Source organism: Gambusia affinis, linkage group LG13 (genome assembly GCF_019740435.1).
Source record: "Gambusia affinis linkage group LG13, SWU_Gaff_1.0, whole genome shotgun sequence".
NCBI classification, from domain to species: domain Eukaryota; kingdom Metazoa; phylum Chordata; class Actinopteri; order Cyprinodontiformes; family Poeciliidae; genus Gambusia; species Gambusia affinis.
In genome coordinates this window covers 13,986,374-14,272,456 of record NC_057880.1, presented here as the reverse complement: position 1 = coordinate 14,272,456, position 286,083 = coordinate 13,986,374, and the positions used below count along the sequence as shown (strand labels likewise).

At 38.7% G+C, this 286,083-nt stretch overlaps 14 protein-coding genes across 31 annotated transcripts; 10 read left to right on the top strand and 4 right to left on the bottom strand.

Annotated features, from left to right (window-relative positions):
* Nucleotides 1–35,348: 35,348 nt before the first annotated feature.
* LOC122842581 (arginine vasopressin-induced protein 1-like) lies at nucleotides 35,349–40,792 on the bottom strand. The gene is made up of 3 exons (XM_044136583.1): nucleotides 40,063–40,792; nucleotides 37,366–37,739; nucleotides 35,349–37,036 (listed from the first exon to the last, which is right to left on the bottom strand). Exons 1-3 carry the CDS (start codon nucleotides 40,192–40,194, stop codon nucleotides 36,778–36,780), a joined length of 765 nt encoding a protein of 254 aa, XP_043992518.1. The 5' UTR covers nucleotides 40,195–40,792; the 3' UTR covers nucleotides 35,349–36,777.
* A 276-nt stretch (nucleotides 40,793–41,068) lies between these two features.
* marveld1 (MARVEL domain containing 1) lies at nucleotides 41,069–42,849 on the top strand. The gene is made up of 2 exons (XM_044136584.1): nucleotides 41,069–41,507; nucleotides 41,646–42,849. Exon 2 carries the CDS (start codon nucleotides 41,765–41,767, stop codon nucleotides 42,260–42,262), a length of 498 nt encoding a protein of 165 aa, XP_043992519.1. The 5' UTR covers nucleotides 41,069–41,507; nucleotides 41,646–41,764; the 3' UTR covers nucleotides 42,263–42,849.
* A 5,040-nt stretch (nucleotides 42,850–47,889) lies between these two features.
* Nucleotides 47,890–52,237, top strand: LOC122842151 (phosphoglycerate mutase 1-like). Its single transcript, XM_044135766.1, has 4 exons — nucleotides 47,890–48,231; nucleotides 49,190–49,464; nucleotides 50,702–50,882; nucleotides 51,064–52,237. The coding sequence occupies exons 1-4, from the start codon at nucleotides 48,093–48,095 to the stop codon at nucleotides 51,231–51,233; spliced, it is 765 nt and encodes a 254-aa protein (XP_043991701.1). The 5' UTR covers nucleotides 47,890–48,092; the 3' UTR covers nucleotides 51,234–52,237.
* A 704-nt stretch (nucleotides 52,238–52,941) lies between these two features.
* slf2 (SMC5-SMC6 complex localization factor 2) lies at nucleotides 52,942–66,421 on the top strand. 8 transcript variants are annotated; one of them, XM_044136592.1, is made up of 22 exons: nucleotides 52,942–53,091; nucleotides 53,182–53,247; nucleotides 53,874–53,965; nucleotides 55,587–56,200; nucleotides 56,293–56,349; nucleotides 57,512–57,557; nucleotides 59,206–60,530; nucleotides 60,648–60,730; nucleotides 60,827–60,937; nucleotides 61,037–61,204; nucleotides 62,181–62,283; nucleotides 62,362–62,449; nucleotides 62,544–62,685; nucleotides 62,792–62,879; nucleotides 63,369–63,545; nucleotides 63,653–63,747; nucleotides 63,992–64,079; nucleotides 64,167–64,271; nucleotides 64,351–64,428; nucleotides 64,569–64,655; nucleotides 65,770–65,838; nucleotides 65,944–66,421. In XM_044136592.1, the coding sequence occupies exons 2-22, from the start codon at nucleotides 53,213–53,215 to the stop codon at nucleotides 66,334–66,336; spliced, it is 4,044 nt and encodes a 1,347-aa protein (XP_043992527.1). In that variant the 5' UTR covers nucleotides 52,942–53,091; nucleotides 53,182–53,212; the 3' UTR covers nucleotides 66,337–66,421. The 8 variants fall into 8 exon arrangements, with proteins under 8 accessions (XP_043992527.1, XP_043992524.1, XP_043992530.1 ...); XM_044136589.1 differs by lacking the exon at nucleotides 53,182–53,247; XM_044136595.1 differs by lacking the exon at nucleotides 53,182–53,247 and having other exon boundaries at nucleotides 53,816–53,965.
* Nucleotides 66,422–68,338: 1,917 nt separating this feature from the next.
* On the top strand, nucleotides 68,339–81,736 carry washc2c (WASH complex subunit 2C). 2 transcript variants are annotated; one of them, XM_044136397.1, is made up of 31 exons: nucleotides 68,339–68,486; nucleotides 70,598–70,741; nucleotides 70,853–71,017; nucleotides 71,149–71,217; nucleotides 71,837–72,010; nucleotides 72,127–72,220; nucleotides 72,288–72,349; nucleotides 72,453–72,509; nucleotides 72,600–72,683; nucleotides 72,816–72,900; nucleotides 73,530–73,589; nucleotides 73,696–73,841; nucleotides 73,930–74,017; nucleotides 74,096–74,149; nucleotides 74,248–74,451; nucleotides 74,538–74,692; nucleotides 74,776–74,886; nucleotides 75,847–75,942; nucleotides 76,031–76,132; nucleotides 76,216–76,308; nucleotides 76,393–76,565; nucleotides 76,709–76,826; nucleotides 77,227–77,640; nucleotides 77,738–77,866; nucleotides 78,124–78,225; nucleotides 78,329–78,403; nucleotides 78,629–78,688; nucleotides 79,166–79,369; nucleotides 79,463–80,161; nucleotides 80,261–80,432; nucleotides 81,102–81,736. In XM_044136397.1, exons 2-31 carry the CDS (start codon nucleotides 70,598–70,600, stop codon nucleotides 81,245–81,247), a joined length of 4,335 nt encoding a protein of 1,444 aa, XP_043992332.1. In that variant the 5' UTR covers nucleotides 68,339–68,486; the 3' UTR covers nucleotides 81,248–81,736. The 2 variants fall into 2 exon arrangements, with proteins under 2 accessions (XP_043992332.1, XP_043992333.1); XM_044136398.1 differs by lacking the exon at nucleotides 78,629–78,688.
* Nucleotides 81,737–82,995: 1,259 nt separating this feature from the next.
* zfand4 (zinc finger, AN1-type domain 4) lies at nucleotides 82,996–95,448 on the top strand. 2 transcript variants are annotated; one of them, XM_044137519.1, is made up of 11 exons: nucleotides 83,006–83,313; nucleotides 84,693–84,786; nucleotides 85,735–86,040; nucleotides 87,109–87,184; nucleotides 87,698–87,765; nucleotides 87,875–88,061; nucleotides 88,619–88,760; nucleotides 89,199–90,404; nucleotides 90,946–91,000; nucleotides 93,038–93,155; nucleotides 94,702–95,448. In XM_044137519.1, exons 3-11 carry the CDS (start codon nucleotides 85,857–85,859, stop codon nucleotides 94,835–94,837), a joined length of 2,172 nt encoding a protein of 723 aa, XP_043993454.1. In that variant the 5' UTR covers nucleotides 83,006–83,313; nucleotides 84,693–84,786; nucleotides 85,735–85,856; the 3' UTR covers nucleotides 94,838–95,448. The 2 variants fall into 2 exon arrangements, with proteins under 2 accessions (XP_043993453.1, XP_043993454.1); XM_044137518.1 differs by lacking the exon at nucleotides 84,693–84,786 and having other exon boundaries at nucleotides 82,996–83,313.
* Nucleotides 95,449–100,598: 5,150 nt separating this feature from the next.
* march8 (membrane-associated ring finger (C3HC4) 8) lies at nucleotides 100,599–182,445 on the top strand. Of its 4 annotated transcripts, none has more exons than XM_044137517.1 (9): nucleotides 100,599–100,735; nucleotides 123,307–123,504; nucleotides 155,717–155,767; nucleotides 164,544–164,623; nucleotides 165,588–166,466; nucleotides 174,334–174,514; nucleotides 175,392–175,527; nucleotides 177,489–177,503; nucleotides 179,209–182,445. In XM_044137517.1, exons 2-9 carry the CDS (start codon nucleotides 123,409–123,411, stop codon nucleotides 179,511–179,513), a joined length of 1,743 nt encoding a protein of 580 aa, XP_043993452.1. In that variant the 5' UTR covers nucleotides 100,599–100,735; nucleotides 123,307–123,408; the 3' UTR covers nucleotides 179,514–182,445. The 4 variants fall into 4 exon arrangements, with proteins under 4 accessions (XP_043993452.1, XP_043993448.1, XP_043993451.1 ...); XM_044137513.1 differs by lacking the exon at nucleotides 165,588–166,466 and adding an exon at nucleotides 133,429–133,584; XM_044137515.1 differs by lacking the exons at nucleotides 100,599–100,735; nucleotides 165,588–166,466 and adding exons at nucleotides 100,815–100,978; nucleotides 133,429–133,584.
* A 663-nt stretch (nucleotides 182,446–183,108) lies between these two features.
* Nucleotides 183,109–189,466, bottom strand: alox5a (arachidonate 5-lipoxygenase a). The gene is made up of 14 exons (XM_044137512.1): nucleotides 189,137–189,466; nucleotides 187,966–188,164; nucleotides 187,798–187,879; nucleotides 187,608–187,730; nucleotides 186,990–187,096; nucleotides 186,511–186,683; nucleotides 186,258–186,404; nucleotides 185,974–186,174; nucleotides 185,807–185,893; nucleotides 185,098–185,276; nucleotides 184,875–184,996; nucleotides 184,564–184,664; nucleotides 184,290–184,460; nucleotides 183,109–184,165 (listed from the first exon to the last, which is right to left on the bottom strand). Exons 1-14 carry the CDS (start codon nucleotides 189,284–189,286, stop codon nucleotides 183,986–183,988), a joined length of 2,022 nt encoding a protein of 673 aa, XP_043993447.1. The 5' UTR covers nucleotides 189,287–189,466; the 3' UTR covers nucleotides 183,109–183,985.
* A 2,069-nt stretch (nucleotides 189,467–191,535) lies between these two features.
* slc25a16 (solute carrier family 25 member 16) lies at nucleotides 191,536–197,350 on the bottom strand. Its single transcript, XM_044137511.1, has 10 exons — nucleotides 196,995–197,350; nucleotides 196,534–196,665; nucleotides 195,645–195,737; nucleotides 195,423–195,556; nucleotides 195,245–195,308; nucleotides 195,004–195,125; nucleotides 194,843–194,906; nucleotides 194,573–194,735; nucleotides 194,371–194,439; nucleotides 191,536–192,847 (listed from the first exon to the last, which is right to left on the bottom strand). Exons 2-10 carry the CDS (start codon nucleotides 196,631–196,633, stop codon nucleotides 192,691–192,693), a joined length of 966 nt encoding a protein of 321 aa, XP_043993446.1. The 5' UTR covers nucleotides 196,634–196,665; nucleotides 196,995–197,350; the 3' UTR covers nucleotides 191,536–192,690.
* Nucleotides 197,351–200,485: 3,135 nt separating this feature from the next.
* tet1 (tet methylcytosine dioxygenase 1) lies at nucleotides 200,486–234,465 on the top strand. The gene is made up of 11 exons (XM_044137510.1): nucleotides 200,486–202,471; nucleotides 222,410–224,570; nucleotides 225,165–225,255; nucleotides 226,969–227,062; nucleotides 227,234–227,442; nucleotides 227,537–227,687; nucleotides 228,005–228,094; nucleotides 228,315–228,452; nucleotides 229,148–229,324; nucleotides 230,174–230,318; nucleotides 230,427–234,465. Exons 1-11 carry the CDS (start codon nucleotides 200,486–200,488, stop codon nucleotides 231,449–231,451), a joined length of 6,267 nt encoding a protein of 2,088 aa, XP_043993445.1. The 3' UTR covers nucleotides 231,452–234,465.
* A 1,518-nt stretch (nucleotides 234,466–235,983) lies between these two features.
* Nucleotides 235,984–246,754, top strand: eif4e1c (eukaryotic translation initiation factor 4E family member 1c). Of its 2 annotated transcripts, none has more exons than XM_044137508.1 (7): nucleotides 235,984–236,084; nucleotides 237,991–238,076; nucleotides 244,230–244,325; nucleotides 244,672–244,735; nucleotides 245,022–245,135; nucleotides 245,240–245,379; nucleotides 245,736–246,754. In XM_044137508.1, exons 1-7 carry the CDS (start codon nucleotides 236,067–236,069, stop codon nucleotides 245,848–245,850), a joined length of 633 nt encoding a protein of 210 aa, XP_043993443.1. In that variant the 5' UTR covers nucleotides 235,984–236,066; the 3' UTR covers nucleotides 245,851–246,754. The 2 variants fall into 2 exon arrangements, with proteins under 2 accessions (XP_043993443.1, XP_043993444.1); XM_044137509.1 differs by lacking the exon at nucleotides 235,984–236,084 and adding an exon at nucleotides 236,222–236,289.
* si:dkey-228d14.5 (uncharacterized protein LOC796266 homolog) lies at nucleotides 246,648–252,615 on the bottom strand. Of its 2 annotated transcripts, none has more exons than XM_044137507.1 (7): nucleotides 252,274–252,615; nucleotides 251,391–251,438; nucleotides 251,250–251,312; nucleotides 251,093–251,160; nucleotides 249,799–249,929; nucleotides 249,104–249,281; nucleotides 246,648–248,692 (listed from the first exon to the last, which is right to left on the bottom strand). In XM_044137507.1, exons 1-7 carry the CDS (start codon nucleotides 252,336–252,338, stop codon nucleotides 248,499–248,501), a joined length of 747 nt encoding a protein of 248 aa, XP_043993442.1. In that variant the 5' UTR covers nucleotides 252,339–252,615; the 3' UTR covers nucleotides 246,648–248,498. The 2 variants fall into 2 exon arrangements, 1 of the variants encoding a protein (XP_043993442.1); XR_006372660.1 differs by having other exon boundaries at nucleotides 248,550–248,715; nucleotides 248,827–249,281; nucleotides 252,274–252,590.
* Nucleotides 252,616–253,260: 645 nt separating this feature from the next.
* On the top strand, nucleotides 253,261–257,305 carry zgc:110319 (uncharacterized protein LOC796111 homolog). Its single transcript, XM_044137505.1, has 8 exons — nucleotides 253,261–253,395; nucleotides 253,871–253,953; nucleotides 254,052–254,187; nucleotides 254,908–254,974; nucleotides 255,059–255,170; nucleotides 255,258–255,321; nucleotides 255,514–255,688; nucleotides 256,613–257,305. Exons 1-8 carry the CDS (start codon nucleotides 253,331–253,333, stop codon nucleotides 256,679–256,681), a joined length of 771 nt encoding a protein of 256 aa, XP_043993440.1. The 5' UTR covers nucleotides 253,261–253,330; the 3' UTR covers nucleotides 256,682–257,305.
* Nucleotides 257,306–257,949: 644 nt separating this feature from the next.
* On the top strand, nucleotides 257,950–274,516 carry ccar1 (cell division cycle and apoptosis regulator 1). Of its 4 annotated transcripts, none has more exons than XM_044137501.1 (26): nucleotides 257,950–258,018; nucleotides 259,595–259,756; nucleotides 260,146–260,321; nucleotides 260,426–260,545; nucleotides 260,799–260,831; nucleotides 261,000–261,196; nucleotides 261,327–261,453; nucleotides 262,018–262,137; nucleotides 264,531–264,723; nucleotides 264,888–265,032; nucleotides 265,121–265,276; nucleotides 265,390–265,615; nucleotides 265,991–266,104; nucleotides 266,401–266,567; nucleotides 267,444–267,654; nucleotides 268,827–268,910; nucleotides 269,068–269,256; nucleotides 269,743–269,934; nucleotides 270,145–270,375; nucleotides 270,461–270,596; nucleotides 270,719–270,807; nucleotides 270,892–271,032; nucleotides 271,137–271,257; nucleotides 271,351–271,533; nucleotides 273,116–273,321; nucleotides 273,415–274,516. In XM_044137501.1, the coding sequence occupies exons 2-26, from the start codon at nucleotides 259,645–259,647 to the stop codon at nucleotides 273,490–273,492; spliced, it is 3,747 nt and encodes a 1,248-aa protein (XP_043993436.1). In that variant the 5' UTR covers nucleotides 257,950–258,018; nucleotides 259,595–259,644; the 3' UTR covers nucleotides 273,493–274,516. The 4 variants fall into 4 exon arrangements, with proteins under 4 accessions (XP_043993436.1, XP_043993437.1, XP_043993439.1 ...); XM_044137502.1 differs by lacking the exon at nucleotides 257,950–258,018 and adding an exon at nucleotides 258,193–258,291; XM_044137503.1 differs by lacking the exon at nucleotides 257,950–258,018 and adding an exon at nucleotides 258,381–258,398.
* The last annotated feature ends 11,567 nt before the right edge of the window (nucleotides 274,517–286,083 follow it).

The window sequence follows — 286,083 nt, the reverse complement described above, 5'->3', positions numbered from 1 at the left end:
TTTTAAGTATCCAGAAGCTCTTCTCTCTTTTTCTCAGACTCACGCACGTTTGGTACAGTGGCCTGTAGGCGTGTGTGTGTAAGTGTGAGTTTTCTCCCCACAAACAGACATCAGCAGCCTAATCTTGCGGTTAGAAATGGAAAAAGCTCAAATAACACGGACAATTCAAAAACACTGAATTGGACTTTTTTCTCAAAATAATAATACCTTTTTTGCAAACATTTAGAGCTCGATATTAATTAATTGTCTTGATATTTTACAGATGGCTAAGTGGAGTCTTGTCTTTTTATGTGGGCTTAAGAAATGTAAATTGCTGTGGCGTAATTTTTTTTGACAATAAACTTCTTGCATTGTGAGACTAATGTGTCACCAGTGAAATAAAAGACACACAATTGAAAAATAAGCTGAATACACAAAACAGAATGGAGGAAATAAAATATTTTTTGCTGGTTGGCTTTCTGACTCGTCAGTTTTTCTCCCCATCTCTTAGTATTGTACCTGGAAGCTCAGTGTGAACGCCTTGTTCCAAAACTTGCCAAGTCATCATTACTGATGCAAAGCTAGCTCATGAAAGAAAAAAAAAACCCTGCAGTCTACAGATTCTGTGGGCTAAATTTGGACTGAGTTTTACCGAGTTGTAAAATAACACTCAGCCACTGCAGAAGGTGGAATGCATGCAGTGTTCCACCTGCTTTAAGCTATCTACTGAAAATATTGCACCAAAAATATGAGCAATTGTCTATTCAATTATAATCCTTTTAAAAAACATAAATTACATTTTATGAAAAAATGTCTATTATGCTATCTTCTCTATTTCTTTGAAATATACACTTACAAGGCTGTAAAATGCAGTATAGTTTCTAGTATTTCTAATTTACATCCAGAAAAAGGGATTCAGCAGATTTAGATTCAGAAGCTAATCCGTGTCTGGAAATGGTTCCATGATTCATGTAAGGAATTTTGGAGTCTTACCGAAATCAGAATTGAGTCAAAATGGAAAGCGATTATGAACCACTATGTTGTTCTGCTAGTTAATATGGTTTTCTTTTGTGTCTGGTCGATTAAACCTGCGCATGTCATTAGAGTTTCCTGTCTTGTCCAAACACTACCCCGAAGTGAGAACTTCGGGGTAGTAATGTTTCTTCTCTTGTGGCCAGGTGGCTTGGTCTGAACTTCAAGGTTGGAATCAACGTGTCAGAATCAGCATTTGAGAAATTCTCATTTGTCGTGCCACATCCATGTGCACCGAGGAGCACAGCTGTGTGCGGCTAATGAAACACCTGAGCCCACCCACTTGCTTGATCATATTTGCTATCAGGGAGCAAATGCAATAACAAGAGGAGGACCTTAAATTCTAAGTGACAACCAAAGCTCCAGGGTGTCTGGGTAATGAATGTAGAGAATAGAAATCTGTGCGGGAAAAGAAGAGGCAGAGAGAGCGAGCATATTTACGACCAAAGGACCACAAAGCTCTCTTTTGAGCTCCATTGTGATCACAGAAGAGTTTACATCATTGACAGTGTTTTTCTGGACTGGTCAGAGGGGCAAAGTCCACCATAAATAATCACAAATCCCATCTTAGCAACTCTGCAGCTCTCTCATTATGAGGCGCTAGCAGCTGTTGTGCCCTGAACAGGAAAGTTGGGGCTAATTGTTGTGAGTGTGAGGGTAATCCTCGTGCTTTTGAGCTTCTTCCCAAAACCCAGATTGGCTTGGCAAAGAGATGGAGACACTGGGAGCAGCAGGGGATTGTGTGAGATTTTCCAAGTGAGAGTTAAAAAAAAAAAAAAGAGAGAGGGAAAAGAAAAATGGGAGGCTGGGAAGATGGGTGAAACACAGCCTGGACAGGATAGGTGGAATAACGGAAGGATGGACATATGAGCCAGATGGAGAAGAGAGAGAAGAAAAAAAAAGATATGAACAGGAAGAGCAGTTCCTGTGAAGTGTGTGTATGTGCGATTGCTCTTGTATGCATGCACCAGACTGGGTAAGCCTCCCTTTATTTGCTGTAAGGATTAAGCACACGGGTCCAACACATGCACATTCGCAGGCTTACCGTGGTGCCAGACTCTGAGGCACACTCACAAGGGAACGCATGAAAAGAAAAAAAAAAAAAAACTGTGAACGCAACGGCTGCAGAAATGATGAGCACATTCAACAACTCCAGTTGAAGGCATCGCCACAGGAATGGATGTGAGGACAAGGACAGTTTATTATGCGGTGTGGGAAATTGTGAACGCCAAGACATGCTGTTGACACTTCAAGAGAGCTGTTCTGTGATTGGAATTGGTGCCCTGCAGAAATTTCACATGTCTAAATTTGAAACTGGGAATCTCTTCTATTATGTTTGGTATTTTTTTGTGCCTCCTGAAGGCAGAACCATGTGCTGCTGATAGATGAAGCAGCTCAAACTATAGGGATGTCACGCAGGTCAAATACTGTCAAGCCAGTTCCCTAGGTATGAGTAAGGTTTAATCTTAGCTGACTCAGGAGTAGATTATCCAAATAAAAACTAAATTCCCTAAATCCTTCAAATGGATGAAACAGCAGCAAGAACAGATGTGCAATTGGTGCCATACAGAAGATAAAAGAACCAAGATTATCTCTATGAGTATTCTAGTCAACACTGGGAGGACTTCCAGTCCCTTCTTTATGCACTGGATAAATTTATTCATATTCACATATCAAAAGCTCCCACATAGTTGGCGATACTGTGGGCATTCTGTGACCTTCGTGGACTCTACTCACACTGACGGTTGAGATTTTATAGTCGAGCATAATTACTGCATACTTTTTTTGTGATGAAATTACATCATTTCCTACAATCCAAGTCCAAGAAATGGACATCTGTCCCCCATTTCTTCTCCACCAGGGCAGCCACTGCACACCTGCCAGTGCAGCAGACCGTGAGTCAACTTTTTAAGCCAACTTCCAACCTTACCGGCTCGGTGAGGTCAAAAAAATTTACCATCCGTCGGATGTTTGAGTCCGAATTAAGTTCACTTCAGGTACGCTTCTGCAGAGTGAAGTATGCCCAACTCTATGTGGGTCTTAAGAGTTCCTGGAACTAAAGAGCCCCTCAAAAATAACCCAAATGTGAATTGACAAGCCCTGTTGCCTTGCAGCAACACGGTCTCCAGTTTGAATCTTGGCCTGGACTCTGTTTGCACGGAGTTTGCATGTTCTCTCTGTTAAAGAGTGGGTTCCCTCCGGGTTATTTATATGTCAGGTTCACAACCTGTTCAATAGTTACACTTGGTTTCCCTTCCATTTGATTTTGCTTATGATTCACTGACTGTAAGTCGACAGCACCGGCTGTGCTTGTTCTCAATTATTTGATCAACAGAAAGTTTTCATTTAATAACATTTTATTTTAAAAATCACAGTCTTTCCAATGATTCGCATCTCAGCCGCTGTAGGCCTTTGACTGAGCACTGATGTTTGTTTACTGCTTTCACTTCAGAGTGTGAAAAGATTCACCCAATAAAATTCTGACAGGCACACCCGGAGACTCACAATATCTTCACATAGACACATACTCATGTCCCTGACCTACATATGAGCAATTTGCCAGCGCTGCGTCTCTCCCACTTAAGATTCCAAACAGAGTCTGCCTCTTTTCTGTTTCCTGGAGCAATAGTGTTTGTGTTTGTAAAACACTTTGTGATATGATGAAAAGATTTGATCAGAATTGCAAAAGAGTGGGGGGAAAAAAAGTCTTAATCTTACACTGCTAGAACTGGAGAAACTTTTGCTTTCAAGTGAGTAAAATGTATGTTTGGAATGAATTACTTTGTGCAAAATAATCCTTTCGACAATTGTGGTATGTCACTTCATAATGCATGTGCTACAGTCGGTGCAAGGATGCGGAAATTCAGTTCAGTTGCCATTCAGTTTATTTATATAGCACCAATTGCCATCATGAGGTGAGACAAAAACAGGGGGTTTTTTTTGTTGTTGTTGTTTTGCTTGTTTATTTGACACACCCTACGGCGATGTTTAAAATAATCAAACAATTTTTAACATCAGCCAAACATAATCTGAGTAAATATAAAAAGCTTTCCGAAGATGATATAGTTTATTTGTGGAGAAATTTAGCCAAACTGACATGATCTTGTGTAAAAAAAAAAAAAAAAAAAAAGTAACACTCCACCGCCTTTTCTTGTTAAACTATGATTACGATGTAAAGTTCAATTTTATGAACCTCATTCCTGCTAGGCATGTAGAATAAAAAATGAATGAAATATTATCTGTGTGCCAACATGAAGTGGGCTCATCTGAAAAAGCAGTGTCATGCCCAATCTGAGCTAATTGAAATGCAGATGTGAAACAAAGTCAACAACCTTAACCAGTTTGAAAAGGATTACATAGTTATTTCCAAAGCTTTGGGGATTCCAGTAAACTAAAGTGAGAGTCATTATCAAAAAATGGAGGAAACAGCAGGAATCTCTGCCAGGCGCGACCAACCTACCAAAATATTCAGAGTCCAACAGAAACTCATCTAGGAACCCAAGTCTAGATAACTTTTTTTTCCCCTTAGTAAATAAGATCATCATTAAAAAATTATTTTTTGTATTTACATTGTAGCTACATTTGATGCATTCAGGTGTCATGACAAACTAAAACTATTGTGTTGGCTGATTAAACTCTTTTCTCTCAGTGCTGTTTCTCCAAAACTAAATACGTGTTTTTAATTCTCATTTCTCATTTTGTCCTGCAGGTGAATCTCTGTCCAAAATTCATCAAATCAATAGGGCACTCCATAAAAACATGTTTCTCCATTTTTTTGTCGTTTGTCTGATGTACTGAACTTAGCGGTAGGTCCCAAATAAAGACATGCACCCAACAATGGCAGTATGTTAAAGTAAACCTGGGCAGCCAGTTCATCTGCGTCGAATAAATGAAATCAAACTAAGATTTACCTAAATAAAATCTCCTGTGTAGTGCGACAGGCATGATTTGCTTCACAGCTTTTCCCCTCCTGAGACACAAGGTCTCATTTCTTCATTGCTGACATCTGCCTAGTTCTTGTCATATTTATTGCAATGACATAAGCAGGTCAGCTCAGATTTTATCATTTACTCATAACTGTGTGAACTGACATGAATATGTTGCCTCCTCAGCTCAGCTGTCCTAGAAAAAAAAACTATTTCTAGTGGTCGGACAGAAACGTCTTATACCAGCTCTTTACCAATATATGTTAATATTAATCATATAATGACCAAACGTGTGTTATTTTGGCAAGACGTTACATTCAAAATTATAGGAATGATCATAGAAAGAGTGAAATAAATATTTCTTCGCTGTGGAAAGAGAAATAGGTTTTTTAGTGATGCTGTTGAAAGTGTGAGGGTGTTAAATGTGGTTACTCTACGTAATGCAAGCAGGATGCAACCGAGGCTTTAAAGAGTCCTCTAATCCAAGAGCTTCCTGGCGTTTTCATCAAGCAGAACGAGGAGACGCAGAAGCGGACGGGGACAAGAGCCAACTGGCAACCAAGGCAACACAAAACGGTAAACAATCTACAAAGCTTTTGTCTTTTTGAATGGATAATTTGATTTCTTCGCTCACTGCTGCCAATTCACACACTTTTTCCAAATTTTCAAAGTCACAGCGAGGTTAATACCACAGTTTCAGCGGATGGATTTGGATTCTAACTAATCATCAGGTAATTTTTTTTTTTGTGGAATCATTGTGGAATTAAAATGCAGAGACGGATCCACACATCTGCTTCTCTCAAGGTTACTGTGGGTGTATTAAACTTAAACTATAGGAAAATATTGCGTCAAATAAAAACTCACTCCAATCCAAACTCCTGCGATTACTTGTATCGTTTTGCAGAGGTTACATTGCAGAAAGTGTAACAAAGCCCTGTGTAAAAGCATAAGGAATGGTTTCTCTATTTTGGGGGGTCACTGCTTTAATGAGTGCAGGTTTCTGGCCTAGAGATATAAGAGCCATTTGTTGAAAACAAGTCATGAAGGAACGGGGTGACAAATGAATAGAGGAGCTGAATAATTTAACTTAAAGAGCAGAAACATCCTCTCGGTGTGGTCTAAACACCTCCATGAAAAAGCCAGGCAACTGGCGGCTAAAAAATTGTATAAAGAGGAAAAGGAGAGAGAGAGAAGCATGGAGAGAGCAATTTGCCTCTTGCAATATTGCATTAGAAGTTTTAGACGAGCTGAAAGAGAGCAGGGCTTGGGGGTAAAACAAAACAAACCTCTCAGACTTGTCAATTTCAGCTCACCTTCTTGTTTCAGGTTCATGGACTTAGACACTCATGTCTCGTTTTCTAGTGCTGAACCTCTAATGGGTGGAGGGTTTTGTTTGTTGGTTGGTTTTCTTTTCTGGGCAATAAGGCTCACCACTGAGGGCATCATTCTGTGAGGGGGCAGCACTTGGCGTGGGGTTAGGGGTCAGTTTTCTCTCATCTGGGTTCATACCTGAGTATTGAGGAGTTTATTCCCTCTGTTTGTTCAGTTCCGTCTCATTTGAGTTTTGGATTTGTTCCTTTTTTTTTTCTCATTTGGAATTTATTTTTTCTCCCTTGATTTAGTTGTTTTTTTAGTTTTGTCATTTCTTCTTTTAGCTGTTGGATTCATCTAGTTAGATTTAGTATTTTATTTATTTCTATTTGGGTTTGGTCCTATTGAGTTTGCCATTTGCCATTAGTCTCACTCCCAGCTGCAATCAGTTACTTGTAATTAGTTGCTTCCTCCATTTCTAATGCTCTGCTTTTTTTCTTTTGGACCTTGTTGCCAGTGCTTCTAATTACCCTTCAGCATGTTGTTTTGTTAAGTTCATTAGTTCATTCATTGAAGAAAGTATTTCATCCAGCTCTCACCCTTTAAACCTGCATCGCGAGAGCCAGGCTAAATCACTTCACAGGTTTTTAAAAGACAGACTTAGTGTGAATCGTTTTTGTGAAAACAATAATTGGTAATATTTAGTTTTCTCAAACATATATTTAAAATCTCTTTACATACCCAGTATATTCTGTGTGCAGATGGAGGGGCTCATTCAGGGCAACATTCATGCAAGAACAGCCACTGCCTCCATTTGACACATTCATACTGTTGCTGTGTCTGTCCACCTGTCGCTAAGATTTCAGAGCCCTTTAAAGGATTTGTTGTCGCTAAAATGAGCAAAGCAGCAGAGAATGAGTCATTTTATTAATGCACCTCTCATCCCTGCTCTAATCTTTGATTGAAGCGCCTGTCAAAACACGAGGTTTTACTTAAACCTCTATTTAAATCCTAACCAAAGGTACATAAAAGACTGCAGCGAAGATACAGAGATGCACAAAAAAAACACCCCTAGATTAAAGAGTTTGCATTCCAGAGAAAGTGAAAAAAAAAAAAAAAAAAAACCCGATTCCACAGAGTTCATCTTAATGTGCCAGACTAATTGCTGTTTTTGTTTTTCTCTGACCCCTTAAACGTGCACCAGTGCTTCTAATTACCCTTCAGCATGTTGTACATTCACACATTATGAGTAAATATTGACACATTTGTCTTCATCAGTCGGTATCCTGCACACATCAAGTAGAGCATCACTCCATGTAGGCATGAGGCAAATCCTAGGCTCTGAGGCAGATTAGTGACAGGTTATGTTGGCACCTGGGTGAAAAGCTACGTAAATCCGAACCTCTCCCCATCCAGCTGATGTAAGTTATGTCAGCCCAAGCCAAGCACAAGATTGACTCTGCCAGTCACACATGAATCACAGCCTGGCAAAACAACATCACAACAGTGACCTATTACTTCAAGGCTGGACAGGATTGTGTCAGCACACAGGCTTAGGAGACAGACTGCAGAGAGTGAAGAGTGTGTGATGTGTGCTTTATCCTCCAGCGCTGCTCTTTTGGAGTTTTGTCACCCTCAACCCAGAAATATGGGAAAGCATGAAAAAGCTTTGAAGAGCAATCAGGCGTCCCTGTGTCAAATAAGGGAGCGGATGACCTCACCAACGTTTTCAGTGAAGAATGAATATTCAGCAAAGAACGTGAAATGAGCATCATCCTCTCTGGTGCTTCGTAAGGGCGGCACGTAAACTGACAAAAATACCAGGGCTTTATGCAAATTATGGCTGTTGGGCCTGACAAAATAATGCTGATAAGTCTCATCTGCATCCAAGGTAAAAATAATTTTGAACAGAGGCATCCGGGCTGCACTGGGGGAATATCAGTCTCTGACAGATATGTTGATGTTGTTTAAAAACACAATCATGAATTGTAGTTTCTTTTCAAACCTTGATTTTTTTTTTCTTCTTTAGTATCTTAGCATTAAATAGTAATTTATGATGGACATAGGAATGGGATGAAGGTAAATACCTTTTGACCTTTTCACACAACAGCAACAACATGTACTCACTGTGGTAACAGTCTCCTATGCAATCTAGAACCTTCCATACCTCTTGAACATTTTCTCCTTTTGTCTCAATACAACAATAAACCTTAAGGGTTGTAAACTGTTTTGATTTATTTTGTTAGAGATCAATCTCAAATAGTGCATAAAAGTTAATTGCAAACACAATATCCTTTTTTTTTCTTTCAATAAAAAATTAATCCCCTGAGTTAATACTTTGATTATAGAGCTGTAGGTCTTTTGAGGAATGCTTCTCCCAGGTATGCTTGAACAGAGAGTAACTTGATTGCTCTGTTTTTTTTGTTTTTTGGGGGGGGGGGATTTTTGCAAAATTGGATAAACTGACTGGATTATCCATCCAGTCAGACTGGATGGGCAATATCTGTAAACATAAAGTCTCACCACAGGTTCTTAAATGGATTCAGCCGGAGACGGTGAGCGAAGGGTTAAACACATGAATATGTTTTAATATAAACCATTCTACTGTGGTTCACTGAAATTTTCAGAGCTATGCTTTGGAAGGTAATTTATGTTGATCATATTTTGGGGCTTATGATTGGTTTCAGGGCGCTGATAAACAAACATAGGTTACATTTTCAGATTTTCAAAATGAAAAAATGTCAAAATATTCCACTTCGTAATTATGCTCTAAGCGATGAAATAAAATCAGAAAGCAGAATGTGTTGCTCTTCTTGTTAGCAAAAATTTAGATTAGTCCTTATGTCTTAAACAAATAAAAAGGACAAATACCTTGGACTGAAGTGAATCAGAATACTAAAGTCAAGGTTTTGAGTCTTCCTGCTTACTGTAATCCATTAAAGTAAAGTTTCCAAAGAAAATCAGTTTTACCTTTGTGAATGTTAAAATGGTGCTTCTCGGCGATTGGAATGAGGAATCGAGAGAAGTTGATTCTATGACTAAGACAAGCCCAGAGGCTACTGCAGCTGCTTCATCTGAATAAATGAGTCTGTCTAATCAATAGGTCATCTGCCCTCTGTGAAGCGAACCACACAGTCAATCAAGATAAATACACTCAGAGACATGTTGCGTTATCGTCTTCATACAAGTACATTCTAAATTTTAAAGCAGAAATACAGAAGGTCACAATAGTGTCATGTTATCTTCCTAGTTTAGGCAGATCTGGCTTCAAAAAAGCAATTTGTCTTGCAACAATGGTTTTTGGATAATTGTACATGCCAGTTGCATGTTTGTAGGTGTAGAAACGCCTACAAATGTTTTTTCAACAAGTACTAATTTTTATATATTTTTTTTTCTTTTGTTGTACAGAATTTGAAGATTAAATAGGTACAGATTCTTTTATTTATGAAAAATTTCTGACCTCTCTAAGCACTATAAAAATGGCTAGAGAACATTTGTAGGCATTATTCAGAATAGAATCAATCATCAGTTCCCCTTTTCTTTTAAAGACTTCAGTGTTTTCTGAATAGGTGAGTGAAGCTTGTAGTGTGTGGCTTCAATCTTCCATTCAGGTGCAGAAGTCACCATTGCTGCAGTCTGCATTTATTGTTGCAGGAGGAATAAGCTTCTGTTACCTGGCTGCCATTGAGCCTTCTCTAATGTGATGGTCAATACGGCTGGGAGGACAAAAGAGCAATAAACTAAAGCTAGCACATGAAACTGAGATTCTGTCATTTATAGCCTATTTTTGCATGCCAAACGTTTATTCATCTCAACAAAGTAACCAGAGGAATTAAAAGTGACATCTGTTATTTTGTACAAGGAAACATGGTCAGCTGCACAGCTGAGTGTTTATATCTCAATAATAACAAATTACTACATGCTAAATGTTAGAAACACGGAAGAAAAAAAACAATATCCATTTAACCAGGAGAGTCATAATCATAAATAAAAAAAAAAAGGCAAGTAACTATAAATAACTTTCAACATGACATGAAGCCAAGTCGTCATGCTATGCTCTGTCTTTCTTGGCAAAATCTGTGGGTGTGCTTTCAGTATGTCACTTAAAGAAGCTGTCCTTCATGTCCAGTTGTCCCTCAGGCTATCTACACCAGCCTTGGTGCATTGTAGTCATTAGGCTCCCAATGCAGAAGCCTGCAGGGGTGTATTGAAATCAAGGTGACTCAATGTCTTTCCAACAGAGCTCCAGATATCTCTGGAGATATCTGGGGAACACAAGCACACAGTGTTCCCCACAAAAACAAACACACAAACAAAATGCTGTAAACAAAGTCAGTGGAGAAATAGTAAAATTATTAAACAGTAATTATGCAACTTTTAAAACGTTCATGAATCAAAATCTGTTCTGCCTAGTAAATGTTTGGTAGTAGATGTAAGAATTTAATCTTTTTGCATGTCCTGCTTAACGTTTTGCATGGCTTGTCCTTTCCTTACCTCACTGTGGAAAAGTTGTTTTCTTCTGCAGCATTGTGGCCAAAGAGCCACGAAAGCCCAGCTTATTTATCACCTGCGTGACATTCCCATTGTGCATATGAATGATTCCTTATTCAGCACCTGAGTCAATACATTCGAAATTCGGTCCTGGCTGCCTTTCTGCTGTGTCTAAAAATTTACTTCTTGTTGTTATTGTTGTCCTCAGCATGAAAGAACCAATCATTTCCCTTATATTCAGGGAACATCTGCAAAAAATTACCAATCCCTTTGTGAACTTGTGTAGACAATAAATGTCAACGATCAAAATAATAGGTCAACTTTAATAGTGATAACTTCATTTTGCTTTTCTTGAATGTGATTATCATCAATTTGCAAAAGTTTTGCTTCAGTGGCGCCACTACAAATAAGGAAAACAAAAGTGTGAGCCAGTTTTCTAGTATGTACTTTGTTCAATCAATAGGGAATGGGCTCTCCATTATTTTTCCACAGTGTATACGCTCTATAAAAAGAATGACGGCACACTATGACAGCTAACGATGCTGAATTTGGTTCAAGGTTTCTTATTGAGGCCACACTAAAGGTCTGTCTCATGATTCATGAAGTCCAGTCTGCACTCCGTGATTCCTATAGAAAAATCTACACAATTTAGGTCAAACTCAACAATATTCTCAGTCTGAAAAGAAAAAGATGAATAAAAAACATCTGTTTGTGAAAAACACAAAATAGGTTCTTCATTATCATGAGATGAGGCACTGATCTCCACCAAGTGTTTAATCCATTTAGAAAACTTCTCAGAAACACAATAACACTGATTCTTTTTGTGTTTGTATTGTATTGATATGATCTCACAAACAACATCATTTATTGGTATAGACAGTCCTTTATATAAAAACAACACATAATTTATCTGACTTACAGAAGATGTCATGAATGGTAACATTCATGTAATTGATAGCTGTGTTCTACTCATCAGTCCTTGTAAACCCTTAGAGTGAATTAAATCATTCAGAGTCTAATATTAAATAAAGTTAAGTGTATTTAGAAAATCTTGTCCTCTATTATTTACAAGCATCAGGATGACAGCTGTCACAGGCAGAAATATGAAGCTTATGGACCCCAAAAGCCTCAACCACTGCCTTGGTATGACAAGATGGATTTATTCAAATACTTTCTATTAGTTGTGTGTTTTTCATTTGAGTTCCAGTGCTCAGTCTCAAAATAGAAGCCATTACAATTGCAGGCTTGTCACATTCAGATTATGAATAAATTAGTCAGATACATGCAAATACACTTTCTGTAATTAAAAATCAAGCAGTAGGGCCATATTTAAACTTTATTCCTATATTCATTTAATTTATTAACAATCTGTGATCTTCTGAGAATACATAAGAGTCACATTTTTGGCATTTGAATTTGCTAAGTATGTTTTTTCAGTTGTTTTCTGTTACAGCGCACAATCAATTTTTGCAAAGACAAGTGTAGGAAACAACTTATCTTACATGCAGCATCGACCATCATTCACCGTGTTTTTGTCAGCGATGATAGGGCTGTGTCCTGGAAATTCACTGCCAGGGAGATACTGCCAACAGCAGAGAAAGAGAAAAACAAATCGTAAAATGACAAACTGTTTCAAAGGGTAATTGATGAGAGTTGATTTTTTTTCCCCCTGTCTTTAAGTCCAAAAATAAAAAAAAACAACAGGTGCAAGGCAAGTGCAGCTGTCCTGAAAGCAGGAAGGAACACTTTGGAAAACTGGTTAAAAATGACAACAGCTTTTCCTTCTCTCTTATCTTTCTCTGCCTCTAGTTCACCCAAAGATAGCACTCTGTAGTCATGAATTTTTTATTTTCACACTTCTGAAAGAGAAGAGTGCTGTTTCTTCTAAGACTACTCTGCATACTAACGAGAAGCTATTTGCCATTTTAGGGGGGAAAAAATTCCTGTGAAGTCGATAGATATCATGTGGAATGGAGGATGAGAGATGAAGTAAGGAAATGATGGCTGGGAAGCACCATCAGCAAAATCTGATTTTTCTCTGTGATTGCACAACCTTGTGACTATGACCTCACTTCATTATAACAGTGGGGCAAACTGAAGGTCTTTCCTGCTTAGTGGAGTTTAAACGTTTCAGCGCAAATGTAAGGCGTGCAAAGTTTAGTCTGGCTTTGAGGTTCATGACCTTTAAGATTCATGCACAGAATCGCTCAGCTTTCTCCCTTTTTGTAATTTTCACAACCAGGGGAGCCAAGTTTAACTGTTGTGTTTCCACCTCACAATTGCACAGATAAAGAAACCTTAACATGTCAAAATATTCTTTAATAAATCCCCAAATAGATTAAACATCCACAAAAATGCAGCTTTAAAATGCCAATTTCTTTTCTTTGCCATTTTGTTTTAAAGTATGTAAGATAATAAGTTTTAGTTGTTTTTCTCTAGCCGAAGGGAAAGTTTTTATCTATTGTAAGTAGGAATTACTTAAAACAATAAACATGCCATGGTTTATAAAGTGTAGTCTAATTTGGAGGCTACCTAGGACATCCTCACTGCAAAACATTTTAAGGTGGTTTAACGTGAACTTGAAAATGAAAGTTCACAAACTGCCTTGAAAATGCATGTCAACTAGAATGTTGTTTTCATTTTAAAAGTTCTGATAACTCATGAATCTTGAATTGTAAATTGTTTTAACCTAGTTCCTTTAAACCAGGGGTAAAACCTAAACCCTTTTAGAGTTGCACTTTGATGATGACACTTGGCAAAATCCAATGTTTATTGTTGGTTCATGCTTACTGATTGCTTACAAGTTACTGTATTATGTTTTTATGGTGCAAAAGTTCTTTTCGCTGCCACGTTGCTAAATGTGTTGTATAATTAAACTTGACCTGTAACATAAATCAAATAATTACTTCACATTATAAATGCAAGAAAACCATCTTCACGTAGTTGAACAAGCATTTAAATTATTGATTTTTAAAAAATCTCTGAGTTAAGAGAACTCTACTTATGATCTTTAAATCAAAACTCAAGTTTGGAACATTGTCAGAAAAAGGTTTACTAAAAGGACTCGGGTAGATGAAGATGTTAAATTAAATATGTAACTTTATAATAAAAGTCTTCAAATAAAAATGTGACAAGTTCAGGCACCACTGAGAATAAAACTTTCAATGCGGGAGCTTAATGAGCACCTTTGCTTTTCGCCTGATCCCACACTGTGCTCTGCAGCATACTCTTGCTTTGATGTATACATTCTTCCACATTCACAGATTTAGAGAAGCACAGCAACAAATGGAAAACAAAGGAACGTATGCAGCAGAGGTCTGAGTGGAGTCTTATTGACACATAAAATTTTTTTATTTTGTGTTATTTAAATTTTGTCCGTATTTCCAGAATTGAACTGCAGCTGAATAAGACACAAGCTTGATTGCGTCTGTCTAAAACCCTCATTTTTATGAACTTTTGTCTTAAATCCCGAGTTTTAACACTACAAAAAATAAAACGTTTTTCTTAATTTATTTCATTCCACTTTGTAACACTTTATATCCCCACAAATGATCTTCCTTCATTTTTCTTTTACCATTTTTCTCTGGAATCTGCTTCTTCTCTATATGTGCTTGCTGTGCAAATTACTGATTTCACTTGTTCCCAGTTTGTATGTGTTTTATAAAACATCCAAGGAGATTCTGTAAGCATCCAAGGACAAGACCAGCATGGAGCTGCCGAGGCCCAAGTCTGTTTCCTTCTCTTAATTAAACCATGGACTCCAGCGGCCCTAACTTATTAAAGACACAGAGTGTGCAGCTCCTACCTACACACTGGCACACATACACACATCCACGCATGCACACACATCAGCTGGTGCACTCCCACACTGTCTCTAAGCTCACAGCTTCCCATCCTTAAACTACCAATGACTTAATGCATCTCAATATTTCACCTTCCACAGCTGCTTAGTGACCCACTTGCAGAGAAATAAATTATTTCCTGGGATCTTCTTGCAGTTGCCTGGCTTTACTGAAGAAGGTTCTGCTGGAAAACTACCAAGAGAAGATTAAAGTTTTAAAAATAGCTTCATGAAATCTATGCTTTATTCACTTGATAGAGAGCACAGCTAAAAAGAAGGGGGCGGGGAAAGTGTAAAGAGGAAAATATTGATATATTAAACAACCTTGAGTTAAAAATTTTTGTTCCTGAAGCAAAAGGAACTTGTGTAGAAAGAAATGCTTAATCATTCAGAAGACAGGTATAAAATATGTGCATAACTGTTATCTATTTTTAGGGGGCTTATTTACTGTATTATTACAGAACACACGAAACACACCAATCTTCAAAACCCACTTTTCAAAAGAGTGAACATTATTTCTATGGGCATTTGAAACACATTGATAAACACAGTTAATCATCTATCAAGAGATTAAGTAATTTAAACCTAGCTTGATAAATGTTTATAACTATGAATATTTAAAATGTCAGAACAAACGCGATATGTAATTAGCAATCATGCTGAGCTGTAATTTGATTTCTGAGGATCATCTTAGGACCCCTTAATTGAGGTTTCGAAACACCCTGATGGGGTCATGAACTCTACTACTAAAGCCACTAATCTAGTAATACAGATAAATGTGGATATTCTTTTCACATCTTTGACTGGTTGGATGGATGATTAAAGTTTGTAATCATACATGTCAAAAGGTCCCATCATGTATACATACTGGAGGAAATCCAACAGAGCCTAGGCCACTTATCAAGCCTTTGACATGGTTCTTCCAAATCATCACATCTTTCCATGAATAATGGTTTCAATGATTTAGGGTTCTGTTAAACATCTTACTACAAGTAAATAAATATGAGGCTGCATTGCAATGCACCTGTTAACTATGATGGGCTGACTACCTGCCAGAGTCTGAACTAAATCTCATCTGCTGACTCCTAGAGACAGACACAAGGCTACCTACCTGCAACCCAAGGAATAGACGACATAGCACAGACAATGGCTAGACAGATGAATAAATCAAAATAAAATGGACAATATGCTCCTTGTTTTAGCAATGCACTTCTCTACTCAACCCTCAATGTGGGAAAAACTGTCTGAGAGGAAAAAATGTCACCTTTTAAGATTAATCAGAGCTGAATGCTGCCATATTAATTTAATCAAATTATTTGGACTTTTCAGAGCACTTCTAAAATGAGTAGTTTATAAAAATAAAAAAAAGCTTCCAGAGCACCAGTAGAGTGAAAAACCACTTCATCTGGAAGTGTTTTATTATCTGCCACTTGTTTGTTCTGATCTAGTATGTGGTGCATTAGGGTATATTGGGGCATTAATACTCATTTTTACTTGTCACACAATAGCTACAGTGTGGATATTTCTTGCAGTTCAAAACAAGATTTTCAAATGTGTGCATCATGGCATTCAGAAATGAGAGATACAGATTCCAACAGCATTCTGATGTCTCTTAGAGACTCAATTTATGCATAAAGCCTTTTCACTACCAATAAACTGAACATTTCTGCTGATATAACTAAAGTTGTATTTAATTTTGCACAGTGTTAATATCAAATGGTGTCATCATGATGAAACGTTTGCAAAGTTTAAATGTCAAGCTCTCTTTACCTGCACCCTGAGCAATAAGGCAGGGCAATTTTGCAAATTAATTTCATTTTTTCTCAATTGTTTTCATGCATTTTTCTGAGTGAAGTACAACTTCTCTAATCTTTAAGTTCAATCTCTACAACATGTAGTCAGCCATGCACATCATAGTAGGAGTTTTCTCATTCTTTCTAATAAATTGCATAAACAGGACATGTATCAATTGTTTTATAACATTTCCCACTGCTTATGTCATATCAGCCAGAGTAAACTGGAGAGTCGCAAAGGTTTTGTTGAATGCTTTAATGTAGCTGTGAACTGAAACTCCACATTTTGTCAATATAATGTTAAAAAATAAAATGTTAATCGGAAAACTTCAGTTCTCGCAAATGAAAGCCATTCAAAGCTGTTAATATTAAAAGCAACCAGAGCCTCATCTGGCTGCTTTTTCATTAGATTAGTGAGGGCAAATAAATCAACACTAAAAACAGATGCTAATGGATAGCTCAGTACTGTGGGTCAATAGTTTCCAAAGATATTGCTATTGCATTTGTTCAGTTGATTTTGCTTAAATTATAGTGACTGAATATTTTCTACAAAACAATGCAGCCATTCAAAAACATATAAGAGTAGCATAAAATAGTGAAAGCAATACCTGGGATTCACAAACAGACAGACAAACTTCACACATCGAAAGCTATATTTGTATGAATCTGATTACAGAACCTAAAAAAAGGTAATTGTTTAAGAAAGGTGTTAAAACTCGCACAGGAGACTAGAGATGAGGCTACATGGGGAAACTAACAGACACACAAAGATGAATCATAAGCTCCCTGGAAACAGAAATAGCCATGGAGCTTCATGAGTGCTTTGAATGATGCGGCTGTTTGTGTCTTTATGTGCGTTTGTGTCATGGCAGCGCTGGAGGAGACAACAGCATTTGCCCCATGATGAAGCCATGCAGATTGGGGTGAAGTGAGAAGCCAGCTCAGATCTTGTGCAGCAGCACAGTGTGTGTGTCACATTGGATCTGAGGGCAGGGAGTTAAAAAAAAACTGGACAGTTATATCTAACAATATCTCTGTCCAGATGATTCCAGAACCATAGAACAGGTTCAGCAGCATATTTTAATTTTCCCTGGAAGGAGTTACAGAACCTAAACACGTCCAGGTTCTGCAACAATCAAAGTCACTTCAACAACAATAAACTTTAGAGCACATAGGTGCAGAAAACTTACAAAAAAAAAAATGGTAACAGAGAAACACAGAAGTTGCATAAACAATCAGATTGTGCATCCTTGGATTCTTTTCATCAACCGTTGTTCGATATTTCTTACATTATCACTGTAAAAGGTGGATTTGCTCTCAAGTTGTTGCTGGCCATGCAGAACAGTACAAGTTGAATCAATAACTGCAAATGCTATTAGCACTAAAGCCAATAGTTGTTCCTTTACATAAGAATCCTCAAAGGTGAGGCTAAACTTTTTCTTTATCCAGGACAAGTAGTTGCTGTGTTGACAGGGAAAGACCTGTTGTGACTCGTCATTTACCTCATGACTGTGGTGGAGGTCATTCAGTGTGACAAATTTAGTCACACTGAATGACAAAATACTCCAATTCCAACTCCTTATTCTAGACAAGGCAACCAGCAAGTTTCTTGTTGCCTCATCTTTATGTAAAACAAGATGTATAACCTTTCACAGCAGAGCAATAATGGGCATTGGGAGTGAATGCAGTCAGATACTTTTATACTGATCATCCCAATGCAATACCTGCTACTTTTCCAATCCAAGCATTGGATTGGTTGATCCCTCACAAATGTATTATTTCCTTGCCAGTTAAAAAAAAAGTCATTTATCTTAATCTTAATAACAATAATCAAATAATTTGTCTACAACTAAAAAAATTAAGTACAACAACAATCTGTTACTTGTCAAGCTATTCAATTTTAGTTTTTCAGTTGAAAAGTATTTTTTTTTTTGGCACAAAGTTGTAATCTGATGCTAATTAAATTTCTGTATCAAGTACCATAACCACCAATAAAGCTAACTGTGTATGTGAAAATATTAGGAAAGCTTTAATTGTACTTGGTATTTTTGATTTAATTATCACATTAAAAGACTTTATTATTGAGTTGCATTCCTATTTTGATGGAAAATAAGTACATCTTTTCATTACTGACTAAATGTTTTGTTGATTATTCAAGCCATTTTCATGTGATAAACCAATACAAAGTAACACATAATGGTGAATTGAAAATAAAACATATATGGTTTCAAGGTTTTTGCAGCCTGTTTTATTCCAGGTGGCACAATCTGTGGGTATTTCGGTTTTTGGAAATCACTTGTTGGATTTTATTAAATTTGTCTCTTAGTGTGCTATATATCTTGGTTTTGACTTTTACTTTAGTGGCATCTCCTTTGGTTGGTACATTCCACATGTTTTTGATTCAACCCATTCTGGTTTCATCTTGTTTTTCTGGGGGGGGTTTTGTTTTGTTTTTTTTGTTTTTTCTCTTTAGCTTCTTATTTTTTCTCACTTGTCTGCAGATGTCTTTCTCACTAGTCTTGCTGTGGCATGGCTCATGACAAACTTTAAATATGACTTTAAAAAAAATGTCTATCTTTATTTCACTGATCCATAAAGGCCAGATGGGCTGCACAGTGGCGCAGTTGGTAGAGTTGTTGCCTTGCAGCAAGAAGGTCCTGGGTTCGATTCCCGGCCCGGCATCTTTCTGCATGGAGTTTGCATGTTCTCCCTGTGCATGCGTGGGTTCTCTCCGGGTTCTCCGGCTTCCTCCCACAGTCCAAAAACATGACTGTTAGGTAAATTGGTCTCTCTAAATTCTCCCTAGGTGTGTGTGCATGGTTGTTTGTCTTGTATGTCTCTGTGTTGCCCTGCGACAGACTGGCGACCTGTCCAGGGTGTACCCCACCTCTCGCCCGGGACGCAGCTGGAGATAGGCACCAGCAACCCTCCCGACCCCATTAGGGACGAAGGGTGTTCAGAAAATGGATGGATGGATAAAGGCCAGATTTGTGGTGTTCATGAGATTAAGTTGTCCTGGCGACAAACTCAATTCAGTAAAAATGGACACCATTACTTTCAATGACAGATAATGACACTCAGTCCAGAGACTGATACATTCAAATCTAGTCTTCATTGTATTTATTATGCAGATTGCAGTCCGTAGTGAAAGAGTTGAAAGCTATGATGCAATTATGTGAAAGCTCAACGATGTCAATCATTTATCTGACAGGCCAACAGAGAGAGAAGATTTGGCGTCGGGCAGATAGGCAGAAATCTGGAGATGAACTGATCAGTGAGGCAGAGTAGAGGAGACACTGACAGAAAATGAGGGAGAAAAGAAGAACCTGGGTTCTTGTGCTAACTCTACTGGCATGTTCAGCTGAGAGTAATAGTATGTCAACGTCTGAAATGAGGCGACGGACTTTGATGTAATGCGATCACATGGTGGTGAAAGGACACCGGTGGCTTGGGTTGCCTGGTGTCACTTTGATTTCACAGCATCAAAACTGCCAGACAGCTGCTTCAAATCCTCAACCCATCAATAATAACAAAATTATTCCTAATAAACTTTTTTAATAGCCAGCCCTCTTCTGTGAATTTTAGTTTTGTCTGCTGCTCTCTGCAGGCCCCTCTTTGTGTGATCGCTTTAATCACATAGATGTAATTAAATAGTCTATACCTCTCCGCAGTAATTTCATGGCATCAGATTCACTACTCAGATGGGGGACAAATTAAGATTTTCTGCTGAGTCTCATAAAAAAAACGTTCCCAAAAACTATTTGAGTTTGATTAATTTTTATTCCTCTCCTGCAGGTTTGTGCCATATCTCTCCCCCAGCTGCTCATTCCTGCTAAAACAAAACCATCCATCCATCCATCCATCCATCCATTTTTCTTTCCACCTTTGTCCCTTAGAGGGTTTGGGAGGGTTGCTGGTGCCTATCTCCAGCTAATGTTCCAGGCGAGAAGTGGGGTACACCCTGGACAGATCACCACTCTGTCGCAGGGCAACACAGAGACAGGCAGGTCACACAACCATGCACACACACACACACACACACACACTCACACCTAGGGAGAATTTACAGAGACCTATTAACCTAACAGTCATGTTTTTGGACTGTGGGAGGAAGCCAGAGCGCCCGGAGAGCACTAAAACAAAACCTCATGCTAAAAACTTTCCTGCTGAGGGAGGGTCTTCACGGCATGTCTGTGTAGGGAAGAACCAGCCTGCCTGGTTCATAGCATTAATAAATGCTTGGGGTAGCTTTATGAATTTAAAGAAGTGTGTGTGCGGGGGTGCTCGTGTGTGTGAAAAGATTATGACAACCATTCCTGTGTTTTCAATCTTGGATCAAGTTCAGAAACACAAGGACTTTGTGTTCACAGAACAGGAGGAGGAAGGCAAAATCTGGGAAGACGTTATTGGCCATTGCTTATATAAATAGCTTCTGTCATCTGAGTGCCGTTTTGTCACAGCATGACTACGCATGTAGCTCTCAGTGCCACTTTGCCTCCCCTCATTTAACCTTTAAAGGCCAAACAAAGAAGTCAGAACAAAACTGTTTTTTCTTCATACTAAATACTAGCCCCATTACTCTTTTGAATATATATTTTAAAAGCTCTAAATGATTCACAAGGCCTTTTCATAAACATGTCTTTTGACAAAGGGCCCAGAGGATACCAAGTCGCAGCTAACATCAGAGCCAGAATACTCAGCTGTTGTGCAAATGATGAATAACTTAAATAAGGTTTGATCTCATCTCTTCCTTTTTTTAAATTAATATGTACTTATTTCTGTGTTATAAATAGAGCTTGACTTTTATGAGTAGAGCTTGTGTGTGCATGACAGATGACCTTTCATCACAGTGCAATTATTGGCACTTTGCTACTTTGTACTACCAACTCCTTACAAATAGTACCACAATTCTGTTGTAATGCCTAATAAGGTTAGAACATGTGAACATCACTTTTTACATAATGCTCTGAGTAGTAGGCCTGGATTTTTGCTTATTTGTTATTCTCTTCAGGATTTAGCCCTGCAGACTGTGACAGCCAATTCATGGTGATTTGGCCCTATCTTTTAAATCGCTATATGTTTCATGGTACTTTGTGATATGATGCACTTTAAAAAAGCACAGCTCTTTATGTTATGACATCAAGCGTTCGCCCTGGACAAGTACTTCACACAGGGCATGACATGCTTTTCTTCATTTTCATCATTATTTTTACTGTATTCATTCTAGTTTTTGTGACAAAAAAGCAGTTTTCAGATTATTCTTATGGGGGACACTAATTCGTTGGCTTGTATTGTCAGAAAAGACAGTGGTACATGGCCTGTACTTGTATGGTGCTTTATCAAGTCTGGAGCACCCCAAAACTACATCACACTACATTCAGTTATTCATCCATTCACAAGCTAATGGTGATGAGCTACTGGATGGGAGCCACAGCTGCTCTGGGGTTCACTGGTGCATAAATCTGGGTTTCCGATGGACATCCATAGAAAGTCCTAGCAGACCATAGAGGGTGGGTACAGTCGACTATTTACATCACATGTGCATACCAGTAAGTATATATGTCAGCTCTTTTTTTTCTTTTTTTTTTTGCTCTTTCCTCTTCACCTTTAGCACAGCTCCAGTCAGCATGCAGCCACAACATCAAAGTCTGACCTCCTGAATCGTCTCCACACTCACAAAACAACACTAAGCTGCCACATCTCACCCGCAGTATGAAAATCAGATCAGCAAGCTGAGCTTCAGCTGGTGTCTTGTGAAAATTCACAGAGTTTAATGAAGCGCATACACATTCTCACACACACTAGTGATACAGCTGGATGTTTCTGTATAATTAGAGCAGATCTGGGAAACAGCGTCGCGCAGGAATGTTTCATGAAAGAGGTTTAACTGATGGATAGACAGACGAGCAGAGCAGAAGGAACTGTGTCACAGTTATCTGATATTCCTGCCCTGAATCTGAAAGCAACCCTGACAAAATCTCAAGTTATTCCTCTCTTTGCTCACTGGTAAAGAATAAATGAAGGTGTAAATTTAAACTACATCTCCTTTAACTTAAACAGTAAAATCAGTAAAATCTGAATTTAAGAATTATCAACCACAAGCTTTATAGACAGGACATGTTTTTTTTTTGTTTGTTTGTTTTGGTTTTCTTGTTCTTTTTTTTTTTTTTGGTGGAAACATTTTATTAAAAATATTTACTGTGAAAAAGCATTTGCCCTCAACAGCTTTATTTATAAGAAAACAAATAATTCAGTTTCAATTCTTAATAAAAAAAAAAACATTTTTCAACTCGCCCTAAAATAAGTCCATATTTTTGACTACGCTACTTGAAAACCTTCCTGTATTTATTTATTTATTTATTCATTTATTTATTTATTGAGTCATTCAGATGGACAGTTGCTGTTGAGCTTACAATAATTGTCCTATTGTCTGCATGTGGTTGGTGTCCTGAGCTGATGGCCAGATATTCTCTTTCAGGATTTTGTGCTGGGCAGAACAATTCATGGTTCCATCATTTATTGAACATTTTCCAGGTCCTGACACAGCAAAGAAGTTCCAGACCATCACATTAACACAACTATGTTTGACTTTTGGTATGATGAAATTTTGACACCAGCTGTAATTGAGCAGACCTTGCAAAAACATTCACCTTTACATTGTCAGTCTACAGAACATTCTTTTATGTTCTTTAGCATTCTGGGTTTCCAATGGACATCCATAGAAATGTCCATCAGACATAGAAATCTGTTGAGTTTTTTTGACTGCTGTCCTTTTTCCTTAGATTTAGGGTTTTTGTTCTTCCCTGGCTTCCTTGGTTTGTCTGTGATTCTTTTATACGTTTTTTGATCGTTTTTCTTTCATTAAACCTTCAGCACTACTTGACGTCTCAGTTTTTTCTGCATTTGGACCCAACAGCAAACATACAGAATGACAATTGTAACTTTTTTCAAATGTTATTTAGTTACACATAATGAGTTTTGACTGGATAGCTTTTCAAATTTACAGAAGTTACCTTGTTTTGATTGGAACACATTTTTCTTGTTTTGATTTGAAAGGAGCATCCAGCAGGAATTTAATATTGTATTTATAGTTCTTCTTCAAAATAATAATTTTACATTGAAGACAACATGAATAATTTATATTTAATCAATAAATGCACATGCCTATTATTTGATCCATTTTCTTTAACTTGGGCATCCTTCAGACCAGCTCAAAGAGAAGACGTTTTATGTTTCTCTTCTTGAATAAAAAGCTTTTGTAAAAGTTGGATGATTTTTGAAATGACTAAGTGTAAACTGTAGCAGTCGAATAAAATTGTTATATAATTCCTGAAACAGTTAACTTCTGCATTACTGATTTTCCTACAAAATTAAATATATAAATTGGTATGAAATACATACAGGTATGGAATCTTTATGTAATATATGAGAATCATATTATTTTTTGTCATTTTCAGGGAATATTTGGTTCAGATAATCAAGTTCTGAAATTGGAGTGGAAAATGTGTTAGGACTCAGACTTGCTTGTTGTACCATAAACAACGTGAGTGTGAACATGTTGCTGTTCCCTGAAGACATTTCTTTTTCACTTTTACTAGACTGACAGCTTTTTAATATTTAAAGACTGAAACAAAATGCATAAGATTTTTACAACCCGAAGCCATTTATTGGAGGAGAGGATGGATAGATGAACTAACAGGCAGACAGATGGATGATATATTTGAAACCAGATAAACAGTGAGTAAAAGGTTGTTTTCTCTCTGCACAATTAAATTAAAATTGTGACAAACCTTTTCTATATAAGGTCTGTCATAATTTTTTAATTAAAAAATGTGAGAGCAAATAGTGTATTTTTACTTTTTTCAGACTCATGAGTATACATATGCTACTACTGTTTGAATATTATTTGAATATAAAAACGTTTACAATGATTTCACAATAACAGGTACACATGCGAATATATTTAAGGCAATAACTAAAACACAATGTTTCCATGTGTGATATTGTGAAAAAATGGAAAAGAAATTTTACATTTCTTTTAACTTTTCACAGCAGGATGTGAACTATGGACCTCCACAGGTCTGGCTCATTCTTGAATACAGTTTCCATGTGTCTGAAAGCGTCACATTCATCTGATCAAACACAAATAGAATGAAACAGTGCAACCATTATGCATTTGGAGAACAAAATGGGCTCTGTGTCCCAGAGATGGCTGCTTGATTACATGAAGCATGTGTATCAACTGCAAAAAAGAAGTAAAACGTTTTACAAAGATCCAGGCTGCAGCTGGTGTCATTATCCACAGTGAAATCTTATAGTGACATTTGGTAATACGCCGCTGATGATTTTTTGAGACACATACTGTGGTCTGATTAAGCTAGCATGTAACTATTTGGGCATAATGACTACGAATCCATTTGAACGAAAAGGAAGATGCTTGTAAGCCTGAGAACAACATCCCAACTGTGACCTAAAGTCATGAAGCCTTCATGGTGTGTGAGTGCTTTGCTGCTTGGAGGGTGTGGTGTACTTCACAAAATAGATGGTGTCTTGAGAAAAGAATAAATGTTAAAGTGACATCTAAACACATTTGCGAGGAATTTAAACTCGGGAGCAAAACGGGTCCTCCATATTGACAATTGGTAAATTTCCCAGCAAACTCAGGTGAGAAGTTTGAGGAGCCTTTTAACCAAGGAAGTTCCACCAAACCTTGTAACAGCTGTATAGAGGTTCAGTGTCAATGTATACAAAGAAAAATCACTGGTTCATTTCTTCAACCTGCAAAAGCAAACTGTGAAGTGTTTGATGGACAAATGGTGAGAATCTCTCTATGGTTGAAGAATAACTTTGGTATTTAGATACAACTTAAATTGCCTATGTTTGTTTCACAATCAAGCCAAAATTTTGTTCTCCTACTTTTGTTATTGATCGTCATACAAGTGAAATACAAAACATCAATTGGGCAGTCTTCTTTATCATAAAGAGCCACAGAATTGGAATGCATTTCAACCAGAAAGGAAACTAATGTCTTGGTGGATCAATAGCTTAAACAAGGACAAATCAAGATTGTTCTTTATTTATGTATGCGGATGATGCTGTCAGAGCTTCTCTCTCCACTTTGTTGAAGTCACTAATGGGAGTTAAGGTCACACAAGTCATTGGCACTCCCATGCATTTAGTTCAGTGTTTGGGTTCTTGTGACTTGACAATCTAATTATCTCACCTAGGGTTTTCTAAATCAGTTGAATGGAGGGTAGGGTTGGTAACTAATTTGACCTTGTTACTTGAAACTTTACTTTCCTAAAAATTGTTGTTGTTCTGACAACTATTTATGGGCCTGCTACTCCCAAGCAGTGATCAGGATTGAAGAAACAAAAGAAATCCAGGTAAGCATTTAGGTTTGTGGTGCCTTGGGTAACTGAAAATCTTTTTTTTTTTTTTCCTGTTATTATTTTTCCATCAGTTTCATGTGAGTTTCTTTTAGGTTTTGTTTCAATTCTGAAAGAAGATTATTTATATTTGTGAATTTCAAAGGTTTAACTGCTCAATCGCTCAACCAAGGAACAGACATGCAATTTCTCCTTCAACAAGAGACACTTCTAGAAATGTAACACTGTTTTATCTCCTGACGCTTGTTAAATAAAGTGCATATATAACAGCAAGGTTCTCTTTTTGTGTTTGTTAGAGTGAAATTTGTGAGGAATTCGGAATTTTCTCAAATATTTTGGACCCTAAAGTAACCTCCAAGATACCTTTTTGTCTGACGCGAGGTAGAGATAGAGATGCACCTGCACTGATCCCATTAAAAAGACAGACTGTAACAAATTCTGCAAGGCCTGAAGTGCGCAGAGCAGGGATGAGAAAAATTTGACAACTACTGATGGTGAAAAATCCTCCAGCCCTGAAACCACAATGAAGTGACAGATTCTCTCCCCACTCATCTCACACTGTAAGCCCCCCTTCCACACCCTGTAATGATAAGTGAGTAGTTTATGTAGCCCACTGAGAGCTATAGAATGATAAAGTAATAGTCATAAGTAATGCAAGAAGCCATTAGAGCCATCTTAATGTGTCGTAACACATCATGACAAGCCAGAGATGAATCAGGTCCCACCAAAGATGAGAGGGTTTGTCCTGGGCAATGACTATCTGTGACTTAAGTAAAAATTAATTAATTTAAAGTAACAGCGTGCAGGCACACGAGGTCTTTCATGGCTCACTGCTTTGATTCTCAGATTGCAAATATAAAGCCTTTTGAGGAAATTCGGTTAAATGATTATCTTATTTTTAATACTGCCTAGTTCTCACAAAAAATCCTGCATCAGATGTGACTTTACCTTTGCTGTTTTTTTAACCTACTCCTCATTCTTAGTGTTAGTCATCTTTTTTTTTTTATGACAGTCCCTCTGCTAAACTGTGTTCCAACGTATCTGCCGTTGTAACATTTAAATTAGCCCCTTTGAAGACAGTAATCTGAATGCAGCGAGATAGACAGGAAGACGTGCCTCATGGATGCAGGATTTTCTTTTTTCTTAATTTTTGCTACACACACACACACACACTGTAAATGTGCACGAGCACATTTACAGTCTTTCTGTCCTCGTGTCAGCTCAGGGAGGTTTAGAGGTGCTGCAGGGGTCTTTTTCCATTAAGGATCTCATCCGTTTTAGGCCTCTGTCACGTCCTTCCCGGCAGCTAAGCCAACATCAAAGATGTTGGTGGAAACACTTTTAACAGGTTACCGTTCAGGCCCTTCATCCTCTCAAGTGCTGGTTTACACTGTAGGCAAAATGCACACAAAAATTACTCCCCCTTTTTTTCTTTTTTTTTATCAGAACTACATTTTTTTTTTTTTTTTTTGCAATCATTAGTACATACACAACAGCAGCACAAAAGTGTATTTTTATCTAAGTTAAACAAAAGATTTATGTGGTAGTCAACTTTTTTTTTTTTTTAATCAAATAAATATATGAATGCTGTCACATATACTTGTAATCAGCGACCTTCAGTCAATACTTTGCAGAACCACCGTGTGCTGCGATTAAAGTTGCAAGTCTTGTGCCTCTTTCAGCGGGGAGCATACGTCCTAAATTGATAAATTACACATGACTGACTGAATGAATGAAAGAAAGTGTAGATCCCAACATCATATGGAAACACAAATATCATGAGACCAGGGATTCCAGAGGTGGAAGTATGCCTGGGGAAAAGCACTGGGTCGAAAGACAAAGAAATGCTATGAAACCCAAATGTGCTATAGGTATGAGTGAGTTAAAAGGTCTATAAGATGCTGTGTCTGGACATCTATGGGGATTTTTCTCGCAATTCGGTTGTTGTGATACCGGCTGCCATTCTAAATAAAACTCTTTGCTGTTAAATTGAAACTGGCTGCAGAGACAAAGGCTCTGCAGGCTCTCTGTCTGCACAGCCTTTCCTCCTAAACAACACCATCCCACTACCAAATATAAATAACTAAACTATGAAATTTTCACATTCTGTTTTAAAATAGCTCAAACCCAGTCATATTGGAGGGAGTCTATAAACATCCATTTTAAATTTTTATCACAGATTCTCAATTAAATTTATATCTGGACTTTGAGTCATTCTAGCACAAGAGTAAGATTTAATCTAAACCATTCCCTTATAGGTTTGCCTGCTTGTTTTCAGCCATTTTTCAGCTAGAAGATCTAGCTCAACTTGTATGAAGACTTTTACTAAGGTTTTCATCTAGGTTTACTGTGTGTTTTTGCTCTATTTATTATGTGAACTCTTCTCATTCTTTTCCTTATCCCCTGAAAAAGAGCATCTCCAAAGCATGATGCTGCTACCACATCACCTGCCATGGATGGTGTTTTCAAGGTGTTCATTTTCTGCCACACATCGTGTTTCGCATTTATGGCGACTAGTTGCATCCATCCATCCATCCATCCATCCATCCATTTTCTAATCACCCTTCATCCCTTATGGGGTCGGGAGGGTCGCTGGTGCCTATCCCCAGCTAACGTTCCGGGCGAGGCAACTAGTTGCATTTTGGTCTCATCTGCACACTTCCAGAAACTTATTGAGTCCTTGATAGACCTTTAGGCAAACTACCAATGGGACTTCTTGTAGTTTTCTGTCAAAAGTCTTGCCTCTTATCCATGAAAGTCAGTTTTGTGGACTGCACAACAGATGTCTTGATCAAATTCACATACTTTTCAGATTAGTAGAAATGTAAAGGCTTCTGTCATTTTCCATCCACTTTATTGGTTAATCCTTTGAGTTTACCAAGAAAGGCTGGCAAAATAACATACAACCCTCAAGGGTTTGAGTGGATTCTCAGGCACTGGAAAGCAGCATTATACCTGGCGATACAGTTCATAAACCCACAGAGGTGAAAGGCCTGTACTTGTGGTTCTGATTTGAATAGCCCTGAGGAGTTGCTATATATAAACAAAATGCTTTTGTTTAAATCAGGGTTGAAATTCTGAAAAGCCAGAGGACTGTTTCACAAAACTAGGATAGTGGATTAAACTGAGATTTTCTGGATATCCTCTTCTTATAGTTAATCTTGACCTTTTGTCGTGTTTTGTTCTGTATAAATATCCAGAAGATGTGGAACAAAAAAAAAGAGCAGCATAAATGACTCTGCTGTCAGATTGACATGTCATAATGCTGATTTCCATTGTTTATTAGTTTAAAGTTGCAGATTTGAGAAAATGACAGTAATGATTACAATGTCTTTTAGTTAATAATGGTTTGGAAATGCATATTTTGGGCTAATTTTGCATGAATCAGTTTGTTATTGCTTCCTATTGTAGCGCCAGTTTTCTTTCTTTAGTATAAAGTGCTTCAATTCTTCATAATCCTCCATCAAAAGATATTGTTTGTTTGATGTGAGATATGGGCATACACAATTCATCTAGAGTAGCATCAGTGAATCTGCTATCAGTCTTTTACTCTCTTGAAGATGCGCATTCACCTGAAGCATTTAAGCCTGGCTCAACATATTCGCATATCCGGAGACTGGTTTGGTCTTTAAGAGATAGATAAAGACCAAACCAGGTTGAACTGATGAGTCTATGTCAAGCCTGACTTTACCTCTTACCCTGGATTTTGTAATCCTGTTTTTGTGAAACAGTCCCCCAGTTACTTCCCACAAGCATGCACCAAGTACTGCAGAGCAGCAGGTGAGGAGTAAACATGATAAACTGAAGGGGAACTCAGTCAGAGCCCACACGTGGAGGCAGAGGATGAAGGTCAGGCTTTTGAAACGGTTCGGCAGGAGAAGAAAAAAAACAGCTTTAATCAAGGTTGGAAAAAAAGCAGCAAAGGAGCATATAAGCAGAGAGTAGAGTGACTGTGATAAATTCCCTAAAGCCGCAGACAAAGCCTCACTCCAAACCCTCCCTTTCTGGATTTTCCATTTTTTAAGCTTCTTTCTTATATTTTAACTTTTTACCCTGTACTATGTTGCCTGTGAGATAAATTTTTGAACTGCTTCACACACAAATATTGAGCTAGTAGTGCCACACAGAGAAGTAAGTGACAGATGATGTCAGATGGGGTTTTTTCTGATTTTGATTTTTGTAAAGCTATTTGTGTAAGGAGTACCATATTGTCAAAAGCATTGGGTCACTTACCTTCACACACACACACACACGCACCCCTACACCAATGTGTGTAACCTTGAAGGGTAAGTGAGATATTTTGGTAATAAATTGTGTATAACATTTGTTATATGAATAAATTACCATCTATGTTTTGTCTCTCCTAGTCTTAATTGTACTTTAATCATAAGATCTTAATAAAACTATCTACATGTATTGTGAAAGCATTACTCTCTTTAACGCTGTGTCAAGCCATGACGGATTTAGTGAACTTCAGAAAAACCGTTATCCTGAACTTTGTTTTGTCACCAAATGTTGCAGCTAATGAGGGAGACAGCAGCTTATTTCAAGTTCAACTTTTCTACACAGCATGAGGTCCTAAGCTGCAAGTCTGTGCACTCATGTATGTTATTATACACATGTAAGCAAAAGCACAGCCTCAAACATGCGAATGACGCTGCATGCAATTTCCCTCATTAGTTGACGGTTACTCTATGGACACTGTGTCACAGGCTCAGCAGTTTCTTTTAAAGTGAATTATTCAGATTTGCTTCCCCTCTTAGTTCCAAGCCAGTGGTACATGTTAATATGAGATTAGTCTCACTTTACCCAGCAGATCTTCATATGCACATGCTCCTATCACGCATCTCAGTAAACCGTTCCCTGCAAGCAGATGTCTGAATAAATCAGGATTGCGTGATGATAAAGTTGTGCCAAGTTGCACAAGTAAGTTACAAACTGTTGTTTCATTCAGTTTGTACTTATTCTGCAGTGCACAGGTGAGCTTACAATCTGAATTCTACATCACTGAATAATGCGGTTTAAGGGACAGGGGCATAAAAGATACTTCCCATCTGTTTTAGATGCTTTTTTTCTTTGACACGCTTAGCGGTTTCAGATCATTGAATAGATTTGTGACAGTTTAGGTTGGACCCAGATTCAGATAAAAATGTGGTTTGAATAGGAGTATTTTAATTAAATAAAGTAAAAATAATACAGAGGTACAAGTGACAAGAAATGAAATGGTTATTTCAGACCTTCTCTTTGTACTTTGATCTTAAAATTAGTTGGGTGCCATAAAAAAATAATAATGTGACACAATGTTAAACAGAGAATAAAATCAGCTTAAAGAGCTTTTTTTTTCCAATATAAAATTGCAGGATCTGGACGTACGATCCAACCACTGCAGCCAAAAAGTAGTGTTTCTAATTTGGGTTGAAAAAAAAAACAGAATAAAAGATTCACACATTTCTCTAACATGACCTTTTAATAAAGGTGACAATGCCACTCAGGCGATCTTCCCCTGCCTCTGCTGATCATAATGGTTCAAACAGTCAGTGTGGCCGAAACGATTTGATTTGATTTGATTTGAAGTTATCTTTCTCATCAGCCTGGGCCTTCGGGGGGACGAAGGCAACAAAGCATTACGGCAGACGAGTTGTGTCTGGATTCATATGTGTGTGTATATATATATATATATATATATATATATATATATATATATATATATATATATATATATATATATTTCGTGACCTCTGACAAGTTACATTTTTCTTTCAAAAACTTACCTTACCATACATCTAGTTTTCTCTTTATAGTTTTAAACGTGATCTTTCTTTTGCGTCTACCGAGTGACTTTTATTTGAAAAGTGAAAAAAAAATATGCTAAGAAAGAAGACGCTGCCTTCTGTTCTGCATGACTCTTCCGTTGAATCATGCTTGACGTCTGCGTGAACCTCAAAGACGAGCGCGTGTAGAGTGCCACGCCTGTGTTTGGAGAATCAGAGCCCAAAATAAGAGCAAAGCCACACACTGACATACAAATTGAGGACAAACAATGATGGCTGTGCTGCAGTGTTGTGTGATTTTGCCTTGAATGAAGATGCAGAGTGCAGCTCCATGCCTTTGTATTTGCATGTTAGAAATCATTATCAGAGCACAGGGAGTTTATTCTGTATGTATCCTCACATAATTACCTTTCCCTGCTCTAATTATGGTGCAGCAGGGACACATTGAATCCTCAGATCCTTCCCTATCTAAAATCCCTCCATACAATTTGTTGGGGGTTTTTTTTGTCATTCACACACAGGAACACTTCTATTTTCTTCCTTAGAAAATCAGATCTGCTGCCAGTGCTCCCTGTGCATCTGTCACTCATCTCTGTTCTTCGTCATTTGTCTGTTTTGCTTTGCCTCGCCTCATCTGCACACAAAAAATGTCTGGAAGATGAGACTGCCTTTTATATTTGACATCAGAGTTTACGTCTGTGTCGGAACAACCTCATGAAAAGTTGTCAACCAAAATGACATTTACTGGGCTGATTTATATGACAAGCGGAGGGCTAAATCCAATTTATGAACGGATTTAATCAAAATACGGAGTAGATGCAAAGTTAATAGTCTGCTGCAGTTTGTAGGGCCGGCTGCAAGAGATTAGACAGGCAGTGTTTGTCATATTTTGTTTAATTTACTCCTGACAAAAAGCTGAGAAAACTAAAGACACTTGGGTTTTAAGTACCACTGGGCTAATCAGTGGACAGCTGGGCGATAAATGCTTTTCTGCCAAGAACCAATATGCTGCTTTATTTTTAGGCACCAATTTAATTTTCTTTGTGTGTGGAGACTTCCACAACAAAAGGCTTACAACCAAAAACATTCCACAGAGAAGCTTTTTCCTCTGTCAGTTTTTATTAAAACCTCATCTCCACTCAGAATTTTGATGTTCATTCATATGCACATAACTTAACTGTTAAGATGTAAATGTGCCCAAAAGGCAACAGTGTAGCACATAGAAATCAAAGCTTGATGCTGCGATCTTTCTGAATTCTAGCAAAAATTCCTTATAGGAATATTATTATTAAAGAACATTTAAGCAACACTGAAACTGACAAAATTGTTAATCTGTGTCATGGTCAAACGTCATAGGACAGGGCAAATGCAAAACTATTCTTACTAGTTGAAAGTGACCATATTATGCTATATTACAATCATAAAATCTATGATATCTTATCTGAATGTTCTGGGACGCATAAAAACAAAGTAGTGAATAATTGCAAAATAAACAGAAAATGATAAATGAGGCGAGACCTGCAAGCCAGTTCAGACAGCCAACTCGAGCTGGCTGCAGCTTCACATGTGCTCTTTCTTACACTCTGTGGTATATATCATACACACTCTGACTATTTGAGCTGTCTACGTAAACTGCCAGGCATTCTGCTGCACTCCGCTTTTCAAGCTCTTCTTTCTGCCTGGTTGCTGATGCCAACGACTGCTTGTTGGATCTCTTTAGCTCTTCCACCAGGCCAGCACCCTCGTTGGGCTCCAAGGTCAGATAACCTATATATATATATATATATATATATATATATATATATATATATATATATATATATATATATATATTTACACAATCTGGTTTAATTGTTTGCTTGTTTTGTTTTTTGTATTGTTTTTTATTTCAAGCAAAAATCTGAAAGTGTGTGTACTTTTGTATTTATTTTATATTAATTTGTGTGTGAAATTTTTCTTCTTTTACATGTGCAGATTTTTGTGTGTATGTCTCTACCAGTTTTGCATGTTAATAACCTGAAACTTTTGACCATCATTTTTTTCAAAATAACTCATACTCAGTCAGATATGATAGAGAGCTCACTGTACGTGAAAAAGCAATTGCCACATCTTGTCACAGACTTGCTATTGAATTTTGGTCTGAACTTTGACTGGAACATTCTTACCCATGAGATAAAATAAGACCCTTAGCGTCTTATTTTCATGTTGCTGAAGGTTCTTGTTTGTGAGGGATTTTATGTCTTCGGTCCTTAATGTGGGCATCACAGGTTTGAGTCCCGGCCCGATGACCTTTGCCCCCTCTCTCTTAACCCACTTTCTTGTTTGACAACTGTTGAAAAAGGCCACTATATATCTGGGGAAAACTTTTCTAAAAAAAAACAATATGTGTTGTTAGTTTATTACATAAAGTTCTGATTAGACGCACGATGAAACACTGATGTATGTGGTTGTAACACAGCAAAATTTGGAAAAGTACAAGAGCGATGAACACTTATTAAGGTATTTTAATTACTTGTGCATTTGCAGGATACATTGTATAATATTAAAAACATCTACAGTACAGACCAAATGTTTGGACACACTTTCTAATTGAATTCTATGAGAAGGTGTGTCCAAACTTTTGGTCTGTACTGTATTTATAATAATTTTTCTGTTATAGGATCAGAATCATATTTACGGACCTAAATATCCTGAACATCACGAGTCAGGTAGAGAAAATGATTCTGTTTAAGGCTATTGCTAATCTTAGACACATGTATTTTAATGGTTTATTAAACCAGCTTTAGTCTTTTCCACATACATACATTAACAATATCAGCAAAACCGTCAATATAAACAGGATGATTAGGTATTTATTTGTAGATAAGTAGCAGGACAACCGCTTAAAAACTGCTGGACAGCAAGTTCTACAGCTACACTGAGAATTATAAAGTTTAAATAAGAAAAGCTCATTCTGTAGAAAGGAAAATGTACATACACTGTGAAAATGAAAAAGGGAGATTGTATAGCTGTAGATATACATTATTGCTGGATCATCAGTTCACATGTTAATGGCTTAAATAGCCCACAGAGAAAGTAAATTTTTCTGTGCACTGTGCTTATTTAAACACAACAAGGTGAGAAGTTCAGCTCATAGGGGATTTTCTCCCAGCCACTCAGCTGCTTTCTGTGGGTTTGAGGGAATTAGATGAGCTCTCAGCACCTCATAAAGCCACCCCATAGTGGCCTCAGGCCTGTCAGGGCTCCAGCTAAGCAGGCACAGCCAAGTCAATCCAGGACAGACAAAGAGGACAGTATCCCCGATTCAATATTAGCCTCTTTCTGCTCCACGTGGCCAAAACTGGTCTTTCATGGAAGCTTTAAAACTGCACACAAACTAAAGAGGAAAACAACTATAATAAAACTAAAACACTTATTGAATTAATAGACTGGAGCTGTTCAGAAAGTATAAAAGTATATTGTATGCATTCAAGTAAACCATAAAACAGCCCATTTGTTACAGATTTCTAAAAGTCTTATGCATTTTCTAAAAGGTCTATATTACCAAGTAAAGTTTTATTGGTAAAAAGTTTGAGACAAATCAAAAATTTGAGTTATTTCCAATTCCAACTCTTGCCAAGGTTTATTTTTTTCTTCAAAACTAAACATTTTGCGCCATCTAATGTCTAAACGTTGGCATAGCTGTGTGAATAACACAAATAAACATGAGCGCTAGAGGGCAGCATATGTTTCAATAGAAACATATGCTGCCCTCTAGAGGAAAACACTTGATGGAGTGTTTTCTTATATACATGCTCTGCATAGTTATATATAGATAAAATACAATAAATAAATGAATAAATGTCGTTATTCATAAGAAAAACCTTTTATTATAATGCACATTTTTTAGGTCAAGATGTCTCTACTTTATCAACTACAGCACATGTTCTCATTAGGCCAGCTGTTGATTATAACACACTCTATTCAGCATAACAGAAATTTCACTATCAGAGGTTAGTTTTTAGAATAGAATAAATCCCCCCACATTATAACCTTTACTGTGATATTTAGCATAGAACCTCTAAAGGTTTATTTGACAATTTGCTTATTGTTGAAAAAAAAAAAGACCATTCTGAGTTATAAATAGATATCAAAGGTACAAACTAATGTACTGTATGATTTATCAAGCTAAAAAAATATGTGTATATTTTTGGGGCAAATTAAGTTTTTACCTCAGTGGTTACCTCCCAAAAATAAAGTCTGTCAAGTGATTTCCTTTTCCTTTTATTACCTGAGCCTGGAGTTGATGTAAAGCTTCACAATTTTCAGAACTATTGATATCAAGTGAAGGACTGCTCTTAAAAAAATATTTCTATTGTTTTTTGTTGTTTTTTTGTTTGTTTTTTTACTTTGACCTCCTTGCCTTTAGAAATTAGCCGCAAATCTGACCAGCTCAAATGAAGTGCCATTTGGTATTTCATATGAAACTATGTGTTAGTCGTAGCTATTGTACTCCTTGACAAAAATATATTGATACAAGTCCCTTTAATTTAACAGAGAGCACTATAACAAGTAAGGCAGCCAGACGATAATGTAGCTTTGTAAAACATGCTATCTTTTGAATCCAAGTTTTAAATTTGTTTAAACATTTCAAAAGTTCAGTTTTAAATTCCCTTTCAGTTAGGAACAATGTGAACTATGAGGTTCAAATACTCAGAAAAAGAACCCAGAATAGCTAACTGAAAGCAAGTGTGAGGTTAAAATGTAGGAGTGTTTTGCTTGATTTGGAAATTATTTGTTTCAAAATAAAAAGAAAAAAGATTTATGAAAACATTGCATTAACATAAGAGACAATACCAATAAATTATATTAAAAAAAAAAGGGATCTCTTTGTAGTGTTTATAGTTGTGCTTTCTGAAAACTACAAATATTCTTGTACCAAAGTAGAAAAGGAAATATTATGGTAATGTGGTATAATTAGGCCTTCTATTACATTGTGTTGTGATAAGCAGACAATGGTAGACAATGAAAATCAAACAAATTTTATCTTAGTGTTACTAGTAATATGAATTTAAGAACAAAGATAAGCTAGTTTCTGGGCAACAACCACTATTTAAAGCTGTGAGATGTTTTGAATCAGTTTGTGGTTTAATCTAGTGCAACTGCATTTCCAACAGCTGGTAGTTCAGTGAGAGAGAGCAGCAAAAGAAAGGCCAAACATACACATCCTTGTCCTGTCCTGGACTTTTTCCTGTTCTTTGTTTCTCAGTGAAGTATTCGGTGCAAGTATCTCTCTGGATTGCTTTCTCCTGTCCTCCTCACTCTTGAGCTGGTTGTAGTCGCTCTGTCAAAGTTTCCATTAGGGTTTTGTATCTCAGTTAGCACTGATTCTGCACCAATCTCTCCTGAAGTCGCTTCAAATGAGGAGTGTCTGTAGGACTCCGGACTTCTCTTTGTCTCGGCTCTAAAATCCCTGTCCTCGCCAGTGTCTTTTCCCTGTCTTCTCGGAGAGGTCTCTCCAATCCTGAGCAACAGAGATCATTGTTAGAGATGAGAATGGTCATTACAGGTGAAAGCTTAGTATATAGCAATGCATGATATATTGGTATTAACATGAGAGTCAGCCAATTTTAGAACACAATAGAAATACAAATAACCTTTATTGTTCCTCTTTGAGGAAATTCACTTTGTCTTTTTTGTACTTTGTCATAGGCAACCCTGGGTGACTATTAATAATCAATGTTTATTTCCATCTTGTTGCTGATTGTGTGTTTTAGCAAGAGGAAAGCCATGTGATATTTGTTTGGGTATGAGACTTAGATCATTACCTCCCTGATATGTGGGTGATTGTACCTGAGGTGACTGAAGGCTCGCAGCCAGTGCGAGCCCATCGCATCTCTCCCATTGGTCCTCAGCGCTCTGCGGTGACCTCGACTCCGAAGCGCTATCAAGGCCTGAGCGAGTTCAGCCTCGTCTCTGCGTCCCCAGACGAGTTGGGCCCTCTGCTCAGCATCCTCATCTCCAGCTGCCCTAAACAACCTCTGGAGCTGCCACAGGTTCACGGTGCTGAAAATGTTTCCTGAGCCAGACTTCCTGTTCCTCCTCTCGGCCAGACGCCACAAGGAGGAAGGACTGGCCACTACAGAGGGAGAAGCGGAGGCAGATCTGGTATCCATCCAGAGAGAGGTGGTAGAGGTGGCAGACGCACGATTTACACAGGCTTTATTCTGCGGGGAGAATAAAGGAGGAATTGTTTCAGATAAATGTGTTGACCAAAAAAGAAAAGTTTAAAAGGGCATATACAAGTGACTTCATCAAATTTATCTGCTTCTGGTGCTTTATCAGTGACAAAGAAGTGAGTCCTGCTGAGCCAGGAAATGGGTACAAAACCACATCCTCACTCCAAGGGAATAAGTAAAACCACAAGACAGCAGCTGTCATTTGGCTGAGAATCCTCCAGTCAGCTCCGACTCTTTAATCCAGCTTGAAGGCAAGTGACCATCAGCACTTTAAAGCCCATTACACTTCAGATGGTAACTTTGTCTGCCTTTACGCACATCCGTTAGAAAGTGGGTCAATCACAACTTGGTGCTTATTGAATGGCAAAAGTCACAATTGACTGACTGCTTTCTGCTCAGAGTGCTTTCAAATGAAAATATGTTAAAGAAATGGAGCACAAAGTTTCTCTTTACACAACAGATAAGACAACAGAATACAACCCAAGAATGTAAAGTCAGAGAGGTTCCTGAAATGTCAGTTTATCACTAATTTGGTAAATGCCAGTTATTTTAAAGTCACAAAGTGTACTCTCATTTCTAATTACTGCTGAGTGTTTCTTTTTTTCCAAATACACTAGAATATTACATCATATCATAAAAATGTGGCTTCATCAGGAAACATATTTTTACCGTCCATGTAACTTATTTTCCCAAAGTTTTTACTTTTGAGTTCGTAGTCATATGCATAAATAAAAAAACATACTGTGCCTTGCAAAAAACAGCAATTCACCATTATCTTTTTCCTATTTTTGCAATATGAAAAACACAAACTTCAATATACTTTCTTAGTATGTTATATTTATGTGATGCAGCACAAAACAGTGGAGGATAGGGTAGCGCACACACACATAGAGTCTTCCTGAGTGGAATTTATTTTCAAAATAAATACAGGACCTAAGAAACACAACAGACAGGGAGAAAGTTATAGAGAAGAATGAAGCAGGAATAGATAAAGTAATGTCCATCTCATAAAGCTATGTTCAGCACATCATCTAAAAATAAAAACTCTCTGACACAGCTGCAAACCTGCCAAGACATGGACAACCATCCACACCAGGGGTCTGTATGCTGAGGCTCCAGGCAGGTCATTAGGCTCCTACTTTAACCAGTTCTTCTATTTAAACATTCAATATTGCGTCTCACTACAAAAATAATAGGTCTATATTCCTGCTATGGTATTTGATTTAACACGTTATGTACTCTATATTTTAAAACAGCGCAACTTTCCTAAAATGGGGTCAAACAAACTCAACTGATGTTGGTATAGTAACCTGCAGCCTTTTTAAATAGAGCTTGCATGTGGGGGTATTTGCTGAGTAATATGCCTTTTTTTGTAAAGATGGTTTGCTGCGTAAGAAAAAAGATAATTTAGCTTGTGCATGGTAAAATTTGCTCTTTGGACTTTCGTCTATGTAAAGAGGCCGCGTGAGGAGAATTTTAATAAGAGAAGCAGGAAGGCTTCTATCTATCACGTGGGAAAATCTATCAGCAGTGCGCTCCACAAACCTAGTCTTTATGGAAGAGAGAAAAGAAAACTGCATGCATTTTCCACCAGTATTAGGCATGGCAAATTAGTGGAAGAACCCTATTCTGCTCGAATGAAACCAACATTCAAAAGGATGTGTGATGGATAACTCATGCTACACTGCACATCACCCTGAACAAATAAAATAAAGAAATTCAAGGAATTGACATACTTTTCATGGCACTGCGTGTTTCTTTACTACATTCACCCCTTTCCCAGTTATTTCACATTTATTCTTATTATTAAAGTAATAAGAAGTCATTTATTTCAAGCAGATAATTTTAAAGATGTACATGTTTAAAGCAGCTCCTCCTTATTCACTAGTTTGTTAATCAAAGTGAGTTTTGCATCCTCTTATAGTTGAGCTGCAAGCTGCACAGTCTCTGTGCCCATGAAGCCAGAACACAGAATACTGTCTCTATTATACATTAACTGGTTCAACGGGTTTCACAACTGAGTCAATGATTGCAATCAGCTCATGCAACATTTAACACTCCACGTTTGTTCTTTTATAAGAGAACCACGACCTGCAAAAAAATTGTCTTAAGGCACTTTGAACTGACTTGTTGCTGAAATATGCTGTGCATTTAAACTTGACGAAGTATACAATAGTTGCATGGAGATTGATGGGATAAACTATTATTCAACACACTACTTTCAGAAGGAAAGGATGAAAAGTTTGATTGTGTGAAAAATAATAATGATGATGATGATGATAATAGTAATAATAACAATAATGGGGCTTACCTGAAGATTTAGTCCATCTCTCCCTGGTCCTCCACTGTTTATTAAATAGAGCAGAAACCGCAGCAGGCGCCGACACACTGGTGCAGCTCTGTTTGTGGAGCTTTGATTTGGCTCCTTTGGGTTGAGTGTCATTTATAAATCAATGACGTAAACGTAGACTAATAGGAATGGCGCAACGCGCAGGCGCCCGCCTCTGGAGTCTGGCGAAACTTGCTATTTCAACCAATAACGAGTCTGGAGGGGTGTGGATGGAGCTTACCTCCGCCCACTGGCCACGTCGGGCGTTCAGGTCGTAAGCTCATTGACGTCAATGAGACTGGCTGGAGCGAGGAGCGGCTGTCATTAATGTGAGAGAGAGAGTAACATGTGAGGATCCTGCGCTGGGATGACGCATGCAGAGCTCATGAGCAGTGGCGCTCTATCAACAGAGCTGGCATTATTAAGAAAAATCCCAATGGTGACCAGTCAAATAAACAACGATGCAGACTGGTTAGTCGATTAAACTCCACATAGGCTTCTAGATTTATCTAAAATGGTACATATGCATTAACTGGGAGAAAACAACTACTACGTACATGGATGAAAACACCGAGAGTCCGTGTGTGCGTCGATGTCGTTGCCATGTTGTGAGGGGCGGTTTCGTTGAGACACACCGTGAAACATTATGAAAATAAGGTCCTTGTTAGAAATTAAATGAATAAAGAAAATAAAATATAAATAATAACCTTTTCTTTTCCATAGAGCATATTTCTACCAAGTTCGGTCAACTCCTATCATATCAAAAGCACCAAAAAAGTTAGAATATGTGTAAAAGTTCGACATGTTCTGTCAAAGGTGAAACTCATATGATATAGCTTCATTACATATAAAATGAAATATATGTTTGTAATTTTTATTATATAGGGTTAGAGATAATAAAATCCTAAATTCTGTGTCTCAGAACGTTACAATTTTACAGAAAATTATTTTTTAAAAATTACATTTTAACTTAGGGCTTGAACAAACTCTTGAATAGCTCACTTTATGTCTATTGAATCTATAATATATGATTTAAATCTTTTCAAATCACCCTTTTCCCCATTCACGTTTTAATTGTAGTAGTAATAACAATAACAGGCATTTAATAGTTATTTATATCATGATAAATAATGGTAATATTATTTATCATGATATTGCTTTCTCATTGCCAATAGAAATTGGTTAAACGTAAGTTTATGTGTTTCCTAAACTTGGAAATCCCTGTTTCCGAGCACCGTTATCCTGATTTCCAAGGCAAAGTTGCCACTCCCAGCATGACTGATGGATCTGGACAAAGACGTTCATGGCCTCTCTGTCCTGCGTCTGCGAGTCTGAGGAGGAGTAAAGTTTGAATTACAAGACGCCCCCTCCACATAGTGTGGATTCAACGGAGGAAACGGAAAAGACGAAACATACCCTGCAAGAAGGTTTGTCATTTCAAAACCCCGGGCTGTGGAAAGAACAGAGTCCTTCTTTATTCCCAAACTTTGGTTTCTTTTATTGGACCTCAGATTCTCCTGTGAATATTACTTTACTTACACATTTTTTCACCATCTTTTCTCCAGCTGTTTGCTGCTGGCAAAAAGCACCCGCCCTGTTCGGGAGACGAAGGGGGGAAAAAAGCTCAAGTCTGAGCGGAGAAGAGAACTGAGTACAGAGAGAGAACGAAAAGAGAGTGAGAGAGATGGCACCCCAGCTTCCCCAGCCTCAGCTGAGGAGCAACATTTCCAAGTTCCTCCGGAGCTTCTTGGGAATCACCCGGATCCTGCAGATCGTGTTCGGAGCTGGGCTGTGGATCACAGTTGCTGCCAACAAGTACGATGGCCCCATCCACTTTGTCCTGTTCGTCGCTGTCCTGTTCTGGCTCCTCACCCTCGCCCTGTTCTTCATCACCCTCCTGGACAAGCAGGACCTGGTTCCTCTGCTGGGAGGAGAGCGCTGGCTCTGCACCAACCTGACGCACGACGTGGCCGCCGCCGCGCTTTACCTGCCGGCCATCGGAGTCATGTTCTACAAGACGGAGAGCTACTCCTACTGCAACCTGGACCAGTACCAGCACTCTTGCCTGTATAAGGTCTACCTGACGGCGGCTGTGTTTGCCTGTCTGTGCTGCCTGAGCTACCTCCTGTCGATCATCTATGGAGGGTGCAGGAAGAGCCGAGGAGAACAGACTGTCATCTGACGACACTGAATCAGGTTGAGATGAGGGATGGAAGAGGAGTATCCACTGCAAGATGAGGAATAGTTCCCTTCACTGTAATTTTACTCAAGAACTGCCTCTACTGTCTCCCATCGGGGCTGTTATTGCATGAAAAGCAGCTCCAGGTACAAAGGTCAAGAACCCCCTGAGAGGGGTTGATTGGTTGGAGTACATGTCTCAGTATTACTGCCGTTTCCATCACAGACAATAGTGTAAACAATAATGCAGAATTTTTCTTGAGAAGCATTTTTATATGAATCCTAATGGAAAATAGCCTTAATATGCCTTTTAACTATAAGTCCTAAATCATCGGAATGCTGCAGATTTATTATAACAATTATTTTTTTATCTTCTTACACATTTTTTTGTATAATGACATTTTCTACAGATAACAGACATCAACTCACAACGGTTTTTCTTTTGTCTTTATTGCAAACATCCAGTTTCAGCCTTCAAGATGGTAACAGTTACAACCTCCTGGATGTGAACGGTGCTGTATGCTGAACAAATATGCTCCTAATATAATTTTAGAGAATATGAATAAAGATGCCCTGGTTGAGGATCAATGAGATGTTTCTTTACTTTACTAAATTTTATTAAATGCAACCATGCACAGTGCTAATTCTTTGTTAAAATCACAACAGAAATCCCACTCAACTTGAAACTTGCACACTTTTAACTTGAGATTCAGTGTCTTTTCCAGATTTGGATTTTTATTTCGAGGCAAAGCAGACATAGTATATTTGTGACAGAATATATTTTGTAAGCAGGACCTTATCTAAATTTTGCTTAGGATCTTATGACTTTGGATTGACCTCATAAATAATAATCTTTATTAAAAAGAGTAAAAGGTCAAACTCTGAGTTTGACTTTTTAGTTTTTTAAGCTTTTGATAATATAATTTTTATATAATATTTCTACAGATAATATTTCTAATGATAGCAATGTATCCCTTATCAGTCGTAACAGCTCTAACAGTAACACAAATGTTGCATTCATGTACATCTGCTAAGCTTCAGTCTGTGAATTGTTTCCTATGTCTACAATTCTGAAAATGATATCAATGAGCAAATTTTTGACAACTATTCAAAGAAGTTGAAGACAGTTGTGCTTAAATACTTTGAATCCTGTGCTATTTCAGTATTTAATATGTGGGTCTGGATCTTTCACATACCTTGAAAAGAACATTTGTGGCACTTTATCAACATTGAGATGAAAACTTGAGTTGGAAATTTTAACTAATATATCTATCTGACAGCTCTACTGCTGCCTTCTTTTTAACTCTCTCTCTCTGGGATATAACAGAAGTCGGTCAGCCAGGGTGATCATAGTTTGATCAGGGGTAACACCTGTCATAATTTACAAGAGCCAAGTGGCCCACACGGGAATCAGGCAAAAACCAATTGGAATACAATGTAAGATTCTAAGAATCTTCTAATTTTAATGACAATTTAATCATACAATGGACGAAAATACCTACTGAGAATGACAAATTAACTTTATTCCCTAAGGATCATTATTTAGGTAAAAGTTGTTTTTCACAGATATGAAACAGGAAGTAAGAATTAGGAAAGGGCAAAATGACAAGAAATGAGGGTATGAATTTGAAAAGGTGCAAATTCACCCAGAGCTGTTAAACAACATCTCCATCTGTGTATTAACTATCTCTGTGGATGTAAAAAAAAAATAACAAAAAAAAAAAACAAGAGCCTCTCACGCAGACATCTGACTAATGTATGCACATAGTGCATGAGTAAGAATGTGTGTTATGCCTTTAAATTAATCTGGAAGGAGGCTCTTACCGGAACTGTTTGTCTGGGTTCTGGAGGAGGGGTGAAACTTCAGCCAACGAAAGTAAAGCCAAGTATAGATGATTCAGTGCCTCATCTGTTCAAGTCTGCATACAGTTTCAAAACATGCTCCCAATTATGTTGCTTTTAAAACACTTATTTCCAACAAAAATACTCCAATTATAGCAACTTTCATGCTTTTAGAACAAGAGAAAAACTTCATAGTAATATCTGTCTTTCTTTTTTTTTCTTTATTTATGTATTTTTGCAATCAGGATGCAGAATATAGAACTAAACAAACAAGATGCATACTGGCAACTGAACATAATGAGTATCTTTGTCATGGGGTGGAAAGATGGGGAAAGGGAGGGCATCAAAATGAAAACATGTTGTCTTAAGTCCTAATTCACAATGGGAGATGAGGGCTGTGCAGTTAAAAATCATCTATGCGAATGACGATAGCATACAACCTGAGCTGCAAGAGTGGTGCCGAGGGTTAATGTTAACCAGCTGCAGCACAAGAACAGACATTTCTGTACTTCTGAAGATGAAAATGAGCCTCCCCTCACACACATTCACTCCCACCCACCCACCCTTCTCCCTGTGGAGACTTCTGCAGAAATGATGTCCTGTCCACGTGTCCCTGCCTGCGGAAACACAACTGGTGCACACAGCTAAATGGAGACAGTTCATTAGTCTTGTGTGCAGCCTAAACAAAGTACCAAGCATGAGGTAATAAGTAATGGACAGTAAACAAAGTAAATCATTTACGTTTTGTTTAGTTCAAAAACATGCTGACAATTACGGCCAAAGGAAGATTCTCTAGATTTGCCATTAAGATTCTGGCAATAAAATGTTTTCTGTTACTATACCATCCAACTTTTAATGGTTGAGGTTCTGCATGGAGTTTGCATGCGGGGGTTCTCTCCAGATATTGTGGTTTTCTCCACAGTCCAAAAACATGACTGTCAGGTTAATTGGTGTCTCTAAATTCTCCGTAGGTGTGAGTGCGCATGTGCGTAGTTGTTTGTGGTGCCGCCACAGTCCTGACCCAAATCTGATGGTGAATCCTTGGAGAGAGATGAAGATTAGGGCAGAGCTCATCGGAATCTGAAAAATAGTAAGACATTTAACGTATTTCAGCATATTCAGCAAATGAATATTTTGATGTTCACTGGAGTGCATAAAAATCCTTTCAGCAACTCTGCAGGTCCATGCAAGCTTCCGCAATACATCTACACCCAAGCTTGAGGTGAGTAACTACTGCTGGAAGTGTCCACTTTGTCAGCATGTTCTATTTTTTTCTTGGTTTTCTTCCTGTCTGGCCCAAGTGTCTACAAGTTCTCACATGAAAGACGAAAACAAAGACGCTCACATAGCAGTGCCCTTTATGACCACACTTTCAACAGCTACTGCTGAGATGCACATTCCACTCCCAAAGAGACACAGAGAGGGGTCGAAAAACCACATGAAGGAAAAACAAACAAGTGAGTGAGGAGAAGAAGAAAAAAGAGCAAAACTAGGAGAATTTGTGGCAATATCTTAAAACAGAAATTTGATATCTTCAGTTCCTGTCTGTGAAAGGATTGAATCAGAAACATGTTGTGAGTGGCAGCTTTGTTCGTCTCTGAAACTGCAGTTTATGGTTTCCTTATTCACTTATGCAAGGAAACCATAAACATCTGTTAGAGCAGCTTTTGGAAAAGCTATAACTCTGAATAGGCCTTGTGTCCATGTGTTGTGTGAAGGGAGTCAGAGGGAAATGGTGATTGCTATTTATAGAGCTTTGAAAATACCACCACTTCCTTTAATCTGCCAGTCTTTGGCCAACTTTTCATGCAGAATGTATTACAGAAGGAATGAGCGGAGCTGAAAGGAGAAAGGAGTGGCTCCATAAAATGACAGATTTCCTGTGTTACATTGTAAAGTTTCTAAAATGCAGATGTACATATTTGCTGATTTATCTTTGTTTACCATTAATAAAACTTGTACCTTCTTAAAGCATCCCATTTGTATCTACAACTATCACATTTCTATGAGATTCCTTATAACTGTTGCTTGCTGCTGAGATGCACATTCCACTCCCAAAGTTTCCTGTGTAATGTTCGTTGATAGAAAATTGCCTCCCAGTGTTGATGATGACTCTTCTGATAACAGCTAACAAGGCTGGTAACTTTTTCCAAGAAAACTTTCTCCATCAGTCTCAAACCACCCAGGCTAAAATCGTATTTCACAATAATCAATTGGTGTAGATGCAGAGGTAAAACAAACAATAAAACATCTCTAAATCACAATGATGAAAATATTTAAGAAAAAAATTACAGTTGTCATATGAGAAAATCTGGTTTCTAAGTGATTCTATTGATCTAGCATTTAAAACTGTGTCATTCATTTGGACCCTTTTCAGAAGCTTCAACTGAATTTTAATTCCTTTCATCTGTTTGCAATTATTTATTAATCCACCAAGTGGCACCATGGAGTTCTAGAAGGCTGTCTTATGATGCTGTGAAAAAATGTTTTCTCTCTTACAAATGTCTCCTAATTTCCAATCTGCAGCAAGCTTTATGTTAGACAAAGATTACCCAAGTACAAACAAGTACCTTTAAACCTTTTGTCTCAATAACTGCCATCAAGTATTTGTCTGAAGTTGCAACAAGTCTTTTAAATCTATGATGGGGGATACTGAATGGTGATTTCCATTAAAACTAATAGTCCTCATTTTGTTGCTTGTTTCATCTCATATAAAAATTTTGAACTAGTTGTCACAGTTTGTCAATTTTATTCATTTTATAAATCATACCTGTCTAATATTTACCTGTTTAAACTGTGCAAATAGCATATAGTACTGCTATAAGCATTTTCAGGTGGTGTCACCAAGATTATACTAGAAAAGCCATTTGACAACCTTGTTCATAAATATTGCACCGGACTTTCCATTTTTCATGATACGGACACTTTTATTGATGTGACGGCCCCTGCTCTGCGATCCTGCTCACATAGACAAATTACTGGGTATGTGGCCAGTAAATTGTTTGTCAATTAAGGTCCTCGATTGTGGGAGGAGTTTCTGATTACGTAGCCATCCGGATTGTATATAAGGAGCGCCGTTCCAATTATGAGATGATGGCCGACGCAAGAACCAGTTGCGTCGGCCAGGCCCAGCCAAGATCCGGACTCAGAGGCGGCGCCGGCAGATCGCTTAGCACATTGTGGGAGCTGAGATCTGTGGGGGCCAACCGCGTTCATGACTAGGGAAGAACAAATGTTTCTGGTTGCCGTGTCCTCCCTATGTTTTGTTGCGGCCATCCGAGCCAGGCCGTAACATTGACATGAATACCTGCTAATGATTAATCTGTTTTGAGCATTTGCCATACTTTTTGCATATTTATTTAAAAGGTTTTGCAGTTTGGACATTTTATTTTTAGAGAAATGTGCTACATGTGAAGTTGTGAGAAATGCGCCACACCAATTGAAAAAAAAACAACTATAAACACAGACCAGTTTCTTCATTGTATAAGATCTAACAGGTTAATTAGACATTTTAAAATGTTTAAATTTAGACATGGTTACACTGTCTTTATTACAAAGTGCCATTAACAAGTAAATGTGAACACCTTTCCTTACAATTCTTATTTTGCAAACTTTTTCAATATTTTATCAGCACGATTTAGATACAGTTTATATTACTACTTTTTACTGCCAGCATTATTATTTTTAACTTGATTAAATAAGATACATAGAATCAATGTACATCATGAAGGTCATATCTGATGACGCCCTCCAGTACTATTGGTTGAGAAGTAACATTGACGGATTCTGATTGGATGTAAAAACCAGGAAGTGAGACGATAACCAATCCACAGAATAAAAACGTTTGAAAGCAAAGATTTGACCTGTCTGCTTCTTGGAGCTGCAGGCTCTCAGCTCACCATCATCATCATCCTCACCACCGTCAGCTGTTTGAATCAACTTGATAGTTTATATTTATTTTAACAATCGAAGGTTGCAGAGCAATATTGAACATGGCGGCCTTCAAATTAGTGCTGATTCGCCACGGAGAGAGCAACTGGAACCAGGAGAATCGTTTCTGCGGCTGGTTCGATGCAGATTTGAGCGAAACCGGAGAGAAGGAGGCGAAGAGAGGAGGACAGGCTCTTAAAGGTGTGGAGGCTACTGGCATTTTACAATTGTCTAACGCAATCAGGCTTGATGTTATTCCAGACATGCAACAGTGAGTTGCATCATTGCAGCTGCATGCATCAAGTCGCAAACCGACACTGAACGAGATTGAAAGAAAGTGCTTTGACGTGATCCGAGTGCACAGGACCATAGCAGGGTTGTTGAAAAATGTTTCTTTTCCAGGTCAAGGAGAGATGACAATGAGTTATAGTTAAATAGTCAGGTATTAGTCGGGAATGGCAGTTTCCAAAATCAGGGATCTTGTTGTGTAGATCAAAAATAAATTTTGAGAAAAATCATTTTATGACTTCTCAGTGATAAGAAATATATTCACAGCCCTGATTCACTGTAATTTCTTCATAATATTAATATTAATATTAATATTTTTTGGCGTTTTTCCTTAACAATTAGTCATAAAACGTTTCAGATAACATTTATAGCATTCAGTTTTGCAGTTGTATTTATTTATTTATTTATTGCACCCTTTCACAATAAATGTAATCTCCAAGCACTACAAAATAGATTTGTCCATCAAAGGACTTTTATTGAAAAAATCAACAGAATTGGCAGAGAAAACCATAAATAGTTAACTAGGAAAATACTGAATATTGCATTATATACAATGCAGAATCCAAATGAGTCTCTATTTAATTCATATGCATCAAATTAATTACAACCCCTATCTAAATCATTTGGTAAGATTTATAGATCCAGTCAAAGTTGGTCCTACTTGTGGAATACAATAAATTTCACTGATGACTTATTTCCAACTGTTAAAAAATAATCTAACATTGAATTTTGACAACAGTGATCCTGGATTATGTTTTATGAGTAAAATGCAAATTTCATATTCTGCAAATTGGTCCAAAATGTTATGATGCTAATAAAATAAGTTTATATTTAACACAATTGTCTTTGTGTCTCTATCTGCATTTCACAGATGCTGGTTTTGAGTTTGATCTCTGCTACACCTCGGTATTGAAGCGGGCCATCAGGACCTTATGGCTCGTCTTAGACGGCATTGATCAAATGTGGGTGCCAGTCCACCGGACCTGGCGGCTCAATGAGCGCCATTATGGAGGTCTAACAGGGCTCAACAAAGCTGAAACAGCGGCTAAGCACGGAGAGGCCCAAGTGAAAATCTGGAGGCGCTCATTTGACATCCCTCCTCCCTCCATGGACCCAGACCATGACTACTACACTATCATCAGCAAGGTTTGATATGATTATCTCCAATGTAAATACACAGACAATCAGCTATGTTGGCGTTCAGATTTTGTACATGTTGACTGGCTTAGGGCTTGCACATTATAACAAAATGGAGGCATGCCTTGTATATTTTTTCAGCAAGGTCTGATTGATAACTGAAATACCTGCAATATTTAAAGGACAATACTGGGTGTAAGGAATTGCACGTATGATATGGAACGAAACACGATAACCACTGGAATTCAATTCTCTTTTGTTTGCTTGCAGCACCCTAATGTTATTGCCTAACAGCATGTCTAGTGAGAGTTAATATGTGACTGGCACAACAGTGTACTTCTGGGTTTAAGTTCAAAGTTCAGATAATATGGAAACCACATGGTCATATTTTGAAATGGTTAGGCAGAAATAAAGGTGAGGGAACTTGTATCATTGTTACTGGTGCAGCGACTGGTTCAAGAAACATCTTAAATGGGGTAAATACCGTAAAATAAATTACAGTGCATCTACACTGCATGTTCAGGCTTTAGACAGAACCTTCCAAATGTATCGATACCCATATAACTCTTTGGATTTTGTCACAGCTATGAATTTCAATTTATTTCTTGGGGATTTTATGTGATACACCAAAAACTAGCACATAATGATCAATTTCCCTTTTCTTGCTGAAGAAAAGCATTCCCACAGTGTGTTGCTACTTCCACATTGCAGGGCTGGTGTTTTTGGGGTAATGTGGAGGTTTGCATGCCGGCCTAAAAGTTCACCTTTTGCCTTATTAGACCTGAGCATGTCTCCCTTGTGTCCTCTATACATTTTCAGGTCATCTGCAAGCAGTGTATTTTTTAGGTTTCTGTTATTAATTATTCGTTCCACCCTCCCAAAAAAGGGTGTAATACAGTGTACAATTAATAATTGTTCTGTCAAATGATCCTTTTATACCTTTGGCTTCTTGGTTGCCTTTGTGAGGGATAATGTACTTGTCCATTCTGACAGTTTTAATTGATGGCCTTGTCTTGGTTTAGTTTTCTGCTGTCATTTTAAACAACTGATTAAACTAAACATTTCCACAAATTTATTGAATTTACAAACCTTCTTCAGACAACTTGGTGCAAGTACTTATGTCAGGCACTGGTTTGTGCACCATTTGGAAACCAATTTATGTCCAAATGTTGGTAAAAGAGTTCAAAATATCTATTGTTTCTTCTTTTCTGTCCAACCTTACATTCTGGTGTGGTTTTCTTTGCAGGATCGTCGCTATGCAGACCTAACTGAGGACCAGCTGCCATCCTGCGAGAGCCTGAAGGACACCATTGCACGTGCACTGCCTTTCTGGAATGAGGAGATTGCCCCTCAGATCAAACAGGGGAAACGGGTGCTCATTGCTGCCCATGGAAACAGTTTGAGGGGAATTGTGAAGCACTTGGAGGGTGAGTGCCGATGCACTTTACAATTCACTCTAAAATATATTCTTCATTACTTGGTGTCAATTTGTTTTCTTTGAACACATGTTTTCAACAAGCAGGATTGGCATGCAAAACGTTTCCTATAAATCAGTGGAATAATTGATCCATTAATGAGAATCAGCTTTCTGTGTGTAACAATCCATAGGAATGTCAGACGAAGCGATCATGGAGCTGAACCTGCCAACTGGCATCCCAATCCTCTATGAGCTCGACAAGAACCTGAAGCCAGTGAAGCCTATGCAGTTTCTGGGAGACGAGGAGACTGTACGCAAAGCCATGGAGGCTGTTGCTGCTCAAGGAAAAGCCAAGAAGTAACAAGAGAGAAATGAATAAATAAATAACAAACATAATAGTCTATTTAGTGTGAAGGTATAAGTAATCCCTGAAAGCTGACCTCAGATTAGTGTGTTTCCCAAATGCTAATATGTTTCAGGTTCTACAGTATGAACAAAATGCTATAGATTGTTCTTCTGGCTTCATTCTGGGCAAGTCACAAATATGGATGGATTTGTTTCAGAGAAATTGAAACCACAGCTCTCAAGAGATGGGAAAAATTATAACCTTAAAATAATATTTATTAGAAATTGTCAAAGCTTGTATTAAAATATATTTAATGACTTGAACGAAACTCGAATGTTGCCGTAAGCTAGAAGCTCATAAGATTTTAGTTACGGTTTTGATGCTCAACATGCATAGTATGTTTGCAACAAGTAAGAACTTACAAACTCTTTTTATGTTTATTCTGTATTTTTAAGTACTCTGTTTTCTGCACCAGGGATAAGGACCAATCTTCCCCTGTCCTTGTTTAATGCGTGGGACAAGGTGATTGCATGTGGCATTTTGAATATGTGCTTTTATTTGCTAAATTTTCAATGTTTACTTTAGAACAACTATTCAATGGAAACAGCTGTCTAATTTTTCAATCTCTTGAGAGTGGGATGGGATATTTAGAGCAGGTAATTGTTTTTCTTTCACTGCATGTCTTTAGGCTGTATACCATGTTTATGAATGTTTGTGTTTTTGTCTGTAATTTTGAGCATTGACTAATATCTCTTTGCAAGTATTACACTTTATAAAAAAAAAAAAAGATCATTCTTTTTTTTTGCTATTGTGCTAAGAGTTCACCAATTTTACAGTGCTAAGAACAAAGGGTCTCAAACTAAACAGTTTTTGTGTGGTTTCACCATATTTGGTTTGCTATTGGTTTAATGTGCCTCACACCATGTCCTACAGTATTGTTGCTTGTTTTAATTTATGCAATGTCTTGTGTGTTGCTTAAAAGAACCATTAACTAATAAATCAAAAAGTGTGTGTATGTCTTTGTTGTCTTCCTGCCTCTTTTTGGAAAGTACTTCTTGGAGAAGGTGATTTTAAATGTAAACATCACCATAGGGATGATGATTCTAAGGTGATGTGGACTTTTGCTTGTTGGTCAAAATGTTTAACTTTTATCTCATCTGACCAGAGCATGTGTCCCCTGTGTCCTCTATATGGAGTGCCGTGTGGCAATCTGCAAAAAGTGCTTCTGGCTTTCTGTCATCAGTTGCTTTCTTCTTCCCTGGCTCCCATAAAGACTAGTTTTGTGAAGAGTACAATTAATAGTTGCTCTGCTGGACCCACCTGTCAGTATTAATAGGTGTTTACGTCTTACTGTGTTTGAGCTTCCAACAATAATGTCCAAAGGGTTACCTTGGAGAGTGTGAGTGATTTTGACAACGCTTCTGCTGTTTTAATTTGACTGTTCATTTGCTTCTTCGAAAGTATTTAATTGAAATCGGTTCTAATAAAACATACTTTAATTCTCAAAGGAAGTGAAATTCTGGGGTAACAAAACAAGTTTGTTTTTTTAAAGAATCAAACATGGATTGCTGCTTGCAGACACAATTTTCACTAGCGATCTAAATTGCAGTGAATTGGAAAGTTGTAGTTATTTTATTATAAATATTATAATTCAAAAGGAATGGTCACTGTAGCAACCTACATTTGAACACTTCTGTGTATAAATATTCCTCTTTTTCATTCCTTGGACAGTAATTTGATCACTTCGATGATAAAATAGTACATTAACAAATATTTTAAAAATGATGTTTTTACCATGGTTTATGGAAAAACACGGAAGTCCCTCGGAAGTAAAACGCTTGACTTGGACTTCAACTTCCAGAATGCAGTTCGTGTAAGAACGACACAGTAGAAAGCGGGACAAAAACTTGTGATGGAGCAGTTGTAGCACTGGAAATCCTCGGTCTTGTAATTTCCGTTATAGGTTGTCATAAACTAATCATAAGACTCTTACAATGGAGAAGACTTCTGAAAATCAAGGAACTACGCGGTAAAAGAATCCCGTTAACATTGTTGTCACCACATGGTTAAGTTTGTAGGCGCGTCAACCGCCGCCTAGCTTAAAATCACTTCCTGGAACGGCGGCTTGCTAGTATTTACTATTATTAAGCTACTGTAAAACGTATATATCTTTTTCTGTGTACTTATTTAAGACTCCTACTGCAGAAAGTGGCTGTAGGTCAGTAGAATGATCGTAAGTTGAAGAATAACAAGCATGTTTCTACAAAGTTCTGTGCACCTTCTTTGTTGTTTGCTAGGAGTTAGCTTTGTGCTCGTTTGTGATTAAAACTTGACCATGCTGTGATAATATTTACAAGTTCGCTTAATGTCATTATTGTCAAAGCGTTGAAGCATGTGTTAACGCCTAAGCCCCTTAAATAAGTTCCTCGTGTTTTCATTTACGTAGCATACTCGGATTGGTAGTCTTTCTCAGTTCAGAGCAGGAGTTTTTCTGTTGCGGTGGAGCGAGAGCTCAGTTTGACATAAACATGTGACGCTGTGCCGTCTTTTACTTTTTTTGAAAACAGCCTGTTTGAGTTGCAATTCTGTCGTCTTAGTGAACAGACTTCCATTCGTGAACAATCTACGAAGAGTTCTCCTCGTTTGACTTTTTAGAGTAGTTGAGGATTACTTCTCCCCGAAGCACAGAGGTGAATCAGCAGGACACCCACCACATTGCAAAGCTTTGCAGCAAAATACCAGTTCAGGTAACAAAATGACATTTCTGTATTTACGATTCCAAGACAACGTGTGCATTTTACAAAAGTTAAAAGAATCAGTTTTTTGTTAAAGCTTTTTTTAAAAAAATGTTTTGTTTAAGACCGCTTAATATTAACTAAACAGAGCTGTGAATTTTTTATATGGCAGTTACTGGGTCATTTTTTTTGTCCAGTCTGCTCTCCTAGCTAATCTTACTGTATTACGTAGGTACATAAAAAGTCAATACTTTACTGATCCCAGAGGGAAATAAAATGTTATGCTATTATTGCCCTTTTTGAATATGTATTTATAAAAAAGAAATTCAGTTAACTATGCTGGCCAGTTTTACTCAATTTGAAAGTAGTAGCCACCCATTTCTTACCACTTGTCTACCCTGGGTGATCTAAATCTTTTTGCTGATCATAACACATAATGCTCCATTCAGCATAGGTGCCTGACTTCTGTATGCAAATAATCATACAGTGTTTTGACACCTTTCCATCAAAACTTGCATTAACTTCTTCAGTAGTTTTATTCATTAAAATGTATTTCACTGGGGCAGTACATTCTCACTGCTAGCCTTCAGTTAATTTGCAAAATGGGTCCAAATAAAATGGCTAAAATATCACACACTTGCAAAACTATTTATTAAAGCTAATTAGCAAATCAATTGGAGATGCTCTGACCCAGTCATTTATCCAAATTGAAAAGAAAAGTAATCTTTAGCAGCTCTCTACACATTAAATCCTCCCTGCTGAGGACTAAACCTGAATTACCTTCAAACCAGATTCAGTCAAGTTGCTTCTGGAAAATAAAAACACTGCTGAAGAATTTGTGTATTCAAAATGACTTACTGAAAACAAAATGCTGAAGATGACTGACAACAACACAAATATTTAAAAGATTTTAGTTTAATTTAGCAAAAACTAGGGCAGTGTTCAGTCTTATAATTTGTCTCTCAGAGGTGTCTACTCTCTTTCACAACACTAAGTACTGATACAAAAAAAAGTTGGGAGTGTAAAATACAAACTGTTTGCTGGTACTCCCTGTAACTTCTCAAGGCCACAGGCCACAGATCCTATGCCTCCTTGCTTGCACCATGAAAGGTTCCCAGACATTTTTTTTGTGTCAGCTGACACATCAGCTTCACATCAGCTTCTGTGATCTCCACCCTGTTGGAGATCTACACCAGCCTGTAGATCTACACCAGCCTGTAGATCTACACCAGCCTGTAGAACTCCACAGCGGCCTGAGTGCCGTCTGCTGACCTTATAAGCTGGCTTTGCTTCTGCATATGTACTGTGGTTTCTATCACTGAAATTCCTGGCTAAGGATATGGAAGTGGTTGTGCCAGATACATTTCCATTTTCAGCAAATACAGTACTTTTTTGTAGTAGTAGTTCATCAAATCAAATCTTAAAGGCATACTAAACAATGAAAGAAAGATGATTTGGATACGTCTACCACTATTAGTAAAACTCCACGAACAAAACATGACTTAAAGTTTGGTGAATACTGTCCTGTTGTAGGCAATTTTCAATAAGTCCACAGGTGCTTGTGTGTGTTTCTCAGAAATGTGACAACAGCTGATCTTGTTAAACGAAGATATCTTTTTTTTTCTGTTTGCAGTGATGGATCCTGCTCTCCACCAACAGCCACTTTCACATTTCGCATCTTTTCCCCAAGAGACTCCAATCAGACCATCTCAAGTCCCAAACTTGCTTTCTCATCCAGCACCTAGGAGAGGTTTGCCTCTCCAGACTCCGGAGGAACGCAACATGAACACGTTGAGCCCAAACTGGCATCCAGCAGGAATGATCTATCCGGCAGCTCTTGTTTCAAGTAGTTCCACGAACATTGTTTCCCCTGTGAACTCTTTGTTAAAAGACAGACTTGGTCCTCTGAAGCCCTTTCCTCCATCTCATGGCCATGTTCTGAGCAGCCCATTTAATGGTGCCACTCCAGCAAGGGAATATCTGGGTCCTCAGCACATGATACGGTTGGGCTCAGGATATTTCACCTCACCTCAAGTTGTTCTGGCCAGCCAAACTAAGACTCATACCTCAGCTGAGAGAAGCTTTATTCCCACTATATTTAATTCTCCATCCCCTCAGTCTGGGAAGAATATAAGCAACTCCCTCCCTTCCTGCCTCTCCAGACGAGATCAAGGAGCTGAATCCAAGATCCCGTCCTCTAACTCAGGAAAAATCAAGGACGTGTCACAGAGAGAAGACCCAAATAAGGTAATTCTTTCTCTCTTTTAACATGCAGTTCTGTGGCATTAAAGCAAAAATTAATGCAAAGTGTTTATGACTCTTCACACTTATTCTGCCAGGCTCTGCTCAACAAACTAAGAGATTTCCTACACAATGTTCATCTGTACAAATCATGTGTGAGTGTTCGCTCTGAGGCAGTCAGAAAGTTTCCACGCATCCTCGTACAGACTCAAAGGGATTTCTTCCTGGTGTCAAGCAAACAGCTGTGAGAGAACTACCAGAAACCAGCAGCGAATGCAAAACTATTAGTGATAGCTTACCCTTCAGACACAGCGTTGTAGCTCCTGGACTATTAAAAAGCCTTGTTATTGGCCGTATGTAGGAACAGAATTATATTTTGCTTGCCCAATTTAAAGCATAGACAAGGACTGGTTACCTATTTCAAAAAGTAAAAATGGAAAACAAAAAAGTTTATTCTTCTCCCTCATCCTGTTTCTATGATTTTAAAATCACTTTTAATGATGGACCAGAGAAAGTACAACAATCCTTTAAAGTTGTCTCCTGCCATATGGAGCATATTCTCCCTCATCTTTTGCTGAGCACTGCTGGTCAGCTGGGGGGAAAATTTCTACAAATGAGCAAATTTCTGGTTGAGGGAAATACACAGACAGTTGTAATGTAAAAACTAAGTTGGCATCACCCATCCTTCTTAGTAAGGCAGCCCTGTTTTTAAACTACTGAATAAGACCAGCATGTTTGTTAAGCTAACGGATAACCCGACCTAATAATGATATTTAACAACACCAGAACTTCTGCTAAATTTAAGAAAAATTCTGTACATACATAAAAACAGTAAACAAATGTTTTAGATATATCTATTGCTAGTTTTAAATCCAGTTTTAACAACTGACACAGGATGACATTGATCTTGGGAACCAGGTGGTGATTTTTGGAAACTCATCAGTTATCCCTGTAATGATCATCATATTAGCTTTATAGAGTTCAAAGTTAAGCATTAGACTGACAAGAACAGTTATTAACATAAAATCTCCAAATCCGTATAAATAAACAAATGAATTCATTAATCAAATCAGAATAGTACCATGTGGATCATAAGAAATTACTCAATTCTTTTGCCATTAGTCATAATGATGACATAATGCTATAATTACTAGGTGATTTAGTTGATTAGCCCATTAACTGACATCTATTTCAATGAATAACTATTAACTATTTTCTCTGTTTGTTTGCTGGTTTTTTGTTTTGTTGTTGTTGTTTTTTTCCGCTTGTGTTTTTTTTTTTTTTTTTTTTTTTTTTTTTTTTGCTTTACTGTTTTAGAACCTCCAACATGAACAGACACATTCAAGAGAAAGCATTATTCCAGGTAATATTCTTATTAACAATTGCGGGGTTTACTTTCGGAATATTTTGAAGAGGGGAATAAAAGAAATTGTGACAATTACAATTATATATTAACTTGTTCAGTCTCAACTTTTTAGTAACTGAGGAGTTTATTTGTGCTTTCATAAAACTTTATTTTCTGAAAGCACAAAATAAAGTTTTCCAGAAAATTATAGTAGTACACATGAAAAGCTTTTCTGTAAAATGTGGTAGAAAAAAGAACACAAGCAGTAGGCGTGAATACAGCTAGCAGAGAAATATGAAGCAAAGCCCATTCAGTAGTTTGGTTGAGATTCGGACCTGCGGTCTGTAACTGGAGGATTTTGAGTGTTGAGCCTCACCAAGACCCCTCGTATAAAGCGTGCGTATGCGACGGGATTTGACGCAGGCATTCGTCACACACAGAAACACGTCTACCAGCTATGTACCGTCACGATGCGCTCCGCCACCCATTTGTTGCGACTGGGATGAGATGACATTTATTTTGTGGTTAGTCAGTAAAGCTACGTATCTAAAGCACAGCCACACGCAGTGTTCAGTCCATCCGCTCACTTATATAAATAATTCCGCCGTGCTCGTCCCCGCCATTCGCTCTGAACCATCAGCTCCGGGAGGAGAAAAGCTGCCGTCATTTTAAGGATGCTTATGGGTCCCCCTAAAAAACGACAAAACCCGGACATTATCATCAATCAATAAAATCCTCCCAGGCCGAACTTGAAAATGGGAAGTTATGTTGCCAACTCTTAGCTTTCGGCAACAAGTCAGGCGGAGGTGAGAGCGCTGTGCAACGCAAATAATAACCGGGTCAGAACACTGCATTAAATAGTAAAACATAACTTAACGAAGCTTTGAAGCAGATGTATTTTCCTCGAATAATTTTAATAATCGAGCTACTCGAATCACTCTAGGAATTGTTTAAGCCCTAAGGTCCCCAAGCAAGCATAAGTGCATATATGTAGTTTGCTAGTTTTTATGTTTTACAACATAGCGACTCCACAGGTTACGTGGTTCATCATGGTTATGTCAGTTTGAATCGAAAACGCTCCCAGAGTGCCGCTCTCACGTCAGACTTTTAAATCTGCGCTTCCCCGGTTCGCTCCTCCTCACCGGGCTTTATTCTAGCACTGTGGTAGGAGACTAGGAGCCCGGCGGTAGGTAACTAGGGTAAGGTCACACGGTGACGGCGGGAGACAGCGCTCCGTCTCCATTTATTTCTATGGAGTTTGCGCGATGAGGCGACAGGCTTTGCACTCATCCCGACGAGCAAACAGCGTAATTCGTTCATGCAAAATTTCGAGCTCATATACGCAGACATGCACACGCGGACTAGCGACGCTACACAAGAAAGTTGAAAATTGTTCCACTTTTATCGTTTTTGCTATCTGTCCGTGTATTCGGCCCGAGTGGAAGAAACTCGAGCGCTCTGTGTGTTTAGCCGTTACCAAGGAAACGATAGCGGAGGAGTTACTGGAGGAACCGGAGTTAAGCATTTTGTTATTCAGTCTCTTTGGTAGAAAGAGAAACAAAACAAACTAGCAATATTGTCGCCCTCGTTTTATTGTTGTATTATTAAGATGCCCCTATAAGCAATACTGAATTTAATTGAAAGGAAACTCTCTTTCTATTTGTAGTGATGGATCTGAATAGCACATCCCAAAAGAGACGCAGGGAGGGGGAGCCTTGCTTTAAGAACACCAAGAAACCTTGTCACAAAGGAATAAACCTTGGAACAGCAGAGACAAACGGAGTTACTCCTGGCACCTCACCAAGATCTTCACTGGACCGTCAGCCATCATCAAAAAGCTCCTCGATCTTTGAGTTGTCGCCTGAAACAACAAACAGACTTCTGAAGTCTGAGCCAGCATGCTCAGCTTTGTCATCCACTCTTAAACCCTCGCAGTTAGACTTAGTTTGTCCAAAGAAAACACAATCTACAGGGGCAAAGAAAGGCTTTATTACCACTGAGAATAATATAGTGAAGTTAAGATTGACTTCATCTCTGAGTGAAGGGAGTCCAAAGAATCAAAATGAGGAAAACCAAAAAAAGGACAAGTCGAGTTCGTCTAAAGTTCATCATAAGGAGTGCAGCAAACCTCCACATGTTGGTTCGGTTTGTAGTAACTCCAACGCTGGCTGTAGTGTACCAGTTAAGACAGACAGCAGAAAATTGGAGGGCATCTCTTCAAAACCAGCATCTAAGCCTAGTTTAAGTTCTCTGAGTTGTAGCATACCAGAACGCAGTAAAGCTAGTCGTGTACGAAGACCAGCGGTTGTCCCTGACGACATAGATCAGCTCTTCACCCCTGACCCCAACGTTTATGTTGTCAGGCCTGCGTGTAAGGCTCCAAAGTGTAAGTTGGAAGAGCAGACGATAAAGTCACCCACTTCAAAGAAAGGTTCCAGCTGCAGTCCAACAGTTACACCCATATCTCCTCCTGTCACACAACCTCTTCATGCAGCCTCCTCACCAGCCTCTAACCCCACTGTCTTTTTCCCAACTGTGACTTTGGAGCGATTAAAACTGGAAGATGGAGGCACCAGGCACAGTCCTGTCAATTCTTCAAGAAGTCAATCTAAGGATGAGAGTTTTAAACCTCAGCACAACCCCTCCCTGAAACCTAAAACCAGTGAGGGTTCGCGTTGCTCGGAAACGGACACAGCAGCCTCTGTGCAAGAGAGTTCCCCTCAATGCACAAAGCCCCCACCATTAGAGGAGGAGGACGTTGAACGGAGTATGGGGGGGAAAGAAGAAGACTCTATTGACGTTGAACTAGACCTTGGCCTGAGCATCTCATATGATATAGATCCAAGCCAGAGCTCTGACAGCAGCGAAGAGGAGCCGCTAATCTCCTTCCAGGAGATGATGGAGCGCGTTTCGAAGCCTCCAGACATGCCGCAGAAAGAAACCATCTCGGAGCCGAACACGCCAGGATGTCATAGCTCTCAGTCAAAAACGGTAAGCTCCTTCTAATTTGTGTTGTTTGCACATAAAGTTGAACATGCAACATGACCAATACTGTTTAAAATTTGATTTTGATGGGGGGGGTTTTTTGTCTCCCTTTACTTCACTTAGCGCCTCCTGTCATCCTCCACAAAGCCAGGAGTCTACAAGAACAACCTGGACCAGATGCTGAAGGAGATAAACAGCACCAAGAAGTACATAATCCAGAAAAAAAATCTACTTATTGGTTTTTGTCTCATGTCTCTGGACCGTGTTCAATTTATTTTCTCTTTTGTTTAAATGTTTATCAGAGCAAAGGAGATTGAAGCACAACTTCTGTCTGCCTGCAATGAAGACCTCCTGAGGTTAGCTGAGTATGAGGCGGCAGAGGAGAACCAGGATGAGATTGCCAATGAACACCAGTAAGAGAAACGGAAGCATATTGGCAGTAATACTCTGGGCTTATTGGGATAAACATGATTTTAATGTAAACTAAAACTGATTTATAATTTGTTCTCCAGGGAGTTTCTGCAGCACTTTTCATTGATGTCTGCTGCAATCAGAGAAATCCCACCAGGGGAGATAGTTTTTAACCTGGAGAGGTTCGGCCAGATCTTTCACCAGGATTCACTGCAGCTCAGGCAGTGCCACGTCAGTCCTCAAGGGGCCTCTCAGAAAACACTTATTTGGTAAAGTGTACTCGTGTGTGTGTGTTTGTTTATACACGTGGAGTCACTTTGCTTTGTAATAGAAGCTGCGGTGTTTAAATATGTGCCCTAAAACACCAGTGTAGGTAATTTAACTGTTTTACTAGCGTATTCTGTTGGCTCTTTATCAAACGTAAGTGCTGTTGTTTTTCTCTGACTTTTGTCCCATAATCCCAGTGCTTACGAATTGGTTACTGGCTTGGAAAAAAACTAGTTTTGTCCTTTTCTTTAGCGTAAGAAAATGAGTATATATGGGACTTAAATTTGCTTTTGTAAAAAAAGAAATAAATCCAAAGTATACTGCAAAAATATTAAGACATATTAAACATGTAATATTTTCTGATGTTACAACGCATAGCAGTAGGGAAGGGAAGAGAGAAAAAAACATTTATTGGAAATAAAAAAAAAAAAAAAAAAAGCGTGGCTTGCATTTGCTCTCAGTTCAGTATACTTTTGTACCCTGTCTATAAGCTGTGAAGAGACGTGGAAAAATTAGAGCCTCTCCATCAAATCGCGCTGAGCTTGAGCAGTTTTCTATATGATGGGAAAAAGTTTGTCTATACATGTGCACAGCCAGGAGAAACACTCAGAAAAAGACTTGTAGTTGTAACTGCAACAAAAGACGCCACAGCAAAGTGAGCCATCTGAATATAGATTATTTTTCTAAAAATTATTAAAGCAATGATGACGTAGATTGTGGTGACAGTAGATCAGATCACTAAAATGCTCTAACCTGTAAATCGTTTAACTTTCCTCAATTTTCAGAAAGTCCATTTAGAGAGGCCACAGGAAGTTCCTCAGCATGCATAATTTCCTTGTTTATTCTTGAACTTTGTGCAGATTCCTTTACTGCTGCTTGTATTCGACAATGTAACCTCTGTTGGTAATTGGCAAACTAATGGTGTTGAACCAATGTAAAGTTTCATCTTGTTTGTTTATGTCGCCTGTCTCATTGCAGGTCCAGTCCTGCTCAGTTGAGACTGCACTTGAATGTTGGTCTGTTTGAGGAAGCTTACTGTAACTCACCTTGTCCAGCTCAGGTTACCCGCTTTCTTTTCAAGGTACTCCCAACACACTCTACAGTAGCTACATCATAGAAACTTAGAAACTGTTTTTAAACCTTCACCTGTTCTTCATAGATGATGTCGGTCCATAGTGAAAGGATCATATCCAATAAGATCCTACAAGCCCTTTGTGACATCGCCTGTTCTGCTGCTTATCAGATAGGTTAGCATCTTCCCTCATTGGTTTCTTTTTTTTTTTTTTTTACTGAGGGAAAAGTGATGTTTTTTTTTGTTTTTTTTTCTGTTTGTACACTTAGTGAACAATGACAACCAGAAGTTTGAAGTTTGGGTTCCCAGTTTGGCCGACGTGACGCTTGTCTTTATGAACATGGGTGCTGCATTTGTGACACTCTTCCCCTATGAGAGTCTGCAGCCATCATTCACAGAGGGAGATTTGCTGTGAGTGTCTGCTCTGCGAATGAGTCACGTTGCTGCTTTGCATTTAGAAATAAATAACAAAGACACTTTATTTGAAATGACAAGGATTATTTTTTTCTTTGTTTAGAGAGGATGTCTATATTAAAAGTGAGTCTCCTTCTAACAACAATGAAGACATCAGTTTCCCTGAACACAACTGCACAAACATCATAAAGGTGAGCAATTAGGACGTTTTAATTTGTTACACTTAAGATGGACTTTTATTTAGTAAAGGTTTTTCTTGCATATCTTATAAGTGTTATTAACAAAATAAAAGTCTTGTTCACCCCGCTTTAATCAAAGTACGGTTTAATATTTTTTTGGAGATGTGAATGTGCAATGAAACTCTTAATACGGACTCTCACCGCAGGCGAGGGGGTGAAGAGGTTTTTCGAAAAGTTTTGTTTGTTTGACGCGGTGCAGTGTGAAAACGAACCGCACCAACTGAAATTAATAAAAATGTTGCAATGTTGGCCCCACAATTGAACCAAATTTACTGAACTATCAGGTGTGAAAAACACGCTAAGAGTTACCTTTTACTTTACAACTGATTTTACTGTAACTAGACCTCGCCTATTAGAGTGAAAACGAGAAAACCTTGTCTAACCAGTTTCACTATTCCTTCTTGTTTTGCTGTTTTGTTTTTTTTTGGACATTTTTCCCAGTACCTGTCTTACTGTATGGGCCTCTGCCCTCACGCATACAGCAACGACGAGCTGCTGTTGCTGCTAACCGTGGTGGGAAGAATCAGCCTCGACACACGGCTGATCCTCCAGTCCAACGTAGCAGTGAGCTGTCTGCTGTATACAATAATCAACAACATCAGTGACTGGTCTTCTGTGGTCAGTTAACAAAAAAACACTTCCCACTCTGCAAAAATGGCTTTTGTGTTTCTTTACACTTTAAGCAGTGGTTAAATTGCTGACGTCACATTATTTCTCCGCTGTAGCTGCCGAGAGTCTGCAAAGCGCTGACTGATTTAACGGATGATCATCACAACATGTGCCTCCTGGTGCAACTCCTACCTGACAGTAAATGTGGAAAGTAAGTATATTATTTTTTTTTTATGCATTTATTTTAAAGCTAGTTTTCTTGCATTATATTAACGATGTAAAAGAATCAAAATGTGCAAGTGAGATTACAAAAAACCTAGTGGTTTCAAATCCTATCATGCAAAACATTACATAAATATTGGACATTTTAGAAGTAAGGAGGGGTTCTGCATTTAGTTTTGTTATCTTTTTCTCAGTTAAAATCTCATTATTTCCTTCTTGGTTTCTCCGAGTAGAGAACTGCGCCGCCATCTAAGCATGTGCTTCATCTCTAAGTTGCTGGATGGAAATTGCACCTATATCCCTGTGGAGAAAGAACTTCCGGTAAGCTCTCTTAAAGTATTGAAGTCATCCGTTCTACAGCAGCTCGAATTCAGTCATGTTAAACAATGACGTTTGCATGGTGGGCAGCTTGCAGAGTTGAGGCCGTATCTTCCTCAAATGCAACCCTCCGCCCTTCTCCGAAGTATCCAGCAGAAAGACAAAGAGGAGGAGATGGCAACTCAAGACCAACAGGTGAGGAGGGATTACAAAAGTAGCATCACAAAAAGAGGATATCAATTTTGTTTTTACACAAGTTTCTTATGCATTCCAGGCCTACTACCTGTGTTATAGCCTTCTGACTCTGACAAATGAGGCGTCCAATTTACAGGTCTTCAGACCTCAGCAGAAGGTAACTTCTTTTTCTTTTTTCTAAATACAGTGTTGTTGGAATACAGTTCAGTTTAAACAAATCACAATGGAATTTTGGATACTAGAAATCCAACTAAAGGAGATTTGTTTTTCTTCTTCTTTTTTTTTTTCTTTCTTTAGGCGCAGCTGCTTGTTTTGTCATCAGAACTGGAAACGCATGTTAAATGTGACATCAGAGAGAGCGAAAAATGTCTTTACCGCAGCAAGGTGGGGACGACCTCAAAATATAAATCGGAAAAATGTGTCTGGATCCGGTGCAAATAGATGTGCATTACAGCATTTTCTTAACTAAAATGTTTAGGCAGATGTTAAAACCTGGCTTCCTGAAAACATTTCAGTTCAAATTTTTTAGTGCATTTAGTTTTACAATTTTCCATAAATTTTTCCATAATCACTACAATTTTGTCTTTTCAAGTGCTAATTGGCTATGCAAAACATAATTGAGGTGAATAAGAACAGTTAAGTGTCAGAGTTCACGTTTTATTACTTAAAGGCTGTATTTATCGACTTCCCTGCTTTTAGAAGAAAGGCTGCAACAAAATCTCAAAACTCCACAAGTTCCTCTGTTTTAGGACATTATTTTTGTTACCGCCTTGCAATTTGGGGAACTACTTTAAATTTCTGATGTGGTGGTGCAACACACCAGCGACAAAATATGGGCTCTAGTGTCCAAGTCTAATAATAATTATCTGTTCACCTCTGTTTGCAAAGGCTGTTACCATGACACTATAAATATGACAAAATATTGACATAAAAATTAAAGTACATTTCTCCCATCTGTAGCTCCAGGTCAGTTTTCCAATTTGCATCCCAATTTCGCTCAAGTATAGATTCTTGACTCAAAATAACACCCTGTGACTCCAATCAAACCACAATTGATTGATGCGCGACCTCCTGCTGGTAGATGTTACTCATCGCATTCCTTTAACTAGATTTTTTTTTTTTTTTTTACAGTAGGTTGTGGCTTTAACATGAAAAATTACTGTATCATGACATCAAAGTGAAAATGAAAACTTCCCTTGGCAGGTGCAACTGTGCACATTGTCAGCACCAAACATCCAGCAGTAGCCTTCATCATTTTATACTGAAACACTCTAGCATATAAAAAACTAAGGTACAAAATGACCAAAATCTCTCCCATAGACAGATATAAAGATGTTCCGTTTTATCATGAAATGATTAATGCAGATATTCCTTTACCAACTGAAACTTTCTATTTTTGGCTGCATCGTCTGTAGCAACATCAGAAAAAGCTTTTTGACTAACAGGAACAGACTGTATACGTTTAAAGCTGTGCATTATGTCTGTATTCCTCTTCTAGGTGAAGGATCTGGTAGCCAGGATCTACACAAAGTGGCAGATGCTCCTCCAGAAAACTAGACCTCTCAATGTATAGTACACATAATTACTTCCCTCACCGCCGTTTCTTTGAATGTATTAAAACATTGGCAGCGATTTGAACGATCTCTGCGATGTTTTGTAATTTTTGTTGCAGGGTAAGCTGTATGATTATTGGCAGCCTGTGGAAACCTTCGGGAACACTGAAGACGATGAAGAAGCCATTTTCATTGAAGACGACGAAGAGACCATAATAATTAATGAGAATGACACTTTAATTGCCGAAAGTAAAGAAGGAGACAACGAAAAAACAGAGGTCAAAGAAGACATGGAAGTAGTTGAACATCCGGGAGACAGGGAAGACGATACAAAGGCGGGAGAAACGACAGCGACAGAGGAGCAAGTGACTGGTGACTTAAACCAAGCAATGCCTCTGATGCAGCCTCAAGCTGCGGATGAGAAAATTGATCCCAGTCCTAAAGAATGTACAGACACAGAGATTCAGACTGCTGAAAGGGAAAAAACGCCACCTCCTGATGCTGTCCTGTGAATCTCTGTCATACATATCTTTTTTCTTTTCTTCTTCTTCTGGTTGTCAACCTTTTGCCTTTAAGTAAAAATTATTTGCACTTTTACTTACTGATTAGTCTTTTTTGAGCACGTAACTCTCAGGTTAACCGTATGCAATAGTAGGTTTCTATAAAACTTTACATAATGATAAAAAAAAACATGTTTAGAATACAAAGTTTACAGAGGTCATTGTAAATATTTTGATTTGTGCTTCTGACATATTAAAGGTTGTTAAAGGTAAATAGGTTATTAAAGGTTATTAAAGGTTGTAAGTTGTTAAAAAACATTTGACAATTTTTCTGCATTGGTTTTTTGTTATTAAAAGGTAAAAATGTATATATTTTGTTAACTTAAGAGTTGTTTTTTTTCATTAACATTGGTCAGTAATGCAGCTTTTGTCATGTTATTTAAAAAAAATTACCTGTTAATTTCACTGTGGCATAGTTTTTATTATTAAAATATTTTTAGGCCTTTTTCAAGTACATAAAATAAATTATTTGTAAGTTTCCATGATGTTTTTGTATTTTGTAAGCTATTTTATCTAGGGGTTGGTGACTAAAATTTCATCTGAACTTTCTGACTTGAATGTTGAAATGACTGAAGATCAACTGAGATGTAAAAGTCATTTCATACATTTGGTAACACATGACATTTTTTTACAAGAAAAATATTTAATTCAGGCTCATGTTTGAAACCTGAATGAAACGAATTTCACTTGATCAAAAGTAATTCAGTCAAAGTGGGAGTTGTACAGTGCAATGTATTTCAATTGTTTGTTGATTTGAGTGATTATGGCTTACAGCCAGCAAAAAGCAACCAGTTCAGTTAGTCTAAAATGTGAATAATATGTAAGACAAAATATTAATAATCCAGAAATCATGGTGAAAACCTTTCCAGCAGGTTTTTATTGATCTCCTCCACAACCAGGGCAAGCAAGTAAAGGTATTGCTCAGTGTTTAACCTAACTGCACTTTCCTATTGGAAAGTGCAGTTAAAGGAAAAGCTATGGTAGACAAAAATATAATGGCAACAGGGATAAACCCAGCCTTAAGGATTGTGAAGCAAAACCCATTCAAGAGTTTGTGGGAGCCACCCCTGAACAATATAAAATGTCAGAAACACTTTTCCTGGGTAATGAACAAGTGAGACTCTAATTTGAAGTGGCCCAAAATCATCTTTCAGATGGAAGTTAGTGCATTTCATTTAGACGAGGAAAAAAGGAAAGGTGAAGATGCACAGAATCTAAACTTCAACAGTGAAAAATTTCCACAGTGGTGATTCAGGGAGAGCTGTCATCTACTGGTGTTTAATTAAATCCAAACTCAGTGCAGCCATCTGCCAGGAAACTAGTTCATTTCCATGATTTTCTCTGCTGACGAGCTTTAGAAAGATGCTCATTCCATGTCCTAGCCAAACTTGGCAGGAGCTCACACTGCGAAGTGTAACAATGCCTGGTTTAATTACCAGAGCATAATTGTGTTTGAATGGCAAGCCTGATCTAAACACCAATGAAAATCTGGAATATTGTCTGAAGGAAGATGAGACACTAGACCTAACAATGTTTTAGTAAAATAAACAGGAATTGCTTAAACCTCAGTGCTGCAGACTGCTAAAGTGGAGAGTATATGCAGAGTAAGAAACTGAATTCCGCAAAAGTTGCAAAACATAGATTTGGAAAAGGTGTTTTATATATTATTGTGGTTATTTTTTAAAAATGAACCACTTTCTCTTAAATTTATTAATGTGTCAAATGTTTTTGTTTTCCAGATAAAGTTAAATAAATTTATCAAGCGTTATTGAAATATAGGAGGACGAGGGTGGAATTTCAGCCTAAAACTAAACCAGATAATTCACACAGGCATAGTAGAGAAGGATCTTTCTTATGTCTGTGATTTCACAACTTCTGTCGGATTCCCCCCACAAACATTGTTGGTTTGTTCCGGTCCGCCCCTCTCTACTTGGTTGCTATACAACGCTAGTCAGGTGACTGTCTGCAGACAGAATATGGCTGATCTGTCAGAAGACCAATGAGGGAAAGGCCAAATTTTGCATAATCGATCTTAATTTTTTTTTCTTCGTTTTTGACCGCAGTTGTCCGTCGTGGGCAGCGCTTAACAGGAGATATTCAAGGTAAGCGTGGGACCACTTATATGCAGGGTGATTTATCCGTTTATGCTACACGGAACATCAGTGTTGATGTTGGCTAGCTAAATGCTAGCTAAGCCATACAGTCTCCCCCCGTTTTCCCTTAAAAAAACAAATTCTGGAAACTTCATGGGGACGTAATAAATTACATTTCGCTAATCAAGCAACGTCACTATAAAGGCACTGCTGTCGTGTTTCATTATAAGTGTACTAGTAAAATTGTTTACAACATTTATGGGAATTCACAAGTCAATATTTGTTTTTGGGTGACACTAAAAGGACCAAATCACCAACAACTGAATTGTGTTCTTCGGTAAGGTAGCTCTGTCTTTGTAATTTTAATTAATACATGCAATATTGTTTTTGTTACAAACTTGGTCAGTTATCTAGTTTCACATAGTTGCATGTTAACGATGCTAATAATCTTTTAAGAGATTATCTCTGTTTTTTTTGTAATGTAGTTTTCTTTAAAGAGGTTTAAACCTTTGACCCCACAGCTGAACTCTTACTGCTTGTAAAGCTTTGAGATCTTTCAAGCAATGATGAACTTCCTGGTTGTGATGTCACTGTCTTTAACTTCAATTTTATGCTCCCAGGTTGTTTTCCCAACTCCCTTGTACACATCTGGCTGTCAGGATATGTTGTTTTAATCTCTGATAAAGCAGCATATAGTGTTTTGTAAAAGTAATGATACCTCTAGAATTTGATAACATTTTGTCACATATATGCAAATTTAGTTCATTTTGTTGGTATTTTCTGTGAATAATCAAGACAAGTGATGCATATTGTTAAGTGGAAGGAAAATGATTTATAGGCTTAAGATATTTTATAAAAAAAAAGCAGGGCATGCATTTGTGGTTAGTCCCTCTCTCATTGCAGTTATGGCTTTCTTTTTGGTTATGTGTCCACCAGTTTTGCACATCTAGACAATTAAGTTTTTTTGCCATTCTTTCTTGCTCAGTTAAATTGGCTGTTAAACGTCTGCAAAGATTAATTCGATCTGGAAGGACAACCCCCACTCCAATTTGAAGTCTTTTGTCACCTCTATAATGTTTCCTTAGAGCAGTGTTTCTCGCGCCCCTCTGCCCCTCCATGTTTTAGGTGTTTTCCTTCTGCCATACACCTGGATTGAATCTGTGGGTGATTAACAGGCTTCTGCAGTACTTGGTCATGCAATAATTTCTATCAGCTGTTCTGGAATAGAGGCACATCTAAAACATGCAGTGCGGGGGGAGGAGGGGTTGAGAGCTGGAGTTGAGAAGCATTGCCTCGGAGGACTGTTCTGCAATTACCTACATCAATATTTCCATCAAACCCGACTATCTTTTTTGACTGTGTTAAATAAAATTACCATTACCATAGCGCAATGTTGCCCCCACAATGTTTTATGGTAATTTGACAAGTTTTCCACTTTTGCATTAAAGCAAGTTGTGTAGTCATTCTCCCACCTTAGCTGTGGATCCTCTGCTGCTCCTTCAGGGTAACAGACCTTCTTGTTGCTTTTCTGAGTGATACTTTCTTTGCCAGGTTCTTCAGCTTAGTTGAGTTAAATGTAGCTGATTGTTCTGGCATTTCTTTGGGGTATCAGAATCAATGCTTTTAGAATGTAAACGGATTTGAAAAGCACAATAGGTTCTTCAGTTTTTTTGTTGTAAAATGTGTTGTAATCATTTTTCTTCCACCGTAGAATTATGTACTGGGGGAACTTTCTATTGGCCTGTTAGGCACAATCCCAATAAAATGCACTGAGTTTTGTAATTTTAATTTGACAGGATGTTAAAGGGAAGGTACTATGAAGAAAAGAAATGCAACTGAAACTGATAGTTATTTAATGTCATACACAAGTGGTACTTATGTCAAGGTAGCTATAGGCAGCGAATTTCAGTCTTAGAAAGTCTTTGTCAGTGGAAACATTCACTCCAATTTGCATTTTTGCTCTTATTTCCTCCCACAGGTAACCGATTTTTGTTTAGAGTACAAATGTATACTGAAGATAATTTTCTGTTTAGTTTTGTGCTCTTTATGTGTTGACAGGCATTTAAAAAGCCTGCCTGAATTATTGATTTCCATCATCACAATAAATTATTTGACTCCAGATGAGTACTTTGCCAAATGGAATCGCAAATGGCCCAAGCCGAAGTGAGACTTTTAGCAAAGATGCTCAGGTGTGGGAGAGACCATGGAGTCTTGAGGAGATCCGACAACAGAGTGCCAACTGGTCCTTAGCAGCCGACTCGGGGGTAAGCTAGAAACGGTGTTGTCATTCTGAAGCATCAGTGAAACAGTGCTTGAGAAAGTTGTGAAATCAACGGATCCTGTTTTCATAACGGCTTTTTCTTTTTATCTCGCAGCTCTTCCTCTTCCTCCAAGACTTTTCGCAGAGAATGTTGTCAAAGACGCATGAGATTGAAAAGCAGTTGGACAGCCTTATCCGGGACACCAAGGCCACAGACAGTCGCCTGCACTCTGTCTTCAATGACTTTTTAATGCTCTCTAATACACAATTTATAGAAAATGTAATGTATCTCATAAATTCATTAATAGTATTTGCCAAATTAAATTTACATTGATATTTTTAGACTTCTTTTGAGCCAGAGCAGTTTTTAAGTAGACAACACATGATTCAGTGTATCCTGTTCTGTATCAGAGAGTGTATGATGAGGAGGTGGAGGAGACGATGCCCAAGGCTGACGCTTCAGAGAAGCAGCCTGAACAGGTAACTGAGCACGAACCTGCTAACATCGCTCATTTTCCTTGACTACAGTGTTTTGAGCTTTTCACATATTGTCACTTTACAAACACAAATGTAAATTTATTGTGCTGGAGTTTTATGTGATAAGAAAATACGAAGTAGTGCATGTCAGTAAAATGGGAGGAAAACAATGCATTGTCTCAGTTTTACTGAAATACTTATTTTATTTCCTGGCCATTACTTGGTCTTTTTCATGCCATTTGTTCACTGATCGAAAAAAAACCCCATCTATGATACTTCACTAAACAGCTGTGCTTATGAGTGAATAAATTACTCATTCCTGAACATCCGAAGGCAGTTTGTTGCACTAGATTTTAATTTTATGTAGTGGTATTGTTGTTTACAGGGCTAAACACAAAAGCATGTCATATTTCCTTTTTTAACTGGAGAGAAAATGAACCCATGTCACGTTTTGCTTTCTCTTCATGATTATGTGCTACTTTGTGTTGGTCAAGCAGATGAAAGCCTAGTAAATTACGTTGATGTCTTGATTGTAGCATGACAAAATGTGGAAAAAAAATGTAAGTCTGAAACTACTTTTGCAAGTATTTTCAGATTGAATTTATTCATCTCTGAATTTCAGGAAAAGACTCGAGAGCAAAAAGAGGCAGAGTTGATCCCCAAGATGCAGGAAGCTGTGAGTTATGGGCTGAAAGTACTGGAGTCGGCGTTTGAGCATCTGGACATCAAGGCAGGGAACTCTGACTCTGAGGACGAGGAGATCCCGGAGAGAGAAGAGGCCATCCTGGAACCCAAGGTGTGCTGTTCCCATGAAGGGCAATAACAGTGAAATGCTATTATTGCAGTTTTGACTGGAATGCATGTCATGAGATCAGTGTAATTAAGTTTGGGTGTTGCTTATTTTGGTATTAGGATCTCTATGTGGATAGGCCGCTTCCGTATCTGATTGGCTCTCAAGCCTTCATGGAGCAGGATGATGTTGGGCTTGGTGACCTGTCGAGTGACGGTAAGACTCTCACAGCTGCTCTGTCTGTACCTCAGCTTGACATCAATAACCTTAATGTCATTTTCAGAACTATCGGTTGACAGTGACAGGGACAGCGTTGTTGACAGTGAAAATGACAAAGAAGAATTTGTGAGATAATATTTCCTTTATTATTTCACAACTTATGGTTTTGTTTTAATTTTCAAAAACGTTTAATAGAAAAAAAAAATGTTTTTTTTCTTCTTTTAAACAGAATTCAGATGATGACGTTTCCCAGGAGGAGCCTGAAACTCACAATAATATTCAAAAGGTATCTTAAGTCATTTTTCTGTCTCCATATGAAAAATAACTTCATCTTCAAGCCAATTAAGTTTTACAATTCTTCCTCAATTTCATCTAGAAGTCATCTATGGTTAGTTTTGAAGAAGAGGATGACGAGGATTCAGACCTATTTGAAAAATCAGATGAAGATGATGCTCCAAAGGTATAGCTGGGTCACACAAAATACTAATTTTGTACACACCTAAAGTATCTGAAATAGGAAAGATTAATTCAAGTGTTGGGTAATTCAGAAGACTCCAAAAAGGAATGACAGCTGATATTTTGCATGTCACAGAACACAGGCGAGTTCAGATTTGAAGATGAGTTAGCCGCCCGAATCAAAGGGGAACAAATGACCCGGCCTGAAGGAGATCGTGCGTGTAAGTACCTGTCATTACCGGCTACCACACACGACATCACCCACTGTGGACTTCCATTCCTACATCTCATTGGTCCTCAGGTAAAATCCATCTAGGACAAAGTTATTTACAAAATTACAAAGTTTGTCCCTCTATAGGCTACCTGTTATGCAGCTGAGGAAACCAAACTTTGTTGAATAATTATTAGTGAACAATCAAGCAAAAATACAGCTGTTCATAACAGCTGATATACAGCTGTTAACTTGCCTACATATATTTGGGAAGATTAGAATAACATCACAAAGAATTTATGGAGACTTAACTGTTCTCTGTATATAAAGGGACCAATAAAGTTCTCTTTATTTATAGAAGTGAGCTAAAGTTTTCAGCCACCACATCCAATTGTTTGCTTTTCTTGTATTATCCATTTCATAAATCGCATATACCTATCCTACAATCATTTCTGGGCTAACATTTACACCTTTTTTTTTTTTTTTTTTTTGATGAGGCTAGCTGTGTTTTATTTAGTGAAAAACGTGGCATTAAAGCGCTTGTTTGAGTACAACATCAAGTGCAATTCACATACGTCTGCCATTCTTGCATGTGCATGTTTATGGATCTTTTGTTTCTACCATTTCATTATCCTGAAGCATTGGCATCTAAGAAGAAGAGTAAAGGCAGAAAAGAACCAAAGCCTGCAAAACCACAGGGTAGGACACGGTCATCATCATTCCTGTTCAGCCTTGCGTTTAGATGCTCCATTAGTTTTCGCAACAAACCGACCCAAACTTAAACTGTTCATTTAAATTTTACCAGCGGCTGAGGAGGACAGCGATGACATGTTTAAGCCTCCCAAGATGAATGATCATTACGATGACGACGACGATGATGACTTCTCCCCATTTGGAGGAAAAAGTGGCCTGTTCAGCGGAGGAAAGGGCCTCTTTGACGATGATGACGAGGTGATGTGATTTATTTCCTGTTTTGTATCTGCATCGTGGAAGATGTGGGATCAGATTTCAATGTGTCATGTTCTATTGCATCATACAGGGAGATCTTTTCTCTGAGGCACCAAAACCCGCTTTGCAGGAGAAAAGAGTAATGAATGAAAAGATAAAAAACACATCTCAAACTTCAGGTAAAATCTAGAAATACAAAAAGATTCATTTTTAAAGTAAACACACAGATTGAGATTAACATTTATTTTGCTGTTCAGAATCTCGTAAAGCTGATAAGAAGATTCCAGCTGGTGCCGTATCAATATTTCCAGGTAGTAGAAGAGATCTTAATAGTAACATGCAACCTTTTTTTTGTTTTTTTTTTTTTAATATATGCTTTATTGTACTGAAACAAACTTTCTCCAATCAGATAACAGCCTGTTTGGTTCTGGACAAAGCTCTGACTCAGAGGAGAGAAAAGAAAATAAGTCCCCAGCTGTCGGGACCAAAACGGCTCCCACACAAACTCTCACTGGAGGGGGTGGTGGTGGTGGTGGTGGAGTCGAGGGGCTGTTTGATGACGACGAAGACGATGACTTCTTTAGTGGTAAAACCCTGAAAAAGTCAGACTCTGGTATGTGACTGAAAGAGGCGCCTAAGTGGTGCTGCATTTATTCCAATGGGATCTTGGCTTGATTATTTATTTAATTTAATTTCCAGCTGTACAGGAGAAAGCCAAACTTAAAAATTCAATTGACCTTTTTGACGATGAGGATGATGATGGTGACATATTCAGTGGTAAGTTCAAAGCAGCAACTCCTACCCAAAGCAAGAAGGAGCCTGAGGAGGAGAAAGATAAACCTCCAGAGAAAAAGGTAAATGAAAACATTCTTTCTCAGAAATGTATAGTATGTTGTGTTTTCTGTGTTGTCATGGTGACGGTCAATTTCATGTTTAGATGCCAGCTGGGGCCATCTCCATGTTTGGTCCTGCAACTAAAAGCCTGCTAAGCGAGGGCTTGAAAAAACGGCAGACGTCTACCAGTGAGGACTCTGAGAAAAATGAAGAGGTCTGTATGGACTGTTGTTTACCTACTTAGCCCTAACACACATCAATTTAGTTTGTTTTCATTCGCAAAATGTTAGAATTTCAGTCTAAAAGTGTTCCATTGTCTTCAGTGGTCACAATGTCAGCGTTGCTTTTTCTTCTAAAACAACTTACCGCTTCTTAAGTAGACACTGGATAAAATGTAGACAAATAATTTAATATGTTAGAAGAATTTAAATTATTTACTTAACTCATACAACCTAATTGTGGAGGAAAAAATAAGGTACCTAAGACGATTAAAATTTTAAATGAACTTGATGATCTTCGCTAGATCTGATTCAAAGAACAAATTTATGACAACACGTTTCCAAAATGCTGTGCATTGATCCATAGACAGTCGAATGCTTATAGCACAGCAATAAACATACACTAAAATTGGAATGCTCGAAAATAGATTTAATGATAACTTACCGGTACATTTAAGTAAATAAATTGTACTTACACTTTATTTAATAAGCTCAAAATAATTAACATTTATTTGTCAAGGGATAGTGCACATTGAGAACAGTGCTCCAAATTGAGCCCTGGGGGACACCATGTGGGATTAGATTGTGGGTGAAAAAGGTTCTGTGTAAAATGCACCCTATTATTCTGCAATGCATAAAATTGTATCAAGAAGAGAGGAGAAAACCTTCACATTTCATTCCACGTCTTGGGAAATATTGTGTCAAGCCATTACATTAGTTTGTCTACATTTTTTTTAGTTTACATCCTGAATTTTTACATGTTGTCTTTGACAAGAAAACTAACCTGAGCATCTCTTTAAAAATGTGACTCTGCTGAGCTTATGGTTTTTATTGTTCTTGTTTTGTTTTTGTTTTTTTGGCATAGCTCAAATTCCCATTTCTTCAATAAACAGTATAATTTCACAACTCAATTTTTTTTTTTTTTTTTTGGATTTGTTTACATTTATGAACTTCAGGTTGTTCCTGCTGCCCTTGATGTTGGAAAAGCTCCAGTTAGGCCAACAGAAACACCTCACAGTATAAGCCTGTTCTCTGATGATGAAGAGCCTCAGGTAATGTTTGCAATAGAAACAAAATGGTAAGAAGATTTGAGGCTCACAAAGCATTTCAATGACGCTTGATATCTTTTGTCGGCGTCAGTTATTTCCAGGAGTCATTGAGAGTCAATCTAAGCCTGACCCTTCAAGTCTGGGTAAAACCAGCAAAACCCCCCTGTCCTTATTTGATGAGGAGGAAGAAGAGGTGAAAACTGTTTCATTACAGCACAAAATAAAATCTGACCCGTTTTATTTGACATTACTACATGTTAATCTTTTACCTTGTAGGATCTTTTTGCGTCTGCAGCCAAATCTCAAGCTAAAGTCTCCGTCCCACCACCCACCAAAGCGGCATCCATCTCTCTTTTCAGCGACGACGAGGTATGTGGATAATAAAGGTAATATTTTCTACTCGCCAACCAGGATTTTTGTGGATTTGAAAAATGTTATTTTCGGAAATGTCAGGATCAGTGGATAAGTCCAAAAAGCAGCTCCTCGAAGGTGGAGAGTAAAACAGGAGGAATGAAAACCAGCACTAGTGCGCCATCTAATCTCCCAAGTACTAAATTACCTCAGAAGAGCAGTTTGTTTAACGACGAGGATGACGATGACCTGTTTGCCGACACAAAGACGTCAAGGTACATACTGTTGTAAATGACTTAATTCATTTATAAACGGAAAACAAAGCAGCTCTTGTCTGGCTCAAGCGGCATTGTAACTTTTATCGTACTTTAACATTTTAAATATTTACCCATCTTCTTGTTCTGTTGCCTTCATGAAGTCAGAAGAAGCCCCAGAGGGTTGCTCTCCTGTTTGAAGACGAGGGAGATGATGAAGGAAAAGAATCTCTATTTGGCAATAACCCTGCAGTTCACACAAACTCTGAAGCCCCAACAAAAGTGAGTGAGCAAAAATCTTAAACTCATTGCTTATGGATAATTTAAAATAAATAAATAAATAAATTATTTTGATGCTTAGTTGAAATCGAGAAGATAAACTATTCTTGTATATAGAACTGTCATGTTTGGGAATTATTTTGAGAATTTTACATTTCTACATTACAAAAAAATATATATTTATACAAGAGCATTTTCATTCACATCAACAAGACAAGACTTTAGCATAATAAACTGTTGTAGGGGATGATATTGAGTTGGTATAACCTGTGGTCCTACAAACCTAAACTGTTCGTCAAAGACGCTTTTTAAAGGAAAGCAGTTCTTATGTTTGAAAGTTCACATATGCATTTTTTTCTGCGTCCTCCATGTATAGCTGTTTTATTATCTGTAATTTTCCCAGATGCCGGTTGCCACTGCGCAATCCTCCTCAAAGCCAGAGCAGGTTTTGGTCTCTGAGACCCCAGCAAAGGACAAACCGCCGGTGCAGCCGAAACCGGCTGAAAAGAAACCTGAAGCGCTGCCGTCACCGGAGAGCACTGAAGTCAGAAAGAAGCCTGCTGGAGCAGTCAGTCTCTTTGGTGGCATTGACGTTCTCAGCAGCAAGCAGACACAGGGCCCTCTGGACGATGAAGACCAGGATGACCTCTTCCTCTCCAAAGGGACCCCACCACCAATGTTTAGGACCAAGGAAAAGAAGGAAGACAAAGGCAAAACAAAAACATTCAGTCTGTTTGATGAGGACAACGAAGATGAATCCGAATGGAACGTACCAATATTCTCGACCAGTAAGCCCATGGCAGGAAAGACACCAGAGGTTTGTCTGCCTTGTAATAGAACAGAGAATATGGGAACATTTGTTCATTTGCATTTTTGTTTTACTTCTGCATTTGAAATGTAAAATTTTTCCGTAGCCTGCAGAGGAGCAACAGCAGAAAAAGAGCACAGGGGTTTTCCAGGACGAAGAGCTGCTGTTCAGTCAAACGCAGCAGAAGGACAACGACCCTGATGTTGATCTTTTCGCAGCCACAACAAAAGCTGAGGTCAGTTCATTTGTTGCATTGTTGTGCGAGTTTACTCTTAACAAGAAACAGCTCTAAGTTCAGTTCAGACATTAAAGTCAAATTTATTTAAACCTTCCAAACTACATTTACTGTCCCACTATGAACAGATTCCTCATTATATTTTTGTGAAATAAAATTTGGCAGCAATTTTCACATCATCACATACTGCTTTCATTGTACGTTTAGAAAAAAAAAAGAACACTGTTTTTTGTTTTTTTTTCTTGGTCAATTTTCAGAGTTCTAAGGTCAGTCCGATGAAACCAGCGGCACATAATCTGTTTTCAGACGATGACGAAGATGACATCTTCAGCTCTGTCAAAGCAACTTCTCCCCCTCCGGTAAACAAATAAGTTTTATGTGTTTAGAAAACACTGGATAACGTTTTTTTTTTTTTTTAACACTTACAAAAAATACCAACCGTTTATTTCCCTTTTTATATAGATAGTAGCAAAGAAACCAAGCAAACCTCTTGATAAAGCGCCACTTGCAAGCCCTGATCCTGTTTCAGAGATTCAGGTGGGCTAAATTTGTCTGTTTTTTTTTTTTTTGTTTTTTTTTTTCACTTCTATACTACAAAACTGTGGCAACTATTTACTGATTTAGAAGCATAATTTGTGTTTTGTTCTGTTCTCAATTGTAAGATAGTTTTTATGTTTTTTTTTGTTTTTTTTTTTGTTTTTTAAGAAAACACAAATTTTATGTTGGATACAATTTTGATCCTGCTGTAATCTGACCACACAGAAACCAGCCCCACACCCTGTAAAACCTAAAGATTCCTCATCAAGGATTGGGAAACTTCAAGTAATATATATTTTTTTTAAACTGAATTAAAAGCCTTTAATACTGACCTTTTTTTCCTCTTATTTTCCTCTTCAGGGAAGATCTTTATTATTGCTACTTTAACGTATGTTTGAATCTGCTTTTTTTTTTTTCTATTCTTCTTCAAAACTTTCGCTAAAATTGACTGTCCTAATTGAAAATGGTTATTTCATTTTATCTTACTAATGAAGAAGAGTTGTCTTGCTGGTCTTTGCAGTTTCAGTAGTTCTTGCTGTTTGTTGTTGCTCTTGCACCATTTCCATCCTCAGTCCTGGTTTCTCCTTTCTCTGAACCACACAGAGGAACTTACAAGTTAGAGAAGTGATACAAATCTGTACTATTAGTTCGTGGTTCTGTACAAATGCTGAATTTTCTTGCTTGAAGTAAAGTCATCTTAAAAAGAATCTACCCAGATTTCACGGCAACTAATTTTTTAAAAATTTTATTTTCAACGTCCAGGCCAGTCTGATGATCAACCCTGCTGCTTTGCTCCCTGGAGCTCTTTCCAGCATGTCAGGGACTCTGAGCTCTTCCTCTGGGATATCCAGCTCCAGCCTGAGCCCCAGTCCTGTTTCAACCCCTATAGGAGGACATGAGGAGAGTGAAGGGGGGGTGAGCTTTGATACACCAGTCCAGGTCACGACTCTGCAAAGTGCACACAAGGTGGGTTTTGAGTTTGGCACTTTATGTACTGTTGTCTCTTTATGTTCACCTCCAACTGCTCCGAAAGTAGCTAAAATCTCCCTACCCTGGCAGGGCCGTGCAAAAGGTTCGGCTCTTCGGAGACCCCAGTCCAGAGCGGCAAGGCAGCAGGCTGCCAAACAGTCGATAGGGGACACAGATCAAAGCGGAGGGGAAGATGTTTTTGGGCCAAATCCCATTGTTTCCAATTTAGCATTGCCTCCTTCAGACAAATCCAACCTCACGCCCATCCACCCAACTTTTCCTTCCTTGTCCGAAGCATCAACCTCACCACAGCCCTTACCTTCACAGCCTTCATCCTCTCAAAGCTCTTCCAGACCCAATGAGCTGTCATTGCCAGTATCGACAAAAGCAGGAACGAAAGAGTCCAGTAAGGACAGCAGCAGCACAAAGAAACAACTACCATTAGAAGAAGATGACCTCTTTGGCTCAGATAGTCTCTTTGGGCCTAAAACCGTCTTTAACAAGCCCTCACCCAGAGAGACTCCCAAGAGCATCGAGCCACAGGCCAGTAGTGGGGCAGGACTGAAGAAGGATATAGATCCCAGTCAACACTCTATATTTGATACGCACACTGATGATCTTTTCCAAAATGTTAAGCCACGTTCGGTAACAAAGAAAGCTAAATTCTCTCCCTTTATGGAAGATGACGATGATGACTTATTTGGACTTAACAGCAATGCCACTGCCACATCCAAAACTAAAAAAGAAATCAAGAATGGCAGTAGTTTTTCAACACAGGGCATTTTTCAGGTAGGTTTACCTTTTTGTCTGTTGTAATTGTATCAAGGTTTATCTGTGCTGTGAGGGTGGATTTGATTCCTGTTTTTCCTGTCTGAATTTGTGTTACAGGAGGAAGCCACCATTGTGCCTAAAGTTGACAAGAAGCTCAAAGAGAAAAGCATTGACGCTGCCTTGTTTGACAATAATGTAGACATTTTTGCTGACCTGACAGACACATTTAAACCAAAACCGAAGTCCAAGTTAAAGGGAGAGACCAAGTCAATATTTGATGACGACATGGGTAAGCAACAGTGATGCTTGTCACACATTTACAATGCTTTTCCAAAGTGTTCCACATTTTTAGAATACAACCATAAATGTCAATGTATTTTATAGGTATTATTACCCACTACATAACATAGTAGTGGGTAATAATGAAATGGGGTATAAATAAGTGTCATAAAGTCTGAAAAGTGAGGCATGCATTTTTACTCTGACACCAATGGATGAAATTTAGTGAAACAAGTGGGAAGTCACGCAATTAGCAAATGTGTAATTTAACCTCAGTCCAATTGATTTGTGAAGGGCTCATAGGTTTGTTGGGAAACATTGGAGAACAAGCATCACAAAAACTAAGGAACGAACCAGGGAAGAACTTGAGTAGTTTAAAGCAAAATTTGGTTATGCAACAATATTTAAAGCTTTCAAGCGTCTCATGGAGCACCTTTCAGTCTGTTATCCAAAAGTAGAAAGCGTCTGGCACAACTACTAACTAGTATGACCTACTTTGTGTAGATCTGTCATATTAAATCTCTATAACATACTTTTGAGGTTTGAACATGACAAAATGTAAAAATACAAAACTTAATACTTTTGCATGCCACCATCTACTTTCTGAAGATCAGCTGTGTTGCTTAGTGCTCACCTGTTGTCATATTTTTACATTGTTGTATCTCTCTGCCCTTCAAAGATGACATTTTTACAACAAGCACAGCAAAGCCAGTGCCGAAGGCTCCTGATAAATCAAAGAAAACTCCACCAGCCAAGGAAGCCAGTACCGCACCAGATTCCAGCAACATATTTGATGACCCACTTAACGTTCTGGGTGGGAACTGATGTCTTGTAAAAGTGTGGATTTTTTGTTTTTGTTTTTGTTGTTTGTTTTTTTTTTGCTTCATTATTAAGTGGTCAAAAAAAGACATGATACACTATTGATAGAATATTTATTGCTATAACATCATATCAGTATGTGGCTTATTTTTGTCTGACAAAAACTGTAATTAATACAATACCATTCATCTTTCAAAGGAGTTTCCAAAATTATCCTGGCATCATAGTTAATATAACTGTTTAGTCTTTATAATACATAATAGCACTTTATAAGCATACATTATGCTTAGTCTTGAGGCCTGCAGAAATTATATTGATTTGTTTGGCTTTGCCATGTGAGATGTTATTTCTTTAGGTTCGTGCCATATCATTCTGACTGTCTTAGTCAATTTTGACAATGTTTTTATTAAGAATTTCCTCCATTTCCTAACTTTGACTGTGATGATAAAGACGATGCTTTTTTTAATAACTAAAATGAAACATATTTTACCTGAATTATGTGTGGTTATTTCCAGGTCGATCATTGCTTTTCTTGTTTTAACTCCAGAGCAAGGGAGTATTTTGTCATTTGTTGAATCAAATAAATGGTTTATTTAGTTTTTATAAGAGCAGTAAACATTAAAATCAAGAAAGTCTGTGTGGTTTTCTAACATTTCCACACACGGCTAACAAGCAAAAATGAATTAAATTTAAAATGCCATTTGTGGTAGGGAATAGATGAGGACTTCCATGTTCCCTTAAAATTGCTAAAATTTAAATAAGGTTCAAAGTCAGATGTTGAGCTTAATGTATTGAAGAGAGGGTGAATCTCATGTTAAGACCCAAAGAGCTGTCTGACCAAAGTTAGCTAAGAAAGGACTCAAAAAGAAACCTGGGAAAACAGCTATTCCACACACACATGAAGGTGACCTCCTTGGTCATGAAGGTGACCAAGGAGGAAATCATTTTCTTTCTGACTGATATCCATTGACTAAATCCCAGTTTTAGGGAGGGTTTCCTGCACCTGGCCACCTCACCATTATCATTAATGGTGAGGTGTACCACCATTACGTTCCCTGCTGTATCTGAGCAGGGAATGGGAAAAATTAGGCTATTTTATTGTAGCACTGAACCATACAATATCGCAATAAGTCGGAACATAATAAAGACTGGCTTAGAATTAAGAAACAAAAAGTCTAAGCTGAGATCTTAATCCCATTGAGATGATGATGTGTGGATTGAAATGGTCTCTATCAAGAAACCCTTCACACATTTCACAGATGAAAGTGAGTGGGGTAAACTTTCCTCAGTTGTCAGAGATTAGCAGATGGATACAAGAAGCATCTCACTGAAATGTTTCAAAAGGGTTAAGACAACATATGGGTAGAGGGGTACTTTGTTGATATTTGTTGCTTATTTTGTAAAAAAGATACATTTACAAGAGAAATTAAAGCTCATTTTCAGAGAGAAATAAAAACATTGAACATAAATATTTGAACATTTCTTAATAAAGAATTAACATTTATTGAGGTGTCCTTCCTTTCCTCCCTTTGAAAGTATGTACATCATACTTTCAAAAATATATATAATTTTAACTAACACTTGTTTTTTTGCGGGGTTTGTATGCGTTGTGAAAGATTATTTGCCAAAATGGCAGAGGTTATTTTTAAATACTATTTATCACCATGTTTATCAACATCCCAATGATAAAAACAAACTGAGAATGTCCTGTTGTCCCGCCCTCTTTGCCTCGTTCTATTGGTTCGTTTCATAATCAATCAATTGTGAGTCACGTAGGTGTTGTTCTGCCCCCTTTGACAGGTAAAAGATGTCGCCAACCAGCACACAACGGCGACGTTCACCGATCAGTATATTTTGCTCCGTTTTGTGATTAGGTTTTGCAGTCATACGGGATGTTGCTCAGTTCTAAAGGCAGTTTCGCCCTAAACGGCTACAGCAGAAGGACTGAGTCGAAGCCAGTGTTGAATGTAGCCTAGCAGCAGCCCGTGAAGGGAAGCCATTGTTTGAGTTGTTGGCTAACATGGCAACGGAAGCTAACGCCTGTAGCATCGACAGCTGGATGGGACTTACTGGTAAGTGGGGTTGGATGATAAGGTTTATTTAAATTCAGGGTTAAAAGTAACCAAGTGAAAGACTGCATGTTTAAAAAATGCCCGTGTGAAATGTTTCTATTGACGCTGAGTTCTGAAATAACAATGACACGGTTTGAACTCCATTCATCTCCATTTTTTTTTTTTTACTGCTAGCAACATTTTTATGTCCTCCTCCTACCTAGCATGTGGCTTCTGCTTTTGTACTGCGACCAACCCCTGTATTTTCGTTGTATCGTCGGTAAATGCCGTTTTAGCAAATAACGGATGTGGTTGTTTGTAAGTTGACCAACGTTGTTCTTTAGACAGTGGGCCTGTTTTAGCTCAATAGCGACCGTGACATATCTGAGGCCTCGTCCCACCACAGAGACAATCCAGCAGAAAGTTATTCTACAGTGTTTGGTTTCATTTGTTTCTCTATAAGAAGAATGTGCTCTAATCACTTAAAAATTGTTTTTTTTCTTACAAGTTTTTAAATCACGTTACCTTAAAAGTTAAAAGGGCTCCAGAATTAAGATACTTTGTGTATTTTACAGAACATGATGACATTTCTTTTGAGTAATTCTTTCTGCTGCTTTTTTTTTTTTTTTTTTTTTTTTTTTTTTTTAAGTTCTAAAGCTATATTTTTGTACTTTTTAAAAGTGTAACTGTTAACTTTTTGTACTTAATGTTGTATAGTACTTCAAAACCTCTCAGGCATGGTAAAACGTATTTCAGTATTGTTGCTTAATGTTACTATCAGTTGAAATTAACACCTTTTTCCTTAGCCACTCATTTAGGTACGCATTTCTTTCCACCATTGCAATATTCTAAAACTCACTCTCATGTCTGAATCTTGTCACCAAAATCTAGACATGATGTGGGCAATAAGGACAGTCGAGCACCACACAACTGACCAACTATGTTATTGACATACAGAATTTAAATGCATAGTACATGATTTATAATGGCCTACTAAATATGGCTTCCAAGCAACACTGTGATACTAATATTATGACAGTTCTGATTCAATATACTATGCAATTTAATGAGTAAATACTGAATAAAATTGTCGTCAGACTTGTACAGGGCTTTTCAACTCTCATAGGGTGCTTTACAATGGAATGAGTCATTCTCATTCTCACACACATTCATACACTGACGACGGATGCTACTGGATTGTAGCCACAGCTGCCCTGGTGCAGTCTGACAGAAGCAAGGCTGCCATATTGTGCCATTGAACCAATGAATGGGTGCTAAATTATTTCATAGCACACATTTTAAAAGTTTTAATGTTTAATAAGGAGAGGGGGATGATTATTTATTTATTTTTCTAACATTTATCATTTATCTGTCATTAATTGGTGCCTCTCTGCTTTTAGGTTTATTGCATCTGGACGGTTATTTTGCAAGACATATTGGACCAAGATAATATACTTTATTTAAAAATGTAATTATCATTCTGCCTTCAAACGAGTTGAGCATGAGTATTTCTAATTTCAAATGTTAACATTTTGTTTGACTCAAACTAAATGGAACGTGTGAGTGTTCTGGTCTACTGTCCTTACAGTTTATATCATGTTGTACATTGTTTAATTCAAGAGACACACGATAATCTGTCAGAGGGTAAGGTGAGCCATTGGACACCTTATGCCACCAATGAGCTTATGCAGCACACCTGATCTTCTTGAATTTTGGCCAAAGACATTAATACTTTGCTGAAGGTTTAATGAGAAATTTGCATCTTGTTGCAGCCAGAGGTGGTGTGTCTCAATTACTCAACAATTGAACAACAGCTTAAATTTCTCTATCCTACAAATGACTCTTCAGAGCGATTCTTTTTTTCTTTTACTTTGTTACGTATTCTTTAGTAAGTGTTAAAGCATTGAATGAAGGACCTAAACTATAAATGAATCCAGAAAACTTCAGCTGAATGAGCTTAGGTACAGAGCTGCATAGTCTTTAAGCAGGTTTATGGCTCTCCTTAAAGCCTATTGTATTGATTTCTAAGTGAATGGCACATTCTTTAGCATACACAAGCTTATGTGGACAAACGTCTTAAATTTTGATTGTTAAATGACATTTCCCATTTAAAAGGGAAAAAAACGCAAATATGCTACAAGTACCATGAGTGGTTACAAATCCAAGTAAAATTGGATTTCACTGTGTCAATCAGTGTTTATCTTCAGACTAAAAGAAGTGAACATTTTCAGTTGCATCATTGGTCAAATGATATTACCATATTGGAAAATTGGCCCCTTTTTTTGTTTATTCTTTAATTACTGACTAATTGGCGATTGTCAATTTCTACCAGGTTAATTTAGAACCTTTTGGAGCCATTAATTTAACACTCGCACTTAATAAAATCACGGGCCTCACTGCACACTGTGACAGATGTTTGTTGTTTGTTGCCTCTACTCGCAGCTGAGGTCGTCCTTCATGATGCGTGTCTGTAACGAGTGGAGTGAGCAGTCCCCCTCTCCGTCTCCGTGGGTTAGCCTCACCGCTCCATCAACCCTCTGAAGTGCGTCTGCCATTCTCCCACAATGACCAACAGGAAGGAGCCCCCCTTCTTTAATGACGACAGCGTGGGAGCTTTTCAGTATAAGCTTCCCTTCTACGACACTATGGAGCTCTTCATAGAAACCCTGACGGGGACTTGTTTTGAGCTGCGCGTCTTGCCCTTTGAAGCTGTCGTTTCAGTCAAAGCGAAGATTCAGAGGCTGGAAGGTATAAAGCTCACTCAGTCTGCTCTTCAGAAAATGTGTTATTTTATTCTTGCAAGTATAAATTCTAGTTCTTAGATCATCTATTTCAAAACTGGCATAACAAAAAGAACAGGAGTGTTCTATTGTATATATATTTTGCTGCTTTTCTTGCGATGTTAAATTGGATCGGAGTTATGTGAAATGGTTCTTCAGTTTCATCTGAAATGTTATTTGTAGTTTGACAATTTATTGGCTTGAGACAAAGTCAGGTTTCAACCTCTAAGGTACTTTTTTTCCCCTTTCATGTGTTGTAAATTTGTTTCTCTTACACTTGCACCTTCTCAGGTTTGAACAAGTTTTGTACTTTTATTGAATAAAAAGGAAATTGCAACATAAAAAGCATTTTAGTTAAATAAATATCTAAATTACATTTGTTTGGTCTATTTAGCCTGCGTAAGAAATCTATTGAATTTGTGTGTTGATTGTTTTAACCTGTAAAGGCTGTTGTAGTACATCGCCTTCTTTCTCGACTCCTCCCAAACTGTCTTTAGTTTCAGTAAAGAAAAAGTACAAAGCTCTCTGTGTGTGAGCTTTAAGATGTTTCTCACAGCTCGCGCCACTCAGCAATGAAGCAACCACTGTTCACTCCCTGAGACTGAGTCTTACCCCCAGCATGGAGTCAGGAGTTCATCCACACAGTGGACTTCCCGATCATGCACACACTCAATCTCATTTCAAGCTGTGTGTTCTGTTTACTCTCAGCTTGCAGATAATTATTACTTTTTTAGTTTTTAAGTGTGCCCAACCACCCTGATTTATTTAAAGGCTTAATTTTTGCAGATATGTTTGGTTTTTTTAAATTACATAAGTTTAACTTTTGAGTTGTGAATGGTTATAGTAGGGGATCATTTTTGTGTTCACGTTGGCTTTTTCAGCAGATGCCATATTTTGACTTTAGGGGGCAGGCGTGAGTCATGTATCATTATGTCTGAAGGCCTTCCTCCATTAGTCAAACTAGCAAATGAAACATGAACCGATCCTTGTGAACTTTGGTTGTTCTCTTTCCTCCCCTCTCTCTGACTGTATAAAGGTATCCCTGTTGCACAGCAGCATCTTATCTGGAACAATGTTGAGCTGGATGATGATCATTGTCTACATGATTATGGGTAAATCAACACTTCCTGTCATTTGGAGCCCTGGCACCTGCGCCAAAACTTCCTAATCTCTGTACATTTAGTCATTTGCCAGATGTATTATTTTAAAGCTTTTGTGCTGTTATGGGTGGAGCGTGAGTCTTTATAGTTTCACACATAAATATTCCAGAGCTCTGGAGCAGCCCCATATGAGGACATTTAGAGAACTTGCTCTTCCACTTTGATCATTTTGCAGCATGCAACCTTCAGTTCTCTGCTGGGTGCAGCTGATTGTATTGTTATGCGCGTCACTTAATTTTCCACATGAACAGCCTGTTGTGGAATCTTACCAGGCTCCTTTATCACACTGCAGCATGCATTTAGGTTTCCAGGAGTAGAATAGAGTATCTACCCCTTTAAAATTCCCACCTAAGTTCCTCTAGATCTTATCCTGTCTCTTGGAATTTCTGCTTTGAGTCGGAGCGTTTGGTGTAAATGTGTGGAATTTCTTTGTAGACATATTAAATCTGGCATTTACTGTTGCAGAATTGCAGAGGGCTGCACATTGAAGCTTGTTTTGGCCATGAGGGGAGGCCCAATTAACACCAGGAGGGGTATGGCATTTAAAAAGAAATCTTAACTATTTGATAAATGTCTTGTACTGAGTAGACGGGGCTCCTATTTTTAATCACAGAATCCTTCTCCTCTTGTTTCTTTTGTCAGTAACTTTGGAGGATCCTATCAAGGAAGTGGCTGACTTGATGGAGAGCACAAAGGAGGACAGTTGGGACAAAAACCAAACAAACAAGCAGGTCACGTTTGTTGTGTATCGCGAGGGCGACCAACTGAGCTTCTTCCGAGTCGTTGACAGGGGAGACGGGACCCTGACTCCCCTCTCCGAGTCTCTAAGGTTGGTTTTATTGTTTCAATGCCATTTGAGATGCTCATTAAATAGTTGACCGAAACTCAATGGTGATTACAGTTATAAAGCTTCTACGCTGCAGGAAGGTCAGTGGAGTACAAGAGTTACAAATATCAATTTACATGGATTGGGATTTCTAACTGCTTTTGCTGCTAACTTGGTTAAACATTAATGAAACTGCATTAATAAAATAAAAACACCGCACCTAAATTCTTGAAACGGACAAGAGAACATTGGTTTTATAGAAATGGCAGTTCACCACTACATCTTCAGTGGTCTTCACATACCTTTGCATATAAAGGTGTTTCAGCTATATGCAAAATGTTACTTTTAATTGCATTCCAGGACCCTGCAACCAGACACCCAGAGATCCTCTACGGTAAAGATGCCTCACCTGGAGCTAAGAGCAGCCAAAATAGGGCTATTGTTATTTTGGCTGCTTTAAGTAACCACCTGCTTAAACAAGAGAAAAATAACCAGGTGGTTTTAGTTTGGTATTATTAGATTACTTACTGGAAGTGTTTTTTGCTTGCCATGTGTTTCAGTGGTGGCTCAGTGTACAATGTGTACGCTGAGGAGGATGAAGAGAGTTCAGCAGCTGCACAGCACTGCCTGGAGAACTCAATCACCATGACCAAAATGAAGCTGCTTAAAGCTAAGATGGAGGACATGAACCTTAATAAAAAGGTCAGAGAACCTATCTAAATGTTAATATTTTTGTTTCTCTAATACATTTTTTAGGTGTGGAAACGTCATAGTTTGTATATATTTCTGATTGTAAAATGTTAAAGTAAGCAGATTCATCAAGAGAACTTCAAATACAAAAGTTCTGCTGTGACTATGTGATGGTGCTTTGGACGTTTTAGGCTTACTGATGTAAATTTTGTTCCTTATTTGTCAATTTTTATAAGAAGGGAACTGACTTATTTACACTGTTACCGCTTTAAGCTTTGCTGTAATTAAGCAGCGATAGAAATCTGCTGATAGAAGAATAGATCCTCACAGAGGGAACCTGAGCTTCAGTAGCATTTTCATATAGTGCAGGATGTCAAACTGTGTAATGCATTGACTTTTAACGATCATCTGCTGACATTTGGAAATGCGTCTTTCTCTGTCTTCTTCCAGAAGTCTGTTAAAGTAACGCCGCTGGCGCCTGCTGATCCAAATCCTGGCACCAGCTCTCTTGGACCTCCCAGCACACAACACCTTCATCGCCTCTTTCGCTCCCTCCCACAGATCAACCAGCCTTGGCAGACAAATGCTCCACTGCCTCCAATTGCTGACCCCTGTCCTCCCCCTGCTCCTGCAACCTCTGCCCACGTCACCGTCCACAGACGCTCTCCTCCTTCTTTCTCTTCGTCTTCATGTTACATGCTTCAGGAGGAGGAACCCTGGGAGGCATGCCCGCCGTTTGCAAAAATCCGCCCTCCTCCGAAAGTGTCTCGAATGGATATTGGCAGCAGATTGATGAAAGACTGCGTTTACCCTCAGCTCCCACCGCTCTGCACCAGAGGGGCTAGCGAATCCCCTTTTGACCCCGTTGAGCCGTCAGTGGAGGCAGTCGGGCTGAGTATACTGGAGGAGCCGGTTGGACTTGTGGTACCAGCACAGCCTGGGGCGTCATTTGGAGAACTCTCTGACCCTTTGAGCTTAGATATGTCCATTCAGCATGAGGGAGGTCACCAGACCATTGATGTGGGGGCTCAGCACCAGCTGCCACACTCTCCCTCCCCTCTCTGCCCCTGGACTCTAGGCACAAGCGACGCACTCACCAGCAGAGCTGATGGAACCCAGCTTGGCGCGTCGGTACATATCGGCCCCCCCTCGCCGTTACCTGCCGCCCCCTCGCCTTCAGCAACCAGACTCCTCTCTCAGCCTTTTGACTCAACTCTTTGCATACAGTCCAACCTACAAGCACAATCCTCGCCAAAGTCAGGCAGCACATCCCCTCATCCTCCAGCCTCCCTAGCAACTCATCCAACACGCCTTCGCGGCGTTAGAGTAGAGTCACCTGGCAAACGACCAGAGCTCATTTCTAAGAGGGAAGCGAGAGGCATCACTAAGATGGTAAACCAAGCCTGTAAGGAGCCACTAGGGTCTCTAAACAACTCGGAGCTCTTTGCATCCCTCTCCACCAGAGCTCCAGACAGCAGCAGCAGAGACGGCCTTGCAGAGAGTCTGGGCTTTGCACTGACCTTACCTCCTGCAGCCACTGCCTCAGGACAGAGCGGCCTTGGCTCCAGGCTGCCATCCATCCCTACCAACAAGTTTCTTCAGGAAGACCTCTTTAGACCAATGTCGCCACTGCGCCGAGCTGCAGCTTCTTATAGGGTGAGCTCACACAATCGGTAGCCATGCAGCTTTTCTTATTCTTTTTTTTTTTAAGTTTATTTTAAACAACAATGTCTTTTAACTGTTCTCTTAAGTTTATTTGCCTTTTTTTTATGGTGTAAGTGATAACATTTGGATAAAATGGCTCAATTCTCCTCCTCCCCGGTGTAGAAAAGTGTTTTCATGAGTTATGGAGAGAAATTTGGAGCTGCACAATATATAAAGCCAAAATTGTCATCAGATTATCAAATGGGGCAAAGTCAAAATCTCAAAGGGCTCCTCGGGGTTGTATTTAGTAGAATACTGTAAATCACGGTCAACACATCTCACTTTGTTTCCAGTTGGATTCATCTAAATGCTAAAAAGGGAGAAAAAAACAAAACTAAATTAAGTGTTTTTTATTTTCAATCAATATAACAATATTTAGTAATTGAATGTTTTGCTAATATCATGCAGCATGAGATAAATGAGAATAATAGAACCGATCAAATCACAAAAATATTAAATTATGAATTTGTGTATATATTTTACTTGTTTTCAGACCAGTAACTGTCTTGCGTCAGCTGGAGGAGTCATGGGTTCATTTGGGACATTAGGTAAGGTAGATTTTCTTCACTTGTGGAAAAATGTGCAAGCAGCCACTTAGCTCTTGGAGACTCCCAGAAAAAACCAGTTTGTTACCAAGTCGTATCTTGTACCGTGTTTTTAATCCTGCCATGTTTTAATTAAAATAATAGATTTCTTTCCTTCTTATCTCTGAATTGTTACTCTGATTTTGTGCATGATTTCCTTAATTTTACATTTATAATGTAGGACTTGTGTGCAGGTGCTCCAGTCAGAGTTCTATTGCCAAATAGATTTTCCCATTTTAGTTGCAGCGGTGATTTAGGTTGGGTCTAGTTTCTCTAAGAACAACAATAATCTTTATTAAATATATTTTTCTGGCCTTCATCCTGTTTGCAGCTGAACATATTGTTTTTTTTTTCCATTGGAAGCAGAGGAAACATTCAATCCTGTATGGTGTGTTCACTATTTTCCAATGTCTGTCATGGAGTGTTTCCTAACCTAAGACAGAATGATCTGCAATTGATCATTAAGTAAATGCAGTGTTATTAACTCTTAAGATCAGTCCCCTTGTGTCCTCTACTTAGCCTCAACTGTGAGACTTCCAAAACCCTGCTGAAATTGCACATTCCACGACAGATGATTGAAAGCTCGGGATAAAACGGTGCATCTTTTCTGTATCGCATTCAGCCTTCATGCTGTCAGCTCAAGGCAGCTAAGGATCAGTTCACTGTTTCAACAGTTTGATGAAATGCCTCCGAGGCAGGTACAAATTGACTTCCTGTAGCAGAATGCTCCTTTTCATCCCTGGGAAACGTCAGATGCGAAACAGGCTGCCAATCTACAGCTTTGCTGGAGGAGCCTGAATGAACACATGGTTCCATCTTTAAATGGTTTTTCGCAACTTTTGTTCTGCTTGACTTTATTTAAACTTGTAATTTGAAATATATATATAAGTCTGAGTCTTCTCCACTGTGGAAGAAGTTGGTGAGCTGGTGTTCCTGGCAGTTTCCTGGCAATGAAATTGAGTCTTCTGAAAAGCAAAATATGAATCCTAACCTTTGGTGCTGCAGTTGTTCAAAGAAAGGTGGTTGCAGAAGCAACATGACGAGCAGGTGAAAATCCAGAAAAATAAAAATCTCATCCGCAGCCAGCTGCCCTCCATCTGGCTTGCCTGCAACCTTGCTGTGTGTTCTTTGATAAAAGAGTTTCAGGTTTCTTTGGTTTGTGGGCACTTTTATGTTTCCAAACGGAGACAAAGATATTATGAAAATGTTTAAGAATATGGCTAAATATAGTTTCACTTACAACTAATGCATTACAATGCAAGCTTTATTTAAAGTTTGGTCTAAAACAGACTGAAACTAAAATGTTAGACATTAAACAGAAATAGTCCGGTGTAATAAAGTAATTTATTTTGATGAAATGTGTTTTATTTTAAGGTTTTCGAGGATTGATATTAAGTAGATATTTAGTTTACACTGAAAGACAAGGGGGGTAAATGATCTAAACAAAGCAATCTATAATGAGAAAATTTTTGCCAAAATGCACTGAGATGAATGTATTGCAGTTTTTAGTTTGTGTTGTCAACATCTATTCTTCCTGTTTACAGCTGAAGGAAACTGCTGCTTTCATTTCTCACGATGCCTGAAAGCTCTGAAGAGACAGATATGCCTATTGTTGTTTTTATCAGTCACTTATTTGCATCATTTTACTGCGACGGATCTAGTAGGTGCTCATTTAAAGTCGGAGTGATTTTTGATTGTGCAAATTAAAGCCCAAATAAATTTGCATACATGTCATCCTCAACAAGGAAGCCCTTAAATATTTTTATTTTAATCTGCATAGGTTTAAAAATCGCTCTAAAATTGAATTAGCTCCTACTAGTTGAACTTGACAAATGCGGTTAAGCTGGTCTAAACTCATCATTTCAAGCTGTGCATGATTGTAGACTTTACGTGAAGTAATTTATAAAAAAGACCACACGGTCAAGACTTTATCACATTTCATTTTTCTGAGGTGGTTCATTTTACTCTGACGTGTACCTAACATGCTAACTTTGCTCTCAGGCACTCCAACGTACCACCTACCTCCAGTCAAGGCCCCCACTGGCTCCAAGAAGAAGAGCTCAAAGCACTGCTTCCTTTGCGGCAAAAAAACTGGACTAGCCACCAGTTACGAATGCAGGTAAACACCCCAGATCCATTTCTGTTTTTGATTTAAACACTTGCTGTCTGACTGTAAGTCTCTCTCTTTCACTCTTGCCCTTGAGGCACGCCTTTTTGTACAAATCTGTCCTTCCTTTGTTCCCTTCGATTTCTAAAGTTATTGGTTTTGTCATTTCATAACATCGATTCGTATATCTTACCTTTTGCTTCAGCAACTTGCAAACTTCGTGCACCCGGTTGTGATCAGAAACACAACAGGTGCGTTTCTGGGTGCACAATAAGAATGGTGCTTTTCTCATTTGTAAAAAGCCAGAATAGCGTTGATTTAAACAAGCAGCAGTGGAATTAGATTTAAAAAACTGCAATAAAATATTGAAACAAATATTGGATTAGAGGGATTTTGTTTTTAATTTTCTGTTGTGGTAGTGTTTAAGCTTATTGCCCACAATGGTTAAATTCATTTCTATGACGGAAATTAAACGCACAAAAAAAACCCCACCCAGGACAAAAGCAGGTTTAGAAAAGTCTGATTAAATTTGTTTTCATAAAGTAATGTACATTTAAAAAATGTTATGGTGCAGAAAAGCAGAAAAGTGCAGTATTTCTTACCAGTCATCTCAGAAAGTGAAACTCAGATTATCTAGAATCATCACACAGTGACATGTTCAAGAAGCTGTGTTTCATGCAATTTTGATGACTATGGCTTAAAGATAATGAAAACAAAAAATTCTAACTGGAAAAAAGTAAATTATTGGAAACTCATGGTGTCACAAAACTAATCAACTAATTAACTCAAACATCTACAAAGGTTTGCTGAGCCTTTAAACCAGGGTTGCCCAAAGTCGGTCCTCGAGGGCCGGCATCCTGCACGCTTTAGTTCTCTTTAGTTCTCTTGCTTTAGTACTGAAAGCCTCCTAATGAGCCATCTTTGGATCTGGGCGCGTTAAACCAGGAAGAGAACTAAAACATGCAGGATGCCGGCCCTCGAGGACCGACTTTGGGGACCACTACCACGGTCTGTCACTCTGAGTCAGTCTGGCTTCACAATCAGGGTGAAGACTGCTGACTGACATTCAGAAGATTTTTACCACTATGCCATTTGGCTCAAACAGAGGAATAATAAACTAATTACGTTAGCTAAACATGCAGGATTGTTTGGAGAGTGGAACTATTAGTTTAGTGAGATCTGGGGACATCGACAGTCATTTCCACTGAAAGAAAACACAAACAGCTGCAGTTACCTTGGCTGATCTGGATTAAACCCTTAAAGTGAACTAAAGTTCCCTCTACATATATATATTTTAATATATTTTTCCACCAGAAAATGGATCCAAATGAAAGTGCTTCTTATGATAGTTTTTTATTTTTACTACTGAAAGCCTGAAGTTTCAAACTTTCAATATTTGACATTCTTATGGTCCTAAAATATTTTCCATTTTGTGTAGATAAAGGTGTACTGAGTAAAAAAAAAAAAAAAAGTACATTAAATTAAGAAGAAACAACAAGAAAACAAAAGTTAAAAGCAAATCTTTTGCTTACCCATTGTAATATCTTTATTCTTCTAGGTGTGGAAACAATTTCTGTGCCACTCACCGTTACGCCGAGACACATGACTGCTCTTATGACTACAAGACTGCTGGGCGACGGTTTCTGCAAGAGACCAACCCTCTTATCAGTGCTCCCAAGCTGCCTAAGATTTAAACTGCAGAGCCCGCCACCACTTATAGGGGACAAACAGAAGGACAACTCTGACAAACCGAGAGGGAGAAAATGTACTGCAAAGGCATTTTAAAGAGAAATACTTACACCACTGTGTGCTTTTTTTTATTATTCTTATTATTTTACTCTGCCAAGGTTACTTAAAATTTTAATAAATACTATCTATAATCAAGTGTGGAACACTCAAGAGTGGACTGAAATGGCACAGAACTTATTATCACCTCTTGACAATGTGAAAATATGTCTTTTGTATTCCTTACTTAGTTTATTCCTTTTTGTCTTTAAAATAAACTGCATGTATGTAGGTAGGTTTTTCTCTATATCTGCTGCACGTTTTGTTACTTTATTATTTTATTTCCCGATAGGACCGCTGTTGACTTCCTTTGACAAGTCTTAAAACAGATGCACTTTAGAACTATATTTCTACATCTAACTTTACTTCTTAGTGGGGAAAGCTGCGTACATTTCTGTGCTTGTCTCTTGAAGTGTTGTTATCCAGATTTTTATATTCTGTACATCTAAATGTCTTTTCTTAACTGGGCACATAAATGCATCATTTATAAATATATTTTTTTTCTTTTGGAAAAAAACAAACAAAAAAAAAACAGTCCACCCACTTATTGATAAAATACTCTAATATTTATTAATTAATGCTACTTATTTAAATAAAGGCTGTTTTTGAAATGGTAAGTATGCAATGTATGTAAGTGTGAATGTCAGTAATGTGTCCACTTATTGATTAAGCTGTAGTAGAATGGGGTAGGTTATGGTCTTTGTGTCTACAGTAAGGTGGCTGCCATTAAAAAAAAAAAGTTTTTTTTTTTTTATTGCTTCGCTGTTGCAAAAAAAAAAAAAAAAGCTAAATGCTGGTTAAGTATCCACAGGGGTTTGATCTAATAAAGTTTCCTTCTGTTTAAATTTCTGGTCTTTAGTTTCTATGACCTTCTATACTTAAACTACAAACATAGTTTATGGTAAAGGAAATAGCTACTGATTTCACTAACGGAAAGCTCTATAAATTCTTTTGATTTCCTTGAAGTGCTCTTAAGAATCGTCGTTTCTGTTCCTCATTAAGGGCACGCTGAATTTTTTTTGACCCGTGTCACTTCCAATCTTCACAAGTTTTCTATTAACAGTTAGGATGAGAAATGGTTTCTGCTTGGTGTCAGCCAATCTTTCCACATTTAGACCCCTTTTTAGGCTTGGACCCTTGACTAGTTTCTTAGCAACAAGCTCAGCATACCAATAAACCTATTAAACACTGAAACTCCCACTTTGCCAATTTAAACCAGAGGACGTCGTCCTCGTTAATGCCGGGTCACCACTTAATGATGGGAAGCTTATGATCTTCTTACTAACTCCATCTAATTTATGGTAATCAGCAAGAAGTGTGTCAACCAGTAAATGTTTTGGCCTCTTTAGTAAAGTGTCTGTTTCAGACTTGAAGACTTTTTTTTTTTTTTCCTAACACAGTCAGACTCCTTTAAATTTGGCTCTTGTAGAATAATGTGGAACTCTTAGAAGTGTTGTTTACATTTATAAAAACATCTTTCAATTTATATTGCCAGGAGGGCAGATGAATGCCCATACCTCTGCATACAAAGAGAAAACTGCATACATCCAACCCGTCAGTGAATATGAAACCACTTTGAACACCCTTTTGCAAATAATAAAAAAAAAAACACGTCTTATTATTCTCTGGATGCAGTTCCTGTGCATCAGACAAACCCTGACCGGAGATGCGTCTCAGTGTTTTTATCCCCACTTTCCTCCTCCATGTTGTCTGGCTTTGATCCACTGTAATTGGACCGTGCAGATCTGCCTGGGACTCTGCTTGTTTTCTCTTCGATAATAAATGCATCTTAACATGGCAAAGGGCACCTTTTTCTTATTCAAAGGAATTCAACCTCAGCTGAGTGGTTAAAGTAAATCTATTTTAAACTCTGGGGAGTTTCTTTCCAGTCATGCTGAATGTATGAAAATTCATTTTGCATCTTAAGAAAAACACGCAAGTGCAAATGACTCACTCAGATTCTATGAAGTTCATTTATGATTTACAATCTCCACAAATAAAGCCGTCTACGTATGATTCGGGTTGGGGTGAAGATGACTCGGTAAACATTAGAATGCCAACACAACTGGCAACATGTGGGAAATATGCAGCATGTCAGGAGCGTCACTGTCATGAGAGGGTTGTTTTTTGTTCCTGTGTCACAGGGAGCGATCAGGATACATGGCAGCTTGGTCCGAGTTTTTGATTTGGTTTCCCACTCTCCGCATTGCACAAAAACAGACTAGTCAAATGTCTGTCATCTGCTCTGCGATTTTCCTAGCCGGTCTTTTGCAGCTCGGCCATGTGCAGCATCGCTACATTTTTGCACAGACTGAAAACGGTGGTCGGTTTTCTAAACACCGCTTTCAAGTAAAAGACGTCTCACTCTGCGATGGGTGTAGTGGCTAATTTTCAGAAACAAACATGATTCATCAGGTTCTTAAGCAGCAGGGTTAGTGATTTCCCATTTAATAACTAGACCAACAGAAAAAAATGTATGACTTTAACTACAGAAAACAAGATTATTTTCCTTTTCATCTTTCATAATTGTAATGTAATGTACATACATCTATTCAATCCACCTCTTTGTTAAATTACCTTTCTCTTCAATTACAGCTGAAATTCCCTTGAAATATGCCTCAATGAAACTTGACATATTCATATTGTCGGTCTGGACAAGAAACCGAAGAAATCTTGTAAAAACATCTGAAGTTTTTTACAGCCTCCGTTGTTTCTAGGGTTTCCATGCATTTAACTCCATCTTCTCATAAAGTCTGACCAGCTTCCTTGTTTATGATTTTAAAAAAAGCATTCCCACAGCATGATGCTGCCACCACTATTTTTCATAGTAGGTATGTTGTGCCTAGGTTGTTAGTTTTCTCACTCACAGAGCATTTTGTATGTATTGTCAAAGAAATGTATTTTGGTCAATTGACCAGACCAATGTCTTTCTCATCCATCTTTCTCACCCATTTACAAAGGGGTTTTTGTAAATGTAGTTATACTTGTCATGCAAAAATAATATTGAGATTGTACAGTAGAGAAAATTGATGCTTGAATGTAGATACTGGTATGTGAGCTGATAAACTCAGTGAGATTAGAGGAGCTCCAATCAACATGATGAATGAGTCGACTGACATTGCTTAACGTGATGTACTTGAACTAAATCAGATTAATGACCTGGTTAATTTCTTAAGCAGGGGTGCACCAATTTATCAACCAGACGATTTCTTAATTTTGGGAGATCTGTGATCAACTGAAACTTACCGTAGATGTGAAGCCGATCTTATCCCCCAATCTTATTAACCTCAGCAAAGATCTAAAAATTACCCACTGTCCGTCACTGCTCTCCTGTGAGAGAAGTTTGATGATGATGATGCCAGGCCATGTCTGCACATTTCTCAGCGACTTTCTTGCTATGTATGGCGACATTTCAGACAAAAGAAATTTGTCTCTGCCGAAATCGACAGGTCAGTTTTTTTAAAGATCGGGAATCGGCGATCGGCCAGAAAACCGCAATTCTGAACACCCTGTAATTTGTGGTGGCAACAGCAAAAAGTGTGTTTTAGTACTTTTTGCACAGTATATAAAATACTAATCTAGTACACCAAAAAGAGCCTTAAAATTCTTCACTGAAGTTTTGTTGGTGTTGGCAAAATGAAGAATGGCTTTAGGCGTAAACCAACACACTTCACAGACTAAAGTAATTATTTAAGAATCTGACAAAATAAGAAGCCTTTATTTCTGCTTTAACTTTTGCTTCTATCTCCAATAAATTTAAACACTTTGAAAAAAAAACAACAACAACAACAACATGGTACTGTATGGATGTTAGAGTGAGAAACAAGTGGTCAGCGTTACCAGTCCACCCTGCAGTCAGAAAGCAGGAAATACCCACACGTGGCACATCAGAAGGGTTCCAGTCACATAACGTCTCCAGCCTCGGCTTTAACCTTTATATCCTGACAAACCTGGTGACCTCTTGGAATGAACTCATCTCCTTCTCCACCGTGGACCCTTAATTTGCTTGTTCTCTCCGGTGAGGCCTGTTGCTTTTGCTGGACTTGGCATGTTAGATTCTTGCTCTCACACCGTCCACTCCTTCCAGATAAACACACGGCCCCGTTTAATCATTCTCAGTCATGATACATAACAAATTTGTAAAGCTTATGGGTTAGGAGGGGCGTTACTGTTGCATTTGCCTGTGAGAAGAGCTTGTTTCCGCCCGGAGAAACCGCTTTTCTGTCGGCTGAATGTCGCAAAAGGCTGATTTAGTATCACAGGGAACAGCTGCTCGTCCCTTGCGTGCCTCTCTCACATTTAACACATGAGCCCTGATCCTCTGTGGCTTCAGAGAGTGACAGCCTGCTGTATCTCTCGGGCGCAGAGACACATGCATGACAATTTCGTGGACTCACTCCTGAGGAGCCCACTTTGTCCGGCCAGAGCACAGAGGCTCCGTTGTGCGACCCCCAGGGACCGCGCAGCAGCCAGCGCATCAGTAATAAGCCCCAACACAATGACAGGCTTCACAGAGACAGAGCCGCGGCTCTGAGTCAACAGAGGAGACGTGAGCCTCTGTCTGAGCGGGGGGCTTTCTTGGTGTGGAGTTGCAGGACATGCGGTGATTCACTTGAGCTAGGAAAAGTCGCACAATGAACAGCGGGCCATTCATGGTCTGAGTTACTGAGTGTACTGTATAATAGCTCATCAAACGATCTGAAATTAAACAGCTCGTTGTGGATTTTTTTTCTTTCTTCTTTTTTTTTTTGGTCTGCTGTCCTCTGAGCAAATTGATTTTGACTGGCGGTAAAGTAGGTCTGCTACTGATCTCTTTCTCAGTCATAATATTGTAAAGCTCAGGATTTAGCTTAAAGAAAGTAATTGACTGTTTTCTTTCTCTCATGGTTTTTCCATCCCACAAATAGGAACTTAAATGCAAAGAAAATCATGTATGGTTTTATTAAAAACAATCCCCCAAAAATGTCGCATGTGATACATAGTGGTGGCAGCATCATGCTTTGGGAATGCCTTTCTTTGGCAGGGACAGAGAAGTTGTTCTTTTCCACCGTTTCTCACCCCCGCTTGCTGTGTCAGGATAAAATACTGAATTATTGTAAAGATTTGATTTAATCTTCATTTTAAATTTAAAATGCAACAAAACACATTAAAGGGGAACTTTTTTGACTACAGAGTAAGCATAGATGAACAGACCAAATACTCCTATCCAAGGTCTTAGACTCTGGATGGGAAAATGTTTTTTGTGAGCTCATGCTAGTGACATGAAAATCAGGAAACTTTAATGTGGTAACAGTCTTTAGTCAGAGGCTTCTTCAGATTTGTTGCGTGATTGACTGCTGCTGGAAATACATTCCGCCCATTGCACCACCAACAACATCCTGAACATAAAATACCTTTCAAACAAACTAAGGAATTGAAAATATTTTTTGGTTTCATTTCGTTTTATTTATATAGTTTTGGAAAGTGGGGTCAACAAATGTCCTCTAGATATAAAAACTGATTATTTCCAGTGTGCATTTATTTTATCTATCACTGCATCCGTCTTGTTTGAGCATCCTAATCTGCCTCATCATCACCCTGAGCTTCATCCCCCCCCCCCCTGAACACACACACTCACCGGTGCGGTGCGCCCTCGTGCGCCGCCTGCCCTTTAAGTATTCCTATTGCTGATTTACTTGCGGATGTTTTCTCCGTCCCTCTTCCACCCCATCTTCAACGCGGAAGTCAGTTACGCACCACCTCACACAGCTGCTCGGCGGGGACGATGAAATAAACAAATAGTCGTCGCTCAGTAGCCCAACACATCGGTGAGTCTCTTTGTGTTTGTGTGTGTGTGTTTTATGGTTTTGAATATGAACTGAGGCTTTGTCCAGTGACTGCGTGTCCGCTGCGCCTCTGAACTTGATTAAATCCACCCGGAGGCGGCTGAGCTGAGCTGAGCTCCGTCTGTCTGTCTGTCGGTGGTCCGCGCGGTTCGGGGATGTGATGAGTGTATCACAGCTTGTTAAGGGCGCACAGACAGTCGGTCTCCGCAGCCTGTTGTCATTAAGGTAGGAAAATTCAATTTAACTGGACCGCTCTGCAGCAGCGTCGCTCTTTGTGTCAGTTCGCATGTCTGTCCCTAATGAATTTACGAGCGGAGTTTGTTCATTAAGCCTGCGGTGGTTGAGACACGGCACAAAGACATGTTTTTTTCCCCCCTTCTTTTTTCTTGCTTTCTATAACCACTCGAGATCATCGAGATTTCGACATGGTATGTGGTGGCATTGTTAAGCAGCCTGCTGTCTATGTGTTTGGAGTCAATACTGTCATAGGGTGCGTTTCTGTGGAAATGTATTACATTACAGAGACACGGCTGGTCTAAGCTGAGGATCTCAGTGTACTTGTTATTGACATGGACTGTTTCCCCCTTTTAGTAAAAATAATTAGTTAAATATCTAATGAGGCGCACTCGCCACCCCATTGTTGTCTCATTATGAACCATAATAAAGCTTGAGGAGCGCCCTGCATAGCAACACTGTTGCTACATAATGCAGCCATTGAAAACAAAAGGCTATGAGCTGGGATTCCAGTTTTTCTTTTTTGTTTTTTTGTTTTTTTCCCCCTCTCTGCTTGAGTCCAGTAGCGGAACAATAACAGGAAATTGGATACAATTTGACTTTCGTGAGTGGTGCATAAATGGGAACTAGTGCTGGCTTTAATTTAAGGTTGCTTCTTGTTCCTGTTCTCTCTCCCTCTCTTTCTATCGGTTGCAGAATCAGTTTAGGAGATGCAGCGAATCCAACAGAAAATCAACCTAGGTTTGAATTTTATTTAGATCAAAAAGTGATGGATTTGATCAAATTAGCTATCCTTTTCAGTATCTGGTTGATTGGTGGATCTGTAATAATTGGTGGATCTGTAATAATCTGCCATCGGCCTGTTCCTTCAGTTCTCTGTACTGCATATTCATGTTGCATTAAGTAATTTTGAAGCACTGTTGTACTGTAAGGCTATGTGCTCTCACTTCCTTTTTTGTACATTACTATTGCATGCATTCACTTTGCTGCTGGTGGTGCAAACCTTTTTTCCTTTTTTTCTTCTATCAAAAGTGGCATACCGTGGCCTGCAGCCAGAAACCGATTCCTAAAATACAGTCTGTGCTGTGATGCCGGGCTTGGCGAAGAGGGAGAACTAGCTGTGGCTGACTGTGTTTGTGTTACATCACTGTAGCCTTCAGTGACGCCTCTGCCAGTGGTATAAAATACTGAGTGCTTGTTGCAGTACATCCTGTTGTGTGCATGAATTTACTCAAGGATGAGAAAAAGCTTCTTTTTTTTTTCTTTTATTTATAATCCTGCCACCTCGTTTGGTGCACAAAATAAAGATCGGTTGCTTTTTCATAAACACTCACGATTTTGACATGAAAAGGCTGTTTCAGCATAAGCAATAGGCGGTTTCCTTTTTCTGCCGTTTGAGCCTGAAGCCTTTTTTTCTGCGACAAACATAATTAGAAAGGCATTTTTTCTCAAAAAAGGGGATTGTGGTGTCACATTTATGAGTAACTTTTGTTTTTCTTTGTCATCTTTAAATGTGCGGATACTCAACGTGATTACAGCAACTAAACATAAAGGCTGTAAGATTTTTCTGTTGAAAAGATGATCCATCAAGATACCTTCTTGTCTTGCATGATACTAGTTTTATTTCCCAGAAGCTAAGCATTACAGGTTGCAGTGACAGAGCCTTACAATATCATTTGCTACCTTTAAATATTTCAGAGTTTGTCCTGTTACAGCTACAGATATGTTGTTGTTTTTTTTGTTGTTGTTTTTGAGAGAGAGCAACACAAAGTAGTGTGTCTTTGTAAAGTTGGAAGAATTGGATGCATTGTTTATAAAAATTCACATAAGGATGTTAAGTTTTTGTTCAGCCCAAATGAGGAACCAGCTTTGGAGGATGCCTCTACCAGTTTTGCACAAGAAGAAATAAAATTTTACCTCTGGTATGTCTTTTTTTCTTCTCCCTTTCCTTTTGTTTATGGATATAAAAAAAACTGACGCTTCCTCTTTATTTCTGAAGTTAAATTACCCATGAGTTGACTCTTTTTACTATTCTCGTTACAACTAAAGGTAGTAGGTTGCACTGGATTTTATTTAGGTGTGTCTGAGTACGGGGGGGGATAAATGGATGCCACACTTTTCAGATTTTGATCTGTAATAAGTTTGGATTACTTGTCATGTAAATCAAATGGATGGTTGTGTTTGTAACATGACAAAATGGGGAAAATAGTGCAGAAGCAGAAAATCTTTTTAAAGGAGCCATCAAGAAAATCTTTTATTAGGACTAAATAATGCACATTGATATATTCTTCTCCCGGTTCCTAACTTTTTCTTTTTTTTTTCTTACCCTGTTGCTTTGTCTTTACTGCAATGGTGATAATGAGATTTCACCTGTTGCGGTCATCGCCGTGATGTGGTGTGGTCTATCTCAAGACGATGTGAGCCGTCGAAAGTCTCTGAAGTCATCAGTTGCTGTGATAAACCAGCTGCAGAGAGAAAAAGCGAACATAAAGCCGTAGTTAAGATTCTAGGCAGGAGGGAAAGGTGGGTGTTGCTGTTGAGCTTTTCAAACCGCAAGGAAGGAATCTGCAGTCATAATGGACTGTGTCATTTTCAGCTGGAAAATAAACTTGTCGTGTTTGTGTTCAAGTAAGGCTTGTGAGGAAAGTAATTTCAAAATTGTTCTATAGTCTGCTCTAGTTTTTACTCTGAAGCTTTTATTGAGTTTTGGGCAGCTGGTTTGAAGGATCCCATGGTTTGTTTTGTTTTTTTGTTTGTTTTTTTTTTTACTCATCACTAATTTTCTTTTGGTGCTTTTCTTTTCTTTTTTTTTTCTATTTAATTTTTTTGAAACGACAAAGGAGTCAGAGTATATCGTTTTTTCCGAAACTGACAAAGACGGAGCAGAGCTTATTATTATTTCTTGGTCTTTTTCCATGATGTTCTTTCAAGTAAATTAACACATTAGTATTAACTGCTTTAAGTTAAATCCACCATATCAGAACACACTCACACATCATTTTTCTCCTCTGCTTCAAATTCACTTGGATGAAAGGTGTAATAATGTTGCAGGTAATTTCACCACATAGCCAATCAATCGTAATGATAAAAACCATTACCCATCAAGAATATATTTTTTTTTCTTATTTTGTTTGCACTTCTATAATTAAGATTGTGAAGTTTCAGAAGCCCACCTGCAGTTTCGCAGTGTGTTAAGCTGCTCTAAACCCCTGTCGCCTCGCTCTCTGCTTGTTCACTTGTAAAATAATATTGACTAGATTCTCCAAGGCAACAGGAAATTGATGGAGCCAACAAAAGTCAGTTTTCTTGCATATCTCATTCTGCTTTGTGTGTGTGTTTCCTGGATGTAGCTTTTCCTGGATTCCTGGGTCTTAGCCAGTAGTTGGGATAAGAACCAGTTTTTCTCCTCTGCTAGTCTTTTAATGCTGGGCACCCTGTTTTCCTTGATTTGTTTGGACAAGCTACAGTCATGGTTTAAAGAAGAAAAAAATATACCCCCTTAATTTTTTGTAGAGTAAAAATAAGTAAAATACAAGAAACCCAATGATGCATGCAAGAAATCCACGTGTGTGGTTTTGCACACTTCAAGTCAGACGTTTGTACCTGGTAAAGACCAGATAATTTAGTTCTCAAAATCCCAAATCTGTCATGGGGTGTATTTTCTTTTTACAAAGACTAGTTTAAGGTACTCTATAAATTAATCAAAATTGTACTACTTGTTATGCAGACTTGGTGGACCTGTTTAACACAAAGTCTGCCATCTGATCCCATAATGGTAGGGCCTTGTCTCCTGCTCGTCTCGTAGCATCAGTGTCTTGATTGGCTGTAACATAATGACACAAAAAAGCAGCCAGAGCGCTCCTATCTTCTGGTCTGCTGTTCTCCCGTGTCTCCTCCTAGCCGGGTAAGGAATGAGAGCATCGATCCAATCTAATGAGTCCTAATCTCCAATGGATGATGCCAAAAGTCCTGCAAATTAAACTTCAGAGTAACGCTAATGGATTCAGTTAAAAACATAAGTAATGTGATGAAAGGTCAATGTTTTCGTCGATAAATTGTAGAGGAGCTTAAGTAGCTTTTTGCGTTCCGACTTGCAGTGTGTGCACGCTGTTGCAGGTATTTGCACGTTGCTTAGTTGCAATAAAATTGTAAAGTGTGTGATAAAAGTGAAGGGATGTTGAACTGCTACCATACATCAGTTGAGGACAGGTGCTGGCTCAGCTGAAAAAAAATCACGGAGTGGCACTGCTGCAATGGAAGTGCAACATTGATGTTGTCATTAGCGCTTCCATGCTCACCCAAGGTATGTGTTTGTTGATAACAGTGGGCCAGGAAGAGGGCACAGAGGTACCCAGTGGTATATAATGGCATTCGTTTATTAAGCTTTTCCTTTAAAAGAGATTTGTCTCCTTAGCTGTGAATTTCAGTGTTTCTTACTGGTATTTTATGTGACAGGCCCGAACAAAGTAGCACAAAATGTTTTTATCTATACAAATAAGAAATCTAATGCCGTTCTTTTAGACTATTTGTCAGGAACACAGCCAAGAGTTTGGGAATATGATTTTAGAAAATCATGAACTAGCACTATTATTGGTAAATGCCTATCATAAATGCCTATCACTGTTTTTCACTGTTTTTCTCTGTGTCTGACACTCTCTGTGACCTTTAGCTGTAATCTGTGTCAGATGTGGATATTGTTGACCACAGACAGATGTCATCCAACAAGTTGAATATTTTTGTTGGTATGTAAATTGTGTGGTTGGAGTACAATTGTTACTTTTGAAACGGTCCTTTGCAATGTCAGTATTGCGCTCAATCATACTGCGATGAGGATAAACTGTGCACCCTTAGCCAGGAGGCCTATAGTAACTCTGAAAGAGCTGTAGAGATCCAAAGCAAAGAAAGGAAAATCTGTTGACTTTGCACAAATTTGTTCTGATATTTTTTCAGATTTTTGGATGCATCCCCAAGCAACAAATACTCCAAATGTCTATTTTCCTGTGATTTTTATTTTTATTTTATTTTGCCACTCTGGGAAGAGTGGCAAGAAAAAAGCAGTTGACCACAAACCATGGCAGAAGGCACAACCCACATGTTGATGTTTTTGTCAGATTCAACCAAATTAAACATTGTAGCCAACATGCAAAATGCTTTGTGTAGTGGACTCGCCATGCAACTTCTTGATGGGAATGACGTATTTCAGGTCAGATGAGGAAGATGGTCAGAGTTGATAGGAAAATATCCTCATATTATTTCACTGTAAAAAAAAAAAAAAAAAAAAAAAATTATAGATCCAATCCTGCTTATAGTTGAACATTGCTTTGTATTTATTTGTCATGCAGCAATAAAATACATTGAAATTTATTGTTGTTTCATGACAAAATGTGAATGTATGGTTGCGAGGTGCTTTATGTGCTCTCTGTGTTTGTGTCTAAGGATTCTTTTAAGGATATTGTTGTTCTTAGATTACACAGCAAACAGTAAGTCGGACATTAGACATTTGAGATATGCTTTGGTTAAAAAATGAAATTGCATTTCAATTACTCTTTCATTGGTACTTTTACTGACGTGTACAATGGCTGGTTGGAGAATATTTGCTGGTGTGGGGGGGACCCTTTAAAAAAAATTGCTGTAAAGAAAAACAAAAAGACAATCACAATTTCTTCACAGCAGACCTGAAACAATGATGAAAAGTTAAAGAAGACATGGTACATTTTGACAATGTATGTTAAAGAGCAGAGGCAGAAGGAGGGACAGAAGATGCCTCTGAGCAGACATGGCAGAAATGTGAGGCAGCATCAACCCAACTGCTTCTGCAACACCAGCCTCCTGTGAAGTACTAAAGAGGAACAATAGTTGCTTAATTAGGGTGTCTTGTTACTGTCGATAAGGTGCAAGCCATGTGTGAAAACATCTAAATAAACACTCTTAAACTAAGAACTACAAAACTTTTTATTCATAATAAAATTCCTAGTTCTTTTTATAAAGTTTTATTCAGATCTGCTATTGTGGAAGTTTTGAAGTAAACCTATGAGAGACATAGAGGAGAACAAAAGGTTTATTATTCAGCTTTTTTTTTTTTTTTTTTTCCCCCCAGGCATTACAGAATCCAAAGTCCAAACTGCACGTGAGGAGCTTACTAAGCTGGGAATTTCTTTAATTGCAAACTTCTCTTCCTGCTTTGTGGCATGTCATAAGGGAAGCGTTGTTGACATTTTTACTATTTGCGGAACGTGAACTTGGAATCTTAGTTGTTTGAATGTCACAAGGTGCTTGGAAAGCCCGATGTCATCTGAGCTGCCGGTCTGGTACAGGAAGGACCACCTGCAACATTCCTCTCTTCTCTGTGTGTCAGTGGTTCTGAGGACACAAGTCTTGTGATGGTTAAAATCTGATTGCAGCCAGGGAACGACCTCCCTTATCGACACAGCCCCGACCGTAGGGCTCCAGTCAGATTGACACTAACTAAATAATCGATCTATTAAATTGAATATGGAAGCCTGTAGCCTAAAATGTTATGGCGTTCAGTCAAGAGTAATCAGCACATTGTAAAGAGAAAGTCACTGTAGGGTCAACAGGTGTTGCATTGCTGACAAGTGCCGGTTACTGAATCTCAAAGCGAAACTTATTTTTAATGCTCTGTTTTTGCTGGAGTTACAGGCATTTCAAGTGTTTCATTTTTTTATTTATTTTTTTATTGCAGAATATTACAAAAGTATCTGCACAACTGCCTGGAACCAATATATTTCTAGTAAAGCATTCCATTATAATAAAATAACAGTGTTGTGTATTAATTTTATTTTCTTTTTTTGTTACAAAGTTTCCACTGTGTTCAGTTTTGTCGCTCCTTATAGCTGTATTCACTAGTGTTGTAGTCAGGACCAGCTAACCAACACTGACCAAAGAGCAACAAGCAAGAAGTAGCCAAGCACAAGGCGCTCACCATGTCTGTTCTCACCCTCTCTCCCACTGCATAAAGCCAGGCATCACAATTCATGTTTATGATGTAATTAGGAGTGCCTGCACTCCTAATTACATCATAATTTTGTGCGTATTATCGGAGGATACGCGCAAAACTATAACTGTCTGCACCTGACCCACACGAGTGCAGCCATATCTCCAACACGCATCATGTGCGTGTGGCACAAAACCACACAAATCTAAAACACAAACAGGCCACATGAGCTTAATTTCTACTCTTTTTTAGCAAGGTTTGGAGTAGATTTAATTGTTGAACCCTCCCGCAGTCTTCACGACGCTCAGGAAGAGTGTGGCAGATGTCACGGTCAGTCAGCTGGGTGGCACGTTAGTTCTTCTGTTAGCAAAACCACAAAAAAAAAAAAAAAAAACAATAAAAAAAACACACTGGTGACCTGCCTGAAGCACACACGCGTTAAAAGCACCTGACCCCTCTTAGGAATGTGGGGGGTTAAAAGGCCAATTGTTCACTTTTAGCTAGCTTCACCTCATAGTCACACTTAGCTTACAGAAAGAGCGCCAAGCCAGCAGATATACAAAGTAAACTGATGGACAACATGTAGGTTCAAGACGAACATGTGCCCACCCCAACAGATGCACAAAGATGTGGGCTACCTGCAAGATGTTTTGACACAAAATAATTTTTTTCCTCCACAATTTTGTTAGTCATAAATGGGGTTAAATAATAAAACCCAATAGCTAAAATATATTAATACTTTTTGATTTTTGTAGATTCAGATGAAATGTCATCACTCGTATTTAGAACTGTTATTCTTTTTAAGTAAGATAAAAGGACTTATTACCAAAACAGCTTTTAAGCCTTTTAATGCTTTCTTGATTTCATAGGGAAATTGAATTGGGTTTTTGGTTGATTAATTCATGATTTCTACATTTAATATTCATGGTTTTATTATTTTATTTCTTTTCAATTTGTCATCTTGTTTGTTTGTGCTTAAAAAAAAATAGGGAAAACTGGGTTTTCCAAAAACAAGGTCACATATAACATTTTGTTTTAACTTCCTCTGTAAAATTATTACGGTACTCATTCATGTGCATTTTACTTATCTGTTTGTATACAGTGCATGTATAATCAACTTCAATTGAAGAAGAAAATCCCGACAGCCAAACGAGGCACTCACTGTCATTTCATTATGAATTTCAAATGAGTTTTTATTACTAATGGCTTCTCAAGCTTATAACTATTGCTGCTGGTGTTTGCAGAGCCAGTGGCTGCTTTTGCTGCCTGTAATTTAAAATTGTGTACATTCATCACTTAATTGTCATCACAACACATTCCAAGCAGAATGAAACACTTGCAGTGGCAAAAATAGACCTTCAATCCCCGCTCTGCTTATGAACAAAACTGCATTTCTTTGATTAATTAAATTCTTAGTCTGTTTTGGTTATTATTAGTTATTTAAATTCATTCTGCTCTAGCCTTTATAAATTGCTTTCGAAATATGGCTTATTAGATTTGTGAAAACCTTTTCATGTTTCATGTTATGCAGCCGACTTGCCACTCAGCAGTCAAAGCATTTCTGACTGTTTTTATTTTATTTTATGTGGTTCTGTTTTATCACCTGTGCCTGCTGGTCTGCTGGAAATCTTTTCTCGTGTAGATATTTACGGCTTTGTTATACGTTGGACTCTTATACTTCTGATCACTTCATTATAAGATGAGAAATATTTCTCAGATCATATCTGAGAAAGTCCTTCTGATTGTCAGTAAAGTTCACAAAGCACTTTTCACAGACAGTCACAAAGTGCTGTACAACATAAATCACTTCAATTGTGGATGCATATTTAGTTATCTTGATAACTTATTGATTACATCATTGTATTATATTTTCATTGGGCTTGCTGCAAGCTTTTTACTTTCTACCATCAGGCCTTGTATAAACTTGTCTCAATAAAGCTAGAGAAATCAGACCTTACTTGGAATACGACCCATCAAGACTACCTCTTTAATTAAAAGCACTGCAAAGTTGATAAAAGGACAGTCTAATCTTAAAAAAAACATTCAGTCATGTAAGAAGAAAAAATCACAAGGTTTAAGCTAATATTTTGACTTTGCTTCATGTCTGATGGTCAAAGTGAAAAGTTATAAATTAGTTGTAAATTTTTTCCTATGTCCTCTCCTAGCCCCCAAATTGGGTTTCTGTAATTAATTCAATTCTTCAGTTTTAATGTCAGCCGAAAACAATCATTAGAAACCATGTAGTCATCAAAAAATCAATTATTCTTAAAATTGTTTAGCCATTTTCTGCTTTGCAAGTATAATTTTCAGCAGGACAATAAATTCAATGTTTTCATGGCGTTTGTGAAATTGCAAAACAATTGTGATTATAATTTGTTGTTTGTTATCCTGCAGGTTTACTGCACAAATAAACTTATTTGGAGGAGAAATGCATACAGAATCGGTCAGCGCAGGAAAAACAACATAAGCCTTCAGTAGTTATTGTTGAATTAAAAGTGACCAATTGTGTTTGACCAATCAAATATTCCCACAAATCAGATATTCCTCACATAGAAATGTGTGTGTAGCACACTAATTGCATGGAGTATCTAGATTTTATTCTGAAGATACAAGTAAGTGTTAGAGTTTGGATTGAATTAAAGAAAATATATTTCAAACAGCATAAAAGCTGTGGAAAAAGCCTCTGGCAAAGAGAGTTGGTAGTGTTGTTAACCTCAGCGGGGTCATTTGAGAGTAAATGCCTGTTATGTTGACCTGAAACAACAGATGACCTCAGGAAACGACTCTGATGTTCTATTCCTCTGAATGTTTTTCATTAGATGCAAAAGCTTGTCCTAAAACTGCATAGCTCACTTCTAAATGGAGTTAAAAATTACATTCTCTAAACGGTTAGATGTGAAATCCAAAGAGAAGTCCAAAACAATTGTCTGACAGCAGACAATCATGTGACTTTACCATACTGTAAATATGTAGTTGCTTTAAAAAGAACAGTATTTTAACAAATATTACAGTTCGACTTCATTTGTTAGTAATACCTGCTTAAAAAAATAAGGGATAAACAAAATAACATGTCAGCTGTTATTTCATGAACTGAAAACTAAAAACCTGAGGTTAAAGTATTTTTTATTAGTGTTAATTAAAGATCAAGCCTTACTCTCTGTTGTAGTGAGTAAGTACTTAAAGTACTCAAAGCATTTAAGTACTCTTGCTTGCAGTGTTCAACAGTGTTCAGTCGTCAGAGAAAAATAATGTGCAGGAAGGGTGTCCTCAAACAGAATCACAGGAAAATTCAATAACGAGGCCAGTTTTTGACCCCAGGCCACAGGAACCATTTCTTTTTCTTTTTTTTTTTTTTTTCTTTAGCAAAGGATCGTTCCATTACAACTAATGTTTACCTTCTCTTCTAATCAGCGTTCTGATTTGTCTGCACCCTTCTCCATTAGACTAACTAGCCACTTCTCCGATTGTGACACGATGACTCAGCTGTGTTTTGCTACTGAATTGAGTACCGGCCTCTCAGACTGTCTCGGTGCCTGGTTTCCTGACATTCAGCACACACACACACACACCAACGCACACGCCCACACACACATTGGTTCACTTTTGTTTTGTGCTTCTTCGTGAAGCGGTGCAGTGGGCACCAGCTGCCCACCGGTCCGTAACTCCTTCAAAGAATTGGATTGTGACTTGCGGCAGGGAGAAGACAAACACCAGCCATGAGGACAGACACACTTAGCTCTTGCTGCTGATGTCAAAACAATTTTTAAGAGTGAAAATGGGTTTTGGTTTCTACTTCAGTGGTGACTTTGTTGTTTCATTTCCTCATTCCTACGCCAAAGCAGAGCCCCTTTTTTTTTTTCACTTGAATGTTAATCAAAAAGAAAGACAGTGGCGGTTTTGAATCTATCAAAGTGTTTACATATGCAGCAAACATTCCTGCTTATTTATTAACTTTTAATCTTTGGTTAACTTCATCCTGTTTGGCTGGTTTTTTTTTTTTTTTTTTTTTTTTCCAGCAGCAAATGTTGTGCAAGTTTTTCAAGGAATCAAACAGGAAGGCACCAAATGAACGCCTCGTTGCTTTTCAGTGAAATTTGAAATAACCTCCTTGACTTACTGTAACGGCGTGTTCCCTGGAGAAAATAAATAAATAAATAGTAATAATTCAAATTCATGAACACGAACTGAAAGAACAAAAGATGTGAAAATACCAGGAAGAAAGATTTTGGATTTTTGCAAGGTTAAAGTTATTCAGCAAGTTATTTTGAGATTTGAAATGCTTGAGAAGGCTCTCGTTAGGATAGAGGTGTGTAGAATAATAAACAATTCTTTTTATTTTTAACAAAAGTACATTCAAGTGGAACTGCAGATTCGATAACCCTTCATAATTTAATAAAACGAGGGAAATTCTGCCATCTTCAACTTTAATTGAACTTAAAAAGGTATTCATACTAAAATGTATTATTTTATCTGATAAACCAACACAATGTTATGCATAATTATGTTCTACAATTGTACCGCTGCAAGTCTTGTAAGTTTGCCTGTATCAGTTTTACGCATCTGGAGATTTTTACCAATTCATCTTTAGAGAAGCAAAATCAGAAAAATCATCTTGGATTGGTAGTTTGACAATTTTGTTGCCCTTTATTCTCCATTGGATTGAGGCCGGACCCTGACTGGTACAACCTGCTGTGTTCTGAATGACCTGTTATTTGTACCTTTGGTGTCAATCTGCTGCTGAAAGGTGAGTCATTCTCGAGTCTCTCAGCAGGTTTCTGCCATTATAGCCCCATGTTTTCTCCATCCTTCTTCTGATCAGCTTACCAGTCCCGGCAAAAGAAGCAAATCCCTGCCGCCACCATGATTCGTGTTGTCACGTTTATTGGTAGAGTTTGTTTTCCAGCCACATTCAGAATTTTGTCTGTAGGTCAAAAAGCTCATTTTTGAACTCATGATGAGCAGAGAACCTTCTTCTACCTTTGCTTTGTCTCCTACATGTCTTGTGACAAACTACAAGACAGACCTCTGTCTTCTGTCTGCCATTTATATTATACTCTTTCCATTTATAGGGAATTAATTGAACAGTGCTATGTGATATGGTCAAAAGATATGGTTTTGTAACCTAATTACTATGCTGTTTGTTCACTAATGTTCCCTTTCAAAACCTCTCAGGTTTTCACAGGACAGCTTTATTTATCATCTACCATTTATAAATGAGGATTCTTCTGAGAGCAGTTTGTTGTTAATTTTATGAAGGCATAACAAAATCAAGGAAGTTGCTCGCCATACTTGTGAGAGTTGTACAAAGAAAAAATGTCTTGGGAGTTTTTGGAACCAGACCATAGGTAAGATTTGATTCAAGTCAGTCAATTTTCTATTTGGTCAGACTGAGAAATGACCATTTAGTTTGAGTTTCACTTTGAAGTGATGACTTATGATGGTCATGCTTCTCTCTTACAGTAAATGCTCTCGCATTTTCTCACACTGACTAAATTAGGTATCAACAGTCATATTTTCCTTGTTTTTTTCTTTCTGTTTTTTTTGGTACTGTCCATCTCAGACCTTCATTTAAAGGTCTAAGTTGACTCAAGAATCACATTGTAGATGGATATGAATGTAATTTCAATTCAGCAAATGTGGGTTGCATTTATAAAAACCTCCAATTGTTGATCTTTTTGCTCTTCGGATTAAGCACCAGCATTGCTTTTCAAGTGTTTAGGCCAAACCTTTGCTTTTTGTTGTTTTTTTGTAGAAATCAGTGCTGCATGAAAAACCTCTCCAAACAATCTCTGCTGTTTGACTCGCTGAAGCTGCACCTGTTCGCTCTCTGTTGCTCAATCAGGATATCAGCCTTGGCTCAACTCCCAACATGTAAATGCGAATCTGTACTTGTGGTTTTAGGGTTACATCTGTACCTTTGGAAGAACGTGCTAACAGGTTACCAAGCTGTGTAACAAGGTGCTACATTAAGATGCCTCCAGCTGAATTCATGCACTTTGTCGCATGAGTTGCTGTTTAAATCTGCCTGCATGCACTCTGGAGCTCTTGCTTCCTCTATTCTACTTCTCCCTTCACTGCATTTACTGGTACTTTGAGATTACAAAAGCGGCCTGCTCAGTGTGTCGGTTTATCTACAGAAGCAGTGACTAGGTGTTAAGCCATTTCAGTTCCTGTCTTCATACTGAAGAATTATGCTTTTGCTTTATTTTCCTCTTTTCATTTACTTACCAAATATTTTCTTCTGCTGTTCCTGTGGAATTACTAGTCATCCTGCTTGTGGTACACCCAGCGTCTGCTTGCTTTTCGCTTCTTGTCAGACAGCTTGTGCACAAAAAGATGCGAACATCTTTGCATCATAAAATTCTCTTTGAGTCTTGAAGCGACTGTGTTTTCTTCTAACTGGGGCTTTTTTTTAATGAGTCTCAAATGACAGCAGCTTTTTTTTTTTTTTTGAAGAGAGAACAGCTCTTTATGCAGCTGGTTGAGCTGTTGCATAGTCTGCTGCTGGAGTCTTTTGTCAGAAACATGTTATTTGAATGCTGCAATTATCTCTAATGAAGAATAAATTATCATCAGATTTGATTGAATCAGATTTGCTTTAATCTTTGTGAATTAGTTTCAAACTCTAATTGGCTTTTGTTGGATGAACGGCAACAATGCACTTTTGTGGTGCGACTTTGTTTGCAACAATGCACACTAAAACAAATTTAATTTTGGCCTTTGGACAATGTACTTGCAGGCAGAAACTAATATAATCTGCTCCTGGCATTGTTTCTTTTCAGCTGCTGAACGTAGCAATACAATAAAGCCACCAGGCAGTCAGTCTCCCTGTAGGCTCTCTGCGTTCTTTTGGTTTGCGTTTTGTTTGCCGTCTTGAAATTTAAGGGCATCACTGCATTGCTCAGTGGACTATTCCATCTTTTGTTTTGAACATTTAGAGAGTCCCCACACCCTCCACTAATGTTTCTAGGAGTTGATTCGTACTTGATCCCTCACTGCCAGTGAGTGAAATATATTTTAGTGTATTTTTGTTAGAAATATATACATTAGATTTTAATCATATCTTGTATTTTCATAAGTGGTGGGAAGTCATAGAAAAATAATACAGGTGTACCACAAGGCTGAGTACCTGGTCCACTTTTTTTAACACTATATATGGTAAAGGAATTGCCTTTTTGCTTTTTGTGTCCTGGTGCTGCTGCTTGGATAGACCATTTGGCCTGTTTCAACACCGCCATGTCTATATTTGGAGTCCTTTGTGGCATTGTTTGATAAATCTTGTCTCATTTCAATTATGAACAGCATAAGGGGACATCATGTAGCTCAGGGACACAGTAGTTGCATCATACATAGCGCCTGCTGTTCTTGACTCAGTTGTTCCTGGTTCAGTGGTCTCGGGTCAGTTATTGCATGTCTTCTCTTTCTCTCTCCTTCCTCCTCTCCAGGTACTGTTGAATAAAGGGCCTAAAAACCTTAAAAACAAAGAAATGACAGTACATCGAACCCAAATTTTCTCTCCCATATCAGTGTGTGTGTGATAAGTCAATTACAGAATATCTGCCTTTGTGCTGTATTTCATTACCTAGCAAGTTTCTAGTGCCAGTCATTGAAAAATCTGCTCTCCAAAAATAAAATTGGTCACTTTCACTTGTCAGCACTAAATGTAGATTTAAGTTACCAAGATCAGAAAGCTCATGTAGAGTGTTGGTTGCACTGGGAAGATGGAAAAACAATTGGACTGAGGAAATTATAGGTTATTTGTTAGACATATTTTCCCTGCCGGGCTTCATTCTGGAGGAGTGTTTAGTGTTTAAATCAATATGCTGCATGGGGTTGTGGTCGGTGCCACTTCTTTCACTGAATTTATAAATGCTTTATCTGATTCATTTACAAATGTCTTTGTCAGCTGTTAGGTTCCATGTGTTGATCTAATTTTCTAGCGTTGCTAGCATCAGTCCTATTTTTGGTGTTTTGGATTGAGAAGCATTTTGTAAACACAGCTTGTTGTTTTTGATTAGGCTGGTGAAGTCCGGGATTTGTAGGACTAGCGAGATAAATAATGTGATTGTGAAAAAGCTACCAATTGAGTATGACGGTAGTGGGGGTGCAACAAAACGTGCCTCCTTGAGATTAACAGCTTCCTACAACAAACTTGGAAGCCATTTACATGGCAAATGATGTTCTGAGGCACATCATTAAGAAAACATTTCTGTGTCGCAATCACAAACATAGCCCTGGGGAATTCATAAAGCACTATTGAGACTTAAGTTGACCTGTAATTGTTGGTTCTGAGCAACTTGGCAACACTCCAGTTGTTTGGTGTGAAACAAACAATGAAAACATGGAAATGCACTTCATAACTACTGCTAAGTGCAATGAAGGATCCATAATGCTGTGAGACTTTTACTCTTCTAAACCCCTTTGGGAGCATTACTAGAGTGCATGGCATCATCATCTCTGGATGGATGGATGGTGGCACAGCTGGTGAAACTGTTACCCTGCAGCAAGGAGGTCCTGGGTTTGAATCCCAGCCTGAAATCTTTCTCTCTGGGTATTTTTTTGGATGAATGTTTGGTTTATAAATTGGGTATGAGATAATGTGTGCATGTATGATGAGCATCTTTTTCATATGTTCAACTCTCTAGAAATCCAAATGCTTAGAAAGACTTGATTTGAGTTTTCTTGAAAATAGGTCATGAATGTCAAGCAAATTGTCACAAAGACGATTTGAGGGCAAGAAGCTGACATATTATAAGATTACACACTGCTGCAGATAAACAACACAGACACTTTAAACATTATGTTAATTTCTGATCATTTGACTATAAATGCTTAAGAGATTATAAAACATCACTGACTCTTGTCCACCAGTTAGGTAAACTATCGTATGTTTAGTCTTATGAAAGTGTCATATTTGATGACAGATTTGATTTGAATGCGTTGTTGTTCTTGAGTCTCTGTTAATCTTTGTGTCTAATCAGCGTCTGATTCCTAGGATGGCTTTGAGATGAAAATTAGCTGCCAGATCAGCTATGCCGCCAGCAGTATGATGAAAGATATGACAAAAAATTGTTTCATCTTGGTTGTAACTATCTTCTCTCAGTGACAAAAGAAAACAAACAAAAAAAACAAAACTGTATTGAAATGACAGCTGTAAGAAATTATTTAACGTTTCTTTGTTTCTCACAAATCTATTTTAAAAATCAGTTTGAATCAAAACATTCTCTGTAAGTTTCCTGACTGAACCGTTGGGGAGACGCCTCACCTTTGTTTGTACAGCAGTGATATTAGGACTGATTGATGCACAGCAGAGGTTTTCCAGCTGGATGCGCCTCAGAACTAGAGAACAGACCCTCACCCGTATCTTGGATCTTATCTGACAGCATGATCTCAGAGGAGGCCTCTTGGCAAACGGCGAAACAGCAGAGTTCAGCTGAGCAGAACCTGGAGGAGTCCTGGACGTGATTTATTTGGCCCGGGAGAGGACAAGATGGAAGGAAAGGCAAAATTGTCTTTGGTTAGATAAATGTCCTCCAGCTGGACAATGGGAGCTAATAGTTTTTTAGTTTTTTGGGGTTTTTTTACATTTCATCCCTGTCAGTCATCTCTATCTTTCTGTCTGCAGGCACAATTTCAAAACCAAACCAAATCCAAATGTACAAGACATGAATAATAGTCGTTCATCTAAAGATGATTGGAGCTGCCTAAGAACACAATCGATCCATGTAGAGTTACTGATGCAGCACCTCTGGTCACATTTGAGTGGATTGACTTCTTGTAAAAAAAAACAATTTAAAAAAACCTCTTCCCTTTATTCTTGAAAGTAATCCTCATGGGTACCTTCACAACTTTTGCAGGCTTAGGGGTTTTATCGCCTTAATAAAAAGGTATTTTGATTGATGATTTGCACTGCTTTTTATTTTTTTTCTTCAGTGCAGATCTGGATCACTGTATATTATTATTATTATTATTATAATTATCAAATTTGGATTTGCAAAACAAGCAAACTGAAACATGTTCCTCCTGGTTCATGTAACTCATTGACATCACAGTTAATAAATTTCCACTTAATAATTAACTGCAGTGTTAACTAAAGGCATCCCAAGTATGCTAGAGCAAATCTTTATCGACATTCTTACAAAATTTGTCCCATTTATAGTCTACTGAGAAACACCATATTGAAACAAACTAAAATAGTTTTGTAATCAACTATAATTTCTCTGGAGAGTGTGTTTTATCTATTACTAAAGAGAATTGTTAGTTTGTTAAACTCCGGAGACTGATTATATCTGCTAGAGTTGTGCTCCGTGTGTAGCGCACACTTTTAATTTCTCGCTACTCTTTAAGCTTTTGGGGTGGAACAAAATTATTAAACACTGACGAAAATAGGTTCATGGAGATATTTACTGGCAGGTTTGTGAACAGCTGGTGGTTGATTGTAAACACCAGCTTAACTCTAGAGTGTAATAAGCCTAAAGGTATTTCTCTCTGGTGAAAGCCGTCGTTTGTATTTTACAGGTGTAAAATACAAACAGGCCAGTAAGAGCAGAAACCGCAGGAGGTCAGAGAAAGGTGGAGGTACTGCTGAGATCGTAGCTTGTCATTTTGTGGCTGTGAACTGTGACTGGCAGACAGCCTGGAGAACACACACACACACACACCTTGATGGTACATCCACAGTACTACCTGGCAGCTTGACAGAATGAGTTTAGCTTTATTAATCCTAAAAATATATCTGCTAACTAAATGCTCCATGTGGTAATGTCTTTATTTTGTCTAACACCCACGTCTCTGTCCTTGTTATTGTCCGGCAGAGTGGCTAGACTTAAAGCAAAATGCAAACGCACAATTCAAATTAGGAGTGGAGCAGACAGTGATGGATTTACTGCAGCTATTTTTTTTTTATTGCTAGGTTAAGAGCTCGCTCAGTAGAATGATGCTCTTGCCTCACAGCAGTAAGGATCCCGGGTTTAAATCTGGGCTTGATTGTTGCTCGTGTGCATTCTTTGGGTTTCTCTTTTTCGTCCTGTTTTCACACAGAAGACGTGTGTGATACATAACGGGTGACAATTAAATGCCTTAGATGCGAGTGTGCATGGTTATGGGTCAGCATGTTAGCCTTGTGATGGGCTAAAACAACCCACCATCCTGAACGTAATGAAGTGAGGTGCACAAAAAATTATGGAAATTAAGTTGATGATGCAGCAGCTCTCTGCTAATCACAGTGGCGCATGTCAGCTTTTTCATCTGCCGCAGAAACCTGTGATTGAACCACAGCTGGGAGTGCAATTTAGATTGCAACTGAGAAAATTGTGATGTATTTTGCTCAGCTCTTTCATTTACTTTGTATCACAGCTCAGGTAATGATAAAAAATGCTGCTTTTGTAAGTGTTTTGTGATGGGAACCTAGCAGGATGTGCAATGATGCTGCTCCAAGAAATAAAATCTAACATCGTCCTCAGCCTGATTTTATGAACTATAACCTGTTAGTGTTGCAGAATATGTTTCTGTTTATCCTCACACTGACCTTCAGCCATACCTCAGCATTTTACATCGGTACGTTTTGGCTTAAGAGAAGATGAGTTTAAAGGTTTTACTTTTAGTATATAGCATTATCCTTTCTCCTAATCATCTGGTTTGTTGATACTGTGTTCTTATTCCATTTATTTTTGCCCCCTCACACTTGTAATTAAACAGCTTTGTTGACAAAACATACAAACACACACACCCACAGGTGTTTAAATTACGGTAATCTGTTCAGAGACACTCTATATTTGGCTGCTGTTGTCACTAAATACATCTTGTATTAATTGGTACCATTTACTTTTCAGTGTCATATGAGCATAATGTGTTTTCTTTTTTTAAGTTTTCTTCCTGCAGGTGTAGAATCAGACTTCCTGGGTGTTTTCTAGCTCTCCTTCACTCTTTATTCCCTTCCTTCCCTGTTAACTTTTTCCCCCACCTCTCTTCATTTCAATTTTCTCCTTTTCCTTTTCTCTTCTATCTCCATCTCCATTGCAATGGAAATGAACTCAAAGCAGTTTGTAATATATTTTTATACACATATTAAGTGGAGTGTAGTATCAAAAGCCCTAATGCTCCTCTTGTGAAAGGAAATCTGTTTATAACAACTCTGATTGCTTCCCTGCTGGACAGGAAATGGGGGATGGGAGGGAAGAAATTAAAAAGGAAATTTGTTTTATACATAACATTTTCCATTTATTGTAATAGGATTACTTTTTACCAGAGGAAAAATGTACGATAAAAACACAAAAGTTTTGATCTTTGTCAACTGTGTGTCTGATTTCTGCCACCCTTGAACTGCAGTTCGGTGGTTCCGCCAAAGTGTCACAGAATAACCCCCAGGCTGCACTTGGGACACTCACGATTAAACTTGTTTTTGTACCGCCGTCAGTGAGACATTAACCTTTATTCACCTAAATATAAATGTAAAATATGTAAATGTATACCCTTATGCAAGTCTTGACCTATGAACAATTGGAATATACATGAACAGTAGCTTGCATTACTGTAGAAATAACATAGGGTAATAATAACAGCAAGTAAACATTTATTTCAAATGAAAATATCAAAGGCAGCATAATTATTACAACACAAGTTAAATTACTTTTATAAAAGTTGTGATTCTGGCCTAAATGTTTTTATTTTTATTTTTTCTGCTTAAAGTGTCGTTCTCCTCTGTGATGTTCATAACCATCACCGGCAGTAATTCCTCTTACCACTGAGATTTTGTGTTGGAGTTTCTTAATAAAACTACAAACCCTTCGCCTGCCAGCTGCTGCACATGAAGCCGACAGAGCTGCTGACGGCGAGTTCATTTCTACTCTCCATATTGATGAGGACTTGCCAGAGACAGAGGAGTGATGAGCTGAAGTGAGAGATCTAGCTTTCCGCCCGGGTCCTCACTGAACCCGTGCGGCATTCTCAATCCGAAAGCCCACGCAGACACCCCCACCCCTGCCCCCCCCCTTCCCTGTTAACTCCCCCCCCCCCGCCTGCTGCCATCAACGCTGGTTTAATTTTGCTGACCTCCCATCTGTCCGCTTGCTTTTTGCTTTCTTAATCCTGTCATTTTCATGTGCTGAAGCTCGAGGGTCCGCTTGGCAGACTGGCCCATATACGAGCACTTTCACAGACACACAACACAGTCGGGCACTTGTTGTGAGAAGAAGTAAAGCCTAATTGCTGTCAGTGGCAGTACAGATGGCTGCATTAAAGAAAAGCTAAAATGGACGATCAGTGTAACTCACGACGATGGTTTTATGATGCTGCCGCTGCTGCTGAAAATACCCAAATATGAACCTCACTCGCTACTGCTGTGGAAATCCTGCCTCTGATTCGACTCCTACACAGCTCTTTCTCAGTCTTTTCAGGGATGAGCTCTTTAATTATTTACTGCACTAGTTTTTTTTTTTTCCTGTATTTTCTAACCATGTGTAGAAAAATCCAGGAGAGGATGATGTGGCAGTGCTGAAGTGTTAAGAAAGCTCAGGTAGTTTTTAAGAGCAGCTCACCTGCATTGATGTCTCTGGTGTCCCGCATCTTCCTCTTGACAATACTTCATAGATACTCTGTTGGGTTTAATGACCAATCAAGTTCAGTGATAACATGGTCGTTAACGCAGCTACTTTAGGAGGGAGTAGGCAACTACCGTGTCCTGTTGGAAAATAAAAAGAAGCATCTCCTAAAGCTTATCATCTAGAATGAAGGGCGCTAAAATATCCTAAACTGCTGCGATGATACCAACACCATCCAGATATCATCACTGACTGTGGAAGCTTCAGACTGGAATTAAAGCAATCTGGATTCTTCCTCCTGAGTTTGGCATTTTGATTTCCAAATGATACTCAATCTTTCATCTGAAAATAGGAATGAACAACAGTTTAGTTCTTTAGTTTTTCTTGGCACCGCTTTGACTTTCTGTGGTTGAGGGGTTTAACTGAATGAATGAGATAAGCTCCATTTCCATTGATCATGGAATTGAGCAAACTGGAATAATAAAAATAAATCTACTTTAATGAAAAACTCCTCATGTTTTGTGCACTAGGATGAGGTGGTTTTTCGGCTGTATCGAATTTGGTGTATTTTTGAAAAACTGTGACGTGAAAAAACACTTTTTTCACGTCACACGAGTCGTGATCAACAACCGGATGTTGTTGTTGTTGGCTGAGTAAATAAATTAATTCATGTTTGCTTTCAGTTGTGCTTCTTATTTAATGGAAACACCACAATTGCGAAATTGTTTATTTATTTTACATTTGTGTCTTATCGATAAAGTTCTGCGCACATTTTTAATGGAAGTGCAGATTCAGTTGTAGCCCATGACCTGGCCGCCATCTTATAAGTGTTCCCCAAAGTCTTCAGTGGGTTTTGTGTTACAATAATGTGAATCCTGCAGCTACCTGGCCTAATATTAGTCAGCCTAATATTTTCTACCACTCTTCTTCCTTCCACTCAACATTCCATCATTTTGTTTGGTAAAGAACTCTGTCAGTTTTCAGCTTCTTTAATAATGGACTTTTGTGGCTTAGCTCCTCCTTTAGGATGTCGATGTCTATCTGCTGCACAGCTGTCCAGTCGGCTTTAATCCCTGTGCTTGTTTAGGAAATAAAATGTCTGTATTAATGTTTTTTCTTAATTCTATATGCTGTTATAATTTTACAAGAAATCTAATTTTGTGGGGTTTTCTTAATTACCTGTTACGTCTAATGAAAATGAAAAGAAATAAACCCTTGTATTTCCTTCTGTGTATCGAATTAATAAAATGTAATGCCTTTTGCAGCTAAATAACTGAAAGAAGTTATATCTAGAAATACAGAGTATATAAGTGCATTTTATATAGGGGCATATTTAAAAATATAAGTCAGAGTAGATGATAAACGTTGATGAATAAATAACATAAATGACCTGTTGGTTGACACAGTATCATATTCATTCTTTGTGAAAATTCAACAATTTTCTCTGGCCTGTGTCACACTACGTTGAGCAGGATGTCACACTTTGATCCTGTGCTCAAGGCGAACCAGAGCGTGATTTCAATGTGGAGAAGCATAACACTGGTGGAAAAAAACAGTTTCTGTTGAGTGGGATGTTCAGAGTTGAGCATGAAATGGCCAAATGTAACGGACTCTGTACCTCTACCAGAGGAACTCATCTCTGTGGCTAAGCCTGTGACGGGATCCGTTTTACTCATTTTTATCTCGTAAATAGAAAATGTGAATACATCAAGCATGCAGGAACAAAGAACAATCAAAGTTTCTTGACAGTTTCCATCGTCTGCCTTCTTGCAACAATGTGCAGTGTTTTTTGAAACAAATCTCGATGCTGTTTCTCTTCCCTGCAGGAAGGATTGGGCGAAGTGTTGCAGTTAGAACCACCATGCGCTGTGCTCTGGAAGCAGCACAGGACGTGTGTTTGTGAGCAGCCCTGGTTGGCCCCCGCTGGGATGAACATGCCACTGCACCAAATCTCCGTCATCCCACGGGATGTCACCTCCTCGCGGATGTCGGGCAGTGGGAAAGCGAAAGACAAGGACAAGCAGGTACGGGGAGAGAAGCATGAATCATCTCAAAGCTGTGCTGCATCATGAGAAACGTTTGTCATTCAGAGATATGCGATGGCAGCGATTGTGATCTCTGTGCTGAAAGGGGAACATCTCTGAGTAAACATTGTGTACAGTGTGAATAATAATAAAAAAACAAATGCAACACGTTGAACAGACAGGATTCAAATTAATTCAACCTTTTCCCGTCACATAACATCTACAGATGAGTGTCGGAGTGCGATAAGGTGCTCTCCCCCAAAGCAACGCGCAAATTAATATTCATCTTGCGAAACCGGAACAGCTACCAAATTTTGAGATAACATTAATTAAGCAGTTTTATTAAAGATTCATGCAACTTTAAAATAAGAAAAGAGGCACAGCTAATAAAATTGTCTTTTCTCTTGTTAATTTTACTCTGAGATTCTGTGACTGTTTGACTTCTCTCCAAAAATCTGGCTGGATGTACAGATGATGCATTGGGGTAGATGTCTCCTCTGTAATGGCATTTGGTGAAAAGGTAGTAAATAACACCAGTGGATGGGATCCAAAGCTGTATTTTTCAGTGCTCCTTGTGGCTCGGTGGTGAATAAATATTTTAGTAAGTTGACAGCAAATGATCTCAGCTGAGATGATTTTAAATATAAAAGTAACATAAAGGAGGAGGCAGCATGTTGGTTGTTTTTAATTCATATACATACATTTTTTGTGGCGTATTTAACTTTTTGAAAAACATTTTTTTTCATACTTTGACATTCTTTTGGCCTATTTAATGTTAATTTACATGATAGCTGTATGCAAAAAAAAATAAAAAGGTGTCTGCGATTGGGGAGAAAGAGGTGATTTAATTCGGTGTAACTGAAGTCAGAAGGCAGTTCTCCCATTTGTTCTGGTATCGTAATGTGGCAAAATAAAAATTTCAGAGCCGGCGATTACAATTTCAGCAAGTGTTCCCTTCCTTTGGGCTTGGCTAAGAGTTTTCATCTAATGAGCGTAGTCAAAGTCTGGGCAGCCTTTCCCTCTGTGCCTCTAAAATCACCTGTCGGCTCTCTGCTGTTGCATTTTAATGACGGCACTACATGCTGGAGCTTTGCTCAGTAGCGTTGCCTGTTAGGCGAGTTTGAAGTGGGAAAGTGAGATCTCTGGGATGGAAACATTTTCCTCCTTCATCTGTTTAGCTTTTGCTTTTGATGTAAAATTTAAAATACAGCCCAGGATTCCGAGGGGGTCTAGAAGAAAAATATTTGATTCCAAGTTTATTCCCTATTCTATTTATCTTTTTTTTTTTAAGTTATCAATTCTTAATTTTTAAAGAATAAACTTAAATGCAGATTTTATTCATTCTTTATCTGTTACTCTTCTTTTCCTTTTTTTTGGTTGGAATTACAAAATGAAAGAAACCACAGATAGACAATAATAACTGGAAAAAAACTTAAAGGGATATGAATATAAATTAATTAAACACCTCCATGACGGAAGCCATCATGGCAGGCATCATTCATCACCTACATCCAGGATTATGTTTTGTGTCATAACAATCCTCTCTTCCCATCAGTTGGAGTTAAAATGCTCGTCCACCTCATCTTTGAATCTTATGTAAACTTACTTTGCAAGATCTCCTTCAATCATTTTCATAACATTTTCGAACTTCGGTCTGCTCTTACCGGAGCAGTTCCAGAAGAACTGATCCACGCCTTGTCGCTTCCAGACTGGTTTGCTGTCATGCTCCATTCATTTGGATCTGTTGCAAGAGTTTTCAGAAGCTGCAATATCTCCAAAGGTCTTCAGCTAATATGCTGATGAGAGTGTGGAAATACACTTTTCTCACTCATTAATCCATGCATGAAAATGCCCCTGCTTGCCTCGAAGATTTGCTCCACAAATGACAGCTCGCTCCCTCTGCTCCGCTCCTCTCCACTCACTCCCACCTGCTTCAAAAACCCAGATTCCAGTTAAGCGCCACTCGGGAAAGAGCTTTCTGTGCCGATGCTCCTCATCTGTGGAAAGTCCTTCCTGATGCTTTGAGGCCACAGCAACCCACAGACAGCATTAAAAAGCCACCAGACATTTCCTTTTAGTGAAGCATTCCAATCTGTTGTTGTCAGAAACTATTTAAAAAAATTATTTCTATTTTGATAATTGTCTTCAGACTCTTGTAAGCAGTCATTATTATATCAACTATATTAGTCGGGCTGGTAGTTTTGTCACTGAAGTCAGGCATCATTGAAATTATGCTTCAATTTCAATTTTGTCTCAAAGTGGTCATTAAAACAAAAATAATCAACAAAAAAGACATATTCATAACTATTTTATCACATTCTTATTTGCAGAAATGCATAGAATGTTAGCAAGCATCTTGGCACATATTTTAATAATTGCTATTTTAATACTGACCATAATAACTAGGGATATAATTATTTCTATCACTAGAAAAACCTAGCCCTGCGACAGACTGGCGACCTGTCCAGGGTGAACCCCGCCTCTCGCCCGGGACGCAGCTGGGGATTGGCACCAGCAACTCTCCCGACCCCATTAGGGACAAGGGTGTATAGACAATGGATAGATGGAAGGATAGAAAAACCTATTAAGTTTTTGTGTGAAGAAATTTAGCTTATGACAGAGTTTTGTATTAAGTGTCTTTAGCTAGGTGTGTTTAAAACGGATATTAGATGGTTTATTTTTGTGTAGAATCTCATCCTGGCCTCTGCGTACTTGGATATTTTTTTGTGTGCAGTAGATAGTTTGCTGGATTGGGGGTGTTAGCCTCTGAGAACAGCCACGGAAAGGTTACCCTAATGTTTTAGGAAATAAAAGTGACTCTGTCAGTGTTTCTCTTCCTGGCAGAGATTTACTGCTCTCCTTCAATTTACCAAAAGTGTAAAGGTCCAGCTCTGGGCCTCTGCTTGGCATCACATCCTCTATTTGCACGTCTCCCGGTGGCTTAGCCTCTGAATATAATTCCTACAGAGGAAATAAACGAATGAAGAGCAGCAATTTCTTCATTCCCTGTGGAACTATCAGCAGCGTGTAAAAAGAAGAAAGCAAGAAGAGAAAGGAAGATGAGAGTCAACCCAGAATGCTGATTAGCTCGAAGGTCTTGGCAGGATGTGCGTGTGTGTGTGTGTGTGTGTGTGTGTGTGCACCCACAGTTTAGTCACAAGACTCAAATCCATCCGGCCTTCTTATACAACACAACTGGTACTTCGATGCCTGGAGGGAGGGATAAAAAAATGGGAAACTTTCCTGCCCCTGGAGTCTTAAGAAGCTGCTCTTTTAGAAAAGAAAAACGTATATGTAACCATTCCTGACCTCCTGTTGGCCCCTTCATCAGCTCTACTTAAGATAGTTTGTTGAAAATTTACCCTCAGTGACTCAGTTTACTTGTCCTCCAATTGAGAACTCATGTTTGGGTTGATAAATCATCAGAGAAATGGTTTTAAGTTTTGAAAGGAGAAGCAAAGTTCCCTGACATTTCTCATTCTTTGCGACTAGCGCGGTCAGACCTATTTGAGTCTGTGGGTTTCGATAAGGCACGCAGTGAATGGATTATGCTTGACGTGACTGTAAAGTAAGCTCTGGCAGAAGGTGGAAGGTGGAGAGGGTGAAATGTAAACATGTAGCAGGAGACTTCTCGTACAGCTGTCATTTGTTACGGTTGTGAAGACACTTTAGTCCAGAATGCTTATGTTCTACTCCGAGGCGGAAAGTATGACGGCTAATTTGGTTAGTAAAGAAATTATGACTGTTTAAAAGGCTTGCTCATTGAATTTGGAAAAACAATGCATTTCTTCAACTTCAATTAATTATGTTAAAAAATACGTTGATACATAATTGTTAACCAAACAGTTCATCTAAATGTAAGCAAAATACATTCCATTAAGGCTGCCTACAATTTCCAGCTCATTTTGTGCTTTGTGGTTTTGTAAAGTTTCAAAGTAATAAAAAAAAGTATTCTTTTTTTTTAAGTATGTCCGTTGGTTTATGTGGCTGCTGAAACAGTCTGACAGCTTTCACCTCTCTGAATGTTTGCACAAAATGCATCACAAATCTCAGTCTTGTTCTTTTTGCTCTTCAAAACTAAACCATGCTCTGAACCAGCAGAACAATGCTTTTAAACTTGAGGAAATTTGCTAAATCTTAAAGAAAAACAAAAACATTTGACAATGCATTAAAACAATGCATGACATTACTATGTCTATTTTATTTAGCGGTGTAACACTTTATTCAGTTATAAGCCTAACCTTCCAGACGAAGGTTCATTGGTGGCCTCAGGAGAACATCTGATCCAAGAATGAAGTCTGCATCAGATCCAGTAACAATATTGGCTCCCATTACCACAGGTCTTTTGACTTCCACTGCAGCGCTGCTCATTAAACAGTAATTTACATGATGGGCATGGATTATGCCCAGTGAATCAAAGAGCAAGCATCGGAGGATGCAGCTGTGTCTTTTTTTTTTTTTTTTCTGCTATACACACTTATTTACATCTGGCACTGGCAGCATATTGAGCAGTTTATCTCTCTAACTTTGTGCACTCGCCCGGCAAAGTGGTGCATGATGCCAAAACTTTTGAAGCCGCATGCATTTTTAATGAGCACAGGGGAGAGCTCTGGAGGTTTCATCGCTCAGTAAGTGAGTTTCTGAGTCAAGGACAGGGAAGACTGCCTGTTTGTCTTCTGATGTTTTTCGGTTTGATAACATCCGATGCCACCGACTTGCCGGGCCGCTGATCGAGCATTGCTGGGCTTTGTAGAGGGCGAGATCAAAAACCTGTCTGCCGCCAATAAAAAGGCTTTTAACATCGCCTGTGGGCTAGATGAAGGACTGTTTTCATGCGTCTCTCTGCGTAGTTAATGAACTCCGTGGTTTCCGAGATAGTACGGAAGGGCTTTAGCTGAGATGACAGAGCTGTTAAATGTGTCTGCTTAAAATGCAAATGTTTAAAAAATATATATGTAAACGCATGTTTTTTAATTTTTTTGTATCCCTACAGGTGAAAATACTTCTCAAACCTCTGATACTCCTCCAAACCAATCCCATCCAGTTTGCTATGCCTTCAGGTTTGCATCTGGAAATATCAGAATAATTACCTTGGAAGCCCTAAGACCCGTTTATAAACTAGGTGTGAAATGCTCACTTATCAGGAAGAAGAGAGTTGACGGTAAATGTCGTGCGACTTGAATATTTTAGGAGTAAACTAAATTCCACCAGTGTCTTAACTTGAAAATGTGATTGGCTAAAGGTGTTCTACAAAAGTAAAGTACCTTCAAATTATCTCTCACATTTGCCTCCACAGCACACGCGTGTGCAATCTTGTTGGCAGTCCTGTTACACAAATGTAATCACGTGTGAACTCAATTTCACTCCTCTCTCACTCGCACTGAGGAATCTTCACACTGACACAGTTCAGTTTGTTGTGCCGGAGATGCTGTGAGTGTAAACAGGTGCAGCAGCCGGTGCACGAAGCAGAATCTGGAGAGCGGAGATAACGCTTTGGCAGAATGGGGCTGCCTTTATTCTGGCTGCTGTTTTCATAAGGATGAGGATGTTGTGTGTCAGCAAACTAACCTACTTTACATTTTACACCCAGTAAATTTGAAAACCTACACACCAGCATCTAAACTGTTACTGAAAACAATCGTCTCATTCGTAGAGTGAAGGTTTCAGGTTGTTCATGAGTTTGATAGTTTACATCTAGTCCAGAACTAAATGTAGAGATGTCCCTGATACTTAGCTAAAAACAATAAGGTTCACTCACCTTTCGCTTTATTAGTAGAACCTTTATTAGCAATGCAGTAGTTCCCATTTTGCCTTGAACATGTTCTAAATTCTTCATGGCAAAGGTGTTTGAGAACATTTTGTCTCTCCATGTTGGCCCTATGCAGGTTGAAATAATCAAATAAGTGCATTCACACCTGCCCTATTTGGTCGCTTTAATGAAACACTAGTTTGACACTAGAAAGTCAGGAGGAGTTCCTCAGAGGGTTTGCTTTGTTTGACACGGTGCTGTGTGAAAGTGAACATTTTGGTCCTCAGTTGAACAAAATTTACCGGAGTCTGAGGTGTGAAGACGCCCCTTCATGGGCACAGGGAGGAGGGTCACTTTGGGTGTGCTTTGTGGTGATTACATTTACCTTTTCTCAGCCATTCACATCGCCTGGCTGTGGGGTGGGGTGAGCTCTAGTGTGAAAGCTGCTGAGGACCACACGCACGCAAACACTGTGTGTATCTTCCTGTCTTTGATGTTGGACCAACAGAGTGAATGCTGAGACGTGCATTGTGTAACGCATTGCTTGTCATCAGATGACTCTTGTTTTCAACCCACCATGGCTCAGCAAACAGAAAATTTGGACGTTTAATCGCAATGCAAAGGTTGCAGATGTTTTTGATTGAATCTTCACAAGTCATAGTGTCTAGATTGAAATCCGGAGACTATGGAGTGCCATTCTAGGGAAGCAAACTCATCATCAGTTTGGAAAAAGTTTGGTTTGTTTAGAGGTTTGTCAGAAGCTGCATTGTCCTGTTAGAGGTAAGTGTTATAAGATGGATACTCTGTGACGAGGGCAATGAGATGAGCAACAACAATTCAAACTATACTAGTTTGTACAAAAGAGGTTCAGTGTGGGTCATAAAAATATCCCCCACATCATCATACCACCATCACCAACATGGACCACTCTGTTTTCTTAATTTTTTTTATTTTTAATTTTTTTTTAATGGGCGCTTATAGTGCTACTGGATGGTTTGGTGGCATAAAATCACAGAGAACAAAAGAACAAATGCTGGAAGTTGAATTTAGTTAGAAACTTTAATACCATTTAAAACGACTTAAACTGGGGAACACAATAAGTGCTATATAGGATGATTGATTTATTATAGTATATTTTCATAAAATAAGAAACTCCTCATAAGATGCTTGTCTTCAAGATTTAGTTTTTTTTCTAGTCAGTAATAAAATACAGTGGGTTATCATTGGTATATTAAAGTTTGAAAAGAGCTTGGTGTTTTTGATAAGGTTACCTCTGGTCAGGGTTATATTGTAGACTTACTTTGTATCTATTGCAATGCTTCATAAATCATCTGGAGCATCTATGCATCGGTTTTTATAGCAAACATCTGAATATGACAAAGCAAACGACACATCACAGATTTTCATGGCACGGTGCATTCTGCATTGATAATATCCTAAAACTAAAAGCAGCGTTGACTGAAAACGGCTAATAACTTTTTGTTTGCATCCATCGAAGGTTTTCTGCTCTGTATTCGCTGCACGTACTTCACCTGCTGCTAGCATTCCCCTGAATCCTTTTCTTTCTGCACACACACATTTAATGAAGTGGGTTTTTAGGGCTGCTACACGCTTACAAAAGCCAGCAGCTGGTGTTGGTCTGGCTGTCTGTGTAAGATTTGCATAAATCTCCCAGGAGCCACTTGATGGTTAAGTGCAGAAAATGTAATTAAACGTGGAGTAGACGACATGACAGTCAGGCCTTTGAGGGCCTAGAGTGCTGTGAGGAAGGACTTGGCCTCACCTTGTTAAATATATTGTTCCTTAACCCCCCGGGATGGGCTCATGGGGTGTTTTATGTTATTTCAGTAGCTGTGACACTTTTTGTTACACCAAGTTTTACAAGGTTGAGTAAATTTAAGACCTAAAAAAAAGAAAGGAGGAATGGGACGATAAGAGCTAAGATTGACATGTTCCTTTGCTGATTAGGTTGATGGCTCTAAGCATGCTGGGAAAATGCTGGATATTAATGAAGTTTCCTTTTAGTGCTTCTACTGTTTTCCATTGATTTTTATCAATCTCAGCTCTCATTAGCAGGAACAAAAGCTTTCACTCACATATGAGCCGTCTTAAATAATCCAATAAAATAAGTTAATGTAGAAAGTGGATGTTTCTACAATTTAAAATAAAAAAGTCAGATTAACATTTTTGCCAGTTCTAATGATTCCTATCTTCTTGCCACATGATAATTTATTCGAGAGGGATGACCGACCTTTACTGACCTGCAGTCACAAATTGAATCTCTGCTGTGACTTTATGCAGCCGGGTAAAATGAGGCTAAGCCTGAGCTTTTCTGCAATCAAAACTGCAGATGCACAACATATGAAACAAGATGTGAATGTGTGGAAAAGCGCCATGTGTCCTCCGTTTAAGCATTGCAAAGGATCTGTGATGCTGTGGGCCCTTTTGCTCTTTCAAAGACCTGGGAAACTTGTAAAAGTGCATGAGCATGGGTCGTGAGTCGAGAGATGCTTGGCTCCGAACACCTCGAGAGCCCAAGTTTCTCTCTTCCAGGAAGCGCTTCAGATGCTTCCCTCCCTGCAGTCCGTTGTCTCACGTTTGTGACACTCGGTGGCAGGTAGCTGCATCAGCTGCATCTGGAGCTGCACATCCCAGGTGGAAAACAAATATGCAGTGAGAGCACAGGCACATAACAAGTCTCTTGGGCATTGAGTGATGGCATCTGATCGCTCTGATGGCAATCAGATACTTGGCGGTGCCAGTTAGACATGATTCTAAGATAACCAATTCGGGTGGAGTTGTTTGTATGTATTTGTTATTTAAGATATTTTTCAAAGGGATTCATTACATTTCAGTCTCTTACATTCTGCATTCAATTAAATATCCTCCACTTTCTGTCTTTTGAAGAATCTTAATCTTTCCTTTCTTTTCTCAGTTGTACTTGCGATCCAGCTTTTAGTTGAGTGTGGTAGATCTTGGCCTGTGCACTCATTTCTGTGACCACGCTGCAAACATTTCCCTCCGGCTGTCAGGTGTGGAATGGCTGCAGTTAGACACAATAACTAGTTGTTAAATTTTAATCATGGACTTGTAGTGCACACAAACTCACTAGTATTTTTTTATTTTTTTTTTATCCAATAGGCCACGGGTCTCCTTTTGTGATTTATAATGCTTCCTTTTTAGACTTTTGTTTTATTCTAGAGCCTTTATAACATGCAAAAAAATGCAAAATTTTCCAGACCTCTTGAACCTGTTTACATAATCTAATGTTACCACCACAGTGGTTTAAGAATTTGAAATGATAGACTAATATGAAACGGTGATAAAAGTGTGGTTTGTATTTCTCTTGTGGCTTTTTGGGGGGAAAGGAAGCATGCTAAAGTTACAGGTCAGTAGTTCTCCAGGACTAGAGTTGAGCTTCACTGGTCTAAATTATTTTATTTTACCTCTGGCTGCATGTTTGGAGTCAAAATGTCCTTTGAATGTGAAACTCCAGCCTAGCCTTAAGTCAGTTCTTGCTTCGAAGGTGTAGCATTTAACTGTTTAGCTCCATCCATTTTCCTTCCAACTCTGAGTGTTTCTGTCACTGATAGAAACCTGGCACCATCATCCAAATTTTGCTATGTTCACTATAATTAAAATGATCTACATAAATATCCTTCAAGTCTAATGATACGCCAGCCATGTTTTTCTTGGATGATACCAATTTCTTCTAATGCTTAGAACGTGTAATGAAGTAGGCTGCAGACTGAAGAAGGTGGTAGAAAATAAATAACAAGATTTCCCCTCATTTTATTCCTGCAAATACAACCTTTATTCAACCCAGGGTGGTCAAGAATACATGCTGTTCATTGATGTGTGCATAGACTGAAAATGCTGGAGGCTATTTTAGCTCTGTTGCTTTTAAATAGAGAGGGGGAAAAAATTCAATTTAATCGTTTTTGACCTGTCGATCACTAGTCAGAGATTAAGGCGAAAGTAGTCAATTCTGATCTCTGGGCAACTTATCTATTTAAATTCTCTCCCCTCTCTCAAAATTAAATATAAATTCAGTTTATGTGCACCTGAATCTCTTAGGCTTGTAGACGTAACACATTATCTCATGTAAGACTGGTCAGAGGCTTCTGTCCAGAAAATTGTGCGTCGCGCTCATCTTCTCCTTCCTTAACTTGCAGAACGTGCAGCAGCATGAATGCACTGGTACCCTCGGCCTCCTAATGAGCTTTTCATTCAGCGCTGTAGAGGACTGTGGACCTGCATTGACATTCACCTCCATCAACCAGAAAATGAGCGTCGATGAGGCACGCCCAGCAGACACTGAGAAGGGCCAGGTGAGAGGAGAAAAAAAAAATAGATTAGGTTAAAAAAAAAAAAGGAATGATATAAACACCATGAAGGAAACGAGACGAGAGTCTGTTGTTGCTGTAGAAACAGACCGTGGCAGCGCTGAGGCAATGCTAGTGGAATGAGGGAGCTAGTTGGCTCCTAACAGCAGACATGCTGCAGCTTTGCTCCTGGCAGGGTCGTCAGAAGCTGTAGGATCGCTTTGGTTTTCCACTTTGCCACATCAGTGAGTATTCATGTAGCGTGCCCTTCGAGGACTGGTCCGATGTTTCAGAGCTCAGGACCTTTTTTTTTTTCTTATAAATAAAAGCTTCTTAAAGCAAAAAAAAAAAAACAAAAAACCGTCTTTTCAGGTGAATCCTATTTGTAAGATCAGGAACTGTGCGAACCTGCTGCCTGGTCTCTGTCATTTTGATTGATGTGTTTGTTGGAATCCACAACCCTTTCCAAACAGGCCAGAGATGGCGGCCAGGGCTGCCGCGTTATCCTTTGCTTCAGGTGTCACAGCTATCACCCTGCCCCTTGCATGCGTGCAGCATAAACAAATCTTCAATGCCGTGGCCTTTGTCGACCTTGTTAATAAATTACAATGGGACTGCAAGAAAATCTCAGCTTGGCGAGACAAGATGGGCTGAAACCAGCAGAGAGGGTCTGTAAAGGAACCAGATTCTTTGGATTTTACTGAGCTTCTGCCAAAAACAATGTTTTTATCTAAGCATCACATGACTTCCTCTGCAAGTTATGAAGAAATAGACTTTATCCTTTCATTGTGGATAACAAATGCTATTAAAAAACAACCACCTACTTTCTTCACTTATATACTACATGTCTTTGTTACTATTTTTGCTGTGTTAAGACCTCACTTTCAGTTCCAACTTAGAAAATAGGTGGAAGGTATTTATTGGAACAGAGTAGCTCACTTCCAAGTGATTTTCACCTCAGGGGCCTGTAGCTGCAGTCACACTAATCTTTCCTAGGGACTTTATTCTGATGAATAATAAAGTTGTTGGACAACTGCATGGTAAGTGCACACTTAAAAATGTTCTTTATGATTTTACTTTACAAATGATTTTGAAATCATTTCAAAGCATTTTCTCATGTTTGACAAAATAGTCCTTTACCACAGACAAAGAACAGGGTTAGTTTATGAAGAAAGTGTCAGGTTTTCAATGGGGACTTGTTTTTGTGTTGATTTATTGTTCTCCGATAGTACGAGTTAATACTGGGAAGCTGGATGGTATCGTCATGCACTGTACTGAACTGGTTCAGGTCTTGTTTTGTTGATTGGAACTAATTTGGGTCATTTGGAAATTATAAATCTGAATGAACTAACAGTTTATTTGTGATTTTTCTAGAGGCTCCACTTTTATTCATTACTCACATGCTTTTTCTTAGGACTTGGTTTGAAATTACTCAGCATGCAAGGAACAAAGCATGACTATGAAGTTGGATCTAAATTTTAGCATCCAGTAAAGTCTAAATCTGGCCACTATCATTGCTGAAAAATTGTAATAGGATTTTCAAACCGGGTGTGTTCCTTTTTATTTGTAGTAATTGTGTCTTTAGTGGACACTGTCAAGAGACAATTCCTCTGTGTTCCCAGGACCAAAACTAAAAAATGGAAAGGTGCGATTTAGTTTCTATGCTCCTCAAACATCAAACCAAATCCCTGAAAACCTGAGATGTACAAAAACTCCTTTTTCAATTTAATCAGAAAACTTTATTTTCCCACTAGCAAAAAAGATAAGTTCATTCATTTTAACCTTTGTTTAGCATGTATAAGCATTTTAGACAAAAAAAGCTTTATTGCCATTATTCTTTTTATGTCCTTCTCCTGATAGTGTAATTTTTCTTGACCTCTGTTCCTCTATTTTCTTTTAAATAGTTTGAAGTTACCTCATTTATTAACGGGACTCTGCAGATAAACAAGCTTTCCACTATTTTTCACAACGTTCAAGAGAAGGAAAGCCAGAGGATTTAAAGTAGACATCGCTGTGCTGTCTAAGGCAAAGACATGGTGACACATCTTATATTGCGTATCTGTATACCGATCTTTCTGATGCTCCTATATATCACCCACAATCCTCCAGATTCTGCCGCTGTCCTTCCTCGCAGGCCGGGTAGCGCCACTGGACAGACGAGCCCTTCTCACTTGGATCCTGTCGAAAGATAATGCTCCTACTAATATTTTGTAAATCTCATGTTATTCCCAGATAAGTTATTACAACTCTTGAATGTCCAAAACAAGCTTGTTTATCAGAGCGTACCAGATAGAATATCACTGCAGAGCGACTTAGCACAAAATGGCAGAGATAGTGGAGGTTTTTTTTTTTTTTTTTTTTTTCCTGTGTTTGAGCTTTAAGCAGTGCTGTCCTTGGTTGGCTTATCTGTAAAAGTCATTCCTGTTTACCATGTTATCCAGCTCTCCTACCGTATTATGGTTTTGGCTCAAGGCTGAGATAGAGGAGCAGACAGCTTCTGAGCCTCTAAGTTGTTGAGGGAGTGTTTGTTAAACTTATGTCACCTATGTAGTGAAACAGCAGTGGGCAAAAACAGAGTTTTAGCATTTTTGTCAATGTGGTCGGAGACCCATAGATGCCACAAATCTACTTCAAACCAGTAGCAGATACTCCAGGACCCCCACAGATGTTGTTTGCTCATGCTGTAGCCAGTAAAATAAATCCCCAGTTGATCGTAGACAAAGTGTTGGCTTCACTTTGCTGCCAAAGCACATTTTGACTCGAACCCCTAGACTTCAGATTAGAGGCCATCTTTAAGCAAAAGACACCCACCAAGAATTCACCCAAAAAGTTTGTCCATCTGCTTCCTTTTAGAGACTTGACCTCGGTCATGTTCCATGTGGAAATGATTCCACTTTCCTAATATTTGCCTAATGCAGACTGATGGCTAACTAAATATTAACCGCTGGATGTGAGAGTGGAACAGTGATTGGATGTAAGTTTGAGTAAATACAAGGGTGATGAAAATGTGCAAGATATTTAGAATAGGCTGGGAAATTTAGAAATTATGCTTTAGATAGCAGTGGAAATTGTATAAACCTGCTGGGATTCCAAGCTCATTTCTTTTCAGAAAATTGACTGAAAAATTCAGCTTCCTGTTCTGCACACATCACTTCCATCTTTCTGTCAGCCTCCTCCTCCTAACCCGAGGTGAGATTGATCATTTCGGCTTGATAATCGCAGTTTGATCAACTCTGCAGGTTCATTTGGGTTGCAGTCGTCTTAATGTGAGCTGCAGCGGTATGGAAGTACGCCTGTTTGGTGTGTGGTACAGTTGCTGTTTTGGTTGAATCAACCCACTGAGCGAGGAGGAAGAGTGAAAGTTAACCAACTGCTTGCCATGTAAACGAAGCACAACCACAGCACTCAGATTCTTGACACAATCTTTTATTTCATCATTGCTGGGCCTTGTGGTGTCATAAAGATGAGATCCATAGAGATTCGGATCGCCCAGCTGCACCCCATCACAGCTGCTATAAAGTAATGAGCAACAACTCCTGAAACTTCACAAATATTAGAAGGGGGATTGGTGATTTTTGACAGATGAAGTCAGTTCACAGGGAGTGAATGCACAGAGACTGCTGTCGAAAGCTGTAGAGTCATTGGCCACTAGTAAGTCTGTAGTACGTTCATATCAGATTTATAACTTAAGTGGCTTCTCTAATATTATTGAGTCATTTGGAACAAAGCATTTGATTAATTCTTGGGAGTAATTTTTGCTCCCAACACACAATCAATTGAAGATGCAAATACAGTACAGACCAGAAGTTTGGACACACCTTGTAATTGGATTCAATTACAAGGTGTGTCCAAATAATAAGTTTTATAATAAGTTGAACAATCGGCATGAAAGCACAGGGGAAGAAAGCCGACATCATCCTCAGGAAACGTTTTCTCCTGTAAACATCCACAGCAAAGCAAGATGTATGTTGACTGAAGCAGAATCTGATCTCTTTATAAATAAAGGATAAAACTATGCTTGTCGTCAGCGATGGGTTGATTGAAGGTTATAGCATTTTTCTGAAACCCAGTTGACCCAATGTCTGAACAAGAAACGTGTCCAGAAACATGAGGAGATTTTTTTTTTTTAAGTACCTTTAACATCATTACAGGTATGTTATTCACAGCTCTGTTGTTGATCATTCACCCTGCCATCAAATGTAGTGTGAATTTTAAGTTAGAATCTGAGCTTTTTATGTAAATCAAAATTGAGGCTTTGTCCTTGTCAGTTTGCTCGAGCCACGTTCCTCTCAGGCAAACAGACTTAACTACAGCCTCTGAGGGGACGATATGTCTACTCAGGGTAGAAAAAGCTGAAGAGAACCAAAAAAACAATGCTGAAGCGATTTCTCACCAGAATGTTAATACTGTTTTGTATCTTTGTTGTCCCTGAGACATAAATTATCCAGAGTAGGGCGCTATCTATTCTGTATATGTCTATCTGTATTGACGCCTCGCCATATAATTTAAATTCTCTTTATTTATTTTGCTTGTATTTGTGTGTAAAATGATAAATTGTTAGCTTAAATGAAGTTTAAATTCTGATTCCCTAAAACAAAAACAAGTGAGAAAACAGTCATGGACCCAAAACACAAACATTTGTTTCTCTCTTTCTTTTGAAAGTAAATTCAATCAGATAGATTTTTTTCTGAAAGCCTACTCTTAAACTGAATTTGTACCTTTGAACAAGAACTTTGAGCGTATCGGCTCTGAATCGACCTGTGCAGTAATTGCGCAGTGTTTCTTTTGAGGTTGGGGTTTGTTCATGGCCGTGTCAGCAGGGGGCAGTTGGAAGCAGCTTTTTGTCTTTCTGTCTCTGCAGGACAGGTCAACTTGACATTAATGTGCAAGCCAATGTGATTTATGATGGGTGCAAATTGGATATCGTAGAAAATCTTTTTCCCCCTTTTTTTAAAATAAGTTATTTTCAATGCCGAGACATAGATGAAATATCATTTCACCGTAATGATGGTTTTACAATGAATTGATATTTGTTTAACTTGGATACTTCCTGTAAGAAGTATCCAAGTTAAACAACCTATAAGTTCAAATTTCTGTATTTATCTGTAAGGCAAAACGTTTTGGAGCAGTATAGGCGGAGCGATTCATTTCACAAGTGACATTCTTCGTTGTACAGAATGGAAGAGGAAGAGGAACTTTAAACCGTCTTAATTCACCTGACGAGATGGAGTGAAACCAAAATTTGTGAGATGTTTTTTGTTAAACCCTTCTGTAGACAGATTCTCAGTGTCTAAGGATGGTGTGGTAAGAGTTAAAGGGATTATATATTCTTTCTCTTCGCATCATTAGCTATTGAATGAGGAAATGTGCACAGATTTCTGTCAAGCTGGATCAAAAGTACTCCATAATTCCATCCGTTGGCCACAGGAGAAGGCAGAAATTCAAGTTTTACATGAAGGGGGGAGGAAGACTTGCAACCCCAGGTTCTTGTGCCAAGAGCCCCCCTGTGGAGAGGTGGTCTGCAGCAGGGAAGCTGCTTACGACTCCTACATCCTGTTTAGATCTGAAAACAGACGTAGTAGAAGAGCTGCTGCTCTGGTGAAAGAGGAAGCTAATGGCTTCAGGGGATTTGCATATTATAAACTCCCAAATTAGTATTAGTATGTACAGAGCAGGTCTTCTAAACCTGGCTGGGGTCAGTGATGAGGCGCCATCTGTTTTAGCAGCAGGTGAGGACTGCTGATGTCATAGTGAGTGGACCGCGGCCTGGAAGGGAATGAGGTGGATGCAGGAGGGCGGGGAGGGGGTGTAGTTGTTTCTGGTTTCTCTCTATATATCGAGGTCAGTCTTGCAGAGCTCAGAGCAGCTGATGGATTTAATGGCCTTGGATAGAGCTGCTCTTCACTCCTTAAAGGGTTGAAACAGGCAATAAAAACCCGAGTTGTCCTTTGTAACACTCTTGAAGTCTGAAATTTGAAAAATAAATTATCGTGTAACCGGTTGTCCCTCTTTAGGCTCCTGTCTGTAGGAAAGACAAAATGGGCCTTTGCCTGCAGCCTGTTCAGTAAAAAAGAAAAAAAGAACACGAACAGTAATATTTGCAAAAGTTTTCATTATGCATGGAATTTTTTAACACTTTGGTCACATTATGACCATAAACTTCAATGCGTTTGAAATGTGATTTTATATGATAAAACAGCGTTTCTCAATCCTGGTCCTCAGGGAAAACCTGAATAATGTGGCATGAATCTTTTTCACTTTTTCTGTAATACATCCAAATATTATTCATTGCATTGAGCTGCCACCAAAAGTCACTTAGTAGGTGTTTATAATTTAGGCCTTGTCTAACAACTCAGAAATTTAGCAAAAAACATTTTGTCAAATGTTTTTTGTAGATAGGACATTTCTGGTTGGGAGAAACAACTTTTTAAAACCTCTGTCGGCTATTTGTAGACTGAATATCTACAGATAAATCAAAATAATGTGATTATTAAATGCACAACAAATGTCTTCTCACAGCGCTTCAGAGGACTAACTGGTTCAATCACATGTACAGACTTGGGTAAAGCACATACTGGGCCATAAGTTTCTTTTTCCCTGCATCTGTGTTACATTGTTCCAATACTGCTTCCATTAAAGTCAAAATGTAAAGAAAGGCATAATCTAGAGAAAAGTTTCGTTGATGTTACACATGACCAAAGCTCTAATGAAAGGTCAAAGCACTTTCATGTGATTGACGGGGCCCAGTCAACGTTTAAACCCAAATCCAATTGAGAATCTGCTGTAAAACTTCATTTTCTTTTCAAAAGCTCTCCATCCAGTCTGCATGAGTCTGCACTATTCTGCAAAAAGCAGTGAGTGAGAGTTTCAGTCACTTGGTCTGAAGTGGTAGAAACGTACTCTGTAATGCATGCAACACCTTTTAGATTTTTATTTGTAAAACAAAAATGTGAAAATCGCGTCCTTCAACGTCAGCTATGTTGGCACATCACATTAAATCAAATGAATTTACAAGTCGGTTTGCACTTTTAGCATAAAATGTTACATTAGTTCAAGGTGTATGAATGCTGTGGTGAGAAATTGTTCATTAGTGGCCACTTTGTTTAATCTTTGCAGGGTTGCTCCCTCACTTTTTCCCTTCCTAACCTGTTCAGAGTAATTGTTTGATCCTGGAGACACCAGGTCAGCCGGGTCGAGACTGTGAAGCATGATAAGCTCTGCCGTAGATGCTCTGTGCTGCCGTCTGCATCCCAATAGCCACTAATGACTCACCTCGGACGCACTCATCTGCTTGCATATTGTGCAGAATTAATGAAGTCTGCCGCCCTGCGTTGTAATGTGAGAAGGAATTGAAATTAAATTTCTGCTATATGATGATTATGTACTGATAACTTATCTTAAATGTATCACTTGCCTTAGGTGTTTGATGCTGAATACTGATAGAGTGATAAATGCCGCAGGAGCTTTTAGTCTCTTTTTAAAAAAAATATATTTTTTTAAGTCTTTATAAAACACAGATGCTGGCAAACAAAACTCAGCTGCATATATCTGCAGGGAAAAACAAACAACAAAAAAATTGCATTTCCGAATCCCTTTGGTTTGAAATTTCAACAGATTTTCTTCCGACATGTGGTTACGAATGAATGCACAAATCAAACTGGGGAGTCGTATTGATTCAGTAGAGCGAGAGGTGTGTGTTAGTGCTGATGTATTTTGTCCACTCACAGCAGCCAAGTAAACTGTGAGTCATGCGCTGCAGAGAGGCACTAGGTAGATTTAGGATCCAAAATTGTTAAATTACCAGAAATAATTACTGGTAGACCATTAGTTAGACTATATATATATATTTACAGGGTGGCTGAATATGAAACTAGTGTAACAATTGTGATCATAAGGAGCTCTGTCGCACCATTACAGCTTGCAGTCAGATCTAATGATTGTAGAAAATACACACATGTTCATATTTTTATGTTTTGCTTGTTTTTAATGGCTGCATCGTTTTTCACACTTGGTCTCCAATGTAGAGCAGCTGCTACAACACCCCAACCTTGTTTGTTATCATATTCCTATAAAGAACAATGTGTGCTGCTCTGTCCGACACAGTAGGCTGTTGATTAGTGAGCTAGACCTTTGTGTGCTTGGTCATAAAAATCTGTTGTCAGGAAGCCGGTGACAGACGTCACCAGTGACGTGTGAACATTACGTTAGAAACAAATTGTGCATTTTTATTTTTGGCAGACTGACATCAGATGGTTAAAAATAAGGATTAATGTAAAAATAGCAAAAGCAGCTAATAAATATCTAAGAATTAATACAAAAATTACTGTTGTAGGAAAGTTTTATTTTACTCATTTTATTGATGATTTTTTTTTTTTATTCACTGTTATTTTATTAACTTGAGTTAATGCTGATGTCGAGCCACCAAGTCTCTACCAGCTTTATATACCCAGAAACTGACATTTTTGTCAATTTCTATTTTCAAAATGAATCCTGTTCAGTCAAACTGGACGTAGTTGGCATCTATTTCCACAGATGCTTTGTTGGGTTTATGCCTGGGCTTTGACTGGTCCCCTCTTAATGCATGAACACTGCATTAATATTTCATTGTAGCTCTAGTGTTAGGTGCCTCTAAAATATTTTTTTTCCCCAGCCTTTCTGTGCATTTAGTGTTTTCCCATCAACTTTTAAAGCTACTTCTACTTTTCACGATAAGATGAGAAGAATTATCAGAGTAATGGTTAGTGTTTGTTTCTTACAAATGTAACACTTTGATGGTCAAAATGTTTGGTTTTGGCTTATGTGTTTTTTCAAGAATATCTTCACTTTTCCATTGTTCCACATTTGCTGCTTTCATGACTCATAGTTGTTCTGTAGAAAGATTCTTTCTACTGAGCTGATAAGTGGAATCCACCTCATCATAAAACCCCCTCTTACATAATCTGATTTAGATACAATATGTTGAACCAGCAATATATAAATACTTCAAGTCGCAGCACACTTTCGGTTTCTGTTTGCCTGTGTGTCAGAGGAAACTAGTCTGTAAGTCACAAGCTTACTTTGTAAATTCAGAACAAAACTCGAGAGCACTTTCGAGTTTTGTTGGTCCTGCCTGACCCTGACCTCGCAGCCCGAACAGAAATAGCCCAAAAAGGGGACAAAGTTTGTTCCCCTCCACCTCTGTCTGACCACCCTGCTGATGGTCACATGTGCGTTCTCAGCAGGGGCCCCCTTCAGCTGTCCCCATCGGCTTTCACAGTCCGAGATAGATGTTCTGCATCGGGCGCCAGAATTGAAAAGAGGGAGGAAACGGGCGAACAGTGAGCAGTGGGTTGTAGCTGGAAATCAATAAAGCTACTATGCAGCCAGCAAGCTGTTATTTCAGGATGATGAATCGATGCTTTTGTGCTGAGGCCATGCTGTTACAGTGATGGCCTACTTAATGTTTTTGCCTCTTCATTTTAGACTCTGGATTATGTCCTGTGAATAGCAGAGGCTTAGAATAGAAGAAAAGCAGAGCTAAAATCATATCACTGGACACCATTCATGCAACAAATTATTCTTTGGTGATTTTTTTTTTTTCTTTATTCGCTTCTTATTTTCTCTCGTCTTTCTTTTGTCACGTTCGCTTAATTGGAGGTAGATTTGACTGATGCAGCAGGAATACAAACTACGGAGCTGTAGTTATTATTATGCATGACTATATTTGAATATGAACTCAAAAGGCTATTACAGCTCAATTTCATGCCCAGCAGGATACCAGACTCGTTCCTCTCTTTATAGAAATCAGTCTGTCAGATGCTCCTCTGCCCCTCCTCATTTTATCCTAAAATTCTGTCTTTAACCCTCCATCCAGCTCTAAAGAAAGAAGGGAGGAAGCAGTCCTGGCTGGACTTCACCATTTTCCCAGAAAATAGGGTAGCTTGATATTTGTTTTAGGTCGTGATTGGTAGTTGGTGCATCTATCACCACGAACAACATTCGAACTCACAACCAGAGATTTTCATTCAAGCCAAAAAGACTTTGACTAAAATCAGCAGTAGTTGGTATGTATGAGCTCGGCTTGAATTAAAGCGTGTTCATGTGCTGGAAAGGCCTGTCAAAGTTCAGAGTAAGGCAAGCCTTTAAAAACGGATGTTCACAAAAGCACTACAGTGAACCTGACGGGGCTTATGCTGTTATGTAAATAAAAAATCGTCAAACTTTTCAGTCATTAGATGTGCCAAGCTAGTAGATGCATAAATTTAACCACAGCTTTCCAAGGTATAAACTGAGGGACTTGCGTAATTTTTACAACAGTTCTCAGTTGCATGCTTCTGTCCAGTGCCCTGACAGAAAGAGTGTCATACCAACAGAAGCGTGTGGTTGTAACATGACAGCATGTGAGAAGATGAAGGGTTGTAGATACTTGCATACAGCTCTGTAACTCCTGGTAGTTGCTCTTTTGTTCCTCAGAATGTCAAACATCGAATGACCATGTCGATGTGGAAATCTTAAACTTGTGCTTAATCTACAAGAGCTATTCAAGGACAGGGAACCAACAAGGAGCTCCTCCAGCCTTTCTGTGAAGTGCATATCACGCCACATGTGAATATAGATCCAGTGTGTTGTGTTTACTGACTTTGATGCTACAACAAAGGCTTTTCTCTATAGTCCCACTTTCCCATTATCTTCATGTGAAAAGGCCTTTCTGACTGTTCTGCTGCTCTGAGAGAACTTTTTTTTTTTCCAAGTGAAATAGTCGTTAGCAAGCTGAGTCACCAGCTGGCAATATTCTCTTTTGCGCTTTACTTTTGTCTGAAAAAGCCTGTTGACTGTTTTCAGGCTGCAGACACTGGTGTTGACATTTCTGCTGTAAATTTGAAGCATACCCCTCATCTTCAGAAACTGGTGTTTTTAAATGAAGTTGGCTACAGCAGCCTTTTGGCTACGAGATATCATCAGCCCTCTCGTTTGCTTGGTGTTGCCTCATAATTCATCCGAGTTATTGCCTGAATTTAATTTCACAGCATTCATCCACCAACTGCAGCCTGTAGTTTATTCAGTATTAAGCAGGAGAAAATGTCTGATCAGATATCGGGTTCTGTGGATGTTTAGCTTTGAGAAAATGCAAGCACAGACACGTCTATTGACAACTGGGCTTGTTTGTTGAGTGGAATATTGGTTAAATGAAAAATAAAGTTAGTTTGGGGCGTCTCCTGGTGTGGCGGTAAAGTCAGCTCCACAAATAGAAAGACTATAGTCCTCCATGCTTCAGTCCTGACCTCTATTCCTGACCTTGAGATCTTTGCTGTATTCCTTCCCACCTTCTTTCTCTGCTCATGTCCAATCATGTACTATAAATAAAGCCACAAGCAAGAAAAAAAAAAGGAAAGAATCTAGTTTGCTAAAACTGTTATATGCAGGGCCTTGTAAAAGTAGTAAAGTGGAAGTATTATGTATTTCCTAGCACATAGTGCCATTTTATGGCCAGGTAGGTGACATGGTTTCTTGTCAAGTAAGCATGTTACCTTCAGTTGTTATAAAAATGCTGATGAACTCAGCAGATTTGCAGTTTCACCACTTGTTTGCTAATTGCTGCTGCCACTAGTCTGGAGGAGCTTTGTGGAAATAGGCACACTTTGTGAAAGCACGTTCTTGGACACCGCGGGATGGTTGCAACAGAAGATTCTGGGATTTCTCAAACATGCGTGACAGATTCAAAGCAAACTCCAGGTATGTTTTTGATGAGGTAATAACATTGTAACATGATACAGAGCTCAAAAAAGTACATTTGACATAATAGACACCCTTTAAATTAAGTCCTGGACAGACTCCACAACATCAGAGAAATTAATCTTTATTTGAAGATTCGAGATTCAAACTTCCTTCTAGTGAAGACATTTCATAATAATCTGCAGAACTTCCAGTAAGTTTCGTAAATCACTTAGCACTGTCTCACATCCACTTTATAGTTCTCTGAATCCACGCAAAAACACATTTCTGTCACACCAGCATATTTGCTGGAAGTGTGTGTTTGGTGACAAAAGTTGTTGAGAGAGCTTGATGAAAGTAAAGTGTTGCTCATCTCATTACCCAATTGAAAGGATCCAAGATGTCTTTGGCATTTCATTTTTAAGCAGGATGGTGGTGAAACTTAAACTGCTACTGAGCAAGCTCGACAGGTTGTTGCTAGGTAATCAAAGAGTAAATGAGTTGGTTGGTGCCACCAACCTAGCTTAGCTGGCCATGAAAAATTTAGAGTTAAATTTGCCTACATCCCAGAATGCCGTGTGGTTCTGGATCAGAGTTCAAAATGATTGAATATTCTATCAGATCTACTATTTATTAATATTGATCACCAATTGGAAATGATTTGATTTGGGTCAAAAATGTAAGTAGGAAAAAACAAAACGGCAACGTATGAATACAAACTAGGGCACAGTTATGTATGTGCAACACCTGTTTAAGGCTTTTTCATGTGTCGTTGGTTACAGAAATGTCATGCTAAACTATAAATCTTAAGCCACAGGTTTTCAAAGTAGAGTTTCTGGGGTCACATAAGGTTTCCTGGCATTTGTATATGTATGCGTGTGTACAGAATGTAACCAAACAGGAAATAATTAGGTGATTTAATGTGTTCAGCTCTTTGTTTAATCACCTAAAATGTACCCGTTTTTTTGTTTGTTTGTTCAGGGGAAATCTTTCTCTTTCTTTCTTGTAGACATGTTCTTTATTGGCTTCACCTTGTGAAACAATCTGGTGACTCACGACGATATAAAAAAGATGACTTGGTGTGTTTATTGGTGGACTTTGGCTTTAATGGCCTGCTGTGTCAGCATCAGACAGTCTTAGATACGTCCTTGGGCACAGCTGTGAGGAAGATGTGTGTAATGAATTGCCACCTCTGTCAGCCCCTCTCCACCTTGCAGGCTGTAGATTGGTGGAGGTGGGAGTAACGGCATCTGTGATTGGTGGGGATCCTAAGCAGTTTTTCACATCTTCAGGTGGCTGATTCCGTTGTCTTAAATCAGCGGGGAGGGGTTGATGGGGCGGCAGGCTGTGTTAATATGTGTGGTGGTACGCGACGAGCTTAATCGGGGTTATCAAGAGGCTCTTTAAGGTCCAGCACAGGGCTCAGCAGACAGTCTATTTAAAACCACCTCCTCCCTCTCTTGAATGATTCAACAGCAGTATGCCCCTCCCCCCAGTTCCCATCAAGATCAGCTGGAGGAAGTGGCGGCTCGGCCAATGAGATTACAGTACCAAACCAACACGGAGTGTGCTTGCGTGCGTGCCTGTTTGTGTGTGTCTCTGCAGCTGAAGGGGGGACAAGCCTGGACAGGCAGCAGCAGATCAGTATTTATGCGTTTGAAAAGAAAAAAATGTAGGGCAGCAGCTTGTTCTGCGTCCGTCTGCTGCGCCTCTTCCTATCTTTGCCTCCGCCTTTGTTTCTGCTCAGTGACTACTGACGCCGCAGCTTTACTTCCGTATTTGTAAAGGCTTGGCTTTCTCTGGAATTCATTCCTTTTCGATCTGGATTCACCGCAAGGATTTACAGAAGGGGCATGTAAACCCCCCTGATCTGCATACGTCGGTGTGAGAGTGTGTGTGACACTGTGTGTGTGTGTGAGAGAGAGGGTGAGGTGACTAGAAGATCCAGCAATGAATTCCTGTTGGAAAATGAAGATTCAGGTATGTCTTTTTTCGAAATGCAGTGCCTTTTGCTGTATCAGTGATCCTGATCCCACTGTTGTTTTTGTTTCCCCCTCACACCCTGTCATATTAAAAGATGAGATGTAGGAATGAGGCGAAGCCTTATTGTAACTGGTTGTTATGATGAGGCCTTCAGTCTCTGTGGATATAATGCTTCTGAGATGCCTTATTATTCTTATTCCATGTCGGTCTATGACAGAAAGGAGCTAATTAAGAGCGGCGAGGTGAGGAAAGATAGTGTATCTGTTCCTTTGTGGCAGTGTAGGGGCATCATTTTTCCCACTCCTCTTTTTGCCTTCATTCTTCTTCATGTACATTTTAAATGCATGTTGTTTTGTACAGTCCAGAGAAGCATCTGCCACCTTTTCAGTGTGAAAGGTTGACCCACTTTCTGCTTTGCTGCTGCCCTTTGTTTCAAGTGAGTGGGGGTTTGCAGATTATTGCCCGAAGTCCAGCAGAAAACATGAGAAACCCACAAAAACCTAATTGCCCCCAGTAGGAGAGCAGTCTGTTCCTGCTCTGGCATTGAACTGCGCTCGCTTGAGAATGCATAGGGAAGCTGGAGCTCCAGCTACAAACAGAAGCTCCAGACAAAACCAGCGACCTCTGTGGCAGAGCAGCCAGACGTGTAAAAATACTGTGCGGCTCTCACTGCACGGCTTAGCATGTCGCATCATCTACTGATGAACCAAATCGCAGAGCTTTGTGTCAAATCTGCAGCTGTTTGGAGGGAGGGGGGATTAGGGAAGTCACATGTCGGGGGCAGAGATTAAAGCTGTTGGACAGAAGCAGCCGAGGAAGAGGAGATGACACCGGGCAGGAGAGCACAGTGGAGTTTCGATGACTTCCAACTTTTCCATTTTGTTGTCCTGAAACTACAATGTATTTTAAAGACCCAGACAAAGTAGTTCATGGTGACGAGAGAAAAAGTGTGGTAATCATTGCCACAGATTTTTAGTTGGATTTAGACGTGAACTCTGATTGGGACATTATTATCTATTAATAATAAATACTTAGTGTCTGCTATAAGACACTTAACATACAAATTTGTTCCAAAGGTCCCACCTTTGTCTCAGTCTCTAGTCTTTGACAGCATAAAACCTGTTGTATTTAGGGATTGTCTTGTTTGCCTCCTCCATCTTCCTGTCAGTGTTGACCAGTTTCTGTGTTGGTACAGCATTCCCTCAGCATCCTGCACCCACCTTTATGTTTCACAATACTGCTGTTGAAGCTGCTGTGCAATCTGAGTACTCTCTTTCGTGTTAGTCAGAAAGTTTCATTTTGCTCACATTTGACCAGTCTGTTGTCTACAACAGGTTGCTGTACCCCCTACATGACTCTAGTAGGGTCTTCCTTCCAGAATTGCATTTCATAGATTTGTGGGGTGTGTGAATAATTTCTTGTTCAGAGATTCTCCCCCCTAAGCAGCTTCTCCGGAGGACATCGGCCTTGTTTTTTTTTTTTTTTTTTTGCTCGGTGCACTGAGATTGTGAACGTCTAGTCAGTCACATAAAATATTACTCAAATTTATGTAGTTTTAAGGCCGTAATAAATGTAAAAATGTCACGAGGAGTGAATTATTTTGCAAAACACTGACTGAGTTTTGGTTTTGGTTGTTGTTCAGCTGATTGTTTCTAACTAACCTCAAAGGCCAGCATGTTTCCTAATTGACATTTCCCCATACCATACACACATACATGCATACATACTTGTTTTCAGGACTTAATTGACCCAAAACTGAAGCATTCAGTGCAAAGGTTGTGAAAGATGACTCTTGGATTTGCCCAAATTAAGCATAATTGCCTGCTTGGAAGTGAGTCCTTATTGACTTGACCTCCTGGTTTCTATTTTTATGTCTATGCTTTGTTGAGCCCCTGAAGGAATAATTTTATCACTGGGTAGAATAGCATCAATAACAATAACGCAGCTATTAGTCGGTACTGTGCTGGGCTAATTATCTGTAGCCTGACTTTCTCATACAAGTCATAAATAACGAGAGATTGAAACTGACTGCAGTGCTAATGAGGAAATGCGACTTTACTGCGGATTTTGAAAACTCTTTCCACAGATCTCTGCTTATTTATTCCTTTTTGTGGAGCAGATCTGCCCCCTTCCCCTGTCTTGTATCTCACTTCTCCTTTTAAACCCCCTGAAAACTCACTCCTGATCTGTTACTGCGACTCTTATTGGTTCCTGAAGTAATTTTTGATGATGCGTCCATGAGATCCTTTCTGAAAAGTATCTGCTTTGACCTCAACCTGATGGTCACTGTCTCTGCTTTTCCACATCCTGTTTGGACATACTGATGTAATTATTCCTAAGACGAAGGGGATAATGTGTGGAGGAGGGGAAAATGAGAAGAGGAGAAAGAGGAGAAGGTGGTAATGGGAAAACCGCAAGGATACATCCTGTTGAGGATAACACAGACCTTCTTATTCGTATAAAAACATATTTTCCCACATCTGTCTTTATCTAAGGATGGTGTGGTTTTATGATACCCGCTGTATGTGTCTCCTTTTGGGTTACAGATTGAATTTGTTAAGGGAAAATGCCATTTCAGAGAAGAAAAGCTCTTTCAACTAAAGTCAAGTTGCTCTGTTGAAAGCCGACACTTGGAGCATGTGTTTCATTTCCACTTCTGTCCGCACATCACAAACTTGCAGTTTATAAAGTCCGTTTCCTTTATCCTCTGCTCTGACACGGCAATGTTTTTTTAAAATTTTATTATGTTTTAGACGTTTGTGGTCAGCCAATCCTTGGTCGTCGTAGCGCTGCATAGTTGAGATTTTTCATCTGGTTCTGTTCTGCTGCTCAGCTGCAAACTCACAGTCAGTCTGCGTTTCCCCCCGAAGTGACCGCTGAACGAAGGCGCAAACAGAAAGCCACATAAAGGGCCCACTTCCCTTCCTGTAGGTGCTCTTTATTGTGGCTTGCCAGAATGTGCCACTCATGCTCAGGGAGGAAACAATGAATGCTGCGTTTGCTGGAATATCTCGTACCTCTGCATGTTGGTCCATGTCAGCTGCATTTTTCTGGCAAGCTGCATATTTAGGGAAGATTTTCTTTGCAAGTGGAGGGTTAGGGAAAGGGATGACCTAATTTTTAGATTTGTGTTAGGCAGAAAGATCAGACGCAAAGTACAGTCTGGTACAAATCATAAGCTTTACCCAGTTTCCCCTATCAGAGTAATGCCACTTTTCAAAACCAAACGGCTGATTTCATTGGAAGTAAAGTAGACATGTTGGTTTCACTGCCTGGAGGGGAAGTAATGGAGGTTGTGTGTCACCTAAAACAAGCACAGCAGGAGATACGTTGACAGCATATTTAGTCACAGCTCAGACCCTTCATAATGGTTTCATTAGTATTCTCAGGAAGGCAAATTCCCATTATGTAATTAATCATTTGGGACAAACTTTCAAATATCTGTGGTTTATTTTTTCTTCTTATTCAGCTTATTCATATTGATTTTGGCTTATGTTATCATCTTAAGTTTGAAAACACTGTTCTAGGCAATAGCAAAAAAAACTTTCAGTCTTTTAGCTTTCATGCCACCAAGAGGAGGATATATATTTTTTGAACTTTTATGTTCTATTCGTACCCACTCGTGTTTACAGTCTGCAGTTTGTCAGTTTAGCAAACTGCTTCTTGCATAAGAACATCATGCTAATAGGCATCTTACTTGTTCCAGCTGTCTAAGTTGAAATTGTAGTTAATGAAGCTTCTCGTTGAATAAGTGTACAACATCTTGCAAAAGCCTTTTAAAGACTAGATGTCTTTCCAGACAAAATACAGTGGTATGTTTGTCCCCCTCGCTCTTCGTCTTATTAGGCTTTCAGAGGAAATGCCACAAAAGAGCTCACTGAGTTGCGTCTCTGTGGTGCTTTTCCTCGAAGCTGGAATCTTGTTGTAATATTAATACTCTGTTTACTACACATCACATAATATCATTGTGACTGAGGAGGATGGGGGTGTTTCACTGGTGGAAGCTTTCATTGCACTGCAGCTACAAATGAGGAGTAGCTGCTTATTTACAGCAAAAATGATTATTATTTCTTTCATCATGGTCGGGTATGGAGACAACATCCAACAAGTCTTGGCACGTCCCAGTATGGGATGGGACATTCAGGAAAGATTGAGCCAATCTAGGAAAGCAGTATCAACAGAAAACACAACAGCAGTGTTGATATTAGTGATAACACTGTTTCTATATAAATAAAAAGTCAGGTCTTGGGTGTTTAAGGAATTGTTCTTTCTGGTCATTTTTATTTGATTATTTTGTCTAATTCTTTCATTCTTGTGTTGTAAAGCACATTGAACTGACTTGTTGCTGAAATGTGCTATACAGATATACTTGATTGATTAATTCTTATTTTCTTTATAAAATTTGTTTTAGAATACAGTTGATTTTCTGATATAAAATCTGGTTTTAAATGTTTTTCCCTACTGTTAACAACCTTACTGGCTGTAATTCCCAGGAAATCGGCTGTAAGCAGTAGGATTTACTTCTATGGATCTAAATTCATTTATTAAAATAGATTGTTTGCTTTTGTTTAAATTCTAGCATGTCTTTGATTTTTTTATTTTTTTATTTTTTTTATATTTTAGTCAGTTTTTACAAACGGCCATGTGAAAACTGACATTTACGTTTACAGCCTTAATATCACACAAATATGTTCAGACTTCTGACAATAAAGTAATGTTCACACTAAAACTTTAATTCTGCTTCATTTTATTTACAAAGCACCAAATTACAACACATACCAAATCAACACTGATAACTCATCCCACACATTTCTAGTTGTATGAAATCCAAACCCGTCCAAATTGTTCAAATCGATCCAGTTCGTTCTAACGATGTGGTAACTTGCAGGTCAAATTGAATACTTCACGACTGGATCGCAATTCAAGTGCTTTACAGTCAATAATGCCAAGTTGGTCCAATTATATCAAGTTAATGGACTTTGCAGCAATCTCGCATCCTGGTCCAGCATGGGGTGACAGTGGATAGAAAAAATAGACTTTTAATAGGAGGAAACCTCCAGCAGAGCCAGATTAAGAATGAGGGTCTATCTGGGAAAATCAGCGCTCACCAACCTCGACTCCAATGTCCAATCATTTACTGTCTACAACAGCATTGCACCTGTGGCCTTGTTATTTCACCTTTACCTTAGCATATTCCCTTGCTGCTTCACAGTTGACAGAGAAAACAGGATTAAGGTCAAGTATCATTACTTTTGTGTATATTTTTGTTGTGCTTTTCAAGGTTTGATTACCATACCTAGGGAAGCTGAATTCTGTGTCAAGTTGGTTATTGATTTTTCTGAACAAATTGTACCCTTGGAGAGCCTCACTTGCCATCTTGTGGAAATTAAATGGACCACATTGACAAAGTGAAGACAATGAAATGAAGTAGTAATTCGCAAGTACAATCAAAAAAACATGTCGGAGGAGATTTATTCTCCGGAGTAAATTAGCGAACCAGAAGTTGTGCTTGTAGCAGGTTTTGTTTTAGATAACCGATCTCAAATGGGTTAATTCAAATCAAATTTGTTGACTTTGAGGTAGATTGAACCAGCATTAGAATATACGAGGAGGAATATATCACATTTTTCACAATGCTAAAAACTAACCAAAAAAAATGTTTAACCTAACATCTGTCCTCAGTCTGCCTCCTGACTACGGCACATCAGAAAACAATGATTTTTTTTTTTATTTTAATAAAATATAACAGTAATTCTTACAGTCCTGTAATTTGTTGTCAGACCTTTCCAATTTCCTCTGAAAACGGACGATGGGTTATTGTGCACCCTTCAAATATAAAAAATAAGCGAGCAGGAAAGAAGAAAGTTTTGCAGTGAGCGTCGCTTTTATTTGAAGAATTCCGGTCGTCTCAGAGGAAATGGTTAACCCACACAAATGTAGAACATGTTTTTCACACTGTTTCACACCGACCATTTTTCACAACAACATGAACAACCACGTCAAGCTCGAAACTTCAGACATGAGTTCTCATACTTTTGGGTAAGGATGTCACTGACAGTAAAGTGAGACTTTAGACCATTGTCTTCACTCTGCATTTTTCATCTAATTAGTTTTCTTTACTTTGCTCTGAGAAATAAAATAAAAACTAACTTGTAGACATTTGCAGAAAGGCCAGAGAAAATTCTGTTTGACCTCTTCAAGAGCTAATTAGGCCAACTGCAGCCTTGGTAAATCCAGACAGGGAAGAATTGTCAAGGATGGAGATTAAAACAGTTTAGGTTTCATGAATGCAGCCGACATTTTTAGTGGAGTCAGCAGAGAAGTAGTAAATTGCATTGATTCTAATTCTTTCAGGAGGTCCTTAGATATTGGAGACATTTTCTGTTCCGATTAGAGGACTGTGAGAAAATTAAAGATCACCGGAGAATAAGATGGATTTCTTGTTTAGCCAAAGTCTGCTAACTCGCCACAAATCAAGCGCCCTTTTTCTCCCAGTGAGGCCAGATTTCTCTTTGGTTGTCGTTTAATGGTGGAAAATGGATGGATTAATTGAGTGTTGCTATTCAGTGTTTATATGTACACTTGCATAGTTGAAAGTAATTATGGTTTCTTGCATTTGAGTTGGAGGATGGAGAAAGTTTGGACAAGCTATTACCATGCCAACTAGACACATTGCGAATTGGTAACTGCTTGTATAATTTGAGTACGTAGACATCTGCTTGCCATCTGAGCAAAGACTTTTTACCACTTTATAAAGCAAATCTGCTGCCATCGCATAACATAAAAGACATGTTTTGTATTTAATTATTTCCACATAAATGTGTGGTGTAATAGTAATCAATGCATTTACCAATAATGCCATAAAGAGGAACCAAGCAGGGCGAAACTCCAGCTTTTGTTAAAAGAGTAGAAACATGCAGTTGTTATTCCCTTTTAGGACATGGGAACATTTTCGGACAAAGTATGGAGAAAGAGATTTCACCAGAGACTTTACAAGCAATGTTTATGTTTCCAGTTTTTATGTCTTATGTAAAAATTCAGGTCTGAGTTGTTGTGAAGACAAATGCACCATCGCACACTCCTGTTGCTTCAAAACTCATGGCAGAATATTGAATTTAATTGTTTACCTAAGAAAAATGTTAATTTTCCCTATGTAAAGCTGTAATTTTGTCAACCATTTCATTATATGTAATCATCTTTTTTAGTCATCTGCTTGACTCCTTTAGATTTTACAAACATATCTGATTAAATGCTAGAGCATTTAATCAAATGTCACCCCCATCATTAGGTGTGTAAGCCTTGGGTCTAAGCTCATTTTACACTTTACACTCCCTGCCAGGAATAGTGCAGCCTAGCCCATGGATCAGATTTCTACCTGCACTTGCTGGGATGTATCAGTGACTGCTTTTTCCAATATAAAGGACGCCTGCTGCAAATAAGACAGCGAGGTTGGGTTTTAGACATGATTTGTAATGCTGATGCATGTAATTCATCTAATTGGTGGTGGGGTTTTTTATTGTTACTGCAAGTACAGCATTATTAATTCAAGGAAATGTTCTATCCCAAGCTAAGCATTAATGCAGTGTTCAAATCTTGAAGGAATTTTATAGTGGAAAAATAAGCAGTGATCAGTTTTTAGCAACTGATCACTGCTTATTCCATACATTCTGTGCTACTAATGTGTGGAATATTGAGTTATTGAGGAGTTCAGCTAGTGGAAAGCATAGAAGAGCAGATTTTTACCCCTTTAACACTTTAATTAACCTATACTTAACATGGTAATGTCGAGAAAATCCTCCTACGGTGCTAATTTCTCTCAGACCAGCTCTTCCTGCATGCTCCTTCACGTGTCCAGTCTATTTTAATCTGAGCTCCGAGTTACGTAACTATGATTGATTACTGATTAAGAAATCATGCCCGCCTTCACTGCCGATCCTGAATGAATCGGGACACGCCACCAGCTGTTTTATCCCTGCCTCTGATGCAAGAGGACACAGAGTGGGGATCAGTAAAGCTTCGTAACGCATCTTGACAGCTTTGGAAGAATTTGCTTGTTCCACTTCCTGGCTAATGATGCAAAATAGTACGACACCATTTGATTTGGAGTTTGGATGATATGTTATGCAATTGGCGTCCTTTAGTCTTGTGGCTTAATAAATTGATTTGCAAACTTAAGAGACCAAGCACCCGAGATTCACTGGAACGCTGAGCTTTGATTGATGCGTCTTGAATCAGTCATCCTTTATTTACTCTATAAAATGTGTTGCATCTTATGCATAAAGGCTGCTCCTTTAGCAGCACTTTCCATTAGAAATAAAATGTGCTTCTTATGGTAATGTGATACGTGTTCTCAGTGCAGGGAAAAAAAAAATGTGCATGCTGACCAGCATTTATTCTTCATTTTGTTTTTAATGTGTTTTTATTTGTCACTAAAATGCTTTTGACCTCTTTTTTTTTTTTACAGAATGAAAAGCCTCTAGGTCATTCAGCCAGCAGATCCAGCAATATATCAAAGGTGAGTGACAACCATACAAATGAGAGAATCTATAAATTAAAGATGAAGGCAGATGGAAGGAGCCAACAGAGTGAAAACAGCTGATAAAATTCCTTATTTCACGTCACACGGCCCTAGTCAGTCTCTTCTCTCATCAGTAAATCTTTTTCCTTATCCCTTTTATCTTCTTCTTTCCTCTCGTGCCTCTGTACCTAAAGCCGGCCTCCTGTATTGAGCGAGGTGCCACCGTGTCAGTCCACTCGTCCCTGAGCCTCTTAAGAGTATAAACGCTTTAGTTGGACTAATAGATGTCGGGAGTTATTTTGTCACCCGGGGACAGTTCCCAGCAGTTTTATTTGATTCACCAGCCACTCGCTCTTTAGACACGAGGAAGGTGGCATTTAATGCACCCAAGTGGCAAATTTATTGCTCATTTTCAGGGTAATGGTTGTGGCTGGACGTAAATACTGCCTTATAGGACAGCATTCAGCTTCATTAATAAGATGGGCTGCTTGTAAAAAAATTAATAAATAAGGTAAACTAATCATCTGTGACAGAGCTGTATTAAACTTAGCCATTTCCTATTTGACTGAACACAATTTAGACTTAAAGTTGAACATAAAATTTCATGTCAGAATAATGTTTTTTCCTGGTTTATTTTTTATTTAAGGAAAGTACTTTTGTGGTCAGTATCACAGATCACTGGTGATATCACATACTCACACCACACAAAGTTGTACTTGGAGATTTTGCTACAAATATTTGCAAGGTTAACGCCAATTAACAAACCTTTCTTCTGAGAAGTTGAGAATATTTTGAAAATGCCCACCTATGAACAGCTCAAATATTGTGGTGTCTTACAGCTGGCATTCTAATGCATTTAAATCTAATTTAGAAGTTAATTTACTTCAGTCGCTCAAAAAGCGTAACTCATATCTTTAATAGTTTAATTCTGGTGTTTATCTCCAGCAGTCGGTTAACAGGAGGCGCCTTGGACCGGTCATCAGCAGGGGCTTCATTACACTCAGAAGTAAATATTTTGCCCGTTTATTTCTGTGAATTTAGATTATTGTTGTTTACAGTTACTCATAACCCAAAAAAGGTTGGCTTACATAAAGTATTTCTAAAGACATAAATGTGTTTAAAATATGCTATGACATAATGATGTGTAAGGCTGCCGAGTTGTCAGCCATTAACACCCAAAACAGGCGCGTAAACCACAAAAGGTTGTTGTTGAACCGAAATGCTGTACCACAGTATTATTCACTTTAAAGTTAAGTGGAAGGAAATGGTGTAAAAATGTAATTGACTCAAGATTGAGTGCACATGCTTGGCAGGAAATTTCCATACTTCTCAGCATGCCAACATTTCTGCATTAAGTGTTTATTATTTTTAACATTACCCATTATTATTTTTAATGGGCAATGTTAAAAGCTTTTGCGAACCTACACTTTGAGTTCTTAATTTTCTGTAAGCCGTATTCCACAACTTTATTAGTAATCGATACTGGAAATATACCGCCCAATAGATCCCCTTCTGTATAATGAATATACACAGTAAATGATTGTCACCTTTGTTTAAACGAGAGAGTTTCTGTAATTTTGCCCTAGACTTAGTTTCACAAATAGATTTAATGATTCTTCACTTTGAGGACTCCTGTTCCCTAATCCAGACCGCGATTTCCTTGGCTGTCCGTAAGCAGACACATTGTCATTGAATGCCCTACCTAAACCACCATTCTTCTGACAAATGTGTGTGTTTAATGAAGTGATAGACATGAAATATTAAGAATGCGCTTAAGTTTGACAGCTTTAATTAATATCCAGCAGTTGTGCTGCCAGATGGTGTTTCCTTCTCCCCCCTTCAGGGAAATGCGACTGACGGACAGGTTTTAAATCGGGATTAATTGTTCTCTGGATGGACGGGAGTGCTCATCTGTTAAAAAAAAAAAAAAAGAAAAAGAGCGAGTCTGCTCGATGGAGAAAAGGTTGGACTAAATTGGAAATCCAGACAAAGCACTAACTCGATAAAATTTTTAACAGATGACCCCAACAGTCCAACTCGTTGCAGGATTATTATACATTTTCTGGACTATCTTTTCAAAACAATGTCTCCTCCAAGCTGCTTCAAATGAGATCTGCAAGAGTAGAGAAGTGAGATTTTATTCATATATGCATTATATTTATAAATCTCCTCACTCTCTGCTGTATTGGCAGGATGAGATGAAGGATTTTCATATTTTTGGCAGCGACTCAAATCTTCCCTTTGCAGCAAGAACACAAAATGTAGGCCAAGTTGATTTGTCTTGCAACACTGAATCACTGTGGAATACAGAACTGATTATGTGTTCCGTTAAATCACACATGTGCCTTATTTTGAGGTGCCACAGATGCAGGTTTTCATAAACAATCCTTGCTGAATTTCAGCTTCTTTAGCTCATGAGCTGGAAATAAGGACAGCTAAGTGTTGCTGAATTACCTCAAATGGCTCAGAATCAAACCAAATCACATTAGATCGTGTCAGATCAGCAAAAAAAAAAAAAAAGAAAAGAACGCTCTTTTATCTAAATGTTGACCTACTTAACTGATATGTCTCTGTATAAATAACTACAGCTTCAGCCTGGGAGGAGTATTTCATAACAGCTTGGCACAACGGTCCATTTTAGAGCATCTGAAAGCACATACAAAGAATTTATTCATGCTGCCGACGCATCCTGCTCCTTTTTTGTGTTGATGACCTAACAAGATGCTTGTGATCCTTCCAATGAGGGGCTGCTTGACGTTTTCTGCAAAGCTCGCCGCGGCAATATGTTGAACCTGCAGATTTGCAGGCGTGTGCAAAACTACCAGAGGAATACCTGTCGGGAGAAACATAAGAGGCTCAGAAAATAGGAAAACATTTTAGCCAGAAGGTATGTTCTTTCATAAGGGTGATATTGCCTCCATCAGTGGACTTGTCACTGTGGGGGTATAAAGGTGCTGCAGATGGGACGAAAATGGATTGTCATACAGCCAATTATTGTTGCTCTATTTGCCCAGTTCGTGTTTATAAAAGTTGCCGGAAAGGAAATGATCAGAAAATTGTGAAAGTGGTCAGATTTGAGTGCGCTTATACGTTTAGAAGCACCTCTGGAGCATTATCTGAGCACATGGTGTGGGCTGAAGCTTGCCCACCGATTTGGCATGAGTTGATTTTCCACCCGTCGAGGTCAGAAGGCTTAGCTGGAGCCCTTTCTCTGTTTAGCACTGAGCCAGGAAACTGGGAATGCCTCCCACATGGTTTTGGGAACAAATTAAACTATTAACAGTTCTCACAAAGCCCACAAAGCAGCCACTCAGTATGCATTGGACTGCCACCGACACTCAGCGACTCATCTGGAGAAGCTTTCAATTGAAGAGCTGCAGGTTTGTTCACAGAATAGGCTTGCTTGCATTAGCATTCTGCACACTGTTGCCTTCCAGACCTCCGCTAGGCTCTTTCTCTTCAGTTTGGGGTATCGCTCTTACAACAGGCACCATGTAAAGTAAATTGTTCCCCGCCCTCTGCAAATCAGTTTTACCTTCTCCACCGCACTTTCGGCTCTCATTTGATTTCTTTTCTGATCAGGCGGTTTTTGTTCCTCAGCGGAAAAAGCCAGCTGTGCTACGAAATTACTTTCGGAGGGTTATCAAAGAAAACAAACCAAACCTTGGTGAAAAAGAGGTCTCCATCTATTAAACTAGTATTTACAACTGATTTCACCAATTTAAAAAAATGACAAATTGTGGTACGTTTTTGATGCTGGCTGCCATGTTGTATTCAGTTCGACTAGGAAATCAGAACTCTGATTTGAGTGAGGGGAAACCAGAAGGATTTGGTCATTTTTGTGGCGAAACCACCAGCAGAACCTTGGATGTAAGGGTCACTTCAATGACTCAGCCAAACACAGAAACACTGAGCCATGTGAACTTTCTATTGCAGAGGACAACTAAGTGTATGTAAAGTCAATGCCCGAAAAACACAGATCACACTCGCAGGCAAATGAGTGAGAAAATCAGGCTAATGTCTCAAATAATTGCAAAATATACACAGATAGAAAGTGCTATGTGGAAAAATTGGTACATGCAGGCAATTTTATTAATTTTTAAGAAGCTAAAATATTCTCCCTTTTAATAGAGATCAAGCTGACACAATTAAGGCTGTCCAAATGTACAGCAGTTTTTGTAACACACACACACACACACACACACACACAGGGCCTTTGCAGAGACGAAAACAAAATTCAATGTTAAGTGCCAGAGAAATAATTGGCCAATCAAACAAATCAGTCTTCGACACTGGCTACTGCTGTTAAGTTGTCCAGATTACATGCCTAAATGTCTTTCAAGTGTCTCAATGGGAAAGGAAAATGTTAGTACATCACTTCAATTTTAAGAAGTGGTCCAGAAAATACACTTCAGCCTGGGCTCCTGTCTGCCGTCTATGGAAAAGGTTACAGCTGTCCAGTGATTGAGTTTCACAGAGACCTACCTCAGGTTGAGTGATTACACAGCCCTGGTGTGTAATCACTAGAGGCGGCTTCAATATTTAAATGTCTCTTCGCTTCATCTCAGGTTTGAGCTGGAGAACTTTCCCACAATACACCAGACATACTGCTCATCACTCCGACTGCAGTGACGTTTTATTCATGTGTTTTTAGTCTGTGGTACTGCACCTATAAAGACGCTTAAACTATTTTGAGCTGCCAGATACGGTTTTGGGCTCCACAGGCAATGAAAATGAAGATTTAAACGCTGAATAAATAAACTGTTTACACCGGTTTGCTTAATATTTCAGCAGGGCCGTAGTAAATTGGTTTCATGATGATTCTGCATGAAGGTCAGAGATGGATGTTAATCCAGCCTGATCAGTTGCTGACTGTGGCTTCAGGCCACATGGACCTTCCATCACCACGTCCTGCTCGTGGCCAGATGATATTTGTTTGGTTATTTTAACCCCCGGGGAAGGCGTGTTGTCAGCTTTTATCAGTGGCTGCTGAGGGGACCTTGAGTGTAGATGAACAGTTTTTAAAAACAGATTAATGAAAAGAGATAAAAGTGATGGTGCTGAATGGCGGCCAGAAAGAGCAACTCTCCAACAAAGCCTTTTTCTGGCAACGTAATCTGGAAGAGTTAATGATTCTTCTTCCAAGCTTGCTTGATATCGAGTCTTATCAGTGGCTCTTATGTAATCATGCTGACAGGCAGGACTGGAGAGATAACTTCTGCCTCAGCTTTCTCCTTGAGGAAATCATCAATAGGACTTTTAAATTGGTGTGATATGAAATTAATTTTGACGAGGCCAAGTTCACCCTGATACCTTTGTAACATCTTTTTTTCTTTTTGTTTTTAATTCTGATTTTCATATCTTGTTTGTGTCATTTCCACGTTGGTTTCTTTGAAGGTCTCTCAGCCTTTTAGATTTTCACTTTTAAAATGCGAGTAAATGTGGTTGCAGCTCGCTTCAAACAAAATAACGTAAAAATTTATCAAAAAGCTTCCTAACATCGGTTTTTGAGAAACGAGGCAGCTGATGACCCGTGGGGATTAAAGAGAAAATTGAGGAGGGTGATTAGAAAAAAGTAATTGTTGCTTAGTGGACACAGTTTTATTAAAACACAGAATGTTTGAGGTAAAACGCCACGTGTTGAGATGATGTTTCATAAGAGCCTGGAGATTCAGACAGATGGCAGGCAGTTAATCATTAAAATCTCAGGAATATTCTCGCCACCCTGTCGTCTGACTGTTCAGAGTCGCTGCTGGTTATTTATTGGCCAGCATGCATGACTTTACTGAGTGAATGATTAAAAGGAGCAAAGCTTTAAGAAATGCTGAACCTCCAGTAGCTTTCTGCAATCATGACACCAAGGAATAACTTGGATAAATCATCTGTTTGTATCAGGGTGTTTTTTTTGTTGTTTTTTTTTTTTTTGCTTTGTTTTTGGCATTTTGTATTTCTAAACGATTCAAAGTGGAACATATTTTGTGAAGTGGAAGGAAAATAATGCTCAACTTTCCATATTTTTAGATTGTTGGTATTCAGCCCACATGATGCCTTGTTTTGTAGGACCACCTGTTTCTTTTTTGCAATTACTGCTGCAATGTTTCAGGCTATGCTTATCAGCTTTACAAATCATGAGTGTGAACTATTTGCCTTTTTCTGCAAAAAGGCTCAGATTTTGTCAGGTTTTATTGATTGTGCCTGTAAACATCCAACGTAGGCACTTGCCACAGCTTCTGAATTATATTTTGATCTGGACTTGCGGTTATTCTAACATGATGCATTTTTACACAGGCTGAAAATTCATAGCTACTGAACTTGAAGGATTAAATCCAGCCACGTTTTATTCTTCAGAAATTCCCTGTATTTTTACTTTTCCTCTCCAAACAACTTCCTCGCTCCTCAATGCGTCATGACTTCATCGTGGGTTTTTGTTTTGTTGTTGTTTTTTCATGGTGATGTGAAGTCTTAGTTCTTTGTCACAGAAAGCACATAGACCAAAGACGGATGTTTTGATCTGATCATTCCACATTTTTGCTTACATGGGTTTTGACAAACTGCACACAGGACTTGTAGTTTTTTTACACTGTAACTGCTGTCATCATTGCAATATAAATGCATGTAATGGTACAAAAGGAACAAATAACTCCATTTGAATATTCAGCAATTTTATTTTAATCTGTTTCTTTCCTAAAATTGTGCAGCCCTACTTTAATGATGTTGTCATTCTTACCAGCTTTTCATGACTGCAAGATTTGTAGTAGTTGTCTGATAGTTGTGCGTTCAGTTAGTGTAAATACAAGGCCATGGCATTGCAAGTTTGTATTTTCATATGTTGGAGTAAACAGAACTCCATGAAAAGGTTGAAATTTTGTTTTGTAATTTAAATTGCTTTAAGCTTCTTCTCAACTTTCTCTCCATCCTCTTGGTGGTTTGTTTGTGCAATAATGTTCTCCAAACCCTAAAGCTTCTACAAAATCCTGGATTTATGAGATTAAATATCACACAGCTGGACCGTGTGTAAATAAAAATCTTTAAAATCCCAATAAGATGAACTTGTGTTTTATTTAACTTGACAAGATGAGAATAAACTCAATGGCTATGAATACTTTTACAACACACTGCGGTGTTATTAATAAGTTATCTTTTTATTTTGATCTTTACACCTAAACTAGTGAAGTATTAAAGCAGGAGGAACAAATTGATTGGGTGAAACGGTAACCTTGGAGGACAATGAAAGAAAACCGGAACAAAGAAAAGAGTTTAGCCTTTGGTGTGGAACTGAAAGTTTTTTTGTTTTTTTTTTTATTGTAGCTTTGCAGCATGTGCACACAGGGATTAAACATGCTGGAGGGTGTAGCTGGACATCGAGTTCTCCATTGATCCATGTTGGGTAATGAGCTATAAATTTTACTTTAGCAGGAAATGAAGTTGAGGGGTAGTTAGTCTCATGTTGAAATTGCCTTTATATTAGATACTGAGACTCCAAGACCACAGTTTACACTCTATATGCATCAATAAACACACGTGTTTAACTGCTGGGTGAAACTGAAGCTAGAACTGAAAACACAGAAGTGGTGAGAAGACCTATTCATGGTACTTATACACCTGTATTGAGTTATGATAACGCAAGTTTAAAAGATGTGGAAGCTGCGTCTTGTTTCACTCAATCACTCCAAGACAAACACAGCTATGTGTGAACCACACAGTGATTTGTGCTAAAAAGAAATGTAGTTACCTTGTTTGTTAACTTCTTCCAAATTGAATAGTAGCAAAGTTCTTGGCTCTGAAGAGGTTTGGTAATCATTTCATTGCTCATATTTTGCCACAAAAAAACATAACTATTCATTTTCTGTAAAGAGCAAATAGATGCTACACAGTGCTTTGTAAAAGTATTCATTCCTTCTGAATTATGTTTCAAATGTAAACTTTAATATATTTTGCTGCCTAAAATGGCAGCTGTCTAGAATGTATTCTGTCTAGAACATCCAGTAGAGCTGGTAAAGGATGCATCGTTTTTAATATTATTTCACAAATACAACCTGAAAAATTATGCTCTGCAAGTAAAATAAAGGCCAGTTACATAATGGTATTTCAGATGTTCATTATGATGCACACGTCTCTTTAAAGTTTTGACTCGGTTAGATTTGAATGCACGTTTACATCACCTCTTTGAAGTTTATTTGTTAAAAGAAGTTAGGAAAATGTTTATCCGTTTGTTTATATCCCATTAAATTCCGTGAATATTTTTACTTTACAATATTTTACACAAGTATAAAAGCTTCAGGTCTGTCATTTAAACATTCCTTCTACCTTCACCACCTGCAGCGTCACTTTTCCTCAGCACTGCATGTGTTCATATCTCTCTGCCTCATCACCAGCTCTCCTTGTGATTGCCCCTCCCCCCCTGCACCCCCCACCCATTTATTTATTTTTTTTCCACCGCCTCTGTTCTGTTCTCAGAGAGGATATTCGTGCCACAACTTTGCACCAATAGATTAACTGTCAGTGTTGGGAATTTCCTCCTCCCTCTCATCTTTTTATCCAACATGCTTTGATTCCTTCTGTAGAAAAAAGAAAAACTAAATCGGATTCAGAAGCCGACAGCCTGATTGCTGTCACCCCACAAGACAACTACAGTCATCACTAGAAATATAACTGGGTGCGACGTGCTAGGTTATTTCAAGTTTATGTGACAGTAGAGTGTTGATGCTCGCATGATTTAATTTTCTGTCTTGAACAGCCTTTTTCTTTTTCCCTGAATGTTTTTGTTCTCCAGGCGGGGAGCCCGACCTCAGTCAACGCCCCATGCAGTTTCTCAAGGACGTCCGTTTCCCCGTCCAGCCAGGACATCTGCAGGTACAAACTGCTTCAGATCTCTATTTACCCTTGACAGCTGTTTATACCCGAGTGCCATAAATTGAATCTATTTCTGCAAATGTTACCGGTGAAGTTCCCCATCAGTGGGCGGAGTTGGCTTTCCCTGTACTTTTAAGCTACTTACCGTCACTGCGAGTCTTCCTAGGATTCCTTGTAAACTGCTGTAAAGTGTATTTTATCAGATCATCACTTACAGTTGGATCGCAATAAGTTAGAATATCATTGAACATTTTATTTTAGGAATTTTGTTTAAAAAAAAAAAAAAAAAAACATCTATGGATTCATTACGCAGAGTGAGTCTGTCAATTTTGATGATTGTCGTTTACAGCCAAATGAAATTCAATGTCAGATTCTCTTCAAATTACAGTGACGGGTCATAAAGAAGCATCCTGTTCAGACTGCTATGTCCAAATATATTAAGGGAAAATTTAGTTGAAAGAAAATCTGTACATACCACAAGTATATTTGTAGCCTTGACTGGATGTTTAAGCAGAGACCATTTAAGGTAGCTGGTGCATTCCTTGAGCTAAGCCAATATTAATGTATATATTATATGTAATATTAACATTAGAAATGTTTTACCTGAGCTCAGGAGACAAATGAATGTTGCTCAGGGGTCAGACTCCCTTTTCCAGATCATCATTATTCAATAAAGGGTTGCATTCATTTCACAGAAGGGTATATTCTCTTTATTATGAGTTTAGCTTGGGGAATTGGTATGCTTTTAGATGATATTCCAGTTTGAGATCAAATCTTGCATGTGTCAAAGCCAGCTAAAGTCAACCTCATCTTCCTTTTTGTTGTTTCTCCATTTTAAAGCATGTGATTGTCCTTTCCATTTCTCTTCTTTTGTCTTTTTCTCCACTTTCTGGTCCCATTGTCTATCATATGATCCTCTTTCATAAACACACACACGCATACACACAAGCCTCCAACACTACAGCAGTCAGGATCAGGACACTCAGACACAGACTGCGGTGGTCCTGTTGAACTCCAACGGTAAAACGTCTGACGGTCTTTCAGTGACCACTGTCTGCGCAGACTCCCTGCACGGCTCCAAGTGCACCAAACAGAGAGACTGGTTGTCTGTGCTGCGCCCCGCCTCCGTCAGCATTCGACCTAAAAACTCCCTCAAGTTTTCTCTGTCTCTGAATGACGTGGGTCAGCGCGTGGACAACCTCTGTCGTGGGCTGCACTTCATAGATCGCACATGCTCAGAGGGAGAGCTGGATGTGAAGCCTGAGCACGCTCAGAGTCCCAACAGCAAGACCCTCAGGGACGACCCGGTCGCCACGTCTAAGAGGGAGAGCAGGGATGCTCCACTTTCAACCCGCACCACCCTCCATCTAGTCCCCTCCCTCACTAACAACCACAAATACATGTTGGGCAACTCATCCGGTCCCGCTTCTCCTCCTCCTCACCCCAGCAGTCTCCTCCAACCTCTTTCCACTCCGGGCTCGAACTTCCTTCGTCTCCTCCTTCCCTTCTCCCGATCTTCCACCTCCGCCAGCCTGCAGTGCTCTGAGCTGGGAAGCTACGCCTCCCACCTCCACATCACCAAGTCCTGCAGCACGCTGCTAGAAGGCACAGAGTCAGGCTTCCTTTCACAAGGAGATGACAGTGTGTTTGAAGTGGAGCATAGTAGGTCACCTTCCAAAGGAGCGAGCCAGACGACGACCCCAGAGACGGTCAGCGTGTCTGGGACTCTTCTAGCCCCGCTGTGCTATATGGATGAGGACACGGACCTGGAATGCTGTTCGTCGCCTTTGACGGAGAAATCAGGGGCACTGTCACATTATTCTCTATCAGGGGACTGCTGCAGGTGGGTGATTGTCTGGATGGTCTACAGCCCTGAAACCCTCCATCGTACTGTTAATGTGGCGGTGCTCCCCAGAGACCTGTGGAGTAGTGGAGAGTTCCTCCTCCCGTAGTGTAGTCACCCAGCCCAGCAGTGTCTGTCATTCAAAACTCTGCTCAGAGTGGAGCCGGTAATCGGAAGGACCCAGCGTAGCTTTTCAGTGTTAGCAAAAAGTATTTCCCTTCCTCCAGGTTTCTTTTGTTTTTTGCCTTTTTTTTATTTCAAAATGGTTGAAATCATCTTTTGTTAAATTCTCCATTTAGTGAAGTTAACCACTTTTTTTTTTTTTTTTTGGTTTAATTTCACTAGTCACATCCAGCCAGACCTGTAGAATCAAGCATTCATGTAAATAGGGTCCTTTGCAGGAGTTCTCAGCTCACCAGGATTACCATAAGAACACATTAAAGCCTCATCTAGGAGGTCAGAAAAGGAACCAAATTTACCAGACCTCCCCCGATTCTGGTAATGCCAGTGTTCAGCATTCAAGCGTATTAAATTATCAAGCGTATTATCAAGAAGAGCACAAAATGTGCATATTCACCAGAAACATCTTGATGAATTTTAAAATATTTAGTGGACTGATTAGACTGAAATGGCCCTTTTTTGGAAGGTGTACTTTCATAAAAATAACAGCGTCTGCCGATCAGTTCATGATCAGTTCATCAGCTCAAGCGCAGTATGGAGCATCACAATGATCCAAAGCACACCAGTAACTCCACCTCTGAATAGTTAAAAAAACCGCAATTGAATAATTTGTACTGCTATAATCTATGTTGGAGATTAAATCCAACTGAGATCCTTTACAGAAGATATTTATGCTTAAAAACTCTCCAAAACAAAAGAAAACTGTAAGGCAACAATTACTTTTTCACATCACTGCACATAAACATCTCCTTTCCCAACCACCATGATTATTTTGTGTGTAGAACAAGATCTTGGTTGTGTTGTCATTTCACTCCATTTATTTTCACTACACTTTTGTCTCAAAACTTTCCCATGTACTTTTTTTTTTTCCCCCAGGTCTGCTGCCACGCTGTGGTTTTAAGAGTTTTTCATTTAGACTAGATCGATGGTGGGGTAAAGTGTCTCTATAGTCTCAAGGAAAATGTGATTGATTTCGCTCAGATGTTTGGAGTTGAGAATAAGGGCTGGTGGGGATGCTCAGGGCAGCAGGTCAGTCCTGAAAATGTAATAGTTCTGATGTGTGGAGCGTGTTTCTGTGGTAAGAAGTGGACAATAGGTCTATTTAACACAAGTCTTGGTTCACGAGGCCGGTTGTGTGCAGCCTTACAGGGAATGATTTGATTGAAGATCAGGCCACGGCTGCATGAAACCTGCTGATCAGCCTTGGTAGCAATAGATAATGATTAGTAGCCGAAAGCACGACACCGAACCCCTCTGGGTTACACCGTCCGTTTGTCAATATGGTGACAGTTCACTGGACTGAAGAGATTTATGTCTTTAGCTCAGACAGACAACAATTATGTCTTTGTTGCGCCCTCAGCTGTGTCCTGTACCTGCGCTCCTCTTACTTCGTTACATTAAAGGAGAAAGCGTAATGATGTGGGCAGACACAGGTCAGAGATCAGCAGAGATTATGGGCTTCAAATAGGCAGCGTAGCCTCTGACTGTACACACGTGTACAAACACAAACACCCTGTGCCAGCCACTCTGTCAGGTGGCCTGGAGTGTGAGCTAATACCTGAGTTCACCTGAGGAAGTACGCAAACTTGTTTTTCCACTAATCATTAGCCAGGCCTTGATTAACAACACATTGCAGCGTTGGGGAAAGCTCATAAGGATTGTTCCGCAAATTTCCAAACAACTAAAAACACATCAAAGATAATTTCAGTAATCTTTCCGTTAACATTTAAAAACAATTCATGTTGACTTTATTTTATATTTTATCAGGCGTTTGGCAGAAGATGTTACACTGCTTATAAAGTTGCTACTACAAAGAATAAAACGGTGTTTCTCTTAAGTGCATAATTTTATTGGCATTACATCTTCATTCAATCACTCAGTAGGTTTGGTCTTTGCAATGTAAAGCTCTTTAAATGTATTAACTGCATATGGTGGAAAACTACTAATCGGTTAAAAAGAAGAAAACACACATTTTTAATTTTAGCGTCCAAGTTTAGTTATTTGATCTGTGTGTTGGTAAGCACATTGTATGCTCAAAGCTCAATATCTCCAAATCTTGAATGACAAACAGTCTTTCTTGGTTGAAAAACAAATTTCAAAACACACTTGGCGATGAGAACAGGAGAGAGGGCAGGATTTTAAAGCTTCGTGCCAGAGACTGCAGCTCAGACATTTTGAATACCTCTGGAGAAAAGTATGAGGAAGCTGGATGAGGTTCCAAACAGGAAGAAAGCAAATGCCTCAGCAGGGACGCACTGTACTCTCACAGGGCTTGTTTCTCTCTCGGCTTGTAGTCCTTGTGATCTCCTGATTCTGTTCTGCTTCTCACATTTTTGTGTTGACACACTTTGGCGTCGCCTCTAATGTAGTAAAATGGCTGTGACTGTACTGTGGTTATCCAAGTGATGCAAATTACATTTCAACTTCCCCTGCTAAATGTTTCTGGAATTAGCTTCTGGTGGCAAAAATGCTGTCAGGTTTGTTGCAGGCTTTCCAAACTGGTTATGCTGGCGGACAGATGCACAACACCTTGGATGACAAAGCAAGAATTGTTGATTTTTATCTTTAATGATGTCAACTTGTTTGCTGTTAGCACACAGTCTGCATTCCTGTGCAGAAATGTTTGTCTTTATTTTCTCAGCTCTTACACTTAAAGTGGAGGTGTAGGGATTTCATTGGAATTTTTTTTCCCTCCTACATTAAAAATAAAGAAAAATCTCTATCAGAATAATAATTTCTCATCTGTTCATGTCAAACACCAATTCTTCACACAAGCACCAACATGGTCCATTTCCCCAAGCTGATTTTTATTTATTTTTCCCCCCCTTTACTTCAATAGGTATGCAGTATGCGTAGGATGAGAGTCTGTAGTTCATCATCTAAATAAAGCGGCCTACCCATAAGCATAAAAAAGGCCTCCGCTGGAGATGCTAATTGCACCTCCTCTGTGCTTTAATCCGTTGCTCCTTCCACCTCCTCCTCTGTGGTAAATGACCTATTTTTATCTGCCTTTGTTCACTTTCTTTTAATCTTGTGGCGCTTTGGCCAGATCAGGCCGGGCTGCAAATAAAGCATCATCCTGCTTGCTCTCTTCACTTTCTAGCATGTGTAGGCGCATGTGTGATAAAGGCGATCCCATCTGAATGCCACTGCAATCTCCCACTGCAATCTCCACCTTCGCCGTTTGTTTGCTCTTTGCTCCGCAGAGAGGTGCTCCCTGTCGCAACACGCAGAGACGGCGACGCTCCCTCATACATAACTCGGAGGGAAATGAGGGCTCAGGAAATCGACTGATTTGTCTTGTGGCTGTTTGTTTTTGATCCGTTTATCAATGAGGCCTCTGTGGAGACGTCGGTCATTAGAGCAGTATTTAACGTCTTCTGTTTCTTTTGAGACGTGTGACCGTCTTGCACGGCCAGCAGCTGGTCCGTGTCACAGTATTCGCAGATCTTATCAATTTTCTGTTTAAGAAAATGGTTTGACAGAGATTATACGCTGCACTGATGAATCATTTTCCGTCCATTTAACGGTTTATTGATAGTTACAGCATTGTCAGAGCCCGACTCGCATGCGGACGAGTGCGTCACGTCTACAATCCTATCAGACTGTCATCTGCACTGAAGTGAGAGAATTAAGCATGCCTCTTTAATCCCTGAACCGTGATGTCCTCAGTAGTCTGGATTTTGGACTTGGAAACATCTTCAAAGACAAAATTGATGATACCCTTAAATGAAAAACCCTCAGATGTCACTGTAGTAAGTAGTTGTGTATATAGATTTTAAACTTGGAGAAACGTGGATCGAAAGAATATCATTAAAAACTAATGAATTTGGCCTGGACATGTGATGGTCGCCTTAACATTCTGTTGCACAAGCCTTTAAAGCAGACCTGGGCATTTTAAGGCCCGCGGGCCAGATATGGCCCGTTGGGCATCCCTGTCCGGCCCGCGTCCCCCCAGTCAAAACAAAACACCGTATTTTCGTGTGCATGCGACACAGCTGTCTTTTATTTTGAAAGGGCTTGACGCACCGTTTATGAATGCACGTACGTAAATGCTAACGCACAGCAACAGGTGATGCTAGCAGCCGAATACACGATCCCCACAAAATGTCATCTCACGGTAAAAAAAGAAAAGTTGATTCCGAATTCTGCATTTTTAACAAGGCATGGACAGCGAAATATTTCTTTATTGAAGTCAAAGGCAAGGCCGTGTGTTTAGTTTGTGGTGCGCAGGTGGCTGTGTTAAAGGAATATAATATCCACCGTCACTATGTGACCAAACAGAAGAGATACAAGAACTTTTCAGAGAAAGAGCATGTCACTGAGTCGTCTGTACTCGTAGCCAAGTTGCAAGCTCAACAAACACTTTTTACAAAACGCCTGGCATCTAGAGGAGCTGCAGTCAAGGCAAGTTTTGTCATATCCCACAAGATTGCTAGGAAGAGCAAACCTTTCTCTGACGGAGAGTATATTAAGCAGTGCTAATATTTCCTGAGAATAAAGACGCTTTTGAGAACATCTCCCTCTCCCGCCGCAAACGTAACGAGAAGGATTGAGGACATCGCGACGAACCTGGTGCTGCAACTGAAAGACAGCGTGAATGATTTTGAGTACCGGTATTTTTCCCTGCTTTGGATGAGAGCTGTGACATACGGGACACTGCCCAGCTGCTCATCTTCGTGCGGGATCAATGCAGAATTTAGCATCACGGAGGAGGTACACACACATGCTTGTTCCTCGCCATGTGTGTGTACCTCTTTAAGTTTCTGCTGTATTTAAAGTACTTTGTGGTACTTTTTTCCCATTCATTTGCATCTGATTGGAGGTACTTTTGTGTTAGTCCTTCAAGTTGCAGCACTGCAGGTTCGTCAGGCTTTTTCCAACACTTAAAACCATTTATTGCTCATATATGCAGTTGATCAGTTGATTAATATAACACACACCATTTAAATTGTGGCGAGATTGAAAAGTTAAAAATAAATTCAGATGTGATGACGATATTTTTTTTAACTACTAATTTGTTAATTCTCACTTCAGCCAAACCACAAATTGTTAATTTTTATTAATATTTACTGAATATTCTTCTTAATAAAAGAATATGATTTAAATATTTTATTACAACAAGAGGTATGAGAAAATGAATAATGAGTAAAGATTAAATTTGAGTCATTGCTGGATCGGCCCTCCAACATATTACAGATTTTTCATGCGGCCCCCTGAAGAAATTAATTGCCCACCCCTGCTTTAAAGCAGTCATTACTGTTATCAACATGCATCCCGGATAATGTGGACGTGTCGGTCTGGCATTAAAATGTCACCTGACCACTTTATGTGGAGATAAAGCCAATGCCTGGGTTGTCAGCAGGGCCGCTGGGGTCCCTGTAACACCGCAGACGCTTTCTGTCATTTGACTGCATTGCTGTTCAGATATAAACATGCATGCGTTTCATCAGAGTCACAACTGTATGAAGTTATGTCAGCCATAGACTTTTATAGTCTTAAATTGGTTACTTAACAGATGTGATATGAGAGAGAAAAAAAACCGTCATGTTAACCCATAACACAACAGGGCAGAAGCACATTAAAAGCTGCACAAATGTGACTTGGCATTCCAGATGCTTTGTGCTTTGAAAGAGTAATGATATAACGAGCAGACTGCAGCAGATTTAGCCGGGTCCAGAATCAACAGTATAAAAAATTTTGAGAGAAAGGCATCAACCCCCCCCCCCGAATCCACGTATCAATAAATCACAACCGTTGAAAGAAACATTATCGCTGAGGATAAAGACGGTTTTTATCTCGAAGATTCCTTCAAATGAATACTTCATTTCAGATAGCTGCTTAGCGGCTCTCATTTTGACAACTGTTGTTTCTTGTTGTTATGTATTTCTCCCCCCCCACTGAGTCATCCAGGTAAGGCTCTTTGAAAATCTCTGTGTTCAAAGTGGCAAAGCAATGCAGACACAAGTGTCTCAGGCTCTGGAGGCAGTCTGGAGGAAACATTCCTTAATTCAGCTTTGTGTGTTTGCATCTGTATTTAACACTATCCACAGACAATTAGATCACTTAGGATGCATGTTGGCCCAGATATAAACTGGGCCTGACTGTGTGTCCTGGTCCTGTATGTTTTGGTCATTGTACTGTAGAAGGAAACATGATGTGTGACTGAGCTTACAGACAGTAGGCAGCACATTTTGCTCCAGAATACTTCGATGGTCTTCAGAGTTTATTGTCCCCTCCACAGATTCAACTGGAAGCCTGCTTCATGTTTCACTCTAGGGCCATTAGGTGAAGATGGGGCTGTGATTGGTCAAAAACCTCCAGTTTTGTCTCGTATAGCCAGAGGACAGTATCCTAAAAGCTTTTTCACCTGCCATCATGCATTTTGGCCAATTACAACATTTTTCCTTTCTGATTTGCTGTCCAGACTGTTGTTCCCCTTTTGTGTCTATTAAGTCCACTAAGTCCACTTTGGCTTAAACTAAAAAAAGATGCAATATGACGCTAATAAACTTTGATCCTGGAGTTTCCCTCTGATTTCTTGTTATTGGTTCTCTTGTTACCATTATTATTATTATCAATTTATTCAATTTGCCATCAATTTTCCTCTTGCGTCCATGCAGGTAGGTTACTCAGCTGTAGTTACAGGAACATGCAGCTCTGTAGAGATGGTCTTGCATCCTTTCCCTTCAACAAACTAGTCAGTAATTTGGTTTCTCAGCTCCTGAGACGGCACTCTCCTTGGCTTTCCGTGGTCTAACATGTTAAGTGTGCCATAAACCAAAATGCCAGACCACACAAGTAGAGTGACTGATGGCAAGATTTAGTTTTTGGTTTTGGTTTTTTGGAGCAAAAAAAAAAAAAGTCAGGTTTTCAAAATAACAAGCTTGTCAAATCAGTCTCTAAATGCTTCAAAGCACTGGGTAAAAACATTGTACATGGTGAAATTTTGATATTAATGTAAAACAAATATTGAGTTTGAGCCACAGAATTGATGTAAATCATAAATATGCATCGCATTTCAGATGTAATCCAGATTAAGGAATATTCACTGAAAGTGTTTACTGAATCACACAAGTCTTGTTTAATCTTAGTCATATGAGGCATGCATTTGCTTCAGCGGGTTTTGTGACGGTATATTCACACTTGATGAGCTCTACAGAAAGCGTGCAAGTGAAGAGTCAGGCTAAGCAGACATGCTACATGTTGGCACATCTTCTTCAGCAGGAGTGATTCATGGCATTTCTTCAGTTTCAATGTCAGGTTTCACTGGCAGAAACATTCCAGAGTTAAACATGTCTTTATTATTATTTTTTATTTATTTATTTAATTTTTTTTTAATGACGGAAAAATGTTTTAGACTTCTTTCAGCCTTCTGCCCAGCAGTGTGAAGCAACAGGTATTGGATTGGCAGTGCTGCATCAGTCAATACATCCAGAAAAAACTCCAATCAGTCCAATAATTTCTGACATGTTTAAAAAAAAAAAAAAAAAGCAAAAAAACTTTGAATTGTGAAAATTGTAGCCCGGTAGTCTATGTTTAAAATGCACCCGGCATATTTGAGTCTACCTTTTTTTTTTTTTTTTTTTTGGATCGTTCTCATTTCGATTCCTTGCCCTCTGCCTTCTTTATGTCAGCTGACTTTCTTCCAGTTATGTGTTGACCGTATATGTTTGGTTTCTCACAGGATTTGTCACTGTGAAGGAGATGACGAGAGTCCTCTGATCACACCGTGCCACTGCACCGGGAGTCTGCGCTTCGTCCACCAGGGCTGTCTGCAGCAGTGGATCAAGAGCTCAGACACCCGCTGCTGTGAGCTCTGCAAATATGAGTTCATCATGGAGACAAAGCTCAAACCACTGCGCAAGGTGCGACTGACTGACTGTATTTGCACTTATTTAAGGAAGAACCAACTGAACCTCACTCCATTTCTTTGATAAATTCACTCAGGATTCTGTTCTGGCTCCGTTTCCAAATGTTCTTACTAATTTGGCAAGCCATGAAGCTGAAAACCCGTCTCCAATCTGTCACACAGATAACACAACCATGACTGTGTGCTTTGAAGCAGGGCACTGTAAGGGAGGAAAATGATTCATTTGAAATGGCTCAGAGGAAGCATACATCTTTGAGAGGCTGTTATCAATTGCTGTGGCCTGAAGATAGCTGGACACTCTAATTAAAATTCTTCCACCCCTCATTAACTGCACAAAAGGCCTTAAACAAATGCTGCTCTTCTAATAGCTCCTCAACCTCATGGGTGAATGTTGACGTTTTTCACACAAGCGTGCAGATCACGACAAAATGGGAATGATGGTCACGGCGTGAGGTGTCTTTTAACTGAGGATTTAGGTCGTGCTGCGACACGCTTTTAATGAAATATACCCTGCAATTGGGCAATTTCATGACTGGAGTAATGGATTTGGGCGTTTTGAAAAAGCACAGCAGATATTTACAGCAATAATCTGATTGCACTTACGTTTTGTTTTTTTTTTGTTTTTGTTTTTTTTTTTATTGCTAGGCTCTTTTCCAGCATTGTTAACAGAGCTGCCTGGCAAACAGCTGGCTGCTCCCCAGTATTCTGGGTTGCAGCGTGCCACTTTTCTTTCTGCATCTTATTAACCTCAACTAGAAATGCCGTAGCTCAGGTCTTCCTCTCAGCAGCTGAATGTATTGATCGCCAAAAAGTGCCAAGTTTAAAAGAATGCATCTGCTTTCTGTCTGCATATTATTTTCCATCTGCTGCAGTGGGAGAAACTTCAGATGACGGCAAGCGAGAGAAGGAAGATCATGTGCTCAGTCACCTTCCACGTCATCGCAATCACCTGTGTGGTTTGGTCGCTCTACGTCCTCATTGACAGAACAGCGGAGGAAATTAAAAGCGGTAAGCAGAGTTGCAGATATACACACACACACACACACACGCGCCCACATAAAACTACACACACTACAGACTTACCATAATCTTCAATAAAGCTCTGTGTTAGATCATGCACTGTGTTGAATGAACCATTCAGTAGCGATTTTCCATAATCTAAAGATTATGACTAAAGATAACATAAAAGTCTCCCTTGTGGTCAGAGTTGTGTGTAATTCATGTGCAGAATCACAGCAGAGATAAACATCTTTTTAATGGTGATTCAAATCACATTTATTCATGTTTATTTTGAGGCTCGTGAAGGAAAAATGCTTAAGTGTTTAGGCAGAGTGCTGTTCAGATGTTTTGTTTGTAAGGGCAGTTCATCGTGAGTTTGGGTGAAGGGAAGAAACTGAGTCAGCAAAACATCCTCACAAGGACAAATGTGGCATGACTTGTGAGCATGTGGTTCTCAGCATTCATTACGCACCATCTGTGTGTGCCAGGGAAAATTACATCCTTCGCCGTGACACATGCATGTGCATTACCGAAGTTGAACGAAGCAGCCGACCAACTATTCAGCCTACAACAAATGTAACAATTCATGTGGAAAAAGCAAAACAAAAACGTTTTGAGGAGGACGGGGGTCATTTTGATAGCTGCTGTTAGCTTTTAGTTTAGCACTGGCTAAAATCTGGCAACAGACAGCCTCTGTAAATAAAAAGAATAAATATTTCTTATGGACATCATTTTATCTAAAGCTTGCTTTTGTATAAAACTGTATAAACTAGCTGAGTGAAATGTTTGGGTTTTTTTTGCCTCATTTATTTTTGGCCCACAATAACCACTTACCTCACCAAAATAGTGTCAAAATGAAGGGACTTTACTGTTGTTTAAACCTTAAGAAAATATACAAGTTTGTTGAAGAAGTTGGTTGAAGTCCTTTTTCGTTTTTCTTGACTTGCTTACCAAACAAGTGAAAAATGTATCTGTACATTTTGATAACCAACATTAACTGCAAATCATTGTAACATGGAGTAATTGAAATTTAATTAATTCATTAAAATTTGCCACAATTAAAAATTATGTCTAATTAGGTTAGCACCTGTCAGTAAGTGTAAAGTAGGCTTTTACAGTAGTAAAGAAAGCTTTTTAAGAGTAGCCATCTCCTTGTCTTTTAGTCTTTGCTCTTTTCTTCAGAATATGCACAGATACGATTGTGGTAACGTCTCAGCTAAAACATTTCTCTGAAAAAATTTCTTTAAACTTTTTTTATTAATTTCTTGATTTTTTATTTTTTTTATTTATTTATTTTTTTTAAAAAGGTTGCTAGCTTTTTCCTATAACAATAAACCTGAATTTCTCTAGGGACAGGAAAATTTTGCAAAATGAAGTGAAATGGGTTTTTGCAATTGTTTGAAATCAAATAAAGTAACAGGTCAGGACCTCCTTTACATGTTTGATATGCTGGTTCCTGCATTCATTCTGAGCAAATAGACAGCAGCACTCTGCTTAATTGACAGCACCATCAGGACTTAAAACGTAAATGGATGCAATAATGCAGAGCCATTATGGATTTGGCCGGCTGTACGTCTCCCGTTACTCATCGCTCCATACAGCCTTTCTGAGACGGTGTGCAGATGGAGCAGCAGGCTGTTTGTTAAGCTTGACCTGATGAATCAGAAATGTCCAAGTCTCTGAGGACTGTCGGGTTCAGTCACCATGGTGATGTACAGTAATTTCTCATCAGCTCTGCTCCTCCGCTGCTGATTTTATGCTTTAATTTGCTCAAAGCTGTGATGACCAATCTGATATGTCTGCATAGTTCAGCACCCTAAAACATTTGCTCATAATTTTAATTGATGCAACAGGTTTTTGCCTGATGAAACACTCTCTCAAATGTTACCACTGTACTGTCTGACCTAATATTAATTTTGGAAATCTGTTCTTGTGTTTTGTAATACGTGACCCTCTCTTTACTCATGCAGCCCGAAGAATCCCAGGTAAACATTTCCACTTTGGCCTGCTGACTTTCAGAGTGTGTTTTTTGGTTTTCCCCCCTTCCCGTCAACTTTTTGTCAGTTATATCCAATTCTTTTCCAACTACACTTTACACCCTGTCCCTCCTCTTTCTACCCTTTCCTGTCTTAATTTTAGGGTAAGCAACATCTCTCAGTAGCAGAATCCAGACAAAGTCGAAGAACACACAGATTTATCTCCTGTGTTATACATTGTGACTAGAGGTTTTCATTAGAGCATAGGAACGTTATTTCACTCAATAGTTCTCTTTATTCACAAATTTTCCTCAAGCAAGGTTTATATTAAAGTGCCTGACATTTCTTTTCAGCTTGAATCGTGCAGTTATCATGCTTGCCTTCTTACAGCGGGTGAAGTCAGACATTGGGTGAAGTCAGACACTTGGCTGTTCAACAATATTAAATTATTGCTTTTGATTTAATCTGTCTTAGTGGTTGACTGAAACTCAAATCTGTCGAAACCTTATAGTAAAATAAAAGTATGTATAATATCTCCTGTAGATTTTATTATTTGTTTTATTATTATTTGTTGTAAGATTTTACTAGTTTTTTATAACTCAGCAACTTGCATATATTTTCCTTAGATGTTTGCAACTATAATGCAAAGCAAATGTATTGATTACTCTTGGTTTTGTTCAATTTAACTTTTTGTCAGAATGCAACCGCAAACTTCAATACATGTTTTGGATACAATATGACAAACCAACGCAATGTAGTTTTTACATTTTATGCTTTTACATTTTATACAAAGAAAAATCTGAGGTGTGGCTTTTATATATATAACAATAACAGCTGTTAGTCTTTTGGGGGTATGTATTAAACATCTTTGCACATCCACATTTACTCTTTTCTTCTTTGCAGAATAGTTTAAACTCAACCAGTAGAGCGTTTGTGTATATCGGTTTTCGATCATTTACACAGATTGTTGATTAAATATAGCCCAGAGCCACTTTTAACCAGTCAGCTCTGACCTACTTTGTCCTACTGGAAGGTGAACCTCCACCCTGTTCTTGAATCTTCGGCAGCCTCAGCAAGGTTTTGTTCTATGCTTGCCTTGTGTTTTGCTCCATATGTCTCCCCATTTTGCTGACCAGTCCTCCCCACAGCATGATGCTGCCGTCATGTTTTAATGTCTGAATGGTGTGCTCAGGATGTTGGATTTCCATTTTGCTCATTTGTGTCTCTTAGACAGTTTAGTTTTGGCCTCATCTACGCAGGCTGACTTGTCACAAACTACAGAGGTTTTTTTCTAATCCCTCCACATTTGTAGAGTGACTTATTGATGGTTATGCTCTTCATACTTGATCTGGAGACCTTTGCAGCTCCCTCAGAGTACCTTGAGCCTATTGGCATCTACTCATTAATGTACTTTCTCTGAGAACACACACAGGGAAGTAGTATATATTGATGCAAACGCTGTTGGATAACATAAGGCTTTTATTTAGAGATTAAAAAAGGAGCTGACTATGTATACATGACACCCTTTCTAGACTTTCTTTTCTAAAAAATGTTCTGCTTTCTAATTTGTTGGTTTTCATTTGACATGTGAAAGGTTGTTTAGTGAGGCTCCCTTTAAGCTTGAATTAAATAATATAGTTCTGCTTTGTGCTTGACTTGTGTACATGATTCCCCTTTTTTTTTTTTTTCCCCCGTCTGGTTCTCTCATCCTCAGGTATCCTGGAATGGCCTTTCTGGACCAAGCTGGTGGTGGTGGCCATCGGCTTCACGGGCGGATTGGTTTTTATGTACGTCCAGTGCAAGGTCTACATCCATCTATGGAAGAGACTCAAGGCCTACAACCGTGTCATATACGTGCAGAACCGGCCGGACACGTGTAAAAAGTTGGTGCTGGAGAAGCCTCCGCTCATGGAGCCGAGCCTGGAGAGCAAGGAGGCGCTGGCCCCCACCCAGTCGGACACAAACTCCTCCCAGTACACAGAGACAGAAGAATACAGTATGGAGGTCCTCCACGTCTGACACGGAGTTCATTTCATAAGCCTCCCCCCACCCCCACACTTGTGCTTGCAGAAACAGGCGGGAGGGAAGAGTAGCGCTCGACGTTCCCCTGCCTCTGATGGTAGACCTGACCCGCTGTCCTCTCCTGATTCCACCTGCACTCTCCATTCGCACTCTGACCTTTCCTTACCCAGGACCGGACTGTTTGTACTGACTTCTATAAATGTCACACAAGGCCTGGAGCTTGGCACTCTACACGCACTGTTCACGTTCCCCGTCGGTTGAGCAGATCAGAGACACAAAGAGTCATCCTCAATGTTTTCGGAGTTGGTTTTTACCTCCTGTAAGTGTTGGATCAGTACACCACCATACATCTCTGGAGCGTTCCACATACTGCCATCTCTGCACCGGTTCAATTCTGACCGGGCCTCGGAAATGCATTAAAGCACTTTTTTGTTTTTCTTGAAGATCTACAACAACTCCTCTCCTCCCTTTTAATTCTCCTCCCTTTTTATTCTTGAATAATCTAAATCTTCTTTTGCTTTGTTCCTTGGGAAGAGCACAGAGAAACTTTTTCCTCAAATGCACATACTCCTATAGACTTCACTTTGATGGCAAAAAAAGGAACTGAGGTGGGTAAAAGGAGGGAAACCTGCTGAAGGAAATGGAATGGGTTAACACCCCATTCCTCTGCCCCCAACACATGAACTTTTTGAAGGCTTTGAGAATGTAATCTTTTCTAAAAATGATTAAAAACATAAATAAAATTAAAAAAAAATATTTTTTTTACTAGTAACTGGACATTGCAAGAATAATTTCCATGTCTTGAGAAGGTAATGTTAGCCTGCAGGCGTATAACAGCATTACTTTTTCTTTTTGTTGTTTTTGGGGTTTAATATCTTGTGAATGACACAGTATTTACAGCGTGATATTCCATGTGCAGTTTTTAATGTGAGCTGATGTGTTTGCTTAGTCAGGAGACATTACCACTTCATGCCTTGAGAAATGAACAGCTCACTGTTTTCAGTTTCCTATTTTCGTTGCTTCCACAGTGCAGCCCAGAATTAATTAAACCTTCACAGCCTGCTCTGATTAGGAATCCCAACAGATTGTTAATGTGGCTTTTTAACATTTGCCTCATTTTCGCCTCTGCAGGACAGGGCAAAAAGATTCCACCCATATCCGTTTTTTACAGAGAGTTTTTAGAGGACTGGAGAAAATGGATAAATTGCTGTTGAGTTGTTTCCAGACACTCACATGCTCCATTTTGTCTTTTTTAGTATTATGTCACCAGACAGACAGCATTAAGCCTATGATTTCTTGGGGGGGGGGGGTTTTCCATCACATTACATCCAGCTACATGTTATTTGGTATAAAGGTCATCCTTACTTTTACACTCTATTTTCCTCTGAAACGATCTTTACCTTGGCAGCCTGTGTTGGAAACGGAGTGTTAATAATGATCTGGCTGTGTCGCCACCTGCTGGGGCGCAGCTGAAATTGCACTGTGAAACAGGCAGCAGTTTATTTCTCTAGGCTCCGTTTTTCATTTGTGGAAACTCTGCAATGCACGATTTTACAGCCATTCAAACAACAAAGAACATTTTTAAAAACTGTCACTGATGCCAGTGTGCTATCTGTGACCAATAAGGATGAGTTACTGCTCTGCAGCAGCAATAATTTAGAAGCACAGTTTTTTTTTTGTTTCGTTTTGTTTTTTTTGTGTGTGAGAAAGCATACTGTATTTATGTACAAGCCCATGGTGATTTAAGATCTGTTTAAATTGAAAGCATGAGCCAGGGGAGCTGTCACCACCGTAATCAGGTTTGATTAAGAACCAGACGCTTCTCAGAATCTTCAATACCCAAAAGGCTCAGTGCAATTAGACAGATTTAAGAAAGTGCAATTAAGTTGGGGGTTTTTTTCTGTTGTTGTTCTTTTACTCTAAAGTAAAGGTGTTTAAAGGTCAGAGTGTCCTCTGGGCGGAAAACTAAATTCTTTATTTTTGTGCTTGTATTTATTTTTATCAGAAATAGGGTAAACTTCGTCCATTTAAACCCACCCTTCTACTACCAGTTTTTACGCAACTTGCATCTATCCTCTGTCCCTTTTATTTTTTTTCTCCAGGCATCTACAAGAGAAAATCTTTTTGGCACTTGCGTTTTGCACAGTTTTTCATTTAGTGATTTTTTTTTTGTTTTTTTCTCTCTCTCTCTCTCTCTCCTTTTAAACTCAGTTGTTAGAACTTGTTTTAAATATGCAACCAGAGCTAAAAGCCACAACCTTTAACTTTTAGAAATGAAATCACCTCGGACTTAAGCTGCAGTTTCCCTGAGATAGAAGATTAAACGTCAACTTTGTGGTCTCCATTTACTTTTAACTCACAGGAGCTGGCTCCTTTCAAAAAATTGATCGTTTTAATGCAAATTTCTCTTTGATAGTCATTTGCTTTTGGCTTAAATTGATTCAGTTTGTCAGATAAGCATGAGAAGCCAGAGGTTTTATTATTGCCACTTGATAAATTTCTAGCCTATTGTTCATAATTCATGCCTGGGAAACTGAGCTTCATTCTTACTCTTTCAACCTGAATATTTGACTCTGAGCTCTCTTGTGTTTTCCTTTGATGTTTTCTTTTGTTTGTTTGTTTGTTTTTTGTTTTTTTTTTCATAAAACTGGATCATGTCTGAGACTAGTGGAACTTGCATAAAAAGCTCCATTTGTTTACTACTGACTGGACTTGAACATATATGACTGTTTTCCTCTCCTGTCTTATATCATTCCACATGTTTTTGTCTGTGAATTTGCTTTTTGAGATAGTAACTGTAAAGAGTTTGGTAAAAGTGTGTAAGTTTTTAAGAGAAATCTTGATGTGTTTTCAGTTGATTTCCAATGTTTGAACAAATATGTAGAATTAAAAAGAGCAACCAAATAAAAATTCAGATGGGTTTTTTTCACCTGTGTGTTTTTCATTGTTCCTGTAAAGCTAACAGAGACTCGTACAAATGCTAGAAAGGGTTACAATTTCACTTCATTTAGGTTTTTCAGTCAGAATTCAGCTAAATATATAAAGTTGGATTATATGCATGTAGTTCTTAATTAGCCCTTAGGGGGGCAGAAAGAAAATATTTTCTATTTGTTGTATTCCGATTTAATCTCATCACTGTCTTGTTGATTGCAACAACACTGATTTGATGTTGCAGTCAGTGGTGTGCAACATTGATTGCACAAAAGTAATCAATGTTGTTTTACAACATTGAATATTTTTGTAGTGTTTCAAATTCACCTAAATCCACTCCACAGACAAGGGGGTGCTTGTATATCAGTGATGCTTGTTGATCCAATTATTTCAGGGATTATATGTGGAGCACATTTCTGATATCTAGTAGGTTGGGGTTCTTTTCAATTATGTCAATTCAATTTCTTAATGTATTTCTTGTGGGCCAGGCTGTATTCACACCTAATCTCTAGCAAATTTAGAAATTTTGCCAGAAAATCTACATTGTACATAATCAAGCAGTAAGTGGTTCCACTTTATGACAAATAACTGTATTTATGATTCGATTGTGTGGAGTTTTTTCACTGAAATCATAAGAAATGCATGATTTGACAACGAAAGATCAATTTCTTTATATTTCATTTATTTATATATCACCAATGTACAACAAATGTTATGTAAATGTTGCTGCGCAACAAATGGGTCAAATTCAACCTTAGCTTACAGAAATATAAATCAAATCAATGTATTTCATACCAGTTCATTCATATGGACAGTTTTAAATACACAGATTCATAATATTCATACAACACAGTCAAATTATGTTGGTCATATTTTGCCAATTAAGTTATTTAAGGAAGCCCAGCAGATTGCACTGAGTTACTGAATTCTCCGCAAATAGGCATTATAATATGATCTTAACTGTTTAGCCAAACTTCTTAATGACATGGCCTCATATTATCTTTAAATTTATGAAGAGTACATTAAGAATCCAGAATATATAGGACTTTTTCCCCTGTGGGATGATTCACAATATAAGCAAACTGGATTCATAAAGACAACACACAAAACCAATAAAGTTTTATCTGAAGAGCACATACCTCCAAAGTCACTAGACTGCATTATCTTTTTTTTTTAAATAGGGTTATGATACAGAAGTATGATTAGCAAGCCATAACAGTGAGCTATGTTGAAAACAGAGATGAAATAGTTCATTTATAAAGTGATAAATATGAAAACAACAGCGATTTAAAACAGTTGAACCTGTTGTGGAATCCATATTTCCACGGCTCACTGCTCTGATTGGTCAAATTGTTGGTACCTGCAAACAGCAGCTCAATCTTCCTTTTTTGTTTTTCTGCTTTATATCTGTAATCATGTTCACAATGTAGACAAATCTAAATTGCAAAATCAATATTTTCCATAGTTGCAGAATCCTTAGTGTCTTCTGCTCTTTAATATACAGAAAGACAATTTATGCATCAGACGAGTGTCACTCCTCAAACAGCAACGCTGTTTGGGATTTTGTCTGGAGACATGTTGTAGTACGGCAGCTTCTTTTCCTCGTTCCTCCTTTTGATAGACCTGGTTATCTCTGCCAGTTCCTTCCTGAATTTTCCCATGGCGTCCTTCACTGGCTTCTCTATAAAGTGTTCGTCTGGGTACATACCCAGATACAGCTGCATAGAAAGAAACTTTGTTTAGGCAAAAGGCACGCGGCAATAAATGAATCTACAGTCTTTAATTCAACTTTAAATGTAGATTTTAGCTCAGTTTAAAAGGCAGCTTGTATTTTCTGCGAACCTCATTCTCCTGGTACTGGCTGAGGGCCCAGACGGCCCCCAGGTGCCAGCTGGACCGTCCACGATCAGGAAGGCTCTCAATGATCATTTTCACATCGACCTGCCCTTTCTCTTTTGGAGGGGGTTTACGCATGGTAGAAGGGGCATTGGGGATCCAGGAGCACCAGTCATACTAAACATTGCATGCAAAGAAGCAAAATGTGTGGAAAATCTGTTGTTTTTGTTTTTTTTCATTATTATTTTGAAAAGTGAAAAGAAATTCTTCATCAACCCACCTGTCCAAAATTCACGGCAGCATGCTGGGATGAAGCAGTGAATATAATGACAGTCAGGTACTCTATCAGTTCGTCACGTGTCTTCAGAGACTTTGGAAACTCTTTGCACAGATTGGAGGCAAACAGAATTGAGAAAGGAGTCTTTACAAAACCACTCTATTATTTTGCAAGCTGTGCTGCGAAAAGACCCTTGCACAAAGGATGATAAACTACCGGATAACGTTACAACACCAGCATTCAGGGGATGTCACCACAAGTCAACTTCTCTGCGTCTCCAAGCTCTGCAACTGTTTGTTTGTTTGTGAACGTACCACAGTGATCGAAGTCCTGCATCCCGAAGCTGCACACATCTTTGACGAAGGCCTGGATTTCCTCGTCTTCCTGCACTCTCTCATCACTGGTGTAGTAAATACCGATCACATCAGAGACAAAACTGCCAGGAAAAATAATAGAGGGATAAATTGCATACACAATTCATCTTACGACCTATTTCCTCAAAAGGACTTTTGGACTGGAAAGAAAATTGCTTCTCACCTCTTGGTGGCTTCCCACAGTTTGTAGCCATCATCCCTGTAGAAATAGGTGGGCAGATCCTCCGTACTGTCCATGCCACGACTCTTGATCGTGTCAGGGAAGCAGAAAGACCTGAAGGTCAGCGTCTTCATGGCTCTCTGGACAAGCTGGATGTGACCACCTCCGCCGGTTGCATTGGCCTTGATAAAGCACATAAGAAAACATCTTATCCTTCAGCATAAATGGTTTTGATTTAACAATTCATGGATACGGTTTCTCTTTGTTTCATGGACACTTTGGGCTCTAAACTAAAATATTCAGCCGAATCTGCTAAGCTAGTCTGATTTGAAAATATGGTGCATATATCATCTTACAGACTTTTTTCCTGCAACTTGATCAGGATGACAGAGAAACATTTCTAAACACCTGGAATTTGTAAACAAACAATGATAAAGATTTAATATATTTGTCTATAAAAAAAAGTGTTTGGACTGGCCAATGTATTTGTTTGTTTTTTTCAGAAGACTTCAGATGTTGTGAAATATCTGAAGTAATAGGTTTATTTGATGAAATCCCGCCAAAAAGAAGAAGAATGAAACTCCTGCAACTAAATTTCTAAAACTGATATACACATCCACAGTTTTTGCAGCACAGTATCTCTAACTCCCAGAGATTTGTAAGCTTAAGTAAATTAGCTTATTCCACATTATTTCAATGTCCACAAACTAACCTTGTCAAAGATCCCGCATTCACAGATGAGCTGCTCTCTGGCCTTTGTATTGATTGCGATAGTAAAACGAATGTGCGGGATGAGTAGCTGAGAACGAAAAGGGAAAGCAACCAATCGATAAAACAATCAATTTACCAATCAACAAATTATCCCTGGCAGTGCTTTACCTTAAATGCCGGGTGAACAGCTGGGAGCTGTCTGAACATGGCGATACCAAACACCTCTGTTATCAGATGTGTCCTGAGCAGGTGTGTGACGTTCTGGTGGTGCTGGAAGTCAGCTGATCGTACCCAGATCTTTGCCAGCAGCCACTCATACTGACCATCGGTGGGAAGGAAGATTGGGTTTTCATCTGGATCCTGGCCAAGCTGAGAAAGACATGGCCAGAGTTCAGATACAGAAAGGAATGAGCTGAAATAGTCGCGCCTACAGTGGCCCAATCTCGCTATACCTGTATTGCTATAGGCATAATCTTGTTCCGTAGATTCCTGTACAGCAGACACATTGGAGCTGCCAGGTACTGCTGCGTGTAGGGGTCTGTGGAGTTTGCATTAATGCCCTCTAACATTTCGTAGTCCACTATGAATATGTTACCTGCCTGAAAGCAGAACACTGCTTTTAAGTGCATTTCAGCTGAGATGATCAAAACGTTACAATTGTCAAGGGAAAGCCAAAAAGATTAATTTAAACAGAGAAATATCAACCTTAATTTCCTGCTCCAGGGTCAAGTCCCGCTCAAGGCTAACAGAAACCATCTCATTAGTGACAGGGAACTTGTCAGGGAGTTTGGTGCATTTGCAAATCAACACTGGGTTGCAACCATTCAGAAACTGATACCCGAACATGAAGTCTTCTTTCCAATGTTGCATCACGTACTCTGAAACGCAAGCAAAGCAAATGGATTTTTGAACAGCTATTAAATATACTTTTCATGAAGCCCATATTGTTGTACTAAAATGTTTTCCTTGATATGTCCAATGTTTTTTAATTGGGTGTAATCTGAAAATCATAATTAACAGAATCAAATTAACTTCTCAATAATATTAAATTTTACTGAACTTTATATACACATAATTAATCTTAAAATGACATAGCCTCACATAGTAGAGCATAACATAGCCTATAGGGTGGAACAGATTAGCATAGCATGCAATTACAGAAAAGAACAGAAAGTTTGTCTGACCTGAGATTGTGTTTTTGATTCTCACAAAGATTTTCTCAAAGTCAGCAAAGTCGCTCCATGAAGACTGAAACATGTTCATGAAGCTGTTCACACACAAGTTCTCTATTCTGAAAAGACATCAACAGGATTCTTCATTTATTATTTTTAAATCATTAAAATTAGCTGTACTTATACTTCCCCAAAAAAATCTGATGGCTCAAATACCTGTTATTTTATCGATTAGAGGCTACGAGCATTTCTAGCAACCCATTTGAAATAACAAAGCAGCTCAACATTTCAACTTTTAATTTTACGACTTATTACACATTTTGCACAGTATCCTTTTATACATCGGTTGTTTGTTGTCATGCCTGTCAGCAAGTTCAAATGTCTGCCTGAAAGCACAATGCAAATATCCCATGAGACAAACACACAATGACACCACTGTTTCTTCTCCCCAAGGTAATTTACAATGCAGAGGCATCAGTTCTGCATCTGATTAAAGTTTCATGAAAGCCTTTCATTTTAAAAACACCCACAATGCAAATGTAGGGTAAGTAACCCTCTTCATTGTACTGAGATAGAAATAAACCCTACTGAAAAATGGTCCCTTTATGGAGCACACATGGCTCTACTTACGCCTTACTGTAGTTTAGTATAAAGTCCACTCCCTTTTCACTGTCAAACTGGATGTCTCGGGGGAGGTCCCTGTGTCTGTTAGCGTCAATGCTCAGAGGGAATCCAGGCTGCCACTCTTTCCATCTACAAACAGAATAAATGTCATTAAAACAACCTGATCTCCTGCATGTTTTGAGTAAAGCAAACTTACCTGTAGGCTTTCCTTCTCTGATCCAGCTCTTTTTGTCTGTGCTGCTTTACTATACTGGTTTTATCATCCTGAGGCAGAAATGCTAGAAAAGATGGAAAGGCAAGATGAGGGCTTCAGCAAATGAGTGAGGCAGAGTTTTTTTTTAAAGACAGACAGATAGGTAAGTACCTCGTCCATCCCGCAGGACCACTTCCTTGTCGTCCACCAACCAGCGGAAACAGGGAAATTCCACATAATCTCCACTCGGGGTCTTGATAGTGATGTACCTGCAGTACCAGTCATCCTGCATCCAATATTTCTTCTTCTCAATCTTCACCAGCAGGATATCACCCAAGTTCTCACCAACTTTCACATCATATGTGTCAACCTGCAGTTTAAACAGAGGCTACTGTGAAAAACATGGGTTATTTTAAACCCAGATTCTTCTTTGTGCACAGCAGACGTTTACTCCTTCTACTGTGCACAAAACAGTATCCAGTTTTTTTTATTATTTTTATTGTTTTTTTTTTCTTTTTTTGAGGAGTGTTGCTCTAGAAATGCTTGTCACAATACTGTAGGATTGCTTTAGTTTACATTTTAAAAAGGGTTTCCATTATTTGCTTTACTATAAATTTCATACGAAAAAGTAATTATTCTTTATACATTAATCAATTTGTTTGGAAATTTGTCAAGTATTTAGTTTTTCTTTTTTTATTTCTTTTAGTTAGCCTGACTTGCTTCATTCTGATGTAAGCCTAAACTTATTTTCCTGGCATTGTGCCATGAAGCAATGCATGGCAATGCAACTGTAAGGTTGCTCATATTTAAGTCTGTTTTACTAAATTTAACAGTCTCAGCATTGATTTAGATTAGCCTCAGAAATTCAAAAAGAACTAGACATAAGATGTCAGGGTGAATTTTGGATTGTAAAGCACAGTTAATCTAAACCTATAAAAAAGTTTTTCCTTATTTTTGTTTCGTACTTTTATTTCTGCTTCTGATATTAAAAACATTTTTGTGATCATGTATCTGGAGAAGAACCATAAAATTAAATTGGATTATCAAAAAGCTCTAGTGTTTAAAACATATTAAAAATTAATAAGTAATTTTCTATCAAAACATGGTCCTTTTTAAATTGCAAACATGCTATGCGTAAGCAGAAGAGACGTATCACCGCAGGCTTTGCAATTTCCAGAAGTTCACAGATACTTCCTCAAATATCAAGTTTACTTTATTATACAACTTCTCTGTTTTCCAACTACCTGGCCTCTCACGTTTAACGCATGCGTTGGTCACAGAACATCAGAAAAATAGAACAAAATTTGGCACGTGGTTCCCACTTTACAGTGACTCCACTTACCGCCCCCCTCTCGAAGTCGTTGTAGAGGGGTTTGTCCAGCAGTGTCCTCTCGCTGCATCCCTCTATGCCCACCAGCGTGATGTAGACATAATCATCCGTCCCTGCAAACCACTGGCTCCCCGTGGCAACAGTTACTGTGTACGACGGCATGGCAGGCCACAAAATGCCTGGACCAAAAATGCTCAAATGCAGCGTAAAGGTGAAGAATCAGCAACTGTGTTACTCTGGAAAGGCTTTGGTCCAGATGTAGCTCTGCCTTTCACTGACGTAAACTCAAAAATGCTAAAGCAATGTGTAATGAGCCCAAAAGAGGAAGGAGATTTATTACAGTGACCTAGTCATCAGTGTCTCCACCCTTAAACTAAATAAACCCCCCATTGGTTCTTATACATTTTCCTAATGATATAAATATGTCATCAGCTTGGGAAAAAGGTGTCAAAAGAAAAGGGTTTGCACAACTTCTGAAGGGTTTTTTTCTATTTAGATTAATCAGAACTATGGAGAGGCAAGGTCAGAAGTATAAAGGCATCATTGTACATTTATCTGAGAGGGAAAAACAAACACACACAGGTTCTTTGAAGAACATAAGGAAGTGAAGGGGCAGGAAGCTAGGAAACAAAACTTGGTGCCAGTTTGGAAAACATGCCAACCTGGCACTAGATGGTGGGAGATAACCAATAAATAAATAAATAAATAAATAAATAAAAATGATAAATGTTCTTTTTTTTCCCCTGCAAAAACAAAAATAAAACATAGCTATAGTTTTTAATCTGGATTTTACTCATAATAAGGAAATTAGTCTTCTATCACATTCATTCATTTACCAGTCAAATTAGTGCATGTTGTCAAACAACAACAGGCAGTGTATTCCTGTTCCAGTAAAAGAAATGCAAATGTTTCACACAGCCCTGCCGTAGTTTCAGCCATAAAACTGTGACATAATGATTAACAGGAATCCTCTATAAATCCAAAACCCAGTCGAATGGAAAACGGAGAAGACGGAAGGTGCGTCATATAGGAGAGGTTGTTACACATTGGTTATTCAGCAACCCAAATGAAACTTTGAATAAATGCTGAGATTCAGACCTTCGTAGTTCTCAAAATGTTTTATCTGCTTTATGCGACATCAAACAGACTGAAAAGCATCTCTACAGAACATACATGAATATCTGCACATTCAGAAACAGCAGCACTGTGAAAAGAGACATGGCAGCTATCAGAGGATGATGAGCTGCTCCAGACTTTATTCTGTTTCCTAGATGGCAGCTTCAAACTCTCAACAAAGTGTGACATTACACTCCAGGAAATAAGGAACACTTACAATGAACATTTATTTATATTGAAATAAAAATACTTATTGCACTTCATTATGTTGAATGTATGAATGACAAAGTCTCCCTTTGTTCAATTAATTTTAAAACAATATGCTTTTCAATCACTTATGGGTGCTTACTTGAACTTTTTTCACTTTCTGTTCCGCAAAAACAAACATCAACAACCTTCTACTGAGGTTTTATGTGACAAATCAACACAAAGTAGTACATGATTGTGAAGCAAGACAAAATATGACAAATAGTTTTCCATTTATTTATTTATTTCACAATGAATTACCTTAAATGTCTTTTGATTTCTAATTGAGGTCATGTGATTTGATCAGGGGGATCTCCCATGTAGTCCAAAACCTGGATCTGATCTCTCCAATGTTTGTTATGCTGTGCATGGCTTATGGCCACAGTGAACTTGTCTTCTTGTTCTATTTCAGGACTGGCTTTTCTTTGCCACTCTTCCGTAAAACCCAAATATGTGTAGCACACAACTAATAATTTTCCAACTATTAATAGTCTCAGGTGGTTCTCTGATTAACAATTCTTCCTTCGTTTGTTGGATTTTACTTAGCGGAGGTCAGACTAAAGAATCCAGGGCTGATTACATATTCATGGTGCTCTTGTCACATTTTTGTTTTAAGACCATGACAACTTTCTAGAGGCATTTTGAATTTAGACACTACTTTGTTTTGTTGTACGACATAAAATCTCGCTAAAATACATAAAAGTTTTGTGGTTGTGACGCAACAATGTGGCAAAAACAAAGGGGAATTAATACGTTCGCAAGGCACTGTGCTTTATTGTTCATTTGCAGTAAATTATAAGCATGATCAGTGATCACCTTTTAGGATGAACACGGTCCAACACAGAAGACACAGAGGAGGTTATTTATATGGAGCCTTGTTAGAAATGTTTTATCAAATTATTTTCACTGGAAAGAAGACTGGAAATTTTCCTGTTTTCAAGAAATAAAGAGCTTAGTTTCTTCAATATCCTTTTTCTTATATAAAGCCTATTTGGGCTCCCTAAATTATTAAAGACAAAATACAGAACAAAAAATAACCTGCTAAGGTACTGACTGCTGTTAAGAGTTAAATAGTCTTTTTCTTTTCATCTGAACTTAGATGAAGCTGTAAATTTCTTCTTTTTTTGATCGAAGAGATGTCTTTATTACAAAGTAATAGCTCAGTTGACTCTGAAATCTGGGGTTAAAATGATTAAATAGCAAATAGCTACGAAACAGCAGTAATACGTTTTGTTTTGTTGTGTCTGATCAGGCCAAATCAAGCATGTAACGTCTATGTATGAGGTTTGCAGTGTGGAGGGCTGGATAACCGTTTACACCTTGTTTCAATACTGCCACCCAGTGGCAACATGTTGCTAAAGCAATAAATAAAAAGCTTCAGTGCAATTTAAACCTGAGTTCCCTGTAAAATCTTATGGTTGTACATCAAGCGACATCATCACAGCTAGAAGAGACTCACTCTTGACATTAAATGCATGTTAAGAAACATGAATACGTGTTTAGCAGAACATAAAACAGAAACAAAAATTGCTCCGTTTAAGACCTGAAAATTAAATGGAAGGCTGTTTTGAGATAATATAATATCATGTGGCATGCACAAACAATATTTATGCTGATATGTACTGAGAAAGCAAAACAAAAACAAACATTTTTTTTTTTCCAAAATACTGCATTGCAAAACTAAAAACACGCTCAGTCAAGGATGTACAAAGAAATCGTAAATATCACCATTTAGCAGCACCTACCTCTTACATCAACTTGGTAAACTTAAACAGAAGAAAAAAAGTGTAAGGATATAAAGGAGCAGCTGTACAATGACAAACATAATAATTTAAAGAACAAAATTAAATTCTTTCATTCAACAGAAAGAAAAAATAGTGCTTACAATTATTTAAATTGTGATAAATGATTAAAATATGACTGCGTTTGTTAAACATTCCAGGGCTGCTTTGGTGCTGCTTGATCAAGAAATCGTAAGAATGTTTTAAAACAAAAATGTTTTCAGTAATGACAGAGATGAAGGGGAATTACAGCCTCCAGCTTTTCGACACTATAGTCCCCCTTTTTCTTTATTATTGACTCTCCTGGTTTCTGTGGGGAGCTGAACTACAGTAAGATATACAGAGTGAACTCGTGGTAACTCCATCAGGGAAACGCGGAAGCTGATCGGGTCAACGATCTGATCGTTCAGGCTCAGGAGATGACTAGTTCAGATGGAGGACTTGCTTCATAAACTCGTAGGTGGTGAAGGCCATGGCCTGTGAGGGCACGCAGCGGATGTAGTTAAGAGAAAGGCCTCGGTACAGTCCTCTCTTGATACCATATGTGTTATACACGTACTTCAGAGTCTTGAAAGGCGATCTGTTCACACGCAGGACAAACAACACTGTTATTTTCACAATGGGACCCAATGAGAAATAAAACACAGAATAGAACACAATTTTCTGTTTGCTTTGAGAGCAAGTATTTCAAGTACGCAGGGCGTCATATGGAGTCTTTAAAAATGTATTCTAAAACTAAATGAAACCTCTCAAGGCTAATAAAACTTTGATATTTCTGGAAAATCTGACAAAGAGAAGTAGTTAAATTGAGAACAATGAGTTGTGTTTGGAAAAAGTATTCAATGAACCTTTTCAGGAATGAATGGTATGTTGCTGGAGCCTGACGACTCAGAGTGCTACTTAGATTTAAGTTTGTTTTATAACATAAAAAGCTCTCAAATATTTGAATATCATGTTTCAACCTGATTAATCTGCGCAGCTATTTGGGAAAAACTTAACAATAAATTTTTAACAGAAAAAATTCTCTTCTTGACCATCTTTTCTTCTTATGACAATTCTCACTAACAAATCCATACAGTGATGTTATACAGCCCATCACAAAGTAATGCATTAGTGAAAAGTGAAAAGTACCTCCTGCAGTTTTTACAGCTGCATGTCCCTTTGGGGTCTGTCCCTACCAGCTCTGCAAATCTACGCACTGAAGTTTTTGCTTTATCTGCTGCGGAAAGGTTAATGCCTAGATACATTGGATGGATATACTTCAAAGTAAACCATTCAACTTTTCCTCAGGTTATATGTGTAGGGTTGTTGTTCTACTGGAAGGTGAACCTCCAACCAACACATCAATACATTGTAGTTTTATGGCTTTTCTTAACAATAACTATCTTCCTGACACACTTTCATGAAAGTCAGATTAGTGGAATGCATTATTAATGGTTGTACTTTCAACAAATTCACTCAACAACTTAGATGTCTTGGTAGGTCTCGAGTTTTGCCGCATTTGATTTTAGGATGATGGATTGTACAGAGAGTAATGTGAGTTGTTCAATTGTGACGTTCTTCAATAACCCAACCTCTGCTTTAAGCATTTCCTAAGCTTTATCCCTGACCTGCCTGGTGTGTTTCTTAGGTCTTCATGAGGTTGCTTCTTCGCTCTCTAAGTAAACGATGAGGTGTTCACAGTACTGCTTAGTTTACAGTAATTAAGCGACATCTAAAGGCGGTTGGTTGTGCTGGATTTTTTGTTAGAGGTATCATGAAAATGAGGCTAAATGCAAAAGAAAAGCCACACTTTTCATGTCTATATTTGTAAAAAGTTGCTTAAAAATATGTTTCCATTAATTGAAAAAAAAAAAAAAAAAACACAATGTAGCTGAAACATGAGAATAAAAGGGGAGGAAAAAATTAATGGATAGTTTTGCAAATATTCAAAGATTTAAAGAACTTAAGCAAACAAATTCTGTTTTAAGTGTAAATTCAGAATGAAAAATTCTAAATAAATATTCTTGATTCAATATTCAACCATTTCCACAAAAGAAAAGTTATGATAACATCTCACTGTAAAACCAAACTATGACAAGTCAAACCAGCAGCGATACTCACCCACATTTATCTGAATCAGGAAGCACAGATCCTAACTGCATCCTCCTCCTTGCCACATCCAAGGGGTAGCTGGTGAGGAAAGTCCCATCATAACACAGAAACCAGAAATTACAAAGTTGAGTTATTAAAAATAGGAAAGCGACCCGCGTTTGACTCAGTCGGAGCTTGAAAATCCAACACGTCCATTACGAAAAGCACTTACGAGACAGTCTGAGCGAAGGCACCGGCAACCCCTCCACAGAGCAGGTTGATGTGGGCTTTCAGAACGAGCACATCTGGGTTGTCTGACGAGGGGCGGCCCATCTGCTCCGGGAAGTGCTTTAAGCCCTGACTCTTCAGGGTGCCAAAGGTAAAGAAGGAGAGACCTTGGAGGATGCAGAAAGAAATAAGAGACTGGCTAAACACGTGGAGGACATTATGCATGACATTTGCAAGTACCTTTGAATAACAAAATAAATGCACCAAAACTCACCTGCATAAGGCGCCATTCCAACAAGAGTTGGAGTCAGGCCTCTATAAAATCCAGATGCGCCCTCCTGTGGAAAGGAGATAACAGGTAAAACATAGAGTAAGCAGAAACGTACAATGTGACATTTTAGTTTAAGTTAGTGAAGTTCACCAACAGTAAATCACCTTGCGATAAATGGAGCGGAAAACATCAATAATTCCACAGTAGCGTTGATCACCCTTCACCTGGAAGGCCAGCCGAGCTCGGACCACGTCCAGAGGGTAGGTGCATATCACCGCAGTCATGCCTGAAAACACATAAGCAAAGATCATGAGATCACAGTAAAAAAAAAGAGAAGACAAAAGTCTAATAACACTATCTGTGCCAGTAAAACATGGGGCACCGTGAGAAGAGGTCTATCAATACCTGCCATAGATCCTGCCATGAGTCGATGGATGTGTACTGAGATCCCAATCCGTTTATTCAGCAGCTATGAAGAGATTATTATCAATGATGCGTCACAATAATGCCTACACGGAAACGCATTCATAAACATAAAACATAACGTTGAACCAGAGAATTAAAGATAAAATACTCACTGTACCTTTTTATATTTGTCAAAGGCCATGAACTGAATGGCTCCGTAAGGAAATATCCTGACCATCATTGCACCATTACCCCTGTACAGGCCCAGGATGCCTTCTTTCTTTGGCACAGCCATGAAAGTGGAAAACACCCCTAAAGAGAAAATTCACAAGATTCACTCTGGTGATAAACTAACTTGTTAGAGGTAATTTGTTTGTTTCGTAGTTAGTCTGTATTTTACCAAGATGTTTGTAATGGGGGTTCTGGCCCTGAAGAAGAATTTTGACTCTGTCTAGGGGGGCGATGCTAGTCTTCGCACAGCATCCTGCTACACCTGTAAACAGAACAATACTCATGCATGAACAAGTAAACAAAATGTTAGGCTTCATGCATAAAAGTACAAACGTCTCAATCGCAGCTTGTGCAGCATATTTCATTATTTTTTTCTGTGACATTGTGGTATTTTAATTAAAGTGAGAATCAAATTCAGGTCCATGTGTACATGTATGTAGAAAAGCTAACCATTGAACATCACTATCCTGTGTACTGGCTATCTTTATTTATGAAAAAAGGGGAAAAAATAAATATTCCTTAGGGTCAAACAGTTTGGTTACCAGCATATCAAAAGGAAGAACTCTTTAACCAACTGCCATTAAATTTATTATATAACAGATTCTATTGGTCACAGTTTTCAGTTGTTTAATTATTATTAGTGATTTTATTTACCACACTCCTCTTTTTAACCATTCCATTTGTAATCATTTTGACAAACATGTAGGAGACTGGCACTTTTTCATCTGATAAACTCCATCTATTCTAGGTTAATCTGCCTAGACTACATGGATCTACTCCCCTCGCCCCTTTAACCTATTGGATATTTGCATAAGCTTGGGATAATCACTATACACTGGTATAAAACCATATTCAGTGCTATTCTACTGTTACATTGTGTGACATAGTTTTACAAATGAATAGCCATTCCTGTATTCCGTTACAGGGTTTTTTTTTGTTTGAAAGAGCAATAAAGCAACATAGGAAGTGATTTGTACAAATGATACCATTTTGTATAAGATTGAAGCCTCCCGAAACTGCCCTGAACATGATTAGTAAGCTGATGTATCATATCATACCTCCAGCCACAAAGGAGCGAAGCCAGTAGTAATCTCTTGTAGCAGGTCCATTACTGCTGCTAGCAGGGGAAGGTGTGGAGACAGCAGCCTCCGATGTCATCCTCTCTGATCAGGAATCTGACACAGCCATGCCTGTCAAATTTAGTGAAAGCGCTGTGAAATATAAACTATCGGATCTAGACGAATCATAAAACACATCTCATAACTGCAAAATTATCTTAATCCGGAAATAAACTTTTCACAACATATTAACTGGAACTTAAGCGAAACTAGATCTTCCTGAAATATTTCATTTATCTTTGTTTGGTCTGTGAAAACAGCTTTCACCTTTGGTCAGTCACACTGGTTATAGAAAATGTGTACAAGACCACTGTGCATTAGCATGCACGCCCACACGAAGCTTCAACTAAATGACAACACTAAATGACAGCTGCAATAAAAATTAAAAAAAAGATACTTACAAACTAATGTGAACAGGAAAGCAATCGGTCAAAGCAGCATCAATAGTGAAGTTTAACTATGTTTTTCAATGGAACAAGAACCTGCACCTTCACAGCTTTCCCCCATCTTCTCCTATACCCGTAGAGATAAAATGACTTAAGGGATAACGATTGCTACGAGCTACTGAAAGGTTTGTGACGATTGCGTCGTAAGACAAATGTGTGACTGAGATACGGTATAGTGGCTCAAAATATGAGGAGTTACAACATCCGTGCCCTTCGCCCTAAGACTAACGACTACCGGACATAAACAGTCGCAGGATATTGACGCAAAATGATGTTTCCGGTTGCGGACATGGGAGGGACCATAGAGCCGTGTGAGCTCTAGGAGAGTCAAACTGTATCTTTAATGACATAGTAATATTAATACTGACTATTTCTTTTGAATGTATTTATTGCTATTTTATTTAAACGATCACATATGTAAATATCTACTTAAACAATAATGTGTTTCCCAGAACAAATTCAATAACAAATCTATCAATTTTTAAATTTCTAATTTTCAAGATATGTATTCCAGATACTTAGATATCTGTTTAATACTTGAGCTGCTGCTTTGTACAGTTATTTAGTATAAAACTTGAAATTACACAGAATAATTGCTATGAAAAAAATGCTTATAGAGAAGTCTTTTGTATGAAAAAACAAAGACAATCAAAAACATGAGAAAAAAAACAAGTATTTTGAAACTATATCTTGTGGTTTTGTAATACACTATTTCAAAATAGTGCAACAATTCTGATTCTTTGTAATAAAATCCGATTTTTCGTAAGCAGGTTTTTGTATTTGTAACAAAAATATAGAAAACTGTGACTCAAATCAAAACAAAAGCAATGTTTCACCCTTCCGTTTTTAAAGTAGCTTTTTTAAAATTCATTTTTTAACCAATTGAATGAATCATACTCCAGCAGCTGACAGATACCTTGAGCAAGGTGGAGGATTTTTTTTGGTCCAGTTTTAATCATATCCTATTGACTGTGTGCTCTATTATCAATAACACTGACTTGATATGACGTAATTTTAGAGTATCAATAATTCTGGCTCTTTCAGCAAGCTCCCCTAAAAATTATTTTAGGACCACGCAACCTATTTATAACTAGGTTTTAAGAAAGCATTCTCGGTGTGCTGAATTGATACATGTTTACGGGAGCAACTGTCATTTCCTCCTTCCTTTTACCTGGTGTGAAAATCTAGAATCCAATCAACCATTCCTTGAGCTGGTGGTGGATTGTTGCAGGCACAGAACCCACCACACTGACACAGAACATCCAGTGAAAGGACTGATGTCTTTTGGAGTGCAGGGGCGCTCCTGAAAATCCTTGTTGACTCAGTAGCCACATTGGTCATGGTGTTGTCTGCTGGAGCAGCAGCTTATCTAAAACTGAATGGAAGCAGTTAGATAAACTCATTAGGAAGGGCTAACAATGTCATCCACCCCATGCAAGAAGCTGTTACCAAAGTAACAGCTTCTAACAGCTTCTTGCTGACAAACTGCTGCATCATCAGTGCACAAAGGAACATTACCTCAGCTCCTTCCTCAAAACATCTGTCAATCATAGATCCCGGCAAACTTAAACTCAGTAAGTGTTTACATCCTTGGTTTTATTAGGATATAATGGATGGATGTATGTATGTAATATTATATGAGTTTTTTCTCATATAATATTACATCAGTATTGGTTGCACAGGTTTTTCAATTCTCTTAGTTTATTGTCATTATTAATTTACAAATGTCCCTGCACATTTCATACATCATTCTACTCCGTTGCATAATTCTTTGAATCTGAGGAAACTATAAGTGTTTAAAGGGGGAGTATTATGTAAAATCAACTCTTTTTGTGCTATATATTATGTTATAATATTATTTCTTCATCAAAAACATACCTGGAGTGTTGCTTTGATTCTTTCATACATGTTTGAGAAATCTTTGAATCTCATGGCAGCCATTTGGGGTGCCTAAACGCTTGATCTCACAAATCTCCTCCTTAGAGCTCCCCAAGCTCCTCAAAACTAGCTGTAGCAGCAATTAGCAAACATGTGCTGGAACTGTGAGTCTGCTGACCTTATGACAATACTACATCTCAATCCAGTTCTACTACTATAGGACAAACATATCGGTCCTTTAATAGTTTTTATGCTGTAAATTTGCACTTAATGTACAGTATTTTATTTACTTATTTTTGTTATACATTTAAACTACAAACTCCAACGTATCTACGATAAGCTGAAACTATGGAGCGCAAGAAAAAAAAAGAAAAAACTTTTTACTAGTTGTGTCATAAACTGACACATTATGAGAAAAAAAAAATCTAAAACTTTGCGAGGTTATTTGATGTTCTGATTACTTTTGACACAGTCCTGCTGAGTTCACTTCACGTGTCTGTACTCCATTTCGGGTTTTCCAGTCCTCACAAAGAGCTCTCGGCCAGCTCAGAGACCGTGGGCTGCGTCTGGTGGAGGGAGAGTGAGCGGGGCTGCCCTGAATGGATTGACAGAAGAGGGATTTACATTTCAACGTAGCGTCGTGCTCCGCAAAGACTTTACACGGTAGCACGGCTGGAAAAGCGTCGGTTCTGTTCGGTGCCCGTCCCCGGCTTGTCGGTACTGGTATCATGTCCATGTGTCACCCCCGGGAGAGGATTGAACTTAGCAGCGGTCTATATTTACCGAGGAGGGAAACCAATACAAGGTCTCGCCGTCTCGCTGGAGCGCAGTATTATTAGCGGTCCAGGCAGTGCAACTGTCTCTCCCTCTCTCTCTCTTTCTGCGGTATGTAAAGCATTTCGGTCTGTAAACGTGTAAATAAAAACCCACTCGGGTCAAAGTAGTAAGGGCTTTGGCAAAGCGAGGTTTCCAGGCGCGCAGTGCTTCGTGTTATTTAAATGACAGCGGTCAAGTGCAAAATAATAATAAAGAGCGACGCTGAGGGCGGTTTTTACACAGTAATAACCCCCTCTTCCGCCAGCCAGGAAGACGAAAACAGGATCCGACCTCCGGACAGAGCCCTCTCTACTCGACGGGCCTGCCCTTTAAAATGTTAAAGCCTCTCCATGTTTGTTTTGTGGACTTCGTCTGATTATTTCTCGTCTTTTTTTCTGTTTACGGCTATATTGACGTCAGCCCCTCGGCACATGCACATCCGAGTGGCTATTTTAGGAGGGGCAAAAGTAAAAACAAATAGGCTACAGTTGGATTTAAACAACTGATCTGTAAGAAGTTATTTCAATTTTGTAGCATTTAAACTTTGTGTGGCTATATTTTTATTTGTTTGTTCCTTCTGTTTTTATAGGTGATGCTCTGCAACTGCCAGCTAACATTTATTATAATTTACAATTCGAGGATAAATCATAATAGAAGAAGATTTTAAGAATTAATTTTTTCTGAGCAAGAAATAAACAATTACCTGGCTCCCATGCTGGCTGCCAAAGGTCCTCTCCTTTACACCCTCAGCCATGCCTGCACCTACCAAGCCAGCCAGGAGACAGACACCTGCTCAGAGAAAAAAAGCCCAGAGAGGGACCAGCACTAGGGGCCAAACGTGTAACACACAAAAAACACCAGCAGAATCCACACGCTCAACTTCGAGAAGCAACCAGGCCAAATCAGGCCGGAGTCCACGTGGAAGCGGGAAGGATCTCAGGAGGTCCCCTGGCAGAGGTAGCCATGCCGGAAATGTAACGGGATCTACTAGACTTAGACGGTCGAGCAGTGTGCCCGAAAACCCCCTCGGGCCGAGAAAGTCCCAAAGGGGAACGCAAGTGTCTGTTGCTCCCGGCCAGTCTCCGAAAGCGTTCACAGGAGGGAAAAACAGCAGGAGGGGGAGCAGTGGGAGAAGAGCTGCATCCCGGCAACAAAACGCAAGTAACAAACCCTCAAGCATCAGAATCAACAATTCTCCTCCTGATGGAAAAAATGAGAAACCAGACAACAAAGAACCCCCCAGAATGTGTCATGAGCCTTGTGTTGAAGCTGCGTCAAGTCTTGAGCCTGACGATGCCACAGAGTGCAGCTCGCTTGAAACTAACACACGTGGAGGTGATGTGCAGCACAGCTGTGACAGCCTTATAACTGAAGATGAAAAGTCTTTCAGCAATAACAGTGAAGGGGACTTGAAGCCAGCTACTGAGGTCACAGTTTGTGGCGACAGTGATGGACGGGTAGGTGATGGGAGTGGAGATCACACCTCTGGCTCGTCAGAATTAACAGGCAGTGGTTCCCCGGGGGCACAGGGCAGCAGTGAGAAAAATGACACTTCATCTGTCCTTGGTAATGAGCTTGATCATCTTGACAGCAGTGGTATGCAAGATGATGGGGGAGCTGTCCAACAAGAGGAGGGTGAAGAGCTGGCCATGAAAGCGAGTAGGACAGATGAGAAGGCATTGGTTGTCACAGAGAGAGATGTTCAGAGTTTGGAAGCAAAGACGGAGGTTGAGAGACAAGACGAGACAATGAGAGTGAAGGAAGAAATCACTGTGAAGTTGGGAAGTAGTGAGAGTGAAAACATTTGGGAAAAAGACACCCAGACCAACACTCCAACATGTCAAATCTCAGATCCAACTCATTGGAACCCACTGACGGCCCAGTCAGAGTCACCTGTGGTTGTATTCTCCAACGTAGCTACCTCATATCCTACCAAAGCTCTCTCCACCTCAGATTTATGTGAGCTGGAGGTTGTGAACCAGGCAAAGACAGATTTTCAACCAACCATTCATGGTGCTAAGCCTCAACTCGCAGGGTCTTCAACTAACTCTGATGCTGCTCTGAAGGTGCAGACTGTTATAGTGACTAGAAGTACTCCGGTTATCATCTGTCGGGACTCTCTGCAGCCAAGAAGTCTAGGGAAGTCTGAATTAAGAGAAACGCCTGTTGCTGGGTTAGAGAAGCAAGCTTGCACACCAGGAGAGACCAAAGACGAAGGTGAAATATATAAAGAGGCACAAAAAGAGAAGTCCCTTCCCTCCTTTATGCTACTTACTGAGGCAAACACCAAACCCCCCACAGGAAAACATGAACCAAACTTTGTCGTGGATGGCACTCAGGCAGCAATGCCAGAGGATGACCCTGTGCCAAAGATCTCGACTTCCTCCGTAGACAGCAGCTCCACTTTGTCCTGCTGCTCAGAAAGCACTCGTTCCTCGTTTTCCTTCGACACCGAGTCAGAGACCGGGTGCGTCGATGCCAGCTTCTCCACTCTGCCTGGATCCTGGGGGGCAGAGGGGACGGGCTCGCTCGCCTGCCCAACTCTGACATCAGAAAGGAAAGAGAGGAAGAAGCGCAGCAGGTGTGGGGCGTGCGAGCCATGCCTCAGGAAGATTAACTGCGGCCAGTGCAGCTGCTGCCTCAATCGCAGGACTGGCCACCAGATCTGCAAGCTTAGGAAGTGTGTGGAGCTGAAGAGGAGAAGATCTTCATCTGTAATCAGTCAACGTGATGCACAGGTAACACATATGAATTCTTTGTGACCCCGTTGGTTTGCAGACAATGGTTTGCAAGACCATTGACTAGCAAACAAACGTTTGCTAGACAATGGATTTTATGTTGGGAATAAAATGAATTTACGCAAATCTTCTGCGAACAGCTGATCGGTTTCTGCCCTGTGGCATCGATTCTTGTGATCTCTGAGGTTTCCTGCCCACTGATAACGGCGATGATTGAGAGTTACTAGAGACAAACAGTTGAAACAGCTTTCACTTTCAGATAAAAAAAAAAATGCTCAGTTGGTGCTATCAGATGATGAGCGCTGTGATGTTTTCCTGTTAAATGTTATAAATGTTATGGCTCGTCAGTGAAAGGGGAAGTATTGCCTGTGCATATGTGTGTGTGTTTGGAGAATAGAGATCCGACTGTTGGACGGGAAGCCACTGGCACACGACTGCCGGCAGTTTAGCACATGTTTAAAGTACAACCCTGTTTCACATGCCTACGTGAATGTGTGTTTGTGTGTGTCCTCAGTGTTGCAGTCAAGAGAGTAACTTTCAGCAATGTGTGAGGACAGATAATAAAGCCTCCGAAAACAAAGCCACTCAAAACTGATGTAGATAGATTATAGAAAGAATTCAAACTTAAAGTGAGTCTACACTCAATTTATGAGCAGGATTTGTGTTTTGGATTTAGGCTGCCTCTCGGATGTTTCAGGCTTTTAAGGTTGACAGACTTGATGAGATCAGGGCTTTGTGGCCATCTGCTGCAGGACTTATTTTACTTCTTACTGCTGAATATAGTTCTTAATGCCATTGCTTCCATGTTGTAGGTTGCTATGTCTCTGAACGTCATGTGTGTGTTATCGTTTGAATAAGTACCTAATGCAGATCTCCTCAAGATATATGAGAAGCATTGAATTCCACTGGCATAATCACACACTGATATATATATCCTACCCATAAACAAGCCAATTTCTCCCTCTATCCCTTTATTTCACACCTTACATGCCAAGTAATCCTACCTTGTTTTCCTGGTATGTTTTCCAGGTTATGTACATGTATCTGCTCTTATTGTAGAATAAGTTTCTGTTTCTCTGGATCAGTCATTTTGCTGATTTATGGAGAAAAAAGAAAAAAAACTAATTTGTCATTTGACCAAAACAGTTCTAGCTAAAGTCCTAGCAAAGTCCATACATTTGTGACTGAAATGTTTTTCTCTGACATCATTCTTAAGCTAAGAATTGGCATGTAGACATCATCTAATGCGGTGACTATCAAAGTCTTTATGGTAATACTTTAATAAATATAATATTTTAGGTACCACTCTACTGTCATACTAAAACAGAATTACAGTAGCAGTTGGACCTTTTCTGTTTGTTTTGTTTTATCACAAAAAAGAAAATGAGATAAACATCTTTCTCCAATTTACACTGTGTTTAAACATAAAATGTCAGAGTTTGAAACTGTAAAAATAAACAGGAAGGTCGACTAAAACCAGAATTCCAGAAGGGATTTTCAAGCTGCAACCAGAAAAGGGTTCTGTTCAGCTTGATGTCTCAGATCCGACTGCAGACTTCAAAAGTAAATGAAATTTAGCAAAAGTACCTATCTTGGCCAATAGAGTGGAGGATCCTACATTTTTAGGTTGTTAATACTTAGCTATATTTTCCTTAACTAACCAAAATAACTAACGTGATAGGGACTGTAAATACTACTTTTACATTCTCGTTGATCAGAAGAAATTACTTTATTTGGCATCTTAACCTGCCTTAGCAATAAGACACAGCCTACTTACTGTGAAAAGAAGACTGAGATTTCCAGGAAAGGAAGCATTTGTAGGTAAATAACTCAGCATCACACTGTCTATATTAAACACAGCAGCATTTTCATTTTCAGTCATTTCTTTGACCTCTGTCTCCTTTCTCGCTGCCTACATTAAAAACATTACTAGTTGCGTTTTAAATCATTTGCGTTTTCCTTGCACCACTGTCGCCTTTCTTGTGGATTAATACACAAAAGTGACGAAACCTTTTGAGGTTCTCTGTCTCTCTTTCTGTCTGACTAACCCGGTGCCAGTTCAGGATGTTGAGTTGGCTGAAAAACACATCAATCATTCAGTCAGTCAAAAACCCAAACAGTCCAGATGGTGCGTTACAAACCAAAAAGACACTCACTCAACAATGCATCCAAGATCACTGATAGCCACTTGTCACCACAAAATTATGATATAACGACTTTTTTTTCCCTCACTGGTTAAAACTTGTTGTTGGTTACAGAAAGATTTAAAGTCCAGTGTTTGCTTGTTATATATTTTTTTAGGTTCATTTATCAAATTTTACCTTAAGAGCAACAAAATTGTCCAAGATTTATTGTTTTCATTCTTAATAAGTCTTGTTTTGCTGCTTCCGAGAGAGATCACAATATTTTTTTTTTCAATAACCTTAGAACAACAGAGCAGAAAAGAAATAAATTAGTAAAAACGCAGCATACACGTAGAATCTTACAAACGAAACCTTATTGGAAACTCAGAGTAACTAACCTCTAAACGAGTATATGCACAGTTCATTGTCTGTGTGTCTCTAAGAGGTGTGTTTGAGTGTGAAAATCCACGTGTAAGCTGTATACAAGCGTGTACACGTGGACCTACTGAGTCATAAGAGTTGTAGCCGTGACAGTAGCAGATTAGGGCTGGTCATATAACTGCTACCTTTTTTGTTTGTGGGGACCTTTATCCATGCTGTAAGAGTAAGACAGGGGTTTTGGAAGGAATGGTGATCCTGAGATTTGCTGACATATTCTATGGATTGCTCTGAATTGTGGATCAGTTTTGTGTGAGTAATCTACTGATTCAGTGACACACTAATCTGGTTGTGACTTTTAATACAGCACATTCATGCAGTGGTGTTAGTGTGCATGTTGCTGTTGAAGGGCCCTCACACAGAGTCACGCTGAACTGCTGATCCAGTCTGATTCAGGCTGCACAGCCGGCTGTTGTTTTGCCCTGACTGACATCACGTTAGCCTGTGTTTACACACAGGAAGATCTGTGTCTGTGGCCTTAAAACTGGTTGTTGTTTGGTTCTGCACTTCTGCAGGGGTGGAGCCTGCTTCGAGAGCTGCCAGCTTCCCTCTCCGTCTGCATGCTGTTGAACTGATCTCAAACTCCCATCTTTCACCAAATCCTACTCAGAAAGCAGGTCGTGCAAGGTTAACTGTGCGCCTTTACAGCTACCTTGTGTATGTGAGTTCATTTAAGGTGCGTTAGTGTAAGTAAATGTGCCTACTTACTCACCGGCCAGTCCTGCTCATCAAGCTCACACACCCTTCCAGTGAATGTTTCAAGCTTCATAAAGTGCAGAGGCCAAAGAAGACTTCATGTAGGGGCATGTAGATCCTGTTACTGGTTTTACCATTGTATAGCTTTGCTACCCGGTCATGAAATATTAAATGCAGGCTCAAAATACTTGCAAAACACAATTTAGATCTCAGAGTGAAGAGTGTGGCTTACTAGAAAATTCTTTATTGAGGGAAAATATTTTTCTTTTTTGTAAATATCTTTTTATCTTTTACTTTGATCCTCATTGGTGGACTTGTCTTTTTATCGGCAAGGACAAGAATAGGATTCGTCCCTAAACACACATTTCCACACTTATAGAAACAAGATACTTCAAGTCCCAGAGTACCAAAGGCTGCTGTTTGCGTATCTGAGTAAAACAGTCCTGACATGTTTGGAGCTGTAGGCTACTTAAGCTGACTCAGTTTGTACAGACTCACAGTCAGCTCTCTCAAAAATTACATTTTCTATTTATTTTGTTTTTTTGTTCACTTGCTTCTCATATTTAATGGAAAGTGTAAATTACTATGATAATCAAAATGTTTACCCTTGATTGTATTTCCATTTTTTTTGTGAATTGATTATATATAAATGAATTTGTTTTAGAAAAAAATATTTCATCCTCCAGGTTACATTTAAAAACATAACTTGGATGCCTCAACCTGAAAGCTCCGTTCAGCCTCTCTTGCAAAGCCACTTATCTGTCACAGTTTCTACCCTCCTACTCTTGTTGCAGTGGTGCATTATAGCTAGAGGAGTGGTCCAGCAGAGATATCAGGTGTATCAGGAAAACACTCTTGTCTGGAGGCTCTTATTGCGAGAACATGCACTCTGCTGCACTCAGGTTTGCAACAGGTATTTAAAGTTGCATCTGTAATTGAAGGTTATCCTTACGCACAGGTGTGTATTTGTACTATAGCAAATATTTTTTACCTTCTTACAGTGCAGACCCCCCTTACATCAACTTACTTATTGTTCCCAAATAGCAAAAGCATAATGCAAAGTAAGAGCTGCTTGTCCTGGTTGCTCTGAAGCACTCTTACCGCTCTTTTAATAGATAGTAGCAAAGGTCTGGAGTCCTTGCAGTTCCCATGGCAACCTCTGTGTCTGCTTGCTGACATTTGACCTGCCATGATTGTCAGATGCATTATTCTCAGGGTCATACTGAGGATTAGTGGAGATAACCCGTAGATGTGCAACTGTGGCTTTAAGGCTGTAAACCAGCTGCCAACTAGTGGAAATTTGTGAATTATATATTAGAGACGCTGCCAATATTTTAACATAGACTACTTAAGATGTCAAAATTCATTTAGCATACTTTGCAGTTTGACTACATCTCTTCTTGAGCACAGAAACTCTTTTTTGTAAATTTCTCCAAGTTGATTGAATTCAAATTAATTCTGTAAACAGCAGACAATGGATAATTCACTATTTGTCCCTTGTGTTATGTCAAAATACCTACAACGCCTTGAAAATCTTTTCATACCCCCTTAACATTATACTACATGCATCATACATTGTCAAAGTAATGAGTTATTGTAAAGTTGAACAACATGTATAGGACATATCATGTGCCATAAATGTCTTGCAGAGGACATTCATAACGTTATTTGTGACAGAAAACTACCACTGCTCAACTCACAAACCCTTTGGTGAAACATGGTGGTGTTTCAGTTATTGACTGTGTATTCTATGACTGTTTTTGTGATGAAAAGCACTTTGAACTGCCTTGTTTCTGAAATGTGCTATACAAGTAAACTTGATTGATAGTTCAGTCAAAACAAAATTAAGATAGATGGACGTATGAAGTTTTACTGCGTTAAATGTGAGAAAGTTTTAGTTTTCTGTTCCTGCTCTGCTCAATGCACCTTCACCTGAGTTTTAAAATAGCCATGTTAGTGTTTATCTTACTGCCTTATTTCTAAGTTGTGTACAATATTTGTTCAACTTTGATTATATTATCTTACCCCTATGTCACTGTGAGTCTCTGTCGGGTCCTGGATGTTGAGAGCTTTGAAGTCCCTAGATAAGCTTTGAAGTCGTGCCACTTGGTTTCTCTGGGTGAAAAGAAATCCTGACTTTGCCCTCTAAAAAGAAATGCCACTCAAATCCTGCCAAGGATTTGAGTGGCATTTAGGAGGCTAAATGGCCTCCTATTGGAAAACCCGCAGAACTTAACAAAACATTTTCAACCTGCAGCCTGAAATACAAATAGATCATTTTGCATCCTTATTGTGCTATTTTGGTGTAATTTCTTTGCAAATATGCCATCCTCAAATTTATAAAAAAAATATATAACCTTGATGGGTTTTTTTCCCTATGTATCCATTTTATCTCTCAGCTCAGTCTGTCAGGGACTGCAGTCTCTCTTTCATGTTCTCCACACATGTGGATTTGCATGCATGACCGCACGTGTGTATTCGTCGCAGTTCATAAACTCATTCATTCACGGTCATACATCCTACACGCTTATTCAGCATGTTTCCAAAGCAGTTAAATGGGTAAACATTTTCTTCGTGATTGTAGGAGGATCTGAGGGATCCATCCTGCTCAGTGTTTATGTGAATTTACACATAACTTTTTCTCTGTTAACCCTTTTTAAGGTACATCAATTCAATAACAGTAACACTTCAGAGTTTAGCTTTTAGATCTGTTACTGTGCTTTAATGGTCTTTCATTATTAAACAGGAGATACAGACACTACTTCAAAATGGTCAAAGGAGCATTTTAGGCAGGAATTAAAATATAAAGATGAAATGTTGTTAGGTTAGGAGGCTACAGTAATGTCAGCAATCATTACTCGAGAGAAACACAAAAGAAGAATAGTTTGAGCATGGCTGCTCTTAAAACTATGTAGCTTTGTTTATTTTTAATTTTTCTAAAAATGCCTAGCACAATGAACAGGAGGAATCTTGCCAGACATGTTTAATTCTTTGTCAATAAGAGGAAAACGTGGAATAAAATCAAACTTTTTAACTCAGTTTTTATTTTTTAATTCCTACCCAAAAAAGTAACAAAGACTGAGACTTTCCTGTCCATGACCTTTGCTTTCAGTCTGGTAAAGTCAGTCTAATTATGAGTCGGGTTCTGGTTCTGCTGGAGATTTCTTCTTGTTTAAGGGGAGTTTTTTTCTCTCCACTGGTACACTGCTACATGCATGCTCAATATGACGGCTTGCTGCAAAGTCAATGACATAATGACACTATCCACATGAGGACTAATTACTGTAACTGAGTGACTCAATGCTATCCGACAGGTTTCGATAAACAGAAAATATTTTACTAATTTTAATATTAACTTGTACTTTAGTGCATTGTTTGATAACTAGCAAAAGTTGGAGTGAATGTAATATGACATGTTGCATATGTTCAAGACTGCAAGTTAATATATTATGCAGTTCCTCTTGGCTCTTTCCCATATTGACTGTATTCACTTTGGAATTACAACAAATTTTAACTTTGCATCCAAAGCATATTTTGACCAAATCATATTCAAAGCTTATTAGTATCTCTTGTTCATTAGTTCATTAGTTGTAAGTATTGAGAGCCCGACGTTAAAAATTCCAATTCAATTAGCCAATAGATTAATTGTCACTGACTTAGTTCATGCAAACAGATGTGTTTTACTCACTTTGACTATATAAAACTTCAGCCAACATCAGAAAAGTATTATTTCTTATTGTTTGCTAAGGAATTTCAACAATAATACCCGACAATACCAAACAATTGGTTAAGACACAATTTTTTTTATTTTTTATTTTATTCAGTGGTGTTTTTAAAAATCTTTTTCAGTGAATTAAGATGCTAATGCTAAGCATACCAAAGTGCACCAAGCAAGACCTTAAGCTGTTTTTCCCATCAATTAAATTCATTTAGTAGAGAAACTGTTTCTATTTGTGTGTGGCACAAGAAAGCACAGAGTGATACTCCTAACCCCTACTGTGAACATTAACTATAACCACAACCATGAGTGTTTGGAGAAAGGCAAAGAAGTTTTAAATAGCTTCAATTAGATTTGGCATTTTAGCTTGCACTCATTGAAACACCAATGCAAATCCACCAAAATCAAAATTAAGGATGAATTATTTTATTTTATTTTTTCACTATAATGATTCTAGACCTTAACAGAGCCGGTGCTAGAGATGGTTCTCACTGGTTGTATAAAATTACTGGTTTTGTTTTGCACAGGCAGGGAGCCCATAAACTTCTAGTAAACATTTGATCCTTGCTCTAATGTAATCTGAGTTTCTGCAGAGCATCAGGACACTGTCAGACTACACATCATCGTTGTTATCCTTAATCCACTTTAAACAGAGCTTACAACAAGCAGATTAGTTGTTAAAGGTTGTTTTAAGCATTGTGAATGTTCTTCACATAACTTTACATTACCTCTATTGGGTTTTGGATTGTTGTAACCTGGAAGCATTGCATAGAGTTTATAACTGCATTTAAAATAGTACTTATTAACACCACTGGGCCATAATAAAGCAGTTAACTGTTGACAATAGGGGTTGAAACTACAGCTGTAAGTTAAACTTCTATCTCAGAGTAGCTATGGCGATTTTGAAGGATTAAAGATGGTTGGCTTGTGTTATTCTAGTCCTAATCTGTTATTACATTAGAGTTAAAACTGAGTGTTTATGTATATTTTGTGCATGGATTTTTCCTCTCTATTTGTTTACAAAAAAGGAACTAACTTGAATGTTGTAAGCCCACCTCCAGTCACTGCTATAGAAGAACCCAAAGGTTTGTTGGAGAGCAGAAAGCATTATTGAGACCAAGCTACGCAACAAACCGAACACAAATAAAGTTGTGGAAAGGGTTAAAAGCAGGATACATGGGTATTTCACCAGTGGAAATTAATAGAATTGGTGTTTGCTGTTGCATCAGCATAGCTTTAGCAGCAGTCTGGTGTAAAAACCCTTCATGTACATTTAAAACGTCAGCACTAAAACGCCTTAACACCAGTAGCTACTCATGACTGTTTGTGGCTTATCACATCTTACAGTTTGGTTGATGATATCTCACCAGTCTTGAGACAAAATTCCTTTTTTTGTTGGGTTGAAAATAACTCAGACTGTCCTAAAGATTCAGTCACATTCCATGCAACCTGCACATATGGTTGATCTGGGCACATCTTGAACCACTCCCCTAATCTTTTGGACAGATTGTTGTGGAGAAAGTGACCTGATGTCCTCTTTATGCTGTTGGCTCCTACAGTGTGGGCTGAGGGTGTGGTGTTGAGTGTTGCATATTCCATTTCAAAAATCATATTGTAGTTATATCATACAGTCTCGTGAGATGGAACTAAGACCAAGAATGCTGTCTATCCCTAAAATAGCCCCACTCCTGGGCACTGAGCTATTCAGACAGGAAGTCCGTTTGTCTGTTCTGTTTTTTATGTGCTGTGGGTGTGTTTGTAGACAAAGAGGAGAGCATGTAAAGGAATTTTCAGAAAGTCACAGAGAGGGCTTTAAGTCACTGTCTGAGTCTGAAAATGCAATCATGTGTCCTTCATCACCGGTAACACAGACTTTGATTTTAAGGTTACAATTTTTTTCACTCAAGATTTACTTGCTATTCTCTGAATTTGTTGGTTTTTGGCCTTTGACCTGCACACAGAGGTGTTTAAATATATGTGATTGGTGGAGAGGGGGCAGGTGATGAGCAGCATGATGTCAGGTCCAAGCTTTCCCTTTTTTCTGTAGATGCCTGCACTCATTTTATTTTCAATAAACATACAAAAACACAGAAACATCCCTGTCCCAGATTCTAATACTTGCTTTTTCTGCATGTGACTCTGAACTCAGGGGGTTCAAACTTATAGTTTTACACAAACAGAAAGAACAAAAGATTGGCACATAATTGAGTATGAAGTATTTCAATGAAAATGGGAGACGCATTTACATTAAAATCTACAGTAATGGCTATAATGACCAAGTTTGGGAACATTCCCGTTTGGCCTAGACCTGCCGCTGGGCTGGTTTCCAGCAGGTCAGCTGCTACTCGTGTCAGAGACACTTTATGACTTTCTGTGCTTCACTTGCCATGTTTGTGTACCATAACTTATTGTGATTAATGTCTAGATTTCTTATTCTTAATGCAAGCTTGGCTGTTGACTAAAGGGAAGAAATATCTGGAAGCCTTAAAGAGATCAAGTTGATTTATTGTTGCATAACAAATTGGACAAACTGTGTCTTGTGTGCTTATTGAGTTTTAAACATGTTTTGCAGTTTAGTGAAAAGAGATACATATTTTAAAACATTTTTAAATAAGTCTAGGATGTACCGATCAGAGATTTCTGTGTGATTTTTCATTTCTAGTTTCTAAAAAAGCTTTGAACTGCCACCAGAATTCTTTTCTTCAAATTGCATTTTCTGTGTAACAATATAAAACGTAATAAAAAGTTTGAAAATATTTTTCTAATTATCCTGCCAAATACACTCTTTTAGCAGAGGTAATGTCATGCCATGGTGTCAGAAAAGCTGTCAGTAAAAACATGCAAAAGGATTTTGAGCATGTTAAGATGATTGTAGTACAAAAGTATGTCTTTTGCATTCCTTGTTCATTTGTGTGATTTTGTACTTCTATCATGTTCGAAATAAAACGACGATTGATTGATTGACTGATTGATTTAATTTTACTATTTAAACATGTTTTGCAGTCTTTTATTAGTATGCATTAGGGTTTAGAATAACAGGGCATCCTACATTAACATAACTTAAACATGTAGTTTCTTATCTACTCTCCTAAATGTTCCAACAGGCAGGCAGAGGTTGAAAAGCTTAAAAGATAAAGGAGATCAACTTTTCTGTATGTTATTCATCCCTCCTGTTATCTCCATGAAGTCCTGCTGTCCCTCGTTCTCTTGCAGCCTGAATGAGGTGCAAACATGTTTAAATTTTGTAGGAATACCAAAAATACTTTTGATGTATTAGGTGATCGACTTTTTTAAATCAGAGTTGCGCTTGGTATCACAGTAGGCAAGCCATAATGAAATATCGGTCTGTGGTATTGAAAGTTTTTACTCAACTTCATCTTTTGACATCATTTTTTGTCATCTATTTTGCACAGGACATTCAGCCTTTTTAAAGACGCATAATTTTGAGATATGCGGAAGTTTTAAACTGTGCTGTTATGGACTGAAGCAGTACTGGTTCAACTTTTAAAGTTAGGTGATTGTTTAGACAATCAAATGGGTCTGGAAGCCTGAAGGAAAATATGACTTAATGTACGGATGTTATTGTGTAAAGGCCTGAGAAACACATGTTGACTAATAGCAGCTTGGGAACAGTTGGTAGGTGTGTATTTTAAACAAGCTTGGGTTGTTATTTTGGTTGGTGCAACTTGTCCGCAATGTCAAACCTGTTGGGCTACCTGTCAAAGCAGAGTTCAGTTGTAACTGCTGTAATTATTAACCCCAGGAAAGCAGTAACATGGAGTATGTGTTTTTGATTGGGACGTTAAGATTTTTAACTAACAGAGAAGCAGGTAATAATCTCATTTATGATTTTGGCTGCTTGTTTCTTTGTGTTGTGACTTCAACTTAAACACTGAATCTTGTGTCTCGCGTGTTTCTTTGACAAGATACTAACATATATAGGATGAATACAGAGCATGCCTTACAGTATTTCCCAGAATTTGATACTTTAGCATGGTTTTGATGTGTGTTCAAGATCTTCTGGTCTTGATAGTATTGTAAATTCTGAATCTGATTCAAAAGATCAGAATCAGTCTTCCGATTAAGGAAAGTTGTAAAATTGTTGTTTTACTGTATATTTCTGTCACTGATATTACGGACAAAAAGTTATTTTGTGGTGAAAAAGTGTCCTCCAGGACGCATATGTGCTTAAAACTGTTCTACAGATGTGCTTGTTTTTATGTTTGGGTCAGTTTGGCATACAGTATTTCACCTAGTTGTGCTGCCTGCATGTCATCTCGCTGCCATGGTATTCACTGGCATACGGTTTCAAAAAATGTTTGCTATGAAACCACACATCTGTGCAGCCATGTGGTACAGGAGGTTGAGTCTGAAAAGTTGAAGTATAACCGACCAACTGAGGACCAAGACAAAAGCAGTCCAACAGGGAATGCAGAACGCTCACTTTTTCAGAAGTTAATTGTTCAAATCTATGTTGCTAATGTTAGAAAACAGAAATAAATAAACAGTAATAAGTAAAATGTGCAAAAAACATTTTGTATCATTTTGGTCAAGTTATTATTAAATGATCTGCTGTGTTTACTGCAAATGTCATATAACTTTTACTGCTCAGCTAGCACGATCTCTTCCTCCACATGGCTGAGTCTGGCTGCTGGAGTGTTAACCACGAGCGCTGGCTCTGACTGCACTTCAGGCTCCTTTGTCCCGGCATGACCCCAACTTCTTGGCCTCAACGTCATGTTGAAAAGGAGGGATTGGCTCACCCTATTGTAGCTGTGTTTTTTTCTTTAACGGCAGCTTCTACTCTGGGAATTCTTTAGGGCGATGACAAAGATAAAGGGGAAATTGTGTCTCTGTTTGTAAGATACATCTTCTGCACATTTTTCTGTATGGAATCACTTAAAAGCAGCAAGTGAAAGTAAAACTGGCTTCAAGCCGATAAAACAGACTTAACTTCTTCTTCATTACAGATCCCACACTAAAAAAATCCAATGAGTGTATAAAACGACGGAGACCATCTGTTGTGATGCTGACTTTTTCTGCAAAGAATAAGTCCACAGAAAAAGATTCATGCTCTGTAGAATAAAATTTTGTCTAGAGAGAAAAAGATTTATGCTGCAGAGGATTTATTCTACAGAAAATAGCATTTGTAAAGTTTTACAGCTAAAAATTTCAGCTGGAGTATCTTTTCACCAGTTTTACCCCTGCAACATTTTTATTGATTCTTCTAGATCCAGCCAGAATTTAAATATGTGAAGTTTAACTCAACAGCAAATGTTAAAAAAAGTTGTAAATTTGCCGAAGAATATTTAAAGTGTCTTTCTTTGATTGTTTTCCACTACCTAGTGTGTTGAGGACAAACCTAATGTAGCAATGTATTAATTTAGTTGACATTTTTTACATACAGCAAAAACAAATGTTTATTTTATATAATCTCAAGTGATGAAGTTACACCTAGTTCTTCATCTAGTTAAAAGTTTGCTTAGTTAATATGCAGTGGTAGGAATATGTCTTGGTAGGAAAATATTAGAATCATTCAGCCAGAGATTGAAATTGAAAAACAGGCACAAAAAAAACCAAACAATTTTTTTTCCACTTTTTTGAGTTTAATAAAGCCAGATGACACTTTGGAACTTATGCTATAATGGCATTATTAGGAATAATATTAAAATTGTTTCAATTTATATTAGATTCATAACTGTTACTGACACTTAAAAATATTATCCAGAAAAAAAAAAAACCATGTCAGTGTGTCGCCATTACACATAAAAATGTGACAGAGTTGAAAGTAAAGTCTGGTAATTTTTGTTCTCCAAGGTGTGCAATTTTTTTTTCTTTACTTTTTTGTACTTTTGTTTATTTATTTATTTTGTAAAATGCCTTTAGATTGCCTGTATTGTTAATATGAGCTCTCTAAATAAGCAGAAAGGAGGATTTGGGATGTCAGCTGATTTGAAACAAATCTAAAAGTAACAACTCAAGCATCAAAAAAATCAAGGGTCAATATTTCAGCTGCGAGTGGTTTTGTGTGATCCAGATCCAGCAGCGTCCGCTCCACAGCTTTCCTGCCGTCTCCGTGCGTAGGGCTGGAGTAAAAGCCCACATAGGGGATCCTTTGTTTAGGGAGAGTCTAGGCATGGAAGATAATTTACAAGCTTCTGAGGTCCCCATCCCATTGGCTGATGATGCTCTGTGTGCATCTGCAAAAGGCATCCCATATTTGTGCGTGTCTATATGTGTGTGTGTGGAGCGAGGGGAGTCCGATCACACTGCCGTAGCCCCACTTTGTCACAGCTGCTCACGGTCACCTTAGTCATGACTCCCGGGTGTTTGCCCCACGGACGGCAACTGTAGCAAGCGTTTTTGTTGAATCTGGAGGAAGCCGTAGCAAGATGGCCACCGGTACCTTTTAGGAGTATCCAACCTTAAACCTGAGGGGCTTTCTCTGCTGAAGACAGATGAGGTAAAAGCAGCTTGGGCTTCTCACCCTGAGGCGCTTTGTCTCGCTGCAGATGAGCCGTCTGCTCATGTCTGTTTTTGTCACCCAGGGATCAGCTGACAGCAGCATTCTGCTTGGAAGCTGGTGTTGTTTTTACTCCTGCTAAATCACTCAGGACTTTTTCTGTGCTATCCGGGGAAGTTTTATTATCTAAGCACAAACTGTTTTGAAATTTTTCCATTTTTTTTTTAAAAATGTTTATAGGCTCTTGAATTTCAGAAGAGCGCCCCTTGCTTCCTCTTTTCTCGATGGGATTGTTGTGATCAGCAGTATTTTTGCACGTGCTCTTTTCAGCTACTTAGCGAGATACAATAAATTAAAGCTTACATTGCCAACCGTTGTAACTTGGCAAGCCATACTTCTTTGACTGGTGTACTAATAATGCTATTACTTTGCGGTTTGTCGAGAATGTCTTTTTGTTACTGATGTCAGCCATACCTGCATAATTTTACACTTCCTCAGTGCAGATCTCCTAACCCTCTGATGTTTTTAGACACCTGAATAAGGCTCTTTGTTGCTTTTTTTTGGGTTCTTATGTAGAGTATTTGACTATGTGACACCCAGCTCAGCCAGACAGGAAACACTGAATGAATGAAGGAAATTCTCACGTGTTCAGAGAAACGCACATGAAACACTATGCTGTAAGCCAGGAAGGAAGCATGCGTTTTCATTGTTTCACTCTTAGTGTTGAAAAGTGACAGCTTTGCAATGTGATCTCTGCACAGCCACAAAGTAAGGAAGACAAGGACAGCTGAATGTGAGTTTTTGAATTTAAAATGTTTGCTTTTCCCAGTAAATTGGTTGAATTTGTCTTTACGCTGTTCTTTAGCAAATGAAAACAAACTCGTGCAAACCTGCTCAAAGACACATGACTCTCTTGAGACACTCTGGCTTGTTAGCAATCACAAAGTGGTCACGCTTTCGTTGCTTGGTAAGCCTCTAAATGCATATTTGTGTGCATGAGCCTCTCGTCCTTAGCTGCTCTTGCCTGCATTAGTTATTCCCTTAAAAGGAGGATATGAACATTTTTACAACTTTTTATATTCAGTTGTGTTTTTGGCTCGCAGCTCGAGTAGTTGCATTCATTTCCACCGAGAAATATTTCCAAAAGCAAACAGAAGACAGTTGAGAATACAGCTGAAAGTTAATAGAGATTTATTTGTAACACCACAATTTGATATCAGTGCATAAGATGATGGCCATCAGAAACAGAAGTAGTATTTAAGTTTATAGTGAAGATTTACGTGGTGATGTACATCAGGAGAAATGTTGTCTGAAAGCAATAGATTGGAGACTTACAACATGAGAACCCACACAGGGATAAAAAAGTGCTTTATGAAGAGACCAGTCTGCCTTTAAAATACTAGTATCAAATGACTGGTTGTAACCAAACTTGTAATTCAAAATTTTACATTCTTGTTACTTTGACATGAAAAGACATGCATGGTCACGTTGCCCCCAACAACTGTCACCAGAATAGCATACTTTATATTAACGAAACTGCTCACACTCTCTCTGTCCATCAATAGGTAGGTTCCCCACAATATGTTGTTTAGTCCTAAAATGTCACCTTAAGGTGATGCTGCACATTTAGTTGATGGAGGAATAGTTAAAATAGCAATACACAAACAAATATAAGTTGACTCAGACTCTAAAGTAAACCTGATTCAGCTGAAGCTAATAATTGTTGCTAAATATGCGAGTGGACTGTTTACGACTGTTTAAGGTTTATTGGGCTAACAACGAACAGATATACAGTAAAATCTACTGTAAAAGAAAGCATTGCATTGCTCTGGTTGAGGCTAGCCTAATATCACTCCACAACCAATTACAATAAAATAAATTATCTGAGATTCTAGGTTGATAATAAATGCAGTACACTCGCTCAGAGATAATGTAAATTAATCTCCATGTTCAAAGCAAAGAGGGGAGGTTTAAGCAACACATTAGGGTGCATATTCCCCATACAAAATGTTCAGAGCTTGCATGATAGATTAGTTATATGTGGTGATTGAGCATCGCCCTTTCTAATGCCACCCTGCCAACCACCCAAATGGCCAAACATATTAGAAGCCACCACTCCTTGAGCTATACAGCAGCGTTCTGAACTGTGTTTAGAAATGTTACAAAATATTCCTGGAAATAATTCCATGTCCTTTTTACATCTGTGTGCCATCATTGATACATGGTGCTCACATCCTGCTTCTACAAGAGGAGGCTATAAAAGCTTTTTTGGGATCAAATAATGTATTACTATGAAAAACAATGCAATGGCTGATTATATTTCACACTTTTAATATTTATGATTTAATGGACCTGTATTACAATGATATTTGCCATTTACAAAACAGGGGACCGCTGATGTTAGCCCATTGAAATTACTGTATGACTGGCTCAACGCTTGGGCTAATAAAAATATCTAACAGGATTGTGTTTGCTTCTCAAAAACAGAGTGATACTTCAGAGTAAGAGTTACTTCAGACACCCTGAGGCAGCTCAGCACAGAAACACATTTCTAACACATCACAGATCCAACTCTCCCTCCAGAGACCCAGTGGCTAAATGAGAACACATGACTCCTCATTTGCATCCCCTATTTGGCTCTCTGTAATCATAAAGCTTAATATAACATAACGAAAAACAGCAGCTCTGCTTTGATGTCGTTTTAAGATTATACAAGGTTTGCGTGAATTCTTGCATGTGCATGCATTATGACATGTGTGAGTCTGCTGCAGTGCTGGAAGAAAGCCAGTGCTGCTTTGTCATTGAAAACAGCAAGTTGTGACACCCTAGCTCGTCCTCCTTCTTTTCTTGTTGTGTGCCTTTTTCTTCCTGGGCATCCTCAAAGCAACAAACTCTCTTCAAATTTAGGATTGTTAAACAGGAATTGATGTTATCTGCAAGAGAATTTGATCAACCAACAAAAATAAAAAAAATATATATATATATATCATTACAGAAACATAGGCCTATCATTACAGCAATTTTGCTGGCCAATCAATTGTCCCAGAAATTGTTGTAATGAAAATAATGTTTTGAAAGCATTTTCAAGTAACACAATGAGAATGTCAAAATAGTACAACTTCACCCTCTCAAAGATAAATCCACTTTTAATTGTGTAAATAAGCCACAACACTGGTGCTGGGAGATATTTTAAATATCCAAAAAAAAAAAAAAAAAAAAAGAAAATAACTAAAATGACCAAGAATAATAATATAAAAATGGAAATAAGAACCACACACAACTAAAATCATAAATGAAATTGATTATGAGGTAGAAAATGTAAATTATTGTAATGGAAATTATCAAACTCATTTTAATTTATCATGGGATTAACTGATTTATTGCTTATTGTGACACTCTTACTAATATAGATGTAGACACTCCTTCCTGACTTCAAATATTAGTGTTGTGCTTTGTTCTATCTTTATTGTAATCATAACCAATAAAATCTAAGCAATTTTGATTGTTCACTTTTAATATAGAGACACATTTAGTAGAGATAAACCCACTACTGGGAAACATACAGTGATCAGGCATAACATCATAACCACTGACAGGTAAAGTAAATATTCCTAATGATCCCTCATCATGAGGAAATAATTATATGTCCTCGTATGTCCATATGAGACAACAAGTAAACATTTGCCTTTAGATTTGAGGTTAAAAACAATAACAAATGGCCAAACATAAGGAGTTGGGTGAGTTTGGCAGAGGCCAAAATGTGATGGAGCTAATGATTGGGTCAGAGCATCTGTAAATCTGCAGCTCTTGTTGGTTGTTTTCCTAGTTAGCCATGGCCAGTATCTGTCTGAATGTTTTCCAAGGAAGGAATTGTGATGAATTGGCAGCCAAGACTCACTGATGCACTGGAGGCGTGAAAGCTGGCCCTCTCCACCAGACAAGCTGCTACAGCTAAAACTGTAATAAAGGTTAATGCTGTTTCTGAAAGAAAGGTGTCAGATGTGTTTCAATGTGTTGCAGACCAATTAGGACAATTTTATTTCTTAGTCTGTTTATGTATGACTTATATATGTAAAAAAAAAACAGACACTAAAACTTCATCTGCACTTAAATTTGTCCATTTTGAAGCAAAGTGAAAAATATTTTGGTCAGCAACCTTCTTAATGCTGATGCCAGCAACAACGGTGGTCAAGCAGTTTCCAGTTTATGACAGATTGGATCTTTAGTGGTTTCTCAGCATCCGAACCAATTTCCTTACATCCGAGGGGAAAGTTTGGGTCATGTTGTTAAAACTTACACAGATGTTCCAAGAAGAAAAAAAACTCCCACAAATAGATCCAAGCATGTTTTAAAAAGACCAAATTGACTTCTGGAATGGATTTCCAAAGCCCTAAACTCAATTCTAAGAAAGTTTGGGCTCTATGCCTAAAGGTCTCTTTGCCCCAAGACAGCATGTGGTTTAATAAGTGAACTCCACCAATTGAAATTCATCTTTAAATGTCTAACATTAATATTGCCTTCAAGCCCATTTACAGTGAATGTAAGCTTTTACAGTGAATATTCATCTGAACGCATGGCGACCCTGACGTGATCACATGTGGGACATCACAAGGCTCAATTCTTTGTACACCACATGCCTCCATAAAACAAAACACACTGTGTACATCACAAACAGGACATTTCTGAGTTGCTTACAGCAGGCCAGCTTTTTGTTCAGATGATAGTGCTGTTCTTGATGTATAGCTAAAAAAATCTGTTTGACTTCTTTTTGGATTCGCTGCAATACAGTAAATGCGCCCCTTAGCTGTAATAGAGCATCAGAGTCAACTTGACCCAGATGGAAAAATGTTGATAAAAGACATAATTATGTGGTCAGCGCATGTGTTTTCTATTTGTTCTGTTAGTTCAAAGGCGTGTGGTTTGCATTGAGAGACTGTAAGGCTGGTGTGCATATCTCCCTCTCCACACAGTTCTAAATCAGTGACCGTGGAGTTTAATGAGAGTTTATGCCAGGTAAAAAGTGATGAAGAACATAACCCGCGCACCCCTGCTGTCCAGCCAGTTCATTAGTGTGAACATGGGGCTTACAAAATGTGTACGACACAGTTTTTGATATTGCACTGTAACCTCAAGTTATAAATTCTATCGGCAGCTTAGTTTTAGCACATTATTGGTGCTTTTCAAAAAGCTTTGTATCCTGCTGCATATTTAGTCATACTCACCTTGCTGAAGGACGCAAATCTGAGCCTTATAAAGGCATGTGCTGTTTCATGCCATGTCACATTCTCAGGGCTGGGTCAAGAGAATGAAAAACAAGAATATGTTTATATTTGTACAAAATTCTCAACAATATTTAATCCACATTTTTAGAATAAAAATATGTCTGCCTTGTTCCTAAGATAACATCTGGAACAACACAAAACCTCCACAGGCTCTATAAGATGGGGAAATTATTGTTTGCATGTAGTCACAGATTACGTTGAGAGTGTGTTTGCCTAGGCTTTTGGGGGCAATCAATGTGCAATGGTACTTTGGACCTTTGGAGTATTGTTACACTTTTTGTCATCAATAGTCTTGAATGATGTGAAAAGCTGCACTGCACCACTCATATGACTGTATGCACATCGGCTGACATAGTCTGTGTGAATGACTACATAAATTTGCACATTTTTTATGACATGCTCAGGGAAACACCTCTGTGTGAAGCGTCAAACACAACATGTACATGCAGGCTGCACACATGAACTCAGTGAACCTCAGATAGCAGAGATGTCATAAAGTGCGGGTGATTCTAAAATGTTTACTTAGCTCTGGGCTACCTCTGGGTTGGTACCTCTCTCCGCACTCTACAGGATACCTCAGCTGTGGACTAATGCTTTTAAATATCCAGGTTCACAAAAGTGTTCATTCATCTCAAAACCTGAAATTACCCCAGGAAATCTGGAGTAATTTATATGTCTGTATCAGCTTTTCACATCTAGAAACTGATGTTTTGGCCTATTTTTTGTTGTAAAATAGTTCAAGCTCAAGCAAGATATTTTGTGGAGTTTCAAGAACATCCGTTTTCAAGTCTACGTAAAGACTGGCTCTAAGTCTGGATATGACTGAGCCAATCCAGTACAGCAATATGATTGGATACACTAAAATTCAGACTACGTTTTTAACATTCCCACTCATCAGAAGGGTTTTGATGGGAACCTCCACCCCAGTCTTTTGCAGCTAATGACAGATTTTACTACAGGCAAGCTTCAGCTTTCAGCTTGCCTGTCTCTGCTGAAAAGAAGCATCCCCACAGCGCAGTCCTTCCACCACTGTGCTTAACCACGGCCTTTTACAATTAACTTTCTATGCACATCATTTGCCTCAGCATTTTAGCTTTTTTGATGCTTGTCCCATACTGGAAGGCGGTCTGTTGCTCTGTGTGTCATGACTAAATCACTGTATCCTGCCAGAGATTGTTGAGTCAGCTTTCTCCTTCTTGTTTCTCCTCTGCTTCTCAGGTGGCTCCTGAAATCAGCTCAGTAAATGGCAAAGGCAAGGAACAGATGGATGATACCTATATGGCAGCGGAGGAGGGCGAGGAGGAAGATGGCCACATACCTCACACTCAATTTCCCGTCATTGTCCAGTCCTTCACCAACCATGGTGGACAGCCAGCACTTATTAAAAGAGAGTCAGAGATGGATTTGACCAATTCTGCACTTCACCGCCATATATGCTCTTCTGTGACTCATCAGAATGGTTCTGATGGCAGTCTTACAAAGCCTAATGGTGCTAATATGACCAACGGGTCTCAGTCTGATCTGAAATCAGCATGTAAAAATACTTCAATGGCATCAGAGCTTCAAAGGACTATTATTGCCGCAATCCCAAAAGACAGCTCAGAGAACAGGCCAAAGGCGTCTTCAGATGATGTGTCACTTCCACTAAAGAAGATCAAACTGGAAGAGCCGTGGTTGTGGATCACTGAGCAGACTACCACGCAGCTGACTAGACAAGATGACGATACATGCGAAGATCCTCTATCGATGTTGGCAGCAGTTGTCTGCCTGTCCGTCACGGAGAGGAAGGGATTAGAGGAGAAACTTCTCGGTACACGTTCCTCCATTCTGTGTTCCATTAAGACAGAACCGCCAGATTTGCACTTTGTCAAAACAGAAAAAGATGAGTTGAAGAAAAGCACTCCTGCTAATTTGCAAAGGACTCCCCAACCCATCAAAAGTGAACCTCCTCAAAGTGTCCTGTTACCCAGTGTGCAGTCCTTGGTGGAGAGGAGAAACCTTAGTTTTGATCAGGCTATTGCTATCGAGGCCTTGACTCAACTGGCGGTAATACCACAAAGCCCCTCAGGTTTCATTAAAGCTGAAAGTAACGGTGAACACCCCATTTCCTCCAATTCCCCAGGTTTCAACACAAATCCTGCACAGCAAGCGGCTAAACGTGCATCAGCCATCCACTACAACAAAGTCTCGGTCATCAGCTCACCACTACACCAGACTTCAGTGATACGCCCTCCCGTGGCCAGGCAGGGGAATGTCATTCAGTGCTCCAGAAGGCTGAGCTCTGACACAAAGCCTTCTGTTGCAGAAATGCACTCAAGCTGCAGGGGGACAGGGCAGGGTCAGGCTCCTTATGTCATCCATTCACAGGGTAGCTATAAGGACTCCAGCAGGGGTCATGAGCGTTTAGTGGAGGACAGGGAAAGGTGTGTCATTAAAATGACGAGGAACAGGGACGAGGAAGAAGTGGCAGCTCAGTTGGCGGATCTGGCCTTCATCATTCAGGCGCGGCACAATCAGCAATCCAACAACAACCCCCCTAAGGGAACACCTGTTTCAGCTATAAAGTACAACTACAAATCCCAGCAAAGCCCCTGTCAGAAAAAGCCTCCCTTAAAAAAGATCAAAACTACGCCATCCAAGCCCAGGAAGAGGAAAAGCGATGGATTACAGGAGGGAGCGAGTCGTAGGACTGCGCAGGGTGGGGAGACGCCTCACAGGAGCCGAGGCCAGAATGGTCTCCCGCATGGGAAATCAAGTCGTCAGCCCAAGAACAATTTCTTTTTGCCTTTGGCTCAAATTGATTTGAAGAAATACTTGGCTGAGACTCAAGAAGGAAGGAGGCAACTGATCCATCAAAGTAACATTCACAATACAAGTCTGTCTCAGAATCCCAACAATCTGTTAACCACGAACCACACTGGTGCTGGAGAAAACCACCAGTGGTCGCTTCCTAATGGTCAGCCTCTCCAACACAATCAATGCAATGGTTTTATTGCAGGACCAGCAGAGAGCCACGTTTTATCTCAGGTAGCGCAGCCTGTTGGCGAGCTGCAGCATGGCACTCATCCTAACCCTAGCCCTGCAAAACCAGCTTTTATCAGCAATGTCAATGGGTTCCATGTTCTGAGTAACGGCTTCTCAGGGCCTCCTGATTCCCCTCCTCCAAGCCAACAGAACTACTATAAGCTAGAGACGTCTGGATCTGTCACTGTCCTATCCACAGCGACTGACGGGGCTCACCCTGCAGAGTCCACTCCAACCAGGAACGGTGTCGACAACTTTCTGGAGTCTCCGATGAGTTTCCTGGATACCCCTATCAAGAACCTGCTCAGTACACCTTCCAAAAAGCTGGCAGATCTTCCTTCCTGTCAGTGCGTGGGTGAGTTAGCTCTGCTTTATATCATTCACAATATAATGACGCTCATTAAAGGAAGACTAAAGTTGTGGGCAAAGAAGTACAACAAATTTATGTCGGCCTTTATGTTTGTATATCACATAAGACAGGTTTAAGAATGTAAGAGGACATAAATGCTCAAGATGACGACAATATCTGTATCAATTGCTGTTGCCCACAATTTCCTGACTCATCTCTTTCTTTTTCAGTCTTTCTAATTTGCTCACTATTCTCTGTGAGGTTAAGCATTTCAGCCACTAAAAATTTACATTTGACATAAAAAACAAAGGCATTTAAAGACCAATCAACAGGCCAAATATATTTGACAAGCAGAGTGTGAGGGCAAGGCACTTGATATATGATGTCCTACTGAATATGTTTTCCTATCAGTTGCTTTGTGATTGCAGTTTTATAAACAATATTATTGTAGTTCAAGGGGTATGAATAATTTTGCAATTTACACTTTGTCCATATTAATACTGTGTTTCTCTGCCATGTTTGGATCCACTTGAACACTTTTGAATGCTTTGCAGCCCTTAATTTGTGTCTTTAGCCATACGGTGTCTGTTTTTTCCACAGACCAAGTTATTGAAAAGGAGGAAGGCCCTTACTACACTCACCTTGGGGCAGGACCCAGCGTTGCTGCCGTAAGGGAAATGATGGAAAACAGGTACATTGATTTGCTTTAACAAAACACACTTTGAGAACCTCCTGGTCACAAGAAGTAAACGGCTATGTCACAGCTACTCTGAGTAAGAAGGAAGTTTGGTTAAGGTATTTTAACACTTGCCCAAAGTGTCACACTACAACATGTGCACAAAACACAGAAACACAGAGCGTGCTGAAACAGGAAACTGTAAAGCTGAGACCAGGGGACATTAAGTTTAGATGACAGCTTGTTTCAAAGGTCCTTGGCTCCATCACTGTCCACGTTACAGCACGTTCTTACTGGAACAAGAATAAATAATTACCAGGTTGAGAGAATTAATAGTAGCCGATAGAGTCGGGATGCAGGGAGAGGTTGTGTAAACTAATCTAACAAGTGTCAGTTTAATGAAGTGTGGTTTATGTGGTCTGACCCCCAGATGAGAGCTACTGTGGTGACAAATAGAAACTATGTGAAGCCAGGTGCTAGGAATGAAAAGGTTACTGGTTTTAATATAACCGTAATTACATTTCTTAGTTAGTTATACTGTTTTGAAATGAAATTACCATCAAAACCAAATCAATTATCTTTGGTAGTAAAGACTCAGATGATCAGCAGGGATATAATTACCTCTGAAGAGCACTGAGTGTAAAATGTTGTCAGTTTTTGAATTTCTTAACTGCACAAAGAGGAATTTCTGTCTTGTTTAATGATGTCTTAGATTCCTTACTTCAAGAAGGAAATAACATGACTACTTCTCTGCAAGTAGTTGCCTATTTGCTTATGCTAAGTGAGGTTACTGTTAGCACTAAAATTGGATTGTGGGTTCAGTCTGCTGACTAACTTTCTGACTAATAGAAACCAGATTTTAAATCTGTTAATATTGAGATATTATATTACCAATATTACTACTACTAATGATCATAATAATGGATATGATCATTACATTTAAGCTATTGATTTCAGTCAAAGCATATTGAATATTATTCCATATTGTATTTTAAAAAAGATAAACATTGAACCTTCTTAAAAATACAGTGTTTTTTGCAATTATAAAGTTGCATTTGTTTTCTATGATTTGCCACATCAGACCAGTAATGCAGCAGCATTTTTATTTTGAAAACATGACCAATTAATATTTGTTCAAAAATAAAAATAGGCGCATGTCACTGCCTTTCTTGGCCTCTAAATTGCTTAAAATCTTAGTTGCAAGTTGTTTACTAGGTGTTTAGACAGAAATATGTGGTTCATAAACTGTTTGTTTTCAATGCCAAAAAAAAAAGTTTGAAACATATATTCTTTAAACTGTTACAAACTGTTTGAAGTACAGTTGCGGCCAGCAACTGTACTTCAAAAATCTGCATGTAGCGTTGAATAATTTAAATCTGATTTCAAATGTTAATGATTAACAGAAATGGAAGCAGAGCTGATCTAAGTTGTTCCAGATAGCAAGAAAACTGTGAAATATTCATTTACTTCACTTCCGAAATGGAAGTCAACTTCAGTAATGTGGAGCTGAAGTTGATTTATCTTTAGATAAATCTAAAGATAAGACTTTAGATAAATATCAGAAATATCTAGAATTGGAAAAAAAGGAAAAGCTCTAGGAATTATGTTAATAAAAAATAAATATTTTTAAATAGAATTAGTGACATATATTCAAGATATGGATTGTAGGATTACATTTTGTTACTACGTTACATTCAGAGGATGACATGTTTGTTTTTCTGCTCACAGGTATGGTGCCAAAGGAAATGCAGTGAGGGTGGAAGTCGTTGTTTACACTGGGAAAGAGGGCAAGAGCTCCCAGGGGTGTCCCATAGCTAAATGGGTGTGTGATTGCTGTAACACTTATAATGCCATCATTTTCTCACCTTGATTACATGTTGAAGCCAGTTGTATGTTTTAGAAAAAGAGGTTCTTCCTTTTTGAAATATGATTTTGTGTGTATGTGCGGTCTCTGCTCACCATCTGACTTGTCACATCCTGATCCACCCACCAGGTGATCCGACGTGGGAGCGAAGAGGAGAAGTTGCTGTGTTTGGTCCGAAAAAGACCGGGCCACTACTGCGACACGGCTGTATTGGTGATCCTCATCCTGGCGTGGGAGGGTATCCCTCGAGCGGTGGCAGACCACCTTTACCAAGACCTCACAGAGACCCTCTTTAAATACGGCTCCCCCACCAGTCGCCGTTGCGCCCTCAACGAAGAGTGTGTTGCTTTTTTTATCCGCTGTTTTCCTGTTCACCTACTTCATCCCGACCGTTTCTGTCCCATCTCTGATCAATCCTTTCTGTCCCCGCAGTCGCACGTGTGCATGCCAGGGTTTGGACCCGGACACCTGCGGGGCCTCGTTCTCCTTTGGGTGTTCCTGGAGCATGTACTTCAATGGCTGCAAGTTTGCCCGCAGCAAAGTGCCCCGCAAGTTTCGTCTGCTTGGAGACCTCCGGGAGGAGGTTAGAGGATGTTTTCATCAGTTTCGCAGTCCATTATAACTCCTTAAATACTGCTAGAAACCATCACTCCCCTGTTTGATGTCATGATGTGTTGTCTGTGTTATTGGTGTATGTTTGATTTGTTTTACAATATAATAAATTACACTTCACTGTTTAATTTGCTATAAATGTACACCTTTAAAACTAAATGTCTTCCAGCATTTTGCCCCCTAGTGACCAATGTCGAGTATTACGTTAGAAGACATTAAAAGAAAGCATCAAACAAAAGTCATTTTTCAGCAACCAAAGAAACAAATCCTAAATTTGTTTGTTTTTAGGAGGCAAAGATTGAGAACAACCTTCAAAGTTTGGCCACTGATCTCGCTCCACTCTACAAAAAACTGGCTCCTATGGCATTCCAGAACCAGGTATGAAACATTGAAACTGTAGAATTATATCTACCAGAACCCCCAGAATTGGGGTCATTTTGAAACTTTTGCTGACTCTGTTACTTTTATTCATTTATTTTATGTCTTCTGAACCGTCATCAGTGGATTAGAGAATGTTTACATGCAATCCTATAATCTCCCCCAGTTTTTTCCCCGATAGCACTTTTCAAATGTCTGATTTTCCTTCTACCTTTCACAGGTGGAGTGTGAGGATGCAGGGGACGCTTGCCGGCTGGGCAGGATGGAGGGTCGTCCTTTTTCAGGGGTCACAGCTTGCGTAGATTTCTGCGCTCACGCTCACAAAGACACCAGCAACATGAACAATGGCAGCACCGTGGTAAGCACTCAGTCAGAACTGTTACCAGGCTGGTTACTGCTGGGCAGTGCCGGCTGCGCTTTACAAAAGTATTAACATCTCTTGAACTTTTTTAATTTTTGACTAATTAAAGCCACAAACTTTATTGTGTTTTGTTTGTAATTTTTTTTGTAATAGATCAATGTAAACTACTGTGTATCTGTAAAGTGGAAGGAGAATGACTCATGGTTCCAGTTTTTCTCAACAAATAAAAATCTGGAAAGGGAGGCATGTATATTTTTTTAAGTGCCCCTAAATCACTACTTCCTAGAAGCAGCTTTGGATAGCCAGTTTTTTTTGGCTGATGTCTCCATCAGCTTTGGACAAGTGGAGACTGAAATATTTGCTAATTCCTCTTCTCAAATCTCAACCATATTGGAGAGGGAATGTCTGTAAATATTGCCTGGGATTCGCAAATTGATTTAGATTTGAATTTTGTTTGAAGCATTCAAAAACATGAAAGTTCTTTTATATAGGTGGATCACAACCAATTTTCATTGTGTCGCTGGTCTGTATTTGTTAAAAAAATTACAAGAAAAAAAGGGCTCACTTTTTTACAGTAGCTGGTGTCCTGTAATGCAAGTTGACACCAATCATTTCAAGCCTTAGAAGACAATCAGTCATATTTTTCAGAAAAGGAATGAAACTCTTGACCTCTTCCCGGCGTGCTTTTTCAGGTTTGCACTTTAACAAAGGAAGATAACCGTGCGGTGCGGAATATACCTGAGGATGAACAGCTTCATGTGCTCCCACTGTACAAGATCTCTGACAAAGACGAGTTTGGTCAGGCTGAAGGCCAGTGGGCCAAGATCCGGAGTGGAGCTTTGCACGTTCTCTCCTCCTTTCCCAGAGAGGTAAGCTCTGCTCAACGTTTAGGGGGAGAAAAAGTTCATTTGGTAGCATATTTCAGCAACAAGGCAGTTCAAAGTGCTTTACATCATTAAAACACAAATACACAAAGTGATAAAAGACACCACACAGTCAACAATTGAGAAGACCAGTAGCACATTTTGATGAATGCCTTTATTAAAATCATCAATACACCTCAAATATATTGGTCAATGTTTAATTTATTATTGTTCAAAAACAATTCTAAACAGGTGGGGTTTTAGTGTACAGTTAAAGGAACTCAGTGTTTTAGCTGTTTTGCAGTTTTCTAGAAACTTGATCCAGATTTGTGGTGAATAGAAGCAGAATGGTTGATGGTCAACACTCCATGTTTGGTTCCAGTCATACTTTAACTCGTTAAATCTTTTTATATCCTGTCACAGTTTGCAAACATGCAAATAATTAGATATATTTTTTGAGGAGTTTATGTGACAGAACAACATAAAGTTGCAGATAATTGTGGAGTAGTAGGGAAATGTATGTGGTTTTCCCTTATTACAAATGAAAATTGTTTTGTGCTCCACATTCCACATGTAAGCATCACTTCATTCAGTTTAGAGTTTAAGGCGCTATATGCAACATTGGCTTCAGACACACTCTTACGTGTTTACACTATAGCTTAGTATTGTTGATGCAAGACTTTTGAAAACTTCTATGACTTTCAGAGTGAGAAGTCTGACTTTGGGCTGGGCATACCAGTTAATTTTCCCAACTCATAATAAATCCAACTAAGATTCTGGGGAAAAATTATTAATTGACTGTGAAAATTTATGTTTAAAGGTTTTTTTGTATTTATTGGGGCCATTTGTTTTCAGGTGCGTCTGCTGGCTGAGCCTGTGAAATCTGCTCGTAAGATAAGACAGGAAGCTCGACTGAAGGCGCAGGCAGAGAAGATGGAGAAGAAGCTCGGGATGTCTTCGCTCACTCCTGGGAAAGTCAAATCTGAAACCCCCAATAAAGGTAGTACGGTACATCTAATTATCTGAACGTTTTTGCTTTTATAAGAAAATCACAGAAATTATTTTATAACTGTGATACAAAAACATGTTATTTGTTTTCCCCTAAAAGAGCCCCAAGGCTTCTACAGCTCTTATGGAGTACCACCGAGACCCACCAGTGTTGGCAGATCCACACCGGAGAGGAATCAAGCCGCTGCTTACAGCCACAGCATCAGCAGCTGCTCTTCTCCAGGGGCCGGGATCACTTTGCAGCGGGAGGTCCTCCCCTCCAACCACCACAGCGTGTCAAACCTTCAGTTTAAGCATAACGGCGTAGCTGTCGGCTACCGTAATGCTGGTGCTACTATGAGTGGTTTAACTCCTCCTTCTGGTGAGCAGGGTCCTTTACTAGAACCTATACCTCCACAGGACATCAACAATGACTTTCCCTTTAAAGCTGAGCCCAGCGAGATGCACTGCTCCGCTCTGCACAGACTGTCCCCCTCCTCTTTCTCTGCCAGACCTACCTCTGAGGGCCTCTTCAGCAGGCTCAACGGACTTCTCCGGGCTGCAGAAGGTGTTGCAGGAGAGGTCAGGGGCCATGACTTCCCTCCGGGCCAGTCTCTCCCCTTACAAGCCCCGCCGCTCGAACCGCAACAGGCGAAGCAGGAAGAGGTGTGGTCCGACAGCGAGCACAACTTCCTGGACGAGGACATTGGCGGTGTTGCTGTGGCGCCGTCACACGGCTCAATCCTGATTGAGTGCGCGCGCCGCGAGCTGCACGCCACCACCCCCATCCTCAAGCCAAACCGCCGCCACCCAACTCGCATCTCCTTGGTCTTCTACCAGCACAAAGCCCTGAACGAGCCAGGCCACGGGATGGCGATGTGGGACGCCAAGATGGCCAAGCGGGAGCGGGATCGGGAGGAGGAGGCGGAGAGACTGAGGATGGAGGGAAGCGGGAGTATGGGGATGAACAAAAAAGCATCAGGGGATGGGGAGGGAGAGGAAGACGAGGATAAGGAGACAGAGGAGACAAGAAGGGTAATGAATGTCCCGACACGGCAGGCTTTTACTGCTCCGACAGGTGGCATTATCACCGTGTCTCCTTATGCACTTACACATGTGACGGGCCCTTACAATCGCTGGTCTTAGTCGGCATGTTTCAACAGACTCTCTCGAAACTCCTACACCGTGGTTCTGCCTTACCTCAATCACCTTCAAACGGCTATTCTCATCGTCATCGTGTTGCTTTTTTTTTATTGTACTTTTCTATTGTCTGCTAACTTTGTCCTTCTTAGAGCCTGCCATCTTTGGTGATGGGAAGGACCAAAGTTTGTTGACTTTTTAACTGTGAGTTTCGGTGCTGGTTTTTAATGTAAAGACATGGTGCTTTGAAGCAAGATGTTTTTAAACTGGTTTTATACACATGATTTAGAACAAAAAAGATGTGATTATTTATTCTGATCATAGCAATTTCTATTTAATTTCTGATATAAGCCTGTTTACTGCAAGATGTCTATGATACCCTGCTTTATATTGTACAGTAGAAGTGTACTTTGGTGCCATTCTCACTGTAACCTTGGTTTAGCAATTTTGTTACTTCACTTAATTTTATTTACTACAAATTGTCACATGTAGCATTATGCGTTTTCCTTTCACTGCCTCCGTCTTCTGTTGGTGGTTTAAAAAAAATCTACTTTTTTCTTCATTTAGATATTTTATTTCTTTAATTCACAGCTATAAATGGCATATTAAGAAGCACTTTCCCTTAACTTGAAATGCAGGGCATAAGCCTGAATTGTATGTGCTGACAGAGATACTAGACAGTAAATTTGACAGTTAAAAATTAACCATGTTTTATTTTACAGTATTTCTGCAATAATTAGCTTTTTATTCAGTTTGAGTACACATATTTAATAAAATTCTGTTCTCACCAATGTAATGAATCATAAGAAACTATCGAGATTAGATTCTCAGTTCGACCGGAGCCGGTCCAAGGCTGTTTGAGGTGCTAAACAGAGTTATTTAGATGTGGGGACCCTTGTAGCTCTGCTAATGTTCCTTTGTTACTATTGTTAGCTGGCAAAATTTGCATGTTAGCTAAAGCCTAGCTTCTGGCCAATGAATGTGCATCCTTCATAGCAGCAGATCGTGGGAGAGAACTCGAGCTAACGTTTTAACTAATGTTAACTTATCAAGAATTTCAGTAAGTTTGCTAGATTTGATTCTCACACTACATTAAGCGTGGTCGACCACTTTTGTATAGCTTATCACTTTACATAGATTATTTTCCTATATTTCTTTCTTACAATAGTCACTTTCATTGTAAAAAATAAAATTTCTAGAGCTACAATTAAATACGGACACAGACGTTAGCTGGTCAGTGAAATTAGATCATTTTTAGCTTGATTGGTAATGTGGACGTAATATTTTATCACAGTATTTTGTTGCGTTTATTTCAATGATGATAAAAAGTTTTAAGAAAATTTATCACTGTGCTTTTGATTATACTTCTTGAATTTCATGCAGATCAAATCTGAACAAATCCTTCTCTCAAAGTATAATTTAACCACTACCAAAAAGCCTGCTTCAGCACAACAGTTGTATTAATCAGAGCATTTGAGCTGTGTAGCAGTGCACAATATTGGATTGAGTCATATTTTGACACATGTACAACAGTTACTGATGCGCTTACAGATCCTACTGTAAGAAGAGAAAAATAATTCATACAGACAATGTAACAATCCCAGTTGACCGATTGTGAGGTTTGCTAAGTTTATTGGTGAGAGGTTGTCCTTACTTTTGGCAAAATATTCATAATTACACAAATGAGGCAAAGACAAAAGACTCTGAGGTATACTTAGTGGAGACTCATTTGGAAGCAGTGAGGGAGCCGACCCAAAAGATCAGAATCTTTGAAAAGAAATGAACTCGCCCTCACTAGTTATGAACTGTACCAACCCTTCAGATTGCTAATATAAAATGCTAAAGGCAGTAAAAATGGACGGCTGCATTGTATGTATTTTTTTTTTTTTTTTTTTGCATCAATTGCTCTCATATCTTAGATTGCTCATGCCTTGGGCCGGTTCTGGTATTCCACTCTTGGAAGAGGCGTCTTTCATAGGGGACAAGTGTGATTATAGGACTTCAAAATCTAACTGTATATTTTATTGGTGCTAGCTTACAAGATGCTATAAATGAGTCAGATGTCAACACAACACCCTCTTGTTGTAAAACCACTTGAACACCATGTCGCACTCAAACAATTGCTTAAGATGTTTGTTCAAGTGCCCAGCTCTTGTGGAGACCTTTGTTTACATATATCCTTTTACAGGGTCTCAATAAAGGGGCTGGGAGTAGCTCCTGGGAATTTTTTTGTACCCATTAAAGAGAAGCTCTTTATTTTTAGGAACTAAGATGATTGCAACTTTAGCACAACTCTTCACTCATATTCACACTAAGACAGATGGCATTACATTTTTATCTGAAATATTTGGCAAACTTTGTTTTGGTGCTAAAAGAAAAGATATCAAAGTGCAGACACTGACTTAAACTGGTTCTAAACTGTATAATGGTGCTTTTCTGGAACTCGTCCTTGTTGGACGTGTTCAAACATTGTCTGTATCATTTCTTTTGTCAAATATTGGCAGACAGGGGACAACAGGCGGAACCATTAATATGTTTTTCAAGTGCAAGTTTAAGGTGCATACCTGTGCAGTTTTCATTTGCAGTTTAAATGTCTTCCACATTTAAAGATTTCTCCAGCAGCTCTTAAAAATTCTGAACCTACATGCAAAAAATAAATGAATGTAAACTGTTTGGGATCCACTGAATTTTAAACATCACACAATAAAATGAAAATTGTATTTTTTTTTTTATTATTTCTTTTGAACGGACATTTTCTGTCCACATGAAACATTTTTGTAATGAGCACCAGCATTTAGATAGACTGTAAATATGTATGTGAACCACCATTGTTTTTACTGTACTGATAAAGGTGTTTTAGACAATGGGTGATCTTGCTTATTTTAAAACTGAATTACTGTATGTTGCTAAAAGTATATCCAGTTTAGACTTGAGAAGAGACTAAATTTAGCATTCCTTTTACGGATGGCTGATCTCGTTCAGGATTGTGAAATAAAGTCATATTTATATTTTGGACCTCATCATGATTTACTCTTTGTTTTTGTTTCAGTTTTGCATGCTAGCTTCAGCAACACATGGCTAACTGATATGTTCCAGTGTGTTGAAATACAGTTTTGACTACAACTTTACATGCTATTTATTTTGGATATTTAGTCATCTATCCAGTTAAGAAGAAAAAATATTTTTTTAGTTGCTAAGTTACAGACTATTAGAGGAATTTACTTACAGAAAGGTCATCATCTCTTTACGCAGTTTGTGAAAGTTCACATGAAGCCATAGACTTCAAGTTGATTTAATACATTTCAGGGATGCACATTTGCAGACGTAGTATAAGGCAACTTCACAACACACTGCTTCATGGTGTGAAGCAATGTTTTTTTCTGTCTTAAGGCACTGTAATTGAAAGGCTTTCAAATTATTTAATAAGTTCTTTTCACAGGATAAAGTGCCACATAGTGGAGATAGTCAAATAAAAATTTTATAAAGTCACAAAAAGGATAAATAATCTAATGCAGAAAATTTAGGGGGTGGTCATTGCTACCTTTGCATCTCCCCGTTGTTAATAAATGTATCCTCACCTGGTTTTGAAACATTTAACAGAATCATGCTATGAAGATGGGGATACAAAGCGTTCCGGTCAGTGGGTATGTCAGCCAGGGGACAATTTTTTACTAAATCTGTCTCCTCTGATCTTAAGATGAAACCAACAAATGGTCTCAGACTTAGATTTCTCTTATATACACTGGAGCAGGATCGTTTAAGGCTCTCAAAGAAATTTTTTAAATGGTTTCTAAAAAATTTGCAAATTACCAGTCCTTTCATGAGATAAGTAATATACTTGCCAGTTAAATCGTTTTTAATTGTAGGCACTACAGCAAAAACTTAGGAAGGATCTTAAGTCAGGTGATGTACACAAAATGTTTTATCACATGTATAATGACAGTTGCTCATGACTTTATGTCAACGTTAGTCCCGGTGGAAAGTATGATAATTTACTAAACCACATGTGACAAAGGGTAATAACCAAGGAGGGAACTGAGCTCTAGGCACCAGGCTCCAAGTTCATCTGGTTCAAAATAGTTTTGCATTACAGTGAAGAGCTTTTAGTCAAGTACAGACAGATCCAGGACATAAAACTATCTATCTAGGTAAGAGAGGTTCTAAATGGTGGCATCTATTGTAGATTTATGATCAATTGTAGTAACTGAAATAATCATCAGTTATTTATATTTTAAACATTTCAAGTTACATTTTCCAGATTATACGTCATTAAGTCACACTTTTATTTCGAAATTGTGAAAAAGATCAATAATTTTCTATTGTAGGTTTGCGTATCGGCAGAATTAAATTAAAATTTGCGTTCATAACACTATGGAGAGACCTTTGTCGCCAAGTATAAACCGTTTTTTTTGTGTTGTTGTTGTTTTGTTTTTTTTTTTTTTTTTTTTTGGGGGGGGGGGGGGGTGGCTCACGTAAGTCGTTCCCCCCAAGAAATTTTGTATTTCATCACATTATTATTGATTATATTCTTTCGTTAGATCGCTCAAGTCAAACTGGAGCGGCGCGGCTTCCGTAGAGCGGATTGAAGCGTCGCACGGGCAGATCGTTTCTACAAGTCAAGATGGCGACATCGGAGCCGGTAAGACAGACGAGACACAAATGAAAATAACCGAATGATGCGCGCGGAGAGGCTCGTTGAGCCCCCGCTTTAGTAGTTGGATTTAATTTCTGAAGTTTCCACGCTGAATGTGACGCTTGTATTTAGGGTAATTGATAATGTTTCGCATTAATAATATCGGCGTGGATTAGCGTTAGCATGCAGTGCAATGTGCCTGACTTTGTCGGTAAGGAGGGACTGATTGACTGAGCGTCGTTCATTCATTCTTCACCCAGTGGTTTGCTTGCTGTAACTCGACATTAGACTGAAATTACAGTGGTGGTCATGGCGGGAACATTTTTATTTTGCTCCCTTTAATTTATTGATGCAGTTTATGACGCTAAAAACACGTGTGTGTCGAGCTTCTAACTAGCCTAGCACGCCTGCTAAAACTAATGCTAGCAACTCTTAGTTGTGAAGTGAGCCAAGGTTTTATATTTTTCTGGCACTTATTACGACATTTATTGAATTTGTTTGATCTGTAGGTGTTATAAACGTTAATTTGGTGACTCACGTTCAAATGTGTCTTTCAAAAATACAGCTTGAAATGTATTATAATGTTGTCAGTGTAGGGCCTATGAATGGCAGAAGTCTTCCATAATCCAGATATTAAAACCTTGCAGATGTCTCAAGTTTCTGCCTTTTAAAAAAAAAATAATTTAACTGATGTTTAAAATATCATCAAAATGTCTTTGTCCTGCTATTATCTCTCTGCGTCCCTCCAGCAGCAGCAGCCACAGTATGTTTCTGAGTTTATCATTGACATAAATTTTTAACTGGAGTTTATGCTAATGCATATCCATGGTTTCAGCCTTGGTTCTGATGTGTCAAGTGGACATGTTCATGGCGCTGTCTGTGGTGCTGTAGAAACGAGATGTAGATGTTTACTTAAAGCTAACATCCACTATCTAATCTATCTTTCTAATTTTGAATGTAGCCGGTTTTTACTGTTTCTCTCATATAACTACTAATCTTTTTCAATTTTACTAGTACACTTGATGTCTTAAGATATTGAAGTCATGAGAATAACAGTTTATCAACCGCTTACTGTAGTTTCCTACAGGGATAGAAGTAAACATAAACTTTAATGATCTGGTACACTTTAGATTAGTACCCTTACTAATACTTTTATTCTTCCTTTTTTAATATTGCAAAATTAACATCGACACAGTCCGTCTGTCCGTTCTGTTTTGCAACATCTTGGGCGCTCTGTCGTGTGAAATCTGTGGGACTGTTGAACATTCAGAACCACGTTTCAAATCACGTGATGAGTCTCTTGGTCCTGTGAGGTTTGACAGTGACAATGGGCAAAACATCAAATCTCTAAAAGAAGGTCATAATGCCGATGGTGATCAAATCATGTAAATGCACTTGCAGCTCAGTCTGTGCTGATTTGGATTCACAAACCCCCCATTTTGTTGAACGCAGATAGTGGGTTAGTCATTCATCTGGAATGAATTATTTAATTTGTGGGGAGGATGGGGTGTTGTCTTTATTGGTATCTGTATAGCTTGTCTCTGCCCTCCGAGGGTTTTCTATTCTGTGTGAAGGACGACACGAAAGTGAAATTCAGATTTTACACAATCTGATTATGGTTAAGAAATACTCTTGTACAACAGAGAATCAGAAGCCAAATGTGCTTTGAGAAGCTTGGTTAGTCATCTCATGGTTTCATGTTGGACATCTAGACTAGGTGACTGATTAAGGTGGCAGAATTTAAAGGCGGAATTGATATCAAAAATAGTATTAGCAAGTTTTACTCACTTTTTGTAGCTCTGATTAAAAATGTGTTGGTGCCTTTCTTGTTTGCAAAACTAGGATTCATTCAGATTAATGTATTCTGCTTCCTCTGCAGCTGTATGATATGTTTGTGTGTTTATCTCTTTAGAAAGCAGCTGAAACTGAAGATCAACAGGCTGATGGTCAGGTTGTTGCAAATCCTGAGCAGTATATCAAACATCCATTGCAGAACAGGTGAGAATCAAAAACACTGAGTTGAATAGGCGAATGTTCGAAAAAGATTTTGAAAATCAAACTGTGACTGTTCTACTGAGATCATTTCATGTTCAAATGGATACATTTCTTCCTTATTTAACTGAGTTGGTTAATTAACTGCATCCTTCTTGATGAACATTGCAAAAACATTTGCTGAATGTTACAGAGCAAACAGCAACGCAAGAGTAAAACTTTCCTGTTTCTGTGGTGGGACTAAACACATTGTGTCTTTTAGTAATTCAAGCTTCAGGAACGTGGACCTGTTTGCAATTTCTTTCATCTTGTTCTATTTTTTTGTCCCTTTAATACACTTTTAAATCACACAATGAAGTTTAGCGACACTTTTTCAACATAAGGAGACATAGTAATCTCTTTAAATTTCAGTGTGGCTACATGATTTTCTTACACGGTACTACTTGAAACTACCAGCTGCTTGAAAATATGAAAAACATATTTTGCTTCTGAAAATGTGTTTTTTGGGGGAAGTAAAAGAACATGCAAATATAGGTGCAGTTAAATAAGCCTTAAAAGAAATAAAAAATAAAAAAAACTATAGATTTGTGAAATACAAAGTGGAGAAAATCAAAATGCGGATTTTCTGGCATTGAAGAAAATCTGCTCTGTATTGTTCAGACTGTCATAAAGAGATCAGGTACAGGTTGCATTAAGGCAAAACAATCTGAATTGGGTTATTTCAGGTTGGAGTACAAATGTAGCCAAAGTGACATCAGGCAACATCTATAACTATGGAGTAGTTTTTTTGTTTTAAGTATCGAAAATACTGCCAAACTATGACATGACCTTTCTTGTTTGTTTTTTTTTTAGCTGTGTTTTATCCACAATTTCCTTTTTTTTTTTTTTTTTCTTTTTTTTGTTTTTTTTTTTTTTTTTAAATGAGATATGGTGGCAAACCCTGAAACAGCTACTGTGCAAGTTACTCAACAGGTTGTTGCTAGGTAACATAGGTAACGACAAGTGACTCAACAGGTTGTTGCTAGGTAACAGCAAGTGTTGAGTCACAGGTTGTATGTGACTCAACAGCAAGTGTTGAGTCACTTGCTGTTACCTAGCAACAACCTGTTGAGTCACTTGCTGTTACCTAGCAACAACCTGTTGAGTCACGTGTTGTTACCTAGCAACAACCTGTTGAGTCACTTGCTGTTACCTAGCAACAACCTGTTGAGTCACGTGTTGTTACCTAGCAACAACCTGTTGAGTCACTTGTTGTTACCTAGCAACAACCTGTTGAGTCATGTGTTGTTACCTAGCAACAACCTGTTGAGTCACTTGTTACCTAGCAACAACCTGTTGAGTCACTTGTTGTTACCTAGCAACAACCTGTTGAGTCACTTGTTGTGACCAAGAGTGAGTGTATGAGTTAGTTGATGGCACTCACTTTGCTTAGCTAGCTGGGAAAGCTAGCTAAGGTTGAGTGGCTAAAGCAGGGGTCACCAACATGGTATGTATATATCTATAGCTATCTATAGATATAGATATATAGATATCTATGTAGATCTATATCCATATAGATATAGATCTATGCAGATCTATATCTATAGATATATAGATATATAATTAGATTCTTGATTCATATGGGTTGTTGCTATGTTGTACAGAGTTTTTGTGCAACGTGCCCCTTTTTTAAATTTGAGCCCCTGCCCCTCCATAGGTCTCTGCACGTCCCTGATATAAGGAGTATGTGCTAAAAAGAAACACATTAAGAATGTGAACTAGATAAGTTCATATTCTTTGTATCTCTGTCAGTGAGTGAGACACAGAGGTAAAATTAAAAGACACCAATTAACCTAATCACTTTTTTCCTCAAGATAGGACAAACCGGAGTACCCGGAGAAAACCTATCCATTTAGTTTTGTACAGGTTAGTACAAGTCATTGATGAATTAATGTAAAGTTGATTAGATTAAAACGGAAAATTTGGGCATTATGGTTATGCCCAAATTGCAAGAATAAATAAGTCTAAGCGGACATCATTAGTTAATGATTTGAATTGTCCATCCATCTTCTTTTGCTTCTCCATCCGCTTCAGATCACAAGTAAGTAAGGAGGCACTGATTCCTTCTCCCCAGCCTCTTGGTCCAGGAGTTCCCAGATCAGCTGCCTTTAACCTCTTAATGAGGGAACTTTTCTGTTCTCATTGTGGCGCTCTACCTGGTTGCCCGCTGTCTTTTCTTTGCTTGGTTTCCCGGAGAAATTGCTTTCTGCCTGCTGATGTATATGATAACAATTCGGGCTTCCTGGTGCTGGGGGGGATTGGCTTTACTTGATTTGACTTTTCTTGTGTTTTGAGCTTGTCTTCTTTAAAATCTGGCTCTAACCTACCTTGACCCAGAGGCAAAGTTCTTTGACGAGCTGACTTTTCAGCAATGAGTGGTAGAAATTTGATTTGTTCAGTTTCTGTTTCAACTTTGCTGTCACTTTTAGGTGTTTCCACAGGAGTATCATTTTCTACCTTAGCCTCTTTGCTCTTTAAATTCTCGTGTTCCAGCTTCTCATTGTAGTACTTCATTTTCCACTTATCAATTTCTTTGGTGAATACTTTAGTCTGCTCTTGATCTCTCTGCCTGGTTTCAGTTAGTGCCTGTATCTGGCCATTTAAGGATTGAATTTCTTCTTTCAGCTTTCTCCAGTCTGAGTCTGTACGGTCAAAACTTTTTTTTGCATTCACGGCTGCTAGCTGTCGTTGTAAGGCTGAGAGCTCGGAGTGGCTCTCAGCCTGTTTCTTCAAGAGTTTACACATCTCGCAATCTTTTTTCATCAGATGCTTTACTAACCTCCTGCGTCTCAGTTTTTCATCAATTAACACAGGTTCACAAAACTTCAGCTTTGCTATAAACTCTTGTTTAGTTTTAACTCTAACATCCTCTGCTGGAGATTGTGGAAGTTTCTTTAGAAGATTTTTCTTTTCCACCGCTGCCTTGTCCAGCTGATTTTCCATATCGTCTATTTTGCCCTGAAGACGACTGGACCAATCTTTCAGCTGTTTAATCTCCTTATTCATAAGGCCGATATCATTCATCTTTTGGGCTAGCTCAAACTCAAGTCTTTTCACTTCATTTTGAAGCTTGTCAATTGTTGCCTGGTCTGTTGTGCTTCGATACACCACTGCGTTTTTTTCTCCCAAAACTCTTTCAAGCTGCCGTTTTGATTCCCACTTGAGGTTTTTGAAAGAGGTCTGAAGCTCTCTGACTTTCTTTTGGTAGTTTTTATTCTCAGTCCTCAAGTGATTCCTGTGGGCACTCCACTCCTTCATCTCTCGTTTTAACTTTGGGATAGTCTGACTTTTCAGGATTTTGTTTTGATTGAGAACCGAGTCTCGCTGTTCAGTGAGAGAAACAATACCCTTTTTCAGACCCCCAATTTCTTCCTGAGCTGCTTTCAACTCTTTTTCTAAATCATCTTCCCTTCTTAGCATTCCACCTATTTTTTTCATCCTTTGTAACCAGTCCAGAACCACAAAAGCCAGTTCACCTCTAGTCATTTGTTTGATTTCGTCTTCATTCAGCAAATGAGGTGTAACTACCGACATTTTGACTGTCTGATAATGGAAAGCTACGATGAAAAATGCAATGTAAAATCCGAAATGGTAAAACCAATGTCCGAGCTGCTACTTGACGTCTGCAAGTTTGATTCAAATGCTGTACATTCGAAGCATCTGTCCCTTATGAGTCCCTGAGGGACAGAAGCCTTGTCCTTTATGACATCATAACACTTTGACATCATCAGATTACATTAGCGGAGTAATGTCATGTATGCTATGTTGCCAAGCAACAGCAAAGCCAGCTCACTTTCCACCATATTCCTGGGAGGCTTACTGTGTGGAACCATTGGGTGTTGCTCCCTCCACAGCCTGAGCCTCCATAAAAGGGAAGCTGGAAGGGTGGTGGCCAAGTGTCAATGTCCTGTGTGTGTGACCAGGTGTGTGTTGGGCCCACGCTGTTTGCTGGCTGTGGCAGGTTTGGAGGAAAACTGTTTTAAATTGATCCTCTTAATAAGTTTGTCCTGATGTGGTGTTTTTATACAGGGGTGCATTATTATTAACGTTCCGGTGGTAGTGTTACTTGGGCGTGTGGTTATTCGACGCCGCGGGTAGGCTTATAAATTTGTCTCTTTTTATCAGACTGAATTATATGTTTTTGTTTTTTATATTGCTTTTATTTGGTATGGCTGCACCAGATCTACTAAACCAAGTGATACAGTGTATTTTTTTTTTACCAATATATTTTTTATTAAGGTTTTTCACTTTGGAAATACAAGCATGTAATTATCTGAACAGGTTCTCTTTGTAGTTATTACATGACGGTAATTATTTTTACTCAACTCGGAGAAATAAAAATCAAAGACATAAAGGAAAAAGAAAAAAGGGGGGAAAAAAGAGAGAATAAAGAAAAACAACAAAAAAAACACAGCTTCTCAAAAACTGGGGTATTCACGCAAATTACAAATGGGTCAGATATGAATGTACACATCTATACAACATGGCACACCACAGGTTCCGGCAAATCAGAACTCAAACAAACCCTCTGTCAAGTCTAAGTCCTTCATAAAATTAATGAAGGGCCCCCAAATCCTCTCGAAAAGATACCGTTTGGATTTCCTAATATATGTTTTTCTTTCTAGCGGAAAATTAGACGACATCTGTTTTAACCACTGCATGGCTCTAGGTCTATAGATAGTTTTCTAAGCCAAAGCGATAATTTTTTTTGCAGCTAATGAGCTTATATCTATAAAAGTACGTTCTGATTTGCTAAAGTTATGTTCCCCAGGGTATAAAGCTAACAGGAATAATTTAGGATCCAGGGAAACTTGCTTTAAGATCATTTTTTTCAATTATATCTTTCACCTCTGTCCAAAATGCTTTGATTTGTCTGCATTCCCACATGCAGTGTATTAGAGTCCCTTTAGAATTACGTTTTACACAAAGATCTGGGATGTTATTATTGTATTTATTTAAATGCACAGGCGTAACATAGATACGCTTTAGACATTTAAATTGTAGAATTCTAAGACGGCTGTTTATGGACATTGTGTGAGTTTTAATGCAAGCCCTTTCCCAACCCTGTTCACTGATATTTGATGATAGTTCCAAATTCCAGTTCATAAGCTTATCATTTTTCTCAACTGAATCCATTAAATAAAATTCAATAACATTGTCAATCTCTATAAATGAATCCAATAGGTTTAGATCTATGGTCTGTTACAATTAAACCATTTCTAGGGGACCCTGAATTTCTGGAGGCCCCTGCCAGCAGCTACTGAGTTTTCTTTGCCTTGATAACCCACTCTTACAATTCTTACAGAAGTCAAACAATTATAGAGTTAACCCCTTTGAGCTTTTATAATCTATAAATCAGTCTGCAGCCAAGTTGTAGAGGTTAAGTAGATATTGGGGCTTATTTAGTAAAATAGCAGCAAATTTGCTTATTTCATAACGTCATAACCAGCGACCTTCTCTCCTCTGGTCTGTTTAACAGCTACAGTCTCAGATCAACTCAGTCCTCCAGGACTGTCAGCAGCAGAAACAACAACTTTATACCTATCAAGGAAAATATACTACATTTCCTTTGCATTGTCCCCACATGATGGCAGTGATATAGTAGGATACAATTAAATTCTTGATTAATAGGGGTTGTTGCTATGTTGTACGGTGTTTTCAGATCTTGTTCAATGTGACTTTTTTTTAACTTTGAGCCCCTGCCCCTCCAAAGGTCTCTGCACGGCCCTGGCCCAGCCTTACTACACAGTATGACTGGGTTTTACGCTGCTGATGGCTGGGTTTAATGGAACAGCTGTAGGTGTTGGGGCCACTGAGTTCGCCTGGTGTCCCCTGTCTGCCCTCGGCCCTCTCCCGGCCGGCCCCGCCCCTCCTGGGAACATATGAAAGAATAAATGCTCCCATTGTACACAAAGGCTGCGTTTCTAGTGCTGCCGATGGTTTTCTGTGTCGATGTGTGCTTTTGTGAAAAGCCGTTGTTTCTGCTGTGCACTGAGGTCAAACAATATGAAGTATAAAGCTCTTTAGACCAATTTGGCTCATAATATTAGATAAGAGGTATTTCCTTTGTGAGAGAAGCAATAAATTGCCATGTGAACCTAAAATTGCTTCCTTTTTCAGATGGGCCCTGTGGTATTTCAAAAATGACAAGAGCAAAAGCTGGACGGAGAACTTGCGTCTCATTTCCAAGTTTGACACAGTTGAAGACTTTTGGGCGTAAGTTTCGTTTTTATGAAATGATACAATCTCCTGCAAATACAATGTGGAATTATTCATGTTTATTTCAATAATGTACTTTGAACTGTTTCTGAATATTACAAATATACTATTGAATATTTCCGTAATAATATATTTTTCATGCTGAATATATGAAACCTTCCATCAAAATGCAAACACATACAAACCAGCAGGGCTGTTTTAAAGTCTTTATTTGGCTCCCGTGTCTGCAGGATGTTGCTGATCATTTTACTGTGATTTAAAGCCAAAGAGGCTTGATATTTATGTTTGGATTTTGCTGAGTTTTGTTGTTTGGTGTTAAAAATTCTTCTGATCTTTGTTGCAGATTATATAACCACATACAGCAACCAAGCAAACTTGGCTTTGGTTGTGATTATTGCTTGTTTAAGGTAAATCTACTTCTTCTTTTTCCTTTTTGTTCATTTGTATGAATACTTGGTGGCCACAATCTGACATTTCTTCCTTGTTATCATCTGATAATGTTTTATTTCTCTGAATATGTTGAAATTGGTATTATTTCACTTCCACAGTCTGGTTTTCATACATACTGAAATCAGCTTTTTCAAATTAGAGACTGTTCTCTTGAGTTTAAGAATATATGCAATGGACAAAATATGAATGCATCCGAAAGAAACACACTGTAGTATCTAATATAATTGTAATTATCTGTGCCAGGATGGGATTAAGCCAATGTGGGAAGATGATCGGAATAAGCTTGGGGGTCGATGGCTGATGACCCTCAACAAACAACAGAGGCATAACGACCTGGACCGCTACTGGATGGAAACGGTACCGCCGCTGTTTTCTCCTCAAAAACGATTCCCTGTCATCTTATAGGACGATTTGTTTGGGAAAAGGTGAATTGACCCACGTTGTCATGCTGAACCTTACAGCTCCTGTGTTTAGTTGGTGAGTCATTTGATGAGGCAAGTGAAGAGGTATGTGGAGCAGTGGTGAACGTCAGACCTAAAGGCGACAAAATATCCATCTGGACAAGCAACTGCCAAAACAGGGAAGCCATCATGACGATAGGGTAAGAAAGAAAGTCACACCATTATGCAGGACTGTGCAAAAATATTCCTACCCTTTGGACTTGTTCACGTTTTCTGACATTACAACCTCAAACCTCTGTCTTTTTTGATGTTTTATGTCACAGAACATCACAATTATTGTGATGTGGAAGAAACTGATCCTTGGGTCTCAAATCTTTATTAAATAAAATTTCGAAAAGTTGATGGAATATAATTATATCACACCTTATGTTGGTCTAACATAAAATCTCAGTGAAGCCCATTGAAAGTTGTATTTCTATGCGACCGGTGTTATAGTGCTGGATTCCTACGACCATTAGGTGGTGACTGTGAGTTTCTTTTCCTTGTCTCTCTACAGGCAACTTTACAAAGAGCGTTTGAACATCCCTATAAAAGCCATGATTGGCTACCAGTCACATGACGACACGTCCAGTAAGAGCGGCTCCACCACCAAGAACATGTACTCTGTTTGAAAACCCTTCCCCTTGTTTCAACTTGCTGTAGATTTAAACAATTACCAGTCTGCATCATCACATTAACTTTTTGAGTTGTCAACTACTATAGTGTATTTTCCTTTTATTGCAAACAAATATTGTTTATAGTGTGTACAGTCTGAGCTTCCCCCTCAACAGAAGGAGTTATTAGAACCAGGCTGGCTGGAGAGTCTGCTTCAAGATGTCTTAAACGAGCAGAAGAACATAAACCCCCTTAACTTTTTAAGGCCTTGTGTTTTCCTCATGCTGAATTCTCCTCTAAAAAGTGTTTCTTCTCCCACGAGAAAAATTCTAGACACATTTTTGTTTCACAGAACAAGTTTTAAGGGCAGTTTTTAACTTGATTTACTCAAAGCATGAGGGTGGACTTGTAGGTGCATCAGCATGATGCACCTAAAAGCTTCCCAAAGTTCGGAAAAGCTATGGTTGCACTCCAAAGTGGAAGGTTTGGATTTTAAGGTCATTTGTTACTTCAGCCACGCTGGATTTGTGGAATATTGCTTGTAGTACTTCTTGTTTTGTTTTCTTCCAGTTACATTTATTTATAATGTATGGATTGCAGTTACTTAGTTACAACAATGAAACTTGTTTTATTTTTCTTTGGTTACAGTTTATAGTGAGGACTGCTGCATAGATGACATTTTTTCCCGTGTACCATACAGTAATATTGCTGACAGAAGGTGTGCTTTTCACTGTTCTCTTCCTAACAGCAACTGTAGATTATGTTGCACTCCTCAATTGATGCGAAAGAAAGATGATATTCATTGTGAAATGACTTTGCTCATAATGTATCTTTATTATCTGTAATTCCAGGATGTATATTACCTTCTTTCAAGTAAAGGTCAAGTGCTTTGCATTAAACCACAATATTGTTGTCACTTTTGTGAAGAGTTTGAGTTTTCAGTGATTCAGCATTAAACCCAATCTAACAAAATAGGATTAATTTGCTTCTGAACAACTGCAACGAGTGCTAAAGCCTTACAATAAATTGTTTACCACAGTATTTACCCTACTCTGTAAAGTCAGTCTTGAAACACCTGATGAGATATAATCAGGTAATGTTATGGAAAGGACACAGACAACACCCTCTGTAAAGGAGGTGATGAGGTTTGTGTGTTTTTAGTGAGAAGGAATCGCATGAGTCTTTGTTCAAAAACGTCACTCAGTTTTAATTGTCTAGTCAAACTGGATCTTTGGTAGTTACAGGAACTCCGCCCTTCGATCCAAGAGCATCATAGTCTAACCTGTCTATCAGCACAACACATGTAATGACTTCTTAATTCTATTAAAGTGCCTAAACGTCATGCCTGTACCGAGCTACAAGAGAAAATGTGTTTGTTGGTACACTCTGTCCACATTCTAAAGGTTATTGCACTAAAAAACACACACTCGGGCTTAAACCGTTTCATCAAAGCCAGATGACTTTGGTAAATTATTTCTGGTGAATACAGTTTACACAGCTGTGAAAAATTATTCACAACTCTGTTCACATTTTGCTATGGTACAACCACAAATTTTAACGGGTTTTATTAGGGTTTTATGTGATAGACCAACAGAAAGTACTTCATAATTGAGAAGTGGAAGGAAACTGACAGAAGGTTTGCAAATTTGTGGCAAAGTGTGACATTTGTGTTCAGGCATTCTCACTTTTATTCCCTACATAAAATCCAGAGCAAGCAATTACCTCTGAAAGTCTCCCAGTTAGTAGAGTCCATCTGTGTGAAAGTCATTCTCATTATAACTAAAACCGGCTCTGTGAAAGCTTTCGAGGTTTGTCAGAGAACATTAGTGAAGACCAAGCAACACAGCAGACGGATCAGGGAGAGAAGTGATGAATCTCATGCTTGAAAATGGAACAGATATTGCACAACTTTAAATTCACAAAAATATGCCAATCCATCTAAAGTTTGGCAAGGAGAGCGTTAATTAGTCACACAGATACAGCTAAAGTGGCATGATTTGATCAACACATAGTTAAAGGTTAGAACGGTCCAGTCCAAATCAAAACTTACATTCAAAGAACAATCTGTGGCAAGATTTTAAATTTCTTATCAATCCAATCTGACTGAGCTCGAGCAATATCGCACCGGAGAATGGGTCGAAATTTGAATTTGTAGACGTGGAAACATCGTAGAGACGTACCACCAGTGTTGTGGTTGTAAATGCAGTGAAAGATTGTTCTACAAAGTGCTGGCTCAGTGCTTATGAATACCTTCGCACACTGCACGTTTCAGATGTGCTTTGTATTGGCGTATCTTATAAAATCCCACAAAAAAAAAAAAGAAAGGTTTATAGTTAATGCGACAAAAAAATTATTAAAAGTTCCAGAGAGTGAATGATTTTGACAGGCCCTGTACCATCCAAGTATGTGATTTGTTCTGTTGCTGTTAAAGTGGGAGAGTTTTAATAAATACATTACCTAAGAAACAGAAATGCCCAATTTAAAGAAAAATTTTTCAAGTAACAGTTGAGATGATGAAACAAAAGTAAACGCAATCCAATCTGAAACGATAAAATAACATAAAACGCTATTGAACCTTCAGCCAGGGTCCAGCCACTGCGGTCACTGATGTCTTACAAAGTCTTTAACTATTTGTGTTTTCCTGCTGGGACCTGGCCGCCTTACATCAGGACATGGGCAATATCAAGGGCTTTTCCTCCTCGCGTTTGGTCAGCAGGTTTGAAATCATGAAGGACGAGAAGAAGAAAAACTCCACTGCGTAAGTGAGCTCAAACATCTGCAGGTTGACACTGAGGGTCCACTCGAAAACTGCAGACAGGAGGTTGTAAAAGTACTCTTCCTGGACGAAAAAAATGGTATCTGCAGGTTGTTGAGTTAAGGATCTGAAGGACAAAGTCAGATGATCACTGGAAAGATTATTTATGACTGAATTGATCAACGAATAAATCTCTCTCATTTTTTTTTTTTTTTTTTTTTTTTTTTTTTTTTTTTACTTTTTATTCACTCCCTCGCTGAATTGCCTGGGGAAGGTTTCGTGCTTCCTTCTTGTGTCGTGCAAGCTGCTGTAGTCAGTCCCACTTAGTAAACACAGTTGCAGCGCAGATCTGTAAAGAACTTTGAGGCTATAACTTAGGTCTGACTGCTATATTCTGCCTTCAGATATAGTTTGAAATCATCAAGTGAAATTATTGCATAATCGTGCAAATGATAAGCTTTTTTTTTTTTTTACTAAACAAAGCCGATGTGGCATCAGACTCTCCAAAAGGATACAGCAGACAGTCACAGTGAACTGAACCACTGCGAAGAAGACGCGCAGAGGGAAGAGGAACCTTTCGAACCCGGTCAGAACACACTTCCCCGTCAGGGCGCAGAGCAGGATGGTGTAGAAACAGGCACACGAGAAGCTGACGGCAGCTCCGAGGTAGTGCAGGAGAGTTACATCACCTGGCTGTGGAGAGCAGTAACAGGTTTTTCCATTATGAAAACAGAGACACATTCTTCTTTAATTGCAGTTAGCTACTAATTCTCTACTAATGGTATTAGTGAATTATTTTTTTTCCCTTCTTGCTGTTCACCTCAGTCTTTTCCTCATGATTGGAAAAGATTTAAAAAGAAGGCATGTGATTGGCTCGTTTAATGCTCCTGACGGTAACAGGTTTTCAATACATAAGTCTGGATTCAAAAATAAAACACTGGTTTATGTGCATCATTATAAGCTGTGTAAGAGATTAAAATATGCCTCCTGTGCTGGAAATCTTTAAAGAGTGCACAAAGCAAATAGTGACCTGCCTTTATTTGTTCTTTCAACACACGTGTGAACTGAAACAGTTTCACTTTAATATAAGGCTAGTATTCATAAGATAAAATCTTTTTTGTACAATTCATCCTTCTGCATAGCAGCCCCAGGGGGGTTTCTGCTCACTTTTACACTGCTAAATACTTGTAGGACGTAAAGCACTGCTTACATTGCAGTTTCCAGCAGCAAAGGCCCCGGCGGCTGCCACCAGTCCAAAGGCTAATGCCATTTTGCTCAGCATGGAATGGCACATGTGTTTCTCCATTATGTGGGCATGATGGAATACGGTGAACAGCACAACTGAAGACGAAAACAGGATTAGCATGACACATATTGGAACATGCACCATACCACCTTACAAAGTATTCATACCCCTTTGACTTATTTGTTTTTTGTATCGTGTTGGGTTTTTATGTGAACCATTAAGTAGTCCATAACCTCAAAAGTGTCACGTGTATTTCTATTCATTTCTTTTCAATTAGATGCACCTAATAAAACACACGGAGAGTACCAGAAATCTTTGAGAATCACCTAGTTATTAAATATATTATATATGTGTATCATTTAATCTCAGTTTAAATCCAGCTGCTGTGTGAAGGCCTCTGAGGTTTGTTAGAGAACATTAGCAAAGAAACAGCAAAAAGAAAGACAAAAGATAAGATATAGAGTTAGTTTAGGTTATAAAACAATATCTCAAACTCTGAGTGTCTCAGTCAGCTCTACTTAAGGCAGCATCTGAAAACTGATCAAGGGTTTCACAGTTGCAAACCTTCAACATATGGCTGTCCACTTCCACTGACAAGACAAGCAAGGAGAGCATTTGCTATCCATAAATTTGGTCTTTGTGTTAAATGGAAAAGAAAATGGCCATTCTCAAGAGAAATAGAAAATACGGTTACACGCAAACATGTAGGAGGCAGTAGACAATTTGGTCAGATGAGAAATAAAGTTAAACTTTCTGCAAACATTGTGTCCGAAAATTAAGAAATAAATACAGAAAAGCTGGTCAGAACTGATGTAAGAAGCTAAATACAGAGAAATGCCAGAAGAAAACCTGTTAGAAATGGCAAAAACTCTGAGGCAGAGGCTCGCCTCCCAGCAATACAATGACTCTAAACATACGGCCAACATAATCATACATAAAGCATAGAAATGCTTTAGGTCAACGCACGTTCTTGTGTTACAATGATCCAGTCAAAGTCCAGAATTAAATCCCTTTTTGGCAAAGCTTGAAAACCGACATTCACTTAATCTGACAGCCTTGAGCTAAATTTCAAAAAAGAATAGGCAAAAATTTAAATTTCTAGATGTGTGAAGCTAATACAGATTCACTAAAGTACTTGCTGCTGTAATTAGGCTGTTTTAGAAAGTTGTGAAAAATGAATGTATGAAAAATGTCATGGGATGTGAATACTTTTTAAGGCATGTGAAGCACAGGCATTTTGCTGTTACACTGAACTCACATAGAAAGGTTCCCGCGTTCATTGTTGCTGTAAACAGCGAGCTTTCTGGAGCAAAGGTGCCACTTCCACTGGAATAAAAAATCATGTTTTATTATTTAGGATAATGATTCAAGCCTTGGGAAGACAAAATAAGACATTAAGTCTCCTGACTTTTCACCTTATTGTAGGAACAAAGCAGCATCCTTTGGTCTCGTTCCCTCGACAAACATTTTTGCCACTCCTACAATAGAAACCGAGAACATATTAGTTAAGATTTAAAAAAAAAAAAAAGTTAAAATACAAATGATACTCAACTCACCAATTGCTGAGTGAACACACATGATTGTTGGAGTAGGCCATGCCATATCTGAAAAAAAATGCATAAGTGATACATGTAGTTATATAACATCATGGTTGAATTCCAGCTATAATTGGATTTAATAGTTAAATTACTGCCAAGCAGGTTTTGTAGAGGTTTCATTAAATCACAAGCATCTTCTTATTTCTTTTGTATCAAATTCAGACTTATTAAACCATTTATTCAGTCTATGAAAACTTTAAACCAGAGTAAATTAGCAAAATATTGTAGCAGTAAATATATTTTACTGCTAAAACTGAACCGAAAGAAAGACATAATAGGGGGGGAACCACTCTGCCACAACTGACTTTTACAGTTTAATTATTATCAGTATGACTAACAAGGAAACATCTCTGGGTTTTTCTTGCTCATCCACTGAGCACACCCTGGCACCTTAAACAAGCCAGGTCACATATTTTCATCTCACCATGTCAAGGATACATGGAACTCAGAGCTGACTAAATTTGTGCCTTTGTATTGTGTTTTGTCTGATTTAGGCAACTTTTTAAAGATTATACGGTACCTCATCTGCACAGAATAATTACAGGGTTATCTGTTATAAATATCAGTCATTCAATGTGTTTTTATTTTTCCTATCCAAGAATATATAATCTGTTTTGTTGTCCTGGTAACCATGACGTGGTTTTGACATGCTGCCTTTTGTGGAATCTGTCATTTTATTAGCAGAAAGCTGATCAGAAGGTGGAAAACAAACAAAACTGTTGTAAACTTGCCATCTAATGCCAGTACACACAGAGCAGCAGAGACAGATAGCTGTAAAAATGAAATGTTGCCTTTTAACCAGGATGTAAAGACATTAGAGACATTGTCAATAAAGACTTACATGCTCCATGTTCCAATGAAGGACACCAGTGTTAGTGAGATGGGAAGGATGATCCAGAGCCCCATGTCTCGGGGTTAAGGAAGAAGAATGATATTAAAAACTAGGATTCCTGATGTCTTCAACACACTTGGTGTCAGACCTCTTTAGAAGTTTGTGGATTCTTCATGGAGCCAGCAATAAATCCCAGGTAAAAAATGTATCACAAAACCTAGGTGGTAAATAAATGTAATGCTCCTTTTTTAATAAGCTGTAGCTCTAGTGTTGTTAAACTAAGTCCTCCAAAATCAAGAGCACAGAGCTGCTTTATATGAGCCTCCTTCTGTTTGTCTCTGCCACTCCTCTGAAGCACCACCTTATTCTGAGAGAAGAGCGTTGGGAAACACTGGGTTGGCCTTCTTTCTTCAACCACATAGTTTGTATTATTTCAAAGACTCTCTGTAGGCTTTGTCATGTGGAAAGATTTTTATTGTTACAAATGTATGAAAGTTTGGTACGTGAACACCAGCTTAGGATTGTGCCACAAAATACTAAACTTCCTCAACTTTTTCTGTAAATCAGTGATAAAAAAAAGAAAGTGAACAACTTTCCCTTTGAATTTGATTTGGTATTGAACACATATCTATCTATCTATCTATCTATCTATCTATCTATCTATCTATCTATCTATCTATCTATCTATCTATCTATCTATCTATCTATCTATCTATCTATCTATCTATCTATCTATCTATCTATCTATCTATCTATCTATCTATCTATCTATCTATCTATCTATCTATCTATCTATCTATCTATCTATCTATCTATCTATCTATCTATCTATAGATAGATAGATAGAATTTTTTCTTCACCAATTATTATTATTATTATTATTATTATTATTATTATTATTATTATTATTATTATTATTATTATTATTATTATTATTATTATTATTATTTATTAATTATTTGATTTACGTTTACTACCCTACAGTGATTTTTAATTTAAAATAAAGCATATGGTCAGGCATGTGTGACTTGGACCAAATGGGGTCCTCAACTTCAAAACAAACAAAATGTCGGCGCACATCAGATGGGGACTTCAACGGTTATTACGGGCCCGAAACAAAGCTCTCTTCAGGTTTGACTTGTTTTATCTGTTTTTCATGGTTAAATGTGTTATTAAATGTGTTAATTATGTGTTATTTAACTGATATAACTGATATAATGAGTAACAAAGGCTTGCGTGACGCCCATCATTAGCCGCATCTTTGTACGTGTGAGATTTAGCAAGCTAACTACCTAACTACAAAGCAAACGACCGTATTGACGCGTAAATTCATTTGTGTTTTTATCAGAACTGATTTAAAAATATTTTAAGCTCTGTAATATCACTTTTTAACATTAAAGTTATATTTTCTTGACAGTCTAAAGAGTTTACGTTATCAGCTAGTAGTAAGCTAGCACAGATTGTCGGGCTTAGTATGAGCAGAATTATTTTTCTAGCCTTCATCATCATCATTATTATTAGATCTTCGAACCTTACAACTAAAGAGTAGTCGTCATGTATCCCAGCTAAAAAAAATGTATGACATGCTTTTTCACGTTTCTACCAGGCTACCAGATCCTTCACAGACCACAGTATTAAGCTTCAGGGGAGTTCAGAGTCAACCAGGGACAGGAAGTACATACGTCTCAGGTGAGATAACACAGACTCTGAACTCTCCTTCATCATCCTGTCATTCTAGTAGAAAGTGTTAGACCCTACCAAGCAGCTTGTTTTGTGACGCTTTTCAGCGAGGAATCTGTCAATCCAGACTCAAGAAACTCCAAACCCAAAAAGCTTGAAATTCCTCCCAGGGAAGCCTGTGCTTGGAAGCGGCACGCAGGACTTTCCTTCTCCGAGCTCAGCTGGATCTTCATCTTTAGCCAGGTAGTGGGTCAAGGATACTACTGTACTCTGACACACTGGTTCTAAATAGTATGCCCAAAACATATAATTAAATAGCACAATAATATAGTATTCGAGTTGAATCAGTTTTTATTCATATCACAATTAACACTTCTGATGACCAGCAACTGAATTAAATCTGTTTACTGTTAGAACACTAAAGCAATGATTGAAAAAAACTTTTTTAAAAAAGAGACAAAATACAAACAGAAATTGCACTTTTTAAAATACACTTGCATTATTTGTCAAAAGAATGCAGTATGTACACACATTAAGCAAAAATAGTAATCAGCTGCCTTTACTGTTCATTTGTTCTTCTTCTTTCTGCTGCCAAAATATCCCTGGCCTGTCCAGACATAAACTACTAAACCACTCAATGTTAGAGAAGTTTAACATTTGGTTCACCCATTTTGCTGCCATGTGTAAAGATTAAAGCAGCAGTCCAAGTAAAAACACCAGAATAGTGTTTTTCGGGGATTATTGCCAGGTCATAATTTTAATGCTGTGGCTGATTGATTATGATAATTGCTGTCCTCATTTTGACTTCTGTAAGGATCACTGCCCATTGCATTATAACCAGAGTGATATACTTCTAAAGATTAAATATTATTAGCATTTGTCTGGAGAAAACACAGCACGCTTTAGGAATGTGTGGGTTATGACTTTAACGTGATTCTATTTTTACTCGTTTGACTCCTTCAGGGACCTGTTTGAAATTGAGGGAGTGAAAAGTGTATTCTTTGGCCCTGACTTCATTACTGTCACTAAAGTAAGCACTAAATATACAGCTAATCTCAGTGAGAGTATTGTTTGTAAAGGAGGATCACACGAGATGCTTTATTTTTACTGTCAGACGGACGAGGATGTGGAGTGGACGGACATTAAGCGGCATGTTTTAGATGCTATTTCCAAGTTCTTTGAGAGTGGGGGCCCAATATCAACAGGAGCCGTGCACCGTGAAAGTAGTGAGTTTTTGTTAACAGCCATGTCCAGACTGTGGCTTGTCTGAACTCTTCGACATTTTACAATATTTTATGTTTTCTGTGGAACAGCTCTTTCTGAAGATGATGATGATATTGTATCCATGATAAAGGAGCTTCTGGACACCAGAATTAGGTACGAAACCTACCAACTTGTCACTGTCTACATGTATCTGATTCACCCATGTAGATATTGATAAGAAAAGAAGAAAAAATACATGTCACGCTGACAGTTTTCTTTCTGCTATTATGAGATAAAATTCTTAATCAGTCTGTCCTCCATGCCTCTGTTCTGACCAAATGTGTGTTATCTCTTTACCTCACAAAGACCTACAGTGCAAGAGGACGGAGGCGACGTCATCTATAAAGGCTTTGAGAACGGCACCGTAAAGTTAAAGCTGGTTGGATCCTGCACAGGATGTCCCAGCTCAACGGTTACTCTGAAAAACGGGATTCAGAACATGCTGCAGTTCTATATACCAGAAGTGGACAACGTGGAGCAGGTGTTTAACTAAATAACTTTTTCTTTTCACCTGCAATTTGGGTTTGTGCGTGAGTAAAAAGCAGTTTGTACTTTTTTTTTTTTTTTTAATAGTTGATACAATGGAACTATTTTAAAAGCTATTTTATGGGCACACAAAAAGATTTTTGTATAGATATTTTAGTAATGGCACATTCATGACTAAAAGGTTAATTTATTTCAGTGACAAAGTTAATAAAGTTAAACACATATAATTTTTTTTACTTTTAGAATGATGTTTTAAACTTTTATTTTTGTTAGATTTTCCCACTTACAGATAATTAAAACATGATATTTAAGATTGAAATATTACATCATGCCAATGGAAACGTTTTAAAAACAAAACATGGGCTTAATGAAAAGATACCTTTTAATGTCATGCATTAAGACAATAACAATAAAATAAATGACTTATGATGTGGTAGTATGTGGTTAATTCCTAATAAAATGAATTTAACCAGTGTTTTTGCCACAGAGGAAAGCAGCAGAAACGTACTGTTCAACTCAATAGGAGCAAGATATTTATCGAATTCTGTGTCTTAAAATTCTTTAATGTAGTTGAACTTAACAATAACTCTGGGACTAAAGCTGTGAAATAACTGTGATGAGCAATTAATACTTTGTTTGTCATTATATAAGTTTAAATGAGAATGTGGTTACAACAGCTGCTGAACCAACATTCATTCTTTCAATAAACAATAAAGAAATGATAAACTGCAAGTTTAAAGTCACATAAATTAAAAACAAAGCAACATACAAACCACTATCAAGAATATTTTAAAAATTATTAAAGGGTGGTTACGTTTGCTCTAAAATTTTTATCTTACAACTTTCTTATATGTTTAGGTCTTATAGTGTAAGGTAACACAGTCACAATTACATTACTAATGTTTAATCTTTTGCCTAGGTGGAAGACGAAGTGGATGAAATTAATTCGAAGGTTTTTAAAGAAGTGGAGCGTAAGCTACAAGAATAAGAACTTCAGCGACAAACAACTTGATTATGAGTTCTGTCAGAAGAGAAATATCTGTAAATGTGTGAGAAAACAGTATTTCTGTTGTTGCTCTTACTGGATGAAAAACATGCAGAGAGAAAATTATTTCCAGATTTTCTTTTGCCTCTGAACATAGATATTCTTACTGTAATTTGCATTCATATACTTTATGCCCCTGTTCCTAGACAAAGATGACATACTATATACAGAAAATGTTGTTTAGAAAATTATAGAAAAGGTTTTTTATTATTTTGCTGTGATTGTTGTAAACGTAGTGTTGTATTTATTTCTTATAAATATTGTACATTAAGAAAGAATATTTTGCTAAGATGATGATGATGATGATTTTGTGAAAGTTGATGAGAATGGTTTATTTCCTCCAAAAAAATTTGCCAGTTATTTGCATTTCCTCCTGCTTCACACATTATAAAAGAAGGTTAAACTTGGGAAATTATTACATTATTTAAACAAATGAATGGATAAAAATTATTAAATTATCTATTGTGTGATAGTCGTTTTATTATATGAAACCCCAAATGTTATTAATATACATTGTGTTCCACTTTGTAATCTTACTATATTAAATTAAAGTTTACTTTGACTGTTTTTCTGTTGTGACTATCACTCATCTCAGATGGTTTATCATGAAGAAAAATGAGCTGCATAGATTTTTAAAGAAAGCAGCAGACCAACTGCAGGGTAAAGTAATACCTATGTGACAATGAAACAGTTGATTTTGATAACATAAATGGAGTTTCCTCAGAATTTATTCAGACATGCTTTTGCGGTTAAATAAGGAAGAAGCCTCTCCTTAATGATCTTCTATTTTACGTGCAAGCTGAAATCTGTGCACAGATTTTAAAATATTGCTTTTTGAGCCAGCTAGAAAGTATTTGTATGTATTATCTATTTGCCTGCTGCTATAAAGCAAAAGTCATCAAAGGTTAAGTTGACATTTGAAGGTGAACTGACCATTTTTCTCATATTTCCAAAACTCAAAGTGCAATCTGACTTCAGGTTATTTTACCACTTTCTGTACTCCGGAGAGGAACTGTTTGTGGAAGATTTTCCTAAACATTGGAACAATTGTTAATTTAATTGTAATTTTAAAACAAATCTAATATATTGGAGGTCATACATTGAGAAATTTAACTGCGTGAGATATAAATAGTACTGTAAAGTGGCTTAAGAACAAACGAGTTTAAGATTATCCCAAATACAGTAAATAGGTAAACCAATTTATGCTGACTTTGCCACATGATCAGGGTAACCTTCCTGCGCATGCGCAATTTCCATTAACAATCGCCAGAGGTACATCGGTGAGTGTTATAGTATTTTATTTAGCCAATATTTAATTTCGCTTTCTGATCATTTATTATAGTCGTCATTAAAGCGGACAGGATGGACATTGTTGTTTTACCTCGATTTTTAGCAGTTTCAACCTTTCTCGTTTAGTGCTAACTGCCAGGGCCTCGCGCTCGTTATTGAACTAGCACGAGGCTAATATGGCAACAAAGCTAACGGTTTGGAAATGCTAGCTGTCTGTTGTGCAGTTGCAGTCCCACTGTTGAATGTGCTTAGAGCTGAATAAGGTGCGTTTGGATAACGTAAGAACAGTCATAAGAATATAGCGTGCAAAAAGATTTAATAAAATGCTAATCACTACAACAATTGCCGCTTCAGCTTTCGCCGGACAAATGTGAGAATTTGTGCTACTTTACCTGCTAAGACTGCTCAACTGTCACCCTGGCTAATGTTAGCTAGATTGACCGTCGAGTTCGCTGCTGTGTCAGCCTCCGTTGATATCTTAGAAAATTATTTATAAAATGTATTAAGGGCTTTCATGTTCTTAGGCCATATTTGTCTAAATTCTGAAAAAAATAGTGCAATAAATATTATTTGCTGATTTGCCACTCTAAACCCTGTTTAATTTACGAGCTTTTTAACAGCTGCTTTGTCTGCATTATTATTGCCGTAAATTATCTGAAATTATCAATAATTTAATCGCTTTTCTTGCGATTGAAGTACATTTGCAGGAGAATACAACCGTTCCGTATAATAGTTTAAATGTTTGTTTTGTTTTTGTTTTTGTTTTTTGTAAAAAAAGCTGATCCTCTCCGTTTCCCTCTGTAGTACACTATAAGAAGCTTTTTTACTTGTAAACAGTCTCAGTAACTGCATATAACAGGGGACATCTTGTGGCTAAAACCCACACAGATTGCAGAGGAGTACTACCACCTCCACGTCCTTATGTAAATAAACGTTACAACACAGTATTTGCCAAATTATAGATAACTAAATTTAAAACGTTGCTCACCTATACCCAAAAATGTCCTTCTTTGTTATTAAAAGATAACCAAGACCGCAAATAAAAACCCACTGAAGCTACATGTGGTCTTTTTTTATACTCAGTTCATCCTTTTAATACAGTTCAAATTGTATATCCATTGATGTTACTAACATTATTAAACAAAATTAATCAAATTTGTGTTGTGTAATCAAATTTACTAATCAGATTAGTGTTTACTAATTTGATTAGAGATAAGAAAATTAATGAACATGGCATATTCATTAAGCTTAGGAAGTATATATTTATAAGCTTCAGAATTATCTTTGATGAGCATAAAAATGCCATAATTTGCATTGTTTCTAACAAAATTAAATTCACATAACATAAGCGATAAGCACGTTAAAACTCTGGATAATAGTTATTTTATCTTGCTAACTTTGTTTTAAATTTATCCATTATTTACTTCAAAAATAATGCTCATGTCACCACTCTAATCTCTTGATTGTGATGCAAATGATTTTGTTTATAAGGTAGTTGTCCTTTATACCATGCTAAACATTTGCTTTGGACTTCAGTCTGTCTTATATTTGATTTATGTTTTTCAGCAGCAAACAGAGAGCTGGTAAACAGAGTCAGCCCTAACCCTGAATGAGTCATGGCCCAGTTCGGGGGACAGAAAAATCCGCCATGGGCAACTCAGTTTGCTGCCACAGCTGTGTCTCAACCAGGTCACTCAGGACAGTCTCTTGACCTCAACAGCCTACACTGTAAGTAAGGCAAGCCGAAGCCTCCGGGCAGATAAACACTTGCTCGTAGGTTTCTCGGAAGATGTTTCACTTTGGCACATTTTGTTTCTAATAAATGGTCTTTGTTTGTTTGTTTGTTTTCTACCTATTGATTATATAACATGATTGCACCAATCTGAATTAAATTTGTATGCATTTACCAGCAATTGAAAAGCTGATAGTTGGGGGAAGGTTTATATATTGAAACATAAAAGCAAGCACTATTGGTGATTTCTTAATCAGCATTATTAATGTACGCTTACAGATAGCAGTTTATTGTTGGGTCTGAATTGGTTCTCCTTTACAGTAACATTATATGTAGCAGTATCTGTCTCCTCATTGTTATTATATTTGTTGTTTAACTCTTGCAGCTCTAGGGGTGCAACAGCCGTCTCTCCTTGGGGCGTCTCCCTCTGTGTACTCTCAGCAGTCAGCCTTGGCTGCAGCTTCTCTCAGTAACCAGTCCGCAGCAAACTATCAGCTGTCTCAGCAAACTGCTGCTTTGCAGCAGCAAGCTGCAGCGGCTGCCGCAGCAGCTCTACAGCAGGTCAGTCACAATAGTTGTCCAGATCTCAGGCAGCGATCTGTTCATCTTGTCACTGTCTGATGTAACACTTTAACCACTGGCTATCATCCTGTCATTGTTTGCAGTCACAGATCAATTCAGCACTTCAGCAGTATCAGCAGCAGCAGCAGCAACAGCAGCAGCAGCAGCAACAGCAGCAACCTCCCCAGCAACCACCTCAACAACTGTATAATGTACCTCATCAGGTGAAAAGCAGTCTTGTGTCACTTTTTTGAGTTTCTGGACTAAACTTTGTCTGAAGAAGAAGGTATTCTAGAGTTTTTTTTTTAGATTTCTTGCAGCAGCGTATTATAACTTAGCTTTTTTTAATTCATTTTGTTATGCTAATATGTAAGATCATATATAAACAAGAGTTGTCAAAATGCAATAAGAAAGACAAGACAACTCTCTAAGTTAATAAAATGATCACACTTGTCATCCCTTCTGTTCATTTCACAGCTCCCTCAGCCTCAGCAGGCGCTGATCTCTCAGGTAAATCCAGAGCATACATACAAACTGCTTTAGTGTTTTTCTTTCAATGTTTTGATTTTTAAAGAAGTAGGAAAGCATTTATTACTATTATATGTCAATTTCTGTCCTTGTAGCAAACAATGTGTCTATGAAGTTGAGAGATTTTAATAATCTCCATCTAACCTTTAGCCCCCCGTCGCATTGCCCACCAGCCTGAGCTTGTCCAACCCTCAGCAAACGGCCCAGATTACTGTGTCGTATCCAACTCCACGTTCAAGCCACCAACAGCAGACGCAGCCTCAGAAGCAGCGAGTCTTCACTGGTGTTGTCAATAAGCTACATGACACGTTTGGCTTTGTAGATGAAGATGTCTTCTTTCAGCTAAGGTGGGGAAGTGTTATTGTTAGACGGTGTGTTACCTTGTAGAAATGAAATACTAGATATAGTTATATCTATTTTAAGATACTATAATGTTACACTTTGTGTGTAAATGTCCTTCTTTTAAACGTTCCATAGTGCTGTGAAAGGAAAAACTCCCCAGGTTGGTGACAGGGTCCTAGTGGAAGCTGTGTACAACCCTAATATGCCCTTCAAGTGGAATGCCCAGCGCATCCAGACTTTACCTCAGCTGGCAAATCAGTCGGTGAGAGCATTCACAGCTTTATGTACTCCGTTAGTCCTTTTTATTTCAAAATGCATTTAGGTCATTCCTGCTTTGCTCTTTTTTTATTTGTCTCATTTTCATGGATAGCAAATTATTAAAACACTAAACGTCATATATAGAAAAGTTGACAAGTTTCAATGAATTTGTTAGGTTATTACCTTTTAATTACATTCTCATTTACTTTAAATCACATGATGTTGCACATTATTTAAAAATGGGGATATAAAACCAACTTATTTGCGACTGGTTGAGTCTCGTAGAGTAGAGTTCGTCTGGCTATTTGCCTAAGTTTATTTGTCTTTATTGCTCCGAGTACATCTTGTAAAGTTTGCTGACTGTCCTCTGCAGCATGCCTGGTGTGATGAAAATGCCAGCTTACTTATTTTATTTCTAAATATCCAGAACAGGATTTCCCCAGGTTCATTTTAAACTTTGGAAGACCTTAACCTTGTCTTTTATACTGCATCACTGTTTTTCTTTTTTTTTTTTTTTTATCCTTTCATCTTTCTGACTTTTTACTGTTGTGTTCTCAATCCCTCCTAGCTTCAGCAGCAGCCTCAGCCTTTACCTCAAGCTTCCCCACAGCTCGGCAGCCTTTACAATGAGCCAGGAATGCAGCTCCGCTACACAGATATGCACTCTGCTGCGGACAACAGACAAAATGTAACCATCTAGTCCTGAAATACACACTCTTGCTCACCCATTAGATTTTTGCATCTGTTTCTTGACTTTTGTTTTACGTGCAGTATTAATGGGTGATAACAATCTTAACAGTGGTTTTTTTTACATTTTGTTTCTATATTTCTCCTACAGAAGCTGCTGGTTTACTGTCATTATGGAGTGGGGCTTAATGTTTCCTTAGATGTTGATGTAAAATTTAGTCATTGTTTCTACTGCAAATTTTGCTGACGAGGAATCATTTTTGCAGAAAATGGTGTAAAAACAAGTCAAAGGCATGACAGTTTATAAATTCAAAGATTTCCACCGACAGTTCCTCACAGTTTGAGGGATTTCAATCTGTGAAGGAAATCCTCAAGTAACTGAAACCTTGATTATTTCTATTATGTTCTTTTAACATAGGTTCTTATGGATTCCACTGAGGTTTTAGTTGTGGGTTAGAGTAATCAGATTACATTTGCTGTTCTTTTTTTTTGATCACCCTTGCCACAGTTTTGCATTGATTCAAAAATACATTTAGTTACCCATAAAGCTTTATAGACCTAAAAATGACTTATTAGACCAATTTATGTCATGTGAACAGAAACTGTTCTCAACTGCATGCATTCATAGACACAAACATTATTATTTGTCCTTTTTAAGAAATATTTACCCAGTTGTTGAACTTGCATACAATATATTCTTGTTTTTGAAGCATATCCATGATTACTCAGACCAGGGGTTCCCATACCTTTCTGAGCCGGGGCCCCCTAAACCACATTAGATTCTGGCCGGGGCCTTCCTTTGTAAACCCACAGACAATGGTACAAAATGTAAAAAAAAAAAACATTGAGTTTTAGTCACTATTCAATAATTTGAATAATGAAGTGGGATGACGATGATAACCAGCTAAAAGTGAGTTTTCTTGGCCATGAGTCCTTAAGGGGTTTTTTGCAGCAATGTCCTCCACAGCAGGGCCGCTGCACCGTCCCTCCGGTTGCTTTCTTGACAGAAACATTTCGATTTCTGTCAAATTGAAATGTTTGACAGAAGCAATCTAGATTGCTTGCTCCTCAAGCAGTCTATGAATTTGACAATCGTAAAGATGATGGTGACGTATAACTTTTTAATAAATTATTTTAAGTTATGTATAATAATAGTAATTTGAAAAGTGATTAGAATTTATATTAAAAACAGTTCTAATCAAATATATAGAAAGAAACTATAAAAAAGTACTTGGCGTATTTCTTTCACACTAGGAAACTACATCAAACTGTACACTGCACTGGTTATTGGCAGGACTGAGAATGTGGGATGACATGACATTTAGCATTTTTCACTGGCACATTGGTGACATTTTATTTGATAAGTCGAGACCATTGCCCATGAGATGTATCGCTGCAAAGAAGAAAAAAAAAAAAATAGCTGATGTTGCCTAACAATGTGGTATAAAACCAACAGAGATTCACACCCTGTTGATAAACGCGCTGTTGCACAGTAGGAACTGTGTTAACACCTTAGAGTTCTAACACATTAGAGGTTATGGTGAACTTCAAAGGTGTGATAACCGAGACTGAAGTTAAAAATAAATAATAACCCCAAATGTTCCAGTTCTACCACATTTCTACTAGGGTTATATTTGGGGATAATGTTTTTTTCTTTTTCTTTCAACAGAACTTAATGACTTCTGTTTAAAATTTGTGCAGTCTCTCCTAAAAGGACCATTGAAAAGCCTTTTATGCCAAGCAGTGTTTTTGTTATGGTTTTAGTAGTTATGAACACATCTGTTTTTGTTTTCAGATATTTTAGTCTGTTGTAAGTGTTTGGGATTGATTAAAATAGAATAAATATCAGTATGTTTTACAACTTGGGAAAAAAACAGCAGATGTCAAATTCTTTTGCTAATATTAATGTGATACTTTTTTTACAACTGTTGTAGAAAAAAAAAAAATCACATTCCGAACTTTCTTACATTGACATCTGCAGCATTCACTTTAAAAGATAAGCATTGCTTGGTCTGTTTGGAGGGAAATCATCAAATTACAAAATGCAAAAATATTAGTTTTCATAATTATGTTTAAAGTTTAGGATAAAGAACAAGACAGAATGAAATCTAAAGCTCTTCTTCTGTTTTAGGACATCCTGTATGAAAAACGAGATTTCTCCAGGTCTTTGTTTCAAGCAGCCCTGTCAGACTTTCTCCGAGCTTCTGTCTTCTGAACAATTACTGATCCACAGTCTATCTGTTTTAGCAGTTGTTTTGTGCAGTCTTTGGCAAGTTCGAGGTTCATTCTGTTCAACCTTATTTTTTTATTTTTTTTTTTTAAAGACATTTCTTTCCCAGATTTAAAAATCTTTTCATGTGTTTTCTTTTTTCCTCCGCTCCCTGTTTGGTGTAGAGCCAGGCTCAGGCTTCTAACATGATCAAGTCAGGCCCAACCATGTTGCAGTCGCTACCTCCCCCAACCACGTTCAGTGTTCAAGCCCAAGCCCCCCCACCCTCCCTTCTGCAAGCCCAGCTGTCTGCTGCCTCTCTGGCCCCTCTCCTTCAGAACCCCCCTCAGCCTCTGCTCCCTCAGCCTCCAACCAAAGGTAAAATCTCACGCTTTTGTTTTAAAAGTTGATGCGGATTGCTTACTTTCATTATGATCTTTTTTTTTTTTTGGATCCGATTTTAATTTCAGTTTGTAAAACATTAAACCCATAAAGAAGCTTCCTTTTTTTGTGACGTGATGAGTGTTTACCTCTGGGCCCAGATGTATTTGCTGGCGGTTTGCTTCAGCCCCCTGTGAGAATAATGCCGCAGCCACAGACCCTCCGACGAATCGAACCTCCGACTCGTTTCACCACCCGAAACGATCGAGGTCCTGAACTCATCCTCCGGACTAAGGAAGAACGCAGGTGCGAAGTTTTACAGTCTGAACGTAGCTGTTGGCTCCGTCTCCGCCACATGATTTAATCGCTGGGGTGTTTTCATGCAATTCTTTAGCAGAGACAGAGACCGTGAGCGGAGGCGATCTAGAGAACGCTCTCCCACCCGCAAACGATCTCGAGACCGCTCACCGAGACGGGAACGCTCCCCCAGACGTCCACGCAGAGTGCTCCCACGCTACACGGTCCAGTTTTCCAAGTTCAGCTTAGATGGGTGAATATGATCGCTGCTTACTGCGTTGACTGCAGGAATAGATCAAGAATACTTACCAGCGTGTCAAGAATGTGATTGCTGATGTTTCAACTGTTCTTTATGTTCTTCTTCAGCTCCAGCTGCGACTTGATGGAGCTGAGGCGGCGCTATCAGAGTCTCTACATCCCCAGTGACTTCTTTAACGCGGTTTTCACCTGGGTGGACGCCTTCCCTCTTACAAGACCCTTCCAGCTCAGTAACGCCTGTAACTTCCACATCTTGCACAAAGAAGTAGATCCTCCGGTGAAAAACACAGCTGTGCTGGACCCTCCAGACGTTAACCACACATACAGCGCAAAGGTACAATATTTACTGATAAATGTGTTGAATATATGCTGCTTTTTTAAGCTTATAAAATAGTCAATGTAAAGAATGTTTTAAGATTCCTTTCTGAAGACATTTTATTTTCATTGAGGGGAGGGAGATTGAAACTGTGAAGCAGTTTTTATGTTCTGTTCAGTCAGGAAACATCAGTGACACTCAAACCTATTCGTTCTATAAATACTAGCTAATCAAATCAATCTGACTCGTGATCAGAGTCTAAAACAACCTGCTGAAGTTTCAAAGATGAAGACGGGCAAGCTCTCGGCTGTCTGATTGGGGTTCAGTTAGATTAATATACAGATGTGTATTTCTAAACAAAAGAACCCAAAGAGGTGTTTGTCTTTGTTTCAGGTGATGCTGCTTGCTAACCCCAGTTTAGAGGAGCTTTACCACAAGTCGTGTGCTCTGGCCGAGGACCCCCAGGAAGTCAGAGACTCCTTCCAACATCCTGCTAGGCTCATTAAGGTGTGTCAGACCCTCTCTGCGTTTTCACGATGATGTATAGAAGCTGTTCCATTGCTGAGCAGCTGTGTGGAAAAATAATGACTGATGTTGGCTCTTTGAACTAAAAAATTATTTTCCTTTGTAGTTGTGGATTCTTTGCGGTATGAATATTTCTTCTACCTGCTGGCCTTTTCTGATTCCTTTTATGTCTTTATTGTCTCCGGTTTTCACTCTTTGAACCTCTTCAGCATTTTTCTCTTCCGTATTTCAACCTAACTGTTGTGCTTTCTTTTGCTCCCTTTCCTCTTCTCCTTCAGTTTTTGGTGGGCATGCGAGGTAAAGACGAGGCCATGGCAATCGGAGGTCATTGGTCTCCCTCTCTGGACGGGGCGGACCCAGAGAAGGACCCGTCTGTCCTCATTAAGACAGCCGTACGCTGTTGCAGGGCACTCACAGGCATAGACCTTAGTCTGTGTACTCAGTGGTAAGTACTGCTCTTCTCAGAACTTTCATTTAAACCTCTATTTACAAAATGTTTGCTTAAGAGTTAGTTTAACTCTTAAATTTTATAGAAATGATGCATTTCATTTTTTTCTTTTTTTTTTTACATAAAGCTTGTTCAATATTACTTGTCTCTCTTCTGCATTATTATTATTATTATTATTATTATTATTATTATTATTATTATTATTATTCTGCTGTTAATTTGCAGTTTATTATTATTTGTTGTTCATTGTCCTTCTGGAACTTGTGTGTGTTGTCCTGGGTCTCTCCGTGAGATTCTGCTCATACGTTTTGTTGTGATAAAACCCAAACGCATGGACTTGGTGGCTGGAAGCTGTAGCCTGGAGCAGAAGACCATTACTTTGTCTTTTTTTATTTTATTTATTATTTCATCATTTGTTTTCTATTCTCCCTGTTAAATATTTTATATATTTAACTGGCTTTCAGTGTCTCTTGATTCTGTCTCTCTTTGCACAACTCTAACGTAGTGCATTAAGTGTATCCTAGGTTTAATGCAGAGCGCTCATCCAGTAATTGGCTGAAACTGTAACGGGGTTGAGTTTTGGGGTATTATTTTTTATTTTTTGTCATTGTCTGTTGTTGTTGTTGTTGTTGTTGATGTTTTCAAAATGGCTGCCGTAACCTGTGACAACAGATGAAGAGCTGCAGACTGGGTCCATTTTGTCTGTGCTGAGTGTTGTGTTGGGAGGCGGGTCAATGCAATGATTTCGGTGATCATTCAGTGACCGGATGGGAGGGGAGTAGCTGTAGAAGGCTTGCCCTAGAAAGGCTCGCCTTTGATTCTGTGCCGTGACCAGAATGTTTCTTTCCAATGCACCCTCTTCCTTTGCGACAGGTATCGCTTTGCAGAGATTCGCTATCATCGGCCGGAGGAGACACACAAGGGGCGGACAGTCCCCGCTCATGTGGAGACAGTGGTTTTGTTTCTTCCGGATGTTTGGCATTGTCTTCCTACCCGCTCAGAGTGGGAAGTGCTGTCACGGCGACTCCGGGAGCAGCTGGCTGAGAAGCTGTCGGCCGAGCGAAAGGAGGCGGATGGAGAACAGGCACTGAACCGCTAATCCTTCTCTTCTCATTTCCGCTTCTCACAGGAAGGCACAGGAATTACAAAACAGAAAACACACACACATCGCAGATACACAGCAGAACAAAAAGCACAGCGCACCCTACAGACACATCAGTACGAACACAGGCATATTAATGCTCCACCAAACCTCACCTAGACTTCTTCTGTTTACTCCTCCTCCACCTGCCCCCCTTTTTCCTCCGCTCGAACTCCTCCATTCCTCCATCAGCACCTCCACCTTCCCTCACATCCAGCAGACACATACAGTGGAAGCAGTGAGACTAGGTTGTGTTGTGCAGGCCCCAGTCGCAAATGGTAAAACAGCTTCCAGTTCCCTGAACACCTTGTGATTAGGTGCTGTTCTGATGCTGCGATTTATTTAAATTTTCTGTTAACTTGTACAGCCTAACTGGGCTTTTAAAAGCTTATTTATTAATTTGTTGAATCAATTTGAACCAGCGGTCAGTTCTTAACTCTGGAACTCTTAATTTCAAAACAAGCTGGAAACTGTGGAGCCACTTGCGTGCACATAATGTTTGTTGTAGAAATGTGTATATTTATAATTTTTTGTTTTTTTGTTCTTCACATCAATTTGATACCTTCTGACAACGAAAAGAGAATCTCCCCAAAGTCTTGTTGCTTGTCTGTTCGTATTGTTGGATTCAACGCTCTCATTTGGACTGTGCATAGAACTTGGTTTTTCCAGGGCCGTATTTTGGACAGAAGTCTCCTATATGATGTAGAGATGTAAAACTCCTAAGTGGGAATTCCCCAGACTTAGAGCATGTTAGGGCTACCCTATCCTCAGTTCACCTGATGTACCCACACGCCTTTTGGTCATACCTCTCATTGATTTTTGACCTTTTTTGTGTTCCACAGATTGATTGATTGGCAGCTGGGGGAAATTTCTGTTGTTTTTTTTAATTTTTTTTTTATGAGAGCTAGAGAGCTTCCCTGTGGTCGCCTCAGTAGCAGTGGACTTAAACACAGCCAAGCTCACTAGAACAAGGCAGTGAAAGACAGATGAGACCTTGCTTCTTGCACGGATCAACTTTGAAAACTTATTAAATCCATGAAATGTGCACTGACTGTTGTCCTACCTGTCCCCCCCCCTCCCGCCTTCTCTCTATTTGAATAATTTTTTTTATCAAGGAGGAAGAGGAAAAAGATGACGAAGAGTCTAAGGATGTCAGTATTGCCACTCATTGGACTAAACTCGACCCGAAATCAATGAAGGTTGGGTTCAAAATGAGAAGAAAATTGATTCTAGAACAATGTTTCTTATATATACTTATAATTGCATGTGAATAAACAGTGTTTTGCTTAATTTTTCATTATTTTTAAGTTAAATGTGCAGTAAAATGAAACAAAAATATGTTTGCTCCTCCTGTAGGTCAATGACCTGCGTAGAGAACTTGACTGTCGCTCTCTGAGCTCAAAGGGATTAAAGTCCCAGCTCATAGCGCGCCTCACCAAGCAGCTGAAGGTGGAGGAGCAGGTGGAGGAGTCCAAAGAGCCCGAGAAACCCGAAGTTAAAGTAGCAGAGGAAGAGGAGCCGCCTCGCACCGAGGACGACAAAGAGGTACTGGCTCGACTGTTCACGAGGAAATGGTCTAAAGACGTTTACAGTCATCTGGTAACAACTTATTAATGACGTCGACACATGAAAGTGCCTAAAAGTTAAACATGAGGGCAAAGCTAGTAATTTAAAATGATAGGAAAATAGTTGAGCTTCTTCGTTTCCTCAGAAGTGGGGAAAAAAAAAAAAAGGTTTTAGTGAAGATTTTAACGTTTTATTGTGATTTTTTTAACAAAGCCTTCGGTCGTAAGGGTTTTCGTTGATGATGTGAGTAATTATTATAAATGAACCTGAAACATCTATGAATTTGAAGTTGTATGAAAGTTTTATTTTTCTGATCGTGTAAAAAAAAAAAAAAAAAAGATTGTCGTGTTACTGCTCTTTCTCTATTACTTGACTTAAAGGGTGAATACTTCCATTGGATTTTCAGTCTTTTTCAGGAAAAAAAACAACAAAAAAACAAACACTTTTGATGTTTTTCTTTGTAAGGATGATGAAAAAAAGAAGCAGGAGGAGCTCGAGCGTCAGCGGAGAGAAAGGCGCTACATCCTTCCCGATGAGCCCACCATCCTGGTGTACCCCAACTGGGCTGCCAAAAACGGCAAATTTGACTGCAGCATCATGTCCCTCAGTGTGCTGCTGGACTACAGACTGGAGGACAACAAGGAGCATTCGTTTGAAGTAAGGCTCTCTTTGCCTTTTAATGACTCAAAAGGAGAAACTTGGATACAAAGTTGAGATGGAGAATAAAAGAAAACACTACAGTAACTACAGTATAGTTACATTTAAACCTCCCCCCCCCCCTGCAAAACTTCAAACTTTGTGTTTATGTGTAGATCAATTGGACACACTTTTTCTCCTGCAGAGGTTTATTGTCCTGTTTCCTCACAGGTTTCCCTGTTTGCTGAGCTGTTTAACGAGATGCTGCAGAGAGACTTTGGCTACCGCATCTACAAAGCGCTCGCTTCCCTTCCTACAAAGGATGAGAAGAAGGAAAAAAAGGTCAAAAGGGAGGCAGACAAGAAGGACGCTGAAAAGCGGGAAATTAAAAAGGAAAAAGAGGAAGAGACTGAGGAGCCGGTAGCAAAAAAGAGCAAAGACGATGAGGAGGAGAAAAGAAAGGTAGGTTTAAAGAGCTTAATGCTTTTCTTTATCTGTTAAATGCTTAATAAGTGGCTGTAAAATAATGAGTGATGTTTTGACCCAGTACGATGACAAAACCATCAAAAAGGAGGAGTCTCGGGACGACGACGAAAATGAAGACGAGGGCAGCACAGCCAATGCTGAAGAGTACGACCCCTTAGAGGCTGAAGATGCAGAGGATGATGATGACGACGACGATGGTAAACTACACAGCTTTCGTTTCTCTTCTGTTCAGATTTAAAACGGCTTCATTTTATTTGAATTCAGGTGTTTATTAAATCTGACCCCATGATGTAGAATATGATTATTTTTTCTTTGTAAGACAAAGACGACGAAGACTCCAACGACAGGGACAGGAGAGACCGCAGAGATGACCGCAGGTCATCGAAGGACAGTTCCTCTAAAGACAAGGTCCGGCCTTCCTCCTAGCAGCCGGGTCATTTTGTTACCAACGTAGAGAAACATTGTTGTTGATTTTCTTGTTTTCTGCACCAGGAGAAGAAGCAGATGGTGACCCAGAACAGGGATCTGCTCATGGCGTTTGTCTACTTTGACCAGAGCCACTGCAGCTACTTGCTGGAGAGGGACCTGGAGGACATCCTGTACACTCTGGGTCTGCATCTTTCCCGTGCACAGGTGAACAAAAACACTTTGACTTTCTGGGGTCTGTTGCATTATGATGCTGCCTTTTTAAAGATTTTTGTTCTTGGTTTTTGTCTCATGTTGATTTCTGATTTTAGATCAAGAAGCTTTTGAACAAACCTGTGGTCAGAGAGTCTTGTTATTACCGAAAACTGACAGACAGGGGAAAGGATGAAGCGGCTGCCTCCCTCAATGAAGCCCATATAGAAAACCTCACAGGTGACTCGTGTGTCTAGTGTGATAAAACCACCAATTTTAATAACAAACAGAAACGTTTACTAATGCAAACTATTTGTCTTCTTTTCCTGTCAGGTAACAGAGCTCTGCTTCCCAGTCCGAAAGCTCCTGCTTCATCAGAGGCGAGTGAGTCTGGTAATCTGATCGTGTACAATGGAGCCATGGTCGACGTCGGCAGCATGATGCAGAAACTGGAGAAGAGCGAAAAGGCTCGAGAGGAGATAGAGCAGAAGCTCATAACTCAGGATGCCAAAATGGGTAAACAGTGGATTGTGGCTTCTTGTAGTTTTGTAGGAAACAAGCTGCACAATACCAGAGTCTCTTCAGGACAATGTTTGCATTCAATCTAGAATTTCTTACTGACACATTAGAGATAACACTGTTACATTGTAATTTCTGACAATAAAATGTAATTTTACAGCTTAAAAAGCAGCAAAATGATCCACATAGTTTATTACTGACCACATTGGGTTTAATAACAAGCAATGGTACAGTTTAAATTGTGAGGTAACGCTAAGTAAAAATACTACATTATCACTACAAACTCTAACGGGGGTCAAATCAAAAAGTGTATTCCTGTCAGGTTGTTTGACAAATTATGTTGGCTGTTAATTAAAATATATAACACACAGTAAATATAAATCTGTTTACTTGGAATGAAAACTAGAAACAAAAAAGGCCTAATTTTGCAAAACTCCTACCACTAGATGGCGTAAAGGTCTTCCAGCATAATGTATAATGTGATTCTGTGGAAATGGTCTTGAGGTGAGTTTGAGAGAAATTCGAACCACTAAAAATGCATTCCATGATCTAATTGACACGACTCCAAACTTCAGAAAGCAGGAGGAAACTCAATAAAAGCACTCGAAACTGCGGCAACGGTTGAACGTAAAGTTTTAGTGGTTCTCAAACTGCAGCGTTTTTATCCTACTACCCACTAATCTCCACGTTACGGTGTTTCAAATTATACTCCGTGTTTTTTGTAGCCAACGGTTTAAGGTTTTGATGGTTCTAGCATTTTGCGTGAGTGAGGCATCCCAACACTGTCAGATCTTTGCTGTGAGTCTGTAGAGTTTATGACTGTTTGTCACAACCTTAGTCACTGTGTTTGCTGTAGCTAAGAGACCATCCCTTTAAAGAGCTTAAAGGTGTTTGTTTTACTTTCTGGTAAAGATCGCTCTCACTGTGAAAACAAATGTTACTTTACTTTATTACTGATGTAGATTATTGAGCATATAATGAACATATATGCTGTAAAAAGTTATTTACTGTGAGGAACAAACTTAGCTTTTATTTCCAAAGTTTTTTTTATTTTATTATAATTGACTAGTGGTTTGACTTTTTTCCTGTATTAACTGTATTGCTATTGATTAATTTCATTATTTAAGAAAGAAAGTGAAAGAATGATCATATTTTGTATATATAATAAACCTAGCTCTTTCAATCTTCATTCCTATGTAAAAGCAAAATTTTATGCTTCGCTGATCTGTCAAAACACTTCAACTGCAACGTATTTAAATCTGAAAAGTGTGATATATTCATATGTCGGTGATTAAAATTAGCCAAGGATGAGGGCACGTAAATAAATGATTCAAACCCGTTGTTCTTCCTCTCTAAACGAGTTTAACGTCTTGTATCTCAAATGTTTAAGCTTGTTTCTTTTCAGCTTAGAAAAAAACCAGAAGCTGACAAAATTATCCAACTTTTTTCTCATCCTGCATCTTTTCTATTTTGCTAAATTTATGTTTTAAATTAAGCCAAACTTATTGCAAACTTATAACAAACAAATATTGTTTGTTGCCCTCGTCCTTAAATGTGATTTTTTAATTTTTATTCCCAGAGGAGGATGCAAAGCTTAAAGCTCAGCTAGAACACGCCAACAAATCCCTAAGCAAGGAGTTGGAGGAAGTGACGAGCGCGCTCAGCCGAACCGAAGAGACTCTGAGAGCCGTGAAGGAGAAAAAAAACGTCTATTATGAGCTGATGAGCAACTCGGCCAATTCCTTGATGACCACGGTCAATGGGCTTTTGGATGTACTAAAGAAGGTGTGCAGTGGTCAACATCGTCCTCCATAGGCTCATGTTTTGTGTGTCGTCTATAATAAGCTCACACACTCTGATTGTTGTCGTTTCTTTCAGGATCAAGTAGGTGATTCTGGCGAGAAGGCGGCAGGCGATTCCATTCAGACGTCGCAGACAAACGGCGCTGACGAGTAACTTCGGATAGATGAAGCCAACCTGTAATGTTGATCTCAAGTTGTAAATATACCCTGAAAGTGTCACTTGAATCTGTTTTAATTGAGCCTTTTGTCTCCCAGGTATGTGTATAAATTAACTGAGAAGTTTAGATCCCCTGCGTGAAGTTTGACCCCCTTTTTTGTTGACTTTTCCCGTTGAGTCATTTTAACCAGGACAAAAGCGTTGAAGCGCTTATTTTCAAACTGACTTAGGTTCAGTTGCTAACATTTCGTTTTGCTGTTGCTTTAGCTTGGTCATGGCCAATGAAGTGCTGTATTGTGGATTTAAATGCCAGTATGTGTGAGTGGTACTTGAGGTTTTTTTTTGTGTTTGTTTGTTTTTTGTTTTTTTTTTAACAAGCAATAATGATGCTATTTATGTGCTGGATAATTCATAGAGAATTATAATGAAAATAAACTGACTGGAGGGAGAAGGTGTGGAGGAGCTTTTTGTGGTTTTGGTTAAAATTTCTCTCTGTCCTCTGTTTGCTTCAATTATGTTTAACAATCAGTTAGTGGTTCATCTGTTTGACTAGTTTAACAAGTTTCTGTTTGGGGTTTTTTTGTTTGTTTTTTTTAAACACGTATGGCTATGCATGGCTCCTGCCTCTCTTGGACCTTTGTTCTGACTGTATCCACCCACTGACTGCTCCGCCAGCCACAGTGCATCCTGTCTTTACTGTGACAAGCATTTGCTGATTTTTTCTGATGAAAAGGAAACGCGACATGAACCCAAAGTTAATCTCAATGAATGTGTGTTCAGCTGAAGGAATGAGCATTTTGAAATTCACCTTTGAACTGTGTGCTGGTTTCTGTTGTTTCTAAGAAAATTTAAAAGAACAAAAAGAGGCTTGGTTACATTTAATGTTCTCCAAAGTAGGCGATTTTATTTTTCTATTGAAGATGTACTCTTTGGATGTCTTGTGCAAGAGTAAAGTGGTCCTTTTAACACTACATTGTGTCTGTGTATGCATTGCTTAACAATAAAATACAGTCTATTTAAATTTATTTTTTTTGGGGTGGGGGGAACGATCAATTTTAAATTTATCAAAGAAAATTGAGGCAGGAGACATTGCATCCCTCGCCAGAAGATGGCAGCAGAGTTTACAGCCTGTGAAAAAGCAAGCAGCTGTAAAACCCAGGATTCACAAGTTATTTAAAAAAAAAAAAAAAAAAAAGATCACTTGCCATTTTTGAATGGTTGCCAAAATGGAGACTTTAATTAATGTTTTGGGCATCAACTATTTCCTCTCTGGTCCTTTTACTTGGACATTTTCAAAGAAACGGCAATTTATCCATTATTCACTCAATGTAGCACCGATATGCAAGTCACTCAAGCAAATGGAGCAGTGAACTTGTGAAATTAATTTAAACTGGAGTCCAAAACTTTAATGTTCTAGTCATTTTTGCTCCAGCTAATTTTGTTTTTAAAGGAAATCTAAATTTTAGACTTCTATTTGAATGATTTACAGTCAAAACCTTGAAAAAAGGATTGTAAAACTAAAAAAATGGACAAAAAAAACTTCAAAACAGTGACGACACTGCAGACTTGACTTCCTTCAGGTAATGTCGGTGTACAAGATTCAACAATGGGAGAGAGGATGCACAAAAATGGCCGCCATGGGAGAGAAAAGAAAACGCCAGAGTTCAAAAACATAACAAAGGCCTGTCACACATTTAGCCAAAAACATCTTGATGACTTTAAACAAAATATTCTGTTGAATGAGGAGAGAAAAGTGAAGACTTTTGGAAGGAGTGTGTCCTGTTTCATCAGGCTCAAATTAAAATACATCACTTACTAGTAAACATGGTGGAGAAGGTGTGATGGTGTCTTGACCTTTGAAATGCTTTGATTATGCAGCAAAACAATGAAAATAAGTAAGCTCTTGTGTTTTTCTTCATTGTTTTAGCTGCAGAAAAGGAAGCAGATTTAACAAATTTGTCTTTCCAACAAGCAGCTGTGAAAGTACCTAAACATCCCAGTTAAGTTGCTTATCTGTTGTGTGTAAGCAGCAATAGATCACTGGGTTTCGCTGCCTTTTGCTCGAGCGATTCATCGGTCAGGTTTAAGTGGCTTACGAACCCAAAACAATGTGCCTGTGAAAATTGTCAGGTATTAAAACTGAACTGAAAATCTGTTTCTAAAAAGCCACAAATGCGCAAACAAAAGGGTTGATTATTATTTACACTTGTACATCTTCCGTTTTCTTTTCTGTTGGCGTTGTAAAGCACAGGGACCTGTAGGTGCAAGGAAACGCTGAGCAATGACTGTTTGTCCAGGTCTGCTGTGCCGTTACAATAACAGAAGCAGTTTTGTGGTAATGGCTGAAATCTTTCCACACATCCAGAGTTGTCACACATACTGTAGATGACCTCAGAGGTTTGAGCCATATGAACTCGTCGAATGACTCACATCGATTAAACAGGTGGTTTCCTCTGTTTAGACCAGAAATGAGACCAGAGTCTTTGTTCCTCTGTTTCTGTCTGCAAAGCTGTTATACAGATGTGAGAAAGTCTTGTGTTTGTGCTGCGTTTCTTGGTCAAGACCACATGATTCTGGTCTGCACTGGCAGAGAATCTCTGGTCTTTGCCGCAGCAAAACAACAACACGCCACCCCCCCAAAAAAACAACAGATTTTCTATTTTATTGACAGTAAAATTATATGTACTATCCGTTTGTGCTCTTTGAAACAATTCAGCTGACAAAAAAAAACCATTTATGATCAGCTCCTGGCTGCACAGTAAAGTGGTTGCTAGCTATAGGCTTCACTTTTTTAAAAAAAACTAGAGAGGTCTAACTGTTTCTCCTAATTTAATATTCAAACTACGTAAATAGTTTTGTTTCTGCCACCTCAGGGTTATCAGTGCCACAACTTGGCCACCTATGACAAAACTCTGATTAAACTTCTTCACAAAACACATATCATGACACAAAGGTGTTTTCTCCTTTGCCTGACTTTTGACTCCACGTGAGAGTTTTTAAGAGGTCAAATCATTTATCAGTAACGTTACCCGTGAAGTTGGAGAGACATTTTGTGTGTGTGTGTGTGTGTAGATCCATTTCAGATGAGGAATATCATTAATGTTGCATGTTGTCAGAAGAGGAGCGGGGAGGTTCCTGCCCATCGGCCTCTGGCAGATCGCTTACCTTTGAAGCTTTTCTTTCCTTTAATGGGAGTTGTTGTTTGTGGAAAGCAGAGTTTGTTCTCCAACCCTTTTTGGTCACAAGGAGAAGCGCACACCTCCACCCTTTCCTCTGTAAAACTGACCTTACATTAAAAGGCCATCAGTAATTATAGCGAGCGATTCATTACAACATCATGTTTAAAGTAGAAAAGCGATTGCATTACAATTTATTTGATGTATTTCATGCAAACTGAGATTCGATTTTGAAATCGATAAACTCTTTCTTCCAGAGGAATTTGTGAAAGTTGTCTTACACATGAAATTATATAGAACCCACTGGAGTTTCAATGAATGTCTTTTTTTTATCTTCTTTAGGCGTTCGTGATCATCTTTTCTTCATATGGACACGTGTAACTTCATGAAAGAGAAACTGCTCTACCTATTGCTTCTCAACATCCTCTGAAACAATTCAGAATTTTTTGAGGCGCCGAATATTACATCTGTTCCTCTGACAGATTGAGAATGAACCAATGTTTTAACAGCCACCAAGGAGAAAAAACATTTCCTGTGGCTTTTCCATGCCACTTCCTGGAGAACAATAACTATCTCCCACTGCGAACGCTCGACAAACAAGCCTCGTTTGTCTCAGACGTGAACCACACTGCGCTCCCCTCACACTCCGGTAGCAGCCGTGTGTGATTGTTTGCTGAGTGGTCATTCATAGGCATGCACGTGTGCGCATGTGTGAAATAAGACTCCAGCAGAGAGGACAGGCCAGGTAACCCCATGCCCAAGGAGAGACAGACGGCTTTTGTGGCCACTTCCCCACCCTGGCCCTCTCTCACCCCTGCTGGTATCAATTGGGCCACAGGTCTGTTGACAATCAGGCCGCTTCATCGAAGGACCAAAACTTCCTGGGGTTGGGTGGGGGGTTCGGCAGTTCTGGCTCAGTAACTGATTACTGCTGGTGAAAATCCGACCTGTGGAGTCAGAGTATGCAGCTGTGGAGCATGTGCAGAAGCATTGTGAGCAGAACCTGATCTGATGACAGTGTTTTATGAAAGCATTCATAAACCTTGGACTCTTTTCACATTTTGTCCAGTGGAGGGAGATTTTTCTCATCACAATATAATCCTGAAAAGTGTGGCGTACATTTGTATTCAGCTCCTTTGCACGGCACTTCAGAATCACCTGTTGCTGCAAATATATGTCATATATATATATATATGCACCATTTACCAGCTTTGCACATCTGGTAGAACTGGGTCTCTACTTATTTTTGAAAAATAGCTTAGACTCAGTCAGATTGCCACAAATTTTTAATTTGATTCAAGTCTGGGAGACTTACATATGAATATACTTAAACTGTCTTATTGTATATCTGGCTGCATGATTAAGATCATTGTCTTGGTTTAGGGTGAACATAAACCCCGGTCTCAGGTCTTTTGCCGCCTCCAGCTCATTCTGGGGTATTCCACTGTAATCGGAGGCAGATTACTGTAATCTGAGGCAAGAAGGGATGTTTAGTGCTTCCGCTGACTCTTGGTCAGCCCGGAGGTATCCTCATAGGTGGGCACGCCTAAACATACCTCCAAACAGAGGGACCCAGAGAGACCCTTTTCTTTAAGAACAAACAAAAATAGCTGTGCACAATTATGATCTAAGGACAGTTCCAGATATTTATTCAATAAAATAAATGTCACACCCCCTAGATTAAAATAGAATGCATGTATGAAGTATGATGCAGTCCACATTCCTTAGATGAAACTATGAAATATTTGTTATACATTTTAAAAAATTAATTCATAATTTTATTATTATTATTATTATTATTATTATTATTATTATTATTATTATTATTGTTGTTGTTGTTGTTGTTATTATTTGTATTGTTATTATAGACCTATCCAATAAATTAAATAGTATTGAAATGTCAATTATTTCAGGAAATGTATCTCCAAGTGAACCACATTATAGAAATTAAACTGACGTTTGAAAGCCTTTATTTCTGTTAATGATGATGATTTTTTTGTTTACAGCTAATAAAAAAACACGACATATAAAACTAGAATATTGCTTCAGATAAATAAAAGACATTTTCAATACAGAAATATGGGTCTAATAAATTTAATACCTTTTTTCAGAGGTTGTTTTTTTTCCCACTACACTTTTAGTTTGACCAACACAACTCATTTATTTAATATATTCATTTATTTGATAGGGACAAGTGTAGCAATTATTAATAAAAAAAATGGCTAATTTGCATTGCCTGTCCCTAGAAGTTTCTTTAATTAAACAATTAGTAAAATCTGAACATATATTCTAATTTATTGAATATGTCTGTATATGCAGTGTTGTTAGGCTGCAGTGTACAGTGAGTATTTCATGCAGTGCCTACACTGTTCACAAACACACTATGTTCTGTTTTTAACTGTCATGCTATCACAGACTATATTAAAATCGGCCGCTGCTCACGCACACGCAACAAGAACCCACTGGGATTGCGCAGTAAAATTTGTTTGTTTGCTCGTTGTGTTTGTTCCTCAACAGTTCCGTCTCTGTTGTTGCTGGCTTTACCGTAAAACATGGGCAAAATAAAACCTGAGGTTACAATTTCTGGAGTTAAATCATCAACGTTTAACTGGCACAACGTTTTAGAGGTTCCAAACGTTGTTTTAACCTCTAAAAACTGCCCTGTGTTGTCTGCATTGTGAAGCAAAGAATTGAATTTCCTCCCCGATAAGTTTAGGTCATTCAGATGACAAATCACCCAGCTCCCCCGCCTCACATCCTCTGAGATAAACCAACCTTTTCTCACCCTTTCCTCCTCCCTGAGTTTACTCAGGAATCTCTGTGACCAAAGTCAAACAAACAAGCCGACCGCCCCTCTTACGTGCTGTTTGATTTTCTAGGTAATTGATACATAAGAGGCTCCATTGAAGCCGCACTGCTTGTGTTCCTCAGCTTACCTGCATGGGCCCCTGAAGGAGAGGAGCAGAGGAGAGGGGGGCCCCTGTTCGGCTGGAGCCGAAGGAGCTCGGCTTGCTCGAGAGTGGCCGGGCAAAAGTAGAGGAGCTGTTGAGGAAACGATCCGGCTCTGAAAAAGCTTTTCACTGGGAATACTGGGTTACACTGTGAGAACGTTCCACGTCTGGACTTCTTCTTTTTTTCATTTTTTTTTTTCAGTGTGTCTCTGGGGAGCTCATGAAAGCTTCACCTCTGTGGATGAACACTTGTTCACTCGCAAGTGTCGCTACCTGTGATAGGACATGATGGACAGGTGGAACCACACTGCAACTTTAAACCATAAAACCTGATTCCCTTTTTTCACCACCTAACAAAGTTACACAAAGCCAAGCATTCACCTGAGCTTCACATCTACATTTACAGTCGGTGGAAAAGTAGACACTCCTTAAACACCACTGTATGCTGCCCTCAAGGGAAGTATGTCACTCTGTAGCATAATTGCACACTGGAAGGATTGTTGATACCCGCTTGCAGCCTGCAAAAACAAACATTTCCATTGTAAAACGGCTCAGAAGAGTGCAACCAAGTGAAAACTAACAAGAGTAGCGGCAAGTTTAGGACAACAAAGTGTGTGCGGTAAAGCCAAGGAACATTAGCAGTGAAAGCTGCAGGTGTTCAGAGACGTACGACTGAGAACTCAAACCAAACAAATCCATCCAGTGATGTGGTTTTAGCTCACGATGTCTTTTTTGGCTGAATAAACTGCCGGGTTTTTCTGTTTTCTCTGCTGAGTCCGAAGATGAGTCGGTATCTGGCTTCAGACTCACTGACAGATGTCTGCATGCAAACGCCGACATCTACTGTTGGTCAGATACCAGCTGGATTAATATCAGCGTGACACACAGGGTCATGTGCAAAAGATTTGGCTTTAACAAACTTGAATATCAGAATGTTTTATTTACTTATTTATTCATACTCAGGATTTTCTTTTCCAACTGTCCCCAACAGTCGTTTAAGAACCAGTAGAACAGATTTTCTTGCTTTCTCTGCTGACTTTGTATCTCATAGTCTCACTAAAAATAAACCAAACTATCTTCTGATATTGGACTTAAATGTCGTGTTTTGTGGTTGTGAAAGAGCCAAAAATGATGGAGTTTAATGAAAGAACTGAAACAAACAGGCTGACAGGAAATGCAGAACACTGGGAGGACGAGTTGGAGAATTAAAGAACTCAAACTAGAGGTTGAAATCCTGAGGTGAGTGGCACGACAAACAGGTGAGCACGCTCAGGCACATGCCTGAGTGTGTTCTGTACACACTCGGGCATGCACGGAACATGTTCAGATATTATATCTGAACATATTCTTCATGTTACATCTGTAACATGAAGAACATCTGTGGAGGAGCATGAACGGCAAAGGGAGACTGGATAAAAATGAAAAATATGCTCGTAAAAAGTTCAAACATTACAATGGAAAGAACTGAAGTTGACTGAATCAAACCACAACAAAGTGACCAGATTTAGTGTTGTATTTACTTTGAAAACATTACATGTTGTTAAAGTCATTGTCCTGATGTGAGGGGATTTTATTATTGGAATAGTAGAAATAAATCAAACACTTCCTAACGTTCCCATCCAGGCCAACACAGGCATCCTCCAGCTTTTCGTCCTGCATGTCTTCCTGTGCATGCCAGGAAACCCCCTAAAACATTTCCTGGATGTCCAACATCACCTAAAAGGAGGGGCCGCAGTGGAAGTCCGCTCTTCCTGACAGCTCGACTGTTTTAGTCTGGGTATGTGATGCTTCATACATCCTCCCCTGGCTGAAGAACTGTATGTATTTTGGACTCTTTTAGCGAAGCTCATATGCTGAGAATTTCTTTGATGTCGCATTGCCAGGAAGACTTACAAAGCTTCGGTTTGGTTTGGATCTGCCAGGAAGTTAATTTGGTGACAGGTGACACATCGCAGAGCGAAGTGAAGCCTTGATGATGGCGGAGTCATCAGTCTGCTGACGTGTCTGATTCCAATTTAGGTTGGAAATTCTAGGCCAATAAGCGAAACATAAAAGGTGGAGGAAAAAGATTTCCAATGGTGAGGGTTCTTTGAAGAAATGAAGTAAGCAGCAAGAGATTGTCAAGATGCAGAGAGTCTAATGTGTCTTAAAAGTACAAATAGGTTTGTTCCCCCCCTGCACTAATTTCCACCACAGAAAGTCTTCTGTTTTATGAACGACCGCCTGAGGAACAGAGCACCACGAGCCCATTCTAATAGTGTTCAGCCTTCTCACTTTTAGACAAAGACTTTAATGTTTCCATTTATGTAATAAATGTCAGATGAGGTTCCAAATTATCAGCTATCATTTAAAATGCATTACACTGGATCTGCTGAATCACAGAGCGGTGACTTCCCAGCTTTTACTCTGAGCCCGTGTCCTTTGAATTTTGTTTTATCATGTTGCTGGTGGATTTTTGCTTAGCATCAAACACTTGTTACATTCTTATATTGTTACTAAAATCAAATTAAAATAGAACCAGTGTAAACTGTACAAACAAAGAGTTAAAATAAAAAAATTGTGTCTATATTTTGCATCCGTGCCTGGTGACTGGAGCATTAAAATGAGTTGCATTTGTTTTTCATTTACTTTTTCCTCACCAACTAGAAATTATTCTAGATGGTGAGGAAAACGATAATAATGAAATTTAATGGACTTTCCTTTGTCATGTCAATAATAAGGGTGGATACCAAGGATGGATGGATAAAAATGATGACAGCAATAATAGTGATTTCTTATTTTAGAAGGCTCTTAATGCATGTATAGTCTTGCTATTCCTGTAATATGTCCGTCTGTTGTGCGTTTAATCGCTTTGTTGACATGATTAACCCGGTAATGATTACTTTCAGCCATAAAAAAAAACATCTGAAACTTTATCCCGCCTTCACTTTGAGTCGCTGCAAGTCTTGAAACCATAAATTCAAAGAGAAGCTCGTCTTACTGTTTACAGTCCTTTCATTTGAGTCATAAATCAAGGCGGTGACGTTAGTCTCCAAAAATCTTGAATCCTAATGTCCCCTCACTATATGTAAACTATCATGTCTGCTCACTGTGTGAACACAGTCCGAGGCACCTGTGAGTGTGTGTACATGGTTGGATGTACCTTCAGTTCAAAAACTGCACCCATCCTGTATTAGAAAGACAAAATGACATCAGCCCTTTGCTTTCACACAACGTCAAAGTACAGATGGAGACAACATGAGTATCCATCAGTCACCACCTTCTAAAGCGCATCACTATATGAGTAGTCTGTATAATTCGGTTTTCTTCTCTAAACAGAACCCCTCTTCTCTCTAAAAAAAAAAAAACCTTTCCTGCCCTCTTCTGTGTGTAAGGCTTACTAAAACAACACACTTCAATTACAGTCCCGTCTCAAGGCAATCATGTTTTATGACAAAACCACTATCATTATGTTTGTCTGGCTGCCTGCTGATCCTATGAAGAGAGACGCTCCTGTAGGTTTTCACTTAAGATGTGCGTTGATTTGTGCTCTGAAGCATTCAGGCATGCACATGCAGCTTGTTTAAACGTCTCCGTGAGACGAAATGGGGACTCTGAAGAAGACCTGCTTTGATCACCGCAGCGACGGCAGAGCGCTGAAATAATGAAATTGTAATAACAGAGCACCTTGACTGATGCAGAAACATGTTCATTCAGGCATGAAGATTGAAAGACATTCTTGAAGGGGAAAAAAAGGTCATAACAAGAAAAAAATTATAAGAACCAAAGAGGAGACTCAATTAGGAAATTAGGAACACAAACTTTAATGCCTGTGTTTTCCCTGACAGTTTCTATGGGTAATACTTCTGCACAGTGGAAAGTATTTTGATTTATACATTGAGTTTTGACAACCCAAAACAAAACAAAAAATCTAAAAAGCGTTGCCAAAAATCTTGTGAAGGAGGCAGAAAACATGTGGAAGAAGAAGGAGCAGCGGTCGGAAAATGTAATAGACTGCATGACGAGAAACACTAAATAAACGATCTTTATGGTAAAACAAGGAGATGGCAGCATTGTGCTGTGGGGAGGCTTTTCCTTAGCAGGAGAGGGAAGCTGATAACAGTGGAAAGATGGAGCCAAATACACGTTACCATTCCATATTATACTCATGTGTTCGAATGGCGCAGTCAATGATTTATTAATCTTCACTGATGCTTCACATCCAACCTGGAGAAATTCAGCTATTTTGCAAGAAAAAGGTGAGGTAAAAAATTTCAGCCTCTGGGTTTCCAAAGCTATTTGAGTCCCAGTACAATTAAGATCCACTGAAGTGTCTAACACGGACAAGTGAAAGTCACCTTTGCAAGGTGCTGTGACTTAAAGCAGTGTGAGCCATTAAAGTTCCAACAACTTTAAATCGGTTGAACACATTGTATCCTGTTTGTTTAATCAGGAGGGTGAGGATACTGAGGAAATCCCCCAGAACAGACTTGCTAGTGACCTTTGACATCCACCATGTGATGCAGACGTGACCATTTTTTTTTCTTTCTCTGCTAAGACTGTAGGTGTAACCCAAGCAAGAATGTGACACTCCTTCCAACATGCATGCAAACCTGTAAAGGAGAGCGTTTGCATAGATGCAGAAGTCGTTACTCATGCATATAGGCGGACATGCAAGGATTGCATTTAGTCTTTGGAATGATCCGGGTCATATTTAATCTTGGCTCTGGGTCCGGGGGAGAGCCTTGTGGGGTCGTTCTGGTCCTGCGAGTCAGCCTCCTATAGCAGGACCAGATGTTTCAGTTTGTAACGTGCAGACGGGAACTTAAAGCTAAGGGCTGTGGCTCACTGAAATTATCATATGGAAAATATACACGGTGATCACGTCGAGGCCGTTGGAACTTCAGGGACATCTGATACCACTTTGAAAGCGGTCCAGTGCGCAGCCAGAGGAAGATATATGCATGTTAATTAAAAATCAGGGGTTTACGGTGCAGAATTTCACATCATTATTGTATCTCGTTGAACTTTGCTTCATGATAATCAGTCCTGCAGGCAGACTAAACATTTGAAGAAAGAAAAAAAGATTTCACATTTTGAATGCGGTTAAGACCCTATTGTCTTTCCTCAAGTTAAACAAAGTGCCTGCCAGCATTTTTATCAGGAGGAAGCTCGCAGCATCGAACAATGACAGCATTTCTCCAGACTTCCACATAATGCAAACAGTTTTCTCATTCTTTGGTGTGACTATTCCCTAAGTATGCTTTCTGGTTTGAGAATTCACCTTATTTCTAGCAAAAGCACTGTCAGACAGCAACAATTGTCTACCATATAAAGAGGATCTTTTACTGAAAATAAACGTTACTTACTGCCAGCACCTTTAACTGAAATATTTAGTAAGTGAAAAAACTTACTTAGAAAAACTTAGTGAGTAAGTGAAAAAAAATGTTCAGAATATCTGTTGAACGGCGACTGCAATTTCTGTGTTTTGATATGGAAGGAAGAAAACCAACACTCAATAAACATAAACGGTGGAAGAAGAATCAGAACTGAACAGGGGTAGAAAACTTCTGGGTTTTCTGGAACAATGTTCAGCCTGGACTGCAGCAGAAAGATGTAGTTTGCTAAAATTAATTTAAAGACCCAAACGGAAGAAAACTCTGGCGTTAACTATATGCAAATATCTCCTGATATATATATTTTTTGGATAATTTACTGCTGTCTTGGCCAGATCTCTCTTGCAAAAAGAGATCTCTGTGGGACAAAATAGACCGAATAAAAGACTTCTTTTTGTTTTTGGCATCAGCCTTCTCTTCTTTACCATTTTGCTCAGTGACTTGTGGGCTTCATATTTACACCACATGGAAACAGAGAAGCATAGTTAAGCAATTAGAAATTTATTGACAGAACACAGCTTAGTTGAAAAGGCTTCAGATTTATTAGAATTGCTAAGGGCGCTAATAACTACTTTACTAGCAAATTGTTCAAAACAACTTCTAAACCTGGGATTTGTCCCCCAGTGAATAAACATACTCAAATTAAAATTCTGGTTTATTCCACAATTTTAAGAGAAAGTTCATGCTACTGCATTAAAGAAGGCTTTTTTCCAGAAAAGCCTGCTAGTAAATGTGATTGGCCCTTTATATTAGTTGTTTATTTTGCACCAGAATTAAATAGTAGATGTCTGAATGTTGTACTTCATTTGAATATTTTACTGATATCAGTGAGTGATCAGCTTTCCAGCTTAAAACCTCCTCCAATGCACTAAATGATAAACTGTTGTAAAGGCACTTTCATTGATCACTACTCGTATCTTAGTAAATCAGTCAACGTTTTGATCAAAATGAAGAGGAAAAGTTAGACTTTAAATCACCTGAAAGAAAAAGGCAACGAAGAGACGCCAGCTAACATCCAGAAGTTCTTTAGTAATGCTCTAGTTTGAAAAAGTACTGTAAGAAATAGTAAATTGGAAAGGAAGGAGA

Coding starts and splice junctions, on each gene's coding strand:
- si:dkey-228d14.5 (XM_044137507.1), bottom strand. CDS start 252,338: ATGGGGCTCTGGATCATCCTTCCCATCTCACTAACACTGGTGTCCTTC. Junction 251,313..251,390: donor GTGTGTTCACTCAGCAATTG/GTGAGTTGAGTA, acceptor TTTCTATTGTAG/GAGTGGCAAAAATGTTTGTC. Junction 249,930..251,092: donor GAACGCGGGAACCTTTCTAT/GTGAGTTCAGTG, acceptor TTTCGTCTTCAG/TTGTGCTGTTCACCGTATTC.
- slf2 (XM_044136589.1), top strand. CDS start 53,000: ATGATGTTTTTACCATGGTTTATGGAAAAACACGGAAGTCCCTCGGAA. Junction 62,284..62,361: donor TTACCCGCTTTCTTTTCAAG/GTACTCCCAACA, acceptor TGTTCTTCATAG/ATGATGTCGGTCCATAGTGA. Junction 62,686..62,791: donor TTCACAGAGGGAGATTTGCT/GTGAGTGTCTGC, acceptor TTCTTTGTTTAG/AGAGGATGTCTATATTAAAA.
- alox5a (XM_044137512.1), bottom strand. CDS start 189,286: ATGCCGTCGTACACAGTAACTGTTGCCACGGGGAGCCAGTGGTTTGCA. Junction 186,175..186,257: donor TTATGCCTATAGCAATACAG/GTATAGCGAGAT, acceptor TGTCTTTCTCAG/CTTGGCCAGGATCCAGATGA. Junction 184,665..184,874: donor GCAGGACTTCGATCACTGTG/GTACGTTCACAA, acceptor ATCTGTGCAAAG/AGTTTCCAAAGTCTCTGAAG.
- ccar1 (XM_044137501.1), top strand. CDS start 259,645: ATGGCCCAGTTCGGGGGACAGAAAAATCCGCCATGGGCAACTCAGTTT. Junction 259,757..260,145: donor TGACCTCAACAGCCTACACT/GTAAGTAAGGCA, acceptor TAACTCTTGCAG/CTCTAGGGGTGCAACAGCCG. Junction 267,655..268,826: donor AGGAGGCGGATGGAGAACAG/GCACTGAACCGC, acceptor TTTTTTATCAAG/GAGGAAGAGGAAAAAGATGA.
- LOC122842581 (XM_044136583.1), bottom strand. CDS start 40,194: ATGACACTCAACCCAAAGGAGCCAAATCAAAGCTCCACAAACAGAGCT. Junction 37,740..40,062: donor GAGATGGACTAAATCTTCAG/GTAAGCCCCATT, acceptor TTCTCCCCGCAG/AATAAAGCCTGTGTAAATCG. Junction 37,037..37,365: donor CGAGCCTTCAGTCACCTCAG/GTACAATCACCC, acceptor TCTGTTGCTCAG/GATTGGAGAGACCTCTCCGA.
- march8 (XM_044137517.1), top strand. CDS start 123,409: ATGAACATGCCACTGCACCAAATCTCCGTCATCCCACGGGATGTCACC. Junction 164,624..165,587: donor TCCAGCCAGGACATCTGCAG/GTACAAACTGCT, acceptor CCAACACTACAG/CAGTCAGGATCAGGACACTC. Junction 174,515..175,391: donor AGCTCAAACCACTGCGCAAG/GTGCGACTGACT, acceptor CATCTGCTGCAG/TGGGAGAAACTTCAGATGAC.
- marveld1 (XM_044136584.1), top strand. CDS start 41,765: ATGGCACCCCAGCTTCCCCAGCCTCAGCTGAGGAGCAACATTTCCAAG.
- tet1 (XM_044137510.1), top strand. CDS start 200,486: ATGCCTGCACCTACCAAGCCAGCCAGGAGACAGACACCTGCTCAGAGA. Junction 225,256..226,968: donor AGGGAAATGATGGAAAACAG/GTACATTGATTT, acceptor TTCTGCTCACAG/GTATGGTGCCAAAGGAAATG. Junction 228,095..228,314: donor CTATGGCATTCCAGAACCAG/GTATGAAACATT, acceptor TACCTTTCACAG/GTGGAGTGTGAGGATGCAGG.
- zfand4 (XM_044137518.1), top strand. CDS start 85,857: ATGACCAACAGGAAGGAGCCCCCCTTCTTTAATGACGACAGCGTGGGA. Junction 91,001..93,037: donor GGGTTCATTTGGGACATTAG/GTAAGGTAGATT, acceptor CTTTGCTCTCAG/GCACTCCAACGTACCACCTA. Junction 93,156..94,701: donor GCCACCAGTTACGAATGCAG/GTAAACACCCCA, acceptor TTATTCTTCTAG/GTGTGGAAACAATTTCTGTG.
- eif4e1c (XM_044137508.1), top strand. Junction 244,736..245,021: donor GTGATTATTGCTTGTTTAAG/GTAAATCTACTT, acceptor TATCTGTGCCAG/GATGGGATTAAGCCAATGTG. Junction 245,380..245,735: donor GAAGCCATCATGACGATAGG/GTAAGAAAGAAA, acceptor GTCTCTCTACAG/GCAACTTTACAAAGAGCGTT.
- zgc:110319 (XM_044137505.1), top strand. CDS start 253,331: ATGTCGGCGCACATCAGATGGGGACTTCAACGGTTATTACGGGCCCGA. Junction 253,954..254,051: donor AGGAAGTACATACGTCTCAG/GTGAGATAACAC, acceptor GACGCTTTTCAG/CGAGGAATCTGTCAATCCAG. Junction 255,171..255,257: donor AGCCGTGCACCGTGAAAGTA/GTGAGTTTTTGT, acceptor TCTGTGGAACAG/CTCTTTCTGAAGATGATGAT.
- LOC122842151 (XM_044135766.1), top strand. CDS start 48,093: ATGGCGGCCTTCAAATTAGTGCTGATTCGCCACGGAGAGAGCAACTGG. Junction 48,232..49,189: donor AGGAGGACAGGCTCTTAAAG/GTGTGGAGGCTA, acceptor TGCATTTCACAG/ATGCTGGTTTTGAGTTTGAT. Junction 49,465..50,701: donor ACTACACTATCATCAGCAAG/GTTTGATATGAT, acceptor TTTTCTTTGCAG/GATCGTCGCTATGCAGACCT.
- slc25a16 (XM_044137511.1), bottom strand. CDS start 196,633: ATGACATCGGAGGCTGCTGTCTCCACACCTTCCCCTGCTAGCAGCAGT. Junction 195,738..196,533: donor TCGCTCCTTTGTGGCTGGAG/GTATGATATGAT, acceptor TTCTGTTTACAG/GTGTAGCAGGATGCTGTGCG. Junction 195,309..195,422: donor CCTTTGACAAATATAAAAAG/GTACAGTGAGTA, acceptor ATCTCTTCATAG/CTGCTGAATAAACGGATTGG.
- washc2c (XM_044136397.1), top strand. CDS start 70,598: ATGAGTACTTTGCCAAATGGAATCGCAAATGGCCCAAGCCGAAGTGAG. Junction 72,901..73,529: donor GCCTGAAGGAGATCGTGCGT/GTAAGTACCTGT, acceptor ATTATCCTGAAG/CATTGGCATCTAAGAAGAAG. Junction 78,226..78,328: donor AAGCAACTTCTCCCCCTCCG/GTAAACAAATAA, acceptor CTTTTTATATAG/ATAGTAGCAAAGAAACCAAG.